This window comes from Pseudopodoces humilis, chromosome 11, assembly GCF_049639895.1.
Source record: "Pseudopodoces humilis isolate 2021_Gansu_Grassland_sample_001 chromosome 11, ASM4963989v1, whole genome shotgun sequence".
Lineage (NCBI taxonomy): Eukaryota > Metazoa > Chordata > Aves > Passeriformes > Paridae > Pseudopodoces > Pseudopodoces humilis.
In genome coordinates this window covers 20,517,108-20,797,299 of record NC_142210.1, presented here as the reverse complement: position 1 = coordinate 20,797,299, position 280,192 = coordinate 20,517,108, and the positions used below count along the sequence as shown (strand labels likewise).

The 280,192-nt window shown below is 42.4% G+C and overlaps 3 protein-coding genes and 1 long non-coding RNA gene across 4 annotated transcripts; 1 reads left to right on the top strand and 3 right to left on the bottom strand.

Annotated features, from left to right (window-relative positions):
* Positions 1-2,404: 2,404 nt before the first annotated feature.
* Positions 2,405-18,416, bottom strand: LOC148183625 (uncharacterized). The gene is made up of 3 exons (XR_015773514.1): positions 18,386-18,416; positions 2,629-2,713; positions 2,405-2,534 (listed from the first exon to the last, which is right to left on the bottom strand). It is a non-coding gene; the product is annotated as an uncharacterized LOC148183625 (long non-coding RNA).
* Positions 18,417-48,908: 30,492 nt separating this feature from the next.
* On the top strand, positions 48,909-232,598 carry FNDC3B (fibronectin type III domain containing 3B). The gene is made up of 26 exons (XM_005525084.3): positions 48,909-49,081; positions 85,887-86,025; positions 93,832-93,907; positions 141,311-141,387; positions 148,713-148,956; positions 149,902-150,186; positions 168,342-168,400; positions 174,335-174,492; positions 176,647-176,706; positions 179,447-179,585; positions 179,898-179,951; positions 187,558-187,682; positions 189,974-190,148; positions 190,798-190,884; positions 191,926-192,064; positions 192,344-192,415; positions 192,940-193,058; positions 194,098-194,203; positions 195,155-195,327; positions 197,340-197,453; positions 199,718-199,867; positions 203,473-203,753; positions 210,356-210,568; positions 220,356-220,522; positions 223,242-223,369; positions 229,051-232,598. Exons 2-26 carry the CDS (start codon positions 85,915-85,917, stop codon positions 229,360-229,362), a joined length of 3,624 nt encoding a protein of 1,207 aa, XP_005525141.1. The 5' UTR covers positions 48,909-49,081; positions 85,887-85,914; the 3' UTR covers positions 229,363-232,598.
* Positions 232,599-242,521: 9,923 nt separating this feature from the next.
* GHSR (growth hormone secretagogue receptor) lies at positions 242,522-246,793 on the bottom strand. The gene is made up of 2 exons (XM_005525193.3): positions 246,040-246,793; positions 242,522-242,900 (listed from the first exon to the last, which is right to left on the bottom strand). The coding sequence occupies exons 1-2, from the start codon at positions 246,791-246,793 to the stop codon at positions 242,596-242,598; spliced, it is 1,059 nt and encodes a 352-aa protein (XP_005525250.3). The 3' UTR covers positions 242,522-242,595.
* Positions 246,794-250,771: 3,978 nt separating this feature from the next.
* Positions 250,772-260,552, bottom strand: TNFSF10 (TNF superfamily member 10). The gene is made up of 5 exons (XM_005525083.3): positions 260,322-260,552; positions 256,623-256,775; positions 255,090-255,132; positions 254,296-254,412; positions 250,772-253,601 (listed from the first exon to the last, which is right to left on the bottom strand). The coding sequence occupies exons 1-5, from the start codon at positions 260,442-260,444 to the stop codon at positions 253,153-253,155; spliced, it is 885 nt and encodes a 294-aa protein (XP_005525140.1). The 5' UTR covers positions 260,445-260,552; the 3' UTR covers positions 250,772-253,152.
* Positions 260,553-280,192: the final 19,640 nt, after the last annotated feature.

Below are 280,192 nucleotides of genomic sequence, written 5' to 3'. Positions count from 1 at the left end.
GCAGCACATTTGGAAAAAAAAATCCAACCAAAACATTCCTGGGGGTGAAGGAGCCTTATTTACCAGAGTGTAAAACCTTCTGTTTCTGTAGGAACATCTGAAGACAAACAGAATAGTGCTTGTGGTGCCAGGTAAACAGCTCTCACATGCCATGGCTACGGTCTCTAAGGAGCTGCTGTTTATTATGAGCTATCCCTGCCTCGGCGTTAGTGACAAACCCTCCCTGTAAATCCAGCAGGGAGAGGCTCACAAGGAAGGGAAGAGCTTGTATGGAGTTGCCAGAGGGATACTTATTACCTTTGGGATTATAAACTTCTGTTTTTTCCCCTCTGGATTTCTGCCTTTTCCCCTGTGTTTTTTCACATAAGCCCTGATTCTTTGGATGGAGTCTCACCAGACCCATTTAGAATGGGCCTTTGGTAGTCAGAACAAAAGTGTTATCAAAGGAAAGATGTTAGTCATCCTACAGAGGCATTAAAAAGTCAACTACATCTGAATTATTTATTTCCTAGTTTTTGTGAACTATATTTAAACGGAGAAATGCTCGGAATTACATGGAACTAAAGCAAGAGGCTCCCTGGAGGCCCTTGATAAGATTTAAATTTGCAGTAAATATTGGCATATTGATTATTATCATGACCTGCTGATTTTTAATTTCCCTTCTCAGAGAGCCCCCAAACTTTCTCTTTCTTACCCTGATTTGGATTGTTAAAAGGGTTATAGATGTAAATTAGGAGCCCCCAGCTTGTACTGGTTGTTAATGTGATAATTGCCCAGTGCTTTTCTTTGGTCCTTTGCCTAAGCTTTTGCATTTCCAGAAGGATGTTCTAAGTGATGCAGTAAGACAAGCACAACAAGCTTTAAGGAGTAAAAGCTCAGGTAGGCACGTGGCTGGGGAATCCTCATCCTCCTCACTGAGGGTGCAACACACACCTGGTGCCTCCTCCTGGCAACTGGCTCTTGGCCCAGCATAAAAGCTGAGGAGGTTTTTGGGAATGAGGCCCCACAGCTGCAGGAGTTCAGGGGGGTTGGTTGGTCCTGTGGCAGCAGGGGCAGCCCTGAAGAAGCAGAGTCAAAGCAGGGCATGAAGGAAGGCTGCATCTTCTCCCTCCTCACCCCATCAGCTGGAGAAAGATCTCCAGGGGAATCCTACTCTTGGTGTTGCAGGGGACTTGATGTTTTTCTTGTGATTTTACAAGGGGGTTTTATACTCATGTATTCCCACCACCTAACTGGTAAGCCTTGACACAGTTCATTCTTTTCTTTTTAATCCAAAAGGACAAAGAAAAGGTTTCTTCGTGGCACTGTCATTTCTGCTGTCCTCATACCAAGGAGTTGACTGCACTACTTTATGGCTTCCCTACCCTTCCATCAACCTTGGGATGTTTATTTTTCTTCAAACATAGCTGTTTGCAGCATGCTAACAAGAACTGAAGATCTTTTAACACTGCTATTTGTTTACTGAAGACATCAAAGCCTTTTTTTCCACGAGCCCCCTTTGAGCCGGTACAATCTGCAAGCAGCCGTGCAACACCGAGGTGTGTTTTGTACCGCCAAAATAAAACCACAGTACACTGTGAAGATACAGGTATTTTCTTATCTCAGGTTCTAAATTTAGCTCTTCTTCATCCCTCATTCCTCAGCTCCCCAAACCATCTGTCCTCAGCCCAGAGCCCTGCAGTTCCAGCAGACCTTCCTGCTGCCACCCACTTGGGTGGAGGGACACGACTGCCAACGTGGACTGTGGCAGGGATAGCAGCTAATCTAAAACAAATATTTTGCAACATCTACGAGCAGAAACATTTCCCCGTTTCACTTTGATGGCCAAGATGCTAACAGGAAGCAGTGCTCCATTATTTAGTGTTAGGTCCTGTCAGCTTTCAGTTCAGACACAGCCTGTGGGTGCTGGGAAATACGCAGCGCAGGAAATGACAGATGTTGGCAGCAAAATAAATAACAAGAGCTGCTGAAAATAAAGTCCTAAGAAATGCTGGTGTATCCTTTTTATGGATTTCCTAGATACATTGAGGCTATTTTAAGGCAAATTGAACTCCCACTCCTTAGAGTGTAAACAGGATTATTCCCTCTCTGGGACATATGGCAGCCTAAACATCATCAGCTGTGCTTCACTGGTATTCCCAGTTATGTTTCAAGTTCTGCCTCACCCCAAATGTGCACACCACCATTCAGAGCCTCCCAGCAGCCTTCAGGGAGACTTAAGCACTACCAGTACATCCCAACAAGCATCTCCATGGAGGATATCCTAAAGCCTGGCCATGGAGAAGGATCTACTGGAGTGGAAGCAAGAGATCAGCTCCCTCAGGAGCTCCACAGGTCAGCTGTGGTATGGACAACAGGAAGAAAAGGGCAGCAGAGGAGGAGGATGGGACAAGGACTGACCTTTGGGGGTTTTATTGCACAGTGAAGAAACTCACCCTGAGATGCATTGGATGAAGATAGAGCAGGCAAAGATCCAAGAGGTTTTCCAGGAATGGGGAAGGGTGATGGGCAAGGTCAGTGAGGGTAAGGCAGATCTGCATGGACAAAGTCCAGGTCATGAGAGGCTCTGACTGTAGTGGTTGGGAAAGGTTTGTGTTCTCAGGGCACTTTCAGGAACGTGTAACTTACTCTTTATTCATCTGCTATGGGTGTGATCCAGCCCACCACAGGGAGACATCCTGCATGGCCTGGTGCTGGTGGCAGCTTTGGAGACCTGTTGCAAGGAGAAGAACCACAAAGGAGGGGCTGGGCAGCAGAGGATGTGCTGCTCAGCAGGTTTTAATCCTGAATTCTTGAAAAGGAGATGTAAGGGGAAAGCAGTACAAAAACTTTTCTCCATCCACTAGCTTTAAACCAGGCAAGCAGTGCTGGTACAACAGGGTGCAGCCAAAGAGGCTGCAAGTGTGTGGGACAGAACAGTTTTGGCCACTTCCCTTGACTCTGGGTGCTGTGAAACTCAGGTACAGCATGTGGCTCAGCATGGCAGGGCTCAGCCTCCCAGAGGTGTGAGAGAAGAGGAGAAACTGTTCCCCCATAGAGCCAGGAACAGGGACAAGACCCCCTTGGTGACACAACTGGGTTGCCCCTCAGCTGTGTCCTGCAGAGCACTTCCAGAATCTTGCCTGCAGAAATAAAAAAGATGGCAGACCCTTAAAATAAAAACACAGTTTTAAGCACATCCAACTTTGGGATAGAGCGTAAAATTTCTTGCCAGAAAAATTTAAAACAAACTGGAAACTGATCATCTACTCATTTAAACGATGTGCCTGGAGCTAAACCAGCAAGACCGAATAATCTCTGCACTGCTTTCATCTTCCTTCAACTTTTCCTTTGTTCCATCAGCCACATGTGTGTTAAGTGTAAATTGAAGGGCTCTTTGCTGGAAAAGCAGATTGTGTAAAGGGCTTGGCCCTCATTTTATAATTCAGCTTCAATATTACAATTATTCTTAATAGCACTCTTGTTTTGTTGTATTATTTATCCTGGCTAGAACCCTCTAGGATCCCCTGAAGGGATTTTTTTTTTTTTCTGGTGGATTTAGCCAACATCCACTCATGAATCCAGATGTTTCTGCTTTTATCCATGGGAATTTAATGATATGGACATGCCAAGATCATAACTTCAGGCTCAGCCTCAAGACAAGTATTTTTCAAATTCCCTAAATCAAAAATGGAAAGTGCCACAAAAACCCCCCTGGGTCTTACTGTGTTTTAGCATGCCAGAATGGAAAACAGCCACAGGACAACACTGCTCCATGTTCTGTGTTGGTACAGTCTCCTGTGCTGAAGCAGAAATCACAGCTCAGATTGTGCTGCTCTGTGATCTCAGACACAGACATTGCCTTTCACAGAAATTCAGCTCTTCTTCCCCTTCACCAGCCTGAAGTCAGGAGCACAGACACACATGGGTCCAAGATGCTTACATGGGAAAAATACTCCAGCCCACCAGGCAGAGCCAGTGCTGCTGTATTTAAATGAACATGTGCCTGTGTGTCACAGACACTCTCCCCAGACAAAACTGGCTCTGAAATAAGGACAGGAATGAAACATACCCTGCCTTGATGGACCTGGTGAATAACACAGTGTCTGCTGGGCCTTTGGCAGCACTCAGGAAAAATAACCAACCCCAGACTGACAGTGTGAAAAAAACAGCATAAAGCAGAAATTGAAATAACCCTAATAACCTTCCTTCTGCACTGCCTGGGTTCTCCTCCAGGCACTCCTGTTAGTGACATCCTGAATTTCTTCCCTGCTCTCCATTTGTCAGCATGAGAATTAAAGTTAGTGTGGTGATGGTCAGTGCCAGCGTGGTGGTGTGCAAGGCATCCTGTAAGGGATGGCCACGTCTTGCCAAGTGCCCCGAGGTTCCTCAGGGTCAGGACACTCAGGAGCACGGAACAGCAAAGGCAGGACATGCACAGAACAGTTTTCAGTGGCCTTTTGGCAGCCAACACTAAACACCCTCTCTGTGACCACGCAGTGCACAGCGAGGACATGGGGTCACATCAGAGTCCATGAAATGTGAATTTGAGCTATTCCTCCAAGGCCCTCCCAACTGGCTTGGAGTGCTCACCTGCAGAACCATGGTCCTGCCTTTACTGTGCACAATCCAATCCCTTTTAAAGCCCTCCCTGAGCACTGGGCAGGGGAGGAACACAGAACAGTCATTCCAGCCTGGTAGAGAGGAGCCCCTTCTGCTCCCCAAGAGGTTCCAGCACAGCTGCTGGTTACTGCCTGCTCTAACAGCATTAGTTTACTACCTGCAGAACTGCTGGATCAAAGAAAATTTAAATTATTCCTAAAAGCTCTTCTAAGGCTTCCCCCAGCATAGAAAAGCCTCTCAGCTGGCACAAAGGGTGGAACTGGCTCCATAGCAAACCCCTCCAGGGCAGGGATGTGCTGGGACAAGGAGGAAGCACGAGAGCCAGGGAAGTTGAGCACCCAGCAAAGCTTTTCACCCACCTACCCCAGAGCTGAGCCATGCCAAAATCCTGCTGAGAGCAGGGGTAGGTGGTGCCACCAGGCAGGGGGACAGGAGTTGATAGAGCGTCACATGCAGGAGGCAGGAAGGGAGCACAGAATCAACCTGGATGATGTATTTGAAAATAAAACCACTTTTCTTGTTAATATTGTGGCTCACATGTGCTGTGCAGGGCTTGTTGAGGGTGCACATTAAATGTCCCACCAGCACAGTCAGTCTCCCACTTCCTACCACATCTTCTGTTTTATAACAAAGAATTTTTGTATTCAACTATGCAATTTAAATTTTAAAGGCCACCCAGTGTCCTTAAACACTATATGACAAACTGTGTACCTGCTCCAACTTATGGTATTCTTAGTAAAATATAGATTCAATGACTTGGTCTTCCCTGTAAAAAAAAAAAAATCTCCATTTTTCTTTAATAAGTTCATGACACTCAAGCTACTAATTTTCCTTACCATCACATTGTTTTTTTGGACACAGAATAAAGGAGATTAAATATATTTTTTAAAAGAGGGTTTATCCAAGTTGGAAATGAAGAAATACAAAAATACTCTTTAAAGAGCTGGGGTTTTTTAAAGGAAAAAAAATATTCACTCAGCAGGTCATAAAAGTGATAAAATGCTTTTGTCTCCATTTCAGTGGAAGCCAGTTTTGCCTTTAACATCCTGAGCATCATGGGAGCCTCAGTGGAATTTGCTCCTGCTGTTACTTCCCTGCTCCTTGGCCCATCCTGCTACTGCTCCCTGGCTGGGATCAGCCACCTGGTTACAGTCCTGCTCCCTTTCCCCTGCACTGGCTTCCCAAAGCTCTGCAAACACCCACCACGTGCTGAGTGTGCCCCCTCACCCTGCAAACACCATGTCTGAGGTTGGCTGTGTTCTGTGCAGCTTTGGCTGCTGTGAGGACTTTGTGAAGCTGCTCCAGTTTGCACATTTAAAGATAAGACTCAGTCACGCTTGGCAAGGTGGATTGCCAGGAGAGTGGCACAGCTGGGCAAGGACAGGTCCCAAATGCACTCACACTGGGATCAGAAGTACCCCTGAAGCCCTGTGGTTCATTCCATTAGATCACTTTATGAACCTTTAATTCGGCCCTTCAGCCCCATTACACCTTTTGCATGCATAGCCTGGGCCTCTGGATTTAAAGGCTTGGCAGAACTTCTGTGGAAATTACACAGCTTGATTTTGACATCACAGAGAACAGAACATGAAGATTTGCCTTTCTGCTCTTCCTTGTGCCTGTCAACCTTGCTCTGCCAGTGACACCCAGAGCCACCAAAACCTGCACAGACATAGAGCTGAGATAAACACAGCAACACAGACATCAGCAGCAGGAGAGGTGTAAAAAGTGACCAGCATTCAGCATGGGCTATCCCTGCTGCAGGCAGAGCCTCAGGCAGGAGCACCCTGACAGCGCAGGAGGATGGGAGGTGAGGGCAGAGGAGCAACGGGTGAGGCATCAATTTCCAGCCCTGTCATTCCTTCAGCCCATCCACCTTGGAGGCCTTTCTGTTGGTTCAGATAATCACAAGTCCTGCTGTGCTGAGAGAAATCTCACTTCCTGTGCCTGCCACCCCTTGGGGTTTTCCTTCCCTTCAACCTTTGGAGCCAGTCTGGAGACCCCCAAAAATAATGGTGTTTCCATGACAACAGCCCAGCAGTGCACTCCTCCGGGACACCTGAAGAATCAAAACACTGCCAGCACTTTCTCTGGCTCCAGCATCACACCCCACGGCACAGCTCCTGTCCCTCCTCCTGTGCTGCAGTGGGCTCAGCTCTGTGGCACCCCTGTCCCAGGGATGATGCTGACAAGTGACACCGCACCAGGGCTGCGGAGGCAGGTACTGGACCACAGAACCAACAGGGGAGAAAGGCCTGAAGGGTCTGCAGCCTAAAAGACTGGACAGATGTTGTGTTTTATAATCCCCTAAGCTTATTAATCACATTGATAATTTTCATGCCCTCCTTGGTATTTTACAGGGGAAATGAAGGGGTCATTTGTTACTCAATCCCTGCTTTGCTCCCAACACACAACATCTCTGCCTTAATTGCGCAGAGCTCTGGAAATGCTGGACCCAATGGTCCTGTCCCAGCAGAGCACCCTGGCACCTGACCAAGACCCAAAGCATCCCCATCTGCCCCCTCTCCCTGAGCAGGGCAGAACCAGGCCCTGTTTACCCAAGTGTTTTCTCCCAGCACCTTTCCCAGAGACCGACTCCAGCTGAGTGCCCATTGATCCACCACTCCTGAAGCAGCTCCAAACCCTCATCCCTTCCCTGCAGCACTCTGTCTGCCCTCAGACCAAGATTTACGAGGCCAATCCATGGATGTGGCTGCAAGAGGAGTCCAGAAGCTTTTGCTGCAGCACCACAAGCATCACAAAAGGAGCAAAGAGCTCTTTGCATACCTGATCCTCGCTGAAGGGATGCAGCAGGACACTTGCCCACAGAGCAAGCTCTGCACTGGGACCCAAGGAGGCAGCGTGGGTGTGTGCCAGCCTGACAATGGGGTTTCATTTAACAAGCACAGATTTAAGTGTGGAAATCAAATATGAAAGAGTCGTGGCCAGCATTGTCTGCATTCTTGGAGGGGCACTGAATGAGCAGAAAGAAAGGAGCCGAGACACTGGCCCAGACATGCTCCAGCTGTTTGTGAGTACCTCTTCCCTCCTCCACTGAATGTAACAATTCAGCTTGTTTTCATTTCATTATTGGATGTTATTTTTGCAACCTGGGAAAGAATAGAAAAATGGAGGGGGGAAAAAATAAACCTTCAAATGCTTTTGGTTTATTTTTAAGAACTAGACTTATCAGAGATAAGTACAGATTTTTAAAAGTGCACAGGGCCTGGGGTATTATTAGTTAAGCATTTGTTTCTCAAATAAGATCCTTTATCTCAGAGGCAGCAGCACTTGTGTTGCTGTGGTTATTCATGTAAGTCTCAATCATTTAGTACTGAGCAACATGCAATTAAATAGCCATATAAACACCCCCAGGCTGAGCAACAGCTGCCTACAGGTAACCTTCAGCTTCATGCACTCACTTGACAAATGTTTCAGCTCTAGCCCTGAAAATCTTCATCTGCATGTGGGAGCAGGGCAGGCCCTTTCCTCCATCACTGTGGGCATAGCTCAAATCAGGATTTTAATGAGTTATTTTAAAGCCTGATGCTGCAGATCCCTGTAACACAAGTGCTGTTCAACTCAACTCACCACCTTCACTTCCCTGCCTTCCTCCCAAAAAGACAGGTTATCCATCTTTAATGCTCAAAATAACTCCCACACAAGATCTGATGGTAATTTGTTTTTCCACTTTTTTTCCCCCACTTCAGTTTTGCTCATGGGGGACATGCCAGCACACACTGCCCATGGCTCAGCTGGGAACACCCCACAAAACCATCAAACAGTCACCAAGAGAAGGGCCAGGGCTATGAAGTTTCCCATGGAAGGCAGTGGGAATGCCCAGTTGTGCTGGACTTCTCTGGAAGGATCTCTTCTTTGTTTTGATGCTGACACACTTCAGCACAGCAGTGGTTTTCCAAGGGAGGAGTAGGATTCAGAATGCTTCTTGCCATTTATCTTTCCCTTCAGGACATCCACTAACCCAGGAGCTCTCTCCCTCCCACCTTTTGCACACTCCTGCAGAATTCCTAGCAGGATAAGGTCAGGTATGCTTCAGAGTGAGATATTGTCTCTCCATACATTGTTTTGCAACATCCAAAGCAGGTCTGCAATTTTAAAACTGATATTTTAAGCTCCAACAAGGTATTTTGAAGTGCACATGCAGTAATTTCTCACTACACACACATCTTTCCTTTCTAATGAATGGCATTGCTCTAAGGAGCTGCACAGAGAAGCTTTAACCTAATTTTTACCTTACTCCATCTAGTTTTTCAGCATGAGGAGTGTTTTATATTTTGTTAATGAAAATTAATTATCATATTAGAAACTCATTAAGGGTAAAAGATGATGATTTCAAGCAAGGAGTTTCACCTAATCCAAAAACTGTAAGCATCTGCTCAACACCAAGGCCAGAAGCAATTTCATTTACCTTAATGTGTGTGCTTATCTCTAAGCAGATGCTTAAGTGGTTTGTTGGCAAGAGCTGGAGTGCTTGTGCCTTTCCAGGTGACCCTATTTAATAATTATCAGTATTAAAATGCTCAATAACTATAAACACAAGGAAAAAACACCCAGCATGGAATCAGCTCTACCCAGAGCTTTTCCAAACATGATTTCTGCATTAGTCAGGAGGGTCAGACTGTTCCATGCTCAAAGGCTGACCCCAAAAGCCACAGGAATCAGTGGAAGGGTGTTGACCAGTTACACCAGTTTGGGGATGGGATCCCCTGCGGGCAGAAACACCTTTCTGTTTTGGCACCATGACTAACAGGGACAACAAAGGCTCTGCACTGACATTAAGAAAATTTGTTCTATGAATTGACATCCTGTTAACCTCCAGCTCCCTCAGAGGAAGCTGTTAATTTAATGGTTGCGTCAGGAAGACACGGCAGCGGAGGAAACCTCGCAGCCTAATGTCAGTATTGACACCTGCACAGGGCAGCACTGACTGCAGGCAGCTCTGCACAGAGTCAAAATTGAAATATCCTGCCCTTGACAAGGAGAACATTTTCAAATCTAAGTGATTGTAGCCTATCCATACTCTAGAGGCAGAGCAAAGCCTCTCCAGATCCTACAGGTTCTTCCAGTTTAATTCAATGCAAAAATGGATGGATTAATCCACTCCCACCTCTTAGAGGTAAGATGCTGCACACAGAGTCTTGTCTCACCCTGATGCTAAGGGGTCTCAACAGAAAGGTTGATTTTGCTATTTGATTTCAAAGCAGTTAAATTTGAGTATAGGTGGGTATCCATTTTACTGAATATCAAACTTAGATTGTGCAGGTATGCAAAGGTAAAAGTAGAAGGTAAGGATGAGACACTTAAATACACTTCAGTGGTAAAACACCCAAAATTAAATGCTTGGCTTAAAAATAAAGGTATAAAGGCCCTGACTCCACAAAACTCTTCGGCACAGACCTATAGCAGACAGGGCTGATGCTGCTGAGCTCAGCCTGACACAAGTGCTGTAACTAATATGGTGATAATCAGGATTCATTGCAGGTTGGATGGGATCTAAAATGCAACTATGCTGTAAAACTATGGATTTCATCAGGGAATGCCAGTACATCACCTGAAGCAATGAAGTTATAGTCTCTCCATTGCCTGCTCTGACACAGGCCTGTATTTATACACCAGAAAACACTTTAATTTACAGCAGCAAAGTAGAAAGATCTGGGTTGTTGCACTGCTTTCAGGAAGAAAACCTTTATCTCTGTGTGTAAGGCTGGTGCTTGCACTCAAGTCCCAGTTCACTGCCTCACATCTTGATACTTGTACAGATCTGAGCACCACCTTCCAGGCATGAGATCACAGACTTGTGTCCCTGACTCCTGCAGCTCCAAACGTCATTCCTGATCATGGGTTCCTCCCAGCTCTGACTCATTTTCTGTGAAACAGCCCATCACCTCCATTCGTTCTGCCTCCCACACAAACATCACCATCCTTTCCCCAAATCTGTGCTCCCTGACCCTTCAAGCTGTGGCTCAGGGTCAGCATCACCCTGGAATCCTTTATCCCACTGCTTACATTTTCCATCCACCAGCTCCTAATGAGAAATGCAAAGGAAAGTTCCTTGCAGCTTCAGCCAACCTCACCTCCCAAGGTCTTTTTGCCCAGAGGGACAATAACTACAGCTCAAGCCAAGATACTCTCACATCCAGACAAGGGAAGTCTGGAAGCCCTGATAGCTAATGACCTACGTAAGCCTGTGTTACAATTTCACTCTCCATAATTCAACTGCAGTTTCTAAACTGCATGGAAATGCTGTGTGATGTTTGTGGAAACATTAACATTACTTAGGTTTTGGAAACAGCAATGCTGTTTTCAGTGGTCTTGGTTAACCACAGTCTTGAGCTATCATAGTCACTGGATAAATCTTAAATGTGTTGAGAGACATTTCTGCCAAAATAGAAAGGCAGAATTTGTGAGGCATTTCAGGAAACAAAAATCATCCCTGAATGTGGGTCCTCCTCTAGCAGCAGCCAGTGCAGGTGTCCATCTCTACACAGAGCAGATGGCAGAATTAAAGCCTAAACCTATAATCATTAGTCAGGCAAAATTACAGCAGGTGATGGTGTGCACAGCTGAGTCCAGGGCTTTATGGCAGGCAGTCAGCACACTCCTGCCCCACAACCTCTGCAGTCTCTGGGGTTCCAAGTCAGCAGTTCTGCTCCTGGGGGCAGCAAGCTTTGCAGAAACCATTTTCTCTGCAAGTGTTATAATTTCCATCTCGGTTCAGCATGCTTCCTTATTGAGCTGTCATTGCCCACAAATGGGTTTTCTGGGTAATTAATACCACCAGGGCTCTAATGAAGATGCCACATAAGACTCTGCTACAGCAGTTCCAGGTGACATGACCAGTCTGCCACCCTTTTCCTGCTCTTCAAAAACGTGATGCCCCTTAATAGGGCAAATCAGGATCTAAATAGTGCTACAGCACTGAGACACAGGTCATTTTGTTTGTTTAAAAAAATACCTTCACCACTAAATGTGCAATTCTAGACAAAAAAATCCTGTTTGTCCTGTCAGGAGGAAATCATTAGCAGCAGCCCCCCAGGTTTCCACAGGATGCTCAGGTGTCTCTGGGTGGTGTTTTCATGAGCACCTCACCAACCATGGTCACCTGTCTTGGTAGCAGGACAGTAAAAATGGAGTGCTGGCAGCTCCTGCTCTGGTCACAGCAAGAGAACTGGAAGAGGGTTCTGAAATATCCCAGCCACTGTGTAAACGTAAGTGGCAGAGCAGGAAGGGTGACAAGTGTGAAGGTCTGGATCCAATTGCCATGACACATGTCCAGTGCAGAGGACTGACCTGAGACTACTTGCTCCTCACACAGAGAGGTTTAATTCTGACAACACAGCATGTAAATAAACAAAGCCAAGTAATCCTTACACAGGAAAAGCACTAAGAAAGCTGTTGTCAGCAAACAAGATCTTTTACTGAATACTTGGAAATATTGGACATATTTTCAAGTGTGTGAAGTGCAATTGCGTTTCCTTGTGTGCAGGAGGTTATAGGAGTTCACATTCCCCACCCCTGGCTATGGCTGTGCTGGGGGATGTGTGGATGCTCCATCCCCAGCCCCCATCTGGCTCCTGAGCACACCCTGGTGCTTCCATCCAGCTTCGAGCTTTTACACTTGACTCACCTCAGAAAACATCACACCAGACATTAATCCTACTGTGCAGGTACTAATAAGGAGACAAAACACCACTGAAGCCCCTGTCAACCTTTTCCTCCTTGGGACACCTGATTTATTATTGACAAAGTGCTTCCTGCTTTGTGCTGACATCCGACTTGACTGCAAATGCCCGTCAAAACTCAGGAGCAGTTCATCTCCTCATCTCTTACCTTCAGGGCAGTGTTGGTTAAAGTCAAGCCACATGAAAGGAAACAGTGTGTGGCTGATTTTACAGCTCTTTAAAAAAAAAAAAAGCCTTTTCATAATATTGGATGGAAGTTTTTATAACTGCCTCTGATAACTAATTGGAAGCCAATCGAAGAACAAATAAGTGTGCATGCCATAAACTGTACGTGGCAGGAAGACTACAGACGAAATTCAAGAAAAAATATTTGCTGGCAAAGATCAAAGAAAAGTAAAGGCATTAGTTAATGGTAATATTTTCTTAAAAAAAGAAGCCCTGTCTTTGAAGGCTGATGAATAAGAATCTGATGAGCCAATTCTTATCAAGTTCCTTTGAAACAAGGTACATGTACACACTCAGAAGATAATTTCAAAGCACTGACATTATTACATATATATCTTTTGGATATTATTATATCTATTTCTATATATAATCTATATGCAGTTGTATCTATATAAATTACAGTAACTTCTCAAAGGCTACTGTTGTAAAGAAGTTCTCAACAGAAGGACACACAACTACTCCACAAACAATCTGATGGCCAGCCTGGCTTCACTATTCCTCTTTCCTGTAAGCTGCCAGTTAGGAGATTTAGCTCAATCCTACTGAAGTCTTCTACTTGCCTTCACTGATGATTAGCCCATTTATGGAAGCTCAGACCCATCAGAAGACCAAGATGCCAACATTAGTGATGCCTGGCTGATAGGTGTCTGCTTCCCAGGGCAAATTCCCACTCACACCAGTAACACCAAGTTGCTGGAGTGTCCATATGCAGCAGAAGTCTTTTACCTTCTAGAAAGCCCAAAGCCCCAAATGCTGAACCAGGCCTCAGGGGCAGAAGGATGTTGTCCTGGATTCAGCCACAGTAGTCATTTTCTTCTCAGTAGCTGAGACCCACACAGACTGTTGGTCTGAATCAGAAAGTGCAATTTTGGTGTCTGAGCCTTGCCCCCTGTTCTCACCCCAGCCCTTGTTTCTAAGGGTGTCTCAGTGTACCTGAGTCACTTTAACAACTCTGAGTCACCCACACAGGTTATGTTGGTCCAAGTCAACTATTCCTACCACTTTGCTTTCACCTTGCCTGTCTGACCCTGGGCAAGATGATTCAGCTCACTAAACCATCCAAACAATTCAGGCCTGTGCTTTTGGAGGGCTCCTGCCTGTGCTCAGAGCCACAGGGAAAGGTGTGTGACACGTGCACAGCCAGCACACCAGCTCCAAAACAGGCACAGCTCAGCTAGGGCTCAGAAGATAAAAATCTAGACAAATAATACAAACCTCAAGCACATTTTCCTACCTTTGGGGGATTAAAATGCCTCCCTGTGTGTCGAGTCCTCTGCTCAGAAGTGTGTTCCTCTGTGTGCATAGGAGATACCCATAAAGAAATAAGTGCTCGATTATGAGGGAACTCCTGTCTCTTCCTCCCTTACCTACCTGCTTCTCTTGAAAAAATCATACCCCTTTTCTTGCCTTTCCTAAAAATACTTCAGAAAAAAGCCCTTTCTAATTTAAAAATCAGCTTCTCAACCCTTTCATGTGAGGGTCGATAAAGCACATAAGGCAAGCCTGGCACCCTTCGCTAAACCTCAGGCAGCTGCCAGCAGTTTGGTTACCCCACCCAGAGAAAACCCCAAGTTCAGTGATGTTTTTGTTATCCTGTGCTAGGTGCATGTTTCTCTTCTCTTTACACTTCTAGGGAGGGCACAGAAAACAGAAAAACAAGCCCCAGAACCCAAAAGGGGTTTGAACTTCACATGCCCGCACACACCCCTGTTACTGAGCACTGCCAAGTGAGGCTCCTCAGATTATCACAGGGGACTCATACTAGGAAACCTATCCCAAATTTGCTTTTATTAGGAATCATCATCCTTCTTCCAAAGTGGAAGTTTGCACTTGGTGGGAATGTGCTAAGTCTCACACATATTGTTGTTATTGTGTGGCTTTCCCTTCCTCTCACAGCTGCTAAGCCTTACATACAGGTAATAAATATTGTGGAATGACTGCAGTCAGCTACAGCAGGGTATTAGAAAAGCCTCAGATAAACCTCCAGTGTCAGATATTTGTACTCACTGAAGGCCATTGAGAAAGACAGGCTTGGAAAAAATGAGCAGAAAAGATGAATATGCTGGATTTTATTACACATACCAAGAAAGCACCAAAACACTGATTTCATGAGACTACCTAAAACCAGACATGCAGGAATAGCTCTGTGCTGCAGGATTCCCACAGATAGCTAGACAAATACCTTATAAAAATACCAGAAATAAAATGCAAGTGAAATGTCTGTGTTAATACACCAAGCACACATCATTAAGTAACAGTGGTATGAGGTTAGTGGTAAAGTGATTCTCTTGTTTAAATCTAACCTGGAAGATGTCTTTCCAATTTTAAAAAGCCTGAAGGACTCTTGAGGAGACTCAGATTCCAGCAGCTCCCTAGAAATGTCACTGCTAATTCTTTGCTGTGCTTGAGGCTCTGACAATATTGTTAAAGGATCAAAGATGACATTTATCCAGGCCACTTCTGTGGTTAACTCACGGGTTTAGTGGTCAACATTCAGATTTCAAGCAATTTCTGATGAACTGAAAGTTTTGGATTTTAAGGTAATATTCACTTTAGGGCTGGGAACAACTAAAACACAAATTATAACTTCAAAGTCCATTCCCATTCTCCCTTTCCATGCCAGTGCTGTTGAGGTTAAAGCAACACTACAGACTTTAGAGAAAATTCAAAGGGAGAGTGCTTTCTTCATCTCACCCCTAGAAACTTCAAAGAGCAGAGGTGACTTTGTGCTCCACAGTGTCTAACCACCAAACCTTCCCTGGGTGATTCAGCACAATGACAGAGGGGTGACAGGGCAGCTGGCTCAGCTCTGGGGGCACCAGGAGCATCCTTTCTGCAGCTGAGCAGCAGCACAGTCACCACATCACAGGGGAAAAGCTCACCTGGGGTGCCCACAAAACCACACCAGGCTGTGCCTCACACCTCAAACCAAGGTGACTGTGCTGCAGGCTCCCACTTCAGCTCCTAGACATTCAATTCCACTTTTCCTAAGTGTGCTGAAATTTAAGAAGTTAATGGAACCAGTAGTGCTGAAAGAAATTCAGCTTCCCAGCTGAATAGTGACAGGTACATAAATTCCTGTGGTGATTAAAAAAGTGAATCTCAGAACACAGCAAGCACCAGGAGATCCCATTAATGTGCTGAGCTTCTCTTATTTATCCCAAATTTGCACAGATTAGAGCTAAAGGACTGAGGGACAGCATCCTCCAGAGTCCTGGAAATTGCACTGGTGTTCACAAGACCAGAGACTCATCTCATTCATAGTAATCAATATTATAACAGAGGAACGTTCAGGAGGCTGCAGAGACACAGCTATTCAGAATTTCACATCCTCTGTAGGGTTGTTGTATCCCACCTGGTGGGTTCACTAAAGCCCTGGCAGCCCTGCCACATGCTGCTCTCTGCAGAGCTCAGGATTCCTATTTGGCTGTTGGATCAACACTGGCTACCAGGATTTGGAAACCCCTCGTGCTGCCACGAGCCCTGCACTTCCCAGGGCACTGATTGAGGGGGATCCCTGCTCCCAGCTGGAGCAAGGAGCTCTGGCCCCCATGCTGAGGGTTCACCAGGTGGAACAGTGAAGTCCCACAGCAGCACTTGCCTGCACAGTAGTCTCTGAGCACAGCTAAAATGTGAGCTGTGCTTTGCTGGGGATTACTCTGTTGCTACTGCTTCCCCTGATAGCATCAACTCCAAAGCATGGATATGGCCATGGGGAATGCTTAAAGGATCCAGATGCAGTCCTCAGCCTTAATGAGTTTTCCTTCCCTCAAAACACTTCTACAGTGACAGCCATGACTCAGATGCCTCAGTACAAAAGAGGAAGAGGCATTTATTTGCTGAGTGCTTGCAACTTAGCCAAAAAAACCATGAGTAGAACACTTGGCCTTCAGTACACCTTTTCATGGGAATTATTTTAAAATACTGTATGGTACACGGCAGCCTCCTGCCTTCAAGAAGGCAACTTTTCTTAATAGTCAAGGAATATTGAGCAGAACAATATACATCTCACCCTGCTGAAGAGCTTCACAGAATAAAGTTTCACCAGGATAAAGTTTTCTACAAGATGTGACTCTGGACTAGTTCAGACAACCTTACATCTCTCCTTTAATACCCAAAAAGAGCTTCCACATGGACACAGGGGTGTCATAGGAAAAACAAACAGAGAAGGAGGCATTTGTATGAAAAGCACTTAAATAATCTAATCTCTGTAGCTAATTTAAGAACTCCTAGGGAAAGAGAAGGTAGAGATAAGGAATCTTAATGAGGCCAGGCCAAAAACCAACACATGAGCAGCAATCAAATGCTTGCTGACTGCTGTCTGTTCATTATACATGATGAGTTTGACAGTTTCTCAAGAGGAGAGACCATTACAAAAATAGTAAAGACATTCCACTAAAAAAAACCCACTGAGCCACTATTAAAGACTTGGTCAACAGTAAAAGCCTCATAAAGCATTGTTAGTCACTGCTAAAGTATTGCTAAGCAACCCTTTATCCTCCTCCGGACTGGATTAGTTTCATCACGGCAATAACCAACAGCCTCCATCCTCACTCACAGCTCCCAGTTTGAAGTGCCATGCAATTTTCTTTGAAACCCAAGTGAGAGTTGCCACTCCAGCTCCTGTTGAAGAGTGAGGGGACATCACTCACATCAGCAGGGGAGCCTGTCTGCAGCTCCAGGGGCTTCAGGAGCCAGGCTGCAGTACACCAGTTAATTCATTTTAAGAAATGAGCAATATTTAGTCTCTCTCACACTTTAATTCTTTGCTGATTACAGGAGCAGCTGATAGGCTTCTCAGCACTGATTTTAAAAAGGCCAGCCTTTTCCAAAGCCAGAGCAGCTGCCATCAGGATTTCCACTGAAACTCTATTTAACTTTAGCAAGAAACTGAAACCAGGAAGCTCCCAGGCACAGACCTTGCTAGATTATTGCTCCTAGGCAACAGCTCTCTGCTAGGCATTTGCCTCTGTCTTTATCTCTATTTTGTACACCACTGGCATTTGTATTATCTCAGCAGCACCTCCAAGGAGTTCCTTCCATGGATATTAGTAATAATTCACTTAACAGGGCAAAGTCAGCTGGGTATTAACTCACCTAGTCCAGCCTCTCAGCAGTTTTCAAAACAAGATGAGAATGATAAATAAGAGATGTGACCTGCCTCAACATGACCTGAAACTCAGCACAATGAGGGGTCAGCTAGACACAGAACCAATAAAATGGGACTTCAGAAAAGCCAAGGAGCCCGAGAAAAACAAACCAGATGAGTCTTGCCTAGTGCTGCCACCCCTGTAGTCCCAGGTGTTCAAAAAACAGCATCCTGCAACCATCCACTTTCCCAGACTACAGCCAGAGTGAGGGAAGAGCTCCCCATCATCTCTGTCTCCCATTCCATTCTCAGGCTGGCATACATACACTCACAGCAGCTCTCCTCAGCCTGCATGGTGCTTCCACAGAGGTACAACCACTTCTTTAACCTGATAGATGTGGTTTGTCACCAGCCAGACCCACAGCTAAGAGTCACTCATGGAGATGTGCACTTCAGTTGGGAAGATGAGGACTTCCCCATGAACTAGAATTATTTGTACATTCCAGAATTTAAAGTCCCTGCCTACAAAAGCATTGTTTGTTGACAATAAATTCTATAACATAAAGAAACCAGTCAGATGGTTAAAAATGCCACTTGTCAGTGAAAACAGGGTGACAGTCACAAAAATATCTTCAGAGACCCTACCCATGCCAGAATGACCCTCTCAGAGAAGGAGCAAAATGACATTTAACACAGAACTCATTATCTACTATTTTCAGCCTACAATTAGCTCAAAGAAATAATGTCCTTTCTCAAGACTACTTACAGCAAGAGCCACAGGCAGCACACAGTCCATAGCACAGCTCAGACACAGGAACAGGCCCTGGGCTGAGCTTAAATAGCGCCCAAGGCCAGGTGGGGCTGAGGTCCCAGGTGAGGCTGCTCAGGGCATCATGTTCACATGAGGTCCTGACAAATAAACCTGATGGTGATGCTGATTTTAAACAACATGCATAAGGCCATAGTGATTTGTTCCTGTGTGAGAGCAAAGGCAGACAACAGCCATGTATCAGGACCTCTCCCAAAATGATCCCATGATAAAGTCCCACGGCTCTGCTGTGCCACTGGGCTCTGGTGGCACCTCCTTCCCACATTACCTGGGGTTATCAGCCACTCTGTTGATGGAAATGCTCAGCTGGCAACAGACAGTAGCAATGTGCTCAAATTTAGTGATTTTTTTAGCAAATTCCCAAATTTTCCAGGTTAATGTCACCTTAAAAAAAAACCTCATCACTCCTTTGAAAACCTGAGGCTGTTTCAGTTGGTTTGATTTCTCACATACATTTCTCTCCACGGGGCAGAGCTCAGAGGAAAAAGAAATGCCTGGCTTTAGGCAGTCAGATTTTAATAAGTGCACAATAAATTTATTTTTCCTAAAATCCAGCATGTGTAGACAGCGTAGCCCACCCTTCCTTCCACATCTTCCCTGTCTGGGGCTGAGCCTTCTTCCTTATCTTCAGCCAGCAGCTCTGACATTCTCCAGATACGCTCATGAGGTCAGACAGAGACTTTTTGGCTAAGTACCCTCCTTATCCACGATGTTTGCACGTAAAGGAGGCTGGGGACATCTTCCCATATTTGAAGCAAAGGGAGAGTTTTGTCTCTGTGGGAGCCCCAAAGACACAATACAAGTGTTTGCCTTGTGCTGCTCTGCTCCTTAACAAGGCCCTGATGGCTTTCAAGGGAATAGATTGCAGGGCTGTGCCAAAACTGGCAGCTTCCTGCAGAATTTGCAGGAGACAGCTTAAAACAGGTTGAAGGTGAAGAAGACACCCAGGAAACCACGAGTTGCAGTGAAGTGGAATGCTAAAACACTGGACTGGGAAAAACTGTGTGCTAAAGAGATGGTTTTCAAACAACACTGATTGCTAATTAAACTGCTCCTACTCTTTGTCTTTTCTTTTTTACAAACTTGCTTCTCTCTGGTATAGAGACAATAAAGAACAAAGCAAAAAGCCGATGTGCCAAATTGTGATCTCAGTGAAACTGGTGGAAAAGCACATAAAACATTCCCTTAGGGGACTGGGAATTGTGGGGTTCAGAAAAGAGCCCCGGTCACACAAATGGAGTTTCATTATTTGGTATGTGAGTTCATTATAAGTGGGTTCAATTATATTTCATCAGTGAAGAGAAAATGGCCTTTTCATCCAATGTATCGAGTTGAGTTGAATGCTAAGCACATCTGACGCAGCTTTTGGAAAAAAACAAAACAAGAACAGTAGCCATGTGAAAAAACAAACAAAATGACTAAGGCATCTCGGCGCCTCAGCGAGCTCTGTTTCTCACGGAGCCATCGGATAAAGAAGTGAATGAAGTACAGTAGCTTAACATGCACCACATGAGTGTGTGCGGTGCCACATTTGCTGATTTACTAACTCGTTTTGTTGGAGGGGCACTTGAAAGGCTTTGACATTTACAGCTCTGTAGGCAAATGTGAAAGGAAAGAATAGATGCTGTATCTCCGAGCTGCCAGCTGCTGGTAAATGTCTGCTGAAAGCGCCAGCAATCCACATGAAATCAGGAGCACTCTGCGCCCCCGAGCTCCCCAGGTTTGTCTGCGAATGCTATTAGAGCAAATGCGTCAACAGTCAGTGGGGTTAAAAATGTAAATGGGGCTCTCAGAGAGATGTGAAGTCTCTCAATGGAAAGTTGTGATGCTTTTCCCAAGTTTTCTATTGGAGCACTGAGCAGGCTGGATGCACAGAACAGCCCAGTGCCTGCGGTCAGCAGCCACGGATCAGTTACTGAGCGTGCTGAGGGTATCCTGAGATGCTTCAGTCAAAGGGATTTAGGATGCGTTCCTGGGCTTTAACTGCAAGAAGGGTTTTGTTTCTATGTGAGTCATTCACTCTACAAATGTTTATTCTGCCCTGTGTCTCCTGCTTCACACGGGCCTCGCTGTTTTCAGGGAGGTAACACACTCAGAGCACCGGGAGCAGGGCAAGCGAAGCCTTGGGAAGTTCCAAACACTGCGCTCAGCCTTGTTACTTCTCACGGATGTCGCTTTGCAATTTTATTTGTCAAGCCTGAAAGCTTTCTGCCTTTCTGAATCATTCAGTGGGACCCCTTTGATAGCGTGGGTATTTTGAAGCTCTTCAGTTCAGCCTTGGCAGCCTTGGCTAGGATTCAGGGGTGCAGCATCATTTTCCCACTCTGCCATGCGATGCAGCCCCTGCTTCCCTGCCACTTGCTGACAGGCAACACTGACAGTCTGAAGTTGTCTGTACATCCAGTTATCCTCTGCCAGATCCTCCTGCCTGTTTGGCAGCATCCTGCCTATTCCATCAGGATTTTTCACCCATGTGAGGAGTGAAGACTGAGGGAAGTGAGGGAAGCAAGGGAAGGAGCAGGGTGGAGCAGGAGGGGAAATGAGATGGGGAAGAGAAAAAAGCAGAGATAACAATGGAGTAGGAAAGCAGTGGAAAGATCCAAGGGGAGAAGGCAATGATTAGGACCAGCAGGGAGTGACAGAGAGATGATGACATCTGTTTTCACACGAGGGATGGGGTGGTGCTCATTCTGGTAACATGTAGACTGTGTGTGAAATACTCTTTAAAGATAATACTCTTTTCTCGTGGGGTCTTGTTCAGCTGGAAACCTGCATGGGGAGAACTTCCCTGCCTTTCCTTCCCGTGGAGTTTTGAACACAGAGGAAGAGAGTCGAAAGCTGCTTGGATGTAACCCATAATTGGAAAGCACTACTGGCCCTGTAGTTTGGGCATAGTCTGTCTTAAATCTGCTCACATGCACAAGGAATGGAAGGCAGCCCTATCTTCTGCCAAGCTAATTTGGAGACTTAATCTGAAAGCTGTTTTAAAGATGCTTTCAGAGATCACTAATAGTATCCATTCTTCCAGTTACACTTTGTCCTCTCCATCATCTCAGAGACTCATGTGGGAGACAAACCCCTAATGAAAGTGTAGGTCAATTTGCACTTCTGTTCCTCCAGGAAAAGCTCAGCTAAAACCACTCAACTACAAAACTCATTCAGCTTCCCACAGACAAGGTGTTATTAAGATTCATTACTTTCTACATTCAGAGTCACAATCACTACAAAATCAGTGTCAGAGGGATGCCACAGGGCACATAGGCATGTGTACATTGTTATTGGATTTTTTTTCCCCTGATTTTTCCTTTTCAGCTCACAATTTGGTCCCTAGTCCCTGCCCTTCCTGTGTGCAGTGGTCCTGAAGAATAAAATTCACCTTAACTTTTGGGGGGAAGACATCAAGGGGAAATTAATTCCCTTCCTCAACACTGCTAGCACAGTCCCCCATTTCTCACCCTATTGCAGATGAAGACAGTATAATCTATAATATCCTTGGCTCTTGTAGTGCCAGGTGCAGCATGGTCAGTTGTGACAGGGAGAAGTGTTACAGATTTCATTTATATTTCTATCTAGATAGTTATTTTTTAAAAATAAGGACAAGCTCCTCAGAACTGTTTGCTAAATCACAACTCACACTTCACTTGGATGATTATTAAAACATTCACTTTATTTCTCTCCTCAGAGGTTCATATTTATCACATCTCACTCCCAAAATATTTTTAATTAAGGAACAATGCTGTCACCATGTCCTTGTGCAGATTGACATGACACAGTGTAAGGAAGGCTGCTTTTCCCTTGCAGATAACTGGCTAATGCTGAGGATGCCTTTTGAAGCACACAGTTGACCACTGCCACCCACCATGCACAGATCAGTTCTGATTCCCCCCATGCACAGATCAATCCTTAGGCTTTATGTTTCCTGGAAACCTGTGTGACATCTTTAGATTGCAGAGAAGGTCACCACTGCATTTCTTGCCTCAGATGATGAGTTTCTAGGCTTGATTCATGTTGACTTCTATTAAAAGGGAATATAAAATAGAATTGTAACTGGCCTGATAGGAAAAAAAAAATAAATTAAGTAAAACAAATCATTCTTTTCTTCTGCTCCAATGCTGGCAATAAACATCACTGTAGCTGTGAAATGCAAATGAGTCAGGGCTTTTACTCCCTGACAGCAGACATCACATCACCAGAGAGATGGCCTTGAGATCCCTGCCAGTCGCAGGCACAAGGCATCCCTATGGCAACTAAAGCAGAGTAACAGTGGGAAAAGGCTTGTTTAATATGCTTCAGCAGCTGAAAATCAGAGAAAAGTCAGCACCACAGGAGCAGCCTGCCTTCTGCAGATCACATCAAGGGCTTTGTCCCCCACAGGCAAGAAGAGCTGCTGCTACCAGGTGACAATTCAGCTGAGCTGTGGGGAGACACCTCTGGATGTCCCATGGTCTTGGACCTTGATTATTCTGCCTCAGAATCTGATTACACCACTCAGCGACCTTAATCTGGCCCAGACATACAAATTTCCTTCCCATGGAAAGGAAAATACAGAGAAAAGCCTGGAATTTGGGCACTGAGCTGACAACACACCCAGGCTGAGGAACTGTCTGGATGCTGTGAAACACTTATTCCTCCTTTCAGGCATAAAACTTCTTCCAATGTGTCCTTTCACAGTCTGCTTCCCACCCCACTGATACAGGCCTTTGCAGAATAATGGTAAAAAGCTGAAATGCTTCAGAATCTCAGAATTTATTCCTGGGCTGGAAAAGAGGATACGTGGGATTAAGAGCAGCCAAAATCTGTCCTGGATTTCATGTTGGTAGAGGTTGCTGTCAAGAGAACTGGAAGAGTGGTCCCACCATGTGTTGCCACCACTCTTCAGAGAATAAAGGTTTGATTTTTTTCCTCATGCTCCCAAGATCTTACAGGCAGTAATTGCCCTATGGATTGCTTTTTCCATACCTCCACTTGAATATTGAACAACAGATACCTATAAGGAGCCACTGTTTATTCAACATCCTCCCAAAATTTTCCTGTTGTTCATTACCAATGATTGTAGGAAACGTGAACTTAATGAAAAGTAGGAGTAAGATAGCAAAGCTGATGTGTAAGAAGGACAAATGATGGACAAAAATTAATTAAACTCCCATAGGAGAACTGATATTTGCTCTGGATACTCTAAATGGAGGCTTCAATAAGGCAGGGGCTTAAATTTGCCATTGTGTTTCAATATTAATAGTTAAATAAATTGCAATTATGTTAATATATTATTAAAATTATTAAAATATTATAAATAATTACAATACATATAACAATGTAATGAGTATAGATTTAATTAATATGTTTTTATTATAATATATAACAGTATAGTAAACATTAGCAGGGAATTAGCTGTAGAGAAAACAAGTTTAATTAGGAGAAAAAGCTCCTAAAGAAGAAAAATAAGGAAAAAAACAGAGGGGGGAAAAAAAAAAGAAGAAAAAAAATAAGAAAGAATTCCAGCCAGCTGAAGTATTTGTAGTTTAAAATAAAGCAGTGAGATGTGAAGTAATCACCAGGGCAGTCCTGGAGCTTCCCCCCTGCTCCCAGTTCAGCTCCACTCTCTGCAAGCAGCAAGAAATCCCAGAGGAATTGTGACTAGCCAATGACAAGAGTGGTGGAGAAGAAAGAAGTGAGTTAGGTAAGGAGTCCAGACACATCCCAAAAGGAAGTGGAGAACCAGTGTAAGGAATCTGCAGTGAATCACCAGCCAGAGCCACCTTGGAAAAAGAGTTTATTATCTGATAGCTGCAAGAGCTGGGGAGGGACTGGATCACCAGAGGACATCTGCACAGTGTTTTCATCAGCCTCATTGTGCCAACACTAACATCAGCCAACAGGAACTGAGCTCAGTGCATTAAATAAACTTGCCAGTATTAACCTGTTAAAACTCTGAGTGCTCAGTGGAGCCAAGTCCTGCCCCATCCCACCTGGAGCAGCATATGGCACCAGAGACCAGATTAATCCTCCTAATCCATACATTGTGGCAACTGCTAATGAGAGACAGGGTTTTCCACTGTTGCTCATTCACCCCTTGTCAGTGATGGTTTTCCGTCCTTGCTGCCTCATGGAAAGCTTTCCTGAAGTTTTTCCAGTGGCTGCTGTGACTTCATTTCCTCACAGACTGGAGATTACCAGGGGCAGCATTGGCGCAGCGACCGAGGCTGAGTGTCCCCAGAAGTGGCAGTGGCTCTCCAGCCTGTGGGCTCCAGGTCAGCTCCCCACACAGGGCACCAGCACATGAAACTCCAGGCATTTTTCCCAGCACTGAGTCCGTGGAGGCTCTCATTTCTCCTGGGAGAAACATGCCCTCTGTGGCTCTTCCAGGTTCTAAAGGTGCATCCTTTGCCATGGCCTACCAAGCCTCCTCTTGTTTCAGTGAGTGCAGTAGATGTGCTCACAGAGAACAGAGAATGGAATTAGCCTTTCATGGGATGTGGATTTTCCTTTTTATCTCTAATTGGTGGTCTGTAATAAAGATAAAAGAGGTCTTTCTTCCAATGGCAGATGACTGAGCTCTGCTGTAAAGGGAAGAAGAAAATGAAGCTTCTCTGGACTAATTATTCTCCCATGCCATGTATATCTGTTAAAATCCAGTTCAGTGAGCCACACACCATTCACAGGGGAGCTTTGGTCTGAGGACCAGGTGAACCAAATTTGTTGTCTGTGACCAGCTTTGTTGTCAGGGTCATTAAGTAGAGAAGGAAGATGACAAGGAGGAGAAGTAAATATTTAATCTGACTCCACTGTCCTTCCCAGAGAAACAGCCTTCTCCTCTGTGGCCAGGACTGGCACAGGCAATTTCCTCCCTCAGTCTTGGTTTTCTTGGCAAAAGCTGTTTATTTGTTTGTGTAATTTTTCTCCCAACAGGCCCAATCCCTGACTTTTTTCAAAAGTATTTGGCAATCTCTTTCTCATCACCCCTTTGGTCTCCTCTGTGTTCTGTGGCTGCTCGTGGGGTGATGCTTTGCTGCTGGGTGACATTTGCAGACACATTACTGCCAGGAACAGGGAGCCACAACGATTTCCTGAGGTGAAACTCCTTGCTAATCTGTGTGTCTGTGTCTGTGTTTGTGGATATGTTGTCTCTTATTTTTCTTTGCCTTTCATGTGATGTCCAAGCTGTCCCAAATTACATCACCATCACCCTGATAGAAATTCCAGTTATTCCCACCACAGGTGGCCCTGCTGCTCATGTCTCAGAGCTGAGGCTGGAGCTTCTGGAGTCTTGCCCCAGATCTAAGTACTTGATTCAAGGCCATGGTCTCTTGAAATCAAGGGTTATCTCTAAAGATAATTTTGCCAAACAGTAAAAATACAGAAGCAGCAGCAGCATCTGCAGGTGACAAATTTCAGTTTATTTAATCTCTTTAAATGAGGCTTCAAGATACAATTTTCATTTTTCTTGCAAAAATGTGTCTGTAAAGGATAACTTTTATTCCTAATTTGACCAGGGCTATGTTGAAACAAGGGTGATGCTGTGAGAGAATGAGATTGTGTAACAATGGGCAAAAGCAAAGATTTTTTTTTACATTGTGTGGTGTTCAGCAAAATGCAGAGAAAGGCAAGTGATGGATGCATCATGTGAATAGAGCTGCTGAGCTGCTGAGCAATCCTGGAGACTGCCTTCCAGAGAAGCCAACCTATAAAAAGACTTTAAATTGGATGAAAGACAGTTCCCAGCAGGAAAATAAGAGGTCCCTTTCAGAGCTTGATTCATTGGATGTATCTATATTTAAATGATAAATCAAGATTACAGTATTTTATATTTATGTATACCATATATTATGTGTGTATTTTATACAAATTCTAGTATGGGAAAAATTGGTAAAACCAATAACATTTTATTTTTTGATGTTTGCAATTTCCCAAACTGATAAAACCTAGTATCCAATGCTCTGCCACTTTGCCCCACATCTCTTCCCATTTGACCCCTTTAGTCCCCACAAAACCCTACATTAATCCCCATGAAACTCCTTTTCTCAGCCATAAACCTGAGGAGCCCCTGAGGCTCATTCCAAGACCCAGATTAAATCACACACATATCAGAAGTCACCTCCTTGACAAATTACCTAGCTGAGAGATTCATGCAATTAAGACAAGCTCTATTAATAAAGCCAGAAAAGGGTCAGTTTTGAAAAGCCAGGATGAAGATGCTCTGGGTTTATGTTGTTTGACCACAGTATGACTGCAATATTTTGAATGTCTATGAAACTGCTGAGTCTTAAAGAAAACACTGAGCTGGTGGCTGGAAGTGGTGGAGGGAAAATGGAAAAGCCACTCTTTTTTTACCACAAGTGTGTAAAATTATTGTCAGAAAACATATTGAGAGTATTGACTGAACTGGGAATATTGATCTATTGGTGGACAGAAAGAGTAAGACTGGACGTGATGTAAGGTACAACATGGTGTGTATGGAAATTATCTTCATAGCCTTATTTTTTTATGTGCAGACAGTTTGGCCCAGAATTATGAAAGTGAGTTGAGATGTTCCAGAATTAAGAAAGTAAGTTGAGATGTTCTAGATGATATTTAAGGTCCCTTCCAACCCAAGCTGTTCTATGACATTATGTTTGAGACTGCCAGGATGAGCTGATAGTAATGTAATGAGGGATGAAAACTGCCTTGGTTAAAAATATAAGCTGCATTTCACTGTATTCTTCCAGGAGCCAAGGCAGGCTGGGGGGAAAGCTGCAATGATCAAGTGCAAGCTAACAAGAAGCTGTTGAATGAGAGCTGATCCATGGCCATGATCATTTATAACTATAGTTTCACAGCTTTTATTTTCTGTAGAGGTGCAATGATTTTTCTATGGGAAGAGCACATCAGCCTGGAACCAAGAGCCCAGAGAACAGCAAACTCTGAGGTGACAGCACTGACTGTTCTGAGTACAAACTGTGTTTTTTCTTTGACTGCAGATCAAATTGCAAGTAGTGGTTCAGGTCATTTCTCTTTATGTCTGGATGATCTTCCATCTCCAGCCAGCTGTTAGCCTTGCCATTTCCATGAAGAGTTGCTAAGACAGCAATGTCTCCTGCAGCATATTTTAGGCTTGCTGTCACTGCTGCCCCTGCAGTGTGTCACTTGCAGTCCATCGCTCCCATTTTTTCCTTCCCCATTCATTTCCTAACAGAGATGAAGTGCTGGATTTGATAAGCCAAATCCATTTTATTACAGACACCAATGTCATGACTGTCATCCATTTCTGCTGAGTTTTATAGAAACCCAGGCATTTCTTTAAATGCTCAGTCCTCAGACCTTTCTGTGCACTTTGTTTACCCCAGTTAATAACACAACAAAAGCCTCAACACCCTCAACTCTCATTATGGCAATGGCACTTTTAATTAAGAGGAGAGTTCACTGCTGCATCAGTAGGAAAAAAACAAGAAAAATACTTATTTTCTTAATTGTTTATGTGTGGGGGATTTTGACATGAATTTAGGCAAATGAACTCTCCTTTTTTCTCAAGCAGAACTTGCAACACTTACCCTCTGTGATTCTTCTAAATGGAAATATCATAGGGATAATATTGAAAGCAAAGATGTTACCAAAAAAGCATGAAGCAAGTATAGATTTTTGTTAATGCTCTTAATTAGAGCCATAAAATTTCAGTGTAGAAAATTTCTACTAATTTGAATGATTCATGTAATTAAGTACAGGACTGTATGTTCCCATGGCTCAGCAACCTTAGTAAATATATCATTAATGGTCCACAGAGAGAGAATGGATAGTTGGTGCTGGTATTCTTATTTTCAGCAGCTTAATTCTCCAGTGATACAAGTGCCATTATTTTTCCATAAATGTTGCTGTTGTCCCTGCCAGACAAATGTTGTGTGATCAGAGATGCAAGGGGAAGGGATTCACATGCTTGTCCATGATTTCCATTAAGACTGGCTTTCCACAGTCTGTTAAAATCCAGGTCACATTGTGGAAGGCTGAAAACAATCCATACACCAATTGTACACCTTCAGCAGCTGCAGTGGGCTGTAGCAAGGTGTTACATATATGATGTGAAGACATCTTATTTGGTATAAACTCATATCTGCTCCCTCTGTGTGACACCCATTGCTTCCTAAAGCTGGGTTTTATTTTCCTCCTGTGTGTCATTTTACACTGTAAACCTTTACTGGACTCTTTAGTCACCTCTCTTGGGGCCAAAGAGTCACAGTTTACTTCATTATTATTATTAATTATTATAATATTTCCATCAGAAATGGATGCAGGCACGAGCACGTGTGCTTATTAGTATTGTAATTAATTGGGAGTTGAGGGATGCCTAAGAACTTGTCCCTCTGTGGCTGTGGTGATTTGGTGTCCAAAATCATGTGTACATTGGTGTGGGTTTAAACTCCTGCAAGCTCTTTTATGCAAAGCAGACTGAGAAAAGTGCAGCAGCATCATTTATTTACATCTGCCTTGGCAGCCCTGAGAGCAGCATTTGGGGAAGCACCAGCTTTTCCCCAGACAGTAGGGGCTGCACTCTTGTGGGATGTGTGTTCCCTCCCACTGTTACTATGTAAGTGAAAATTCGGAGGAGGAATAATGCAAAGTTTTTAAACATTAATAATTAATGCATAAAGTGTAGAGTCATTACTTTTGTTAATGTAGTTGTAATTTTATAATTGGTTTCTGGGCTCTATGAAGTCTTCTCTAAATGAGGAACACACTGGGTATGAAATCAAATATAAAAAATGGCAGAGACTGTATCTGACAAATCAAGCTCAAGTACAGCTGCTCCATTGTGTTTCCATATTTTTATAATTTTTTATATGTGTATATATACATATGCATATATATATATGTATGTATGTATATATAGAGAGAGAGATCAGATTTTGGCAAATGCAACACAGACCAGACTTTGAGGTTGGATACCGAATTGGATGGAAAAAATACTGTATTTGGAACTGCTGTATGCTCAGTTCTAAAGGATTAATGAAGAGAGTGCAATCTGTGCTGCCCAAACTGTTCCATGGGAACACACACACCTTGGGAAGGAGGTGATGGGCAGGATCAGCGCTGCGTGTTCCTGCTGGGGACAAGCACCACTGCTCTTTTCCTGCTGGCACAGGACTAGGAAAAGCAGTGCAGAGCTCAGTCAGCCTGTGCAGCCTGTGTGCCATAGTAAATATCCACTAATATTCCCATTCCAATGGAAAAATAAGGCCTCCTTGACTCAGGAAAGAACTTGTTGGCAGCTGTAAATTTGGTTTCATGACTGGGCTGTGTCACAGCAGCTCAACAGATCTTGCAGCCTGAGGCTGATCAAAGAACCCTTTTTCCCAGTTACCTTATAACTGTGTAAGCTGAAATAACTGCTTCCTATTCCTGCCAGGGATGACCCTAAAACGAGTGGGACCTCTTGCTCTGCTCCTCTCTTGACTGTGTCAGCAGTTGCCAAGCTCAGACTAATAGTCTGTCTTCTCTAATGAGACACTTCAGAGGAAGGAGAAGAACACAAAGCAGCTGCTAGCATGAAATAACTTGCAATAGCTGCTTCCTGGCCCTGGTGAGCATAGCTGGGTTTGAGGTATCCGGCAGAAAATCTTGTGGATCTGGAAGAACGACTGCTTCTGCTTCTGCATCATCTGACCTACCTCCATCTTTTAGCAGAAGTAAAATTCTCTGTGTTGTGCCCCACTACAGCTACTGGGGGTGCCTGGAGGTCAGAGCCACGATACAATGCTGGAGGTGAACTCTTGTTTCATGGTATTTAATAGTAGCTAATAATGAGGAAAAAAACCAATACTATAAACAAACCAGCATCCATGGCAACACAGCCATTCACTCTTGAACTTTTCAAAACAGGAATCATTAATTTAACCCTTTTCTTTGTGGTTTTCTCTTTTGGTTTTTAGGGGGGTTTTGGCTTTTTTATATTATAAAAGCTTACACAGGCGGATGTGGGTGTGTTCCGGCAATTAGTAATCAGCTGAGTCAGAGTTCTTCAAGGGAGCTTGTAAAGGATCTACCTCTTTTATATTTAAGTTCTTGTATCCAGAGTGCAATCTGAATTGCTCAGCACAGCAGCTTTGGCTTTAGGGGGCTGTATCAAACAGATCCGTGCAATTGTTTCTAAGGAAATGCTTTTCCTATTGCCTTTGACACTTAAAAACGAGGCAGTGGAGTTCATTTGCTGGAGTACCTGAGTGTGGAAATCATTCAAGTCTGATCTGGTGACACTTTTCCCGAGGGAGGGTGTTTCCTGTCTGTTGGTACAGTCCCTAGAACCAGACCTGCTCAATGCATTTGTCCTGTTTTTGAGTTATAAATGAGCACAAAGATCAATCAGTTCACGCTGGGAGTAGGAAGTGAATACGTACTGATGGGTCATAGCCTAATTCCCAAAACTGCACCCTTCTTTCCAAGTTCTTAGGTGGATCCTTGGCTGCAAACCAGACAGAAACATGAAAGGGAAGGTTTCATTGCAAACCCTCCACTTCTGTGGTATTTTATGAGGAAAATAAGGGTACAAGGCAATACTGCAGGTGTCTGAGACTAATTTGAGGAATCCACCTCATTGTTTTGGGGGTAAAAGATCTGCATCCTTGGGTAACTGAGAGTTATAGAAATACATGTATTGAATCTGGGCTCAAGTTCTGAATCCTGCTCTGCACTTCACTGACCTGAATAAGGGAAAAGACAGTGTGATCAAGTTCATCACTTGGCTCAAAGAGCTCGCACAGTTCCTTACAGCCTTTATCATCCAGGCCTCCTTATCTTGCTCCATCTGCTCCATTCCAGTGATATTTTTAGCATACATTCACTGTACAGTTTTTCCAGTCTGGCTGCTTGACCCTTTGGTTTCCTAACAATGCAGCTGCAATGGAAGTGGTGCATGAGCAAAGGCTGCCACTGAAGTGGGATTTTTTCCTGCTCCCAGAATAATTCCCAAATTTGACCAATCCTCTCACCTTGGAGCTGTTTTTAACAAGTCAAGCTGGGAGGTTTTTTTCTGTAAGGTTCTGTTAACCTAGAAATGGCTTCAGCTCTGCTTTGAAGTTAACACTTCATTAAGATTAATTGGGGAAGTTCACACCTCTGCTGGGAGTTTGTCTAGCAGACTGTGAGACAGGAGCGGGCTGATTTACACGGATGCCTGGCTTTGTAGCTGTAAAAGGGAGGGCAGTCACTGGCTCCAAGAACAGTGCAAGAACTGAAAAATGACCCTGCTTCCACAGCTGGGCTCCTTCTGCTCCTGAATTTACCATAGGGAATGGATGCTGATCACAGCTGCCTTGAACTTGCAGTAACAGTTTCAGGTGCCAACCTCGGGACACAAATGGCAGGGGATATAAGATTAAACCTTACATTACCGCTGGTGGAAAAACAAAAAGGTAAATTTTTCCATTTGTCTACTGCTGCCCGGTATGAGCTGGGGATTATTCACTGCAAGGAGGAGAAGGGAAATGGGGCTGGCTCCTGCTGACACATGGGCTGGGTCCAGTGCTCTGTGTCCATGGAGAGGTCTCCAGGAGGATGTGGGGGTAGGAGAGCTCTGTGAATCTCTCTTCCCTTTGTGTCAGGCCACACGATGGGATGAAAGAACCCTGCAACACATCGGATCCATCAGAACCAGGAAAGCTGATGTCCTTTCAGCTTCTTGGATTTGGCTGGGTTAGGTTTAGAGGTAGACTCAATGATCTTAGAATCATTTAGGCCAGGAAAGACCTTTATGAGTCTGTGGCAGTGCAGGCAGGTGAGCTGCCAGCTCTGCTGGGAAGGCAGCAGCCTCAGCAGCAAGGTGGAACGTGTTCTTTTGTTTCCTCGGCTCTGTCTTCCTTCCCCTTGTGAGGATTCTCTTGGATAACCATCACAATGTAAATCATCAATGGTTGTTCCAGGTCACATGGTCACTTCTTGATGATTTCTAGGAGACAAAGTTGAGCTGATCCTAAGTAAAATAGCCACAAACAAATGGATGCTTTGTCTATATGTTATCTCATATACAGGGAGTTCACAGAATCAGAGAATATGCTGAGCTGGAAGAGACCCACAAGGATCATCAATTTCAACTCCTGGCCATGGACATCACCATCCCCGAGAGCCACACCATCTGCCCAAGATCATTGTCCAAACTTCTTGAACAGACAGCTGTGACCAGTAATGTCTTAAAATCACCAGTGTTTCCCTCAGATCCCTCTGGTAGAACAGCACAGTGTTAATGATGTTGGGGAAAGCTGTGCGATGGAACCATTCTCCTGAAGCATGGCAATGTTACCTACAGTACAGTAAATGAGTCAGGTCTTGCAGTCTGTCAAGGTCCATATTCAGAACAGTTTGTGCCCTTAATCAGTTTTCATTCTGAAGATCAGATGAGCTGCAGTGTACAGCGCAGCTGAGGTGGTTGGAGTGAGCTCTCCCATTCAGCAGCGTTTACCTTCCGCAGTTCTGACTCTGCAGAAGATCTGCTCAGCGTTTTGAAGGGGCTGTGATGAGCTGTGATATGACAAAATAAACAATGGTGTGCAGTGTTTGCACAACGGCTCTCGTACGTACTGCTTTGTGCAAGATAATCCTGCGGCCTGAAGCCTGGAGAAACCTCCCTTGTAGCTCAGTCAGCTTCTCTGATACAGCTTTTATCTTACCCTTTACTGTGTTTATTGCTGGCAGAAAACAAGAGTAAATGTATAGATAAACTTCAGGGCCTTATCATCTTGGCTAGAAGGGTAATCCTGGCTCCATTCATGTAAACAGCTAAATTCCTTCTGATTTCATTTGTACCAGGATTTCATCTCTTTGATTACTTTTTTCTCCCTCTATTTGCAGTCCTTGAAGCAATCACAGACTGCTGTCTACCACCTGCATTCCACCAGGCACGGGGATTGCAGCTGAAGGCTCAGCACAAGGGGAAGAACCCTCCTTGAAAACTCTCAGATCTTTAGACATTTCTGGGACAGGGAATGAGATGGGAATTCATGGACCAGGGGCTGAAAACCCATCAGGTACTGGAGGGAACATCTGGGGAAAAGAGGCAAGGCTGGCTGCAAACTCCCCCTCTGATGCTACTGCTGAAATAGGCACAATTCCCTGCATTGCCAGCAGAGCACAAAGGCTAAAATCTAAAATTAGAGAGCCAGTGACAAGCATTACATCTTGAGGTTTAGGGTTTTAATATTGTTTCTATGGTACCAGTACCTGGAATCTTCAGAAAAATAAAATAAAATTTAATGATAACTGCCAGAGAGCCACTGCCCCATTTCTATATATAGAAGTCCTCTGCTGTAATATCATGACTTCAAACCCAATAAGGGTGTTTCCAGTTCCATGAAATGATTTTTACTGTCTATGGCTCATACAGGTGGAAAAACAACATGTACATTCATAATTCATTTTCTGAAGTAAATATTCTACTTTTCTGGACAAATACAGATGAAGCTTCAGATATTGGCTGTCCTAGAACTTCAGAACTGACCTGTTTGTTATAGGTCAGATATAGATCTGACATTTACAGCACAAGCCACCCTAGCATTGACCTAAGCAATCAACCATGATCCATTCCAATGGAATCTGGGCTAATGTAAGCTGGTCATAGGAGTCCAGAAGCACCGGAGACCACATAGTTTTATCTATATCTCCATCACTTGGAAATTGAAATGCAGTTTATTTTAGGAACAAGTTAGGAAAGTGCTGCTGCAGGACATTAGTTAAGATAAACAAAAAGTAATGTCCTATGTGAAATAGCATTGGAAGTGGAGGTTCAGCTGTCCACATCTGAGCTCACTAGAGACAGCTGGTTCTTGGATAATTTCAGTCATAACTGCTTGAAGGTGAACCTATGGGATTCACTAGCCCAGACTGGGCTAATCTAATGGAAAGGTCTTTCCTGACCTGGAGGAGAAGAGTTTGTGACTAAAGAAGTGTCCTGTGCTACACATTCTATCAGAAAGACAGCACTTGCCCAAGCATAATACCCCTGGTAGCATAATAGGAAAACATCTTGGGTTTAGACTGTGGTGAAAAGAGTCTCTAGGGTTACTTACAGGTGTCCCTCTCAGGGCAACAACAGATGCATTTCTCCTTAACTTACATGAAAAGTCTCTTTCTGTGCCTTCTGACCAGTGGGCAGCAACACGTTTCACTCCAAAAAATTCTTTCCATTTATGAGGCTGCAGCAGAACTCAGAAATACTGCAGACAAGTTGTTTAACTGCTCTTGAAGATCAGACAGGAGGGAAAAGTATTCCCTAACTGATATGATAGGTTGTCCCAACAGAGTCTTTATTCTAAAGTAGTTTCATATTTCCAAATGTAAAAATCTAAAACAGTGGTGAAGGAGGCTAAGGTTTCTTTTTTGGCTCAGACAGCTAACCTGGAAAGGTATATCTGTGCAGTCAGTCAGGAAAGTAGTGAAATTCCTGGTTGTAGCTCTTGGAAATCACTGCAGAAGCAAAGCCAGGTTATTTTAATAGAGGTTGTGTTATCATCAGAAACAGTCTGGAAAGAGCACGTTAAGATGTGGGTTTGATTTGTTCTAGGACCTAAGGTTCAAGTTCAAATCCAAACCAGGATTAAAAAAGACTAGAGTATTCAGCAGGAGATTTTGGCTTCAAATGACAGAAACAGTGAGGGATCTTGCTGGCTTTGGTGATAGGTCAGGTTTTTAAATTACCTTGATTTTTGCACACCTCCTCTTACAGATAATTGAAAACATATTGTGTTACATATATGCAGCATGAATTTCCATTGTAACGTCTTTATCTTGAGAAATTACTTCTTTTTTCTCCTGTAACTGAGACAAAGAAGCTCCTTTTCTCTATCCCTGTCATCTTCCAGCTCCTGTTGAACAATCTGGGCCTAATTTGAATTCCAGTGTTGAGGAATAACCTGATATTTTGCTTACCTTCCAGAATGAAAGGTTAATTCTGTACATCCAAGATTTATACTGCATGCTAGTTTAAGGGCATTTTACCACACAGCTGGTGAGGGATTTTCACAAATACAAGAGAGGACTGTATGTTATTTAACTTTTCCTTTCAACTCTCTTTTTTTTCATTAAGTTCCCAGCTGACTGCACACTCTTGAATGCAGCAATCTGTTTAATCTAGTTTTAGCCTTCCTTTTCCTGTTTTGCTGTTTACTTTTCTTCCCGTGCCAGTAGCGACTGAGGCAATACTGTGGGTCCATTATTTGTTTCAGGCATCTTGGAATATACATGTTGGCCTTGCTCTGTGTGTTGCATGCATGAGAGAAAGGGAATAAACATACATGTGGCCAATTAGTTAGTACACTTAAATTAATGAAGAGCAATCTATGAATCTCTTTTTTCTGAGAGTTTGGAAATGCTGGGAACGTTTGCCATGTAGCTCTCAAAAACTTCAAAAGCAGCTATAAGGTCACAGTCTAATACTCCCTTCTGTATACTCATGTCTTTTCTAAAAGTATTTCCCAACTTAATCTTCAGTGTGTGGAACAGGAGGGCAGAGGGGGAATGGCAGTGTTTATGACCAAAGTGCAAAGATGAGGAAGAAAATTAAATCTGCAAAAAAAGCGAATCTTTTGATCTCTGCTTCATTTTCCTCATTACCAACTTAACAGTACCAGCAGTTATGTTTTAACTAAACACTGAGTTTATGGACCCATGTCTCTGTCTACAGATAAGGGAAGGTCAAGAGGAACTAAGCTAATGCTGTCTTTGCTTTTGCACATTTTCCTTGAATTGGGACACCCAAACAAGTCAGTGGGAGTCTAAATACCACCAATGATTTGGGTGTGTTCCTTCTTGTAGAAGGTGAAATACAATCAAAGACATCTGCACTGGATAGACACAATCCTGAGAAGAAAGAGTCTCAGTAATATCACAGGTGAAGAGGCCTCTAGGGTCCATGAAACTTGAAAGCAAACACCACAGTAAACCAAACAGCAGCAAAATTAACCCAACTAGAAGAGTTTGGAAGGAAGTGTTAAAAACCCAGGCTTTATGTCCCCCTCCTTTTTTTTTCCCTCTTTGTTTCTTGAATTCTGAGAAACCCTCAGGGGTCAAAAAAGCTGCAAATGAGAGGAGGAGGGAGGTGTATGGAGGATGTCTCTGTTCTGTAGGAAATCTCCTCTGTCAAACCACCCTCTGAAGCAGTGAGAAAAACTCTCGTTTCCAGCAAAGTTTCTGCCTCTCATTCCACAAAATAAAACCAAAGGAGAGACTCAGTTTCACCCCATCTTTTTACCTTCAAAACTAGCCTTACTGACTCTTGCCCAACAAAGGAGTTCCTTGTCAGGTTGATAAATACATCCATTGTTTGAGAACTCAACAAAGTCATCACATCCTCTTCATCATTGTCACTGTCCTGGCTTCACTCCTGGTATGTCTGTTCCAAACACCAGCAGAGACAGAGATCTGAGCTTGCACAGTGTGTCTGGCAGCCCCAAGGGATGCCTTGAACGGTCCTTCCAAAACATTGACCTGTCACAATTCATCCTCCAGGTGGGACAACTGATGTCCTCAGAAAACCCATGCGCACCAGAAAGGAGTTTAGGTGTGCAGTGAAGAAGTCAAAGAAAATCCACAGGTCCCAAAGAAGAAATAAAATGTGAGCTAGTCTAACCTTTTTCTTTCTGTGCTTTCTTCCAATGTACAGAAAAATTATGTAGCCAGATTCTACCCTCCTGAAACTACTGAAGCACATAAACAAGTAACTTGGTATTGGACATTAAGGAAAACTTACATTAGGGCAGTTCCCAGAGGGAAATAGCTCCAACAGGTGTGTGCATTGGAGAAACGAAGTATGTCCCTTATTACTGGTATCATTTATAACTTTAGGTCGGAGTACACAGCTAATTCTGAAGTAGTTCCAGAAACAAAAGGCAAGAAAAGAATAATGATTCCTGAGAAGCCAGTATGCTGGCTCTGACTGATGCTGGCTGCAAACATGCCTGGGTGAGCTAAATCTGGAGTTTAAGCACAGACAGGCCATTTCAAATTGTCCTGCAGCTGAGTAACAGTTCACCCTGGGGAAGTCTCCCTCCCAAACACTTCCACTGTTCCACACAAGCTTCCTTTCAATGTTGTTGTCTGTCCTCAGTGGGTTTTCTTCATCTTCACTCTTTCTGAAGATTTTGGGATATTCAGAGAAGCTGCTGTTTTAATTTTTTCAGATGTTTTGAGTTCTGAAAGTCTTCACCTGCAGAGGATTTATCCTGATAAGGCATTAACTCCAGCTTCATTTGAAGAGAACTGTACATAAAGTGAAAGGTGCTCAGCTGCTTCTTAGACACTAACATGAGCAATTCTGAATGGAGATCTGTTCAGGTGTTCTGGACATTTGCATGTCAGCGTGCAGAAAAAGCAAGCAAATGCAAATGAATGTTCCTGAAACAGCAGTGGAAAGAAAATATTTTTTTACATATCCTAAAAAGACCTTGTTATAAGGATCATGATAGAAGAGCCCAATGGCAAGAGACAGCAGTGCTAAGGTTCCAGAGCAGGAGATGAGAGCTGGCTGGCTGACAGAGTGGAACTGGGACCTTTCCCTTCTACATCGCCATAGACTTCACTCAGATCCTTAGATCAGTGTTTTATTAAGCATTCAGAAGCATTTTAGCCCTAGAAAACTCCTTTAGGTGTCATTTGGGCTACTTTACTCTGAACGCGGGAAGCCTTCCTGAACCCCACACGCCTGGTTTGTGCACATGTGCATGTGAGTGCATGCATGTGCTTATCAGGGAAGCAAAAAGGAGGAACTGAGGCAGCAGACACATGATTCAGGGTGTGTGGGGTTGGTAATACAACCCTGGTATTGCAGCAAATCTGGATCTTCATTCTGCAGCAGCTGGGCTTCCTCCCAACAGAAAACGCTGCAGGCTACATTTATGCTTAGCAGTTAATTATCCATGGGAGCAGGTAAGGGATTAGTGACCAGGTAGAGTTTCACACCTGTCAATGGGATGAACACTGTAGCTCCTCAGAAATATTTGGCAAGAGAGGAAATAATACAGCTTTTCCTATGCTAAACCATAAGCTCCTTCCACATGAACTGAAGGGGAATTTTCTGCCATTGGTGGAATTCGGAATGTGACGTGTCTGGACGAGATGTGGTTCAAAGTCATGTTGCTGCAAGTGCCTGGCAGTAACGCTGGCTTAATAAATATCTGTCCTCCTCTTACATCCATGCCTGCCTCTGTACAGCAGCCCACACCCCTGCCTTTGGTGCTGTTGGAAACCAGCCACAAAGATACCTGGTTTGAACAGAAAAGATAAACCCAAACTTTTTAGGAATGCTGGCACACAGCCAGATCAATACCTTGACCTGACTGGCAACACTGATGCAGAGGGCAGAGCACAGAGGTACCAGCCAGCAGCAAGGGGCAGCAATAACTCAAGCCTAAATTCCTACCAAAGACTTTGCATCAGTCATCAAAGACCCTGGAGCTGGAGCCATAGTTTGGGGAGCAAAGCCCAGCCTAATCCAGTCTCTGTTCTGAACGATGCAGAGATACCACAGGTTTAACCCAGCTTTTGCCTTTGCCTTTGAATTCAGCAGCCTGAATTTAGGTTTGCATTTTGCACCCAAAGAATTCTTATTGAGCAGCTTGTTTCTGCCAAAGTAATTAATCAGGAGACGGCAAAAGATCACTTTGTTTCATCCTAGATTTCAAACCCCATTTGTCTACTCTTCCCTGGCCTGTCAAAGTTTTCCCACATGCTGTGTGTTCTGGGCATCATGTGGTCTCTTATTTTTAGCTGCAGGTGATTGCAACACAGCCCCTTCAAAGAAATCCCACTGATACTGTCTGTTAGTATTCAAAAGCAATCAGGAGTTAATAGGCTTATACAAAAGTTTACCTAAATTTTTTTCTCCTCTCACTTGCTTAGCTTTCATTCTCATAACCCGTGTCCCAAGTGAAAAGACACCTGCTCATTGGATTGACCTATCACAAAACCAAAAAAAAGCCTCGTTTTCCCCTTCTTTAACAATATCTTTTGGCTATTGAAAATGTAGCACTTGTATCAGCTACTTTAACTGTGTTTCCTCCAATCCCTGATTAATACTGCTAAGCATAAGTGTTGGTTGCATAATTTACAGATTGCAAGAGTTTACTCCTTTTAGATTCAATAAATTATGTTTAAAGTACTCAGGGGTCATTTTTTTATTACTAAGATGGAATCACGAAGTCAGTTGATGAATGGAACTGAGCAGTTTCCAGGATCAAGTTCAAGCTTGTAAAAGGAGATGAGTTACTAAAACTTAAAAATTCTCTGAAGCTCAAATCTTTCCCCAATAAGAATAGAATCATAGCACTCTTTCTCTCTTTCCATATGTAGCATCATACAAGAAATGCAAAGTAAGATATGAGCATCTCTTGAGCATTTGTTACAATTAACATTCTGGTCATCACTGGGTGTTCTTTGTGCCAGACAGAACTACACTTTTCCCAAATAACTCCATCTTGGCCCCTGATACTGCATGTGCTTACTTGATTATTCTGAATACTTCAGAGTACTTTTAGAGCTCTCTCATAATGAACTGCCAAGTCTGTTTTGAATATGTTAATCTCAGGATTAGGTTAAATATAAATATATGCCCCCCCCACTCTGAAGGATTGATGCATTTTCAGTTTAATCTCTGAGGATTTTAGTGCCATTCAGAAGAAATGTTCAATATCAGTTCAGCATTGCTGCTAAGTAGGTGCACACTTTCATGAGGAATTTATATGAATCCCATAAAAGATATGCTGGGATCCCTGTTTTATAGTTACAGAAAAACCAAAACACCAAAGGACAGAGGGAGTGGTGTGACAACAGAATACATTTATTTTTTGGACAGGATTAAAAAGTGCTGCCATATAGATCAAGTATTTACGTGCTCTAAACTCTCTGCCAGTTCCAGTTTATTTTAAAAATTCTGATGGATTAACTGAGAACAGCCAAGCTTTATGCCAGATCAGGCCCCGTGCCTCACTTCCATCCCAGTTATATGTTGAAGCCCAGAGCAGATGCGGGGTGAGCACAAAGGTGTCATGGTGACAGGAACTGCACCATGCACTCAGACAAGTTCAACAGGCATGCCTGCTCCAGAATAAATGTGCTGAGAACAAATTTGGAACTACACAGATCCAGTTGTTTGCTCATGTAGCCATGGCCTTACAACTCGGACTGAGAAGGAGAGTCAGGGAGACCACGGCTCCTTGGGCTCCTTTCCCATCCTCATCCTGGCAAGCAGAGCTGAGAGAGACCAGGGAAGTTACAAAAATCATGGACAGACTGTGAGACCCTGAGGCTATTTGTGATTTTGGGACAGTAAAACAGCGTTGGTAGTAAAAATGGAGCCAGTGAACAGCAAATGGATTGCTGAAGGCATTCCAAGAGTCTGAAACCCACGTGCTGTAGTGCTGCCTGGCTGCATCAAGGACCTGAGCGTGGCTGGGGGGTGACAGCTCTGGGCTGGGGGTCAGAGGGGAGAGGGGGACTGCTGTGCCCTGCTCCAAATGTAGACTGGCTGTGGGCATTGGGAATCAGCTCTGCAAATCTTACAGAGAGTTTAACCCAGGGAAACAGAACTGCGTGCTCTGTGGTGAGGAGCTGGTGAAGAGTGCGACCTTACTTCTTATTTTGTGACTCCATTTTTAAAGCTGAAATAGTGTGGGGGGAGAGGAATAAGAAACATCTGAAATATGTGTATGAGAATTTTGTCAATCCTTCTAAAATGTCTATTACATTTATCTTTATTGTGTATGGCATAAGATTTATATTATAACTGGCATTTTTATGGCACCTTTCCTCTGTAACAACTTTCTTTCAGAAATCACAAAGCATATTTACAAATGCCTATCAATTAAGCCTCACATAATCATTGTGTGGACAATGGAAATTATTCTATTTGGTTTCCCATCCCTTCTAGATTTGTTTAAATCACATGAATCTTCAAGATTTAAGAAAAACAGCAGCAGAAATCTATGAAGAATCCAATGTTTATTTTTTTTCATCTTTTTTCCCCTCTATTTTTAACAGGCTACGATCATTCCTCCATCCCTGTATCAGCTCTGTGGTCAGCTTTCAAGTGAGATTTCAGGCTGTGTTTGACCTCTCAGCCATGGAATGACTCGGGACTGATGCAGACACCACTTCACATCACTGTGTACCACAGCTGTGACCTGCTGGGGTTCAGGAGCTGACACAGCACACTGCCTGTATTGCCTTCCTTGTTGCAGTTGCTCCTCCCTTGACAAAAAAATAATTCCAGGTTTTGTTGATTTTTAGGGCATGTTGTTAGATCTTAACTTTTTGATAAAAAAAAAAAAGGTGTGATAGCATATGTGACAGGGCATGATGGAGAGGGTAAGCCTGGCTATTTATTGTAGATAAAAAAGTAATAGAATTGTAAAATATGCATTATTTCTTAAATCATTCTAGCCTGAGGCAGAGTTAGCTGAAGAGGTTTTTCCAAGGCCATACCAAAATATTTATATTCCAGACTCAATAATGTATCTATTTCATGATGATAAACAATCTCAGGCATCACCTTTGAAGGCTGGAAAAGTTAGCAGCTTGGTAAATAATTTTCAAAACATGACTGCTTTTCAAAGTAGCACTTGATGTATTTCCATGCAGCTTTGAGGAAGCACTTGGAAAAGTCATTGATAGTAAGGAATCTGATGTGAAACTCTTAAATCATTCAGTGCTTTTTCTTTTTCTTTTCAGATTCCACACTGGAAGTTGGTGATATTTTTTTCATGGGGCCCTTACACGTGGTGTAAAGATTCTTGGTTTATTGCAGATATGTAGAGCTTTTGAGGAATCTGTCTCATTTCCATATTGTTTTGGAGAGGAGTTGTACATGGGCATGACTGGGCAGCTCCATTCAAAAGCACTGAGCCTTCTGCTTCCACACTGTCAGCCAGGGACTTGGAGATGCTCCCTGATGGCTAGACAGGAAAAAAGGCATTGTTAAGTTTATTTTTGCTGCTTTTATGACTAAAAACACATTTAGCAAAATTCTGAAAGGAGGAGGAAACCACAAGTGCACACAGCTTGGCCAAGGCTCCCCTGGATAAGCAGCGTTGGGAGCAAGGCTGGGCTGGCTCTTCCCTCTCCTCTCCTTGGGATTTATGGTCATCTCGTGATCTAGGGGCTGGAACTGCCAGCACCAGAGGGGCTTATGACTCTTGTTGTTTTAAAGTTATTTGTGCATTTACTGTAGGCATTATGAAATTGCTGTGGGGTTTTTTTTATCTCTGAAGAGCCAGACTTCTGAGCCACGGTGTAGCTTCCTAATCACAGGCATGGAAACTCCTGAACTTTAACTAGAAGTGTTATCTGAGTTCTTTCAAGTTACTTTGGGGAAAAATCAGTAATCATGATTGTTTAAAAGGCTTATATTGAACGCTTTGCTATTGCAGAACAAACCTGCTGAGTCACAGGTAACAGTTTAATTCCAAAGTTGGCAACATTTTTCATGGATTGTCCTGTACACAAAAATCTCCATATTGCATATGTGTGTAGTTAATGGTAGATAAGGCTGTTGGATTTAAAAGATACGTTATTGTGTCTGGAATATAAATGTTTTGATATGGCCTTGCAAAAAGCTCTCCAGCTATGAAAAAAAAAAATCCTTCAAGTTGTACCTTGAATGATTTAAAACAAAGATGAATTTTGGACAAAACATCATTTGTAGCATACAGTATGGAGATTCCCAGTGTGTGGTAAAATGTTTTCATGATACCACTAGAGAAATCAAAATAAAGAGCAGAAACTACTTTGGAATTCACTAGAAGCTTTGGTGGGAGCTAGGAAAAAAGGTCCCATATCTAGTGCTTCCACTCGGCAAGAAAAATAAATGTTTACTTATTAAAGCGTTTATTTCTAAATTATCAGGTGTGGCTGCCCTTTACAGGAAAGCGGGTGCATGACTGGCAAGGGAAAAGAAAAATTAACTGGAAAAATAAATAATGTGAAGAGGAAGGAGATACAGCACAGAGGAAAACTACTGTGATAGAAAAGGGCAATGGATCAGCAGAAGTTTGCTGGTATGTGCAGAAATGACAACATCTGATTTATTCTTTTTTTACAGGGAGAAGAAGCTATTAAGCATATTTCAAGTCATGCCTGCTATTTTCTCCCCCTCTTCTTTCTTTGTAGTTGTGGGTTTTGTTGTTTTTTGGTTTTTTTTTTTCAATGACAAGAAGATAAACTGCTGGTTGTAAAGAGTGCTGCAGGGGAAACACTGGGGGTATAACCACCTAATTATGAATTTCCTGAATGTGCAACATGACCAGGAGCAACTGGACAGGATTAGTGCTGTATGTTTCATCTCCAGCTGTTTCATGAATGCCAATCTCCAAACTCTTCCAAGAAGAACATTTTTTTTTTCCATGGCCCTACTTTTGGCTTTAACAATGCGAGCAATATTGCTTTGTTTTCTTTAGAGCCTGAACTGAAACAAGAGATTTCAACAAAACAAACCCTAAGCAAACCTAACGAGCCAAAGAGCTGCATAGTGTTAAGGAGATTTAGCTGAAATATTTGTAAAATATCAAAAGGAACATCCTTCTCGTTGGCAAAACTGGAGCTAGCACTGCAGAGATGCATGATTTCGAGGCAATAAATGAGAGTATTTTCTTCTGGTGCAGTGGTCAGAAGTCATTGTTTTGAATAAGCACCACTGGTGTGTAATCTTCACGGTGAGCTTCTTGAATTGGTGAAGTGCCAACGCTTCTTTGGAAGCTCTTAGCAGACAGGAACTTATTTAAACTTATAAAACCAACGTTGACAAAAAAATGTGAAAAATGCCCTGTGTAAGGCCTCAGCTTGCAAAGAGACAAATTGTGAAGACAATGGTGCTTCTCATGGAAGAGAGGGCAGCAAGAACCTTTTCTTTCCATAATGCCTTTGTAAAGACTAAGAAACAGCTAACAGAATAATATCCCTGACTAACAATAACTTCCAGAGTGTCAGAAATCACGTCTTTACAGTAATGGCATGGGTGTTTAGAGAGCCTCTTGTAGCTGCTGGTGAAGTTCTCTGGTCTTTTGTGACTTCTAGTAGAGTTTGACTGGATATATTTATTGCTTAGTAGTATCTGTATTTATTGCTTGGTAAAATCTCTGTGAGATTCAAAGGGCAAATTAAAGACTTGTCCATTAAATGTAATAAAATGATGTCCAATAAGTAATTTGTTTTATCACACCGATATGCAATTCAAAGTTATGCAGTGCACTAACAGAAGAGGAAGAGAAAATTTATTTCATAATCATATCATCACAGAGGTTACTCATTTGATCTTATCCCAACAGTAAGATTTTTGGGGCTTAATTTCTTCACGTGTTATTGAGCACGAGAAATCCTGACCTGTGTTATCCCAAAAAGGGGAAAATCTGCTAATTAATACCATGAGTACAAACTCGATAGTTCATGAATGCAAACCTGTGAATATATGCTGAGTGAATAACTGGCATTCATTTCCTCTGAATAGAGAGGTACAGACAGAAATCCTGGTTTGTGCAAATGTTTACATGCCCTACTTATTTAGAAAGACTGTCCTGCAGAATTTTGGATTCCTTGCAGTAAAAGTGACCATTGTAAAACTACAAACACTTATCCAGATTTTCTTGCATGTGCCAGTCTCCACAAGCACTTGAAAATAAATCTTCCACTATCTTGAAAATAAAGCATTGTAAGGATTGAAGGAAATTATCATGTTTTAATCTGTACAATCTAATTTGCCTTTAGCTTTCATTTTTTGTCACATAAAAGAGTGAGAAAAGACTACCATGACCAGATTGTACTGTGTGATTTTGAGTAGTCAATTGTTTGCACAAACTTTATTGGTTTGTGAAGCACACAGACAGAAAAGCATTTTAAAACAAGAAAATAACAGATTATATGGCCTTTATTCTATGGGAGGAGTAAGTCATGTCATCACAAGGAGGGGGAGGGATGAGAGGTGAGACATCATGTTGTTCTGAATATTTTTCTGTGGAGATCTTCCACGTTTGCCTTGAGCATCCTGCTGGTCCCACCTCTCAAGTGGCAGGGTAAGGTCCAAACAAGGGATGCTTCAGGTCCATGCTCTCAACCTGAGGGGTCACCAAAGGCAATTTTGCTGAGTACTTCTGTCTTTCTTCATCCAAGCTGCTGCTGGCAAAAAAAAAAAAATAAAAAAAGAAAGAAAGAAAAAATTAAAAACATAAAAAATGTGAACCTGGAGCTCTTGCTATGAATGAATGCAAACTGTTAGGACACTGAGTTCTGAGTCCTCACCCCACAGCTGCTCAGAGGTGTGATAATGCACATGGAGAGAAAACTCCTGTGGCCACAGTCTATCCAGTGGAACCATCCACCCTCTATGCTGGTGCTATGCAGGGTTAAAACTGACTGAGGGCGGTATATCCCAGGTAAAAACCAACACAGTATTCAGCAAATAAATAAATCAAAGCATGCTCTGTATGCTGTCAAACAGCACCAATGCCAAGATCTCTCCCTGCCTGCCCTCCAGAATACAGAAGATGCAGCGTGTGGGAATAGCAGCAGTTTAACTCAAATCCCATCAGAAATGTGAGTGGAAGTATCCTGAGAGAATAAAGACTGTCTTCACAGCCTTGGCAGTGATGTCTGACCTCCAAGGCCACATCCTGATTGTGCAGAGACATGGGCCCCTCTCTGGGTTTTGCCACCGAATAGGAGGGGATGGCTGATGGAGATGATGGCAGAATACAGGATTTAGCACTGGTTTGGATCCAGCCTCAGTCAACAGTGCCAAAATTGTCACTGTGTGAAGGCTGAACAATTCCAGCTTGAAAGGAGTTGGGGATTCTGTCTGGTCCTGCTGCATCTGCATCTTCAGAGTGACTGCCATGGGGACAGGGATCCAACAGAAAGACCAAAGAAGGATAGACCTCAGCCCCTTCATCCTGCTCCTCTGCAACAGCACGTGGGAAGGGAGATGGAAGAGACGTGCTATCGCATTTCCGACGCCACTCGCTTCCTGAATAAACAGAAAGATCTCACTGTGATAAAAGATAAATATGCATGTTATTGAAAAAAAAACCCAGAGTCATCATAACAGAAAAATTACTTCATAGCTTTGGTCTGTATTTATTTGGATGATAGTTTAGGTCAGTCATTTTCTCCAGTGTGACTTGTCTGCCCCTGCTGTGTCATCACTTAACCTAATCCTTTTCCTTTTTCAGTGGCAAGAGACATTTCCTCTTGGTCTGATTAATGCTCTTCCTAGATGAGCTGGCTCAGGGAGTAAGCTGTTAAAGAAATAGTTTTATCTGTTATTTATGTAGGAACTCTCTGATGGAAAGCAATCCTTGCTTCACTCTCCCCTGCCCTGTCCCTCAGTTCCTGAGCCATGCCCATGCTCCATTGAATCAATTTATTGTTGCTGTTAACCGTCTGCTCTTCCAGTTCATCAGGGCTGTGGGGATGAACAGAAGGAGCTCCAAGGAGAAGGCAACATTTGGTCCAGGTCCAGGCTGACCTTGCTCAAGTTTTTGTGAGTCTGCCCTTCTGCAGTTTCAGGTGAGGCTGGAAATGTCCCTGTTCCTGGGGCCCCTGTTCTGACTTTCCAGATGAGGACCGGACTGTTGGCCCATCGGACAGAAAAGCTATAAATCAGCCCTCTGGTTCTGTTTCTTTCCTCTTTTTTATTTCTCTTCATTTTGCTTTTTTCAGGTTTGAGTTTATTTACTCTTCAAATTAAATTTTATCATTTTTTCATCATTTTCCAACTCATGTCAGTGACTTTTTCCCTTCTAAACCAATGCCTTCAGTGTCCCTTCTCTCTCTTTTTTTTTTTTTTTTACAAAACTGTCTATGAGACCAAGTGAAGTCTTTGCAACCCTAGTGAATAATTAATCTCATCTGGTCTGTAACTCTATCCAGGACCATCAAAAAGTTTGCGTGTTTTGGGTCAATAATAAAACAAAACATTTTTCTACTTTTAGATTTTATGCATAACAAAAGTTTTTGCAATTAACGACAAACAATACTTAGTGCTGGCTGACCAAATAGCCCTAAACATAGCCTGTTTGGGCATGATGCATTTATTCAGCTTTGATGCCAAACTGATTTTTCTTTAGTGTATGTTTCAAGCAAGAAACAGAACATCAAGGAGTCCTATGGGAAAAAATGTTTGTGTTGGTATTTTAATGGATGCTGAAGAAAATCCACCTGGGCTGCCTCAGACTCCAGAGGGTTTTCCAGTTTTTGAAAGGAAACCTTGCTCTGGTAGATAAAGTGGATCAATCATTGATAAAAGCTGATGGGAAAAGTAACACTGAGAATACAATGATGGAGAGAAGGCAGAGCACAGGACGTGTGGGCGATGAGCTCCTGCAGAGGAAGGTTGGTTTCCCCAAGGACCAAGACTAAATCAAAAGACCCTTCATAGCACAGCTGAGATCTGTGGTGGGGGTAAGGCCAAGCCCTATTTTAAGCTTTTCCTGTAACCAGATTAAAGCCCCAGTCATGATTCCCCCATGGCTTGGATGCAGTGCTGGGAGGCGAATGACCACCATGGCCCCTCCTTGGGGCTCTCTGCCAGAGCCAGGGATAAACTTCTCTTCTTTAGGGCTGTACAGTTTAATAAGTCAGAGCATTTCTTTAGCCCTGAAAAATATTGCCTAGAGCTTTTCCTCCTTGCTCCCAGCCGATGGGAATGTAGGAATGACCACACTGATGGGAGCGCAGGCCTTGCCTTTGCAGCAACCCACGGCAGATGCCAAGGGAAGGACACAGATGGGGACATGCACTGACCCCAGGCTGGAACATCTTGGGCAAAAGGCTACCTTGTCAGAAATGGCATTTTGGTGACAACTTCCCAACATCCATCACAACCACACACTCCTGCTAGGGCTGGGTGGACAGGCAGAGGCTCGGTGGGTGATGTGTGCTCCAGGGTGATATTTAGCAGCAAGTGAAGGGTCTAGAAAACATTTCTTGTGATGAACAGCTGTGGGAGGGTTTATTTAATCTGGAGAAGAGGAGGATCAGGTGAGACCTCATCCCTCTCTACAAGTCCCTGAAAGGAGATTGTAGCTAGCTGGGGGATGCTCTTTTCTCCAGCACCTGCAGCGAGAGGACTAGAGGAAATCAGCCTTAAGCTGAAATAGGGGAGATTCAGATTAGACACTAGAAACAAATGTTTTACTTTTAGGGTGGTCTGCCACTGAAACGGACGGCGGTGGAGTCACCATGCCCAGAGGTGTTCAAGAGGCGCCCGCACCTGGCGCTGGGCGATGCGGTTTAGGGGTTATAGCGGCGCTGCCGGGTGGGCGGCTGGGCTGGATCATCTCGAACCTCGATGATTCTCTAATCCTATTGTTCTACGGTTCTGAGCAGCGATGAGCGGACCGCGGCGGACACGGCGGAACGGGAACGGGGCGAGGCCGAGGCCGAGGGGCCGGGCGCCGTGCCCGTCCCTCACGGAGCCCCCCCCCCGGCGGCGCGGGGGCGGGGCGGCAGCGGGGCTGGCCGGCTTCCCACGCCCGCCTCGGCCGTCTTTTCGGCGGGAGCCGCTACTCCAGAGTGCGCGGTAGCGTGGGCCGGCCGGGGCCCCATGTGGTGCCGACATCACTGACATGGCGGAATCCCCGCCGAGCCCTCCCGGCACTCGCTCCAGCTAACCGGGACTCGCCGCCCCGCACCGCCCTCCCGCAAGTAAGGGCGCGGGCGGGCTGCGGGGAAGCGGGTGCCGGGCGGGGAGCCCCGCGGCTCCGCTGCGCTCCCAGCGCCGAGCAGCCGCGTCCCCCGCCCCGCGGCGCCTCTCCCGGTCCCGGCTCTTTTGTTCGGCGGCGGGACGCGGCCGCACTCGGTGGAAAGTTTCTCTCCCCGCCCCGCCGGCTCCCCCCGCCGCGGGGGGCGCCCGGCGGGGGGGCGGGGGCGGCCGCGCTCGGGGCTGGCGGCGGGACGGGCGCTCCAGCACCGCCCGGCCGTCCCTGGGGGCGGCCGGCCCGGCCGCTGTCATCGCCACCGCCCTCCCCGCCCGCTGCGGCTCCCGGAGGAGAAGTGCGGGAGCGGTCGGTGCTGGCGGGGGCCGCGGGCACCGCGGGTGTGTGCGGGGCGCCTGCCCCTGGCACCCCCGAGCCGCGCCCCGCTCCGCAGCCCCGCTGCCCGGCCGGGGGTGAGGGCAGGTGGAGGAACCGGGGGCTCCTCCGCCTCCAGAACGTCGGGATCCAGAGGGCATGTTGGGGAAAAAGCTGGAGAAAGGCGCGACCGTCTTCTCTCGGCCCCGTCCTCCCCGCCCGGCTCCTGGCAGAGGCGGCTTGGGGAAGGAAAGCCCTGGAAACTTTTTATTTTTGCTTGCCAGACACCTTTTTAAAATGGCATGCGACCAGCAGACGGAGTGAAAAAAGAACAACTCTTTTTAAAAGCTTAACCTCTCTTAGGTTAAGACCACAGCTGCATCCCCCCCTTTTCCCGGTTCTCAGAAACGTTCTATTTAAATAAGGTTTTGGCGGAGGTAGTGCGGCTTGGAGTTAAATGTAACGAACCATTTATCCCATCTATATTTGTAGAATTGAAGGCGCGGGACAAGCCTGACTCTCTCCATATTAGTAATTTTGTTTTTCATTTGCATTTCTTTGTGTCCTTTGAGTATATAAAAGTACTGGTCTTAAAGGGGTACTTACCCCATCACGGGGGCTGAGGAGGAACAGAGATATGGAGAGATTGGAGCTCATTGTTGGCTTTTTAAAATTTTTTTATTTTTTTATTTATTTGAACTCCGTGCTGGGTCTGTGAGAACAGGATTCACGTATCCCAGTTACCTGTGCCCTAACCACAGCTGCTGTATCCCTTAACCGCTTACCCTGCAGAACACAGGGCTCAGCCGGTACGTTCCTGAAAGGTGCCAAACCAGTCTAACTCGAGTTTAACAATGTGCTAGGTAATGGCATTTCAAACTTCCACAGATTTTTAAGTGTAGAACACTATTTCTCAACCTTTTTTTTTTTGGTTTTTTTTTTGTAGCAGAGCTTGCTTACAACAAAAAGGTTGAGAGTGCCAGGCCTGGCAGTGCCTCAGTGCCTGTACTGGTCTGGGTCTGTGCTTTGTTCTAATGGGGAGCGGCTGCTCTGGACACGGATGACACAATGTGTGCTTGGCTGGAAATCCAGATAAAGGCATCGCTTCCATAAACCTCAGGAATGGGCCAAGGGCTGTCTCCTGAGTGGAAGCATCTTGCTCCTCTTGCCGTTTTCACTGCCGGTGTGGCTCACCTACGGCCCGTGTGTCTTTCTCAGCAGTCGGAGAATTCGCTGCCGGTGCTACCAGTAAGAAAATGATTCTTGGCCCTATTCCCGGGGTCATTTCGGGTCTCGCACAGAAGCGGTCTGTTAGTGCTTTTCTCTTAATCTTCAGCACTTCTGTGGTTCCCTCTCGTTAGTTTCAAAGCAGTTGTGATTTGTGATTGTGTTGGGACCCTGCTGTGGCAGAAACGTCTGCTGCCACAGAAGTATCGTGTATTGTTCTTCCCAGTTCAGTATTTTTTAGCTACTTTATTCTTATAATGTAGCTCAGAGATGACTCTGTGTGGAAGGTGACACATTTTTCTTTTGCTTTTCTTTTTTTTTTTTTTTTAATTTTGTGCATTTGGGATTCATCTGGTTTGCGTTTGGGGTCACTGCTGTTTTTTTCATACTGTTAGCCTTTAGTTGGCCAAAGGATAAGAAATGAAGGTAGTTAGCAGCCAAAATAAGCTGATTTTCTGCTATAGCCAAGAAGCTCAGACCTGTAACTCCATACTGCATTATCTTTAGTCTCAGAAAAGTTTGTAACTTCCAGTCTGAAATGTGTTTATTCTGGCACTTTTATTTCTATGTGTAGTATTTAGGGAACTGAAAGAAGTTTTCTCCATCATACCTCTTACTTAGCAGAGAATTTGGCTTTTTTCTCCTCACTTTATAGTTTCCTTTATGTCCTCTGAGAAGGAGAAGCAGTTAAGGGCAGTCAAACTTCTGCAGTTCATAAATCTGTGCGAGAAAATATATACAGACCATGCAGCGAACTTCTGCATGTGTGTGGCTGTGTCCATGAACTTTCTAATAAGTATAACTGACTTCTCTCAAAAATGTGGGTTGTCAGAACTAACATTTACGGTGTAAATAAATATTTTTAGTGAGAGGATAAATGCCTACTAAATACATAAATACAAATACATAAATAAATGGCCCAGAGCCTGAACACACCTGAATTAAACAAATTACTCTCCACAGTGCTTTTCTCTTCAGTGTAGTCTGCCACTTCCTTCCAAAGAAAAGACATGAGAGAAGATGGAGTGGCCTCTTTGGAGCACCTGGAGTGGCAGTTTGGGATACCAAGGATGTGGCTACTGGGTTTAAAGTCTGGAAATAGTGTCCCAGTGCACTGGAACTGTTTTGAGCAACATGCCGCAAGTTATTGAAATCCCATTTGTTTGCAGTAGCCTTTAGTGTACAGCAAATAAAATAAATAGCCGAAGAAGCCAGCAGAGCCCTGTGTAAATCTCAGCTGTGCAAAATACTGGCGAGGCAAAGAGTTTCTCAAGTGTTGCCCAGAGGATTTGTGCCTCAGTGATTGTTTCTGCACTGCTGAGTGGTGGAGGATCCTTTGGAAACAGCAGTATCAAAACTCACGTTGTTTACGGCCAAGGTTTAGTGTCCCTGTGTGATCTGTCCCTGGAGATGGAAGGTATGTGGAAAGAGGAAAGTTCTTCAAACAAGGCAGTGGAAATAGGAGCCGCTGGATACACAGCGGTAAAAAGCCATCTACAGGCAGGAATGCTGGTGTGTCAGCGAGCAGATAACTCCAAACAGCTTCCAGTGGGGACGTGGTGGTTGGTGTTTTTATCAGTTTATTCTAAGCACCTCTTTGCAAAATTAAAGTTGGAAGCCTGCTCGCTGTTGGATTCCAGACAGCCAGGGAAAAAAAAAAAAGGCACAAACTAATTAAATGTGATTTATTGTGGAATTTGCAACAGTGTTGGAGAGATGACTTGCTTTTCAGAAATGCTGCTGTGGATGTTTAATTTGTGCTCTTCTCTGGATGAAAAATGACGGTGCTGTTGAGCAAGTACACAAGAAGAACGCTGTCTGCGTTAAAGTCGGTTCTTGAGCAGGAATATTCCCTGGAGGTCCCAGGTAGTGCAGCTTCGAGCAAATCTTTGTGGTGCTTTTAATTGGGAAAAGGATGGGTTTTCTGGAGCTTAGAGGTTAAAATGTAGGGCTTCTCCAGTGACACGCTTTCTGCATTTCATCTGAGGAATCCTTTGTTTACAAGTAAATTGTGGTGTTTGTTAGCAGATAACAGACAAAAAGGCAGCAGCATAAGAAACATTCTCTATTAGTTTTTCTAGTGGTGACAGTTTATAATGGTGATATACTGAAAATTGCCATGTGGATACTCTGCTTAGTAAGCTGCATCTATGTATAGTGTCAGTTTCATAATACAAAGCAACAAACAATTCCTCGGTAATTAAGTATATATTTTATATATTTATTTTTTTTTTGAGAACACAAAACTGCAGCTAATACTGATATGTGGCATTTGCTTGTTCTGGCATCTGCTCCTCATTCTAGAAGGTACTCAGTGCAATGACAAGATGGATTCAGGAGAGAAGTTTCTGCTGTTGTGTTTTGGTTTATCTTGTTATTTGTTAGATGTAGAATAACTGAAAGCAAGTACTTGAATTCTCTGGAGATGAAGGTGATAAGCCTGTCTGATTTTTCTGTGTTGAGCTAGTGTATGGCAATTCTGTGGCAGCAATGCAAATACCTTAAAACATGCTTTACATCCTGGTCTCTTAGCATTGCCTTATATATAATTATGTACATTTCTATTATTAGGTCCTTTCAAAGGACTCTAATAATAGAATGTGTGTATACATGTATTTAAGCATCTACTTCATGCTTCCAGGAATGTTTCATATGGAATGCTTTGAAAAGAGAGAAAGAAATTCCTTTCAAGAGGTTAATAAAAACTTCAATAAACAACAATTTTAGCTGACCCTTGCCACCCTCTGAGATGCTTGGGATGCTGTGGACAGATTTCCCTATGCTTTTAATCTAAACTAGCAAAATCAATCTGCTCTGCTTAGTTTGTAGGTTTTCTGGGCCTCTGTGCAGCTGTGTCGATTTTACATGGTTGCTCCCTGTTTTCCACTCACCCACTAATAAATTGCCAGTGTTTATAACCTAAATCCCAGTGTTATCTTTTACCCCAAATATTTCTGCTTAATTCTTTAGTCAAGCCCAAAACTGTGGTGAAGTAAGATGGAGTGATTATTTTGGACCTTGATAGCAGAAACAGCGTGGGAGTAGAGAGTTGTTCTGATTTGTTTCAGGATGACCTTACCATTTTCCTTTAGTGTATGGTTAGTTAACTGAAAGAATTCATTCCACTTTATAACTTGCCTTTGTTGTAGAAGTATGTCCCTGTTCAGTGACAATTCTTGTAACATAAGTGACCTTATGCTTGCAGACACTTGAACTGATCTGGGTATGTTACTCAGTGTTATGCATTGCTCTGCTCCTTATTTATTGATGTGGAATAATGCAGCAGAGAAAAAAAGATGAAGGCATTTGTGGATAATGAGGGCACTGGGTAGGTTTCCTTCTGGTCAGCCTGTATTTTTTGTGGGCTCACGTGATGTCAACTCACAGAAGGGAAAAAATTACCTTTAGTGTTTTGATACTACCAAATGTATGGCAACCAGAAGCATCACTTCATTAGAATGAATTAACAGAGCAGAAGAGACCCAGTGAGAACTGCAGAGCTTGTGGAATATTTTGGGGTCTATAATGCCCAAATAGTGTTGTGTTTTGGTTTTGTTTTTTTTTTTATATAAGTACTGGTAGAAATGGTGAGCTTGAAAAGCAAAGGTGCAGTTTTGGCTTGACTGACTCCATTAAGGGTGTTGCTTTACTGGGGGACTCAGTATTTTGTCTTTCATATGATGTTAAAGTATCAGAAATAATGGCTTAGGTTGAAGTGGAAGAAATCCTCCTTTTGTGACAAGATAAGGCAAATTGTAATACACTATGTACGTGATTCTTCTAGATATATTTGAACTGGATGCAAGTTTGGGACTTAGGTGCATACATCTTGTACATTTTCTGTTCCTGTAGCAGATGGTAATTGGTGGTTGGCTTTGAGGGGTGTGTTTGGTTGGCTTGAACAGTTATAATGTTGGTCTTGTTTCCACCAGTTCTTACTTCACTTTGCTTAGAACATGCTAATGTCCTGTTCTTTTGTGCTACTCTAAGTCTCTGAGAAAATGAATAGTCTTGTTAGGAGATATGTTTTTATTAACTGTATAAAAAATTGAAAAAGGGTTAAAAATAAGCTATAGGTTTTCCCCAAAATGTGTTAGTGTTCCTCTTTGTTCCCCTTTGGTTGCATTGTCTGAAGGATGGCAGCACGTTTTTTGAGGGTTTATTTCCACTGAGTCATCCCCTGAGCAGGGCAGAGGGATGTTCACCTGCTATCACATCTTCTGCTTTGGCAGGTTAACTAGGAAATTTGTTTTCAAAGCCTGCTCTGGGGAGGAGAGGGCAACAGGTCTTTATTTTTGAGTGCTGGAAAGTGTGAGAAGCTGTGGCAGCTCAAAGAAAAGCAAATAAAAGAAAACTACTGTTTATTACTCTGGATTTTTATGGAATTGGATTCTGCTTTAGTGAGGTTTTTGGGTTTTTTTTAATTCCGAGATCTGCTTTTCTCAATGTCCCACTTGCCCATCCTTTCTTTAATACACTTATTTGTTAGCCATCCATGATTTCTGATACTACAATAGGGTTTTTCTTTGAATTCTCTCTGCATGATTTGTGTTCTGTTGGTTGCACAGCTTTTCAAGGTGATCCTCAGCCATGCAGCCTGCTCTCGTGCAGGCTGGGGGCTTGGGGTGCAGCATTTGGTCATAGGAGAAGTGTCCCTCCTGAGCAACCCCTCTGACAATCCATGTGTCTGGGGCACTGAGCACCTGGAGACACAATACTTAATTTGGCACAATGTTTGCTCTTAGCTGGCTTTTCTTGAATGCTTCAGATGTGGGTGAGGGAGGGGCAGTAGGTCTGTGTTTGTGGAACACTGCATTCCCTTCTGTCCTCTTCCCTTTGACTTCATGCTCTTGTTCACGCACTGCTTGTGACGTGTGGCACTTTGCATGACTAAAAGTGCAGGCATGTGGACGTGAGGCTGCTGGGTGGGAGGAACGTGTCCATCCACATGTGCAGTGGGGTGTGCCCAGCACTGCAGCCCAGGTACCCAAAGTGGGTACCAATCACCCAGGAAGGCTGTGGAGTGTGGTCCTCATGTGCTTCAAAGAGTTGAAGTGGCCTGATCTGACAGGACCACAGGTGCTGCTTCTTGGATCATAGGTTGAGGTTGATGGTACAGGTCCCAGCATCCATATAAGGAGGGAAAATCCATCTTCAAAAGCTGCTTCTGAGGAACGGGTCACAAGTTTCCTGGCTTGATCAGCAAGGGTGTTCTTATAAGGAAGGAAATAAGAGATCGGTGCTATAGTGAGGTGGCCTCGTGTTTTGGCTGTCTTGTGTAGGAGGCAGCGTTGGAAGGAGTTAAACTGCACATGGTCTGTGGAGAACTTAGGCTTGGAGAGTAACCCAGAAGCAGGATGAGTTGCAGAAAGTTGGTGGTGTTATGGAAAAGAGAAAGGGATGGTAGAAAATAAATCTCAATTCAGTATAAATCATAGTTAAGTGGTGCTTCACTATGTCTGTGTTGATGTCTGAACATGTACATATGTTGCCTCCTCTTAAATGCGTGACCTTACATGGCTTGGAGGAGCAGAGAAAATGTCACAAATAATCCCCTGTAGAAATTATGGAGTGAAGAAACACTTAAGATTCTGGATCACTTCAAAATGTCTCGATAGCCAAAAGAGTGGCCCCTGCTCTCTGTGCACTCTGACCCTTCAGGCTGTCAGCTCTGAAGAGTTCAACCTCCTTTTGTACTGGTAGGAAATGTGTGTTGGATGTTTTGAGGATAAAGGGTTAATTTTATGGCATTTCAGGGTACAAGTTCATATGTTCATAAATCAGTTTGACAGTCAATTCCTCACTGTTCTCTAATTAGAAGTTTGTTGTTTAGGCTGCTGTAGATACTTTCCTAGTCTCTGGTAATGCTGATAAAACACCTAGAATAAGCAGAATGAAGCCTGGTTTTCTGATACATCTGTGTTTTGCTTGCACTCGGGCAGGTAGGTAGTTCATTCCCACAATGTCTCCTTATGTAGCTTTCTATTTGTATGTTGTCCTTTTGGTTTATTTGTTATAAAACTAAATTACATTTTAGTTTAGCAGGACCTCAAAAATAACAGAAGTCAAACAGAAACCTTAATAGGATCAACCCAAAATGACTTTGTATTTCCCATTGTGGTTAACTTAGATGTTGGTTAGGTAATAATGTCATATTCAGAAGTAAGAAATATCCTATGAATTTCACCAGAGACCCAGATAATGTCTTTTTGGGTGACTGTTGTGGAGTACTGGGCAGCACTTAGCTGTTCCATGCCAGGAAGTGAAAATGCCATAAAAAGGAAGCAGCATAAGGTTCACTGAGAATTTCAGTACTACATCACAGACACCAGTTTTGCTTTATGAAGGTCTAGGGTCTCACTCTTACTTGGTATTATTGAACATGCATGTTACATTATTCTTAGCTGACCATAACCAATGCACAAGAAAACTTATGACTAAAGAGGAATTCTGAGATTTTTCCACAAAGCAAAAGTTCTGCAGTTTGACATAAAAGTGGAGAAAAGTGACCAAAGGGATAGATTTAGCTTAGATACTAGGAAGAAATTTTTTACTATGAGGGTGGTGAGATTGGCAGAGGTTGCCCAGAGGAGCTGTGGCTGCCCCATCCCTGGAAGTGTTCAGGGTTGAACAGGGCTTGGAACAACCTGGGATAGTAGAAAGTGTCCCTGCCTGTGACAGGGGGTTGGAACTACGTGGTCTTTATGGTACCTTTCAACCCAAATCTGGGTCTATGATCTGAGCCTTAATCGTTGTTTCGTGTGTGTCAGCTGGTGGTGAAATTAACTTGTTCCATTCTGCTCGGCACATGTTTATTTTTGCAACTCCATATGCTGCTCTAACAGATCTTTATTATTGCTTGTTAAGTTCAGCGGTGCTTTTAGTGATTGCAGAAAACATAAACATCCTCTGTGACTTTGTCAGACATACAGTGCAAACTTTTTGTTGACTTGAAGGCTGTTCCTCGGGTCAGTAAGCACTGCAAGCAGCAGTCAGGACACTGTATGCCCACAACTGCGAGGATATGAGAAACAGAAAGGAATTGTCTTGTTACCTAATTTAAGTGCCTTCTCTCTGTAAGCTCTCGAGTGTGTGGTGTTTTATCTTTGCCCTTTCCCCTCTCAGTTAACAGAGCTGGACGTGCTTGTCCAGCTGTTCCAGCTGCCTTGTTCAGTGGGCAGGAAATGGTGATGTGGTGGAAATTAGGCAATTCTGCCGAGTGCAACCAAAAGGATCTCTGATCTCTTCCACAGCGGCTGCTTCTGGATAAAACGTAAGAGTCAAGTCATTCAGATACTTCTGTAACCACAATCTGTGTAACGAACAAGGTGGCTACACTTGAATTTTTCTGGGGGTCTGAATAGGTTGCTTCAGTGGATGTGTGAGAGCTGCTATGTTACTGTAAAGGCAATATTTGTGGATCTAAAACTCTGAAGTTAGACATCAACGGTTTCACTTCCTTTTGGCATTTTGTGATCATACAGTCAGACAGGATTATATTATTCTCTAAAATGTTGCTGTGAAAAGTTTTTTTCAGTTTCTCAGACCTTCTAGACTATTCCAGTCCTGCCCTTGCTAGCACATCTGAGTCCTTCCTGGTCTGTCTTAGTAAATCCTTATTTCTCTGTTCCCTTTTTCCTTTGTTACATTTTTCTAGACTACAGTGTAGTGATTTTGGTGTAACTTCAATTGTTGGGTAAATGCAAGGGGAGGAAGGTGAGTGAAATGTGAGAACTGGGATGGAGAAAATACGGATATGTGAAGAAATGGAAAATAGTATTGACTGGCTTAGTTTGCAAGTAGACTAAGTGTATTATTATTATTATTATTGGCCCCGCTGTAATTCAAGGTTCCATGACGTTCTCTCACAATGAAATAGAAGCAAATACACTCTTAGGCGACTGAGTTGACTTGGGCAGTGATAACACCACCTTTGAGCAGATTTGATCCAGCCTGGTTAGCAGCTGTGACGTGGTGGTGCTGCAGCTGCAGAGCTGTGGGCACTGCTGGGTGGGGACGAGGTGCTGCTCTCTGGCTCTGCGTGAGCGACGTGGCAGCGGCAGATCTGTCCTTTCACTTGGGGAGGGAAAAGCGAAGCCTTGGCCTGCTGCCTGGGCTAACCTCACATGGCAAGCAAAGGATTTGCATTTGAGTTAGAAAGTATATGGGGATGGCAGATTGGATCTGTCATCTTCCCTCCTCTTCTGTCCTCGGAAGAGTTACTTTCCATTAATTATGGATGTGTCATTTTTTATTTTTTTTAAATGTCTTGGCTCTGTGGAGCAAGTGAGGTGTAACTGTGGTCTGCTGGTTCCCTGAAGGGTTCTCCCAGGATGGCTGGCTGGGCAGGAGGTTTCTCTCTGCTTGGGCAGGGGTGCAGTGAGGTCCTGCCTTGTTCCTCCCCCTTCTCCTATTGCCTGGCAAGTGCAAGATAATCTGAGGGAGCTGTATGCAAAGTGTAAGGGATTCAAATGAAGCAAACTTTCTCTTAAAAATTTTGCAGATGATTTGACTGGTTCTTCAGTGAGTATTTTATGTTGGCTACATATTATATAAAGTATCACTGATTTAGTATTTTTGCATATCCCTGCTTTTCTTAGAAAATGTTTTGCAATGTTCAACTCGTGCATTTTTGAAAGGATTTGGCAGATGAGAAAGGGAAGCAACAACTCTTCTCTCATCATACGCAAAATACACAGCTGGAAGGAAGAAACAGATAAATACAATTTTTATCTATTCTAGTATATTAGACAAAGGTTTTCTTTGTTTTTCTGCCAACATCAGCTCTTCCTGACCTTTGTGATCAATATTAGCACTGGAGTTTCTTCAAGCAGATATGGAGATTTCGTTGTGCAACTGCTCAACCAGAGTGTGAACGTGGTCTGATGGTGGTTATGCAGCCATGAAGAAAGGTACCTACCCAAGGGGGGAATCTTATTTTGCTTTTAATAGAGATGGGAAGGGAGATAAACACTATTTTGCAAGTTCTTCTGGGATTTGTTTTGGAAAGTGTATGCATTCTGATCACCTATGTTAGTGAAAGATGGGTAAATTTGAAGTGGTAAAGTTACAGGTGAGGGTTACAAGCATGACTGGAAGTATGGAAAGCCTTTCTCGTAAGATGAGATGGAGAAATATTTAACAGGAAAGAGGTTCCAATGAACTTTACTATCTCTAAATCTATCAGAGAGGTAAACACTGAAGGCATACAGGACTGTTTTAAGCCAAAAGCCAGTGCTGGCAGATGAACGTGTGGATGCAAGATGTCAGTAAATAAAAACTTCTTTAGAATTTATCAAGCAGCTTAGTCCAAAACCCAGCCCAGCTATCTAAACAGGAGCCAACTTATGCATGCAGAAAGACCCAAGTACTTTTAATGTACAGGGCTTAATGCAAGACTATTAAAGAATATGTGGCTGTGATATTCCATATATGAATAAGGAGTGTACAAGTGGGAGAACAGAGAACCTGGAATATACTCTGACAAAAGTACCATGAGCATTCATTGCAAAATTTATAAATCTAATCCTTATTTTTTTAATTTACTGAACGGTATGGCTGCAATCCTGATGGAATTTCACTTTCATGTTCTGTTGCTTTTATTGGTAGAAGGTCCTGATGTAGCATAGTTCCAGGAAAGGAGATGGGCAGCTTTCAAAGAGCTTTGAACGTCAGGTCAAACAATAAAGGTACTTTCCAAAAGCGGTGGATCACTTATCAAAGTGAAGAGGTTTGTATTCAAAACTTTACCAATGATAATCTCTAGGAAAGAGTATGTTAATTCTTCAGATAATCACAGGCTTCAAAGCAAAATCAGAATGCAAGATAAATTTTTGTTTACACTTTGTCTTAGGGGGGAAAAAAATGTAACAAGGTCAGGCTTATACAAATGTGAATTTAAATATTTAAAAATCAAAGTGCCTGAATTTGTTTGCTGGTAGAAGATGGAAGCTATACTGAAATACAAGTAAAGGTTTTTTTAAAAAGTTAAATTGGTGAACAAATGTGCAGTGCCAAAGTATAAATACTTTCATTGATAAGGAAAGGAAAATTTAAATTTGGTCATCTGCAACTTCAGAAGTGGCTGTAAAACCAGCAAATTGCTAGTTCTGCTTGCACCAGGACTCTGGAAAAGGAAAAAATCAGCATGTAGAGAAGGTATTATCCAGCTAATTGCTTGGTAGCTACACTGAAATAGCTTTAATACTGACGTGTGGTGTTCCCCTTTCCCAGCAGAAATGCTTTTGTGTCGGGCAGAAATTAATGTTTCTTTGGAGAGAGGAGGATGCAGTGAGTCCTGCAGACTTTCATCTGAGCCTTTTCTTCTGCAACGGGAGTCACAGAAACTTGTTGACAAAGCTGTTTACTGTGATACAATTGAAGTTTTTGTTTGGGGTGGTGTCTTTTTTTGTCCTAAAGAGTCAGGTTTTACTTAAATATATTATCAACACTCATTTAAACTTGCGATGTGCTTTTTCTAGAGCTGCTTGGGGGGTAAAAGTAGTTTTAATTGTATTTATGCTAATGCCCAAGAACTGGGAGCTTGTTTCTATCCATCAGCGCTGGAAATTGAAACAAAAGCCAAGCAAACTTGCAGATGGTTGCAGATCCTGGATCCCAGCCACTGCCCAATGCCTCTGTCGTTTGCTGCTTACAAAACAGTGTGCTGGGCGTGTGAGTGTGGACTTTGCCTTGCCTGTGCCGGGCTGTGAGCCTGGACTTCGCCTTTGTCAGCAGCAGAAGGAGGAAGGTGAACCCCGCGGGGTCCCCAGCCTTTGGCCAGGGCTTCTTGCCAGCGACGTAAGGATTGGCTTGGGAGTTCTCCAGGGTTATAAAACACCCAGCTGTTGAACTTTTAAAAGTTGTGTGACTGGGCAGCTGGGAACTCGGATGGGCTGGAGGATGAGCTGTATTTGACGGAGGAACAATGGTTTCACAAGCGCACACACGTACTCCCCTCACCCCCCTTCTGGGGCCATGGGTGTGCACTATCTGAAATCCTGGTGCTAATTAAAAATCACAATAAGCCAGTGCACTTAAAACTGGGTTTTCTTGGTTTGGTTTTTTGTTGTTTTTTTTTTTTTTTAAATTTAAAACTGCTCTGACTGGGGAGTTAATGGAACAACTGGGAACAGCATCTCACGTTGTGGCCACTTGCTCGGTCGTGGCTGAGTTGGTGCAGAGTATGTTGGAGTTGATTTTTATCGTTCCGATGGGACTTCAGCCTACTGTGGCAGGGGAAAAGTTAACACAGGCAAAAAGAACTAACTCAGCTTCCACTGAAAGGGCTGGTGGGAGGCCCAGAGCTGACTGGAAGAACCTGGCTGGGAATGGGGCAGAGGGAGCATCCCTGGGCAGGTTGGCAGAGCCAGGAGCACAGCAGAAGTGATCAGTGGGGCTTTATTTAATGCTGGCTGGGTAGTGTGGTTTAGTTTGTCTCACCCACAAACTGCTAAGCATTTCCTGATTTGGGAAGGTCAGTATGATTAAAAACTTGCAGTGTAAAGCTGTAGTTTTTAATGTGGACAGTCAAACAGATCCTGTGAAGTGATAATTAGTGTTACTGGCCAGGGCAGGCTGTCAGTTTTAGTAGGAAATCATTAAATAAACACTGGTGAATAACCAGTATGCTAGTTCTTCTTCCCTTGGAAGAGACCAGAGCACTAACAGGGGTGATGTGTTTCATTATTACCGTTTTGCAGCTGAGAAAACAAGACACAGAGGCAAAAATACTGGAGATACTTTGGGGCTTGTTTCAGTCGAGGCTGGACTAGAAATCTTATTAGTGGTCTGCACATGTCTGGGGGTTTCCCTCCCCAACACAGCTCTTGACAAGTGCCTGTGTGCAGTTCCTACCTCTGAAAGCCTCTCCTGGAGGAGGTTTCCTTGGCAAGAGGGCAGTAACTACTTGCCTTCTGCTCAGCATATTATATTGTATCTATAGGAAGCCTTTGTGCAAGGCTGACTTGCTGTGGGTAGGAGGACAAGAACTGTTCCCTTACAAATGCCAACTAGGTCTTTGCAAACTAATAAAATTGTCAGTAGGCAGTATAGCATATACCTGATTTAGTAAGGTTATAGTTCTTTTTTAGAAAGGATAAAGTTATCCTGGCTTACCTGTAATTTATATTTCTGGTGAGCACATGAAGTCATGTTTCCATAAGAGGAGGAAATACTGCTCACTTCCCCTGGTTGATTCCATCTACTTCAGTAGCTAATCTTTGGATTTTCATTTCTAATGTTGTGCTCAACTCTGAGTTTCCTGGCTCCTGCTTCTGCTCACTGGTTCTTACTGTTCTTTAATATCCAGTCCTTGTTTGCCCTGGGACCATATAAAAATTCCAGCCCTTTGAGAGGGCTGCTGTGACTTGTGTTGGGCAGTGGGGCACGTCTGCACTCTGTGGCTGATTCACACCCGGTGTTATCAGCTCCCAGATTAATCTGTGGTCAGTTTGCTGGCCAGCTCTTAATACATTGGAGAGATTTCATTTTGATTGTGCAGTGTGACCTCTTTTATCAGTGTTGCGTGGTACCAGGTGAGACGCTGGCTAAGGAACACACATGTGCTAACACAGCTATCTCCAGCCAAAGGTGTAATCGTGGCCAAAACCGCACTTGGATTTGTTTGACAGGACCTGTTTTATATAGAACCACAGTGCTGATTATGTTCCTATCTTTGCATTTCTTATCAATGGAATCCTTCATTGACTTTTGATTGTTTTATCTGAAAGTTGTGTCTTACTAATGGGGTGTAATTGCACTGGGCAGCCTGCTTCCCTCTCGGCTGCTGGTGCTGGGTTAACGCAGTCTCTCTCTGCTCCATCCCTCTGCATCAGTGTGTCATGTTGTTGGCAGTTGGTCAGGCACTTCTTTAAAAGCTTGAATCAAAACTTAATTGAAAGATTTTGGGGCTGACTTGCCCACTAGGGTAAGTCAACAAGTGCATTTTGTGGCTCTTCCAAATACCAAAGGGAAGAACTTGTTACATTATTTTACTCTGCATTATTCGCCGTATTTTCACTTCTGTTTTCAGTGGGGTTATGCCACTATTGTAGTTCAGTCCTCCTTAGTTTGTTCTAGAATGCAGCTCATTTTCTGTTTTCTTGCAAGTCCTGATTATTTTTCTTTGTCTGACTTGTGTTGACTTTAGCCTTGGTTTCACTTACCAAATTTCTGTACTACTTTCACTACCTATTCTTAGCTTCCCTCTTGTACCCCTTTTTATGCTGCATTACATTTTTATTCTTACCATAGTATCAGGATAGGATTTTAGTTTAAGTTTCCCCCCTTTGTCCAACAAGGGAATCATAATTTTTCAAGTTGTTTTTTCTGGAAAAAAGAAACCGCTTACAATTGTAGATAATTTTTTTCAAGTCTGTTTTCCCTTTCAGTTCTCATCAGTTTTGGGAAATTAGCATTTGTTGTTCTAAACCTAAACTGTGTGTACTGACTCCAATTAATCTCTCTCTAATAGTATTTGATTGCTGTGGTGATTCAAAAGTTCTCATGGGATGATTCTGACTGGCTTTGTGAAGATGAAACTTGCAGCTGTTGTGTATTGAGTGCACAAGTCACAAGGATGATAAAACATTGAGGTCTTTTACACATCTTATGTAGGTTAAGTATGTATGGTGCAGGAAGTTTTCTTTGCTCTTGAGCTATGTTTGAATTCCGTTTGTGGTGTAAATCAAATAATTCTCTAAGTACGTTGTTGTCACTGGGGGAAGGAAATGGTTTCACAAGTATTTGCCTGCCGTACAGAACTTGGAGGAGTACTTCAAGTAATTAAACATAATGATATTAAAAAAGAAGCTGCTGAGATCCAGTTCCATGCACATATCTATAGATAAAATACTACTGATGCACATCAGAGTGAGTTTGTGCTCTGATGACACAGCCCTGAGTTGGTGCTGCTACTGAAAGGTCAGTCCTGCCTCCCACTCCCTTTATTCTTGTTTTGGCTCAGTGAGTCAAGCTCCCTGGGCTGCTCTGGAAGCCAACCTTGAATATCTGTCTCCCCTTGCTGCTGGCTGAGGGCCATCCTGGCACAGGCAGCGAGGGTCAAGTGAGGCTCCTGCTGTACCTGAGTGGGGCACAGTGTGTCCTGGGACACCTCCTGTGCCTGCTGCCCCAGTGCTCCCCAGCAGTCAGGGACGTTCTGATGGGGTGGACTGCAGAGGGCAACCATCCTTGTTAAATGGACAAAAAGTGTATTGTGCTTTGCCTCTGGTCTTTTAGCTCTTGTGCTGTTTGAAATCAAAATCAGTGGTTGTTCTCCCTGAGCACCACCTCCCATGCTGAAGGAGAAGGGTTAACAGAAGGTAAGTGCAGAAGTGCTACAGATGCAGTCTCATTGTCTCTTCAGTGCTTTGCTGTGAGTGTGGGGTAGCTTGTTCTGAGGACTCCTTAGCAGGTGATGTGCCAGTTAAAAGAACCAGCTCAACTACCTGGTTTTCATTTAAATTACATGTTCTCCTTCAGTGTTCATTTTAGCTACCTGTCCCAATAACTAATTTTCCTTCCTTTGAAGCTGTCTCTGCTTTTGTTTCTCATGTTTGAAGAGATGGGCTTGCACATTCCCTGTATGAAAGGGCATCAAGAAAGATCTTCTCTCAACAGCTTGAGACAGAGATCTGTCTGTCTTCATATTTACTCACTGCAAAGCAGGTTGTACTGGCTAGCAGGCACCCAGCCTGGCTGTAACAGTGTGTGTAGCAGGAGCACATGGACTGTGTCTGGAAAAAGGCTCTGCCGTGGGCAGGGGTCCATCTTGGCCTATCCCATGGACAGGGCATCCCTGGCAGCCCCCATGACCTGTGTCTCCTGCTTTGTTTGAATTCTGCCTTAACTCTGTGTGGTAAGGGTATCTCCTAATTACTTACTGCTAAAACTTGGTGTTTAATAGCTACTTAGAGGCAGAACTTGGATGGGAAGGAAGAGTTTATAGATAAAAGTTGGTCATTTCTAGTTAATTAAAGTCTGTCTTTTCTCAAGGATAATTAGTGCAGTATTGGCAAGAGAGAAACAAAAGTTCAGACAGAACACAGCTGAGCTGTAATCTGCTTATGTTAGAGCCTGAAATAGCAAAGGGTGTGTTTGACTTGAAGTGCTTGTCCACAGATCTTTTACTCCTGTCCTTATGGGGGAAGGGATACCAAGCTTTGAAGTGCAGGCACAACTCTAACGCTGGAATACCAAGGTATGAATGGATAACAGAGAGGTAACAGGTACCTTAGAGGCAGAGGTGTGTGTTGGATTCCCGGTGGTGGAAAGAACTACTAGATTATTAACATCTACTTTAATATGCTGGTTGGAAATCTTAGCTACTGGGACACATCCAAAAAAAAAAAAAAGGCTGAGATACGGAGCAACAATTAATGAGATCTGTTTGGTTTTTCCACCCAAGAATGTAGCCCCCAGGTCCTGTTTCCCTCTGTGTGTGTACGTGGAGGTCTGCTCTTACAGCAGTGGGCTCAGTTGAGTTCAGCTGGGGTCCACAGGGTCACCTGCACCAGGGCTGCTGTCCCCTCGCTGGTGTTCCTCACTCACATCCTGGGACACACGGCTTTGGCAGTGGGCTTTGTCTGCCCAAGGCTGGCTGAAGGATTTCAGTGAAGGCATGAGAGAGAGCTGGGATGCCAGACTGCAGATGGGAAGGTCTGTGTAATGCAGAAGGAATTCCAAGCATCTTTTTGGTTAATTCTGTTTTTTAGAGTACTGTTAATGTGGCTTGATGGGAACTTGCATGTTGAGTGAAGCTTAAGGCTTCTTGAGTATTTCTAAAAATGGTTTTCTTAAGTCTTCCTTAAAATCTCTTTAAATTGAAAATTACTGTACTTAAGACAACTCAAAAAAGCCCAGTCTTTTTACCTTCATTATTTTCATGAAACTATTGATAATATCTTGGCAAATACTCTGACATTTAATCCATTTTACTCCTAATGAGAAAGAGCCCAGAGTCCATCTGATTGAATTAAATTCATGCATTCCTACTCAAGGACTGAATTTTATTGAATTTAGTATGCTGTACTGAAAATGCCTTAATTTTTATAACAATTGCTTTGATATTATAAGGAAAGACTTATTTCCATTTTCAAGGGCTACAGCATTTCTCTGCAGAATGTGCTGGTGTTATTTCTAGGACACCTGGAAGGATTTGGGATGCTAGGTGTTGTTACTGAAGTAGTGATGGTGACATATAATTAAAAAGAAAACAACTAAAGCCAGCTTATCAGAAAAAAAGCTTCAGAAATGTTCATTGTATTTGGCACTTATTGTCTATGAAACTGAATTTGGAAAAATGTCTCAGGGGACTTTATATCCTCTGAAATGCTCCATTACCTTTTTTGTTTCACTCACCTTCCTATGGATGCTTGTTTTCTGTAGTGGTTTTTCAGGCTGGAACAAAAATGGGAATTTGACAAGCATGTAGGTGGCCTTCTCTCTGATGCATATCAGCAGAGCTTCATTGTTTTCAAGACATTTATCCCTAAAACACTTCAGTTTTTAAGCTGTTAAAATTGTCAGTGATCTGATCAGCTTCAATAGCTTGTGTTTAGATTGTACATCCACAATTGAGAATGTCAGTGTTGGAGTGTTTTTGAGTGGCAAAGAAATGCAGTAATGGAGATGAAGGTTTTTGAAAGAAATTATCCCCTGATGAATTATTACCAGTCCAGTTTCTCAAGAGACTTAATGACTTTGCAGATTGAGATGCTGCTGTGAGAATAAATGCTGAGTATACAGGAGAGTATACAATTTCTACAGATATTGGAGAAAACCTCAAAAAAACCTCCTTTTTTGGATATAATGTCTTCAAATTAATTGTTTTGCATAAAATTGTCTTAAAGGAGGCTTTGAATCTTGTGAATTCAGTTCAGGTTTGTCATTTAACCTCAATGGACTAAAAATATTCAGTGAAACTCACTGGAAAGACTTTAACCATTTTTGTGTTAAAGACTTCAACTTTTTCTCTTCAGTTTTATTCAGCAGTGGTGTTTAGTTGGATTGCTTAGAGTAAATTAGCAAGTGGTATGGTTTTTCTTTATAGGTCTGTAGTGTGTTGTGCAGCTGAACTGAAGATATATAATTAGACACTTCATTTTGCTTCCATTCCACATCTTTTAGCTAATTAGTTCTTGGGTTGCTTTATTTTGCATTACGTTGTTTTCATTTGATTAAGTACACTTCTCTAAGGGTACAGAATTAAGAACATACTAATTGCACAACAGTTTTGGCATGTGTAGGTTGCCTCAGTGTCACCTAAGGACAAAGATTTCTCTGCTTACATTGTTGGCTCTATTCTTTTTATGCCCTGTGGGCAGATGTGTCAGAGCAGACACTGTGCTCTCCAAAATCTCTTCCTTGCTCCTGCAGTCTAGTCAGAGCTTGTTGGCAATGTCTAATGCAGCTTCTCGCCCTTGGAAATTTCTTGATTTCAGCTTTTAAATGTTCAGACCCACTAGTTTGGTGAAGTTTGGTGGGTGTGGAGGGTTGGTGATGGGATAAAAAGGTGATCTCAGAGCAGAGACCCAAAGGTATTGGCAATCCAACATTCTGAGTTTTGCCTGGAGAAACCATCAAGCTTCACCTGGGAACTGCCATGAGGTGGATGGGCAGTTGTGATGCTCTCTGCTGGCTGGGAGGAAATTTGGATTGTGGGCATTGCTGGGACTATAAAATATTTGAGCACAATATTTCTAGAAGCAGGTTTCCCCCAGGCACTGAGTGTTCCAGAATAAACATGACTTTATTATAAAGAGCTTGCTCTGTGCTTGCGAGCAGATCAAGACGTCCTTTTTTTGCATTTTACTTTGAACATCAGTTATTGATGTGAGGCACCGAATAGACTCTAACTTGTGCCAGCTAAAAAGGGAAGCCAATAGAAATGAGTAACACTACAATTAAACTTTTGTTGCTGCAGTGCTGACTGAAGCCTGAGTGTGTCCAAGCATGTGGTGTTCAGACAAGATACATACTTCTCTCTGTGGAACTGCTTTTCAAAGGGAGTACTTGCTCTTACGAAAACTGTGGCTGTAGTTGAGTAAATGTCTTTAGGTGTGTTCTGCCATGAGTTGAGGTGCAGGTGGTATCTGTTGTGAAAGTCATGATTTCTCTCTTCTATCCAATGTAGCTATTTAAAACTTTAACTGCACATTTATATTTGGTCTCAGTTAATCAAACCCCTTTGAATATACTTACACCTGTCAAGGTTGGTGTCCAGTTAGTGGGCAGTGCTGCTGGTTGTTGTTGTAGTCTTTGGGTGTGAAGTTGAGCATTGCCCTAAAGACAGAGTTAGGAGAGTCAGTACCTTCACGTCCCTGAGCTGACACAAGGGCCAGTGCACAGGGACCTTCCCTTGGAATGGGTCTTCCTGTACCCATGAACTTGTCAGATGTTGCAAGTGTAATGAATTGGAATGAGAATATCCTTTGGCTAAGGCTGTATTAGAACACTCCAAGAAACGCTGTAATTTTTGGTATACTAAAAATGGCAGCTGGTTTTATTTTGAGATCTTCTACAGGAGCATTAGTCCCTTGTTGTCTCCAGTAAAACCACAGTGATTTGGTGTTCTTGTAAAGAAAATGTATTTAAATAGAGACCAGTGAAGATGTAAAGCATAAGCATTTTTTATTACTGAGGCTAGATTTGGGTGCCTATTGAAAGAATAAGTGGCACTTAAAAACCTTTAGAGAAATGTATTTTAAAAAGGTCCAAATGTCATGGTTGTGGTTTTGTTCTGTCAGTATTAGTGCTTTTATTTCTTGAAATGCTTTCTTTTTTTCCCCGTGGAACAGATGCCCTCATTCCAGAGGTGGCAGCCTTGGCTCTACCTCAACTGCTCCTTTGCATTTAGCTTTGGATGTTGCCTGTTCTCATAGGAAGAGACAGAAAGCTACTGAAGTGTCAGAGTGCCTTGAAGGGATTGAATCTTGATTTTAATGGGCGTGATTAAGATTTGCCTGCCTTTACTTAAGAAGTGTAACCTGCTGACTCCTGCGAAAAAGTTAGACGTGAATCTTCAACTTTGATATTGTTTCATGGTGCTTGAAGCTGGCCATGCAGCAAAGAGTTACACAGCAGGTGGGTGGTGGTGTGACTACCCCTGGTATGTATGTTGTGTAATTTAGATGCCCTCATTAAAAGTTTGAGATTTCTGTACAGTTGCTGTTACCCACAGAAGTCTAATTAACAGTGTGTTTGTAGGGCCCCTAGCTGGTCTCATGGGAACCCCAGTTTGGGGGTGGGATGAGCCCAGGGGCTGCTTGAGAAGCTGTCAAACTTTCTTTGACAACAACCTGTCCATTACCATAACTTCTGGCCCATTCCAGGGGTGAGCTGGCTCTGTAACAGGACAGCCGGTGGAGCTCCCCAGCATGAGCTGGATCCGTGCTGCTCGTCCCCGCTCCCCTCATGCCGGTGCTGCCGGCAGCTGCCTGCCACAACTGGGATCTGGCTCTGGAAGTGGGACAGGATGTTTGCTTTTGTGGAGTGCAGTTGTTGAGGAAATTAAACCAAGTGATCTCTGAAAGGGCAAGCCACGTACATCAGATTAGGCCATTAAGATGAGGGTTGTGGGCATACTTTAAAGCACCTTATCAGGAGACTTTGGGGAGGATGTGCTCCTGATAGCCAGCGGTGCTTAGAAAGCTGTGTTGCGTCACGTCTCTTTGGACCGTGGAGGTGGCTGGGGTCGAGTACACAGAGAAGGGAAATCTTGAAGAAATCTGAAGGAGCTGGTTTATCCAAAGCTGTGAGGCTGGAATCCTGGGGGGATATGCAGTGGGAGGCCCTTTCCTGGCCGCCCCGAGGCGTTGCACACGCTCTCGCATGCCGGCAGCTGGCCTGTGCAGTGACAGATCAGGAGGAATGCGCAGCATTTTAAGTGTCATAAAGCTGGATATCCTTTGCTCAGGATATTTCCTGTCCTCAAGAATTTGTTTTTCAACACTATTAGTGGCAGAAAATCCACAAAATAGAACTTGGGGAAGGAAACTTGTACATTGCAGAAGATGAGCTCCTTAATTTTCCCATCTTAAGTGAAGAGATAAGCTTTGGAGAACAAAAAAATACACGCCCTTTAAGTACTGGCAAACCACCAGCATGCCCAGTTGCACATCAAATATTCAGTGATTTTTAGTTATTGCTGTCAACAATGTACAGCAATTAACCACAAGTTTAGTATAAAAATGAGACTTTTGAACATTGTTGATTAAAATGGTATTTCATTCCGAAGAGGGCTTAGTCTTGGGACAGGGATAGCCAGAGCAAAGCTCTCCTGACTGACTTGCATCAGGCTCTGTTGCATGTTTTGCCTTTGCATTAATGAATTAAAGCCTAAATCATAAAGCAGGATGTAATTGGTGATTTGTGATCTTGGTTAATCCCATAGTGAAAGTAAAGCGTGCTTAGCACTGCTGCCACGGCTCCCCCATTGACAGTGGGGCCGCCGGAGCAGCAGAGAAGTGCTTGTAGCTTCCTGCTAGGAAAATACCTTTGTGAGGCTGTTTGTATATGCTTCCTTCTGTAAACTCCAGATAGAATTCACTCGATCCCATGAATGTGGCTGCATGTTCTGGAGTAGCTGTTGTGAACAAAGACCTTTGGCGATTAAATACAATGAGAATTTATTGTTTACCATCTATTTTCCTGTTTGTGTGTGTGTTTCTAGCAACAAGTATTTTCATAAAGGATTCATTTTCCTGTAAGATTCTCAAACTTAGCAACATGTATTTGGCAATTCAGTAAAATTTGTGGGAGGAAGGCAGTGTAATGAAGATGTGAGGCATTAGTGAACTACCCCGTTCCTATCTTCCCCATGTAGGTGTGTGGCATTCTTAAGGTTTATAGCTGGAATTTGTTTTTGGAAACATGAGGATTATGGTGTGTCTGAATTTAACTAATTTTCCCTGCACCCCCAGCACCCAAGAGAAGGTTTAGTGAAAGAACACTGAATTTACCATGCTGAGATTGCACTTTCTGAGGCTGGAGTAACGTGTTATAACAGAAATCCAAGTTGATGAGAACATTTTACTTGTGATGCAAAAAAGATCTGGAATCTTTGGTATGTGCCAGTGGCAGGAGCTGTGCTCCCCGGAACGCTGTAAGGCTCTGGCATGCAGGCGTGCTGGGAGTCAGGGCTCAAGGACATACTGTCAGCCCTCACAGGATTTGGTAGCAGGTTAAATCCAGGAAAAAAGAGAGGGAGAACTTGAGATTTTGCTCTTGGCCATTTTAGTAGTTCTTTGAACTTGCTTATTTCTGAACACGGCTTAAAGCATTCCAAGGGTCTTAGGATAGATGAAGGTATTTATACCCGTTATGTAGATGAACGTGTATGTATGTGTTTATATGTACATACCTCATGACTTGTGATAGCAAACCTCTGATTTGATATGGGAAGAGCAGGACCCTGATTGAAGCCCAAAGGAGATAAAATTGCCAAGGGAAGCTGCAAAAGTATTTACCAGATTGATTGTATTGAAGGAGAGTGGCCTGACACTGTTGTACTGAACAGAACCCATCTTGTTTTGGTTTTGGGGCCACTGGCATGTCTTGAGATGCTGCAGTTTGGAACCAGCAGTGAGTTTTATGCACTTGTTCTGCATGGTCATATCTTCTTGCCACTGATTAGGTTTCTTGAATTCATATTTTAAAAAATCTTTGACTTCTACATTGTGTTTGACTATGTGCTATACTGATTTTAACGTAAGTGCCTAAAATAAAGACTTTATCCTTTGTCTGGCATAGCTATTTATATTTGGGATGGGGAGCTCTCTTGCTGTAGTTCTACATTACCAGTTTGCCAGTGACTGAGTAACTTGATGACAAATGTAGATCCCTGTTACAGTATCAGTTACAGGTCTGACAGCTGGTATATAATGTTTTACTGCATTACATTTCTTTTCCTCTACTGATTCTTCCTAGAGGGAATGGTGACTTCTGAGAGTGAATTTCCAGTCTTTTAGCTGGTCTAAAAATCCCACTGGCTCATCAGCTAAGTATCTGTGATGTTGGATACCTCCATTTTTTAAAATCAGCCTTCTGTTAATCTTCAGGAATTCTTAATCCTTTTAAAACCTCAACGATGCTTCAGTATTAATGCTGTAAGCAGAATGCAGTCAGGGATTCACAACTGCTTTTTCTTTGTTTATTATTAGCCCGAGTACTGTGTCTACAGGTAGGAGGCTCAACCCACTACTGTTTGTCATAAGAAGTAAATTACTAGTAACAGAGTAATTACATAGTTTGATCAATTAAAGAAGTGTTCAAAAAGCCTTAAAGACTAATGTACCTTGACATGTTCTTAATAATAAACGTTATAATCTGCTCAATTTAGATGAATATGGATAGCTCATCTGTTAGTTCAGACCAAGTACTCTGAGATTTCTGTACCACTGATGTATATCCATGAGAAGGGGGGAAAATCAGAGCATCTCTTCAGCTTCAGATTTAAAAGTTGTGTCAAGTTGAGGTTCTGATGGAAATGATAATAAATCTTGTTCTGCACTTCATTGAACAGAGAAGATGCTGAAGGTAAAGCAGCTGGTAGTTACACTGAATTTCACAGTACTAACTTGTGAGTATTTCAAACTGTGGTGGACAATGCTGATGACTTTCTGCAGAGCTGTAGCACTGACTCAGATGTGTTGTGCTCTAACGGGCTCTGTGAGCTGTGAGGTACCTCTGGCACTCGTGGGATGGTCAGGGGCAATCTGTGATTTAGATTATTCATAACAGGGCTTGATGTAGCAGTACCTGGGAACACAGAGCAAGGTTAGAGAAAAAAAAAATCTTATGGTTAAAGTTTCATCTGGGGTGATGGAAGAAAAATAGTCCAAATTCATTAAAGATGAGGGAATTTCCTTAGTGAGCACTGGGAGGAGGATGAGGTGCTGAACAGGTGTTTTGTATTGTGGGGTTTCTCTGCAGCATGCACCACTGCTCATGTTCTCATCAGCAGGTTAACCCTCCCCTGAACACCCAGGCTGTTTTTCTGTACCAACCTGGAGTTATGATTAGGGACTAGAGAGACAAATGGGAGGAGGAATATGTTCACATGAGAGAGAGGAGGAGTGCATTTTCTTTCTACATGGGCCTATTACTTCTGGGAATCTTTATAAAAATTGTTGCACGGACATGTCATCTTCCTCCCCTGCCCCAAAAGTAATATGCCATGGTGGAGGTAGAGAGTATGAGTTTTACTTATTTTTTAAACCAGATATTAACATTTCAAATGATGACAAGAGTTCCTCACTTCAGAAACTGGGGAACAAAAGCAATCTGCATGAATCTCTGAGACCTGTGAAGCCTTTAGCTGGGAGAACGACTGGTGTTAATGGGTAGGTGTTTGTCACTGATTAACTGTGTACTGTATTGTTAAGGTAGATATCTGTATGGGCTCTGTGTTGCCAAAATGTGACTGAACTGGGTCAGAATGTAAATATTAAAGACTTGAGATTGTGCCGTACTTTCGGTGATAACACCTGGGTGTTCCAGCTTATTCACACAAACTGAGTGTGCCTCAATAGAGCTCCCCGGGAATAAAATCTTGTCGGGTCATGTGTCAGTTCTGTCATTCAGGTAAAATTGAGCACAACTAAATTTGACTAGGAAAGCTTTTTTTCTTGCTCAAGTCCTGTGCTGATGCGGTCAGAACCCTGCAGGCAAACTCCTGCATTTGCTGATATTCTGATGTTTCTGCCTCCACTGTCAAAGAAAAGCTGCTGTCAAGCCACATTGAATTTTTCAAATTTATTTATATACATATATACTGTATTTGTATATTTGACCTCAACTCAGTGTAACATTCTTTGCTTCATCAGGATTTCTATGAGTTTTTCTTGCAATAGGCAAAGTGAGATGCAATGTCCAGGAAAAGCTGAAGGCTGTCAGGGCATGTAATGGTAAAATCTTTTATATTTATTAAAAATACTGTAGGAAAAAAACCTCCAGAGAATTAGCCTTTCTTGTAGTTTCAGTCTTTTTATCACTTGGCTTTCTTCCAGTTGAGTTATGAGATGGGTTTTCTTATATTTGAAGGACTTGTATCTTTTGTTCTCACCTGTTTATTGACATTCTGTGGGTGAACTGTATATTTGTACCTTTTCCCCAAATCCCCAGAACTGCTTGCTGTTAATTTTCCCCACTCCCATATGCTAACCAAGCCCATTTCTTGAAATTGAGGTTTACATATTCTAGGAGGCGAGGCTATTTTTTTTTCTGTGCCTTTCTGAAATACTTTAATTTTTGAATTCTAGCTGGAATTATAAATAAAAAATTTATTAGAGAACATGGTAGGGTTTTTTTAAGTTTCTTTCCAGAAAGCTGAAATCCTGTGGATGGTTATTGCTGAAGATTATCACAGTCAAAAAGATTTTGTCTAACAAGACTCAAAGACGAGCTGTGCTTTGTTAATGATGAGTTTATTTCTGCTCGTCTGCTCTGAGCCTGTACAATGGATCTACCCCATGTTGTTAAGTGGCAAACAGGTTGTTTATGCCAGCCAGTGAAGCAGACAAGCTGTGTGATGTATCCATGGGACTGGGAATGCTGTTACAGAGTCAGGGATAGGGAAAGATGAACCCTGGTGTCTCCCAGAGCAGTAACAAAAGTGCATCTGTCTTAGAAACGCACAAACTCTTTTTTTTCCTCATGACAAAACCCCACTGATGCTTAGTAAGACCAACCTGTGCAGAGAACAACTTGGAATAGCTGCCCAGGGAAGTGGTGGAGTCCCCAGCCCTGCAGGTACTGAAAACATATGTAAATACAGCATGTAAGGACATGGTTTAGTGGCACAAATGGCACTGCTCGGTTAACATTTGAACCCAGTGGTCTTCATGGTCTTTTCCAGCCTGAGCAATTCTGACTCTTCCTTTCTATGGATTTCTTATCTGTATTTGGATAGACTCTGTACCCTGCACCTCTAAAGTTTGGCAAGTGGTTATGGAAATTAATTTCCCTAAGTGTAACAAGGGAAAATGAAACTTCAGGTACATGTGACATGAAGCTTGAAAGTTGGTTTGCTTTCTGCTGCTTGTCTGTTTAAGTTTTTTTGCTTGACTGGAATTTTGTCATCTAAAGGATGCGTAAAGTTCACTTGAGCTTCAAGGGTTTAATTAGCTTCATTGGAGCTGTGTGTGCTTGTATCAATAGGGAAATAAAAAAAAGCATGGCTGTGCCCTTTTTGATTAAATACAAACCTTGCATTAAAAAAAAAAAATCAGTTTGCAGGAATTTACTTTCCTTTACTTAGCTCATCCTGGTTCTTACTATTGGCTTGTATATATGTCTTGACTTTCCACAGCTTTTTTTGAAGCCCCTTAATAATACTGCTCATACCTGAAAGCTGTAGTATCAAAGTCAATAGGTGAAATATTAGGAAACTTTAATTAACAAAGACTTGTAACTTAGTAATGAGTAACTCCTGTAACTGGTAGGATTGGAGCTGCTTTTAACTTCACCCAGGGTGGGAAGAGCATCTGTCCTGCTGGCACCATGCCTTGAACCTGCCTTTCAACCAACACTTCTGGGTTTGGTGTAGTTTTAAGTGCTGTTGGTTTCATAATTCATAAGACAAGCTGTTCAGTACTTAACTGTATTTAGTATTATTAAAGACCAATACAGTTTATTGAGAATAATTTCATTCCATTGCCTGAATGATTTGGCAGAGTATAGGAATGATATTAGAAGGGTGAGGATTCAGAATTCAATTGGATACAGACCACCTGAGTGCTGGGTGACCCCACTGGATTGTCCTTGGTGTATAAACAGCACTTTGTTTTTCTGTCAGTCTCTGTTGCAAACTGTGCCCCACTTCAGAGAGGTAGCAAACCCCAAAGGTTTTCCCTTTTAAACCATTTAATTGATAACCTGAGCTTTCTAGCTGCAGCAGGTGGCACATTCAGCATAGCATAGGTAAAGACTCTTTGTCTTCCCACCTTAAAGAAAACAAACCCCCTAGTATTATGCATTTAAAGATTTGGGGTTTTTTCATTCATTGATGCTTTATTATTATTGGAGATAAAAATCAGATACCTGGAGTGGGAGAGGCTTTTTTCCTGTAAGGTCCAGATACCAAAATTACTCAGTCAAAAATGGAATAATGACTTAACTTTTTGTGTGTGATTTCTTTTTTTGCTGGTGAGTTTCAGGTCTTTATTTAATAAAGTAATTTTCTGTCTATCTCCAATTAGGAGAAGCCTTCATAGGTATCATACTGTCTTCATTTTCATGAAGCAGTTCAGAAAAGAGCTGCTTTCTGAAGTACATTCTGAAGAATGTACTTAATGTTCTGTGAAAGTGAAGGATGGTGTAATAAAGCTTCAACATTTTCTCCTGATCCTGAAAAGTTAGTGATGGGATTTGGGTGATGGGTCTTGGGTTGGTTTTCTTGTTACTAATGTGGTTTAAGCACTTGGATTTTGTGAGCACGATGATAATAATGGGCTCAACTTTCCTCCTCCATGAGAAACCTCTCCGGCAGCCATCCAGAGGTGCTCCCTTGCAGCGGCTGCCCCGTGTGAATGCCTGTTCTTGAATCCCAGGGTGGAATGGGAGATCTCTCCGGAGTGCTTTCCCACAATAACACAATGAGCCACTTTGTCAGCACAGCAGCGTCAGCCCGGAGTCAGGTTAGCGGGGAATGGCGACAGCAGCGAAGTTTGTGTTGCACAAAGGTGTGCTGAGACCTTGTTGGAAATGGGATTTGGTATGCAGGCTTTTCAAGAGCTGCAGATTGATATGATAGATAGCCCCCCCCCTTTCCTATGCTTCGTAGTTTAATTAGGGGTAAAAAAAAAGTAATCCCCACCCCATTGATTCTAGTAGATTCCCCATTGCACAGGAACTCCAGGAGAGATAACCAAGGTCTTTGTGGTATTATTGCAGAGAGATTATTATTTGAGAGAGCAGAGTTGAAGGGGAGGGTATTTATCGACAAATGCTGTGCTTATCAAACTGTAACCATGATTAATACTTTGGCTATTAAATGGAGGAAGAAAGCAAATAGATGAAGCATACCTGTGGCTTATCTGACTTTCACCTTTGTGCAAGAACGTCTCTTTGCATAGAGGTTCTGCTTGTGTCCCTGGGCACGTTCTTGGGCTTGCAGCCCTGGTCTGGGGGAATTCCGTACTTAATAAAAGTATTAGGAGTGCATAAAGATGTACTCTGGTGCAAATGTTTGCAGGATCAGGGCCCAGTTTGTAGATGGGTGTAGGTCTGGACTGAAGGGAGTTGTTCCTCCTCACACAAATTGCTTCAAGCAAATAGCAGGCTATTTTCCAATTGTGTTTAAACGTACTGAAGATCTTGCTATAGACAGTGTGAATTTTTCTTGCAAATTGCTTTTGTCAGAGGCAACGAAGAGCATAGAGAACCTGAAAAGGGTGATTCTTTAGTTAGAAAATGTGCAGTGTTGTCTCTATTGTGTAGAATGGCTGTCTGCACTTAGGGACCAGCCTGTGCTCTGGGTGGAGGGAGGGCTGTTGGCCCACTGTCATCCTCATCTCATTGCCCTGGTGATGGACCACAGCTGGAAGTGCTCTGGGCTTTCCTGCTGACCTGTGGAGATGCAGATGTCATCAAAGAATAACAGAGAATTGCAGAGTGGTTTGTGCTGGAAGGAACCTTAAAACTTCTTATTCTACCCTGGGCCATGGGCAGGGACACCTTCCATTATCCCAGGCTGCTCCAAGCCCTGTCCAGTCTGGCCTTGGACACTCCCAGGGATCCAGGGGCAGCCACAGCTTCTCTGGGCAACCTGTGCCAGGGCCTCACCACCCTCACAGGGAAGAATTTCTTCCTAATTATATGATCTAAGTCTACTCCTACTTTGTCCCCATCCTGTTTCAAGTGACTTGCGGTCTTCTAGAAAAGCACAGAGATGCTGAGTGCAGTTGAGAGTGTGTTGTACAGCTGGCAATTAAACAGCTCCCAGAACTCTCTTAACTCAAATGTCTCTAAGGGTGGACAAGCAGCAACAAATTAGTTTGAAATATTAATTGCTGCTTGTGTTTTTGGAAGTGCATAAAATAATTTCTCATGAAATGAGAAAAAAGCTTGAAGCAGTTGCTATTTTAAAGCCAAGTTGTGCCAAAAACAACACTAAAAATCACGGGAAGAAAGTAATTGGCCACTATTGTGCAAGAAGAGTTAAACTCAGCTTATGGCTGCTTAGAAGAATTACTGTGAAATAGTATGAGAATTGTGTGCTTGAAAACTTCTCTATTTTTGCAGCTACATCCCTCGTGAGTCCCTTTATCCGTCGTGATTAATATGGAGGAAGGTGAGGAAAGAAAGGTGTGAGAACAAAGAAGGAAAGGAATATAAATAGCAAAAATGACTAGCTTAATTTTCAGATTGAAGAAAAAGCACAGAAAAACCCACATGGTGAGACTGAGTTGTATACAAGGTGTCTCTGCAGCTTGCTCTTCTACCAGCAGTGCAGGCTGTAGCCATGGTGTGTTTGCATGTTTTGGAATTGATTTTTGAGCAGCAGATGAATTTGCTGCTCTAATACTATTTGCAGAAGCGAGAATGCTGTGGAACCATTGGATTAGCTTGTCTGCCTGTGGCTTTTCTGCTCAGCCACAGCTAATATAAGCCTAATAAAAATTTTGAAGGTCTGTTTCACCCCTGGTGTATATTATTCCCTTAAATCTAGTTCCACAAGGCTTGCACATGAATATGATGGCCTTCAGGCTCTGCACACCCCAGGCGTGGGTGGTGGTGGGAGGGAGGGCAAGCTCTCTTTTCCTACATGAGTTTTCACAAGATTTCCCTCTGGAAAACCAAGGTGAAAAACCCCTAGCTGGGTGAAGTTTTCCGTTGGTAAAAGGTTCCTTTGTGTGCCAGGTTGCTTTATTCCAATATTTCATCAGAGCTATTATCTGCTGATTAGTTGTACTTGCCCTGTGAAATAAGACACTCCAGCATGATGCAGACTGACTTGATATCCCCATTCCTGATGCTCATTTCTGGTACGTGTTTGAAGTTACTTGGTTATTCCATATCTTCCCAAGGTTAAGCTTGGAACCAATTTTCAATAGTTTTTCTGTTCCTGAATGACAAACATTTCCTATGAGGGATGTGCAGCTGGTTACAGCACAAATTTGTTGTTCTTTAAGATAATGGAGTTTCAAGCCTGGAAAATCTGAGGTCAAATTTTAGGTCTAAATAAATGCAAACTACTGAAAATCTTCATATCATTACCCTCTGGATTGCTGCCTTGGGAATCCAATCCAGTGTGGGGGAAAAACAGTGTTAACTTTCCTGGATCCTGCCTAGAATTGAATACTACTGATAATTCCATCTTCAGAGATGGAATGTACCATGCACATTGAAATGTGTTGTTGCTTAAAATAAACTAGAGGGGAATAAACCCACTGATTAATTACAGTGGTTAAGTTTTGAGAGGATGTTTATGCTTTTCAGCTTGTTGGAGATAGCATCCAGCTACTGTGGCCTTGTGTCTGTGAAATGGCACAGAGAGCAAGCAGCAGGCATTTCACTACCTCTTCATAAAATGCCAGTGGATTGTGAATATGTATTCCCTCTAATCTGTTTTCTTTTGTCATAACAGATTTTTAGAATTGTGTGTATTTCTTCAAAATTGTTATGAAGAAGCCCGTCTGTTTGGATGCTTCCAAATTAATCTACCGTGTTTGTAATTAAACAGAGAAAGAATGTGTTCAGGTTTCAGTGGCGCTTCAGACGGATGTGATTTAACTAAACTAATGAAAGCACATCAGACAAGACAAATTCCAGACTGTTTGTGCCTTGACCAACCATCTGTGCACATACCTCCAGGTACTGCTCATGTCTCGAGAGGCTTTTCTACATGAACAATTATTACCACTCCTCTTTGAAATGGAGTGGCAAGCCATGGCAAGAGTCTCTTGAAAGCAGCTATATTTACCACTCTGCTTTTCAGTGAAAATAGAATTGTGTTATGTATGTTTTAATTAATCCTGAATTTCAACATGTGCTGTACAAAATACAGTAGGCAAATGGGGCACTGTGTGAGTTCTCTCATCTCTTGCACATAAATTCCAGCATTAGCAGGAATGTGCAGAAGGAGCACTCCTCATTCAGAGCCTTCCCAGTGGGTAATAGACCCATATTAAATTCTTAGTGTCTAAGAACGTGTGTGTACAAATAAGACTATGTATACATATTCTCCTTGTACATACTAGCAAATTTTTTTCCTAGTTATTTTTCTCTTATTCAAAACATTATTCAAAATGACTCTAGAAAGCCACACATTTCTTCAACTGTATAATAACCAGCAGTAACATGATTTGGCATGCCAGAGTTTGATAGGCTTCTTCAATTGCACGTATAATGTCCTGAACAAAAGCAAATAATTTCAGGACTATTTCTCTTCACGGAAGAAGAATAAGATATGCTGCAGGTAATGGCTTCTGTGAATACTAAATGATTTTTTTGTTTTTAATTGCCATTCTATTTTACTGTATATCTTTTTCATAGTGAGTTTTTTCAGGGCATGTGTTTCTGAAGATTTGACCTCTGTGTGCCAATGTGTCCCTCTGACATGAACCTGTGATTCCATACATATTTTTTAACCATGGCAAGGCCCTTTTAAGTAATTCCTCATTCTTATCCTGGTTATAACAAAAGTGTTTGAGTGTTGGTGCAGGGCAGTGGATGGGGATCCCTCCTGTGTTCACTTCAGTTGTGCAGGTGATGCTGGAGATTTTGGGCTGGCTATGCTGTTCGGATGTGGTTTGGAGGATGCAGATCAGATGTCACAAATCCTTTCCTTTTTGGGTCAGAGAACTGCCAATTTCTGAACATTGTCACTGCAGAACCTGGTCTGGCTGGGGAGAGAAACAGTTGCCTTGTGACTGCTGGTCAGCAGGGCAGTTATCAACAGAGTTTGGCTTTTGGTAAGACCAGAGCTGGCTTTGCCCATGGCTGTAAAGTACTAAGGAAGCTTCTGCTGGTTTGGATTATTTCTCTGGCCGGTGTAATAGCCTCTGTGCAAGAGGAGCTCACCCAGCCCATACCATGGTAGAAGAGGGCTTCCTACAGTACATGTATTAAAGTAGTGGTAGAAAAGACCTGCTAGACTGTGTCACCCTGTGGTGTACCATCTCTGTGTCAGCTCTTTCATGGGGAAGTGGTAAGGGCTGTTTTTTACTCTGGAAAGATAAAGTCCTTCCATTTCAAGTTTATACTGCGTGTGTTTCAAGAATTTTTTATCAAGGCTAGGATTGAAGGTGGGGTAGCTTCTTACTCTTTTTGCAGTGTGTTCTATTCAGGCAGAATACCCCTAAATATACACTGCAGGAATAAAATGTGCATTTAGCACTGAATTTTAGTTGTATATTAAATAAACCTGGGTATGTGGCTCTACTTAGTATTGAAAACTCTCTGTCCTTGTTGTAGTACAACTTCTGTAATTCCAGATGATTGTGATAAAAAAGCAGAACACTTTGTTCAGGAGCTTTTAATGGTCTGCTGCAGGCAAATAAAAATCAAGTCTTTGCAAAGAGCTGTCACAGGACTCAATATTCACAACTCCTCTTGCTTCTGCCAGGTTCTGTGCATTTGTCTGCCATAGCTGGAAGAGGTTCTTTGGCTTTGTAAAAGACAGAAGGTAGGAAGAAAATCACAGAAAGAAAAATGTTCTTGGCTTCCAGCCCTATAAATATCATGGGTGAAACCTTCTAGGAAAAGTGGAATTGGGTATCTTGATGTGGTTCGCACTGCTTTTGGAATTTCAGGAAAACTGACGTAACCTGTTGGGTCATGTTCTTTGACCATACATGGACATTGCGCTTGTGATAGTTACGCTTCATTCTTCTGTGTGTTTGAATTTTCTCTATGGTGCCATGTGCAACTAATTTATGTATTACTAATTCACATATTGAATTAATTTAAGGAAATGGAGTCATCTCAGGGATCAGTAGAAGGTTGCAGTACTGAATTGGAAATCAAGTTTGCAACAGTAACTCGTAGACATCAAAAGATTTGGAACTTTGGGGACAGTGACAGCAAACTTGGATGGTTATTTCTTCCTTGCTCTTCAGCAAAGTGGAAAGCTGTGATTTCCATATTCCTGGAGGAAGCTAGACAGGCAGATGCAGCCTCTCACTCCATGTTGGCATTGTTGTAACCTGTCCCAGCCAAACCCAGGGAATGTAGACACACAGGAAATATCCTTTTAACATTTAAATATAGTCAGCTTTCTAGACAAAACCCCAAATTTGAGTTAGTACCTGAAAAAAAGGCTGTGGGTTAGTGTTTGGCAGTTCATATTTTAGCTAAGGAAGAATTCTCATATCCTGGAATGTGACCTGGCTCTCTGAGTCGAGTCTGGTGTGCTCTTCCACTGATGTTCCCAATTTGAAGGAAAAATAAACTGTTTGTGTTCAGACTTCAATTTCTTTGTATTAATCAACTTTGCATCCCCTGAGGAAGGAGGAACCCTGGGCTTTAGGACGAGTGTGAGAGCATGGCTAATAAATTTAAGTAGGATGTTTGAACAAATAAGCTAAAAAAGTCCACGAGGCTTGTTTCCAAAGGGTTTGGCTTTGCAGTGAAGTCTGCCAGTCTCCTGGTAGATGTCTTAACTCTGCCTGGGGTACATCTTTGTGAAATACTGCCAAAAATTCCAGCCAATGGCTGCACCTTGTAGCCAGTACTGCTGCTGGTATCATCTCTGGTGGGGTCATACCAGACCTGGCAAATAGAGGAAGCCCTTTTTATTTATGTTTTCTTATTTTTTTTGTTTTCTCCTTTCAAGTGAGGCAAGCGTAGACATGGCTGTAGTGACAAACCATTAATAAAGCAAAAGGAATGTAGCTGCAACACTTTAAATAATGACACGTAGCAAATAAATGTCAACATATCCGTTGTTGTGCCTGGAATGGAAATATTACTAGGAAAATATGTTGCTTTGAGCTATAGTATGGGGTTTCTTTTCCTCAAGAAAATAGTGTCAAGAAAATAGTATGATGCTTAAACTGGTAAATCTCAGCTTTTGGATTCAGACTAAATGAATGTGTCATTTGTTTGGGGATTGAGGTTTTGTTTTGTATTAGTTTAAATAGTTTTTATGAATGTTGTGTTCTCTACAGATAAACTTTAAATGTGATTATATACATTTGTAGACACACCAATTATAGATGCATAAATAACTGCACATATAGCCAGAGTAGTTGGAGGTCCAACTGGCTATTGACTAAATCAGTCTGTTTCCATTGAAAGCTATTAATTTTTGTGCTCTCTGGTGTTCATTATTGAGCTCTTTCAGCCCTTTTAATCCCAAGCGGCTAAGAAATGGTCCAAAACTCACATATGCTCTTCTTCCTTGTTAAACAAACATAACCCTCAAAAAGTGACGTCGCACTCACTGCCCCACTCCTCTCCCTCCTCCACCCCCAAATCCCAACACCTGTGAATATTGTTGTTGGACTTGGATCTTTCTTGAAATGAAAACCTGAAACTGTGAATTAATGAGAAGCAAAAGCTTTAGGATGCACCATCCTAACAACAACTGTATCTCAGGCTTCTGGAGAACCTCTGTCCTGTAATTGAGTCTTGGATGAAAGGAGGGATTTAATTTAAAGGTGGATGAAAATACATTGCCTCTGTTTATGTCTTCATGAAGTGATGATTAGAAAAGTGGTGTTTTCTCACCGATGAGAACAGTGGAAAGAGCTGTGAGAGTTGTGCTAAATTTGGTACTGAATTAAATTAAAATGCTGGTCTTGAGCTGTGTGGCTGGAGGTCACATCGCCAGGTTTGCACATCTTCTGAAAAACAAATGTACCTTCAGCCTTCTGGTTCTGCTTAGATGTGAAGGGGCCCACTTGATGACAGTGAGGAGTTAGATGTGATTCAGTCTGTGTGGGCACTGCCATCACTTCTAAATCACGTAAGTGCTCCTCCTCAGGAGCTGGAGGAGCAGCTCTTGGTCAGGCTGATGTTTCTGATCATGAGGCTGTGCAGATGATGGGATTACATTGAGCTCTGGGAGAGGTTGATGAAAATGAAGGCAGTGTATTTCAGCTAAAAGATTTGAAGTCTAGCAGGATTTGGGGCTGAGGGGATATAAGATTTGCAGCATCCATGGAATGGGATGCTTCAGCCCTGGTGAAGGTGGCTCAGTCCTTCATCCCCTTTGGAGCAGCTGAATTAAGCTCCTGGTTTATGGGTCTCTAGTTATGTCCCATGCTCTTTGCCAAAAATTCCCCTTTCTGTAGCTGGTCCGCTCTGATCATCTTATGCTAGCTGATCACCTATGGTGCCACTTAAGTCACAGCATATTTTTTTCCTAACTTGAATTTGGGATGTATATGAAATTATTCAGGATAACTTTGGGATTCCTTGGCATGAGAGGTACTAAGGAGGCTGTTCACCACTGGACATGTCAGGTTACTTTGCTTAGGAGTTGTGCAGAAGTTTAGATAAGCTATGTGATGAGATCATCCATTTTATTCACTAGAGCTGTGTTATTGCCCCATAAACCAGCATGATGATACCCTTAACACTGAATTAAGACTTATTTTTACAAGGCAGCTTCTCATGGTTTTACTGATGCTCATGTGTCGCACCAGTTAGCTGTGAAAGGGGGGAGGGTGTGCTGGAAGTGATGTGTGATTTTTCACAAATCCTTATGTGATGTCATTGTTTTCTGTTGCCCTTCCTAGGACAGGGTGTTCAGAACATTGAGGATGTGCTGTTCCTCCTGCTTCAGCAGAAGCCTTAATCCTTTTGGGTCGTGATTAAGTGGAAGTCGGGTGTCTGGTCTTTGTTTTGTAGTGGTAGTTCACACTGTTTACAGGGCCCTAGAAAGAAAATTAAGGTGTTTGGCTTTGAAGTGTGGCTGTTGAGTGAAATTGCTGTAACATCTTAACTGTGTGGATGATGTAGTTCCAAGAGCTGTGGCAGCAAGCGGAATTGTGATTTAAGTGTCTCAGAACCTGCCCATTTCATCAGTGAGGGCTGAGGTTTATAATTGTGGGAAAGAGTGGGAATCTGGCTACTTGGTTTTTGGAATTCTTGCATGGAAACTTGACTTCCCATGCTCGAATGGTTAAAACCTCTGTTCAGAGCCTTGAGCTCCCGTACGCCTCCTGCTACAAAAGCAGGGCTCCTGCTTAAGCTCCTGAATGGCAGAATGACCTGAAGTACAGCAGGGTTTTTGCAGGGTCTTTAACTGATGTTTTCTCTTGCAGGAAGTCTGTTGAGGAAAATTCTCCATGAATGTACGTCACAATGATGATGACCGACCAAATCCCGCTGGAGCTGCCGCCGTTGCTGAACGGGGAGGTGGCCATGATGCCTCACATTGTGAATGGCGATGGATCACAGCAGGTCAGAAACTGCCTGGCTTAAATAAACTATTTCTGGGTCAACAAGATACTTTCAGGATGGGGAAAATAGTTTTCCATAGCATTAGGGATTGCAGAGTATTTCCGGGGATGTAGACATCTGCCTTTACGCTGAGGAGACATTAAAACAAATATTTAAGTGTACCATGAAATTGAATCTGTTTGTTTGCATGTGTGTTCATTGAAGTAAAAATAGTGGAATTGAAACTGTGGCTATAAATGCTGTCTATTTGAGGGCTTTGCAGAAAGTTAGTCTTATGATTTACTTGTGCTGGTTCTTGTCCAGCCATTTTACTAGCATTTGTGGTGATATTAAGATTTTGAAAATGCTGAGATTAGAAAAAAAATGGAAATAACAAAAGAAATGGAGAATAGCAGTGATGTCTGCTATTCTTTGCTTATCTGAATATACCTTCCCCAGCAGGCCTGTGTACTACCCTGTGCTTCATTATAAGAAGCAGATGTGAATTTTGAGTGGGTTTTCAAACAAAGGCAAGTTTACAGTTGCTTTTATTTTTTTTTCTGGGAGATACTCTCTAATAAGCTTTAACAGAAGTTGGTAGAGTGATCATAAGACCACAGTGATGCCTTCATGACACAATACCTGGGGGTTCAAGCTTGTGAGTGGTGGGTTTCCAAATATGTCATCTGGGGTCAAGGTGTTTCTTCACAGAACATCAGCCCTTGCAATATTTATGTATCGCTCAATTTGGTTCTCTCCTCACATGAGAAATTTCAGCAAAGTATTGTAACGAAGGTAGAAGCAAGCTGTTCTTCTTGAATTGGTATAAAAGGTCATTCTGTTACTTCTTGTTCCCTGGATCATTTGTTCCTCCTTCCAAGCTGTGTTTTGAGCTAGGGCAACCGCAAGAGGAAGAATAATTTCTGCTTTCCTGGTGAGATTCTAAGTCTTTTTTAGTTATCTGAAATCTCATTATGATGTAGATTTTCATTGTTGTGATTAGCTTGGTTTTTTTTAAATCATTTTTGCAAAGTGTGCTTTGACATGAAAAAATAGAAAAGAATTATTTTGGTGACTGTATTTACCAAGCCCAATGTTTGTATGCTTAGATGAAGGAACAGTCCTGTTCACGCTGGAAGGGATAATTGTTCTTTAAGTATACACTTTCCTCCTAGCTGGAAACCACTTACCAGGTCAGACTGTCCTGTCAGTGGGTCCTTCTGTATTACAGAAAGAATAAGTGAATTGTTCTGAGCCCTCCTTTGAGATGGTGCTTTAAGCCAAATCTTTCAATTTCCCCATCTTTGATGATTCAGCAGCCTGGCTTGGCAGATGTCTCTGTTGCCTTTAAAGTAGTTTCTCAGCTAATGTTTTGCATTAAGAAGAATTGCAGGTGCACTGGAAGCCCATTGCTTCTTGCTTTTGCTGTGTTATGCAAGCACAACTCAGTAGAACAGTTCTGGGCCGGGTCCCTCTTCTGTGTGTTTGCTGAATGATGCTTTTAGATCTCATGTCCTTATCTCTTGAAGTACCTGTAGCTGAAATACTTTTCCATGGGATAGTTTTTCCATTGGACTTTTTCGGCCTCTAGTCTGGATGTGCCCTCATCTATTGCAAAGCTTAACTACCTCCGTGCTTTATAATTTTCATCCTGAGCCTTTCAGTGGTGTCTTTGTTTTTTAAAAGTACAGGTCTAAAAATGGAATGAAATTGGAATAAATGATTTGTTTGATCTTTGCAAATGTTAATTTTGTTAAGAGAAAATGTTAATTGCTCTTAACATGGAAACAAGTGTTAAGTGTTTGTTGAAAGAAGTTTATTTTAGTTACTTGTAAGGTGGGAAGAACCTTCAGGATAGATTCACATAGGAATGACTTTCTTAAGAAAGATGGTTTATATGACTCCATAAATAGGCTCTAGCCTTAGGAGGACACACATTTACAGGGTGTAATTACAGTCTCCATTAGAGGCTGATGGTGAGAAAGCATCATAGCAGAGCTGGTGGAAGACAAGGAGTGTGGAGCTTTCCAGGCTGCAGTGTGGCCAGCAGGCAGGTCAGTGCCTTGTGCTTTGGGGCTGACAGAGTGGAGCTTCTGATGGGCTGCTCTGGGCACGCTGGCTTTGCTCACCCTCATGTGTTACTGGATTTGTGAAGCCTCAGCTGTGCCAGCACCACAGAGCTGCATTAGGAGCTGTGCCTGGAAATGCTGAGCTCCAGGGAAAAGCTTTTCCTCAAAGGACCTGTTCTTATACACGTAGAATAAAGCAGGCTGGAGCTCGTGAAACACCTTGGCCTTGCCAGCAGCCAGCTGGAGAGTGATGCAAAAGGCAAATCTGCCAGTGAACAGGCCTGCAGTGTAAGGCAATTGCATGGGAACTTCCACTTGCTTTATCTTCCTGAGAGTAAGGGCTGCAGAGCTGCACAAGGCAGGGCAAGGAATGTCTCTGCTTGCTTGACAGTAATCCCTCTCCCTTAGACTATCCAAAATGGCATTTCTAGCATTTGTTTTTGTTTTTTTTTTTTTTAGTTTCCCACACTTTATTTCCACTACTGCTGACTATGTTTAATGCTTTCATGTTGCTTCCAGAGCTGTTTCTGCTTCTAATCCACTTGTAACTCCTTAGGGGATTCAGGGAGCAATAATTAACCTTTTGGTCCAAGAATTTCAATGGTTTCCTGTACGTACTCCACAGCAAGCTCTAAAAAGCTTGGAGTATAAAGTGGAGGGGCAGCAAGCTGTGCTACAGCACATCTGTACAGAATGTTGGGCTAATTAGTTGGGGAAGTTTTATTTCAGCTTGGTTCACTCATTGCACCTGCAGAGGTGCAGCAGGTTTTCTGCTTGCCTGCTCTTTGTAAAGCTGTGTTTACCAACCCTGTGGTTTCACCACTTGGCTTAAGGTTAGGCACTGCACATAGTGCTGTGTGTTTGTTCTTGTCTTTTAGGGTCACAGGCTTTAAATGAGGCAGACAAGAGTATGGCTGAATGAGGAACAAGATTTGGTACTTTCCTGTAGCATAACAAGTCTGTGCACCTTGCAAATAACTGAAAGCACTTTAGCTGGGTTTTTTACAGAGCCACAGCACCTGAACTGAGTGAATGAACTTTCTGCCAAAATTTAGTTACTTCTTCATGGTTTCTCAATTTATTAATTCGGTTTTTTTTTACTGCTTCTTTGGTGTGTGTATTTTAAGGTTTGATAAATTAGGAGGTTCAGAATCTGCAACTTGTGGGTTTTGCTCTAAAGAGCACTTATGGTAAACTAGCTGAATTGCTTCATGCCTCTATCAATACCTCTATTTTTTCTCCAGTCAAAAAATAAAAAGGTTAAGCCCAGACACTATTTTTGAAGTAATAATTTTAATAAGTCAGCTTTATTGTTTAAGATGCAGCATATTCCCTGATTTTTCTTACTGAAGAGATGCTGAAAGTGTTTATCCTGATTGCTCTGTGTGATTGAGGCATGTGTTCTTGAGAAGAGTATTGAGCACAGAATGGTGTGAGTTCCCTGGTCTTTCCTGTGGGATGCAGCTGGGAATTCATTGGGATCTGGGGCACAGTCTTTTGAAGTAGATAACAGGATGGATACATACAAGTGATTGTCTTGTTTTTCTGTGTTTTGTTGTATGTTTTCTTTTCCCAAAAGATGCAATGCATTCCGTAAGTTATGTGCTGTAGAAATTGTGAATACGATATATTTTAATGGTTTAAAGCATTTGTGAGGAACCTGTGGCTGGATCCCAAGTGTTGCCTACGATGTTGTATTCCCCAGCTGTATGAAGCACGATGTATCTCATGGAAGGGAAAATTCACCACACTGGAAAATTGTTTAATTCAAGTTTTTAATAAGCCTAAACCCTGCAAGTAGCTCTTTGACCTTAGCAAGGAAAATGTTCTCATAAGGGGGAAATAGTTTAAGTGAGCGCTGGGACTGAATTGCACCACATGGAGCAGGTGAATGTCACCCTGCTCACTGCTGTGAGGGGCCTCAGAGCAGGTGGGGGATGATGGCCTGACTTGAGTGTGGATTCTCTTCTGTGGGCTTAAACTCTTGCAGAAGTAAACCAGTAGTGTATAAAAGAGATAATAGTGTATGCCCTTGGTCCATATCAGGTGACATTTCTGCCTTTGTATGAGAGTGTTTTCCCACAGTATATATAGTTTTATACCGTAGAGTGGTTTGGATTGGAAGGGGTGTTAAAGCCCATCTCGTTCCAGCCCCTGCCGTGGCAGGGACACCTTCTACCACCCCAGGCTGCTCCAAGCCCTGTCCAGCCTTACTTTGGACACTGCCAGGGATCCAGGGGCAGCCACAGCTTCTCTGGGCCTCCACACCCACACAGGGAGGAAATTTTTCCTAATATCCAGTCCAAAACTTCCCAGAGTCAATTTATTTATTTCTGAACCACGGCTTATGCCTGCATTAGCTTTGTGGGCACTTGAGTCTCTTCCCCTGCTTCCCCTGGCCATGGGAGTTGGACAGTGGGAGCAAGGGAGGCACGAGTGACACGTGCTTGGCTTGTCATGAAAACTTAGTCTGGATGTCCTCTGTGGGATTATAAATATTTATAGTAGCTATGCAACTTAGTAACATTCATCACTCAACAAACATGACTTCCAATAAAATAGAATGACATTCTTATATGCAAAATAAATGCAAGAAGAGCATTATGGAGATAACAGGATTTCTCTGAGGATGCAGCAGGTACGTCTGGGCTTCAGCACCAAGTGGATTAAACTGCTAAATTAAAGATCCGAGTACTTTTTTAGGGGGAAGAAAAACCCTCTGGGGTTCTGCTGTTGACGCCCTGCTCCCAGCTGTCACATGCTCCAGCTTTTTGGATGGGAGGGAGGCCAAGGACTGAAAGTGGGCTGGGATGACCTCGGACATGAGACCGCACCCTGGAGATGCTGCTAGCCAGCAGTGAGGGCTCCAAGTGACCCTTCAAGCTCTTCTCCTCTGTTGCCATCTCCTAATTGTGCTTGCTTGGGATGATGAATATTGGAAGAGGCATAGCACAATTAAGTATCATCTGGGTTTGTTTTCATTAAAATAGAGATGTTATCTTTACACTTTTTTTATTACTTTCCTCAGATTTTTTAATTAAAAGCTTTAGAAATCCGGCGTTCTTGTGAGGATCCCTTGTGTGAAAGGAAAGAGGGAAGCTGAGTTCCAGGCTGCAGAATATGGTTTTGTTCTTTATGAGGACGTGGGGAAAAATAAATCATGGAATTAGTTTTATATACTCAGTGTGTGTAAACAAAAGAGGTTGCAGTGTGCTTTGCCATTATTTGTTTCAGGCAACTGGGACAAGTCAAGGGTGTTGGCTGGAAGGTGCCCCATGTCTAACACAATATGTGCTGGCATTAATGGTTTGGCCTCAGCTCTCCATCTCTTTGGTCAGTGCAGTGCAGTTGTGAGCTCTGAGGGGCTGTGTGCAGCATGGCGTGACTGCAGAGGGGACTGGCTTGTGGGGTTGATTATGTGGAACACCCCAGTACCTCGCTTTTGGGAAAGGAGGGGCTGGGTTGCAGCTTCTGGAAGGATCTTGCCTTGAGGAGCCTGTTTGCTGCTCCTGGGTCTGGGGCCACTTTGGTTTCGTTTCCTCTCTGTGTGCCCAGCCTTTGCTCCATGTTGACCCACATCAGTCACACCTTGGCTATTCCTGTTTGCTCTTGATATTGCTGCCTTCCCCCAGCAACAGCTTGTAGATGTTTTCTTTGCCTCCGGAGGTGGCTGATGTGAGCATCTGTCAACAAGGAGTTATTTTCATATCTATAACATTTTCGTAGAAGCTGCTGTAGATCAGTCCCAGGCTCTGCCCCAGGCTCGTGATGGGGGGACAAGGCTGTTTGGCTGCTGCTCTACAGGAAACAAATTTGTTTGTCTTAAAACCCTGTGTGCTTAGGCAAGGATGCTGCTGCTTCATTTTTTTGACCGTCAAAAGCAACAGCTGTGATTGGGGATATCACCTTTTTTTAATGCAGCACCCCAAGGAATTATTTCGAAGGGACATCTACAGGTGTGCTAATGTGGACACTTGTGCTGGTGATGGACTCCTGGGACAGGAATTTTTAAATGGTCTGATAGCTCTGGGGTAGGCCATGTGCCTTGTGTAGCAAGAGGAATCTGTCTGTTCTGCTTCAGGGAGAGGATGGAGCTTTACATGCATGGGGCATCAGTCTTAGGGTCACAGACTCTAAGTTTTTGAGGAGCTGGACCAAGTTCCAAAGTTGTAAAGGGGTGTGCAAGGGCTTCTGATTTATGTTAATCAAGTTTGTTAGTAAATAACCAGCTTTAGAGCTGTTGGTTAAGACATGTAATGGAAATGAGCTGATGAAATATTTCTATTGTTTTTGGCCTCTTTGTGTTCTGGTTTCTTGTTGGTTGTTTTGGATTTTTTTATTAAACTGGATGACACTGCATTACTCTGCACTTCTTTTGACCTGATGCCCATGTCCTGTGGTGGATAATTCACGCCTATTCATAGCAAAAGAGCACTTAAATGCTGTCACTTAAATGTTGATTGTTCGGAGATTAGGGAGGGAATGGCTTTGTGCCTTTTATCTTTTCTGAACCATTTATTGTGCTCTGTATGCTGGATCAGATCCACCCTGATCAGTGCTCCCTGAGAAATGATTGCTGCAGACAACATAATGGCTTTCATATGTCATTTTCTGATTTCCAGCTTGTGCTTTAAAAATGTTGGTGGAATAATGGGTTTCTGTAGGATTACTGTAATTCAAAAGGTCATCTAGGTAATAATTATCTTATGCATTTGGCTTAAGGAATTCAGAAACACAACATGAATTCAGATTTTCTCTTTCCAGATTGAATGATTAAATTCTGCATGCAGATGTCCTGGAATATAAAGACCAGACCTAAATTTAGAAAGAGCCTTCACCAAAAAAAAATATAGATTAATCTTGGTACAAATTGAAAATTTAATTTATATCTTGACTGAACTTGTGACAAAGCAGGTAGCAGAAGTGTGTTTAAAGTATTTTATTGAAAGTTTCACAAGCAGCAAGGTGGGATAAATGGTCTCTAGTTCCCAGTGAAACTGTCCATTTAAGAAAGGATTCTAAATCATAGGTTTTAAACCCATTGTTTCAGACACCTGAAAATTAGTAAAGATGATACAAGATACGGTGAACTGGGACATATTTTGGTGCTTCCTGGTCCTTGTGTGATCCCATCATCTGCAGGATTCAGCAATGGGAGACTGGGGTGATAGTTTTATTATTATTTTTTAAAAAAATATATTTGTTAATAAATAGTTTATTATTAGGTTCTGTCTACAACTGTTGAACTGTATGTCTGCCTACAGGTTTTGCTTAACTGAGATCTGTTATGGTCAAGACTGAAATAAATATTTTTTAAAACATTACAGATCAACTCCCCACAGCAAAAAAGCTTTTATTCCTGTGAACTTGAAATCCCATTATGGGTTGGTGCTGCATGTTGGAGTTTATGCACTCTCTCTTCTCATGTGCCAGTGGTCTGAAGATTTGTGTCCTTAGCTACCAGCATTTGGCCAAGTTAAATACACCCTCAAGATTTTGGTGTGGAACTCAAAGCCATAATTCTCACCTGTGTGCAATCCAGTTACATCTCCATTTCAGCTCTTAAAATGCAGATAGTAGTTGGGTTTCAGATCTCTGCCCACTCTTGGAGTCTGGGACCCACAGGTGTAAAATGCCAGTCTGTTCCCTCCCTGCCTCCCCCCCTCTGCCAGGAAAGGGATAGCACAGATACTGTTTTCAGAGAAATTTTAATTTTTGGAGATTGCAGCGAAATAAATGTTTATTTTTCTTTCTGCAGGTCTTTCTGGTTCAAGTTAATCCAGGTGAAACCTTTACAATAAGGGCTGAGGATGGAACCCTCCAGTGCATCCAAGGTAAGAGGATACACAAACACATGGATGAGCACTGCTTTGCTTTATGGAATACCTGTTCTGTCATGTCTCCAAAAACGTGATGTGCAGCTCTGAAAATGCACTGAAGCACTGGGGAGGAGAACTTGCAGACGTGGCAGCTCTCTGTATTCTAGGAGTTCAGTATCTCAGAATGAGTCATGCATTTCTTGGAAGTCCAGGAGGATTTCTCTCTTTTATTTATCAGTCCCATCTTGCAGCCTCTTTGCATCTTTTCTGAGACACCCCCTCCATTTAAACAGTGGAAGGTGGGTGGCTCTTGCTTGAAGTTGTATCCCCATGGAAATGGTGAATTAATAGTTGTTTGAGATAGACGTTACAGAAGCTTCCCTGAACACCATCCAGGGTTATTTGGTCTTGATGAGCAATAATAACAGCAATTTAAAGCTGCTTGTTGAGATTTATAGCCAATATGCTGTGTGGTAAGAAATTGGTCCATGTGGCAATTAACAGAGGAATAAAGCTGGCTATTCCTTTTATTTGAGAAGAATGCTTTATTCTGGCTTAGTACATGAAAGATTTCCATTACAAATATAATTATGACCCCATTTATTTATGATTTTATTCATGCTCAAAGTGGTGTTCAGACAGTGTATTTAAATGAATGCAACTTGAAACCTCATGGTTCTGTATTCCCAGTAATTTAACGTGTTTGTGCCAATGGGACTTGTTTGGTACTCATCAGCAGTCTTTCATAAAATTGATTTAGAATTTCTAGCATGAGATTGTCTCCTTTTATTTGCTATAGCTGCAGTATTGACTGCCAAGGCTCATGTTTATTTGTATACACCCTTTCAGTTTGGCCTGAAAGTTCTTGATATTCTTTTCAAGCTAAAGCTTCTGATCCTACTTTATTGTAAAATATTTTTATTGCTGAACTCTGCTTCAAACACAGGAAAGCACCTGTGTTGCTGTTTTTTGGTTTTTTTTCTTCTTTTGGTAAAGCTGCTTTTAGCATGCAGTTGTGGGATGTAAAAGTGATCTATTGCAGTAGATCTGTTGTAATCAGCCTGCAAATAAACTAAGATTTGGATTTGTGGCAGTTCTGGTTTTGTGCTCTGAGGTTATTATAAAAGACAGGCTTATTTTGTGTGCAGTGTTTTTGGAAATTACACACCCCCTTGCTCCACAAAACTTAGTGTCTTTTTTCCCTCCTGTGATAGAGTTTTTGGTATATTTAAAGGTGAATGTATTCCCTATACATAGGGCAGCACTCAGACAATAACAATGCATTTTCCAGTGCTCCCACATTGCACTATGATTAGCAGGATAAGGAATAATTTTAGCTCTATGTTAAGGCAGCATGAAAGTCTCTTTTTGGGCAGTGCCTCTTGGCTGGTAGCTCCCTGTGGAATAGATGATACTTGCTTTTTCCGTACTGCCACGTACTCGGGGTTATGACATAAGATGTGCTGCTGAATATTCAGAGTGTGAAGGACTGCTTTATTACAAATTGGGTGATTCTCCTGAGTTCAGGGAGTGAATGGTGTTAATAAAAACTTGAGATGTCATGCTTGGCAACACTAAATTCTTCAGGATATACGAAAGCTCTTCCCTTTGGCATGTGACTGTTCTGCAGGGACAGCTAACTTTGCTTATGTAGAATAATTTAAATTTTTTTTTTACTTTTCTGCTTATGACTTTTCATAAACAGCATGAAATCTTCAGGTTGTGCTCCTGGAGCCAGTTCTGGAAATCCTGTGAGCCCCACTTTGTGTCCAGAACCCTGTTTGGCTCCACAGCTGTGGTGTGGCTGGTGATGATGTGCTTTAGAGGACTGAGGCAAAAACAACTGAGAAGATGACTTAGTGAATCTTCATTTGTCTTATCAAGGTTGGAAGAAAGACACTTTCTTGAGTAAAACCTCTGTGGAATATCCTCTGTTTTAAACACCCTGAAGTGTAATTAGCCACTAATTGAGTAATCACTGTTTTAAGCCAGAAAGAACAGATGCACATTTGAATGTTTCTGATGTTTTGTAGTGGTGAGAAATCTCAAATACAAAATTTTTTCCCAGTTCCTGGGGGTTACAGCAGTAAGATAATCAGTGAAAACTTTAAAAAATAATAACCCCTAAATAATAAAAAAAACAGGAATAAATATGTATTTGTAACTGAGGATGCAAGATGTTGCAGCAAGTGCCCTCTTCATTCGTGGGGTTTTTTTTGCATATAGTTGAAGGTGATTTGTTTAAGACAATGATTTATAATCCCTGTAGATCATAGTGTGGGCCTGGATTAGGCAGCTCTTGGAAACAATATGGTGGCTGGGAGAAGTTCAGCTGGTCAGTAGGCATGGAGAGGGTCTATGGTTTCCCTGAGAAGACAGATTTGAAGAGAAAACAAATAAAAAAACCCCACAACAATCCTGGTTTTCCAGAGAAATCCAGCCCTTGAGTGCACAGTCCACATGGTGAATTGTTCAGGGAAGCATCTGAACAGTTCCAGGTGCTCTCAGCAGGAGCTGTCTGACTTCCTCAGGATTTGCCTTCTCCATCCCATGCAATAGCAGAGATGCTGTGCTATGTGACTTTGTAGCCTTTATAACAACAGCCAAATAAAGGAATAAAGAAAAGGGACGTTGGGGATTAATTGAGATGAATTTTTTAATAGTTGCTAGAAGCTGAATCAGGTAGGAGCCCGTGACCTGAGGCTGCCTGTGTGGATGGGAGGCACGTGGTGCTGCCCAACTGGGCTGTTCAACACCCCAGGGCTTGCTGAATGTTGGGGCTGGCCACCTGGCCTGTGGTATGAAGTGGAAACATAAAGCACATCCTTTATTCATGTGTGATTACATGGCTAGTCTTTGTTCCTTTTAACCCATGTGGGTGTTAATGACAAATTATTGGTGTGCTGCCTTTGGGATTTCCTGCTCGCCCAGTGCTGCCAAAGACCCAGAATGAGCCTGGGGCTCTGACTGCAAACCTGCCCCTCTGGGTGGTTCAGGGGAGGCTGGTTTAGGATCTTCATTCAGGGTCTTTGGAAGATGGAACATGTGTATGTGCTCTGTCATCAATATTTTAAAAGCTGCTCTTTTATATAAAAGTTTGACAGATATTTAAATACTTCATAAATGTGTCAATACTTGAAATGTTTCATTTCCTTTTCATATATTCCCATTTTATTTGTCAAAAACTCAGGACTTGACTGTTGCTAGCTCTGCAAGAAAAGGACAAGGGCAGGGCATATCCTCAGCCATTTCTCTACTCACCTATTAACTGTGGACCTTTGTATTTCCTTTGTATGAAAGATTGCTTCTAGCTAGTACTCTGTGGTAACCACAATAAATGAAATATGGAACAGGGTGAGAGCCTCAATCTGGTAACTACAGAATGGAATTGAAACAGACTCCTGATTTAAAAAAAAAATAAAAATTAAAATGTATTCCTCCTGAATTAAAAAAAAAAAAATAAATATTCTGCTTTCTAAATTTCAGAATAAATGGATCTCATTTGAAGCTGACATATTCAGGAAACTCACATTTTCCTAGTGGCTGATTAAAGATGAGGTTTTTTTAGCCAGTATCTTAAGATCTTTGGTAAGAACTTTTGTTGCTGCCCAAGAGTTTTGTCATTCACACTTCAAAAATTCACTGTTTGTGCATAGTTTGGGGCAGTGAAGCTGTACTTGAGAATCTGTTCAGAGCTTTTCCCTCCTGGAAGGCAATAATGCCAAGCTGTCACACCTGCTGTGGTAGGAATAACATGGACAGAATGATTATTCTGATGCCACTTGCTTGTCACCCACATGTTGAAAATATGTATGTACAGAATATGCAGGCTGCATAAAGCTTCTGTCCATTGATGACCGTTGATATCCACTGATTGCCCAATTTTTGCTAAACGTCCTTTTTATTGCCATCCATGGAAATGGTCCTCAAACTGGATTTCATTTTCTGCCACAAACCAAACGGAATTTTCTGTATGCATGTAAACCTCCAAAAAGCCTGTAACAAGGTAGAACAGGTAGGAGAAAAGCAGCTGATGCAATAAAAATTGGAATTCCTTATAAACTCTGCCTAACCCGTGGAAATACTGCTGCTGGCAATATTCTCTTGAAACTCACCTCCAGTCTTTGTCTTGTATGACAGCACAAGGTTTGGAATAGTGAAGAACAAAATTTGTGTGAAAAGAAAAATATGCTGAAGGATAGAAATTATGCTTTAATTCTGGCCTTGAACAGAGGGAATTCACCCTTGCATAGGGTGAACAAGGCTCTGCATTAAACTGGCTTTTATGATTTATTCAAGGACAAGGTACAGATGAGCAATGGCATGGAGGGGTTGCAGTTATGTTGGAGCATAAATATGTGTTGCAGACAAGGACCTAGATTGCTTCTGGGTGGTTACATTTTGAAATGAAAACAGGATAAAAACATAGTTTACTAACACAGATACTTGTTTCAAGTGATGTTTTCAAGTGTTTTGCCATTGAGGCTGAACTTAGTCTTTGCTTGTTCTTATCTTGTAAAATAAAGAATGCAAGAATTAAATTTCAGTGCTGCCTTTTCTGTGGCTCTTAAAGCGAGTAACTCAAGAAAAAGACCAGAAGTCTGCAAAAAAATCTAGCAGTGGTTTCTGAAATGAATGATTTCCTGGAATTATTATTCCCTTAATTTGGTGGGTGGGTGGGGTTTGGTGTGGTAGTGCAAAGGAATGGATAGTATTAAAGGCTTAACAGCTGTATATTTGTATAGGAAGAGTGTGTGTGCCAGTGAATTAAGGTTGTTAGTACAGTCCAAGCAAACCAAAGTGTGTATTTTTTTTTTCCCTCTGTGGTATGAGGTTGGAAATGAGGAAGTGAGTCAGTTTCTTGCAGGGAAGGAAAGAGTTGAAAATAAACAGGACACAGTGTGAGCAAATGAGTGGTACCTGGGGAGTGTTACTGGGTGGGGACAAAGGCACCAGGATGAGAGTGGTGATGGGCACATGTGAGAGAACAGATGGATCATGGAATCCCAGAATGGTTTGGGTTGGGAGGGGCCTTAAAGATGATCTCATTCCAACACCCCTGCCAGGGGCAGGGATGCCTTCCACTATCCCAGGTTCCTCCAAGCCCTGCCCAATCTGGCCTTGGACACTTGTAGGGATGGAGCAGCCACAGCTTCTCTGAACAACCTGTTCTAGTGCATTAACACTTTCACAGTAAAGTATTTCTTCCTCTTGCCTAATGTAAACTTGCCTTCTTTTTGATTAAAGCCTTGTTCTGTTGCTCTATAACCTTGTCCCAAGTCCTTTTCCAGCTCTTCTTGAGCCCCTTGAAGCTTTGGAAGGGGGTTCTGAGGTTTCCTCAGGGCCTTCTCCAGGCTGAAGAACTCCACTCAGCCTGTCTCTTTAGCAGCCTTACAGTCATCTTCCTGACCCCCTCTGGAGTCTATCCAACAGTTCCACCTTCTTTTCATGTTGGGGACCCCAGAGTTGGATGCAGTACTCTAGGTGAGGTCTCAGGAGAGCAGAATAGAGGGGGAGAATCACCTCCCTTGACCTGCTGATCCCACTTCTGGATGTTGCATCAGATGTTGGGGAGGAAAGAAGCCTAAGGAGACAGAACAGAAAGATCCAGGCTCAGGTAGCTGTGTTTCCAGAGCTGAGTTCACCTGGTGCATCAGGAGCTGGGAGCACCTGCTCCATTCTCTTTGCAGAGGCAGATACTGAGTTGTTCGTCAGTGAACCTGTTCTGTCATCTCCCTCTGAGATGATAGAACAACAGCACCTGAAATCATGTGGCTTTGGGGAGGCTTGCTGAAGGCTGGAGATACGCTTTAATAAAGAGCAACTGTTGAAATCTGCAGGTGAAGAGTTCTTTGGACCCTCCAGGGATGGCACTGCCTGTGTGCTGGTGAGATCCACTGGAGTTGGAGTGCCTTTGGTTCAGTACCTGCTTCTGTCCAGAGCATCACCTGAACTATCAGACTCTGGTCCTTGGTTACATTTAAAGAAATAAGTTTGTGACCGTATTGAAAGCATGCTGCAAAGCACTGCATTGATCAGAACATTAAACTTGTCAAAGCAGGGAGAAGCATTGTCCTTTCTCACCTGTCTCTGCTGGTAGTTGGGATCTGCATGTGGTCAGGGATGCTCCTGGGGAAAGGCTCTGTTGGCACATCTGCCAGGGTGCACAGCAGCAGCACAGGATGGACGTGCTTGGCTGTGTCAGGGAAGGGAGGGGTGAAATGCAGGGTGAGCTCTGATTCTGTTTCTCCCTTGTTTCTGCAGAGTGTTTCAGCTCTTTCCACCTACGTGCTGGTGGGCAGGCTGGTTACACAGCATGGAAAACTCTCTGTAGGAAATGCAGTTCCAGTTCAGACTGTTTTGGTCATTAGGGCTTGCAGCAGAACAGTCTGTGTGGTGGTGTTTTACAGCATAGCTCTTGGTATTAAATAGCTTTTGTTTATGCTCTGTTTATTAAGTTTTGGCTCAGTTTCTTTCTGTTTACCAGCAAGGGCCCTTTTCACCCTATTAAGTTTTAAAGCATAACTCTTACTCCTCATTTAGGTTGCCTTACTTTGACTTCTGGAACTTGTGTCTAGATTTAGTGTTTGGTGGAAAAGCCAGGCCTTCAATACCCATTGGTCTCCTGTAGCACAAATAAATTTTTGGTTTATTAAAGTTCTTTCTATTAATGGACAAATGAGGAAATACCTGCATAAGCATCCTCCAGAGCAAAGCTGTGGTTGAGAATAACTGGGAAAAATCCCATGTCAGTATCTAACCAGCTTTTGTTGTACTGACCAAAATGTTTTATATATATATATATATATGTCAGTATCATCCTTTAGAGGCACTGTCAGCATCTTCTGGGTTTGGTCACTTCAGTGTTTCAGCAAACTCAGCTCTGTAGCACAGGCCTGGGATCAGCTGTGCTTTCCTGTTGGAATGTTATCTGTGGTGCACTCCATAGCTATGAACCACCTGTTGTTAATCATATAATCATAACAGACACTGTTATTTTATTTTCATATTGCCGCCTAGCTAGAAAATACCAGGATTTGCAGAGGACCCTTTCATCCTCTGTGTTGTTTTTGATGTTTTTGGTGCCTCTCTGTATGTCAGAGATAGTCTCTCTGCCCTTTCAGTGATTGGTCACCTTAGAAAACTGTGGTCCTAGTGATGTATCTTTCCTGTGCAAGGAACAACTTTCAGGCTTTCATATCTTTGTGAACCTTATGTTGAAATCTAAGAATGAGCAAAGAGCTGCTAACCTGGAGTAGGTTTTTCCCATGTTATTGTCAGTGAGATCATACCACCATTCCCTGTTCATCTCATGGTTTTATTTTTTTAGCACACCACAATCAAGTATAGGAAGCCATGTAAGAAGCCAAGAGTAAACAATGGGATGCTTTGTTTACTGTGTGAATAATCTTAGCTTCTCCATTTTAAATCCGATAATGCTAAGAATAATTGTGGAAATTTATTTTGCATGTGTGTGATTAAATCTTGAACCAGATGCACCTGCACTTGTAGCTTTGCTGGGTGGAATATCTGGTCCTTTACAGTTGGTAGCTGTTATTTGTTATGGCTCCCCTGACACAAGACAAAAGGAAAAAGAATCTTGGCATGTAATTAAATTTTATTTGGCTTAATCTTTCCAAATCCTAAATTGTGACTGTTTTGTAGTATACACTGAGAGAAAGGGAGAGTGCTACAGCTAAGGCTGGAAATATTTTGGAAATTCTATGAAATACAGAAATCAAGGACTTCTTGAGACCCTTGCTGGGGATGTCCAGAGCCTCTCCTGACCCTGCAGCCTGGTCCCTGGGGAAGGTGCTGCCCTGGCCAGGCTGGGATGGGACCTGGCAGCCAGTGCTGTGTCCTGCTGACGTGGCCTCAGGGCACAGGAGCTCCTGTGGAGGAGAAGGGCAGGGGCTGAGCCATCAGCAGGCTGAGAAATAAATTGACTGGAACCATTCTGGTTTGTACATATGCAAAACCAAATTGTCCTGCTTCCCAGCAGAGCAGCACCCAAATGAGCAGAGAAGCAGTTCTTGAAGCTTGTCCTTTGCGAAAATGGAGATTTTTTTTGTATGTTTTTTTGGAATGCCTAAGAATCTGCTGCTGGGAAATGCGTTGATCTCTAGAATTAGGACAGCAGACTTTAAAGACAAATGTTAGAACATACGGTCTGGGCTATAATTTCAGACTTTTATTTTGGGTTTGTAAATATGCAGGACTTGTATTTTGGGGTTTGTGTCTGTCCTTATTTTACTTGTGTGAGTATATGTGTGTGTATATATATGCATATATATATGTCTGACAGAATCAGGAATTGTGGTACATCCAGGGGCCCTGGGGAAGCTGTCTTGTACCAGCAGACTATCAATTTTTAACTTTCCCGATATCTCTGGATCTCTTCCCAAAACACAGGGAAGCTCTGTGAGTGTGTGGGTATCTGCAGGAATGCTGGAATTGTGTCAGCCCTGCTCAAATGCTGCTAATCCTCCTTGTGTGGACCCAGTGCATTCCAGTCAATGGTGGCAGGATTTTCAAGTCCAAGATTCACATTCTTTACTCAGGCTACAGACATTGCAAACCCATTAGTCAGTGCTTTTAGACTTTTTGCAGTGTATTAGTGCAGCTACAGTTCTGAAGTAGTAAGGCAGTTGTAGTCAACTTTCTTAATCTGAAATAATTATATTTGTTGGCCAGAAGAATCATAAAATTATTCCATTATCCTTATTAAATTCCTTTACTCCCCATCACAGCCAAATATTTAGTTTCCCATGCTTTTTATTCTTTAATGTCTTTGATTCTGGTTCATGTTTGTTGTTCATGTAGGAGATGTGGATTAGGGATGGGGATGAAGCATATTGTAACTTTGAATTTTTGCAGGGCTTTTATTATTATGCCTCTCATTTTTAATTTTGAAACAAATCTCGACTTGGATAAGTGATAATAATGAATTGGCTTTAAATGGTAAAGAATGTAAACTGGATTGTTGGTTTTGCTAAATTTTAAATTGTACTTATTCCCACCATAAAAAAAAAATGACGTGGTGGTTGTTGAAAGCTGTATTGAATCAGCTGTTGATTCTGCTGTTATCAGGTTTCTGGGACTGGGTAGCTCTCACTGTGACAGTCTAACCCCTTCTATATTTAGATACAATCTGTGTGATCATGTCTTTAAGAGTCTTGTTTTTTCTTTCTGCACCAGTGTTTTCTTATGGTCATGGCCATAGGCTGGATTCTGTGACATCAACAACTCATTTTGTGTGTTGTGAATATTTTCATTAATAGAGGTTTAAAGAATAAATGATATTAACAGAAATAAACTGCTGAGTCAGCTTTGTAAAGAAAACATCACTGGATTCAAAACACAAAAGAAAGGAAAAAGCCCACTCAACCACATGAACCAGTGGGAAATTACATAACTGTGGGCAACCTCAAAGTGTATAGGCTGCCATCCAGCTGTATCAGTATTTGTTGTTTAACAGTAAATCTAGAATCTGACTTAATATTCTGAATCATTTAGGACAAATATCCTAGAAACAAATAAACCTACACGGTGATTTACTCATTTAAACACCACAAGACTTAATTTTGATTTTTCCCCTTTTTTTTATGGGTCAGGGAGCTTCAAATACTACTTAAAAATCAAGCTACTCCTGGAGATGAGTGGGAATTTTGTTGGGGCTTTTTTTTTCAATGTTTAACAAAAGACTAAGTTCTGTCATAATTTGTGCAATTTAGTTTTTATTAATGCACCCCATGTGTTATAATGTAAAGCTGCAGGGTTCTGCATATGCTTTGTTTATAAGCTGGGTTTGATTACTGTTTATGGCTTTTTGCCTTCTTGATTATATTATTAACTACAGTTTTAATGGTGTGCTTTAGGATTTATTTTTTTCTTGCTCTGGTGTTTTTTAAGTTTATTCCTCTTATTTCTGCTGGGAATGAGATAGGGGAACATTTGAGTGTAGATGGGTTGTCACAATCAGTACCTTCTTCTCTGGGTAGCTGTTAATTCTCTGTCAGTATACCCCATATAGGAAATCTTAAAAAATATTTGGCAGCACAGAGCCACGTTAACTCAGTGTGTATGGGAAGGATTGCAAGTTACTCACCAGCAAGGTTTATTTTTGCTTCTCCTGGCAAGTGAAAGGCTCGTGACCCTGCAGGTATGGAAGAAAGAACCTGTGCAGAAAGCCTTGTGTAAGGCTTTGCCAGCAAAGCATGTTCTAATTGTTATGGGAAGGCTTTGGTATTGCCAGCACTGGCTAAACAAGAGCTTGCAATTTTATTTTATTTTTTTCTCAAAATACTTGATTTCTTTTTTTTTTTTTTGTTTTTTTTCTTTTCTTTCTTTTTGACCATACAGCTTTCAAGCAGAGTTACACAAGTGACCATTTGGTCTATAATTGTCTATATACTATTTATCCAAGCTTCATCTTTTAAGTGGTGTACACATTAAGCGAGGCTGCGCTGTGTTGTTTATAAAAATCCAGCCTAAAATTCCTAGAAACTCGTGGAGTTTTGGTTACCCTGCCTGCTGCTGCCGAGGGTGAGGCTCTTCAAATGCCATCTCGGCGAGGTCGCTCCAGATGACCTCGGCGTAACGTGATAAAAGACTATTTTTGTCTCAGCAGACGATATTATCTCACCATAACGTTTTTGAACATTTCTGGCTGGATTGTTCTGAATGTTGGAGCTGTGCCTGGAGAGGGGACTGAAACACAATGCCTGCCATTCTCAATTGTGTGAGCACTTGGGTTTGGTGGGACTTCGGTGAGCAGGGTGGGAGTGGGGCATTAATTAGGCCCCTCCAGTCCAATTCCCAGCACCTGTAGCCTTGAGACTTACACTAGCTCAAATGTTTGATTTCTAAACCAAGTGTTTGTGTACGAGTGTGTATCTGTGTATATACGTTCATCTACTTTTACATGAGGTATCTATGTACAGCTGTAAAATTATACATATGTATTCAGAAATATATATATATATTTGTATTTATATATGGTTATTTTATCACCTTAAGATGGTTACTCAGCTCTCCAAAGCCATTACAGCCATGGCTCTCCTCTGAGTGGAAGTCTTCCTAATCCTTGGTGCAAGCATGGAAATGGCAAACAAGTGCCATTGGGTGATCTACCCACAGGATTTTCACTGAGGCTTCATTAAGGTTACTTAAGTTAGAAGTAATTTGCCTCCCTTGGGGGAAAGTTCTGATATTTGGAATGTTTATCAGTCATCTGCAAAATGAAATGAACATAATTGGTGGCTAATTGTTTGCAAGAACTGTGAAATACAATTACGAAGAGTTAAGCTGAAACCAATTGTGTTTATGAAATCTAGCATAAAAAACACTATATTAATCCTGCCTCAATACCAGGAAACGCAATTAGTGTAATTAAGACTATCATATTGTAATTTTCTTGGCGACTCGATGCCTTGGCAGCGGCTTTGCCCTGCCAGGGCTGGAGCGGAGCGCGTTCCCGTCGGCGGCTCCTTCTGCCAGGGGAGCTCTAAAATGACTTTGTTTACCCTGTCGTGGGGTGCTGCTGCCGGCTGGAAAAAGCTCCAAAAAGTGTCTTTGGGTGGCTCAGCTGCGGCCACGGTGTCGTTTTGCAGGCTGTCGTCTGTGCTGCCTGCAGCTGCATCCCTGCCTGTGAGCGAGGGTTTGGGATCCTCACCGGGGTTCCTCCAGCTGGGATTTCACCCAAGGCGCTCCTTGGGCTGGGTTTTCTGCCAGTCCTGCCCTGCCAGCACAGGCCAAGCTGTGCCTCCATCCTGTGCCACCCTGGCGGTGCTGAGCCCTGTGTAGGAGGGGACAGTGCAGCAGTGAGAGGCTGCAATTAGGGCAGAGTAAACACAGATGAGAATTGCAATTAGGCTCTCATCAGCATTGTGTGCTGTATCACGAGAAGCACACAAATCAATAGCTTCGTCTGTTTGAATTGGAATAAACTTAGGTATGTTTAGCTTGGTGTTAGGAGCAGCAATCGTAGGTGTCTCCGTGCTGGTAACAATGTGGACCATGACTCTGAAATCAGCTTGAATATACATCGCTGATGGATTTGTAGAATGTGCCCAGGTCAGGAAAAAATGAGTATGGTAACATAGTTGTTATTGTTGCAGTTTGTCTGTCACTGCTGTGAATGCACGTAATTAAGGGATAATCAGCATAATGCCTACTTTGAGCTCTTCTTAATGGTTTAATTGCTTCTCTGAGTTAAATAAACACTTTATGCTTATTTTACAAATTTCTCCTCAGGGAGCTTGTCACATGGAAGTGTACGTGCATGTATTTATTTTTTAAACATAAAGAATAATCGGTTATTTAATTAAGCTTCTCCTGAAGTTCTCTTTTGGGATATTCTGTGTTCTCATGAGCTGCTCTGTTAAGTAATGTATTAGAATAGGCTGGGTAAAAAAGGTAATGAGTTCATCAGTAGGAAAATGAATGTTCATGTTAATGTTATTATTCCAGAGTCACCTGTGTGCCCATCCTTTGTGGACACAAGTGCCTGTGTACATTTTTCTGTACTTTGTGACACGCTTATAACAGTTTCAAGGGGCTGTGATAGCTGCTGAGGACTGTCCCCAGGTAAAGTGAGGCTCTGGGTACCAACTGATGTGAAGCCTCAGCATATGCAGATGTGAGGTCTCCCTAGAAATTTCTCTTCTCTAGGCTAAACAATAACCTAATTGTTTTGATCATTTTTTTCCTATTAATTTTCATTCTGTTCATTTGTTTTTTTAAAGACACTGCATGACACATGTATCACATCCATGTCCATGGAACTTCTGGAGTCCACTGAAAATTTTACCCAGCTCTTCCTTCTGCTGTATTGAAGTCTTCATGTCTTTTTAAAGATCACCTGCCCCAGAATACTTAGAAGGGATATTCAGTATCTTTTTTTATTACCTGCATTTCTAGATCCTGTCTTCTCAGTCAGGGTACAGCTCACTTTGAGTATTACTGGAATTTGCTCCTTACAAAAGGCCAGAGCAGTGGGCAGCCTGGCTAGCAGGCTCCTCGGTGAGCTGGTGACCCTGTTCAACAGTGACATTATTTTGCACAGGAACTGAATGTTTTCCCCGGTAAGTTTCTCAGCCAAGGAGTCTTGGTTTTCAAAATACTTACTGGTACAGTGCAATTAGTACCTATTGGCCTTCTTCCTTTCCTTCATACAGGGGAATTTCATACATTTCCATGAAATGGCTTAAACTGCTGAATTAATTAATACACTAAGTTAAGATTGTGTTTAAACAATGCTGCTGTAACTGTCTCCTCGCTTCCCTGGCAGTGCAGGGCTGGGCTGTGGTCCCTGCTCCATGATGGTGGTGTAAATACCACACTACACAGCCAGCCTCACCCTATTTTGAAGCCCGCTGTGTTGACAAACACCAGGGTAATCTCTCTAACGAGGCTGTGGATGTTTCTGTGTGGGTAGTGGTGCTGTGCAGATCAGGGGTGTTTTTGTTTATGACCACAAGGGTGTAAGGACAAACTTCATACTCTGCTGGGTCTTGGAGCAGTGAGTGGCTTTGCATGAGCATGTGAGCAATGACAACTTTCAGTTGAGTTTTTCTTCTCCTCTTCAGTCCAACAGCTTCTCTTCAAGGGTGGCTTAACTCTACAGAAAGGTGGGGGAGTGTTCAAAGGCTTTTCAATTTATTTATTGATGCCTTGTCTGTATTTGAACTACAGGCTTTCATATGTTCAAATAACAGGAGGTTATGTTTTCCTCAGGGTGAGTCTGAGACTGAAATTGTGTTGTTGGCAAGTACAGCAAATTGAGTGAGTTTCAGTTTTAAGGCCAACTCAGATCCTCAGCATCAAATTTGGGTGCTCTGCTTTTGAAGTACATTATATACACAAAAGAAATAGAGGTCTGCAAGCTGATAAATGGCATTTATCAACTGCTGCTCATTCACAGTTATTTTTATTCTGTATGTAGCCAGAAAAGCTTATGCACAAGATGGGTTAACTGAATTAGGTAGCTATTAGAGCCAGCTGCTATGTCAGAAATAGAACTGTAGTTATTTTCTAAGCCCAGACTGTATAGCTGCCATATTACTTCAATACTACTATCTCTCCTCTGCTTGCAACTCTTTAAACCCCTTGTTTCATAATTTTAGCAGCTATGTGGCAAGGACCATTTTGAATATCCAATTTGGAGCATTATTTGTCTTGCTTTTTTTTTTTACTGTTAAGATGTGCCAGGCAGGCTTAGTGGTTAGTCTTATCTGCCTGGGCTTAGTGAATTGCTAAAAACAGTTTGTGCAAATGTCTGGGCAATTTTAAATTGAACTTTTTATAATTAAAAATGTAATGAGAGTCATTAAAGCAGCAGTGATTCTGTTCTAAGTACAAATGCAGTTAGAGGCTGAAAAATTGCCTTTCAAAGCAGATAGCCCTTAAAAGCTGGCAGCATGCAGCACTGCTGATAAGGAAGGTGGGGCTCTCTCTAAGCCCTGCATGCTTCCACATGAGTTTTGCTGGTGTTTTCAAGTTTGGAGCAGAAGATGTGCTCTCCACAGATTTCCCAGCCCCTCAGTAAAGAGGGGCTGTTGTACATGTGTGTGGAGCTGACATTCTGACTCCCTTGGAGACACCCCATGAGATAGATGTGCCTGGGTAACACAGCCAGAAGAGTTGTGTGCTCAGTGGGGTGACAGCTCTGGCCTGCCTTTGAGGGGACCAGACACCCTCCAAATTCCTCAACAGCCACTGGAGCAAATTTGCCCCTTCAGTAGTTTGAGCACATAAGTGAACTGCATGCTCTGATTCATTGTCTTTTTCAAGAGTATTTTTGAGTAAAAGAGGGAAACTACAGGCTGCAAGTCTGAGAGAGTGTTGGCCAAAGTAACATACTCCAAACATGAGGGGCTGTAGGGAATCATGCTCAACATTTTGGTTATATTTTTATGGACACAGATAAAGTGAAAATAGTATTTTATTCTCAAGTGTCATTTTATTTGGTTTGCTGGCATCCACCAGTGCCGCTTCATTGTACACAAGAAACTCTTTTCTGCCCCTTTCTGATTTCTTTCTCTTCTGTATTTTACCTGTGAATTACTACATTTTCCCGTATGTCTGACCTACGTTCAAACCTTTATTTTGTGTCTCAGAAGCTGGAGGACGGTTCTTCAGCCTTGCTGTGGATGTGTTGCTTCTTGTAGAGCTTTCATTTCAGTAGAGTGGCTGTTCTGTCTTGTATTGCTCTAAAGTGCTTCCCTTCCTTGTGATTTTTATATTAGTAGAAGACAGTTTTTACTGGTAAAAACAGTGGTTGTTTTTGACTTTGGAAAAATTGTGGTTTGATACAGATGACCTGACCTGATGGAGAGCTGCTGCTGAAAGACATGACCTCATGATGTCCTCTCCACCCTTTGCATCATTTCCCACTGTTTCCTTTGCCTGGTGCTGGCATTTGCCTGACCCATTAGCCTGGTCAGGAAGGAAGAACTGATCCTCTGCCATTTAGTCTCAGCTCCCACAGTTCAGGAGCAAAAAAGAAGAGGAGGAGGTCATGCAGAGGAAGAAATGAGAGTGATACTTCCATTTTAGTGGCATTAGCTCACAAACCTATTTATCCAGTTACTAATTATGCACCCTGGTAGGAAAATGAACTAATGTGAATTAGGAACATGAGCTGTGTGTTACAGGGGTTAGAATACAAGAAAGCCACTTGTTAAATTATTTTGTTCAATTTACAGATGGTTTTAAGTGCCTGCTTTGCACTGCTTGTTGGGTGTGTGTGCCAGAGGCTTTGGGTGGCTGTGAGGCATCATCACATGGGCACCCCAGAAGAGAGTCTGGGAGCCTCTTGGCTGTGAGACCCTTTTTATTGTTTCTTCTGCATATGCTTTTGCTGTGGGGCTTTTGAAACCCAGCCCATAATGAAACTATCAATTATACTTGTGTCACCTCAGGCTTCTCTCTGCTGTGAACTAGAACTGATCATCTGCTGAACTGCCCAGAAAGAAATGGAAAATGCAGATGCCTGAGGGGCACTTGAGCTGAGATGGCGCTGGGCAGTCAGATGTCACTTCAGTCCTGTGGAGACCTACTGGCAGGATTGTACTTTTTCTTTGAGTTATTTGGGAGCCATTTAATTTATTTTTGAGGAAAATTGCAAACACTTGTTGGGGATCAGTAAATTGTGAGGGATGCACAAAGGGGTTATCCTTGGAGTCCCTGCTCCTCCCTGGCCCTCAGCTCAGGAGCTCATTCACTAAAGGATGCTGTGTGGAGGGGAAGTTTCTCCCTGACATCAGAGCAATATAAATTCTTCAGTTCAGAAACAGTGCCCTTTCTTTCTGTTGTTTGTCTCATTCTTCTGTCCAATGTCAGGGGATTCACAGCATATTTTGGACTTCAGAGAGCTTGGCACATCTTATTTCAAATTCAGATGAGGAATGCCAGTTTGCCCTGCTCTAGATCTTTCTGCCTTGCTTGCTTACATGGTCTGCATGTTTTGTACTCTGCTGTATCAGTGCATCCATTCCACAGGAAACACTTGTGGTTTCTGTACCTGCAGCATTTTCCACACTGGTCAGCTTTGCCTCCTTGGCAGCTGTGAGTGAGAGTGCACATCTTGGGCTAAAGCCTTGGGGTGGATGCTGTGTTAGGCATCCTGCACTCCCAGCATGCCCCTGCAGCTTCACAGGCTGACCACAGCTGAAGGTCTGGTCACCAAAAAAATGCCTTTTTCTTGGTCTGTGCATGAGGCAGAGAAGTAGCAGAGAAGAATTAAGTTGGTGCTTAAGTATAAACACATGTACTATCTGTGCAGGTAGTGGGTTTTACCCAAGAGCTTTATAAAAGTAGAAACTTGGGAATTTCCAGTTTGGGAAACCAAGTAGGAATTTCATCCACTGGTTGTTTCTATTTTTCCTTGAATGAGAGTATGTCAAAAATACACATCCAAATAGGTTTGCATATTGGGAATTAATTTTTCTTTCCACTTGGCTGTTTCCCCTTTTCTTTTTGAGGCTTTTGCTACAACCTGAAAACTGGAAGTCTTGTTGGCCTCTAAGTGTCTTCTTGAAATGGGGGTGGGGTTTTTTGTGTCTTTTTTTCTTAGTGTCAAATATCACCATCAGCTTCATTTCACCATTGTACATGCTTTCCTATCCTGTTAACCATTGTGCTGTATCTGCTGGAAGAGGAGGGTTTTGTTACCTGTAGACAAAGAGAGGCTCCTTCGAGGTGTCTGCCAGCAGCAGGACCCAGCTCCCACCTGGCCTTGCACACAAAGGGCCACTGTCCTCAGGGTTTGTCTGTAGCTGCACAAAGCCTGAAAGCTGAGCTCTGGGGGGAAAACTGACACAAATTCCACCTTCATATTGCAGGCTGGTGGTTTCAAAGGCGCTGCACCTGTAGCCTGGTTTAAGACATTATTGTAGTAGTTACTATTTTAAGAGACTTAAGGCTTAGTATTTTGTGTTTGAAATGACTTTGTAAGAGGGAATGTATTTGGTCTAACATCAGCCTCAGATGTGACAAGAGGGTAGTAAGCAAAAACTGTAACCTCGAGCACTGGGATGTTCCTTTGACTTTCAATTCATCTGTGAGCAGTGATAATCATTTGCTTACTTCCATTCAGGGATTTATCAAGGGGAGGAGGATGATCATATTTTGCTTTACTTAAGCCTTAAGTTGAAGCCTGAGGCGGTGATAACTTCTCCTGTGCATTTATGCTGAAACCTTGGTCTGAGCACTACCCTTGTTCTCAGCCAAGGCTGAAGAGACACTTGGCACATCTCTGTGTTACTAGTGGGCAGTTGCCCTAGTTCCAAAATACATTGTGATTTCCAGTGAAAAATACATACATGGCAGGGAGAAATGACTTATTTTGACATTCCTTGAAGCACAAACAGCTGCACTCAACCTTTTTTTTTTTTATTTTAAAAGTGGCATCTCCCTGGATAATCAGAATTACAGCTGAGCATGAACAGCAGGGCATAGTTCTGTGCAGAGTCACTTAGCGAAGTGTTGCAACACAGATTATCCGATGTGAAACAGCTGTATTCATTACTAATAGAGCAATTTGACAAAACACCAACATGGCTTTTTCCCACAATAACAGATGTGTGGAGCAGGCTGCCACCCCCTCCCCAGATTGCCAGCATCTGTGCGTCATGTCATGCTCCGAGGTGCGGCGTGGCCGTAGCGCCTGCCAGAGTGGATGCATTTATTTTATCCGTATGATGAAATAGTTATGTTGTGACTAATCAGGATCCATCGGCTGGAAAATTTTAACGGCTTGGAAGAAAATCTTTCTGCCTTGTTATTACTTATTACTTAATAATAATGTTTTGTGGATACAAATGTATTGTAGTTTCCCAACGCATGCCAAGCACATCTGAACTTCTTCCTTTTTTTTCTTACTGTCAGCTGCTAAACAGGCAGTAAAGGATTTGTGGTCCTCTGTACACCTCTCAGGTTCTCCCTGAGAACAGTGGAGCTGTTGCTTAGCTTGCAGATGGGAAAATACATATTACAGCCAAATAACTTGAGGTTGTGGACAGTGAGAGTCTATCTCCCTTCTCTGCCTACATAAGTCAATTTGTTTATTCCATGTTTAAGTTCTCAGTAGAAGCACCTGTGATTATAATAACTTGTTTACAATTAAACTACTATATCATAGGGGCCTCTTAAACATACCAAATAGAATCAGAAAGCTTTTATTGCCTTTGGGAAGTTGTTGGCCTCTGGAATAAGAGGAGGGGAGGATGGAGAGCAGCGGGAACTGTGTGGGGAGCTGGGGAAGACACGTGGCTTCAGACAGTTCAGAAATAGGGCTTTGATGTATTTCTGTTATTTGTTAAAAATATCAAACAGTCCTCCATGTTGAAATGCAAAGTATTGAATAGCAGAATGTGATCACAGTTTTTTTAGAAGACAGGATACTTTTCTCTGCGCATCAAAACACAGAGATGACAATTCCACTTCCCATGTCCCTGCAGTGATTTTTTGTTTTCATCTAACATGCTGAGAGTTGCTCATTTTCTCAGGTTTTTGGGTTTTGAAGAGATTTCTCAGATATTTGGTTTCCGTGTCTTAGAAGCAAATAATTTCAAACCTGTGTTTTTGTATTAGTCTACCAATTGTCAGTATTTCACTGGAAAGAGATGAAGAGCACAGAAGGTGAGAAATCCCATGGAAGCTGAAAATGAAATAACTGTTTTACTTCAGGTACACTTGTTAGTCTGATGAGTATGATCAGAGACTTTGTGTTTCATGTAACTCCAGGCAGTCACTGGAGGTGGATCCAGCACCTCGGTTCCCTCTGAAACGGGAAGAGCATCCCAAGGGGTGTGTTGGACAAATGGACAAAGGTATTCATGGACACCTCAGCATCTGGAAATTTGGTGGGATGGATCTGGATTAAGGCCTTTTCAAAGAGTTGGTTTGTGTGAAGCTGGTGGAGATGCTCAGTCCTTGCTCTTTTGGAGAACAGCCAGGTGGAGGTGCAGACGCTGCTCTAGATACAGGCACTTTATTTTCTACAGAGGTAAAGATGTGCTTGTCATACTCCATCAAATAAACACAATACAGTGAAGGTGTAAAGCAAGTTTCTTTCACTTGCTGATAAATTTGGGGGCCTTTGGTAGCATGTGGTTTTTTAAAAAAAGTCCTTAGTTACTTGTAAAAAAATCTTGAGAGTGCAAAGAGCTTTCCAACGTGGACTTTTTTGGGCAGCCCAGCTCTTGCTGAACACATGTATTTTGCATGCAAAGGCAGCAGTTTTAGGCAATCACAGCTCAAGTGGGATGGTGGGATGCTGGGGAATGGCAGGAGTAAGTGCTCCTGTGGCTCTGGGAGATGAGCAGGACAATACCCAGGCAGAGCCTTCGGCAGATCAAACACCGTGCCTGCTTTCATCGCAGCAGCCCAGATCACTATCCTTATCCAGACATGCTCTTGGCACAGGAATGCAGAAACCTTTGTCACAAGGGAGGTTGAAAGAAACTGTCTTTCAGCGTGGTCATTTTTCCCTCACCTTGAGCTTTTTCAGCAGATGTTAATAAAGCTCTAATAAAGCAAATATTTGTTAATAAAAAAAAAAAATCCCTAATTTGATACTTGGAAGCAAAATTATGTTGAAATATTTTTCTGGTTATTCCTGCTTGCAGGTTTTATAATGTAAATTATTTTTTAGTGTTCAGGTTGCCAGGATAGCTCGCCGCATTCCTTTAGTAATGTGGCAAAAATGTGTCCTTCAAACTTGTTAACCAACCCTAGGCTTCATAAACACCACTGGGGAGACAAAAGTATGTTGTTTTGAAAGAAGGACAATATCAAACAACCCATTCATTTTAAAGTTAGAGAAAGTAGGGATTGCCTGCAGGTGGTCTTTCATGCTTTGGTTTGGAGACCTGTTTTCAAAAAAGGAATTATGAGTCAGCTGGAGCAGCCATCGTGGGAAATCCATATTGCAGGAGATGTCCTGAGTCCACTGAGGTGCTGGGATTAAAACATGTCTGTTAGAGCTCCCTCCTTCACAGCATTGTCAACATTTTGAATGCATACAAAGATGTCATAGGAGAGTGTGTGCAGCTGGAAAGCAACATCTGAGATGCTCTAGTGTTTTCTTCTGATGTCCAGCTGATGCAAATAAATGCATAACTATTTGTTGTCTTACTGTTGACTTACTATCCGTGGGAGTCCTCGGGAGCTGAAGGCTTTATTTTTTTTCAAAAGTGTAGCTGTTTCTTGCATGTGCTTTTGAAACTTTGTTTAGGGTTTAGTAGTTGTCTACTGCCTGTGTTTGCTTTCAGCCTTCTAATAAGATTATTTAAATTTGAGATCCTAACTCTTTTAGGACAATGTTTTTAGAACAAACCCTAAAAAGTTTAACATATACAGACATGAACCAGAAAATCAATATTTTCCTTTATTATTCTGCCAAATGTTATGTGCATTTCCTTTTAAAGTATAAGAATTCAAACAGTAACAGTTGCTTGACTTGGGGCGTAAGCTGGTAATGAGATTGTTAATGACAGGACATTAAAAGTAAGGAAGTTAGACTGCACCAATTAACTCCTTTTATTACTTGTCTGGTGTTTTCTTGTGTTAAGGACATGGGGTTCCTTAAATAAACCTCTGAAACAGCTTTCTTCTTTCAAAGTGATTTCTACAACTCCTTCACATCATGTTGAGTCTATAAGCTGCTAATGGATCATGATCTGTATCTCTGGTTCAAAACACAAAGTAGAAGATTGAAATGCATGCTTATAGATTCATGCAAGTATTAAAAATCAAGGGTTGTGGTTTGTATTGAAGGAAAAATGCATCTGCTAAGTCCAACATCAGAATACCAGACATTCACTTAAGATTTCTGGGTTTATTTACACCTTTGATTTTCCTTTTCCTTCAGCAGCTTGTTATAACCTTAAAAAAAGGAAAATTTTTATAATTGTGTGCCAACAAATACTTTGTTAGAGACAGACCTAAATCATTAGACCAAGGGAGTAGAAAATGAACTTTTTGGCTGAGCACTTCAGTTTGTCTTGTTGGTTCAAGATTTCTTGTGTTTTGTGAGGGAAAGCTGAAAAGAGAATGTATCAACATTTGTAATGTTTTATATGCCGTGTGGGGGTGGATGAGCATGCCACAAGGTGGGTTACATACTATATATAGTATAAAAATACATAAAATATTTCAACTGTACTGAGCCAGTCTATGTAACAGCCTTGCTCAAGAGATGGTGGGTGAGAGCTCCGTTTATCTTTAATAATGCAGTAAATGGATGTTGTCTTGATCATTAAATGGTTTTGGGATGGAAGGGATCTTAAAGTTCATCTCATTCCAGCCCCTGCCATGGGCAGGGACACCTTCCACTATCCCAGGTTGCTCCAAGCCCTGTTCAACTTGGCCTTGGACAGTTCCAGGGATCCAGGGGCAGCCACAGCTGCTCTGGGCTGTTGCAGTGCCTCACCACCCACTAAAGGTACTGTGTGATGTCTAAGCCAAGAGAAAGGTATCTTTCCATCACACAATGTTATGTATTTACCTTAACAGATTATATATTGTGATGATGGTGATTTCAGTGTCATAGACCCTAATCACTGCATCTAAAAAACATCACTTGTTTGCTCAGATTCTCATCAGATGGTTTTGATACCTGTGGGGATTCACCCTCCTGGTGATGGGGGAAGAGCAAGTTTTTGTATCCTTTATTTGTGGAAGTAAAAACTTACAAACATTAGTTGTGTATGAAACAATTCTGTCTTCAGCAATCGGTTCAGTTGAATGAGAAGTTGATTTGTGTGCAAGCTCTTTGATAAGCAGTAATAATATTCATCCTTCTATAACAAAAATTTAGAAATAGTACAAAAAGTGTTAAGGCTTCTTCTCCACTTCCTTTGTGTGTTAATGCTGTTGATTTTCAGTCTTCAAATCTGCTTCCAACCTCAGGTTGAGTTTTGAGACAGCGCTGTGTAGAATTCTGTTCTCACTTCCCAATTTCTTTGGGTGAGCAGCAAAAATGAAGGATATCGGTTCATGTGTGTGGGGAGATGGTTTATAAAATTCTTAGAAATGTTTTGTATCTGCTTAGGGTGACTCCAAAAATAGCACATCCTGTGTGCCAGTGGACCCAGTTATCTGTCTGTGCCCTTGCGGTGTAGGAGATGCTGCAGACTGCTTGAAATTGGTCTTGTAGCTCCTATTTTGTGAGCTTTATGAAACCAAACATAAAGCTGTGCCTTAACTGCACCTGTTTCACTGGGTGTGCTATCTGGGATGACATATTGCAGAGGTATCCTAGCAGGCGGGTTCACATTACCTGAAATCTGAGCTGATTATTAGATACTGCAACACAAGCCAAGTTAAAGTATAATTTTAGCTGCTGCTGTAACAGTGAGTGACCCAGAAAGGCCTTCTAAAATCTCAACCTCTTGATGCTTTTCCATGTCTTTGTAATCCTGCATGTAGCATTGTCTGTTTAGCTTTTATTTCACTCATCACAGTTTTGATTTTGGGACTGTGCTTTTAATTTTTTTCAGTCTGCACACAGTATGGAATATATAGATTGCCATGAAAATAATGTTAATTAAAACAGAAGGGAGCTCGAATACCTATTGAACTCAGGTTTCTGAGACTTAAGGTTTTTCTCTTCCATTAAACACCTCTCCATGTAAGTAATGATGTGCAAAATATGATGTATTGTGCCTTAGAACAGCTTAAGTGTGTGGATTATTTTGTTAAACCACACTTGCAGACAGTTCACACCGAATCCAAACCTGGACCAGTCTGTTTCCATTGCTCTCCAGTGAGACATCACACCCACAGGCTGCTTCAGTGGGAATGCAGAGCACACTGGGCTCTACTGGTTGTGATATGGGAATTGATTGGTTTCTGGTTCTACACAAGGTTATGCCCACTTGTGCCCAGAGCAGCCCCTCCCTTGATTTCTGTATTTTACCTTTCTCTGTATCCCACAGACCTTTTGAATATAAGTTAGAGACAGAAATTGTTCTGCCTGGTGTGATATTTGGGTGCTCATCTCAAGGTGAGGGCTTGTGTGCAACATGGGTGAGAGGTGATGGAGCTCTTGGTCCCTCCTGGTGCAGGGGGGACCTCAAATGTTTCACTTCCCGAGGGTGCACTCAAATAACTTGAGAAGAAGGTGCTGGTACCACCTTCCTTCTGCCTGGGAGCAGCTCTGTAGTGACTGAGCCACCTTTATTCAGGAACACAGGTGAAATTGGTGCAGCTGGTGGCTGATCAGAGAGAATGCTCTGCCTTAGCAAGAAAGTCAAAGGCACAAAAATTGTTCCTGGTTTCTCTGTCCAGTTGGGTCACTGGTCACAGTGGAATACACGATGCACAGAGTCTTTTCCCCCAGTTAATAGCAATTGTGGGAATTAGTGCACAGTCAAGCTTTTTATTAATAGAGCAGACCTTTCCACTTCGTGTGCTGTTATTTTGCTGTGAAATGGATTATGTCGATTTCAAAACCTTTCCAGACCATCCTTATTTCACAATGTGTTATCTACACAGACTCATATCATTATTCTTGCAGTTATTTTTGCCCTGATGCTGAAATGATAGTGCTCAAGCATCCAAGGAATTCTAAACATGGAGTGGGGACAGTTCCTTGGAAAAGCACATTTGCTATGATAGTCTGTTAAAGCAAAAATTCCTTAGATATTTACATAATTGGCATAATAATTTGCATAAAATCTCTTATGAATTCTGAAATCAGCTTTTAAAATAAATGCAGAAATACCCTTTTATTTACCAAAAAGATGAGGTGTTTGGTAACCAATCTGCAATTATAAAAGGGCACTGAAGTGAGGCTGCTGAATATTTAATTTGCTTAATGTACAACTGCCACTGTTAATAGCCTTGATACAACTAAAAGCTTTGCTCATTCAAAAGGCAACAATTAATAAACAAGATTAATTTTAAAATTAATTATTTATTTACCAGAGGTGAAGTCTTTTGTTCTTTTAAAAAAATAGGTAGACAATTATCTCCTTGATGGGTATATGCAGAAGTAAGTGGGCGTCCTCAAAACGTGTTTGCATACTTATTTCCATTTTTATGAAGTAAAAATGATTTAATATAAATAGAATTTAGGGAGAATAATTTAGCTTTCAATTATTTTCCTATATGAAAACACAATTATGTATTCTTTGCTTCTCCTTGTAGGAAGAGTACTACGAAGGAGTAGAGGGCTGAAAATTCAGCTGTTGTTTTGGGTTTTTTTTGTTTTTTTGTTTTTTTTTGTGGTGGGGTTTTTTTTTTGAGGTTGTTCTTAATGTTTGAAAAAAGCATCATCAGTTTTAACTACTTTTTGTGGGCAGCTCCTTGGGTGATTTTATTGCTCGTTTGCATTTCTCCCCCTCCAAAGATGCCTGTCCCAGGGGCCTGATGAAGGATGGAGACATCCCACAGAGATGCCATAAAGCAGTACCTGGGGGTCTTTTTGGCCCTGGTGTTTTGCCCTTTGCAGGCATCTTTGTCACAGAGATGACTCTGACATCCAGCAGCTTCTGGGATTTGCCTGTCCTCCCATGTCATGCTCTTACCAGGTTGCTTTGGAAATCTTCCTGCTGCTGCATGAGCATGATTTTTGCAAATCACTCATTCTGTCCCCTGTCCCAGGAAAAACAGGAAACATAACAGAAGAGTTTTATAACTAAAAATTGAATGTTTTTTACACAAGTTAAGTATTACTGCCAAGCAAAGTAACTGTCCTTTATGGGGCTCTCCCAGCTGGAAGAGGGATGCACATGGATATCACAGGTTTGTGCTCACCCAGGATAGACAGCTGTTGGTAACTTGATACCCTTTTATGATTAAAAGATACAGCATTACCTTTTGAAACAGCGCTCTGATGGAATATCTGCTTAACAAAACCAAAAATCATCATCTTACGCCTTGTCAGAGACACAAACCAGCAGAATCTTGAACTTGGGGAAAATGCTGATCAAAGACTCATTTCCAAATTTGTTTGCACTGCGCTTGTCTCGTGACACTTGAGAAGGGGGTTGGTTTCTTGGAGTGACGGGAAGTCTGAATGCCTGGTTTATTTAGTAACTACTGACCCAGGAAACATTCCCAGTAGTCAGATGAAGCAGATGCCTGTTCTGGTGCACCTGTGTGTGCAAGGGGAACCTTGTATTACCACTGGGCTGGGAACATTTTCTTTGGAGTAAACGATGCCTCAGTGCAGTCAGAACACTTCCCAAGTCTGGAGGAGGTTTTTTGTTACCTCTTCTCCTAAAGTTAAGAGTCCTCACAGAATTATGATGGAAGTAAATTTTCAGAAGTTTAAGTTGAGGGTTATTTATGCACTATTCCACTAGGATGAGCTTGCACTGCTTGTGTTGGAAACATTTCCAAGCATTAAGAAAAATGGATATAGAAAAAATGCATCTTTATATACAGGAGTAATTGAACAAATGTTACTGGCATCAGTCTCAAGGTGGTTGGTTTTTCACATATTTAATGCCAAACTCTTAAACCCTCTGGGTCTTCTTAGTCTGATCTCTACCCCATCATGGGAAATCTCATTTATATTGTAGTACATAACATTTATGTACATCATTCATGCTGTAGTACAGACTTTTTTGGTTGATGCAGTTGGTGAGGACCTTAATAACCAGTGAAATATTTCTGGGGAACAAGAAATATTTGTGTGACAGTGATGGAGAAAATCCCCTTTCTTTAGTGGTCGCAGAAGAGACTCTTAGCAAAGCCCACTCCTCCTCAGCCCTGCAGGATGGTTTCTCCAGCTGTTTCCTGAGCTGTGAGTGCTCCAGTGATGCTCAGGCAGAAGAGGATGGACACGGTTCTTGGATGGAGGTTTTCAGCCTGTGCCACGTGGGTCCCACTCCTGGTGGTGTTCTCCTGCCACCTGCAAACTGTTCCTGGCTATGAGATACTATTTGTTAAGAGCTTTTTTATCATTTAGACCCTACTTGTTACTCAAATTGGTACATGGCAAAACATGGCCTGTAAGATTAGTTTTGATAATTATATAATACAAATTCCTTCACCATCTGTAGATTTGTGCCTGATTTCCTACAGCGTGGTCAGTCCCCAGATGGTAGAGCATGGTTCCCTAAAGCCCTGAAATTATCTGATTATAATGATTTTAATGCTGATCATGGGTAGCAGTGGTACAAAGTATCCAGCTATACTTTTGAGAGCTTAAAAATATCTTACTTAATAGGCTTTCTTACTGGCGGTCTTAAAATCAAATAAAGTAAAAACAGTTTCACTGTTCAAAAATTAATCCAGGCTGGGTAATTTTTATCCAGTGGACTTCATTAAATAACTGTGTGCTGTTTGATCATATCAACAGTGACCTGCCAGGTTTAGGAGCTCTTGATAATGCTAAGAATTATTTAGAAACAATGCTTTCAAGAGAAAAGTTGCTTTGGCCACACTGTTTATGGTACATCAGAGGAAAACTGAGAAGGTGGAAGGATTAAAATTACAAAAATGAAATGTCTCAAAGATTCTTAGACTTTCCTTGGTACTCTGGCGAATTCCTGTCCTTTTGTGTAAATAATTCACACAGTATTAGTAAGTGTTGAAACAAATTGTGGCAGAAGAAATTTCCAGGTGTTTTCTACCTGATATTCCTCACATTCTTTTCATACCTGGTGGGTTCATAAGAAACTGGCTGCCATGGAGTAATTAACAGACCATAACTCACTTAACAGACATGAGCAGAAACATTGTATTGTGTAAACTTTCCTCATTATTATGGCACATTTCATGCTGTTTGCATGTCTTTGTTTTTTAATTCTTGTATTTTTAAGAAGCCTTTGTAGGCAGCACTCTCCAGGCTTATGTGCAGCATTAAAGCATTTTGCTGCAGAATTAAATCAGAATTATTTAGCTTAGGTGGATCTCCAAAAGCCATCCACAGAGCAGGTTGCCCAAGGACTTCTCCAGCTGAGTTTTGAACATCCCCAAGGACTGGGGATTCCACAGCCTCTTTGGGCAACCTACCATTTGATTACACTCATGGTGAGTGAATTAAAAAACGCCAAAAAATAACCAATTCCTCATTATATGTGATTGGAATTTCATGTGTTTGAGTGTCCGTTGCCTCTCATCATAGTGCTGTGCACTTTGGAAAAGAGTCTGGCTCCATCTACTCCATATCCTCAGTAGTAATGGGTTTTCCTTTAGTTACAAAAACTATTTTCTCCAGCTGGACAAAAGCAGAATTGCTAGTTAAACCCTGGCCTGTATTTCCTTGAAGACCTTTCTGAAGTTACACATCACAAATTCCCAGCTTGATGTTTTGAAGGTGGGGGTTGGAATGTGGGTGGTTTTCCATTCCAGTTACAGCTGATCTGCCTCTGTCCATAAATATTCAACAATTCCACTCAAGAATATTTTCAAAATGCTTTCCACTTAGCAGCATCGTGCATTTTGTGTTCTCAAAACTTCTAATTTGGCAAGTCAGATTGAGATACCTACTCAGAATTGTGGCAAGGCTGCAGATTAAATGAAGGTGTAATGACCTGGCAGAAGCTCCTGCTGTGTTCTGCTGGGGCATCTGCCCAGTGCCAGTTGGATTTGGTAACTGATGGGTTCTCTGTGCTGTTCTGTCCCATGCAGACTGGGATTCTGTGTTGTTAAAAAACTGCAAGGTGAATTGGAGGTAAGTTCCCAAAACTTCACTGAAGATCACGTGCTTTTCAAGAGTGTGCTGTTCTTTTAACCAAACTATATTCATTTTTTGTTTACACCTCAAAGATGGGGTGGAGTTCAGCTCTGTGTGCCACCTGACAACACTGGAATGATAAAATTAATCCAAAAAAACTTGGATGAATGCTTCAGAGCCTCTGTGCAATGCGAGCACTTCTCCATTTAGTGCAGTATCTCTACCACTCTGTATTTTTAAGCTACACACAGTACATGTAATTCCATACTTGTGAGATACTGTGTGTGCCTTGGGGGGTCGGTCAGGTTTCTAAAGTCTGAGAATTACATGTGTTCAGGATCTTGCTGGATCAAACTAATTGTATGTATTTATGTAAGTGATTGACAGGCTCGCTTAGCGTGCTAAAAATAATGAGGCTCCCTCAATTTATTCAGCAGGAAACTTGATATTCCTTTTCAAAAGAAGGGCAATGCTGTTATTTAAAAAGAAATGTGATGGCATGTTATTACTTGTGGATGTGTTGTTATAAGTCTGAGTCGTGGGGCTTGCAGCAGCTCTCAGCAGATCACGTACCTTCTCGTGCCTGAATAAAGGATAGATGTGCTGCCTTGGAATTCCCCCAAACAGATTTCATCTCATAATTTCAAACAATTTGTGGTGTCTTCTTTGAATATTGTTTTCCATTGTTCATTGTTAAACTGTTCCTGCCTTCAAACCCAGAGCCTGTTTCATCTCAGTGGCAGATTGTCACCTCTGTGTGCCTGGGCTGCGCATCATTTGGTGTTTGTGGTAAAGGAGATGGTTTCCTTCCCTACCTTTCTCTTCTTTTGGGGGGAATATTGTGTATTTTGTGTTTCTGAGCATTTTTGAATATGTTTTGTTTTTGAGAAGGGGAAGAAGATAATTGATTTTAGTGTGTCTGGTTTTTAGCCAGGCATAGGGTTTCTAGTCCTCAAAGATGAGGAACAGGCAGAGTTGAATCCTATACTGAAATAAAGCTTCAAGTCTAATAACTTAGTTATCTCCATGACCAAAAAACGATCACTTGGTGCTCAGACCTGTCTTCTTTCATATGCAACTTAGTTCTTAGCTCAAGTGCAGTAGTATCTAAATGCAAAGGATGGATAATTTAGGTGTTGCATATGTGTCTAAATGCCTGGATTTGCCCTGGAGTAAGTTCTCAGTGTTCAGGTGCGTTAATTGAGGCTCAGTGCCTGGCCTAATTCAACATTTGAAGAAGAGGGGAGTAAAATGGGCTGGAAAAATATAACAGGAAGAGAGGAACTTGGTTACTTTGCCTGTGAGGCAGGCTGTTCATATAGAATAATCTGGATTTTTTCCCCCCACCTTTTCCCGATTTCTGTGTAGTAGCCTGATGATAAAGGGCTTTTCCCAGAGTTATTTTCTGTTTGAGTTTAATGTCAGTGTGGAGATTAAAGATGTTTGTTTTCCATTGGCTTAGTAAGTCTAAATCCAGCCTTTGAAGTCAGGTCATTTGAGATTCTTTAGATGAAAAATCAACTCTTTATTTGGTAATCTACCCAACACCCTCAGATTTCAAGCTTAAGTAAAATGCTGCCTTTGCTACAAATGATGTCAGTATTGCCTGAGGTTTGTTTAAGCAGAAAGCTGAAGTCAGCTTGAACAAAACTTGGCAAAAGTGTGATGTTTTATTCATGTGGATGATTTGAATAATGTCCCAGAGTTTCCATGGTATAATTTTGTTGCACTTAATGTTTAAAGAGACCCCCATCCCCTTCATTTAGGGGAAAGCCCTTTGGTTGGGATTCATGTTTAGGCTTCTGGTGAGTGGTATATTATTGCTGTGTAAATACAGACTTTTTCCATACGTACAACTCTCCTAACATTTATGGAGCTCTGCTGAGGGCTGCAGGGCAGTACCTGAGAGACGTGGTGCTTTCAGCAGGCAGCCTTGGAAGCTGGGAGGCAAATGAAAAAAACATCCCAATGAGTTCCAGGGTTCCCACTTTTACCCTTTTCCTCCTGCTCCTCCTTTGTAAAATGCCTTTTGAAGCTTCAGAGAAGGAATTTACCCCTCTTCACTGAATGTTTCAAGGAGCTTGTGGAAAGGTAATTCTCAGACTGGGGTGTATCAGAGTATGAAGCTGTTTCTGCTTTCACTCTGTGCTTCTCCCCTCCTAAAATCCCAACAACAGACAAATCAAAAAACTCACCTGCAGCCCAAATTCTGACTGAAATGGGGTCAAACATCAGATTCAGAAGAGGACGTGGGATTGTGCTTATGCAAAGACTCTGCCCCTTTGTAGCATTAGTGAGTTCAAGCAGGGCTATTCTCATGGATTTTTGCAGTTTTGAGCGTTTTTTCTCAGAATCTGCCACTCCATGAATCTGTTTGAAGCAGGATGTTTGATTAAGGATATAGTTGTGGGTCTCTCGGTTAGGGCTGAGTTAATGAATTCCACAAGTTCAAAATAGCAATAGCTGAGATGGAGCACACGTTGGGCAGAGAAAAGCTAATTACTTCCATTGATTGCTGGGAGGCCTGGTGCCGTGTGTCAGAGTCTCTCTGTGTTGCAGAGCCCTCTCAGCTTCCTGCGGCGGGAGCTGATGCTATAACCACAGACGGGGATGAAGCCCTGGCTCGTTCCTGCGGGGATGCGGTGACGGGAGGGAGTGCAGACATGAACCCTCAATTCCCCTGCCCTCACCCCTGCCAGAATGGGAGACAGGAGGCTGGCAAGGGTGTGTGAGCATCTCTGTGCTCACCTGAGAGGCAGATGTGCTCAGGAGAGGCAGAACCTCTCCTTGCATTTCTAGGGAAGGCTCCCACTGCTGGCTGCTGATACGGGATAGAAGCTGCAGTTTGCTCTTCCTTGGCCCAAGGGTATATTTTAGTTTTAATGCCCACTGCTAACTTGCAGCCTGTTTGTGATTGTGATTAGTTGTTTTAGAAACACTCAAAAAGCCATAGCATTAGGAGCCAGATAAGTATCCAAAGGCAGATTTGTAATATTGTCCAGAAGTTTAAGCTATTAAAGATACTGCAGAATTACACTTTAGTGTATTTCCTCCCCGTTTTGCTGCTTCAGAATATTTTTTTGGATCCCAACCTAAGGCTGAGTGGAGAGAGACAGCTTTTTTCTTGTGAAGCCCGTTGAATTGTGCACGGGGCACAAAGGGGTGTTTGTTCTGGAGCCCGGAGCTGATGGGCTGCGGGAGCCCCGACAAGGGCCCGCAGTGCTCCTCGCGCCGCGTCCCAGGAATGCTGGTGTTTGCCGAGGGGATGGCTGGGCTCACTGTCCAAACAGATCTCTGCTTGCCAACTGGGAACATATTGCAGTCTCTGTGAGGCACTCCATCACGGCTTGAATAGCTCCTCTTGTGCTCAGGCGCTCTGAATGCGAGAGAGAGAGAGAAAAATATTCCTTTCAGCCTTCTGCAATGTCAAAAAAACCTTTAGTGACCGTATGAGAGCATTGCCTTAATGCAGGGGTTCAGAAAGGGAAGGAAGTTAAGAAGAAGGGATGGGATTTTTACCATTTGTCGCTATATTTTTAGATTTAAACTTTTCTTCACATTAAAATGTTGCTGTATCTGCTACTTCTTGGAAAAAAAATTATAAATGCACATTTTTAACATACCATTCTGTTTATTTTGAAAAAATGTTTGCTGCCACTAGCAAGTTCATCCCAGCTCTTTTCTAGGAGACTATTATACAGCTTGTAAAATAATTCTTTTCATCTTCTAAGCCTTCAGCTGTAGTTTGTAAACATACTTGTGTTTTGGAAAATTACCATAGTAAGGCCTGATTCCACAGCAGCATATGCATTAATTGATCCATTACCTGTGCAAGCTTATCTGGAGACAAAAGATTTTATACAAGCTTAATTCTGTGCTTGTGATATTTGGTTGTAGATAACTTGATATGATTTTGGTGAATTGATCTGAAAATTATAATACGTAGTGAAGTCACTTGAGGCTCTTTGCAGCATAGGCAAAATTTCAGCCTTGCTTTCTTCCCTCCCCCAAGCAGCATTCTCCCATTCCTGAACTATATTTGTATCTAACTTAAATAAACATGGATTATAATTCCTTTAAGTGCAGTGCTCATCTATTTTTGTTTTCAGAATGCTTCAGAAGCAATTTTGCAATTCCAAAGTGCAGGAGCATTCTACGTGGAAGGAAAAGCTGCTGTGAAGCCTGGAAATAAAAAATGCACTTCAAAATCAAGTGAAAAATCCTGAGTTTTGCTCAGGACTTGACAGTGTGTACATATTATCTAAGAAATAATGAGAATGTGTTTGTTCTGGGACTTCTGTGTGCAGGAGAGGGAGGAAGGACTTCACTGCTGTCAGTGTTTCTATAGTGACAGCTCAGTCGCCAGGAAGTATTGACATAAACTATAGTCAATCATTTATAGCAAGAAAACGTAAAGAAAAAATTAACCACCTAAGAGTGCTTGTAAGCTCTTCACAGTATATTATAAATTGTATGTGGAAGTTATTCACTGTCTGGGGTTTGTGCAGTTTGCTGTACTATGAGATGCTGATAAAATATCCGGATGTGGTGCACATTTTTATGAAATACCTGTAAATGGCTCTGGCTAATGGATTCAGTATGGTGTATTGCGTTGTAAAATATCTGTGAGTGCATGATGGTCAGAAATTTATCTTAAAGCAGGCAAAGTTAAATTGCAACAGCAATTTTTACCAGATGTTCCCTTATCTTTTATCATATATGGCTTGATAGTCAGAAGCCAAATCCTAAAGCAGAACAACCTATAAGGAAGCGTTTAGTTATGGCCTCATCCCACCGGAATCTCATTTGGACCTGGCCTTTGCAGGAAGAATGGGCTAAGCTTGAAACCTGAGTGTACCACGGTAGGAATTATCCCCAGAGATGTTGCAGCACCAGCAAACACAGGATCAAACTGGTGGGCTCCAGCTGTGGCTGCTGCCTTGCCTGGCTGTGATACCAGCTGTAAAAACTGTGGTACCACATACTGTGCCAAGCTGTGACTTTCTCCGTTTGACGTACAAAAGCGTAATGAATTTTTACCAGAAGACTTGAATCTGGGGCAGGGCAGCCCAGACTAACCCCCAGTTGGCCACAGGTTTGTTCTCTAGTAGGTGCAGGAAGATCCTGAAAGCATCTTCAGCTTGTCAGGTCTTTTTGGATTCCTGGTGGATAGTGGGAGATTTCACAGCAGCTACTGAATGTCACTTGAAAAGCTTGCCCAGCTCTCATCAGAGTGGTACTGGACTTTTCCATTAAATATAGTTTAATTTTGGAAAATTTGTGTTTTCTTTAAGGAAAGCTCAGTTGGAGAACGACCTCAGATTTCTTGAAAGTTGCTGTGCACTGATTTGGCATTGTGATGATATCCTTGGGTCTGGATGAATGTTGGAAAAGTGAACATTTTGCTGTGAATCCAGTCACTGTAAACCTTTTTCTAAGTGGATCATTGTAGGGCATTTTGCATTCTCTGGGATTTCACTTAGGAATGGGATAGATGAAATTTATCTATGACCACAAATTTATGGGTTAAAATTTCACTATTCTTATTGTTTTCAGAATTATTACATGTATGGCAGCATAAATATTTACTATAAATTTGACTGTAACTTCCAGAATTAGTTCATCTATGACAAGTATGTGTATAACTGTGCACAAACATATAGAAATTAGAGAAAGAAAAGAGGGGAATATCTAAAACAGGTGGTATGGAACAATATTTCTATTGCACTGACACAGCAGATTTTTTCGAAAAGATATTTTCCCTAATGCAAACGATATTGATTTAATGTAACTCAGATGCAGGGCAATATGTGAAGTGACAAACCACATTTTTGAGAGAATTTTTTGTTGTTTTCTTTCACCATGGCTCTGGGTTGTTATATGACCTGTTAAATCTTAGGTATTGAGGGAGAGTGATTTAGTAGTTAGAGAGCAGAGCATCACTACAACTTAGTTATTTCCCTAATTCTTTCTCTTGCTGTCTGATAGTTTCTCTTCTTTGCTTTGCTCTCTGATAAAGGGAGTATTAGAGCTTACAAGGTGATGTGTGATGGAGTTTAGAGGTGCTTTAATGCTGTTTTGCGCAAGGGGTAATTTTTGATTCCTCAGCTTTCTCTTGGTAAATAAATGTGACTGTGATTCTGTTGTGCCAGGCTGTTCTGCCAGCTCGTGTCTGGGGTTCAGCAGAAAATATTTAATGTCTTATGTTAAATTCTCTGGTGGACAGCATAGTTGCCTACAAACCAAAGGCTCATTTGCCTTCCAAAGCTAGGCTAACCTGGACATAAAATGCAGCATCAGGAGTGTGAGAGAGTGTGCACAGAAAGAAAAAGAGATGAGAAGCTCACGGTCAAAACTTGAACTCTGCTTTGGAAAAAATCATTGTATTAGGTCTTTGGGGATGCTGAAAATAAAGACAAGAAGCTTGTTGGAGAAATACATATCCGTGGCATGAAGAAGTTCTTTCTGAATGCATCATCTTTCTTGGCCAGCATGCCGTTTCTAGGTCTGAAATAAAAGCACAGCAGACTTAGAAATTAGATAGAAGTTGAGTAAAACTGCTCTTCAAAAAACTGAGTTTAACACAATGAAATGAACCTATTAAGCACTCCCAACAAATAAAGCAGACAGTGCATAAGGTGTGTTTCCCCAAAATGCTTTTTTTCTTCTGATATATTCCAACTGAGTTGCTGAACATCATTGAAATCCTAACATCAGAAAGGCTTGTAGTAAACGAGGCAGTCTTTAACCAGAAAGATTGATGAGTGTTAATTTCTGGACTTCCAAAGAAAATAACAATGATATTGTTTGGTTTTTTTTTATTTTCCAGTGATACTGATTTTTCTAGGCTATGTTCTTCTTAGCCAAACCTTATGGTGCGTGCAGATTTCAGTGACTTCTTGATGGGCAGCTGCATGAGCAAATACAGGGGAAAACAGTTGAGTCACGAGCCTGAGCCCCATGAGAATAGATCAGAAGCCAGCATGATGCAGTGTTACAGAAACAGGGCTTTCTTCGAGCCATGGAGACTCTGAGTCACCAGGACAAATTGTTTTTGTTATTTTATTTTTTTTAATTGTGTGCTGGGAGGGCTAATGCACAAACTCCTGTGACCCAGTGAGTTGTTTTGCTTGCTGTTAGATGCTGTTGGATGTGCAGCAATTCTTACTCCAGGTATTCCTGTCCCTTCATCATCACTGCTGTTGATGGCAGTGCTGCCTGGTCGCAGCAGTGGTTTAGAAACAAGTAAATGCTGTGCACTGCTTGAATGGAAGTGAGGAGAAAGAAAAGGAAGAACACACCTGTGGAATCTTCCCTCTTTTGAGAGTGAAGCACTTTGGTTGTTGGTGCATTGCTCAAGTTGCACAGTTATACCTGTATGAAGTTTTGGGGAGTTAGAAACACTGTTCAAATTTGAGAGGTTTTGATCAGAGTTTATTGTTTCTACCTACATCAAAGGTAGATAGTTGTTTAGGTGCAGAAATGCTAGGAAGAAGGATTTTCTTTTATTGCTTAAAAATAAATTAAATGAAACAGGGTGGGTGAGATTTGTGTTTTAATCGGTCAGTTTATCCCAGCCCTGGAAATGTTCAAGACCAGGCTGGATGGGACTTGGAGCAATCTGGTCTAATAGAAGCTGTCCCTGCCCGTGGCAGGGGTGTGGAACTGGATGAGCTTTAAAGGTCCCTTCCATCCCAAACCATTCCATGATTCTAAGATTAAATTAAGGCTGCTGTTCTCCCCATTTCTGTCAGGGCACACACAGTCCTTGCACTTGTTTGCACGGGAAAACCACAACGACCAAAGATAACTTTTAGAATTTTACCTTTTGAAAATTGTAGGATTTTCTTTTTTAAATAACACACTACCCATGTTTTCTTAGCTGCCCTTTTCCCTCCCTTCCCATTGGACTCTTCACTTCCTTTACTAACTCAGATGTTAGATCCCAACAACAGAGCTGAAGTAGAAATTCAAATAATTCAGAGGACAGTTTTTCAACCTAAGGTTGTTAAGAGGAAATCAAGAGCATTCCTTGAATAGTTGTGAAGTGGCTAAATCCCTTCTCCCCAGCCCCACTCCTTTCTGCAAATTCCAGGCCCTGCGGGTGGAGTTGTCATGGCGGGCTCCTGTGCTGTGTGGGTAATTCCTCTGTGAACCTCTCCAGCCTGGGAAGGGCCCCAGAAATGGGATTATTCCAACACAACTGCGCCCATGGAGCCTCCTGAGTGGAGGCAGCCCCTGGCAAGGCACGGCTTTTCTTTCTCCACTGGAACAGAGATGCCGAAGACCTGCGAGCGCTGAAAGAAAAATGTTTCACTCACATGCTTGGAAACTTTTTAATAAGCTCTGAAGAGTGATGGCCAGTTGAAATGCTCACTCCCTGGAGGACAGGGGGCTTTTAGTCTCTATCAAGCTGCAGGATGAATGTTTTGGGTAGTAAATAAGTTTCGCAGTTGCTATAGTCAACGAGAAACTCCTTTTATTGCACCTGAAAATTCAGAGTATTTCAAATGTGCTATGGAGAAGCTGGCCTAGAAATGTTCCAGTTAGAAGTGTTATTTGAATAATTAGAATAATTTAGTTAATTGCATGATATTTGGTTCTCATTGACAGTTAATTTATTTAGAAAGGGCAGAGTCTCACTCTCCTACTACATCATGCTGTGTGCTAGGATTTTTTTATCTGGGGACATGGGAAAATAAGAATTTATGGCTCATTTTTTGAAGGATGCAATGCTGTCAGTAGCCCAGAGGCATGTTTTAAACACTACTCAACTAACGTGCTCCGTGCAAAGGCTCGGCTTAGAAATATGAGAGATGAAGTGAAAACAAGGGGAGGATGACAGGGCCCTTCAAGCATAACCTGGTGACTCACAGCCTTCCTCCTCACCTTGAATGTTTATAAATGACAGCAGGATGTGGAAAAGTGAGTTAGTGCCTTTCTGGGATAGCCACTGGGTAGCTGAGGAAGAGTCTGCTGGAGTTGAAGCTGTGAGGAGGAACCAGAGTCAGCACAACCAGCTTCCTGTGCCTTGCTGGGGTTCAGGTGGCTCTCAGGTGGGATTGAAGCACCTTCCTTTAGGCCTAGGGTGACTACAGGATGTTCAGAGAGCAGCAGCCAAGAGAATCTGAGTTCTGTGAACACGAGCTGTGAGAAAAGCTTGGAAAATGGGTTTTGTTTGGGCTATGGAAGGGCAGGCTTGAAGGTGATGGCGCAGTGAGGGATTTCAGGAATGGCTGTTGGAATGGAAATAACAGAAGGCTCCTCTGTTAGGAATGGAGAGTGATGAAGCAAAAGTGGTAAAGGAAAGAAGTGCAAGTTCATTTTAGTGCAAAGGCAGATAGGCAATGGAAGACACAGGTGGTGGTTTCATGAAGCTTCAGTCACTGGAGGTGCTGAAGCAGCAGCATCAGTCAGGAGAGACTCGGGTACAGCTGGTGCTCTGGCAGCTCCCTGTTTCAGGGAAATACTTGACTGCTGCACTCTCTGGTCCAGGAGAACAATGCTCTGGTTGAGACTTCTCCACTGAAGATGCAGCTTTTAATTTTTTAATACTTACTGGAAATTAAATTGTGAAACCCCTGTGAAGGAAGGAAGGAGATGGATCTGCCTCTGGTGAGCAAACCTCAGCTGGGAAAGCCCTGGGCTCACCAACAGCGTCTCCAAGCCCTGTGTTCAATGTCATACTTTACATTTTAGCTTGCACTTTTTTCTACGTTAGTTCTGGTATAAGTGCAGTACTGTAATAAAAATCCCAACAGAGGGACAGAGAATATTAATATGTAGTGAAATTTTGTTTCAATACTTACTGAATATATTTGCACAAATGAAAAAAACATAGATCTTATGTATACATGAAATGTGATTTTACTCCAGGGAGATGGCAGTTCACCACAGCCTCACAGAATAGCCCAACACCACCAGGGTTGATGATTCTCATTCCCTCCCCACCCTCACAGGATAGAATGCTTGTTTGTGACAGGTGGATGTTAATTGCTGTGTTTTTGATGAGCACATTCAAACAGAGACTTTCAGATGATTCACTGAAGTTCAGGATCCAAACATGTCACAAATAAAACTCGTCAGCCCTGTGATGGTGATGGGTGGCACTGTGGCAGTGCTGGGAGGGGAGGGAGGGTTGGAGGTTTGGTTCAGTTCAGTTTTCACTGGCTGGCTGATGTTTCTCCCTGTGGGTGGACAGGTGAAGAATAGCCATCACCTAATAGCTGCCTTGTTTGGGGCAGGTGGAAGAGAACGTTCTGTGTAACTTCATTGTTGGCCAGGTTTGGGTCTGTTGCTGATTGTACAGTTCTTTTGGTGTTGCCATGGGAATGAAATAATTATATTGTGAATAATTGGAGCATTTTCTTCTACTGTTGCAGGAAAGTGGTGTTGTATAATTATTGCTGCCTTTGATGGAGATTGTGCTCAGAGCTGAGTGTTCAGTATTTGTATAAACCTGTTGCAGAGAACAGAACTTTCTGCAAGTGAGTGCCCTTATTTATAAATGTGGCTGAAAGCTGACACACGCACACACACTCCCCAAAAAACATTTTTATCACTAGAATGTGTTGAAGAGCTGTCTCAAAATTGAAAAGGGAAAAATAACATTTTTAGTGATGTTCTCATGGTTTGTTTGTCATTCAGGTGAATAGTGTCATACTGTGTGCAAATGGAAATGCTGTTAATAGCTGGTGCAGAAGTAAAATAATTCTCATCTCAGGTAATCTGTTTCCTTTGCAACTGAATTCTGGTTGAAAGTTAATCCACTGGTTATATAGGTCTGGTGGGAAGCTGATCTAGAGGGTCCTAATCCTCCTTTAGCTGTTCATAGCTTTAGCAGTGTAAAAACTTAATAAATGAGATTTTTTTTAATGCTAAAGTGAAGCCTCATGCTGACAGAGATCTCCCATCATTTGTGTGGCTTGGCAGTAGATGCTTGATGGGTTTTCCCCATTTCTGAATTCAGCTTTGTGGTCTTCTTTTCTCTCTTGCAGCCTCATGCAGGGGCCAGGCTCAGTTTTCTGTGCAAAGTCTCTTCTCTCTCACATTTCTTGGTAGTGCTGTTCTCTCCGTTCATCCATAGACATTCTGGCATATTTCTGTCATAAAACAAAAGGTTGTACTAAGGGAAAAGAAGATAGCTATGAGGAAGACTTACTTTTTTCACTGAAACAGAGTACTTTTTCTGCAATACCCTACAATTTTTTTTTGCGATCTGAAGTGATAGTCAGGCTTAAGTATTGCTTTATGACCTAAATCCTATTCTGGGTTTGTGTCCAGTTACGTTCCCACAAACTTCCTGTGTGACCCTGCATCAGGCATTTCATTACTCTGTCCCACAGTTTCACTGGTGAAGCGAGGGGAATAACAACTGTGCTCCAGCCAGATGTTCTGGGGATGGATTCGTGAGTCCTCGTGGGGTAACGTGGTGCTGGGTCACAGAAACGCTTTTGTGCTCCTGCCTCAGATGTCAGGATGTCATCTTGGGCTAATATTCCTCACTAAATGAATGTCTCTCCAGTTTCAGGTTATTGTGTTGTGGCTTGTGTGCTAATGGATTAATTTCAGATGTTTTCAAGTAGTTGGTTGTTCTCTTTGTTTCCAAAGTAGTCCTAATTTATTTAACAGTATTTGCCATTCAAGTCAACTGATTTTAGACAGATGTTTGTCTCTTGTGTTTCAGTCTAGACATTTATGATTTACAATCTGTAGCCCATCTGGTGAATTGCCATGGGAATATACTTATTTTCAATGCTTGAAGTATTGCAACATACTCTTTGCAAGTGTTTTTGCAGTAGCGACTGGTGAGCCAACCATCAGAAAGGGTTTATTTTAGCAAAAGACTCTGACTTGTTTGTTCAGATTAGAACAAGAAAATACTCCATTTCTGTTCAAAACAACAACAAAAAGTGTTCCACTCCAAAATGTTGCCTGTAAATTGAAACTCTAGAGTGAAAGATATATGGGTCCAGTTAAAAATGAAACAAAACTCACCTGGGAATGTTGAAGGAACAGCAAGAGATCTGAAGAATCCCCCTTGTCCAGCTCCATTCTCTGTGGATGAACAAGTTTACTTGTCCAACCTCTTTGAAAGACTTAAGTGAGCTTTAGATTGTCCAAGGTTCTCATAATGTGTAAATTTAAGTGTCATCACTGCAGAGTGTGGTCACTGATACTTTGTCACTGGGGTGGGGTAGCCATATGCGCTGGGACCAGGTCCTTGTCCCCAGGTGCTTTTCCCTTTCCTTCCAGCCCCACGGCAGGAGGACAAGCTTTAGATGCACCAGGAGAGGATGTGCCAGGCTGTTAAAAGGCTGTTGATCTTGTCTGGACCTTTCTCTGCTTGTTAAATTAGTGAAGTGTGGTGAACCCAAAACCAAGGTGTAGGATGGCAGGTGAGGAGCGGGACAGCTCTGTGCTCTCAGGATCCAAATTTTTGGAGTCTCTCCAAATTCAAACCACTTCATGTTTGAAACAACAAATGTTTGATGCTTGAAAAGTTATTAATTCATAGTTCTGTGGTGGACTGGAGTGAGGATTTAACTTGACTTCCTCTCAGAATTCGGCTGAGATAGTGCTGCTGTGTGACTGCTGTAGTACTGTGGTAGTTTTGGACAGGGCATGTTCGGGGCAACCAATAGCTTTTAGTTAATTTCCTGTTTTTACAGGTTACTGCATTATTTCTAGAATATGCCCCAAACCAGAATACAACATCTGGGAGACACACATTGCAAACCAGCACGCTGCTGAGTAGGAATCTTGTGGTTCTGACATGAAAGCGTGGGGTGCTGTTGTTTAACTCCAGGTTGGGCGTGCTGGAGCCTCCCACTGCGTGCAGCAGGTCAAGCAGCAAACGCCGTAACACAAACGGCTTTCAAGAGGCTCCAGTGTAAACAGCAAAGGTGCTGTCGTGTAAATAAGCCAGAAAATGCTTCAGGAACTGTCAGCTGGATGCGTTTGGCACGGATTTCTGAGCAGTTTGATTGGATGTTTGGTTGAGTGAGTTCGTCTGCACATGTTGAAAGCATCAGTCAAACCCAGACTGGAGCGTGGCTGGTCCTGTCGGGTCTGTGGCTGCAGAGTCCAAGGGCTGAACGTGTCATTCGAGCGTTTGGGGTTTGCACTTTGGTCTTAATAATGATCATGTACTGAAACTCCAAGGCACCAGTGTGTTTTTTTATAACTTGCATCTTATTTTTTTTTGGCTTTGTTTGTTTGGCATCTTATTTTAAATTATATTTACGGCAAATGGACAATCAACTCACAATTGTGAGAGTGAGTAAAGAGCTGTTTTATTTGTTATCTGGGGATTTAGAAAAAACATGGAGCGGTCATAGAAGTCACAAGGAGTTCAAGAAGTGTGTGTTACCTACATCAAAAGTGCTTCAATCTCCACTGTCAAACCCTGTGTTTGCACATACAGAGGTGACTGTGCTCACTGGTTAAACCATACACCTGCAGGATTTCTCAAGCTGATTTTTTTCTTCTCTTTTTTCTATTTTTTTTTTCTTTTAGCTGTTCGATTTCCATTTAAATAGTCATTTGTTGCAGGATCCAAGATAATTTGAAATCCATGGAGCCATTTCTGTTAAACTTGAGGGTTTTGGTAATGTTTTTGCGCTCTTCAAAGGTGAAGGAATCACTTCATACTACTTAGCTGTGATGTGAATAGAAAAGAAGCAGTTGAGGTGCCAGAATGTGAATGGGCATGTGGCAGCTGTAGGGATAAGCAGGATAAAACTCTGCCTGCTGCCTGTCTCAGGCATGAGATGGTGCCATGGGGATGACCAAGTGCTGGTCACTTTTTTTATCAAAGCACAGGTAACTATTATAGCACCTTTCACAACCCTGCCATCGGCAGGTTGAATGCAGCATGAGTGGGACTTTTTTCTGCCATTTCAGATTTCTCCAAAGGTATTTTTTTTATAGCTGTCAACCCTTCAAGCACTTCATATTGTTAAAGCTACTCCTTTTCTCTCTAATGTGGAGCTGCTTTAATCTACAAATTCACGCTGCTCTAAGGACAAAGTATTTAGATCTTGATCAGCAGCAGATTTAAGACCTAGGATCTTGAATAAACACCTGGGAGTTGACTCTGCCTTGTACTGTACGTGAGCAGAGGTAAATTAGGGGCTGAATTAGCTCTTGTCTAGGAAAGAGTACGGTTCAGAATTGTGGTGATACTGGTATGTGAGAGCTCTTTACATCCTGGTTTGTATCATTTACAAAATGCTCTGATGCGCTCATGTTTTCTTGGTGCTAACAAAGAGTTCTAGGCTGTGGCCAAAAGGCTGGGAAAAATGCTCACCACAGCTCTGCTGTGGAGGGAAGAAGATGAATGGAAGGATCTTCTGGAAGGGTGTTTTTTTTTCTTTTCCTTGTCATCACCTTGTTTAGTTCTTAAGCTGCTTTGAGAATAACCAAGTGGAGGGAGAAGACACGTGTGCCTGACAGGGAGCCTGTTTGTGCTTGTTTCATTGAGGAAATTGTTCCGGAACAGCTGCTCATCCATGTGAAAATGCAAACCCTTGGGTCCCAGCCAAGGTCAGCAAGCCCTGGGTCATTTGTTTTAGCAAAGCAGACCAATTTGCCCTTTAATTATCTCTCCTTTTCATTCCGTCACACCTCTTGCTCCATAGATTTACTTCCTGAGAAGCGTTACATGTGAAAGATGTGATACCAGTTTTGTTGTGGATCAGGGAGAGGCAGAATATTTTTCCATGGGTTAATTTTAACTGTTAAACTTTATAAAATTTAATGCATTTACCTGAATTTAATTTTTCACTTAGCTAGTTCAGTAAGTTCTTGTTATTAAAATGTACAGGATTCTTAACTTTGAAACTCAAATTGCAAAATCACTAGATTTCATGTTGTTTCTCTGCTAGTGAGAATATGGTGGTGTGAAATGGTAAATTGGTACGTGTTTGCTGGAAACAGGCTGAGAAATTCCTGAACTTCAGGAAATTTCCAGTAACTGCTCTCAGAATGGGAACTTAATGAAACCTGGTAGTTTGGTAGTTGCAAAACAGTCACTAGAAACTCTGTAAAACATGCCCATGTGCTGGAGCTGGATGTGAAAAATATTCTATAGGGGACATAATAAAGAAAAGCAGCGCTCTCTAAGCATTCATGAAAATGGTGTGGTAAAATGACTTCTTTGCCCTTGGAAGGAAGGAAATAGGAAAGAAGTTGCTGTAGCTCAAGGAACTGAAATGCCAGATTCTGACTTCTATAATTTACGGCAAGAAAATTGATTAAAGTGATCTTTAATGCATTCATTAAAGGTCACTAGGGAACAGGAAAAAAAGTGCATACTTATTCCAAAACTGGTTTTGTACAAGAATTTTGAAAGTGTCATGGGTTTCAACCCAGGCTATAATTAGCCTTGAAAATCTTGGGACAGAAGTTTCTCAAGTACATTGTGACATTATTCCAGAAGGAATAAAAATGACCAGAAGAACTGTCAATCTCTGCTTGACAGGAGCATCCTCTGGCTGGGCAAGTGGGAGACAAGAGGTGGAAGGGAGCCCTGTTTTGATCTTCAGTAAAATCACCCAATAAAACATGGCACAAGAAGGAATAGAATGATTGTTGTCATTTTTGTTAGACTGAGCATGCAGGTGTTTTTTTAAAAAGGCAATAGATTTACAAAACCTTGTTGTTTATCTGAAATGGTTAAAATATTCAGCTTTAATGTCATCAGAAGGGTGACAGGGTGGGCCAAGGGAGCAGGTGTTTCGGAAGAGGAGGAAAGGCTGAGACTGGGGTGTTAAGGTGTTAATTAGTTCTGCCACTATGTGAGACTGAGTTGCTTCTTTTACTTATTCAAAGTTTTATTCTGTTAAATATTAATGTGTTAGAAATAGGAAAACTGTGCTCTGCCAGCAGGGGACAAGTGGGGTCTGTCTCCTGCCTGGGGAGGTGGACATTGGTGCCTCCAGCCTGGTGGTTCCAGCTTTTCTTTCAGCAGAGGGGGAATAATTTCCTTGCACCTGCATTTTGGACAGGGCAGCCCTCCAGGAGCCAGAGATGTGCTGTGTTCCCGGGAAAGGAGCTTGGGGTGGAATTTGGCCACTGGCTTTGTCAGCCGAGGTGGCCAAGCGCTGCTGGCTCAGTTTCATTAGGAACTCAGCAGCCAATCTGCATTTTCTTAACAGGTTTGAAAAGTGCTCCAGCGAGCTCACTTCAGTGTGCAGCATCTCTGATAGAATGGACAGACGTTTTCTCATTTAGGGTAAACTTTGTATTGAGCCACAAGCTTCTTTAAACTTGCAAAGTTGTGATTCCTGAGAGTATACAGTACTTAGGTCCATCTTGGGAATACAAGCAGCTGAGGAACATCTTCCTCTAATGTTCTGTTTTTTTAGAAATAATAAAAAATACTGAAAAAATCCCCCAAACAAACAACCCCAAAACTAACCAACCAAAACTCAAGCTAAACAAAAGGTACAGTTTTGTTTCAGTGTTAACCATATTGGTTGGACAAGAAGAATCTTTAATAATTGCTGGGACTCATTGAGCTGTGGAGGCGGGGGTCTTTATTTTATTACCACTTGAAGTTGTTTTGATACTGTTGATGAGAGGAATGCAATAATGTGTGCTAAAGTCATTTGGCTAACCCTGAAATCAAAGCAGTGGAAACAAAATCTAGCTGCAAATCACCAGGCTGTCAGTCTTTTAAAACCTGTTATCCAAATGACTTTAACAGTTTGTGGGTCATATGCAAGGTTAAGACTCATCTTGCACGGTGCACGTTTTGATGATAAAACACAATATTACTTTTTTTCTTTTTTATTGGAGTGGAAGTGTTATAGTCAACAGTATCAGTGTGGGAGTTTGATTTCTTCCTGCAAGTAGATCACTACTCCATATGAGCAGTTGGCACAAGGTTTGGAAGGGCAGATATGGAGCATGCTGAGAAAAATGCTGCTTGTTTGTTGTATATGTCTGCTCTCTGTGTAGAAACTCCAAAACTGTTCCATTTTTGAGTTTATTTCCAAACCAGAGTAGCTATTTTTTAGAACAACTGGCCAATACAATTATAAGAAGTTTTGTTGAAGGGCTGAAAGAGTTTATGCATAATGCTTCATTCTGCTGAGCAACATTTATGTGCAATATTTAAATTATTGTCTATTTAAATGGTGAACTCGGGATTTTTTAGTTTATATCAAGTTTTTCTTGCAGTTGTTTGAGTTGGAGAAATCATTTACAATGAGTGTGCCACATAACTGTTAACTATTCATTTTACAGATTTTCAAGCATGTTCTGTCCTGAAAAACTGAACAGCTCTTGGTAATCCAGTGTGGATTAAATCCTGAGAAAAGCATCATTGCACGTTCACAATATCAGCCTTTACCTTTTATGTACTGCCCAGCTTACTGTGGAGCAAAACTTGGCAGTGTGTACAGACAAAGTGGATTCAGAGAGAAATAAAAAACTCAAAAGAAGTTTGTGGAGATTTTTTTTGATTGGAAAGGCACAGTTATTCAAACAGTATTTCTGTTCTGAAGCAATTGTCACTTCATATTTTTGATGGATTTAAATAAAGCCATTTACATGGCAGCTCCTTCCCAGTAATCACTTACTGTTCAGCCTGAAGTTTTTCCATTGACACTAAAATTGTTGGCTGTCTGGGGAGACAAATATTGTTATGAGGGCCATAGGGTAAGAGAGAAATCCATATGAACTGAATAATAAGTATTAGCTTTTTTTTTTCCCTTACTGGGCTTGTACTGTAGGTAAAATTCCCCTTATAGTTAAGTGTAGGAAAGTATGAAGTCCAGCAAATCCAGATCCAAAATATTTAAATCTAAGCTTCAGAGTTCCCATTTGCCTTATACATTTGATGATGGTTTGCCGTATTTCAAATCTAGATGTGAGTAGTAAAAGCTGTAGGGGCTGGTTAGACTGTAAATAACTGGATAGAGAAAACAAACCGAGATAAGAGGAGGTAAAAATAACTCAGTTGGATTCCTGTGTGTAACTTGGATTTTGGGAGGTGGGAAGTTCTGCTGATTATACCAGAAGCAGCAGGAGTATAAAAATGCAGATGGCTAGGGAATGACTGCTAATTTAATGTGGACTGGTTTTGCTGATATCAGATAGCAGACTGTGACTCAGTTTGTTGTTGGAGATTTCATTAGATTAGTTTAAGTTTTAGGAGCAGTCACTCCCACAGGCCATTGCATCCCATCTGTGCCTGAAGTGCTTCATATGTTTTAGTGTTCAGCTTCCTTCCCTAGAATGTGATATGGTTTTGAGATGCGGGATGGCTTCTCCATCAGAGAAGGTGATGGTATTATCTTTTGTGTTGTCAGTCAAAGCTGAAATTCAGTTTGCAGTGACAAGGAGCAGATTCCTGCTGAGCACCTCTCAAGAGTTTGACCATGGGGGCAGATGGGCTAATTAACAGTTCAGTGTTAGATTTTAATATGTAATAAGGAAGGAATTAAATTAATTTTTCTTTTCCAAGTAGCAAACTCTGATTGCAAACATCTGTCTGATGTTTGGGGGGTTTGTTTTACTGGCTGCTCCATGTGATGTTCCCAAAGTTAATGGGTGAATCAATGAGCAGTTGAGAGAGCTATTTCCATTTTATCTAGACACTTTCTTTTAGCTATGTGGCTCCATTTCCAGAAGCACAGTGGTTATGGCACTTGCTTTGTTGTACTTGTACTCAGTGCCTCAAAATGGAACTTGCATGTTCAGAGCTGGATTTCAGAGTGGAAACCATAAGCTTCTTGCTTGTATAACCACATTCCAAGGTTAGTCTGAATAGCTGAGATAATGAATTTGGTCTTTGTGCATTCTTAAATAGATAGATAGTTTTTCACATATGTGACTTTTTTTTTTTGCTACAATTGGACGCTTTCCTTGGAAGCTGCCTAATTCCAGGCTGCACAGTTTCTGCTTTGTTCCCTGCTCCTATGCCTTCGACAAGAATAACTTAACCAGAGTTCAGTATAGGAATTGTGGGCTGCTAAAGGACATATTGTGTTACTGCTTAATGCTGTATAAGTTGATCAGTGGGTAATATAAAGTCTGTGTTCTAGCTGTTTTACGATGAAAATATTATTTCAGCAGAATATATGGTAAAGTCATTGAACAACGGTCTTATTCTCAGAATGATGGCACAAGGCATTTTCCATATACCAGAAATTAGTGGAGCTGCTCATTTTGTTATTGCAGGCTTCAAAAATAAAGCTATTTTTAACCTTTTCTAAGCAATTATGCTATTTTTTTAAAAAACTGATATCTTATTACTCTCTTTTTATTAGGACCAGCAGAGGTTCCCATGATGTCACCCAATGGATCCATTCCCCCTATTCATGTGCCTCCCGGTTATATCTCACAGGTATGCTTCTTGAAGAATTAAAATTTCTGTTATTAAAATAATAAAAAATTTAAAATGTAGAAGCAAAAGCATTGATCCAGATAGAGAAATATACTTGGTTGAAGTTTAATTTAGGGGTTTTAATGAAAATGGTGATGCACATTTTCATGCTTGTGCTCTGTACTGATAGTATGGCCACATTTGCACAGGTGAGCAGGGATGTGCACCTTCACATCCTGGTATTTGTAATAGATTTGGGGTTTGAGCACCAGCAAAAGCTCTGCACACAGACTGAGCTTATAAATGCAACTTGTGTTGTTTGTGATCAGGGGAGAAGTCCTTGATGTTGGGTAATGCCTCAAGACCTCGTGTGATAGTCAGAAGGGGTAGGGGACCATGGAAGTGAGAGAAGGAGCCACTGTAGCTGTAAAATATGCTATTGATCCTCAGTATCTTTCTACAGCATACCAAAAACTGAGGGTTTTGGTGTATTTTCAAGAATAAATGTGATTTAACTTTTTATGGAAAAAATGGAAAAGGTTTCACAAAGCTGTTAGGTTTTGGAGCTCTTGAACAGCTACTGCTCTTCTGTGTAAATAACCCCAGATTACCAGTGTGTTCCTTCCATCTTCTGCAAAGCTTAGACTCTTTCTGAGGTAAGGAACAAACCAAACCAAACCAAAAGATTGATATAAGGCATAACAGCTGTGAACAATACAATAAATCAAATAATTTTACCATTTTCATTGAGACCTGGACCAAAAGCTTCCTTAAAAGTACACAAAGTATTTCAGATATCCTTATGAATAGCATAAGAACTTTTGATAGATACAGCTTGGCATCTTGTTAAGCAGAAAATAGATGATGTCCTGGAGTCTCTTCTCCTCCCCAGGAAACATGTGAGCTTGTGTAATTCTGAAAAATTGTGGATGGCGTCATACTTAAATCCCACAAAATACTGCAATCACTCTGTGGTATTTTGACTTCTGAACAGAGTGAAAACATGCTTCAAGTAAGAAGGAATTTGTTAGCCAGCCTAGGAGAGAGGGTAGGATGTCAGGGTGGTCCTTCTGCTCCTCAGTCCTCCCAAGGGGACTGGTTGGAGTTTTGAGACAGCTTTTGCTGCTTAATGCTCCTCATGGGCTCACCTAATTTAATAAACTGGCCCATATCATGGAAAGGTTTATCTAAAGATTTATTCTTTCTCTGAAATAACTTTAACACCTTTTTAATATTAAAATGTTTATACCTCTCTACCTCTGTGCTGAGATAAATGGTTGGGTATAATTGGAATGCTTTCCAAACCAGAGGGATGAAAGTCTTCCAGCTGTATCTCTGAGCCCAGTTCTTCTGTGAAGCTTTTTGTGGGGCACCATAATAATTCCACTAAAGAAGCCTTTAAGTAGTTTCTTAACCAGAAAAAATCCAACCAAAAACCCTCTTCTGAAGCAGTTTTTCCAAGGAGCTGGAAATATGTTGTAAAGTTTTAGGGGGAAACTCTGTGTTCGGCACTTTTCTGCAGCGGAATGTGTGTTCTGTTCTGTGGTGAGTGAGCCTCTTGTCTTTCAGACTGCTTCATATTAAATAGTAGTTGAAAGTCTGTAGTAATGAAATTAGCTCTTTGTTGTAATAAATGTCTCTGCCTTATTTGCTCTTGCTTTTGTCTATTGCTTCATAGTTAAACCCAGTCTTTTATGATAAACAATTAGAACACAACTTAAATTTAACATGCCAAGGGAAAGGCCATAAAGCAAATTAATGCTCTCTGAGATATGAATCAAAATAGACTTGATTTTTGGTTTGATTTCTCCCCAAAGTGTAAATCTAGGAGTCAGGCAGAAAGCAATACCCCTGCAGAGAAGCAACAGTGCCTATTAAAAAAGGGCATGAAATCTTATTTCCATCTTGTTATGCCAAGCCTGTGTTATCCCTGAATATAACATGAGTTATTGAATGGTTGCAACGCGGGATTAACGTGGTGCATCATCACCTCTTCGGAACAATTGGCAGGAGGACGTGAGCCCTGCAAGGTCAGCCCCACTGGAAGCAGCACAAACACAGACTCAGTTTCTACACTTCAAGGACCATGTTAATAATTGTGACTAGAAGCTGGGTTTGTTGATGTTAAGGAGATACTCCCAATGATGAGGCTTAGCCAGGGCAGGAAATGATCCAGGAAAATAGCAGAAAACAAATACACACCACCGTTTCAAATCTTTGATGCTATGGTTTTGCTCTCTAAAGTCCAGCTCTTTGAAGAGCCAGTGTTTTGCATTATCTTTTCAGCAGACAAACCTCTGTGCACCTCTGGCAGATAAGAGCTATCAGATCAGGGTTCATGTCCCTGCAATTCTTTGTGGGCTAAGGGTTGGTTAAATATAGACAAGAGAAGTTCCTTGCTGTGCTCTTGGTGGACAATATCTCTGCTGTAAAAGTTGGTTGTGGAAGGTGACATGGCAGAGAAATCTGCATTAAATGTGTATGATGTCAGCTTCTTTATCTGCAACTTTTAAGTGAGATTAAGGATTTGAAGGCTAAGGTATTAAATTTGGGGACATCCTCATGACTTGTGCTTCCTGCTTTTCAGTGTATGTCTAGTAGGAGAGGAGGAAGGCTTGAAGTGTTCTGATCAGGAGAACTAGAAAAATGAAAATATCAAAAAGCAGGATCATTAACTTGTTTGTTTAGTGCTACTGGCTTAGGACTGCTCTCTCTGAAATAAATCTGGAGCAATTCCACTTGAATTTGAGAAGTTACTTGCCTTTAGTTGGACATAAAAATTTGGCATGAAACTCCACTTTTGATTTTATTTACAGGTTTGTTAATATGGGCTCTCTGCCACAGATATTTTAAGACTAAAGGACAAATTTACTGGTTGGACCATGAGGTGCACATGTGTTGAAAAACCTTCTTTGGCCATTGGTCTTCTATGGTCTGAAATGTTCAATTTGTGCCGTGGTCCTGCAGTTCAATATTCCTGCACCAAGCATATGGCATTTGACAGAACTAAAGCACAACTTCTGGAAAGAGCAATGTCTTTAAATGACATTTAAAATGGTAGAAAATTTATCCCATCTTTGAAAATCAGGATTTTGGTCCTGGGTACGTTCTCTCCCCTAAGAGAGGTGTTCTCCAAAAGCATTTTTGGCTAGCATCAGGTTTTGCTGAAAATCTCCTTTTTGTGTGGCTTTATGCTCACAGAACTGAGATGGGTGTTCTGTAGACTGCAGTCAATCGAGGCATCCTTTAACAAGGGTGATCCTCATTAAAGCTTTGAACACAAGCAAGGTTGTGCAGATCTCATATGGAGCAAGCCATGAAGTGGTGATCCTTTTGAGTTTATAGGCACTGGTCCTGAAGAACTGTATCATTGCAGATTTAAAGTACCCCAACATGCTAGCCAGCATTCTAGATATTTATCTGTCTATTTTCCACACTGAAGGCATAGATTTAATTTTGTGTTTGATTTAATACTGATGGATTCTAAAGATAGTGATGCAAACTTGCTGTGACTGGCGTGAATTTGGATTGGCATCTTTAAGAAATTAAATGAATAAATAAAATGTTGACATCCAAGTGCCTCGTGGATGAGCTCATTCTCTACTGGTTTTGGGTACAGATGAATGAAGTTTCAAATTAGTTTATGAAATTCACAAAGTACTGGTTGTGGTCCACCCACTGGCTGAGCTCCAAATGTCTTTGCTGAATCTAGCAGATTAAGTTTAAGTGAAATAAGGGTTGTTTGGGGTTTTTTTTTTTGAAAGTAAATGGAAATTACTTGCATATTGCTATATAAACTCATAGAGTAAAGACATGTTACAGAATGAAGGTGGTTATTTTTTTAACTGGGACTCAAAAAATCCAGGTACAACTTACCTGTGCACAATTGCTGTGCTTTTTTCCTTAGAGTATAATACTAAATTTCAGTGGAGAAAAATAAGACAACATGGGGCAGTGTGATGTACTTTTCCACAAATTATCTCTAGTTACTACAGTAATATCTGCACTGGAAAACAAATAACATTTGAAATGGCATTCCCAAAATGTGGCAACCAGTGGGGGAGGCAGTTTTATTGTGTATGAGTAATGTTAACCCAGACTGCCCTGAAAGATCATCACCTACCTCACACGGCAATTAAGCTCCCTAAAATATGGGAAAAAACCCACACAGAACTATGCTATAATAGTATTGTTATTGAGGTGGCATGCCACTTACACCAGCAAGCACAAAAAATACCAGCAAAAGACAATTTACCTACTAACTGAAAGAAATCCCACAAAATAATGAAAGTTTATCTCTAGGTGCCAAATGACAAGAGATATTTGTTTTCTTGCAATATAAAGTGCTAAAATTAGTAATAGTAATTACTTTTAATATTCCAGTTGCATCTAGAGACCTCAACAAGGATTAGGATTTTGTTGATTCTTGGCAATGAAGTGGAGACAGTTTAACAGTGTTTCCAGATGAACTTAGGATCTTTGTGACAAATGGTTTTAAGCAGATGCAAAGAATTGCAGATTTCTTCTTAAAATAGCAAACTTGAACCTCTCTGCTAAGTTATGTTTTTTATTCATGAATGGATCAATTCTGATTTTATCTATCTTTGATGAACTAAGTGTTGTCTCCCAGAGTGGCACTACTACAATCTACTCACTGCAGGTTTTACAGATCAAGGGATATCTGCAGTCTTTATAGCTACCTAATGCATAAAACACATTAATCAGATTACCAACTTTGATTTGTTAAGGACAGAATAGTGTATTTAAAGATTGAATGTGCCGCTTCAGAAATGTACATATATACCAATAATTCCTAGTTTAGAGAGAAAATGCCCTGTAGGATTGGGAAATAAAGTGGGTTTTGCAAGGTCCCCTGTGTTTTTGTGTTCATTTGTAATGTATGCAAACAGAATAACAATAATGCTGTCTGCATTCATGGCCTGGGAGGAAACAAATAAAAGATATTAGTGTCTTGGCTTTTCAACTAAAGTAATTTGGAAGGCTGGCTCATTCTTTGAGTTGGACTAGTTGGTGGTTTTAGATTCCTCCCAACTGAAATTTGCTGTTCTATCCCCTCATATTTGGCTTCTGTCAGTCCTGTTGATATTTTATAGCTTTATCTAGCAGGGTAATTTCATCAGAAAGGTCTTTGACAGGACTCTGAGCTTTCCTCCCTGCTTTATAGATGATAGTTCAGGAAGCTGAATCCTAATAATTTTAAATGTGGTTTACATTATGTGCTGCTCAGTGTACAAGCTTTCTGTCTAAATCTGTTCCTTAATATATTCATCTTTCACCAGAGCACAAAAGGCACATGTAGCTGGTCTAGATGCAGAAATAAGAGCTTGGAGGTGGCTTTGAGGCTTGGACTAGTTAAAGCCACGATGAAAACCTCTCACATCAGGATGTAGGAACTTGCTCTCTCAATTAAGTTACAACATAATCTGAGTCTGGGAGTTAAATTCAGCATTTTTGTGCACAGTCCTAGATAAATAGTTCTGTTTTCCAAATGTGTGCTTATCAGAAAAGGATTTCCCTCTTTTCCAGGTTTCAGAGTGCAGGTTTGAGACCTGGCAGCAGGGTAAGAGATGCTGTGGAGCAGAATTGGGAAGCCTGAAAATACAGCAGTTGAAAGGATGTGATAGTCTAAATCTCTGAGGTTCAGCTGTCTTTTGAGGACTCTGTAAAGTCTTTGAAATTTAAAGCTGGCAGCTGACAAATTGCTAGTGGAAGTCGTAAATTTTGAGGGTAGAATCAGGTACGTTAAGCCAAACAATTACTGTAATGGTTACTCAGCAAGCAACGCATTTTTAATGTGAAATGTTACAAGTGAATGAATAAACTTTCTATAGAAAATTGTCTTCTGTAGAGGCCAGCCAAGCCACAGAAATTGTGTGTCCGTGGTCACAACCCGTAGCTAACAGGTGTAAATGTGCATAACCTGAGGGCACACATGGCCTGGGGCAGGAATTGGGTCAGCAGCTGCTCCTGGGTGAGTTTTCTCCTGTTGTGATACCTTGCCTGAGGCAGGAGCTGTTTGCTGGAGCAGTTCTGCTCAGGGCTGTGGGCACTGCCCCTGGGCAGGGCTGGTCCTGTGTGGCACAAACAGCCACTGTGCCATTCCTCTGCTCCAGGATACACTTTTTTTTGGGTTTTTTTTTTTGTGGTTTAAGGTAAAGACACTGGGATGTGATGAGAGCCACTGGAGTGTGGGCAATCCACAGCAGAGTCTCTTCTGCTGGTTCTGCTGTGGGGTGGATAGCTCCAGCTGATGGTGTGGTGATCAGCTGAGAGTGGCAGCATCTTGCAGCAGGTGCCTTTGGTGCAGGGTCACTTATCTCATACAACGTTCTTGTCACCGATGCTGCTCCATCTGTGTGTCATCAGTCAGTTCAGAGAAAATGGGGTTTTTAACAACCTGTTTGTTGCATGAAATTAAAGTAGGCTTCCTTCATGCTTTTCTGTCTCATCCATGCCAGCATACAGAGTCAAAGGGATAGTAATTGTTCTTACATTGGTTGTATTTTTTAGTTTAAGAAATGGCAGAAAGTTTTTGAATGAGCTTCAAGAAAAGCTTGGTTCCTAAGTCTGGATTGAAATTTGGCTGGTTGACTGTTCTCCAGAAATACAACTCTGGAAAAATTATAGCCTGAAAACCATTTTTCAGCCTAAGCACATTTCCACCTTCCTACATCTGTTTTTACATGCTTTGACTATGGCGTTAGGGGCCAAGTTATGCATATCCCAGAGCTGATTTGTGTGGATGTATAGACCAGCTCTGTAACAGAAACAAACCCTCTGCCCTATGATTTGTCCTGAGCTACAAACCTACCTGCTACAAACAGAGCAGCTCCTTTGCAAATGTAGGCCAGCACAGCAGGTTCCTGCAGAGTACATGTCTGTGTTCATCCTCTGCATAAGAGCAGTGCCAGCTGCTTTCCAAAGTGGTACTAACTCTGTTCTCAGGGCGCTGTCAAAGTCCGTGGTAGAAATTTTATGGGCAGGATATAAGGTCAGTCCCGATGAGTACGTTTATTTTGGTGCTTTGTGTTTCTTTTTCAATTGTTTTCCTCCCTAAATGCAGGTTATTTATTCTGTCCCTTAACCCACATAGTTATCACTAGCAGCAGTACAGCTCCCAGTGATTAGTGTGGATATCTGAGTCTCCAGGAAAAGCCACATCACCACCGTGGTTATTTCTGCTGATATTAATTTTAGAATTGGGTTTATTCATGAAGCTAAACCTGAGGCCCAGCTGTTTCCCAGTGGGAGGACAAGCTGTAAACAATGCTGTTTTAGAGGTGTGCCTGTTTCTGATGGTGCCTGACGTGCTCCTTTCCCTGCAGGTGATAGAAGACAGCACGGGCGTGCGGAGGGTGGTGGTGACGCCGCAGTCTCCGGAGTGTTTCCCTCCCAGCTATCCTTCGGCCATCTCGCCAACCCATCACCTCCCCCCCTACCTGGCACACCATCCCCATTTCATCCACAATTCCCACACAGCGTTTTACCCTCCTGTCACTGGACCTGGGGACATGCCACCACAGTTCTTCCCACAGCATCATCTTCCCCCAACAATATATGGAGAGCAAGGTGAGCTGGGAGGAAGGGGCTGGAAATGGCCTTTCACACCTGTGTTCAGCAAGGTTTAAGGGCTGGGGGAACCAAGAGTAGGAATGGAGAACTTAGAGAGTGCCTTTCTTACATGGAGGGAGCCTCCTTTAATAACCTGACATGTGGGGGCTGTAGCTACCCAGAGTATCCATTTTTATTTTGCCAGCAAAGAAAAGACTGTTTTGGGCATGATATTTTCAAGGTTCACACTCAAAATGAAGCACAAGGAGGAGGACTGAATTATAGAAAAAATCAGGAAATACTGTAATTCCTTCAAGCTGACCTGCCTTAGGTTAAGAAAGAGTCATCCTTGGAGAGAGAAGTGGGGATTGTATTTAATGAAGTGTATCTGAAGAGTGTACATGATATTTATGATAATGGTTAAACTTCTTTTTAGGTAGTTTTAATTTCCAAAGGTTCTACTTTGTGTTGCACTTCTCTCCTTAGGCAGCACAGCTGACACGATTGTAAAGTCTATTTATACTGGGAAATTAAATTGCATGTAATCTAGGGTTGGCAGCTTGAAACCAGCACATCTCAGCTTGTTCTGTCCAGTCAGCCCCTGAGGAAGAAAATGCTAAATTGCTCTCAGCTTCTGAAGGCTTTTTCCACAAGATCAGTTCTGTCTGGATTTTTGCTTGAAATCTGTGTCCCTGAAACATAAGTACTGAAAAGGAGGGGAAAAACATCATCCTAATAGCAGTATTTTACACACTTGTATAAAGTAAAATTCTGTCATCAAAGGAGCATAGTTAATACAAAATAATTGCAAAAAAGGGTTTCCTTTTAAAAATCTCCAGGAACAGCTGGAGTAATTTCATTTGGAGATGGCCAGGAATTTGGTTTTCTGGGGAAAAATACCCCAAACAAACCTCAATGATTTTTGTTATTCCAAGTTAACGCGGGCGAACCGTTCCATTTCAGAAATCATACCACTATATGGGATGTCCAGCTACATCACCAGGGAAGATCAGTACAGCAAACCACAGCACAAAAAACTCAAAGACAGGCAGATTGACCGCCAGAACCGCCTGAACAGCCCTCCTTCCTCCATCTACAAGAGCCATATAGGCAGCTGCACCACGGTGTACAATGGTTATGCCAAGAGCCACAATGGGGCCAGCAGCGGCGGCGGGGGAGCCCCGGCCCTGAAGAAACCGGAGCGCAGAGCAAGGAGCAGCCCAAAGTCAAATGAACAAGACCCACATGGTAAAACAAGGGTTTTATTTATTTTTAATTCCTTTTTATTGCACCTTTCCGGCTTGTGACCTCCTCTGTATGGATCCAGTGGCCGTGCCAAGAAACACTCCCACCCACGCGTTAATACGGTGTGAACTTAAATATGAATGCTGGGCTTGCTGGGCTGTATTTGTTTTGTAAGGTGAACCCTGTGCCTCCCCATCTTTCGTGACTTCTCCAGCATCATTCTCTTTCTATCTGTTGGAAGCAGAAATGCGTTTTATGGGCGAGGTCTTGGTTTTATTTTGCTTTTTGGAGAGGTATCTTGGCACGTCACAAAAGTCTTCATGGACAATTAAGCTATAACTAAAGTCTGACTGCTAGGAACCACTATTTTGCATATCCTAGCTTAACCTGGTAAAGTTATTAGAAAGTTTAGAGGTCATGACTGAAAAACCAAGGGTTTTTTTAATGTGAAAATTCAATGAAAGTAAGATTAGTTGAAAACAAAACTGAGAAGAAATTTCTTAGTGTTAGGCAGTGGAAATAGTGGTCAAGTAAGTCTGGCTGCTTTTGAAATAATTTTCTTGAGCATTTTCAGAGACTTGTCATTTAAAAATTTCAAACTTTAGATGAACGATCCAGTGCTTTACTGTAATCAAGTCTCCTTTATCACAAGCCATTCTGCACACAGCCAGTTCTACCTAAATTGAGTTTAGTAACTTGTTCTAATCCCTTATACCTACCTGCCTTTCTCCTCTCTGTCTCTTTGCTGACTGCTACAGCAGCAGCTGCCTGAACAAACTTTGATGTAGTAACCAAAGCAGCATGTCCAAGATATTCATAATGTAGCACACACTGAAATATCTTGAGTAAATTTATGTGTAAAACATAGGTTTTCCATTATTTATCTATAGAGTGTGTATTTATATGGCTCTCTACTTTTACATGTGAGACATAACTGAAAGAAACAGTTATGAAAATTAGCTGTGTCAATAGCCAAAGAGGGGGGAAAAGTGCTGCTGGCATAGTAAGGAATGAGGATTTGCAGATGTGCTTCAGGGTCTTTAGAATTAGCAAGGAGCTGTATTTGGGAATGCTGTAATCCAAGAAAATGAATCACTGCATTAGACTTCATAGTTATTTCTTGCCAATCAGCTTATGCAAACTTTAGTATTCTTATTTATGTTTAAGTGTTTATTTGAGGTGGAATACGTGAGGTGTTTGAGGCACGTGTGTGAAAGATCTGCATTAGAGTATTGCCTTACAATATCAGTTCAGTGGGTATTGAGTCAGTTGAGCAGATCACTTCTGAAATAATCTAGAAATCATTTTAAAGCATCTTGTCTTAGGGTTTCCTGCAACCCTTGTGTTTGTCTAATTTGTTGCCTTGGCCGGGTCGGCTGTGCTGCATCTTAAGAGCACGAACGCTTTTAAAATGCCAAGAAAATCAGTGGAGTCAAGGCTCCAGCACATGCAGTCTTGTCATCCAGAGTGCCTTCAGACTGGGAACAGCAAGGGATGGAGCCCTCCCCCAGCTGTGGAAAAGTCCCTAATAGAAGGCTGTGCAAATAAGTATCCCTTGTCCCACCCTCCTGCCTTTTAAAATTAGGTTCTGTATCTGCACCCAGAAGTGGCAGCCCTGGAGTCGCATCAGCTGCTCTGCAGCACGTCCATGGCCAAAACAGGAACAGGAGAATATTTTTCATAGTAAAAATAAAAAAATATATACTGTGGGCTCAAATGTGAGGTTTTTGACATCAGTGTATTGTTAATAGTCATACATGTAAACTTCCATGTAAACTTCTGCAGAAAGGTCACAGAGGTTTCTTAAAGGCTCTCATCAAGCAACTCCATAAAATAAGTTCCCACTTGATATTTACAAGCTTCTAATCATATCTGTCATTTTATACTTACCTTCTTTGTTTCTTCTTTAAAAATTTGGGGATTTATTGATGAGTACCTGACTAACCTGGCCATAGAGGTAATTAGGGTGAGAGTTAACAGCAGTCTGGACACAGTTGCTAATTTGATTTATGCTGATGACAGGTTTTGGAATAGCCAGAAAAAATGCATATGTCAGAAGCAAGAAGTAGCAAAGGGGTTTAAAATTACAGATTTTGTGGATGTGTGTTCAAGCCTGCTGATAGTTAAAAACTTTATGGTGCTGTGTGACTGCTTCCAAAATTGCAGAATAGCCTGGAAAACCTATTTTTAGATACATAAATATATAAGAATGTGTATATATATGTATAAAACTTGTGGAGAAGTCTTTATTTAGAAAACCACTTAACCAAAAAAACTCTTTAGGAGGGAAGTAGGAATGTATGAATTTGCAGTAAAACTTGGAGTAAGGTGAAGGAGAGCTGGAGCTGAGGGCTTTGTGAATTTTTAAACTGGATACGTGGTATGCTCGATAGCCTATCATTTCCTATCTGGCTGCGGGGTGTGTGTGCTCCTGCAGTGGAACTGGCTTCTTTTGGGTGTTTGGATGATGGAGCAATCCCAGGATCCAGCTGCTGGCAGGGGAGGGGGCTTTAGGAGCCCCGGACACAGCTGGAGCAGGCACTCGCACAGCCTCAGCTCTGCTTGCTGCAGAGAACAGCCTGTGTCGGTACACAGCGCTGCAGCCTGGCAGCGATTGCTGTCCTTGGGGATTGGGCTGCCTGGAGCAAAGTTTGGGAGCTGGAAGCGTGGGTGGGAGCTCACCAGGGACACCTCTCCCAGCAGTGCCAGCTGCTCCTGAGCTGATGCTCAGAGAGGCAATTGGAGTGTCTGCTTTAATTAGCACGGAAAGATGATCCACACAGGGACATTTGTGACCGGGGGGGATGGGGGTTTCTCTTCTTGGATCTGCTGCCCCTGTGCTTGAGCTGATGCATGTCCTGCTCCTTGTTTCTTGGCAGTGATTTCTCTGAGGGGTGTGTTGCTCCTTCCTAGCACACCCACTGTGCTGTGGCTGAGGTTATTGTAGTGCTGCAGGAGCAGTAAGGGGGCTGGGACACCTTCCTGGTCAATACAGACTGAGAGGGATGAGTCTGGAGACCTCAGAGCCCCTGAAGAGGTTACAAGAGAGAGGAGAAGGGCTTTTAACAAGGGCATGGAGTGACAGAACAGAAGGAACGGCTTTAAACCGAGTGAAGGCAGGATTAGATGGGATATTGGGAAGGAATTCTTCCGTGTGATGGTGGGGAGGCCCTGGCACAGGATGCCTAGAGGAGCTGTGGCTGCCCCATCCCTGGGAGTGTCCAAGGCCAGGTTGGATGGGGCTGGGAGCAGCCTGGGAAAGTGGAGGTGTCTCTGCACAGGGGGCAGGGGGGGAACGAGAGGATCTTTAAGGTCCAACCCAGTCCATTCTGTGATCATGTGAATAATAATGAAGAGAATGTCCAATGCAAGGTACAATGCAAGGACAACTTGACCCTTTTCCCTAAAAATTTCAGTACGTGTGATATTTAACTTAAAAATGTACTTTTCCATCCAAATCTATTCTCATTTCATGTATTATGCCTGTGAAATTTGAGTAAGTGCTCAAGGAAAATTCTGCCATGTGTCAATAACTTCCAGCTTCATTCCAATATTAAAAGAAGGAAACGTTCCCCAAGAATCTGCTTCACCACTGGTAGAAGAAATGGGTTATAGATAGTCAATTCTGAATGTGATCAGTACTGAAATTAAGTAAATTACTCTGGAGTACTTCTGTTCAGTCACCTCTCCAGTTGTGGATCCAGCCTGTGCACCTCTGCTCTGTACAGCATCATGGTACATTAAAAATAAGTTGGTTCTTCTATAATGCACCCTTATCCCAGGGTGGTTCTATAACAGCAGAATCCTCTTTTTACTAGGAAATTCATGGTTTCAGAGTGGGGATATAAGTGCAGTTCTGACCTTTTCCATGGACTACATCATGCTGTGTTGGGCGGTGCACTTGTAAATAAAGATTTCTAGTTATGTTGGAAATAGGCTGTTTTAAGGCAAAAGCAAAAGGAAACTGCTTATAATTGACTGAAAATGTAGTAATTCTTCTGAGTGTTTCTGGTAGGATGATGGATGGTGTCTTGTACAGGTGGAAGGCTTGGAGTTATGATACTGGGATTCTGATTTAGAATCCGTATTGGAGCTTTTCCACAGAGCTGTTTTGAAAACTGAATGGCAGAGGAGGGAGCAGGGTTGGGTTTCTTGTGAGTTGGGTTGTTTTTTGTTGGGTTTTTTTTGTAAAAGAGCCTTGCCATGTAAAAAGAGCTGTAAGCGGAAATCCTGTCCCATTCATGCTGTCCTTTATGAATTTCAGTCTGAGTCACTTCCTTCTCATGCACTCAGTGGCTCCCTTCTTGGTCATGCAGTGATCTGGTAGTTCAAGAAGTGTGTGTGGCTGCAAGTACTGTGGGAACATAAGTGGTTTGGAGCATTCTGACAATGCTTTTGCCTATTTTCTTATAAAACAACTTTCTTTTCCTCTCTTCAAATGTGATAAAATCTTTCTACTTTTTTTATTTCTTTTTTTTTTAATCCTTATTGAAATTTGAAGAGCTTAAGACAGCCAAAACTAAACCACTTCAAATGGGTAAAAGTGAGGAGCAGGCAATGGGTTGTTGCGTGCGTCCTGTGCTGGAGCTGGGAGCCAGAACAAACAGACCCAGCCTGGGCAGGGAGGTGTGTGCCTTTGTAAAAGTGTTCCTAAAGAAGTTTCTGTCCTCATTTGAGAAGATCTGTGTGCTTGTTTCTTTGAGGGGCATGCATTGGGAATGCACAGAAAATGGGCTTGGCAAGAGAACTTCCTGATGATGGTGGTTTTAATTCGAAAACACTTTAAAATAAGTATTTAACTTGGCAAAGCAGAAGTTCTGAGGTGAAGAAGTATGCTCAGGTATTCCTGAGTGGGGTGGGATGTGCTCTGCAAGCTGCTAGTAAGTGATGCAGACTGGATGATGTGTGAAAAACCAGAGCTGAGGTGTTCTTGGTACAGCCCCATCCTGTTCTCTCTGAGTCTTCCACGTAACATTTAAATATACTTAGGAAAAACGTGGGGGTTTTTTCTATTTTTGTTTAACTGTATCAAGTTGTTGTTTTAATCCAGAGCCTGTGAATTAAAGGGAAATTGTAGCTGTGATTCAGTGCAGACAGGAACCAGGCGAAGTTCCTCTTCTTACTCATTCTAGATCCTGTCAATTCTTTTCTATTTTGGTTCTGAATCCATTTTGGTTATTGAGTCATACATTTATCTGTTCCTGTATATCCTATAGATTTAAAAGCTTAAGAGTAGTTTCATCACTTTTGGTCCCTGTAAGCAAAGAGGCTGAGAAACACAGACAATACATGTAAATTTTATGTTCTTTTAGCCGGGAGCTGATGGTTTGGTACATGCTAATAGACATTCGTTATACTAATGTGGAAATGTTCTGCAGAAAAAATTGGTCATAAATGTTTTTTCTGCTGCCATACAAAATACCCCTATGTTCAATGCAGCTTCTCTGGTATCCCTAAATGTATTTGCTTCTATAAAATAAGGAGTTTCAATAAGATTGTCTCCTGAAAACAACCTGTCAAAACTGATATAGTGATTTTATTAATAACACTGGGAAAAAAAACATGGAAGAGTAAAATACATCTGTCAGGTTATGTGAATTTTAGTATTATACTAAATAATGCAACAAGAAACGTAACATTTACTGGAACCAGAGGTGTTGAATCTTGAGAACACAGATCAGCATCATACATGAAATCTAAATGGTGTTACTGTTCCTACTGCATTTTTTAATAGTTTTAGCCATTAATACTACTTGTCTGAATTCTTCAGACTTATATCTCATTAAAAATAGGTTTTATGTGCTCTGTGCTGTTTTCCTGTAAGTTTTAATACATGAGAGGAAATAGGATGCATTAATTAGGGCATAGTCTGAACTTGAGAAACCTGTGTTCATTTGCAACACCCAGAATTTCCAGTGTGATATGCTCGTGCCTTGACCTTATCTCCCACATAATGACTGAGCTTCTGCTTTTGTTTGTTTCTGTTTGGAAACATGCCTGCTCCTTCAACAGTCTCTATATTTGGTATTTTCTCTAAAATAATAGCCTGAAAATTGCTCATTTGGGCAGTAAACAAAGTGGTTTTGAGTGTCAGATACACCTTTGTCTACCAGCTTGAACTCCATTAGCTGGGCCGCACAGATTCTCACCAAATTATATTTTTGCCTAATAGTCACATAAAGTAACCACTTAAGTGAGCTTTATATAGACTGATGGCTGTATTAGAAACATATTGCAGGGTTCAGGTAGAGTACATTACCAAGTTCCTGTTAGTCTGTGTGCCTACAAGAATTTATCTAGATCAGGCTTAATTTGTTACTTTTCTTCAGCAAAAAGAATGGCTGAAATGTTTATCCAGCATCACTGAAATACACTCCATTGAGGGAAAGAAACAAATCTGTTTCCTCTGCTGCCTTGAAGCTTACCTTACCTCATGGGGGCTTTGATGGAGGAAGGTAAAGGCTGAATATCACAAATGGTGCTGGAAAGCAAGACCATGCCTAGTGCACTCCCTGCCTCTGCCATAGCTTTGCCCAGTTCCAAACCCAGCAGTGTTTTGCTTTCAGCTGCCTGTGGGTACTTTCTTCTCAGACATCTTGACCAACTCTTTCCCAGAAGTTGCCTGTGTGCAGATAATTTCCAGGAATTTGCAAGCCTGCGAAATCTTGTCAGCATGTGACCTGTGACAAACAGGGAGGTATTCTCTTGCTGTGTCCATGCTGCAGGAACAAACCCAAAGTTTATAGGAAGCCTTGAATGCCATGGCAGTCCCACCTTCTTTCACGCTACACTGCTTTGTTAGCATGGAGTTGTACAAGCTGGGAAGGGCTGATGCAGGGAGAGAGGAGATACACTCTATTTTTATACACTTACATTGAAAGACTAAAGAACCAGCTTCATAACTTGAGCACCAGAAGTTGTAGATAAGAGATTCTCTTCATCAGCTAAGTGGGAGCATTTAATAATTTAATTGCACAATATTCTCCTATCTTCAGTGTCAGCTGTTTTTAAAGGTTACTGGAAATGTCTCAAACTTGGTTTTGTTCAAATCTTTTGTACCTGAAAATGCAGAGAGAACAGGGCAGTGTGGATACAAATGATGCAGTGTGGTTATGAGGTGCTTTGAGAATTGGTGTTCTGGGCATCCATGGCTCTGAGCCATCCGTGGGACACAAGGGGTCACCACAGTTCTGGTTACATTTTTCAGTCTCATCACAGCATCCATGACAAACTAAATCTCAGTAGAAGCTCCCTAATCTTCCTAAGTGTGCTAACTACAGGAAACACAGCTCAAAGTCCACCAAGGAACATGCAGGGCATATCTGGTAAAGAGTGGGGGAGTCTGGCTCCAGGGCTTGTGTTTGACCTTAATAGGACTTAGAAACCCATTTGGCAGCTGGTGTTTTACCTCAAAGCTGTTTTTCCCAGTCCTGATCAGTTTCTGCAGGCTCTCATATTTTTATTCTCATCTGCTTTATTCCTGCCTTGCCTCATTTTGCCAGCAGGATCTCCTTGGCAGGGCGAGCTGGATAAGCTGTCTGCTCCATCATTTATCAGGAAGTCAGTGCTAAATGACGTAAGGCACAACCTCTTCCCCCAGAGGATCTTCATATTATCTCAAGAATTTGCAGCTTCTGCTGCAATGGACAGTCAAATCCAGAAGACTGAAATCTGAACCTTTTTCCTAGGAGTTCACATAATTTATGGATACACACCCAACAGAAAAAAAAAATAAATCATACAAAGTGCATTTTCATCCTGCTTAAATGCTCACTGATTAAATGCCTGTGATGGGGAGAAGAGTTACACCAAGATCTCAGTGCTTCAGAGCAAGATAAGCAGTGTATCCTCACCAGTTAGGAGGAGATAACATGGACCACCGACAAAGGAAGGGAACCGTGTTTCCCTTATTTGGCAATATGTGGGACATTGAGCCAAAAGAGAGAGGGAATTTATAGGGAAGAGGTAGAACATTTCCTCCCTCCAGACTGTAAAAAATAAAACGGGTTTAAGTCTAATGATTTAATGAACAACATTTATTTGTATAGCCAGATGTTTTGAACAATGTCCATCTGTATTTCCAGCTGGATTTGCAAAGGTGGTGAAATGAAATTTCATGTCCCCCTGAAGTTAATGGGATTTGTTTACTCAACTCCCTTAGGCTGTGCTTCAAACCCCATAGGTTATTCTTCCTTTTCTGAGGAAGGGTGGAATTTGATTTCTAAAGTTTTTGTGACCTTCAGTGTATTTGCTTTTAAGGGGAGAAAGAATCATAATGCAGGGTGATTCTTTGAGTGTTGCAGTTAACAGAAAGGATAAACACTGTTTTAAAATGAAGCAGCCATTTCAATTTTCTCCAAGGTTTGTTATAAAAGATTTTGTCCTGAAGCTTGAGTTTGGTTTTTGTGTTGGTTTTTTTTTTCTTGTTTTTTATTTTTCCCCCTCTAAGGAGCAGTGCTTAGAAGCAGCTGCTTTGATTTACTGTGATTCATGTGACTTGTGCCTGAATTTCATCTTGGCAATGAAATCCAGAATGAGCTGAAATTCCTGTAGCTTTGTTGAATCCTTCCCAGCAAGCAGAAATCAGGTGGATATTTCTGTGAAATATTTTAAATATTTGGAAGGTTTCTTAGTGGTGAAACTGGTTGTGCCAATATCCAAGATCACATTTTGCCCTCATTCCATACAGGACTGCTAATTGCCCATGCACTTCTTTCTGCTCACAAGTAGGAAGTTGGTACAGACATTATGGATGAGGTTTTTTAAACATTCTTGAGCTCATTCTTCCCATCTCAGGCATGAGAGGGCACAGATAAGATTACATCAGCCTTTTTGACTTCTGCATTTTAGAAATTTAGCCCCCAGTCTTTATTAAATGTTCCGTTTAATATCCTTCTACCTCATATAGTCGTAGTTCATCCTTCAGACACGACTGCAAAACAATTTAGGCTGGGATTGCTTGAGTCAGTTGATTGTCATCTGTCATGAAGGAGATAATTTATTTCTGTTCTGCTGTCAATCTGTAGGTGTTTGGGTTGATTTAAAGAAGAGAGGGAAAGCTCTTTGCCTTTCCCCCATCTCTGAGCTGTGGTGCCGGGGCTGAGTTGAAAGAGAAAAATGTTTGTTTTCTGTGATTGTTGTGATCTTCTCTACTGCTCATTGCAATTACATTGTATCATATGTTTAATCTGGAAAAATAGGTCAGTAATTTACATTGGTAACAGAAGAGTTTAGGTTAGTGTTCATTCAAAGAATGTTGTAACTGCAGCCCCTCACTGGCTTGCCATTGAAAAATCCCAGTGCAGGCTTCAGGAAAAATCTTTGCCTTTCTAGCACCATGATTTGGAATGGTTGTATTAAAATAAAAAAACAAACCCAAATGTTTTTTTCCTCTGAAATCAAACATCTTTTAAAGACATGTAAACAGTGTAAGTAGTGCATAGAAATACAATTTCTGCGTTAATGTAAACGCTTAGACAAAAATCAAAAACAGTAAAAAGATGACGCATTTTCTACTTTTATCTGTTTTAGGGCAACTTTTCCTTGCTTACTTTCTCATGGAGGATGAATAGCTTGCTGTGCTCTGACTCTGTTCTTGAGACTGAAATAGTGGTTATTGCTAAAACCCAGCATCCCAAAGCACTTTGCATTGCCCAGCATGAAATCTAAAGAAGGCATTTCTTCTTTGTTTCAAGCAAGGCTGAGGAGTTGTGACTGAGGGCAAAATTTGGCCTGCAGTTACCCTCTTACAATTTTTTTAGTTCTTGATGGGTTCTGCTGCACCTCTGCATTGGGGAAGTGCTCTGCTGCCTTCCTATTGTTGTAGCAAACTCAGTGGCTTTATGAGGTTCACTGCCAAGGAAGTTGTTAATTTTGGCTGAAGTGCTCTGTTTAATCCCCAGCAAGTTTGGAACTCCTGTGGAGTCTGTTTTGGCTGTGCTGTGTGATTGTTTTTCTGTGCAAATATGCAGTTCTGCAGGTTATTTTGCTAGTTTTGTGTTTGATCAGGAAAATGCTCTTATTGTGTAATAGGCAGATTAGCAAAGGGTTTTATGGCCAGAATTGCCTATGGTCCTATTTTTGAACATCAAGAAGAAATAAGTTTTATTTTGTGTTCAATACTGGTGCCGTTGTCCCCCTACACTGGGGATGGTAGTTCAGAGAAAAATATTTCCTTATTGGCATGGGGCATCAGATACAGGATTTTAAAGGCCAGACTGGTACACTGGAGACTTGTCACACTGTGTTCATTAGGAATTGTGCTTTCCACCTCAGTTCTTGGAGAATGCAGGACTCACCTCTGTCCCAGCAGGGACACTCAGGAGTGACAGAGACAAAGTCACGCCTGTGATGGGATGCAGTGGAGCTGTCAGTGACCCACTTGGGAAGAGAAGACTAATCCTTGGTGCTGCCAAACCTGTGCTTTTGTCAGTGCAGGGAGGAGCTGTGAGCCTCCTTTCACTGTGTGTTCATGATGCTCAGGCTCCTGCTTTGCCTGGCTGTGACAGTCAGGTGCCAGGACTGAGGGGAACCTTTTCTTATGGAGAGGAAATCTCTCTGTAAATGCCTGATGGTGTAATTTCGTGGCTGCTGCCAGACATCCTTTTGAGCCAGTGTCACATTTTAAGAAGCATGGGTATCTCAGCCATGCTGCTGACCATCCCCTGCTCCTGCTTTGAGCTGGGGAAGCCTGTGGAGTTTTTATGGCCGTGTCATCTGTGGTACTGGTGACAGCAAGGTGCAGCTCTGCAGAACTTGAATCCCCTCCTGAATAACCCCGGGGTTCCTCAGCCTGGAGAACAACCCCTGAGTGTGGCAAAGGCTGGATAGGCAGTCATGGGGAATGAGGAGAAATGAGAGGGACAAAGCATGAAGCAGCACAGAAATAAATGGAAGGAACTAAGTGTAAGGAAATTCCATGCATCCCAACTATTGTACAAAACTCCGAGGAGTGTGAAGGTCATTGTTCCTAGGAAATGGTTAGTGTTTGTTGGTAAAGTTTGTGGTGAGAACAAAGCATTACCCTTCTACCTGGAAAGGGGGAGTCAGGAGCTCCAGGAAAGTTTTAGGAGGGACTTTCAGTCTCTTTGTCAAATACTTGACCAAAAGATGGAGGGGTGGACACTGCTTGGTTTATCTGCAAAGCCTTTACTGTCTTCCCAAGCCCACATGCGTGAGCTGCTGTAACAGAATAGCAAAGGGAAGCTGCCGAAAATAAAAAGAAAAATATTTTGACACAGAAAATAAGCTAAAGCAGGTCGAAATGATGAAAAGAGAGCGCTCCAAGAGGAGGTCCTGTGTGTAAGTGGTTTGTTGTTCCAGCAGATTCAGCTTGGGCTTCCTCTGTTTCTGTGGGTTATGTCATTGTTTGATTTGGTGTTCCTTCAAACCCAGCCAGCTGCAGCCATCCACAGTGCACTGCCTCTGTTATCTGCTTTGGGAGATGTACAAAGCGCTTGCTCAAGATGTCAAATGTATGTGATGGAGATGGGGGGTTGCTGTATTTTACTAAGAAAGCCCTTTTCTGCCTTCTAATGGACCAACTGCCTGTTCACAGTAGGAATTCACTCAGATCTCCAGCCAGTAAAGTAGGAGTTGTTTTTGCTGTCTTCCAGCAGTAGCAGCAAAGAAGCAGAGAAAAACAAACCCTACACATCGCTTACCCTCCATTTGTCCCTTGCATCCAGGCTTTTATTTCCCTTGCTGGTTGCTACTGATCTTATTTTCTTTCACCCCAATGAAAAACATAGATCAGACAATAAGGGGGGGCAGGGAGGATTGGATACCCTTACATTTATTTTTAAAACACTTTTTAGCCCAGGTGACTTCAATATGTACATCTGGGTGCTTTCATGTCTGACCTGATCCATGTGACAGCCTTTGGTTAAAGAAGGATGAGCTGTGAATTTGCACTCCAGGTATTTTGGAGTATTCTGTCCCATGGACAATAGGATACTGAAGCAGTCAAGGTGAAACTAGCAGGTCAGTAGATGTGAACCGTGGCCAGGACATCTCTGAAGCGTGGGATTAAATTCATGCCTAAATCACAGGGGTGTTGAGGCAAAGCACTTCAGTTATCCTTTGCTTTATTGTCCCAGTGAATCAGGATGACTAGAGAGCTGATTTTTCTGATTTTAGATCTGAATATATGCCTTTCTAGATTTTATACAGGGGTTTTGTTCTACTTGCATTCAGTTATTCAGGGAGTGACTTGGGGTTGTTTTTTTTTTTGGTTGGTTTTTTTGTTTGTTTTTTGGTTTTTTTCTGCTATCTATATATGGTTAGGTCTTTAAGGATAAATAATGAAGGATAAGCTCCTAGACATTAATTGAAGTATGTTAGCAGGAGAAATCAGATAGCAACAGTTGGAAGGCACTTAGAAATGAAAATATTGCAATACGCTCATGCACAGCATTTTTTAAAGAATTAGAACATGTTTTAACTATTGTGTCTAAAGTTGGATAGCATCAGTCTCTCTACCTTTGTCAGAGGAGCCATAGTTGTGTTTTATCATTGGTGTTTTTTATTAGCTTTCATGTAATGAACAGAAATCGGAAATATTTAACATTTAGAAATCTTGTCCAGGCTTAATTAATAATTTTCCTTGGTATATTACAGGTTCACCTGATGTGATTGACTGTTTTGAATATAATTTTTTTTCCATGAGTTTTTTATTCTGAAGGGCTCCCTGTTCTGCCCAGCAGGGAAGTGGTGCTGGGAAGAGTTTTGAAAGCCCTGTGTGTTCGGTGTGGCACTGGATTTGCCCTTCCCAGTGTCACATCTGTCAGCCAGCAGTAGCCTGGCAGTTTATCCATGACCCTGCCCTGTCCTGGGCTGCCTCCCTGACAGACTGGAGAGCTGCATCAAACTGGATTAGACAGGAATTTGTCCTAGGTCTAATTTTATTCAATATTTTCATTAAGGGCTTGAAGGATGGAATAAGGATTGAGGCTTATTAAATTATAGTCCATATCAGGATCTGATAGGGTTGAGAGTGCTTGATGGGTCAGGGAAGGAGGACAAGACAGGAGGAGAGCTCTGTAATGACCTTCAAAGAAAAGGTTTGATCAAGGCAAGATCCATGTACTGCACTGCAGCTAGTTGTTCTCAAACTGCTGTTTTTTTTAATTAGGTGGTAGTTCAGGGAGGAATAGGAGGTTACAAACCCCAAGAGTCAAGTTATTCTGTAGACAAAGAGAAGAGGAAACTTCTAAGCAAGTTCTGTAAGTGGGTCCTTAGTTTTGGTGCTGCCAGGACCTCAGCTGGAACATGGTGGGCAGGGCTGTGCCGCATCTCCAGAAGGATGGAGACCAATTCCAAAATCATGGCAGAGTAAAGACAGATATGGAGAAATGACCTTGTTTTGTTCAAGGAAGAAATCCCTGCAATTACATGAAAGGTGGCAGCAAAGAAAGGGGTGAGGAAGGAATAAGTTTCAGATGCAGCAATGAGAGTTCAGATGATCTGCCCTGTCATGAGGAGTTAGATGCTGCGGTAGTTCGCCTAGCTGAGAACTTTGAAGATTATCATGATCATGGGGCAGGAGGTCATTTATTTAATTGTCATTTATTTTGGAAAATTGGGTAGGGAGACATCTCAGAGAAATTATTTGGGTATAGATGATCATGTTTCAGTGTAGGAGGATGGACTTGGTGACTGTGTCACATCCCCTCTGCTCCTGTGACTCAGCTGCTGCGTGACATCTGCAGCTTTAGGTTTGTTCTTGTACAAGGAGCTCATTAACTTATATTTCTGTAACTCCCTGAAAGTCTGTATGTGTTCTTCTTGGTATCTTAAGCTTGACATCGGCAGGCAGCTCACAAAGGAGCTGGGCTGTGTTTTGAAGAGTTCATTTTCTCGGGGGCTGTAGGTTGTGCTGTACGTGACTGATGAAAGATCTTTCCCAGCATTAAAGCTGGTCACAGCCCCGATAAATCTGGAACAAATTCTGAGAAAGCATGTCATGTTATGACTGGCATATCTGTGAGCATGGGGCTCTGCTTGAGAATTAGAGTTTGCAAAGTGCTAGTGCTGATGTCATTCCCTTGGAATGGAAAGGCTGTTGAAACAGTAAATACTTTCTGTGGCCAGAAGCTAAGTCTTGAGCTGGACCTTTTCCTCTCTTCGAAGGAAAGAATGCAGAACAAACCTAAAATGTGTATTTGCAATGGGAAAATCTTAATTAGTTTAGAGCTTTTAGCTATTTCAAACCATTTACATACACAGCTGCTGTTCATGCAAACATGTAAACTGTTGATGGAAACTTCAAACTTACCTTGAACTGACATTTTTTCCCCTGTTTTTTAAAGCTGTGCTTGGTGTTTAAAAGTATGGTTGGAAAGGTCTGAAAATTATATTTGTGCTGTACGTGCAGAAAGGAACATAGACACAGGCTAACAGAAGCACAGAATAAAAGGCTTTAGTTCAGCAACACTTGACACTGAAACCCTGTTAGCACCAAACAGCTGCTGAGAAAGTGTTTAATTTTTAGGGGCATTTACTCCTGGTTCTGTCTACAGAGTTTTGTTTATGATTCAAAACTCTGGAAGAAGAGAGGACTTGATGTGGTCCAGGTCTTTCATCTGGCTTTTCTGCAATAAAAGATGACTCTGAAGCTGAAGAACCCACAGCCTGGGAATTAGAACCTAATGCTGTAGTTTGGGAGTGCTGTAATATCTCTCAGACAGTGAGATTAGCAGGGTAAGTCAGATTTTTGTGCTGTCCCTCAGAGGACCCCATTGAGCTTTCACAAGGAATTCATCCCCACCCCCAGCTTCCTCCTAGGAGGAAGAGCTTTGCCATGACAGATGTGGAGAGCAGATGTTGAGAGGAAAAGTTAAAATGGGACAACGACCTGAAGTGTTAGTTGGGCTCTTGATGTGACTGAGCTTCTGTTCCCGATGGCAACAGGGGAAAGCAGCTCCTGGTGCCTGCCTCTGCACCTCTGCAAGCCCCAGAGTCTGGGGAGTTGACATAGAGATTTTCTGTCTTCCTGGCAGATACTCAGTGCTCAGTCAGCTCAGGGAGATGAAGGGACAAGGATTGAAATGTATAACTGTATGTTATTCAGGGACAATTAGTCCCAGGTAGGTGAACCATGCCACCCACCACCTCTCCTGAGCAGTTCTAGGAAGTTTTTTTGAACTGCCTGTTATACATCAAGACCTGCCCATTTCTTGCTGCTGTTCTTGCCCACTCTCCCACCACTGCATCTGTGATGTCCAGCAGATGCTCATACTCCTTGTCCCTAAATGCTCCAGTGAACTAATCTGAGGTGCAGTCCTTGGTAGCTGCTGAGTAACAACAGAGAGCCAGGAGGAAAGGCCTTCCAGCAGCTCTGTGTTATCAGAGAGAGCATATCAGATGGTTTCTTTCCTTCTCTATTGTCTTCTATTTCAGAAGGCTTTCTACTCTTTGTTGGCTTGGAAGGAAGATGTAGAGCTTGATACTCAGAGAGATTGGCAGGTCAGAGCAACTTCCCTGCTGGGAGAGGGATTTGGGATAGGTTTCGTTCTCCTTAGCTTAGTCTAGCTCAGGAGACTGTGAATAATCATATTTATTACCGAAAGGAAGTCAGCCATCCATAGAAGCCCAAGACTTTTTTTTTATGGCTCTTGAAATGGGAAACTAAGTATTTGAAATACTGTAATTCTTGATAACCACTCCTGAGGTCCCCTTTGAACCTGCAGTGTTCTCTGATGCTGATACAGACATTGCTTGTGGGTGTTTATTGCTTTCTGCCTTTAATATTTGCTTTATTTTCACAGGGCATTATTTGTTACATGTATCCCATTCCCTCTCTCCCTCTCCCCAAAGTCTTTGAAGAAGAATTGTCGTCCACCTCCAGCTAATCCATATAAACACTTGGTGACAAAAATGTCCATATTGACCACACAAATGTCCATATTGACCACATGAATGTCCACATGTCTGTAATAACCCAGGGCTTTTGTATCTGGTACCCAGAGCCTTCTCTTTGTGAACAAGATACATAGTTGGGATACTAATGTAAAAAATTCCCTGAGTAGGACACTTCATTGAGAAGTCTGGTTGAAGTAATTAAATTATTATTTATTTGCTGGGCATACCCACCTCCCTTAAGCCTTGGAGTCAGTTCCTGTGCCTGGAGCAGTTTGAGCCCTCAGCCCTGACCTGCAGAGGGTGGGAGGACTCAGTAACTGTACAAAGCAATCACCTTTCATGGGAGAGGGAAATAAGATTTCTTTGGGCTTCAGGGTTTGTTTTTTTTTTTTTCTCCTGCTCAGTGTGACAGAGCATCTTTGCTAGAAAGCAGAGAGAGGAAAGAAAATTCAGTCCACATGTTTGGGATTTAAGGTTGAGAGTGATTCACGCTCAGCTTCTGGGGGTTATAATTAGGGGTGACATAATAACCATAAACTTTTGATAAAATAGTAGCAGCTTTTTTGTTACACTCAGAGCTTCAGAAGCTGCTTCTGATTAGCATCCCTTCGAGATAAGCCTGCAGGATCTCCACAGTGTGCAGATCTGGCTCCAGGCTTTTGTGGCACAGTTCAACTTCTCTACTGGAGCTGAAAGGAGCCCTGCATTCTGAAACACCTGAAATTCTGACATGTTCACTTGGATCAGCATCTCAGCCTTTTCCTTAGCCATTTTAGTCCATCTGTGAAATTTTGAAATCAGTATTATCAAATTCTGGCTCAATCCTGCTGGTTAATGCTCTTTATAATACACTCTGAGGGTTATCTGCTATGGAAAAAAACCAACCTTGTTATCCTCAACTTCTCCTGAAATATTACTACTCCTTTCTTTTCCAAGTGGCTGAGACTAAAAGGAATCCAGGAATGTGTGCAGCAGGAGATCTGTCATTCCCAGTCCACACCAAGGTGCATTCTTGTAGGGAGAGATGGGCATTTACACTGGAATTCTGCCATCAGCATTCAGCCAGTTCTATTTTTTGGCAGTCAAGCACATGGAATTTTTAAAAAGAAGATCTACTTTTTTTAAAGCAGGTCACAGACAAAAATAAAGACACATTCTTGGGCTCCGAGAAGTAGGTCAGGTTTTTGGGGGAATCATTAGTGAAAGCTGTTGATCTGATCCCACCTGTTTATTAATGTTTTTTGCTTCCTATGCCAAGCACATCTGGCTCATTTTGCTTTAGGTGAGATATGTTCTTCTGCTTTGGTGAGCAAACTTTCTGCATTAACATTTTAAAAAAGAAAAATCCAAAAAACAGGAAAATATGTTCCTAGTTTTCCATTAGAGAATACTGTAGTGGAAAGTGAGGCCTCTCTGTGCTGTCGTCCAAAAGGAATAAAGCTGCTTTGTGTCACCTCATTACTCTAAGCTGGTGTTTTACCTCAAGATTGTTTTGAGGGGGGAGGATAAGGGAAAGGCTGATTCCACTGCTCAGAGGATGGCCTCTGCAGCACCTTCTGCACAATTATCCCTCTGATTTAGGGGGAGCATTTCACAGCCTGTGGGTACCTCTGTGTAGCCCCTGCAAGAGCTGCTGTACCAGGCACAAGGCTCAGGCAGGGAGGATGGATTGCTGCTGGACAGACTTTGGAATTTGCCTGGCATCACTTTATTGCCTCCACAGTTGGAAGGTGGCTGTAAAAGAGCTTTGGGCATTACCCAGTGTAAGGACAGGTGGGTGCTGGGGCTCAGGGCAGGTACCTGTGTGCCTCCCCTGGGTTTTCCCTGCATGGGACACGGACATTTGTCCTCTCCAGAGCCCTGGTGGGCAGCCCAGTCTGAGTCTGGAGTGAGGGTGGGCTTGGTTAACAAACCAGGGTTAGGTTCAGCAGGAACTGAGAAACTCCCGGGCTTCTTTCACAGCTGAGTTCTGGAAACAGGGTGGTTTTACTCTCTGAATGCAGATCACAATTAATGGCACTGCTTGTGGAGGACACCTCTACAAACAGCCTCACAATTCTGAGTATCTGCAATTACTGGAAGTTTCATTCCCTCCTTTTTCTCTTTTAATTTTTTTGTAATACTAATCCATGTAACTGCATGCCTTAAATTCACAAGGCAGCTGATGCTCATATGCAGGTAATGTCTGTCTCCCTCCCCTTTTTAGAAATGCCAAAAGAATTATTGATGTAACTGAATTTTTTGTTTAATTTTGGTAATTTATTTCTCTTCCTCTTTCCACATTCTCTATTTTACAGAATTTGATTCAGAAACAAAAAGGGTTCAAGACATTCTTTCTGGAATGGAGAAACCACAGGTATGTGAACCCAAATTGCCACACAGATGTACAATAGCAAATATGAAAAGTAGATTGTGTCACAAAATACTGGTGATTTCACAGGGGAGCACCTCGGATTTTTTTCCCCTTAGTAGATTGTTACCACTAACTCATTTTACTGGGATTAAATCTGAAGGATCTTTTGTGCTCATGGGTGTTTGAGGGCCCTACCCACTCCAGGAATTGCACTGGTTGTCTGTTTCCAGAGGACAGTTCCCAGTATTCATACTGTAATGGGGAACTCAATGCACTGGGGTGACTTGCACAGTTCTTACCCCCCACCTCCCCTGGGTTTAATTTTGTCATGAGCAATTTATGTCTTTAATCATTATTAAATTAAGCTAATTCTATTATTCAATGGCAAATTACTGTAGTCTGTGTTTGTCTGAGCCATAAAAGCCTGTAAATTATGATGGAATTGAATCACCCTGTAAATAACCCTAATGCTGAGTGTGACTGCAGTCAGGTGAGGCTATTAAGAAATCTGGTTGTAAGCTCTTTTCTAGTTTGGTGTGTCAAATGAAAGCCAGAAGAGCACTGTAGGTCTGAATGAATGGTCCAAGCCAGCGCTGGAAGAAGGAGTCATGGGGCAGGGAGAAATAGAAATCCCAAAGCACTCTCCTTTGCTCTCCAGAGCTCAGGCCTTTCTCTGTCCAGCTGGAGAGACAGGGCACAAATAAGCAATTAAATAAAAAATAATGGTGGGAGGCTCATGGGAAGATTTGGTTCAGCTGATAGAGGCTGGTGCAGAGACATTCTGCAGCGGGAGCCTTGGCTGCAGAAGAGGCAGAGCTCAGGGAAAATCAGGTGTGAGCACAGGCTGAGTTTTATTTTTTGGACTCTCTTCTGATGGGTGCTTTTGTTCTGAATAAATACAAAAGGTGTTTGGTGTTAAATTGCTCCATCAGTAGGTGCTGGTGTCCTGGCATGGGCAGGAGCTGGTTAAGTGCACTTAGCACAGAATTAAGCTCATTTGTTGTACAGAGGGAGTCAATATTTTCATACCAGGGACCACCTGAATGTTACTCATTTGGTCAATAGCCACAGCCAGGTGCTTTTGCAAAGATCCAGAGAGCTGGCAAGAAAAATGTGTTGTTTCATACTTTTATCTTTAGAGATAGGAAGAGAAGCTATTAGAGCAATTTGCAGGATTCTGAGAACTGTACAATTAGATTTATGGTAACCAGAACCTTTAAAGCAGAAAGAAGCAAAAACCAAAAAAAAAAAGACAAAAATAGTCTTCCTTTAATCATACCAAAAATAAGATTAAAAAAAAAATCTAAACCATGGCAAATGCTGGTTCAATAATAATGACATTTACTGAGGTGATGTTGGAGATTATCTATTATTCTCTCTCTGTAACTTTGACATTTGTGAGTAATTATACTCACAGGACTCTCACAAATCATGAATTTCTGTGAATGATTCTGTCTGTGTGTAGTCAGTATTACATCTGATAGAAATACATCATATTATGCATAAATAGTCATCTTGGTCATGTTTCTTGGCAAATCTTGTGCATTTACAAGTGAAAAATAAAACAATGTACAGGAAAACAGCAGTGAAGAAAGAAATTCTGCAAAGCAAGAGAGCAGAGTGGTGAGTCAGTGGCAAGGGGGTGATGCTGTGTCTGCAGCACAAGGATTTGATTTCTCCAAGTAGCTCCCTCCATCCATGGGGTGATGAAGCCATCCAAAGGGATTAGCCTTGTGAGCAACTCCTGCAGGAGAGCTATCACTGGGAGGGGTCTGGATCATACAGGTACCTCTCTGAGTACAAAATACACACACTTTTAAATTTATTACTTCATGAAAGGTCTGTTTTCAATAATAGATATTGTTACCTGTTTGAGAGATGTGCAGCCAAGCTGTAAGTTTAATCAGAGCTTTGCCCCTTTAACAGCCAGAATTTTAAAAGGCACCTTTTGCTTTTAATCCCCCATGGTTTTGTGTCAACTAAAATATGTTTTTAATTCACATTATTGTGGACAAAGTAAGCGTTCTCTGAAACAAATACCTCAGTGAGGGGAGGGAAACTTGACTCTGGGTTTCTGAAATGGCTGCATCCGACAGCCAAGGGGCTCGGGGGGGACATCACTGCCCATGGGGGATCACCAGGGCTCTGTCAAACCACAGCTCAAACATCAGCCTGGCTTTCCAAAAGGCAGCCTGCTCCCGCTGACTTGCTCTGCTGCGAAACTCATATTTAATCACTGGGGTTTTTGCCTAAAATTGCAGGATTACAGCCATAATTTAAAAGCAGAATCTCAACCCAGTAATAACTGTGAATTCATTTGACCCCCAAGCCTTTCAAAGCGTGCCCTCGAGGGAGTAAATGAATGTTGCTTGCAGTGTAGTTCTCACACATACAATGAGCCCCCGAACCACACGATGCCTGTGAACGCTAACCCGGAATTTGAAAGATAATGAAAGTTGTACAGAAACATTTTTCATTACCTGAAAGACGGGGAGGACCGATACTCATCAGTCTTGTAACCTTATTGAAGTGGTGCAGGAGTTGGATTCTTTCCCAGGGGCTTTTATGGAATAATTATTTACACCACCGAGTTTTGATAGAGCAGAAAGGAGGCATTTACTGTGTAAACTGAGAAGTTTTCAGAAACTAATTAACTGTGCTTTTCACCAGACGTACAGAACTCCTTGTGGGAGAATCTTTTGTTAGGTCTCAGCTCAAAAGGCCAAGCCAGCCCTCTTCAAATCAAGCACAGTGATTTTGGGGACAGATGAGACAGGCTGGGGGAGCTCAGAGGCAGCACAAAGGTTTACCTGCCCAGCCTGGGAGGAGATGCTCTGGCTGCTTATATTTTGTCAGATGGAACTAGTGCACCTTTAATGAAAAATAAGCTGGTTTTTACTGATGGTGAAGTATTTCTCTCTGCCAGTTCAGAAGGGCCATTAAGCCCACCATTGTGGTGGTAGCTGGGCTGTTCCTCACAGCGTGGAGAGGGCTGGTCCAGGTCTGTACTTTTGGAAAGGTGTTTGTGTAATTTAGAAAAGTTGGAGGTAAAGATACTGAACTGTTTTACAAATCCCTGCTTGTTATTCTCAACATATCATAACCCCATTTATTTAACTTAGCTTTTTTCACAGCAAAGGTAGTGCTTCATGCTCCAGGTAGGAGTTCCTTGGTAAATGAAGTGGTGGCTTTGGCCATGAAAGGAGATATTGGCAGGTGACTGTGATATGGTATCAGCCTCTTGGTCAGGGAGCAGCAGGTAGGTTTATCTCCAGCCACACAAATAAATCCATTCCCAGCTGACGTGCACAGCCCAGGGAGGGAATAGATTTGCCTTTTCTGACTTATCTCGCAGACAGTGACCCCTCACTTGCTTTCCTACATTTGCTGTGTGTGCTCAGCGCAGCTAAGACTGGTATTTAACAATTTCTGGTGTTTATTTTTAAACCTCCAGCAGCAGTTGCTGTGTACCTACGAGCTCCAAGGCAGCCAGCAGCCACTCCGGGTGCTCCTTCCCTCTGAAATTAATGGTGTAGCTGGAGCAGCTTAGCAACTGGGTTTGGACTTTTATCCTCTGTGTGCTGGCTTCAGAATAATAGTCTGACAGTTTCTAGCAGCTAGCCCACAAGATACTCTCTTTTTTTAAGAAACCCAAGACCTAACTTTTTACAGATTGCTGAAGTTCATGGAGGGCCAGAGTTTTGCCGTATGTGGAATATATACGTGTGTCCTTGGGAGTAGTCATAGAGAAAAACATTTCAATAGAACATTGGCAGGATATCATGCCTCCAACTCCAAGTCTGTCTGAATTTATGAAAAACAATTATGCAAGCATATTTCCATAATAAAAGAAACTGCATGTTGATGGGCTGAGCTGGCATAGTAGTAATGTCTGTTAAAAAAAACCCTAAAATGTATTTGGATCTTGTTAATCAGTTTTTTTATCAAAATATTATTTTAAATGCAGATTTTTAGCTCTTAAGTATCTTTACTGCAGTTTCATTTACATACATGTGTGCATATACATACACGTGTATATCTCAAAAAAATTAACTTACTTGTCACACTTGAATCATTCAAGATTCTTATAAGGTATTTTAGCCAGTATCAGGGTTAACTGCTCCAAGATTTTAAAATAAACACTGATTTCATCAAAAATACGATAAGAAAATGCCATGAAAGCAAGAAATGCCATGAAAATTCAGAAAATAGTTTGCACGTCCATGTTTTTTTACAAAGAAAGCTTGATGCTACTTAAACCTTCTTTCCTTAAAACCTATTTTTCACATTAGGTTGAACAAAGATTTTCTTCTTTTGGCAAGACTTAAATGTGCTGCTATAAATTAAAATCTCTAACTTTTGAGATCATGGTGTTTATGATGAGACATTTCATGGTGTCACCTACTTGTCAGGCTGTTAAAAACGGATTTATGACTTGCTCAGAAAGAATCTGGTTGATATATGGGTATCAGACACAACAATTGCAGTGCTCATCAGCTGGAAGCAACATGTTTCCACACGAGAAGGTAAATATTCTCTAATACCTAAAGTTATCCAGAAGCTGGATTTGTAAACAGGCAGTCCCTGAAAGCTGACTGCTAGTACTTCATTCCCAAGTAATTTGTGGGTAAGGGGTTTCACTTGTCTCAACAAAAGTTAGGAAATGTGTAACTGAGCACCTGCAGCATTCATGTCACACCTTCTGAAATAACAACATCTTGCTCTTTATGTTGCAAAAATCTGTCAAAATTATAGATGTAGTGAATATATAAAGAATATTTTTTTGTTAGCCTCCATATGGAGGAATCAAACACTGAGGGTTTAAATTCTGTATTTTTCCTATGCAACAAATTTCACTGCAATTAAGAAGGAAAAACACCTTGTATTTTCATGATGGAAAGTGGAGAGTTGGTGGCAGAGTATTTGAGGCTCTGGAGGCTTTGAGGTTTCTCTGGGATATTTCAGCAGGCTTGTGTGAAAATATGCTGCCTTTCCCAGATAACCAGTGCAGCTCTTGCTTTTTATTTCTTTTTCTTTTGACACAGTGGCAGGGGGGGATTTTTTATTCTTCTTTCTTGGCCTGATAAGAGAAGGCTGCTCTGTGGGAAGCTGCTGTTGGCTGTGTGCAGCTGATGTGCCAGTGGCTCTCCTGGTGAGCAAGGTGATGCTAGTTCTGTAAGCTGCGTGAACCTGGCTCTCCAGAAGAATACAGTGGCACTGGTGGGGTGATAAAATTGGTTTGGTGCAGGAGTTTCAGGTACTTTTTCCATGTTTTATTAGAAAAGATTCCTCACCCCTCTGCCACAGTTATTGCACTCAGTGGTGACTGCAGATCACATGCAGTCCTTCTATCAGGGCACAAAGTGATTGATTTGCAGTGTAATTGTTAATTGACAGGTTGGACTTCTATTATGATTTTCCCTTGTGCTTTTGCACCAGCATGAATTTTTGGGATGAATTGGGTTTTTCTACTTATTTGCTGTTGAGTTATTGTGGTTTCAAGTGGCAAGAAGGAGCAGGATGACTGAAAAAGCCATCAGAGTTTCTTTGAAAAAGCTCCCCAACAAAAACTTTAGAAAAATAATGGCAAATAAAATGATCTATAGGTTAAAGCCTTGGTTCCACTTAGTTTCCAGTTCCCTTCTGGGAATGGCCACAGCAGCAGGTACCTCCAGAGACATCCTTTGCTGGATGCTCAGACAGTGACCAGCCAGTTCACTGCAGGGGAACCTCTCTGTATTTCTCATCTGTTAGAGATCACTTTTTGCCATGAATCTGTGTTTTTGTTTGTGTTGTCAATCATTTCTGACCCTTTACTTTCTAGCTCTGAAATTTCTATTTTGTAAGAAATTGATTGTGAAGACGCAGGCAAAAAGCGAATGCTTACAGAACAGTGTTTTTTCCTCGGATTTCAGGTAACTGATGTTTCTTTTATAGGTTACAAATATCCAAGCAAGAACGGTTTTGCTTTCCTGGTCACCTCCCACTGGCCTTCTCAATGCAGATAGACACAACAACGGTTTGCCTTACACCTGTACCTACGAGGTTGCCTTATCAGATAAAGGGAGGGATGGAAAATACAAGACCATTTACAGGTAAAAACCATCATTTTTACAATTTTTTTTTTTTTAAATTAGGAGTAAATTCTCTGAGCTTTTCAGGGTGTATCCTGGCATGGCCATCAGTCACAGAAGAAAGGCACATTTGAGCATCCTGTTTCCTCTCCAGAGGAGCTTGCAGGGAGCTGGTGGAGTGCATGTCCTGAGGTTCCTAATTGCCACCCCATCCCACGTCCCTGGCACGTGGCAGATCCTGTGAAAAGGATCCAGTGAAAAGGTTACTTTTTCTTCTATGCTGAATGTCAAAACCTTTTGTGTACACAGTGCAGGCAGGAGAGCTGTCTTCCTAATGGGGTAGTTTTGTATGGACTCACAGAGTTTAGAACAGTAAAATCTTGTTATTTCAGCTAACAGGAAAAACATGAGGGCTTTGCTGCTTTGTAGTGTCTTAGATGAGCAGAGGAGGGAGTACAGCAGTCAGTAGGTTACAGAGGCTCCCCAGAAAAATCCGAATACTTGGCTCTCAGCAGGCTTCAGTAAAAGTTCTGAGGGATTTCTCTGTGTCTCCTTGCAGTGATCCTCTGAGCTCATTCTGTGATCAAGTACATATGGTGTTATGCCTTTCTTTTTCCCTGCTAATGACGTCTAGGAAAGAGAATTTGGAGATGTGACCTTGGCTATTGTGAAATAGCTAATCCTTCCCAAATCTCATTAAATAAAGTCCAGGTGATAGAGCATTTAAGGAATTACCTCTTGAGACCAAGCCATCTCCTTTTTTAAGATGTCCTGTGAATTGGGGTATTCTTCTTGGTATGCTGAAGGCAGGTCTTGGATAATACAAAAAGGGTGTATTAACCAGGGAAAAGCTGCCTGATTTTACTCTTTCTGGCATTTACAGCAGCTGTTTGTGAGCCAATGTGAGCATCTCCATAGTCAAGTGTGTTCTGCTGAGCATTTAAAGTGGGAAGGACACTTTCTAGTACTTCTTGTGCTTGATGGTTGCACATTTTCCCCTGGTTGTGAAATGTGCATCTGTTTTAAAGCTGCTGGTGGTGATGTGTCTCCTGCTGCTGGCCAGAGCGCAGCCTTTAGCTTGATGTGGTATGTTCCATCAGGAGCAGCAGTAATTGTTATTACTATAGGCAGAAGAGAGTCTGCAATATGTTGAATACATTGTCTTTGGAAGGAGGTGCACTCATTTCAGAGGGGAAAAACTGGATTTGCAGAGCACTGTATTATATGAAATAAAAAATAGAAGGCTTTCTGGTGGATTTCTGGCAACCCAGCAGGCATGTGCTTTCTGGTGGATTTTGTTTCTATTGATTTTGAGACATCTCCCTGTATTTGTCCAGCTAGCTATGAAATATTTCTTTATGCTAAATTGAGAGCTTTCTTGTTTCCCATATTTTAATAAAATCATGAATAAGCCAAGCTCTTACATGAGATGGCTATTACTTATTAAGCACTGACCCGTACCTTAATCTTCACAGATTTGGCAACACATGACTGAGCCCAGTGTTCATTTACCAGCAAACAAGCCAGAAGGAAAAAGAATAGCCCTAACTATGTTGGCTGCTTTTGAAATTAATAGATTGTATGCTGTTTTTTTCTTAAAATGTCTAAAACACTTTGCTTTAAGTTGTCTTGGTATTGAAAGAGTGCTGGGTCCAGCTGTTTGGGCGTTAATTAAATGTCTTCTTGCTGTGGTCCTCATAGGGAGCGTGGTTCTGGAGGAGAAAGCAATAAGTGAAACAGTTGTGCAAGAAACTCTTCTTCTCCCTCTGAAGTTCAATGGGTCACTTTGTATAAAGTATTTTGAATAGGGAATATACAAGAACTACAACAATAATGTTTGGGTTTTGCTCTTTTCAGCTCCGTGAGGGTTGAAAACCACAATGAGCTTTATACAAATATCAGCAAAATATAAGATAGCATTGAAATAAACCCATATATTTAGTGAATAAATTGGTGTGAGTAGTTCTTTTCTTCTGTGCTTATGGAGTTTCATGAAGTTTTCAAGAAACATGAAGTGTATTGACAAATTGTTGGTATGTGCCTTGCTCCTGTTTCTCTTTGGAGGGATTATTTCTCTTCTTTTAAATTATATCACTAGAAAGTCACTAGCTGTGCAAAGTGTGATACTGCTTTTCATAATTTATTAATTGGTTGGTTTGGATTTCTTTCCTACAGTGGAGAAGAATTAGAATATCACCTGAAGGACCTTAGGCCAGCAACAGATTATCATGTCAGGTGAGTTAGCGTCATTTGAATGTCACTTAAATATAAACTCTTCAATTATATGGGAATAAATGTGAAAGATTTTAAAGTAAATATACAGTATACTTCAAGAACTTAATGGTCACCTCTGTAGGTGTTTTGCAGTGGTTAATAAATATTTTAGATTTTATCTTGGGCTATGAGAGTGCTTTTTGAACAATGTCTTCTGTTGTGTTGTTGTCATTGTGTTGTAAGAGGCCAAAAGAAGTTTATGTATCTGTATTTCTGTATGGATAACAGGCCTGGAAGTGCTTATGTATGAAAGTAGGATATCTGAGGTAATTTAAAAATTTGACTCAAGCAACTGGTGTTTTTTCAGCTTTTGTAGCATGAACACTGAAAGCACTCCATGCTTTTTTCATATGAAAAAAGTAGGCCACGCTTTGGGAAGTAAATCTGCTGAATACAGATCCATTTGACCATAGTCACTTCAGCATTTATTCCAATAAAAAAATGGATTCTCAACACTGAGCTGTGCTGATATTTTCATAACATATTTCTCTTTGATTCTGAAAGTGTTTTACACATTTATTAACTATTAACACATTCTAGTTTTGTTCTCTGGTGGTTTTAACACTGTGTTACCTGCTCATGTTGCTTTTTTAAAAGACTTTATTTATGAACCAAGGCTTTGAATTTGCATCCTGTTCACTTGCCCTCATTATCCTTTTAAAAAAACATCCTTTCACTCCTGTCTGTTTTTCCAGACAAGGGTTAGGTTCGGCACACTGTTTCACATCAAGGTTGCACCTGTTTGTAAAACTTGAAAGAGCAAATACCTTGCTTCTGAGCTCTAAAAAACAAAAAATCCAACACCAAAATGTGTCCATCTAGCTCTGATACTGTAGATTGTCTTTATTTTTAAGGATTGATTCTAGTGGAGCCCTAAAATGAACTTTTCAAGTAGAAGCTCAAGACCAGAAGGAACTTTTCATAAATGAGGAAAAGATTCAGCTCCCAAGTGGGGCAGAGTCTTGCCCTTAGCAGCAAAGGGATTGTAACAAGGAGAATGTTGTTAAACACTGCTGAGCTTCCTTCTGAGCATTGAACATCTTTTTTGAAGCCAGCTTCAAACACCAGAGAGGTCAGCATGCACAGCTGGGCTGAGGTCTCAGTCATTTTTAGGGGTGTTGTGGGTAACTGCCCCAGGTCTTGGCTGACTTCTTCCTCCCTGTCTCCAGTTCCCTCCACCTTCTTGCTGGTTTGCCAAAATACAGGTTGTTTGTGAAAAGTTAACAATAACTTCTGTTTGAAAAGGTGTGATTAAATACAAAAGTCAGACTTGCAAAGCAGCAGCATTGTTTGTAGTGGAGTGAGCTGACACTGCAACACTGGCTGTTTGCTTTCCACCATAGTTTTGGGTTTGTTTTTTTCCTTCACTGAACCTGCATTATGTATTAATGGCTGTGAAGAAATAAATCTGTTGAGTAAAGAAATTTATGGGGCTAGCAGTTACTGGGCAGATCGCCTTGGGTCTCCTTGACCTTGGCAGCATCTCTCAGGGCTTTGTCTCTACTGGACAAGGTGCTTGTGCTCATTTCTGCCCTGCTGGGCCCTGGGACAGCCTGGAACAACCTGGTTTGCTCTGAAGCACCACCTGCTTCCCTCCAGGTGTATTGTTTCTGTGCTCAGTGTTTCAGTGGCTTGCAGAAGATGCCCCTTGAGCTCGTTTTCACACAGTTTTATTTCCCTTGTGGTGTGTGTTGGACGCCGGGCCATGCTTGTTTCCAGCACACACATGTGCCACTTGCCAGATGCAGACTCAATTAATTAACTGCATTTCTTGTTGCTCCTGCCTGCTAACAGGTGATGTGTAAAGCAGCACCAGAGCAGTTCTTGTCTGCCTCCCCCAGAAGGTTTGATTCTACGTAGGTGGCCATTGTACATAAATTACTCTTATCTACTGAAAACAAATTTAGAAATTGCCCTTTCTTTAGCTCTGCATTCAGGCACACAATAGCTACAGCCAACTCAGAGGTCATTGTCTGGTCATGGCCTGAACTTTTTTTTGAGTAGAAGACATCCAATTTGCACTTTTCTTTTACTGCATGGAAAATGTGAAGGGAAAAAATAACGTCATTACTTTTTCAGAGAAAAGCACCTCGTGAGGAAGTGCTCAACTATATCCTATTTGCTTTCCCATATTACTTGGTATTGTGTGTTCTGTGCTGACATATAGAGGATTTGCCTGAGATCAAATCTGCTTTGAAGATTTTTATTTAATCACAGCAATGTTGCTGACCTGTGTTAGTTCTAGTCCATGGAGGGCCACTAAATGTTGATGCCCAAGTTCTGTAGGAGAAGATTGTAGCCATGGAAGGAGAGCAACAGACACCTGCACTCAACATGGTACATGTGGAACAAGTGTAAACCAGGCATTAAAGCTGATACCTTTTTTTTGTTGTATTTCAAGGAGGATTTTACCACAGTGTGTGGAAGCCTGGCAATAGGCAAGGAAATACTGGTGGAAAGAAATTATAATGATGATAACTCAGGGGTCTGTGGGAATATTAGCACAAGACACTGTTCCTCCTCTGCTGTAATTCCTTTTTTTATTTTGTGTTCTTGTATAGGTGAAGGATAGCCATTGATCTGTGATAAGTCTGTCAGGAGTGGATGGTACTCTGGGTGCTTTGGTGGTTAAATACTGTGGGTGAGGTGGTGCCACTGTAACTGTCAGCACATTTATAACCCATTTGAATACTGTTTCTAGGGTATATGCAATGTACAACTCGGTAAAGGGATCCTGCTCAGAGCCAGTAAGCTTCACCACTCACAGCTCAGCACCAGAGTGTCCCTTCCCACCCAAATCCTCGCACAGGACCAAAAGCTCCTTAACCTTACAGTGGAAGGTAGGTAACACTTGGTTTGGGTAAAAATACTGACAGTGAGCATAAATGTTGGAAATAATTGAAAGCTGAGACAGTCATTTTTCAGCAATGGACTTGAACTTGCTGTACTCTGACAAATCCCTTCCTGTGCACCAACTTGACTTTTAAAATGTATGTGTTTCATTATGTCCAGCTTCTTCCCAGCATTCGTTAAGGGGTTGCCAAGCCACGTGCAGAACTTTGGTTTCACTTGAAAATGTAGTCATTTGCCTGGGGGAGGTGAAGCTGTTTTCTCTTATTCCCCAAAACACCTTTTGTTTATTTTGTTCATAGGCACCCATTGATAATGGTTCAAAAATCACCAGCTACCTTCTGGAATGGGATGAGGTAAGTAGTAACTAGTTGAAATAAATACACAGATAAATGGCACTCAGACTTTACAAGGATTTGCTGAGTAAAGAAAAGTCATTAGATGCAGAAGAAAGTAGAAAAAGGAAAATGAAATCCTGATGGCATTAGGTAGAGAGTTGGAAAGGTGAAAAAGGCAGCTGGGGGAAAACTTTCCGTTCAGTGTGTTTTGTATAGAGACAATGTTCTGTTTCTGTACCCTTGAAATCTTTTATCACTCATTTGGTGTACTTCATTTCTTAATTAGCATTCCTTACTATTTAATTACTTGTGATGTATCTTACAGTTCTGTTCATGATAGAACATGATAGCTTCTATTGTCATGTAGACCTGTCTACAGAGAATGTACTCGGGGTCGAAATACATGTCCTTTGTGTAGTGGTAATTAGCACCCTTCCAGACACAAAAGGAAATATTTTTTCTCCTAAATATCTTCCATGGTTAGTGAGCACTGGGCTGTTGGGAGAGTGCCCTGACAGATGATGTGCAGGATTTGTTGGAGGTGTGTTCATGTGGGTCCTCCCTCTGTCCCCTAATTTCCCCCTTTCCCTTGTGCAAGCCATATTTCTGCAGAAAGCATAAGTCAGTGAGTATTATCTCTGAAAGAAAAGAATAAATACTGGGTGACAGAAAGGGCTTGGACAACATGTAAATAAAAGTCATGAGTCGGGAAATGAAGGGTGTGAAAGAGTGTTCGGTTGTAAAGTCTGAGAAACTTCTCTTGAGGATTGTTGTAGTCTAAAAATATTCTAAAGGGAGTATTCTGTTAGGAATAGTTTTCCACCATGGCATTAGTAACACATTCCCTGCTTGTTCTGCTACATGTTGGGTGTTTGGAACCACTCACTGTGCAAACATTTATTGTTTGCACTGTCACAGCTAGTGGGGTCTGCATGATGAGAAACCCTCAGAACCTGAACTGAAGTTGAACAATAACTTCAGAATGATTTGCTGTTCCTCTGCACCTAATGGAAAGCCAAAGGTTGTCACTGAAGAAGGGAAAAAGGGGAGTGTGAAAGGAGATAAAGAGAGATTTCTCCAAAAGGATGGGCCAGGATGATACTATTAGATTGTTAGGTGCATTGTCATGGCACCTTGATTGTGCACTTGTGATTTCTTCCAAAGCTTCCAGTAACTTGGAGCTGAAGGAACAGAGCAGCACAAAGCAGTGGATGATTCCAGCCTGCAAAGGAAAGGGAGGCAACAGAAGGTTCTGTCAGAAGAAGGACCATCAGCAGATAATTAATAGAGTGCAAATACTGTAATGTTAATTTTGACTACATAGAGCTTAATCGTAATTTTGGATATATATATATATAGGGCAATTCTAAAAACCTCCTGACTTTCAGATCTTTGGTAAGAGTTTTGTCTTTAGAAAGAATGGTTATGACACCCATTTTTCACAGAGCAAAAGTAGTTTGGTTTAGGGTAGTTCAGCTACCAATGGGAAAAATGAAGGCATCCAGATTCCCTTTGTCTACCTGTTTTAATTACCTTGTTTTCTCAGTAACAGCCCTGAAATCTGAGATTATAATGGGTAGCTAGCCAGCACAGATGAAAGAATAATGGCCCTGCACAAATTAATTTGGTACATCTCCAGTGGTTTGACAGGACTCCTGGCTGAAATGCAGCTGTGGTTCTGAGACAGTTAATGCCACAGGTGTAGCTTCTCTAAAATTTTTTTTTGCCTGATAAGAGACAGAAATGCAACTTTAAGCCACTGAAATTAAATCCCGCTATTAAAGCTTGTGAAAGGAGAAGTCTGAAGATGCAGGCTGGCTCTGACTGGGTTTGCAGGAGCCTCATCACATGCAGTGGTGAGCTGGCAGGCTGCTGCACTCACTTTTCCATGTGCCGTGGCAGATCGTGCCTCTGGGAAGTGCATTTAGCTCCTGGAATTATGGCACCCAGGTACAAAAGAGAATTCACTTGCAGCTCCCCGTAGCCTGGCGCTTGGTTGTGTAAACTCCACGTAAGCAAAAGCACTGCCTTCCCCACAAGGCCACACTGTGTCCTGGTGAAATCAAGGAATACATACATCAAGGCACGGGAGAAGGCTTGCCAGGCAACACTGAACACACTGCCAGATCTCAGCTAGAGCAGCATTCATTAGCTGTGAGGCACAGGATAAAATATAAACACAGGGAAATCAGCGATCAGAAGGAAATTAAATTGTGGCTGCAAAGCAGAGAGGGCTTTGCAAGAGCAGAGAGCAAGAAATCTGTCAGATGATAAAGGTGGAAAAACACCCTGAAGTGGCAGCCTGCCTAGGAAGTTGAGTCCCTTCCTAGGAAAGAATGGTGTGGAAAGCCCTTGCCACGCTCATGGCCCACAGGTCGTGGAAGGTTCTTGTGCAAAGGCTGCAGCTCAGGCTCTGGAAACAAAGCTGGCATCAGGCATGGGAGGTGTGGAGAGTGATGGAGGCGTCTAGACCAACACTTCCAGCTGTGTCCCAGTCATCAGTGTGTTCCCTCAGCTCAAGCAGAGTTATTACCTTCCAAGAGAGGGGCTCCTGCAGCCCCTTTGTGCTCCCGGCTGGGGAATCACTGATGTCTGTCTGTGGGACAGCTCAGATCTCAGAGTGTGTCAGATGCTCAGCAGAATCTCACCTGGTTCTCCTGTGTTTATGGGGCAGAGGTGCAGTCTGTAGTATCCAGAGTGCCACCAGGAGTGTAGGTGGCATCACTTGAATGTGCAGAAACAAACTGGCTGTAAAGCAGCAGCAGCTCTGTGCTTACAGCCCCAGAATTAGAGGAGGTGGGAAATTCTAGAAGGTTATACTGCTTACTATGTTACTGTGCCAGCCCTACCCAGCTGCTGCTTCAGTTTAGTTCTGAGGTTTGGGATTTTTCCTGACCTGCAGACTCTTAAAAATTATTAGTACATAAAGCTATTCCAGTTATCCTATGTTTTTCTATCCCAGTTTGAATTACATGGTTTGTAATGTAACTGGTGCTACATGTTTAGTTAGAAAACACAAATGCTTTCACTCTACTGATCCAAGTCTTTGAATTAGAGTTGTAATACCTTGCTATTAAACTGTTATCTCTTAAAATAGATATAACTATGAAGGACACTTAATTCTTTAATAGGAGAGTAGAAGATCAGCAAATTGTCACTCAGATACACTGGGTGTACCCTAGGAAAATTTCCACTGACTCTAAAGAATTAAGGATCAGCCCCTGTCTCAAATATTCTGGAATTCATTTGGATTGGAACCACAGGTTCCTTTGTGGGCTTGCACCACAGGTGCATTAGTTGTCTGGCAAAAAAATCAGTTAGAATTAGTAATTAAGGAAAACTTCACCTTCTGGCTCTTTTGCTATGAACTTTGAACTTACAAACTTCAACTAATCAATTGATGACGCGGTGCCAGGATTGATTTTTTCAGGGTAAGCAAAAAGCTAATCGGGGAAAAAACAGCATTAAAAATATACCAACAGAAAACATGACTGAAAAGGAGGTGATGCTTTCCCTGATGCCAGCATTCATGAAAATCAGTAAACTGTAACTGCATTGAAAAATGCTGCTGGCACTGCTGTAAGAACCAGGCCTTTGTTACTAATTAGATGTGAAATGCTCGTTGTGCGATTAAGTGGTGGTAAATAAATGTTTCTCTTGTGTATATGGATAGTGAGAGGATCCTATTCATTCTGGATGGGAAAGGGCAGGAATGTTCCTAAGCCAGAGACAAGGACATCCCTCTCACGAAGTGTGTGTCCCTGTTCTGTGTAGAACTCAAAGCAGCTTTAATTCTTATCCAGTAAGCAGCTCATTTTAATTTACTTGAGAGAGAGAGACTGATACAATACCACACTGTTTAATGATTTGATGATGGGTAGTTAATTATTAAGTTTACATCGAGATAAACGGGGATAATTTTGTTCGGCCACTAAGTTTTAAATTCCTTGAGGTAGCAGAGATTTGCTTGTTTATACCAGCTGATAATCTGAGCCAGGCATCTCAGTGGTGATCCACCAGAGCTGGGTACAGGGAGCTCTGGTTGTTCACTTACCTGCCCTCTGAGTTTGTTCTGTGGTTGTGCCGCTCTTGTGAGACATGCAAGAGGAGAGCTTTGGATAAAATTGGGGTTTGTGTATAATTTAGGGATGTTTTGTAAGTCCTTTGCTGCCTTCTAAGTGTTTGTGTATAGAGAAAATTCAGTTCCTTGCGTAACTGGCACAGTAAATGCTTTGCAGAGATCTGAGGGTGTGTTACACTAATTGTTGACAGTTTGCTCCACAGCTCTGTGTCAGATTGAATTTCAGTCTGTTCCTTTTTATTGCCAACACGACCCAAACACAGCAGCCGATGCTGGTGTGGCCACAGCAGATGTCAGTCCTGCATCCTGCTCACAGATGTGGCACCGAGCTTTGCTTCAGTCCTGTGCAGGGAGGTCTTGTGCAGGACTTTGCTCTGTTCCTGCACTGCTGTACCTGCAGTGGCCCCTTCCTCCTTTTGTGTTTATTTACTGGATCTGCTGCAGGGAACTCAGTCAACAAAACCAATTTCCAACCTCAGATCCCTTCTTCAATAAATACACTCTCCAAAGACAATCAAACACCCTGTGTTAAGTGAGTGTGCAGCTTGAAATACTGCTGAAATAGCAGGCAGAGGTCTTAATTGTGTTTAAACACTGTGTTGGAGCATTGTGCAATTTAGAATGGCTGTGTGGAGCTGAATTGTCCTTGTTTCCTCAGACAGTGATGGTCCGTCACAGGGTGGGCTGTCCTGGAGAAGAAGGGGGAACCCAGGCTGGAGAAGGCAGGAGAAGACATCCCCAGGGCTGGGGAAGTCCAACAGCGCTCTCCCTCTGAAATCTGGGGATTACAAATACTTGCAGAAATGATACAGTGTATTTTAAGCAATTTATGAAACATTATTTGAAGGATTAAAAACTTGGATGCCGAGTGTACAAAGAATAGGAGAAGGATTCTGGGAAAGCTGTAAGACTCTTGGGTGGCAGCCAGTACCAGCCTGCCAGTTGTTCCTGTCTATAATTATGCCAGCATTAGTGCTTTCATAAATCTTGGGAGAGCAGGAGCGGAGAGGCTATTTCCAGGCTATTAATGCCAGGATAATTAGAAATATCGGCCAGCCTCTCCAATTAGTGCCAATAGAATCCAAAATACCAGCCAGTCTGAGTAATCTGAATACCAGTTGGTCTCTGAGTGAGTCTGGGGAATGTACAATAGCAGTTCTAGAAGAGGAATATATACACTATCAGGGTTTGTACTGTTATAAAGTTAAGGATACCTTAAATGTTTGGCAATCTTGGCAAAGTTTTTACCAGCCAGGCTGATAAATGGAGTTTGCTTGGCCCATTGCTCTCAGTTCAGGAATTGTGCTATAGGTGAGATTTTCCATGATTTCCCTATTTTGCCAGCATTGTTTTATTAACCACATGCTTAGTAATTGGTCACTTTGTCCTCTTGGAAAAACAGCAGAGGAAAATTATTTTTTAAAAAAGCGTTCTTAAACAGAAATCCAAAAAAAATTAAATATTTTCAGTTATTTATAAGCTGTGAAGTCATTAAAGAGTTGAGGAAAAATTAGTTTAAGGCAACTCAACCTGTAAAAAAGAGTTTGCATAGGGGGAAAAAACTATTTTTAGTAGTGCTGCACTGATGAATGGTATTTTACTAAAACATAAGATTTCTAATTAGGTTTTGTATAGTCTGCATTTTAAATTTATTACTGCTGAGCTGAGAAGTATGCTCACCTGTTACTTTTGTCCTAAAGAAATTCTATTATAGAACTCTAGCTAGGAATTCTATGGTAGCACTCTATGGCTAGGGATTTTAGATCTGTAAAGGTTTTCTCATTCACAAAACATTTCTGCTTTGGGTTTCGTGATTCTTTCCCAATTCCACTCCTTAATTTATTTGAGCTGTGCAGAAATGCTACAGCTGGAGCAGGTGGGTGAAGTTGAAGGAGATAGTGTGTAAAGGAGTTCTAGAACAAGTGGAGGCTCCCACTGTGTAAATAAAAGTTCTGGCTGTTAGCCAGCATGCTAAATGTCCCCTCAGTGCCTCCACATTGTTGTGCTGTGCTGGAGATGTGTGTGGCTGCTTCTAGCCTGATAAACACCTTCTGGAGATTCACTACAAACGTTTCAGGGAGTTTTTCCTTCTGTGTCACAGGCTGAGGGAGAAGTAGAAATTGGCAGGGGCAGGAGAATGGGCCAATGAAAAATGCATGTCCCACTCAGGTGTTTTTGAGATCTTTAGTGGTGATGTTCTGAGCGTGGAGGAGGAGCAGTGTGTGGGAGGGTAGAGTGAGCCCAAGGAGGCACAGCAGGTGAGGCTGTTGGCCCTATAAACAGTAAAATGAAAATTAAAAATTGTACAGACACGTGGCAAAACTAGTAAACGGCTCAGCAGAGCTTTTCAGTCAGAAGAAGTTGCAAGAGGTGGGCATAACCCCGTCTTCTGCACATGCTGGAGCCCGTGGATGTGCTTTGTCAGGCTTCCATTCTGATGTGCTTTTGGGTACTTGATAATGTAATTGTCCAATCATTTTGTATTTGAGTACTGAAATTAAAACTCCTTTCAAGTCCTTCAGTTCTGGTAGATATTATTTATGAGGAGCTGAGCAGTCCATGTCCTTTCTCCTGAAAGATTTCAATCTGATGTTTTCCATGTGTGGCATAGAATGAGTCCACCAGACATTCCCTGTTACTTTAGGGTCTCTGTCCTGCAGCAGCTCAGCTTTATTTCTGCCCCAGGGTGTACCAAGCTGGAGTGGATTGATAAGGGTTTGCTTTTGTTTTGTTTTAAATATGGTGGGGTGGGGGAGAGAACTTCTGAGCTTCCTTGTGCTCAGCAGTGCTGAGGTACAAAGCAGTACCTGAGGAAGTATTTGGGAGCAGCAGAAGCATCTCAATACCCCCTGGGCTGCTGCCTCGTGTTGTCTTTGCCAGGATGGATCATTGCTCCAGGTCAGGGTGATGGGAAGCTCCCATAAACCATCCCTCTGGCAAGCAACTTCCTCAGCAAAGCTGCAAACCCTGTTCACTCATCCCATGCCGTGTGCTCCGGGCAGTGGGGTGGCTGCAGAACCTGGCACGTTGAATGTTCCTCTGGGAGTAAATTTTGCCCCCGAGAGCACAGGAAAGGTCACACCCAGCTTGTCCCACTGGCTCTGGCCGTGCTGGACCGTGGGGAGAGAGAGCCCTCTTGTGGGATAGGGAATTCCTGAAACAATCCCAGCCAGGGATGCCCGTGTGGAGGAGGACAGTGCTTGCAGAGAAATGCTGGCTGCACCTTGTCTGTGCTCGGGGAGATTCGGAGATTCGGTTCATTCATCATTTTCCCACTTTTTTGTTGTGAGTGGGATAAATTGCTCTTCAAGCTGGGGCTGTAGACACATCTCACAACTACAAGAAGGTGAGAAGAGGAGGGGTCTGACAGCAGGCAGACTGTGCTGATCTGTGTGATTTTCAGAGCACAGCAGCGCTGTAAGTGCCTGCACAGCTTCCTTTATGAAAACGTCTAATTCTGATATCATTTAGCAGCTCCTTTTAAAATGAGCCTGGCATGGTTTTGTTTCATGGTGATCTGATTACAGATTTCTCTCTTTCTAGGGAAAGAGGAACAGTGGTTTCAGAGAATGTTACTTTGGGAGCCAGAAGCATTGCAAGCTGACCAAGCTGTGCCCGGCTTTGGGTTACACCTTCCGGCTGGCAGCCCAGAATGACATCGGTACTAGGTGAGTGCCTCAGGGTGCACACTTTATTGAGAAAAAGTGGTGCTTGAAAAGTTTACCTATCAGTGCCAGCATAAAGAGGAATTTCTGGGGGATTTTTGTTTCTTTTCTCTTCATGGTTTCGGGTTAGATATTTGACATTTGCTGTGTTATTAGTGCTTCAAGGAAAGTCGCGCTTTCCTTGGTGATATCCTTCACCTCCCAGGGAATTGCTGTGTACCTTCAGCATGATGAGATCAGCCTAAGCAGATAGGCTTCTTTTGAGGTGTTAAATGGTGTTTTGTGGTCTATTCCTAATACAGAAAGAATACATCTGTTATGTAAAATTCCCACTAGGGACCTCTGTGAACCAAGAAAAACAAGCAATGGGAAGTTGAGTTACAGATTTTGAAAGGAATCTTGATATATTTATTTTTCTGGTTTAAAGCAAAGCCCTTCTGTCTCTTTTCAGCAGTACAGTCCCTTCCTTATTCAAGACTGGCAGGGCTGGCTGATGGGGTGGGAAAGAAGGGAGAGACAGGCAGGGCTGAGAGAGGACAGGCACTTCCAAGGCACTGAAAGATAGGGTTTAGCTTCTGCTTTTCCTTGCACACAAACTGACGCACATGAAGATAGGTGAGAAATCAGACTTAGTTCAATCCTCTGGGAGCTGCTAGGGAGCACTGGGATGAAATATTCTGCAGCTGAGGGGCAGAGTGTGCCCAGAGAGACATTGTGCTGCAGGGACAGTGCGTGCTCCCATGCTCAGGCAAGCAGAGCAGGCCAGGAAAGGTTTAGCTGTGAAGAAGCCAAACATCCAGTGCCCTTGTGTACTCCTTTATTGTCCTTCTTAGCTAAACAGGATCTAATCATTATTACAAGGACACAAAAGAAACACCAGTGGTATATAACAATGTGTTTTGTGGAGGGAGACTCCTGCATTGTTCTCTCTTCTAAAGCACAAACCTCACAGTAATTTATAGCTTTAGAAAGCTTCTTTATTCATGTTTCTGTGTTTTCCCTGACATGGACTGAGATCACTCATGTGTTCCCTTTTCCCAGCTTCTTGCAAGATTAATTCTCTCCCCATTGAAATAATACTCAGTGTGGAGAGAAAGGGGGACTGAGCTGGAGCTGCTGAGTGTAACTGGAAGGGAATTGGGTTTGTGCAGAACTCTCAATTCTGGCATCTCATTTCTTTGTCAGATTCCAGATTTTTAAAATATCTTCATCCCCCACTCCCCCTCTTTTCTTTTTTTTTTTTTTTTTTTTTTTGGGGGGGGGGGGGTTTGCTTGTTTGTTTGTCTGTTTTGGGGGGGTTTTGTTGTGGTTTTTTTTTTGTGTTCTTTCTCCCTTTTTTCTTTCCCCTCAGGCTATTAAGGAAGGAGTGAGCTAAAAACTATTTATGGTCAGCTGCTCTGTGCTAATCTGTGAGATAAGCACCAGCAACACGTGCCTTACTTTTATAGACAGCACTCAAAATAAAAGCATGATAATGTCCTCTTACACTTCATGTCATGAGATGGTTTTGGTTTGTTGTAATGCTTGTGGACTTAGCATGTATGCTGATTTTTGTCTTGTTTGGGTTACAGTTTTAGGTGGTTTATTTAAATATAAGTGTATTTCACCAAATAGTTTATTTTTGAGAAAGAAGATTTGGAGTAAGGAGATTTAGCTTTTTCTGTGTGTTAAGTTCAGGATGTGACTTTTTTAAAACCACGACAAAGGCATAAAATATGTGTTGTACTTTGGAAACAGATTTAAAAGGAATTGCAAGAATGTCACCTTCCATTGAGAGCTTGATCAGAGTTTATAGAACTTGTATTCTGCATGTCAGGTTCACCATCCAAAAGTTGAACACTTGAGGCTTTATTCCCTATATTTTAGCTCCCCTTTGTTAAGTGAGGTTTTCCTCCACAGGTAATATCACGTTAATAATTTTAGGCATTCCTATATTTCCAGTGTTATTGTGGTGAGATCTGTAAAAATGACTGAGAGACGCATTTATCCTGCATTTTTTCTATTCTTAGTTCTGGCATTTCCTAACTGGGTGTTCATCTTTTCTACCTGAGAAATTTGAACTTTGTCCAAATCTTTTTGAAAATGTGAAATATTTCTCTAAGTAGACTGAGGTTTAGGTTTCTTTAGCTTTGTGTTTTTGTGGTTTTTTTTTTTTTTTTGTTTGGGGGTTTTGTTTGTTTATGTTTTGTTTTTGTTCTTTTTGTTTGCTTTGTTTCTTTGTTTGGAAGGGGGGGGATTGGAGGTTTGTTTGTTGGTTTTTAATATTCCTCTCTCTCTGCTCTGTCTCTGAGCAGTGGGTACAGCCAGGAGGTGGTTTGCTACACTGCAGGCAATATTCCTCAGACCCCTTGTGCACCACGGCTCATTCGAGCTGGTGTGACGTGGATCTCATTGCAGTGGAATAAAGTAGAAGGATGCACGCCAGAAGAAGTGATTTCCTACACCCTGGAAATTCAGGAAGAAGATAATGTAAGCACTGTGTTGCTTAAGCTGAGTTTTGATTTATTAATTGGAGGTGACTGAGAAGCAGCATGGGCTGCTGCTTTGGAGGGCCTTCCAGGAGTACTGGGTACTTGGCAGGGTGGAGCTGTGTGATTTGCTCTGCTGCACAGCAGAATTAGGAATCCTTAGCTCTGCTGTCATCTGTGATTACTTACAAAGCCACACAGGAATCTCTGAGATACAGGGCAGCTTGTCCTTAGCTAGGTCAATCTGCCATGTCCTCCTGGCTGCTCCTTGGTGGGCTTGTCTTCTGTCATCTCTCACTTCCAGTTGTGTAGCAGGTTAAACTGCCAGGATTGGTTCTGTGCTTATTTTGCAGCAAAATTACATTATCCAGGGCAGCTGCAACTTGTTTCCTCTAAAGAAAAAGTATCATGGCCTTGCAGTTTAAAACTAGTATTATAGTAGTATAATAATAATAGTAGTAGTAGTATTATAGTAGTATAACAATAATCTTATTATATTTTATACAATAAAATATATAAGGTTTTTTCTTGTTTTTTTTTCTTTTTTTAAAAAGCACTCACCTCTAAAGCCCCGTTGCTCTAATGTGTTGTAGGTACAGACTAACAGCTTCCTCAGTTATGAGAACTTGTTTGGTTTTGTATTTTTTTAGGATAGTGTGTTTCACCCAAAGTACACTGGAGAGGAGCAAGCCTGTACTGTGAAGAATCTCAGAAGAAGCACACAGTATAAATTCAGGGTAAAGTCTTTTTCCTCTTGTCATTGTGTAGTGCTTTCTGTTTTGGGTTTTTTCCAAGATGTGCCACCCAGACCGTGGTGTCCCTCTGGAGATGGCCAGAGGCTGTGTGTGAGGCCAACACCTGGCTTCTCTAGGTCTTGGTATATTCAGGAGCAACAAAAAGAAAAAATCATGGAGTCACGGTTTGGGTTGGAAAATCATCTGATTCCAGCCCTCCTGCTGTGGACAGGGAAACCTTCCACTAGACCAGGGCGCTCCAAGCCCCATCCAACCAGGCCTTGAACACCTCTGTCCATGGGGCATTCACAGCCTCTCTGAGCAGCCTGTGCTGGGGCCTCACCACCCTCACAGGGAATGCTCTTTTCCTGCTCTCTGGGACTGAAGACCTTGTGAAGTTTCCTGAACTACCCAAAGAATTGGGAAGTTTTTGTGTTGTCGCTCTGAGATGATGCCTTTTAGTGTTGTAAAGGCTGCTGTGGCTGGTGAGAGAAGAGAACCCTTAGTGCTGCTTTGCAGCCCTGCTTTCAGGTGAAACATGTATTTTACAAATCTGCATTGATACCAGAGCAAATCCGTAGCCTGGTGTCACTGGCTACAGGCACAACTTTGATCTGACTTTTGATTGTGTGATTACTGATACTCTGAATTACTTTGTTGTAAATAGCAGTTAGAAATACCTCCAAAACAAAACCAGCAAAGTTATTGTTACAGTTTTCTTATTTTTATCTTACGAGAAAAATACTGCAAATTGACACAGTTATTTAAAAAAGATGACTTTTTCTTTAAAGAGAAAACCAGCACTGCTTTTATCGTAAACATGTCATGATCTGTTGCTGATGGAAGGAGAGGAAGAAATCTCTGTGGTTTATAAAGAGACATCATGACAATCTAATATCTGTTATTAGAATCCTGCACACATTGGGGTGTGACATACTTTCCAGTTTGGTGACATTTGTGCAATTACTGAAAGAAGTCCCATGCAGAACTGCCAGAAAAGCACTTGCAGTGAACAAGGGCAAACTGGTTGTGGTTTTGTTTCAGCTGTTTGCTTCCAACGTGGAAGGGAAGAGTTCTCCCAGCGAAGTGTTGGTCTGCACAACCAGCCCAGACAGGCCAGGACCTCCAACCAGACCTGTGATCAAGGGGCCAATAACATCTCATGGCTTTAGTGTGAAGTGGGGTAAGCCAGCTCAGGTTGCTTCATTCCAGCTGCTTCCTTTGTTAATGGGGAAAACCTCCACACAGCTTCTCTTTCAGTGCTTTTTCCACACATTTTGTTTGGATCATCATTATCCAGCAGCCTTAATCTGATTCATGCTGAAAATATTGTTACCCACTCCTGCTGCAAATAACCTGGTGTAGTTAATGTGGAGGAGTTTGTGGAGAAGGAGCTGGATCAGAAACAGGTTTGATAATTGTTTTGTTATCTTTTACTTCTATTTTTGTCTTATTTTTTCAGACCCTCCACAGGATAATGGTGGTTCAGAAATCCTAAAGTATCTGCTGGAGATTTCTCAAGGAAGCCCAGAAGGTAAACTTGAGTCAAGTTGTCTCAATTTCAAAACACTGTGGCTACTCTATGGAATCCTGACTCTTTAGGTTATTATTGTTATTATCATTAATACACTTATGATGTTATTGAAACAGTGTTTTGTACTTTGCAGGATTCCTGGGTGAGCTGGGGTTGGATTTTGGGAAGGTTTTGTAGTGGGTTTTTTAGGTATCCTCTTTATATGAATAATGACAGAATTTTAGGTCATATGGCTAAATCTAGAATTATTTTTATTTGTGTGCATATATTTGCACATTTATACATTATCTACAAAACTCATATTTATTTAGATCTGTAAGTGTATGTATTTGCATGTCTGTCTATTTGTTATGTCTTCAAGTGGGAAATAACATTCATAGTAATTGTTATTATTCATGTAATAGTAATTATTTTCCTGAAATACATAATTTGTGGAAGACCACATTAAAGATTTTTCTTTCTCCTAGACACTGCTAAATGTGTTGCTTTCCACATCTTTAAACTTGGATATATCTTATTTTTAGCAAATCAGTGGGAAGTGGCCTACAGTGGCTCTGCTACAGAATACACCTGTACTCACTTGAAACCAGGCACTTTGTATAAACTCCGGGCATGCTGTATCAGCACTGGTGGACACAGTCAGGTGGGTATTATCTAACAATAAGGGCTATTGGGTTTATATTTTTCAGAGATTTATCTGCTAATTTTGGTAAAACATTTCTGCTTTCAAAAGAAGGGAAATGTTTTCCCTGTAGCACAGTAAAACTACACTGATTGCAGTTAATCTCATTCTGCAAGTTGCTGAATTTTAGATTTCTATGTGTACATAATTTTCTTTTCTGCAAGCTGCAATTTAGTGAGATTTGGTTTCTGCAAAGCCAATCTGTAGTTGTTTATATTTACATTAGAAAAGACCATGTTTATCTGATGTGGCCACTTGCTTGAAAAAGGCCACAGACTCTTATGTGCTTGACCCTGTACTGACTGGAGATGCAGAAAGAGGTAGTTTGTTGTAACAATTATCTTTCATATGGCTGGATCCTTTAAGCTTTTGGGTTCCTTTTTTCAGACCCTGATTCCTGTAATTCTCCTCTTTGATTTAAATTGTATTTGTACTAATGTACTTGATAGCATCTCCTCTCTTTTACTGTTTATACAAATTTCCATGAAGCAATGGGTGTAAAGAAATTTCTTGTGCTGCTTTGTAGCCACAGCTTACTTTAAAAGGGGTGGTTGTGGCAGAAGGGTAACTGAGCTGTGATCCTGGCCCAGAGGGGTAACTGAGCTGTGATCCTGGCCCAGAGGGGTAACTGAGCTGTGATCCTGGCCCAGAGGGGTAACTGAGCTGTGATCTGTTCAGAGGGATAACTGAGCTGTGATCCTGGCCCAGAGGGATAACTGAGCTGTGATCCTGGCCCAGAGGGGTAACTGAGCTGTGATCTGTTCAGAGGGATAACTGAGCTGTGATCCTGGCCCAGAGGGATAACTGAGCTGTGATCCTGGCCCAGAGGGGTAACTGGGCTGTGATCCTGACCCAGAAGGGTAACTGAGCTGTGATCTGTTCAGAGGGATAACTGAGCTGTGATCCTGGCCCAGAGGGGTAACTGGGCTGTGATCCTGACCCAGAAGGGTAACTGAGCTGTGATCTGTTCAGAGGGATAACTGAGCTGTGTTCTCCCCAGTGCTCCGAGAGCTTACCTGTCCGTACACTGAGCGTCGCGCCGGGGCCCTGCCGCCCGCCCAGGCTCCTGGGCAAGCCGAGGCACAGGGAAGTGCAGCTGCAGTGGGGTAAGCCAGTGCAGCATCCTGCTGCTCTAAAGCTTTGGTTCTGCTGCAGACCTTGAGCATTTGTTTCTACTGCTTGTGTCCTGTTCACTGGGAAATGCACAGCAAAGCCCAGTGAAGTGTGAGCAAGTCCGAAGTGCAGCTTCTCATCAGATGTGGTGGCTCAGTGTTGGATTTCTGAGCTCAGCTGTCCTTACACTCTGCTCCCATTTTATTTTTTTTTTTTTAGCCCTGTCCCTCTCAGGGCTGTTAAGTATCACCTTCACTAGAATATCTATCCTTTTATTTCAAAAACAGTGTGACTCAAAATCTTTTTTTTTTTTAATTCATTTGCAGTGTTGGCTTGGCAGAAGCATTTTTGGTGCTTCTAATATATAACTTCTTTCAAAATTTGAGTTAGAACATATTGAGGAGTTTGGATGGCATTTAAATCTTGATCCACACGTAATCTGTTGGACCCCTGTTATTTTGCAAAGATGTTGGACTACAGTCATGGCACCAACTTGTCAAAAAATGCACATTTTTCAGAATACAAGGCACATGCCAGTTTCCAACAGAGTGTTTTCTTTACAGTGATAATCTTGCAGCATCCAAGTATTTTTGTGGCATCATTTGTTAAGCCAAATTCTGTATAAGAAAAACTGTCAAATATATTTCAACACTGGTGTAAAAATTCATCCAAGTGCTTCCTGGAAGCATTTTGGTGACTGCTGTTTTTCTGATCCCCAGACAGTTTGAGTCTGTGGAACTGGCTTGTAACATAACATGCAGGTATTATCAAATACATTGTTTTCATGGGCAAGAACAAAGGTGCCCACAACAAAAGAGAGATATTTGTGTGTGTATGTATACACAGAAGCAGAAATATACATTTCTGTGGTATATGAAGTAAAAAATGGCTCTTCTGGCATACGCCCTACTGTTATTAATCACAAATTATGTGATTTCTTTCAGATGTCCCTCAGTCAGAAAGTGGCTGCCCTGTGTCTGAGTACAGTGTGGAGATGACAGCCCCTGAAGAAGTGGTTTCTGAGGTGTACCACGGGCCTGAGCTGGAGTGCACCGTGAGCAGCCTCCTCCCCGGGGCCTCGTACAGGTTCCGAGTGCGCGCGCTCAACGACGGCGGGGTACGTGCTCTGCCCTGGCCCTGCTGGGGCTGAGCTTCGGGCTGGGGTGCTGCCAGTGCTGCTCAGCACGAGGGGCAGATGGGCAGAAGAAAAACCATGTGATAAATAAGAGCTGCAGTTTTAGACCTGGGTCTCTTTTTAAAAAAATTTTGGGTACTGATGGGATTTGACTGGCCAGAATCAGCTGCTCCCGAATGTTCAACATCCCTGCTAAAAGTCATGGCTGCTTGCAGGGAGGATTCTCTGGATCCTCATTCTGTCACATTTCCTTCTTTTTGATTTAAGTCTAAAGTGTGTAAAAACAAGAACTGCAGTTTCAGTTTTTGAGGGAAACTCACATTCCTGGTGATTTTTTTGTTTTAATTTCAAAAAAATGTGTGCTCTATAGATTCAATGAGATTTTTTTATTAAATGTTTTCCTTGGAAGAACTACCTTCCCAAACACATTAGAAATCCTGTCTGATGTCCATGGATATCTGCAGAAAGACTTTTTTCTTTTTCATTGAGGTTTGGGTTGGTTATGCTTGCCTTTGTGTCATTCCAGTGGTGTTACATAAAGTCCCAGCTAAACTACATGCATGGATGTGTTTCTCCCCAGGAAATCTTGATGACAAACATAACACAAAGGTTTAAAGTTACTCACTTACAGGGAGAAGTTCTGTTAAAACTTAACTTGGGTATTGGAAAAATCTGCAAGACTGTTAAACTGTTTTGTCTTAAAAATACCCACTGTTTTGTTTTTGTGAAAAATTAAATGCACATGGAAAGATTAGATTTGCTTGCTGGACTGAAAGCCACTGCCTACCTGGTAGCTTTAATATATGATGCCTTCCCTTTTTTAATTTTTTTTTTTAATTTAATTTATTATTTTTTGACAGAACAGTATTTCTGGTTCCACTCTTTGTTAAATGAGGGCGCTGGTTCTGGTTTGGCTGGGTTTTTTCAACCAGGTGCAAAACAGGGGAGGATGTCCTGTACCAAATTCTCCCTTGAAAACAGCAGAAGTCAGTAAATGACATTTTTTGGCATGTGCTTTCTTCGTAAGACAAAACAATCGGTGTTGATCTTTCTTCGATGGCAGATACTGACACATCTGCTGAGAAGTTTTCTGGGGTTCATCATTTCTGTGCCTTTTTGTAGTGGCTCATTTTTGTCACATTCACTAAAATTGCATTATAAAATAAGTAAATATCAGTGTTTTTCCTCTAATTGCTTCCAAGTGAAGCTCCTTTGTTCTGGAGAACGATTTCTAATTAACTTGAGGATGTACTGAACAAACTTCACTCTTCCACTCAGGAGGCCTCAGAAAGGCTGTTTCAGTGCTGTCTCCTCGCTCTGCTGGCTGAAGCCAGGTTCCCAGACTGCTGAAAATTGCTTTTTTGTTTTTTTGGTTTTTTTTCCTTTTTCTTGCTAATCTGCATTTAAATGATTCCCCTACCACGGGCTCAGGAGTTGTCTGAGCTGAGCTGCCCTGGAGCAGAGTGTCCCTGCAGGTTGTACCAGCCTGGGGCTCCAGCACATCCTGTCCTTTTACAAGTAACTTGGGGCAGGCACTTCATCTAAAAGAAGCTGGAAATGGACTTTGCTCTTGTTGTACTCCTCTTTGTATTCATGAGAAACTGGTTATGATATGTGAACACGTTGTGCTAAGGTAAGGCAGAGGGACACAAACTGTTCCTCAGTTACTGTGTGCTCATTCTCACTTTTGGGCAATTTGGAGGTGGTTTCTGCTTTCATGAGCACTTGCTGCTAGACAGGAGGATGCACAAAGGATGATCATGCTCTCTGCTTGTTCCTGAGCTCACCTCACACTTCAACTCTGAGTCATTTGTGTGGCCTCATCCTGAGCTCTGGTGTTTGGTGCCAGGTGTTGGAAGCCCAGTCTGTCTTTGAAAAGATTTAGTGCGCTGAAAAATTTCATGTGGTGTTGTTGGAAACAATCTCAAGGGCTTGGAGATGTATGTACACCTGTATATAATTATTATTAACAATAATACCTTGTTCCCCTCCAGTACGGGCCGTATTCGGAGGCGACAGAGGTCACCACGGCAGCAGGACCACCAGGCCAGTGCAGAGCACCTTCCCTGTCCTTCCTGTCCGACACACGAGTCCTGCTCAGCTGGGAGGTAAGTCAGGTGCCCTGCTTGAGTCCACCTTGCTCACCCTAACAAGTGAGCTCACCACAGAACCCAAAAGCAAGCTTGAGAGCTGTTTACTGCTCTGGAGCTATCTCTTTATGCAAGGAGACCCTATGTAGAAGCTCTTCTATTGTAGAAAATTATCTTCTCTACTTTGCTCTGAAGCAAGTGCTTTGTGCTTACACAAAGTTAGTCACGGGTCTTCCAGACCAGGATTCAGACACAAGGCCTCCTGCACTGGCATCAGATGATAGAAGTGCTCTCTGCAAGCTTTTAGCACATCAGCATGTTCTCAGTTGGAATTATGAAGACAAATATTTGATTTTGGCTGAAACTGGAGTCTCTGACATGAAATTAACTCTCCATAAATGCTTACAATGTAGGGCTTTTTCCCTTTCGAAACTTGACTCTTCCTCAAATATTTACTTTTATTTTAGCTTGTGTGCATTCCTCCTCTGTTCTCCAGCATCTTGGGCACTGGGCTCAAGATAAGTGTTAGCTGAAGTGCTGTGGGGATGATTGGTGCCATTAAAGATGTTATGTAATTAAGGCAGAAAAGAAAGGATGTTACCATAAATAATACTGTGATGTGGTTCAGTGGGGCTGTAGTTTTCAGTGAAAATCTAGCAGCCATTCCAGACCTTCTGTTAGGCTTCTCTCCAAAACAATGCCCCTGTTGATAAGGAAGTCACTGACATTCACAAGATGCACAAATAAAGTGTGCTAACATATTTAGATACAAATGTAATCTGCATTTAATTTTATAACCAACAGGTGTATTTGGTGAAGTTTGGGGCTATTAATATTTTTTGCAACTAGAAATTGCATTGAACTTTCAAATGTTACCTTTTAATGGTCAGGGATTTACTCTCCCCAGCCATAAAGCAGTGGTTCTGGTAGGCTCTCTATTTATTTGAAGGATATATTTATTTATTCTAGCTAAAAATGAAGCTGTGGTTTGCAGTGGTTATGTTTTCTTAAAGAGTGTCATTTTTTGGTTAATATGAATAAGAAGGAAAAACAGTGGAGCACTGTGGAGTGTGGCTAGAGAGCACACTGTGGTGCTTAATGATGGGGCTTTTTTACACATTGTTCTGAAATCTGGCTTAGGAGCTCTGAATGTTCCTGCTCAAACAGCTGGAAGCTCTGGGGCAGGGCCAGAGAAGCCCCTGTGCAGGGTGGTCGCTGTGGTGTGCAGCAAGGCTCTGGATCCCTGGAAATTGCATCTGGATGCACTGGAAATTGCATCTTGCATGTCAAAATCCCAAAGTCCTTCTGGCCACACTTGTGCAGGCAGAGCAGTGCTTCCCTGAGCTGCTTCAGACCACACAGTGCAGCTCTAGGTAGTTCTGTTAAAAGCACCAAATATTTTGGTTTGGGAACTGTGCTGTTTTGCCTGTATTGGCTCATCTTCAGCACATTCAGGCACTGAATGTTTGTTCTCCTAAATAAAGGAATTGCTAGGGATGTGTGGAAGGGGACAGGTTTATATTAGATATTAGGAATAAATTCTCTACTGTGAAGGTGATGAGGCACTAAAACAGTTTGCCCAGGGAAGCTGCGGCTGCCCCATCCCTGGAAGTGCTCAAGGCCAGGTTGGATGGGGCTTGGAGCAGTCTGGTCTGATGAAGGTGTCCTGCCCATGGCAGAGGGTGGCATGAGGTGATCTTGAAGGTCCCTTTCAACCCAAGCCATCTGATGATTCTGTGATCCCATGGGAATCTCAGTGTGGGTGTGAATGTGTCAGGATCCACACTCCCAGGTCCCCTTCTGGGACTGATGGGTGACTTCCACGGAGGGCTCCTCCCTTGCTGAGGTGGTTCTTTTCTCAGCACATGAGTGATTGCTTCAGGCTCCAGGGCCAGTGCTTCCAGAGCTGTGTTTTGATCTCTCAACTAGGCTGCACTAGATTGATGCTTTTTTTTTATGTTCTCCATGGTTGCACTTCTGCCAAGCCAGTGGAGAGACAATTTATTCCTGAGTGTCCTGATGGAAAGCAAAGTAGCTGCTTACACTCACTCATTTCTCTGAATTTCAATCAGGTAATTTTTGTGCAGAATTGTCCTGTTTCAGTAACCTCTTAGGGAACATTAACTCAGTACGTTTCCATTTGCAGCAGTAATGGTGTATTAATTTAAAAATAAGGGTGGTTGTTGGGGTTTTTTTCCATGTACTTTATTCCCTCCCCAGTGAAACACAGCGATCCGAAGTGCTCATTTCTGAACTGAACCACATAAATATTTGTGTTGCAGAGTCCTGAATGTTCTGGTACTGACATCTCTGAATACAGATTAGAGTGGGGAGAAGAGGAGGAATCTCTACAGCTTGCATATAGTGGCACAGAAACCTGCTTTGAAATCAGTGACTTGTCGGCGGCAGCCCATTACTGCTGCAGGCTGCAGGTACAGCGGGGCTGCATGCATTGCCCTCATTGCACTCTGAGATACAGAGTTTCCTTCCACTGCTGTTCTTATTTTTATCATCCCCTCTGAAGTTATGTGCTCTCTAAGGCAGGAGGAATGAAGTTTTCTGGTTTTTTTAAGCAATACAGATGGATGTGCTACTTAAAAATTGCTCTTGTGTTTTGTTGCTTTTGGTGACTAATGCTTGTAACAGCCACCTTGCCCTCTGACCCCTTATCAAAGTGATAATGGTTTAGAAAATTTAAAAAAATAATAATTTTCTTCATGGTAAGGAGAGGTAAATAATAACTACCACCCAACTGGATATTGAAGATTTCCCTGGCTTAAGTAATGAATTCCAGCATCTGGTTATGAAGTTAGGCAAAGCAGCTGAATAAATTCCTGTGTGTAGATGGTACCTGCCAGAAAGGGAGTTCCCATCTTGCCATTTTGTCTCTCAGGTTCATGAGATTTGATCTCATAAAGAGTCTCTAAATGATTTATTTTTCTTTGATCTCTTTATCTCCTATTATTTTCAGTAAAAAGTAGCAGTTAAAATACATTTTGTATATCTATATGAAAGTAAAAAAACAGGACTTCTCATTCTTTATGTTTACTGATAAATAAATGGAAGGTAAAGCAACTGGGAGTGAAGTAAAAGTACCTAAGATACTCTTCCACAAGATATATTTGCATGTGAAGACAGAACACCACCACTAATCCAACCCAAATTACCCACCCAGCTGGTAACATATGGACCACCCAGGGTAATTTCTTTTATCAAGGACAGCATGCTTCTGTCGAGTGTTTCCTTCTTAAAGTTTTTTTTTAAATGGGATATTGAATTTTTTTCATACTTTTGGGAAGAAGGTTTGGAGGAGCTGGCCAGCAGCCCAAGAGCTCAGGCCCCACAGCTCCAAGTGCACTCAAAAGCATTTTGTGTCTTGGCCAGAGCTGGTGTGTACCTTGCTCTGGCACTGTGGGGGAAGGAGAAATGAGGGAATGTGTGAGTGGCTGGGAGGTGTGAGCCAGAAAGTGCCTCTTGTTTCTGCAAGAGGGAGAGCATTCAGCATCTGCTGGGCAGGGAGGAGGCTGTGAGACCACTGCTGTGGGGAACCCAAGGAAAATTTTAAATTTAAAAATGGAAACAGCCAGCTGTATGGCATCTTTGATTTCCAGTGGGTTCTTGTTTCAAACTACCTGCCACAAAAATGTTGCACAAATCTACTCAGTTTTTAATGCAGCCAGTATAATTTAATCCATAGGCAGAAGTTACAGGAAAGGCACGGCAGGAAGAAGATATTTTATTGAAGTCATCAGTGACTCAGGTATTACTTTCTAGAGAGCCTCATCCTCTGGATCTGATCCTCTGTGTTATGTGGAGAAGAATTTCTTACAAGATACATTGTAATCTTCAAACAATTACACAAAAATCTCCCCACAAAGTAGATATAACAGACAAAGAAGGGAAGCTAAGTAGTGTCAGAAATTTCAGTTTATTTTCTCTGTTACCAGCTTTAACAGAAAAATTTCCTTTTTAAAAATAAAAAATTCCCCCTAACCACATTTATTCAGCCTTCTAATAAACACAGAGTACTGCTATCTCAATCTACAGTAACTCAATAAAAAAGAGAATTGAGGAATCAGACATATCTAAGGGCAGACAATTGTCTTTACCATTGCTCAACTTTTTTTCCCGTAATGAATATTCCTGAAAACAATAGTGGCTTCTGCAAAGGGAAATATTGTGTTATTTGGGGGCAGCAAGGGAAAGCAGCTAGGCAGCAAAGCCCCATCAGTTATGATGATGAGATTGTCCAATAAAGCAGTTAAAAAACACCACTGACAATAAATTGCTTGGAGCAAGATACAAATGACCAAACACTGGTTTAGAGGCAAGACAAATCATATCATTGGCAGAGCACAAAACAGGGCTCACTTCTAACAGCTCCAGGAGCGCTGCACTAAATAGAAGATTTCCCTGGAGCAGGATTTGTTTTGAAGGGCTTTTTAAAGGCTGACAAATGTAACTTTATTATCTCTTTCTTCAATTGAACAAAACGTCTCCTGGAAAAAACAGAACATGGTGTTTGTATTATGCAGAGCAGAAATAAGTTATTCACTGCAGTTAAGCATGGATTAGAAATCAAACAGTTGTTTGATGTGTCCTGTCATTGCCATCAGAATCCTGCTGGCAACATTGTAAACCTTAATTTTTCAATTAATTCTAACCTGATGGGAGACTCTGGGCTAACTTTTCCAAATGTAGGGGAAATGTGGAGGGTGCTGGGCAGCATCAAAGCTGTTTCTGGAGGACTGTGCCTTCTGAACTCCTGTAGCTTCTCCTGCACCCTGTTCTGTAAGCTCTCCCCATACCTGGTGTGCTGGGCTGTGCCAGGAGCCCAGCAAGAAGATGCAGGGAGGGTGATATTGCCCATTACATGGCACTCCTGACAACCTGGAATGCTGCATCTGGCATTTCTCCAGGCTCCAGGTGTAAATAGGGGTGTTCAGATGAGATATAAAGAAAAAAACTATTACTGTGCAGGCAGTTAAGGGTCAAACAGTGGTCCAGAGGGGCTGTGCAATCTACATAACTGTAATTTTTCAAGATCCAACTGGAAAAAAAGCCTGAGCAACCTAATCTGCATTGTCTGACCTGTCTGGAGTAGCAAGTTGGAGAAGATGAGTTCCACAGTCCCTTCCAGCCTGTGTGGTTCTGTGATTGAGTTTATAACAATCCTGAGGAGGTTACATCAGTCATTCCCTAGGCAGTTCCAGTGCAATGGGTACAGCTTTTGCCACTGGCTGAGCATCAGCTGATAAAACCCCAGGCCTGTACAACTGTGCAAAGTTGGGCTTGCAAAGACAACGGCCTCTAATTAATGAGCAGAATGGGGCCAGGTTTTGAAACTTGGTTTCCACTGGGATGCAGGATCTACCACTTAAGATGAAAAGCTTGATAAATTGTTGCTCTCCTTTTTTGTGGCAGATACTGAGCTGTGTGGTTTGGTTGTGCTCTGGTAGTGAATTATGACTTTTCCAACTTTAATGATTCTGTGATTCTGGGGAAATGTTGAGTCATAGGCTTAATGCCGTGCTGAGGTCCTATATTCTTATATCAGAAGCTTTTTAGCATGAAATCAATTATCCATTTTCCAAATTAGGAACCAGGGTGGTTTTTAACAAGCCAAATATCCCTTATCTTTAGGAATATTTTGCTTGCATAAAGTAAAATGCTCCTGTGGTATACTGGAAACTTTGTACTGGGTGGCTCAGTAATTTTGGGTAGCCAGTTTGCTGATGTCACCAGCCACTGGCAGCATGACTATGACATTTTCCTTTGCTAACCAAAGTTTGCCAGTGATAAAAAGGTTATTAAATCTCTCTTAGGGAAAAGAGAAGTATTCTCCAGTTTTTGAGACATTCCTGAGTGACAAGATACTAATTCCCTAGGATAGCAGAGGTCCGAGTCATGCTTTAGAGAGGAAGGCAGCAGTGCATAACCTCTGAAGAATTCATGCAGCTCTTCCAGGCTCATCATTATGAACTAGATACACATATGAGGGAGAACACTGGTAAATATTTTTTGTTTTCACACCCAGGCCATTAACCAGGCTGGAGCTGGACCCTACAGCGAGCTGGTGACCTGCAGAATCCCCGCGTCCGTGCCTGATGCCGTCTCCACCCTGTCCGTGCTGGAGGACGAGCATGTGGGTTCCTGCCAGCCCTCACCCTCTGTGTGCCTTGTACTGAGCTGGGAAGAGCCCAGCAATAACGGGGCTGAGATCACATCCTACAACATCGACCTGGGGGATGTCAGCATCCCCGTGGGGAACGTGACGAGTCACATCATCGAGGGTTTGCTGCCCGAGACCTCGTACCGGTGAGTGCGGCGCTGGGCACGGAGCTCACACAGCTCAGCTTCACTCAGGAAATGCTTGTGGCATGGAGAGTGGCTGAAAATGCAAACCAACAACCCAAACAGCCAGCCTAGCAGCACAGGAATCTGCAGTCATTCCTTGATGGAATAGACTGTGGTAGTCGTGTTCAAATATTGTCTTCTCCCACCTTTTTTCCTCTTTTCTCCTCTCCTTGCATTATCTCTGACCTCTCCTCCTTTTTGAGTTGCTCTGCTAAGGTAAGGTTACACTGGTAATAATAAATTTAAAAATAAACAATTTTTTAAAATAAGAAATAATTAAAATTACAGTGTTACATCTCATGTTTTTTCAGCTACTTAGAAGTAGCCAAATGTTCCAAGGGATTGAATGAAGTTATTGATCCCTGAGCAGGGTTAGCAGTTTTCACACAGTAAACTTTTATTTGTATAGCTACAGCTATTTTTTGTCTCTGGTATATGGAGATTAATGAAAAGATGCTCTGAATTTAAAACCAATTTATATTGCTTCAGAGTCTAAATTGCTAAGTGGCATTGCCAAAATGTTATTAGTTTAATGTTTGGGCTTATATGTTTTCTCCCTAATTGCTAATTAAGAAAGAAAAATGGTTCCATGCAGGCAATGAACAGCAATACAACAGAATATGTGACAAAAGAAATTCTATTTTAAGTACTGTTCTAATAAAGACTGAAATTTGATCACAGAGTTCTAAAATTAGATATGTCACAGACTTGCTGTAACATTTTTCATTTCTTTTTTTTTTTACTTTGTATTCAAGGTCACAATCCTACAGGTCTTGTAAATGATAAGTTCATATTCAAGTTTTATCCTGTACCCAAGAGAAGAAACTTGTTGTAGCAAGGATACAAATACATACACTAGAAGTTATTTAAAGTGAGGAGCACACATTGCTTGCTCGCAGATCATTCCTACAAAATTGAAGAGTTTGTGTGTGGATTGGTCACCCAGCTGTGGAAATGCATGAGCTTTGGGCAGTCTTGTATTCCCTGGTTTCTCTTCAAATGTTCAACCAAGACCCAAAAAAGCTGAAAAGGGAACTTTTTTCAGCTCACTTATGACAGAGGGTGCCATTTAAATTCTTCACTGAAGTCTTACTTCAGTCTCTTTTTCAGCTGGTTCTTGATTGTCTGCAGCTTCCTTAAGAGAAATGTCTTCTTCAAGGCTTAGAAATGGAGATTGGAATGATTTTTTTTTTGCATTCTTATTTCATTATTTTGTAAAAAGCACCATATTAAATCACATAGTTTTAGTCAAGGGTTCATCCTGTCTCTGGTCCAAATGAAACAGCCAAAGCCACAAACATTAACTGTTCTAAATATTGTTGTAAGGTTAAATTCCTACCAGAATTACCCCACATGAAGAGCACAGACCAGTGGATGGCTGATCAGAAGTAATAATGTAGGAAAGCTCTTCTGTTGAATAAAATCAAAGAAAAAAACCCCAAATCTTAATTTCATTCCTGTAAGGGAAGACAAATGAAAATAGTTGGATTGCAAATGCACCTCATCAGTAGTTTGAAGTATTGTTTTACTAATCAAAAATAGATTTATCATAGTGTTTTGATCATTAACTTTTTCATTGATATTTCTTCTTCAAGCATGTCTTGGGGCATGCTTGACACCTGTCTCTGATCAGGGAATGTCTGCCTGACAGGATTATCAGGCTGTGTGCTAAATGTTCGTGCCCTCCCTGATTTTCTGCCCTCCCTGACTGAATCAGAAGAGTGTTTCAGAACATCACTGATCCCATTCTCTACATTTCTCCACTGAGGAGTCTTCATTTCGTGTCAGTTTTGTTTAACACAACTTACTCTTCTCCCTGTCAACTGTTTATTCCCTGCTGTGTTTAAAAACAGTGAAGGTATTTTTCCTAGACTAAACAAGCCAAGTACTGCTGGGTTTGAGGCTCTGAACTCCCTTGCCAAAGTTTCAGCAGAATTTGAAGTAAATCAGCAAAGGGTTTATATTTCAGTTGAGTTGGAATTCCACTGTCAATGGTTTTGGTTTTAGGAAACCGAAATTGAAAGCAAATCTTGGTTATTATGAATCCAGTAAATCCAAAATTGGAAATTTAAATTGTTTTGGATAGGGGGTGGTTGTGAAAGCCTGTCCATGTGGGGTCCACCCTGTTGGAGCTGTTAGCTTGGGTGTGGCATTGCTTTGCTTCCAGCTTCTCTGTGGGAATGGCTGCATCCAACAGGAGCAGCCCAAGAACACACAGAGAAAAGCTCCAGGCTCTGCAGAGGTGGGCTCCAAGCTGAGAACTTGGATGCTTTGTGTCTCAACAGCAAATCCAGCCAGCATGCCATGAGAAGGATTTACATCCCAAAATGCATTTAAGGCAGGAGGAACTGGAAGAAGCCTCTGTCACTCTGTGAGTGGCCATTGTTGGGCTGATCCAAGAGGATTCCAGCTCAGACACAGCCCAGCTCTGCTGCTGAAGGGAGCAGATGCCTCCCCAAAGCACTGTGTAAACCCTCTGGCTGGCAAGCAGCTGCAGAAATATGTCTGAGTTCTGCAGTCTCTCTGCTTTATTGACATAGCCATGAAGCTCTGGAAACTCAGATTATAGGGTAATATACTTGGCCTGGTTTTCTGTGAACTGATGTAACTAGGAGTGAGTTAATAAATATTCCACAATAAATAAGTATTCAACAGTCACAGAAACACCAATTTTCTATTACATTCTGTTCCCAAGCTTCACTTAACACATTCCATAGATAATTGTGTTCTGCTGTTGAGATACTTCACTGCAAAACAACTTCCAATTTTTACAAATGCTACTTCTCCTCTGAAGTTACACAGTATACAGAAATATATAGTAACATTATTAAGTGTTAATAGCAACACTTAATTTGGTTTAGGAAAAAAAATTCTATAAATAGTTTGGATTTTTAAACCGTATCAAGTAAAAGATCATCCAAGATGGAGAGAAAAATTCATGTGGATGCTCAAATTAGCGAAGTTTAAGCAGGCTATAAAACAAAACATATTTCAGAGTGTAAAGCTCAGTCTTCTTTCCAGGAGTCTTGAGTGGGGATTTGTGGGGCAGTGTGTGATTGCTGTTCACCATGTGCAGGCTGCTGCTGATGGTGGAGGATGCTGCTTCCCCTCCCCTTTGGAAGTCTGTGGCATTTTAACTCCCACAGGTTTCCACAGGCACATGTATTGCAACTGGTGGCATTCCTCTTATGGGAATGAGGGAATCAAAGTCTTCCCATGTCAGACTCTAAAATTAATTAAAAAGTTGATTTTCCAGTTTGATGGAATACTATACAAAGGATTTTATGACCAATCTGAAAATAGCATCCTGTTTAGTATGTTTATTTTCCTGGGTCAAGAATCTTTTAAGAGAGGATGGTCTGTTAAAGATCATGTTGTGGTTTCTAAATTTTCCTAGTCTGATTTATGGTTTTTCTTTCAAAATGTTTAAAAGTTGTAGTGGGAAAAAGTGAGAATACAAATATTATTGGTCCAGGGTCTGCAGAATTAGGTACTATTCTTAAATACAGTCTTTACATTTTCAAAAACTCATTGTCAAATTGTGATTGTCAGATTGTTAAACCATCTTGCTTTCCAAGAGGATGTTTGGGGTACTTTCACTTAGAAACCATTAGTGGAAAAGTTTATAAAGGAATTCAGGAAGTGCTTTTACTGCAAATATTTCTGCTTGTCTATATACTGTACTTTTACATGAAGATAAAGGGTTGTTTTTTTTTTCCCAGTACCAGTTCTGTAAATAGTAATTGGTTTCCACTTAATTGTGGATGTTTTCTTGCCCACCCTGGCTGTGCCACCCAGCTGGAAAAGCTGTCACAGGCTGGAGCAGGGGACACCAAAAAGCACCTGAGATGGTGCAGTACAAGGTGCTCTCCCACCACCATCTGCTCTCCCCCCTTCTCCCCATGGTCCTTTCTCCCTTTCCTGTTTCACTTCTTCCTTCTCCCCTTCCCTTTGGATTTCCCAAGGCCTGATGCCCATTGAGCAGGCACCACTGAGGTTCAGAGGGAGGTGACACCTGGGTTTGGGTTGCACTGCCATGTGCACAGGAAACACAAAATTAGTTGTTTGTGTGTGTCTGATGAAGCTCAGGCCCTGGGAATGATAGTGGCAACTTACAGAGCTTTATGGTGGTGCAATCAGCAGAAAAGAGTGGCCACATCAGCCAGGTTAGAGTCAAATAAATCAATTCCTGCTTTCCCAGTGCCATCATTCTTTGTAAAGATGCCTGTCTCTATTTTAACACTTAAGAGTTCCCATCAGTCTTACTGTGCTCCAGAGTCAGAAGGGAGGTGGGTGTGTGCATATTTGTGTGTGTCAGAAGGGGGGAGCAAGAACTCTGTGCAGCAGAGGAAAGCAGGAAAGAAAATGAATGAAGAGACACATTTTTGCCTTGTGCAAATACCTGGCAAAAGCAAGACAAGTGCAGGTTTCTGTGCATGCATATATCTAAAAAAGTGTGATACTGGGGAGAGATCGATTTCACTGCTGGTTTTCAGGTGTGGTAGCTGCCAGTTGGAAACCAGCTGAAGTTACAGTGCTCGAGGAGATTGTTGTTACTGGGACTTTAATACCAAACAAAACAAAAGGATATACACTATAGAGCATGCTGCTGAAATCAATCTACAAAAGCAGCAGTAGCATTTTGTAGTATAGCTGTTACTGTTTATGTGGACAAGCTGATTGATGGCTTGCTAGAATCCAGTGAAAATACAGGCAGGCTTTGTTTTTTTTATCGGAAATACCATTAAATATTGATGTAATGACTCTTCAATCTAAAGCAGACCGGTAACGTAATATGAAGTAAGATCGATGTTATATTAATTACACTTCTTCAGATACTGGAAAAGCTCTTTCTATCTGAAATGCTTGGTGAAAGCAGCAGTTGAAGAGGAGGCACCCACTAGATCTTTGTGCCATCCACCCTTAGGGAGGAAGAGGAGGAATGTAGTGTTATAAGGTGGCCAGGTTGCATTTCCTGAAGCCAGAAGGAAGGTTAAAGGGAAAATGCAGTTCCACACCAAGCAATATGTTGTCCCTGTTCTTGGCTGGGTCAGTAAACAAAGTTTTAAGCACACATTCACATATGACTGCACACACTGCATTCTCAGTGTGCAGTGGCTTTAGCTGACTAATCAATAGATCATACCTCATTATTTTGCAGTATGTTTATTAACAATGTAGCCTTTTATGTTCTTGAAATGCAGAAAATCTGGTTTTGGGGTTTTCTTCTAATTCTGTATTCTCTGGAGAGTTTTTTCCCTATCCCTTTACCATATTCTTTTCCTAACTGTAGAGCTGAAAACTTGCTCTTCAAAGCAAAGTAATTTTTCATACATTGTTTGTGTGAACTTGCATCACTTTATGTTCTTCAGTCAAAATAAGTAGCTTTGCCAAGCAAAGACAGTTCTGGTAAGGAGTCTTTACCCATGAGAAAATACAAGGCTGCTGTGCACAGGATTTCCAAAGTGAAGGGCATCTCTCCAGCTAACTAAACTAGCCTGAGCTATCTTAAACTTAATGAGTTTTCTCCATCCAGATTTTTTGTATTTAGTCTTTGATATAACAAACTTTTGAAACCTTTCAGGCACATCTGTACCAATGTTTCTGTTTACACAGTCCTCAAAACTGTTTGGAAATGCAAATTTCCCACTTGTCTTCTGGTGTTGTTGATGTTACCATAGTCAGAGACTGCTACTCCTCGCTCATGTCAGTGTTAGACTAAGGTGCAGACAGGTAAGAGAAAATTAACAAAGCAGAAAGCAGGAGTCGTTATCTTAAGAGAGAAATAGTATTTACAAGACTGGCTCAGTTTTAAGAACATTTCCAAATTCAAGATATGCTGTGACCAGGCAGGCAGTCTGCTTTTCTTCTTGATGTCCTCAAATGGCTTGAGGGCTTTTGTGCATCTTGTGAGAGTGCCTTGGGTCTGGCATTTATTTGACCTAATGGACAGTTCACTGGCAGTTAACATTTCTGCAGTTTGTGGCAGAGTGTAGGAGTTTGTGGATTTAACCTTCTCCGTTAGTTCCTCTCAGCAGAGTTTCCTGTGTTTAAATAGTGCTTAAATAGCTTTGTGAGACTCTGAGAGAGCAGGGCTCTAGGTCTTCAGGGGTGTTTGCCAACATGGGGATGGGTTTCATGGCAGTGCTTTCCCTGAATGATTTCACCTAAATTAGTCCATGATCTTTGTTAGACAACCACAACACACTTCTGCTTTTTATTTACTCATGGTTGGGCACTTCATATTTTCCGGGCTGTGCTTGTCCTGTGCTGCAGCCCCTTGTGCCTATGGCTGAAGGGGCTGTCACCAGGTCCTGAGACCTTCCCCTCTGCCTTGATGCATTTCTAACACCTTCACTGCACCTCTTACAGCCTAAGCAGGATGATCCTTGTTGTGTTAACCTTCCAGTTTGCCACAAAAAGTCCTGGGAGCTGGGGTGTGGGGCACTGTGGCAGGGATGGAGCAGTCAGTCCCAGAAGGCTCTCCTGTCCCTTGGGATGTGTTTATATCAAGAACCTTGTGAAAGCACTTCATTTAACATTCTTCTTGCTGTTCATTTTAGGATCAGGATTCAGGCTGTCAATGAAATTGGAGCTGGACCTTTTAGCCACTTTATTAAAGCAAAAACCAGGCCATTACCACCCTTACCTCCGCGGCTGGAGTGTGCTGCAGCAGGGCCTCAGAGCCTGAAGCTGAAGTGGGGAGACAGCAGCTCCAAGCTTCACTCTGCTGATGACATGGTCTATATCTTGCAGATAGAGGACAGAAACAAAAGGTAAGAGAGATGAATCTTTTCCTTGTAGTAATGAAAAAGAATTCTGGTTCATCATAATGCAGTTGTGAGTGCAAGAAAAATTCTGTTTTCCTGATTGCTTCGTGCCTACCAGTATGTACAAAATACTGTTTTAATAGACATTCTGTGCCTGTAGTCTGAGCAAGTAATGCAGCAAAGCTGTAAGTGATACAGAATCATGGAATCATTAAGGTTGGAAAAAAATCTCTAAATCTTTGAGTCCAACCATTAACCTAACGCTGCCAGGTCTAGCAGAAATCAATCCTGTACTGGTGAAATTACAGCAAAACCCTCTCGTCTCTGCCAGCAAATTTAAAATCAAGTTTCATGGCCACAATGCTTTACCTTTTGGAATATATGAAACGAAGATACTGCACCCAGCTTGCTGTGTGTATTAATAAAGGCAAGGGTTACAAATCAGAGGTCTAGGTAAGGTAAAACTGAGCAGAATAATGTTTTTTGGGCAATGTGATGATCTTGATTTTATAGCTAAAATGTTTTAGAGCATTTGAAAATATGAGCTTGGCATCAGCTTGGTTGCTCCACAATAATTTTGAAATAAGGTGTGCAAGAAAAAAAGATAAAATCTGTGTTTAAATTAAACAGTCAGTGCTAAGCAAAAACTGTTTTCCCATGTGTACTTTTTATGGGAAGATTTGCTAATGTAGATCAAAAGTTGTGATGAGATATAGAAGGAAAGAAAGACAAATGCAATTGATGCCTAACAGTCTGAGGTCTTCAATGAATAAATATCATAGATGGTTCGTAATTTACTAAGAAACACTCTCAACTACTTCAATTAGCTAAAATAAGTGACTTATCGAGTAGATAATCCTTAGAGACTTTCAGCACAAATCATAATTGGATGTAAATTAGCACAATTCCTTTAATTTAAATAGAGCTTTGCTGAGTTTATGCCAGCTGAAGATCTGGCCCAAAAACTGTAATTTTAAGTAATAAACCCACCATGAATAATGCCTTAATGCCTCCCAGTATCTCAGCTGTACTGATGCAGAGAGGGTACACGCTCCCCTATATTAATCCTGAGAGGTGTCCAATGAATATAAATACCCATTTGAAAGTCTGACTGGTAAAAACAGTTCCCTGAGTGCAGTGATGCTTGGCAGGAGCCCATCACCTGCAGCACCCTGGGATTCAGTCAGCTCCAAAGACACATCCAGCAGGCTGCTTTGCTTTGCTTTCATGTAGCACTGCAGGTAGGATGGTGAAGAACTGTAAATTGTTTTTAACCTGTCTTTATACTGGGGAAAACAGTAAGTTTCCTTGTAAGAATAAAATGTTACCTCACAGCAGGCAAGGAAGGGTTTTTCTCCTTTGCTGTGACACAAAGCTTTAGCATAATCCTTTGCTTTTGCACAAGCTTTTCCCACTGCAAATGGTCTCTTACGAGCTTTTAATTGGGAGCCATTTGAACTTGATACTCTCTGCTGGATCTTCTTAGCTGTGAATTTGACTCAGTCCACATGAGCTCCCAGAGATGCAGAGAGTGCTCCTCTACATTGTGCTGTCTCCTCCTGCTTGAACTGAGCCATTCCATGAAGTGACTCCCTTTGGTGGTTTGGAGCAATTAGCCCAGATAATGCCTGAAATGAACCAGAGCTGGGGCTGAGGAATCCATCCCAGCGTGGGCACGGCAGAGGAGTGGGATGGGTGCAGTGTTGTGTTTGAGAGCAGCTGGAGCTGGCAGGTCCTGGCCATAATATCTGTTTATTGGTTCCCTGTCTGGCAGTTTTGCTTTCCATTGTGTGCATTGATGACAGTGAGAGATGCCCCTGCAAGGAGCAGCTCTGTCCATCCAGGAGAGCTGTCATCCCTGATGAGCAGGGGCTGGTAGAGGCAGCTGCTGGTTGCAGAGGCAGGAGTCTTCTCTGAGATCATTCCCATTAAATAAACCCTGTTGGGACTGAGGGGCTGCTCACCCCTGTGTGTGCTTGTGGAAAACACTGGAATACAGCTCTTTGAGCATCACTGGCCTCTGCAATTGCACAGTAAACTGTGCACATGTGAGGGAGCAAATAAACAGAATATTTTAGCTGGAAGGGACCTGCAGCCCTGCCTGGCCAGCTCAGTGCTAGCCAAGTTAAAGGGTGTTGTTAAGGACATTGTCCAAATGCCTCTGAATCACTGACAGGTCTAGGACTGACCACCCCTCTGGGAAACCAGTCTCTGGTGAAAAAATGACACAGAATAAATGATCCAGAAAGATGTTTTGGAGTATTTTATGGTTTGAAAGAGTTGTAGAAACGTGCCATGCTATCCCCTCTGTTGGGAGAAGAGATAATACTTAATTTAGGGAAAAAGGTTGTGGTTTAGAAACATGGATAACTGAAAAGTGATCTGTGTCTCATCCCTGGTCTTTCAGAGAACATTGTTACTGTATTCCCTGAGACATCTGAAATTACTGATAACAGCTTTATATTGAAATCCCTCAATTCACTATTACAGTGGTCCCTTCTTTGGTTTAAAATAGAAGTTACCTTTAAAATGCTGTTGAAGCATTTTCAACAAGCAGAAATATAATCGAGTTCTTTTAAGAAAAGGAAATAATCAGCAAGGCCCATCCTGACCCAGTAGCTTTAATGGCCTTTTGGTAAAGACTCGGCCCTGGTTTTATGTAATGATAGTCAGACAGTGCTCTCCAGTGTGTCCTGGTCATTAAGGATTGTTTTCAACTTTTCCTTTCTGTAATGAGGTTTAACAGGCCAGTTGTTGGAGACCAAATGTTTCATTGATTGCAAGACCTGTGAAGCAAAATACTTGGAAATCTTCTGGCACTGATTAGTGTAAGGGCTTGAAGAGGTGTGCACATCAGAGATGTACCTGCGTTAGCTTCCATTAGCTCTTCGGGGTGTGACATTTAGGAAGATGAAATTAGCATCACTTGTCCTTTCAATTATGGGTAGCACTGAGTGGAAATGAGGAAAAATCTGTTTCTGGAAAGCTCAGTACATAGAAACGTTAGTTGAGAGTAAGTGACCTTTATGTAAGGAGGACTGTGAAATTCCTTTCTTTTTAAAATGAACAGTCAGTTGTGACTTCATTTTCTAATTGAGGTAATGTCAAGAAATTTATGTTAATCAAATTGCACTGCTTTCCAGAATACTATGGATTTTTCCTTCTCTAGAACAAACGAACCTAATTAATGTTTTTTATTTTTTTCCTGCTGTACTGGTAATTAATCTTGAGTTGTTCCCACAACTAATTATACCTCTTGGTGTCTTAAAATGTTCACAATATCCAGTCTGAAAGGGAGAATTAGCAAACAAATTAGTAGTGGGTCATTCATCAGTTGCTTGTGTTTATTTTGGATGACTGTATATTGCAGTAGAGGTAAATTGTGTGATTTTTGTGTGTGTGCAGAATCACAATCAATATATACAAGTGTAATTACATTTTAAGGGAGAGTTATTGGTAAGGTTGAGTAAGACACATCCTAAACGTATTCTTCAAAAATATAATGTTAGGATCATTGACAATTGTCCCACACTTCTGTTGTCTTCAGTTGGTGGGTTGAACACATGAGCCTCAACATGGGTGTTTGCTCTGCTTTAACTTGAAGGTAGAATAGAAACACAGAGGGACGAGTTGCTGAATGTGCTGCCCTTGCCTGATGACTTTTGCATAATCATTCCCTGGTTACTGCAAGTTTCAAGCAGTCTAATTAAAAAAATTGTTTACACTCGTGATTTGATCAAGACAATTTACACCCATTTTAACAGCAATTACTGTTATGTATCAGTCCTACTGGCTTGTGAAATTGTATTAAAATACAAAATCAGATCAGTTAACGTATCCTTGCAAAAACCTGCAGGAAAAAATTATTTTCATATTGGGTAAAACAGTGATGAAAGGAAATTAAGCATGAGCACCAAGACAGATGGCATGCTACAGTTTCCACTGCAAGCCTGGCTAGATAGAAAGTCAGTATTCAGGAAAGTTTTCAAGCTAACCCATGTTCATATTTCTGCACTGTGTAGGTGGGTATTGCTATTAATAATAGTAATATTAATATTAGCAGCATTCTGATTGGATACTGGGGGCTTTGCAAATGAAAAAGGAGAGGGAGAACTCTTCCCAAGTGTAAGAGAGTTAACTTGTTAGTGCATTTCATCTTTTTCCTGGAAGCAGGAGTAAACCTGCTCGTAATAGGTATGAGTTAACTGTATTTATGTCACTATTTGAGATAAAGTGAAGCCGGAGAAAACCCCATTAAATGTGTGAGATGAGGTGTTTCAGCTGTTAGGAAGCTGGACAGAGAGACAGAGAGTAAGATCCTACTCCATAAATATATTCAAAAAATCCCTGCTTTGGTAAGAAATTAAATTTTCTTCTTTATTTTCATCTGTGCACATCTGCAGGTACTTCAGACTTCATGGGTAACTGAATATTCCAGACAGCAGATCATAAATAAGAGCAGCATCTAGACCCGAAATTGTCACTGTAATAAAAACTATTTTCTGCGCATCTGTAACAACTTTATAAGAAAACTAACACCTTGATTAGAGTAATGGCTCTAATATTTAATCTCTAAAATATAATGGAGGCTCAGCTTAGTGCAGCACGATCACGCTGGCCAGTTTTGCAAATGCACTTTTTTAGGTTCCAGCTTCACTTTGCTGACATTGGTGAAGCAGAGGCTGAGCTTGGCTCCCTTCTCCAGCTCTGCCCAGGTTCCTGGGGCTGTCACAGCAGCAGCTTGGACACAATGTGCTCAGTGAGCATCATTTGAAGGCCCATAAACACTCTTAGTTTCTGCCACACTGGGAAAGTGGCTCTAATACTGCACAGGGAAGATAAATACATGTAGGGCTGTGAGAATATTGGTTTGCTGCTCTGAACTGTGCTTGTTCTCTTTTGGTTTTAGCTTTAAATTCACTCTTATTTATCTGCTGTTGATTATTGACAAGATGTTGTAGCTGCCTCATCATCTACTTCCTCCTGACTGTATAATTTCAAGAGGCCACTGGGTGTTCTTCTTGATTTCTCCCACATCTTCCATTCAAATGCTGTTAACTCCCGTTTAAACTGTGCTCAGTGTTGTCCTCCCTGCCTGATCCTTGTCCCCCAGATGTGGCTATGCACAGGAATCTGCAGTCAGGCACTTTGCTGTTCTGTCTTCCATTCCTCCTGAATGTGTCCAGATGTTCCTTCCCAAAAAAGCAATTTTATGTGCTATGGAGGAGCTTCTGTAGGCTGAAATACTTCAACTCACAATAATTCCAGACATCTGACAAGTGACTGTCTGTTGTAAATATGGGTTACAAACTCAGATTCAGCAGCAGATGAAAGGTAATCTAGTAGAAACAGGCTAAAAATCAGTTTTTGGCAGCAAGTGCCCTTTGTCTAGCCGGCAGATGTGCTAGATAATTCAGGGAAGAAAACCAAACTCTTCCCATCTGACTGTTATCACTTCTCTTCCTGCCTTTTTCTGTTCTTCACTTAGTTTTGCTTTTCTAAGTATAAGGAAGGAAATGTTTCCTGCACTGGGCCCTGTTGTTGCTGTTGTTATTCATGCAAACAAAAATACTGGCGGTGATGAGCATACATTATAATACAGATAATATATATAATATGTATTATAGATAAAACTTTCCAAAAGGAATCTTCCAGAAAGCAGATCTTCAGGTCAAAGGGGCCACTGCATCCCACCTGTTTGGTCCACACCTCATTTTAGGACCAGAAGCCAGAGTTGGGAGAGGTTGTGGGAGCACAGAACTCTTTTGGAGAACTCTTGTTATGTGTTTACATTCCCTCAGTACCTGCCTGCAGAAGGAGATCCCAAATAATGGCTTGGAAAAGTGCCCCAAAGCTGACAAGATTGGGTCACTGGTACGCTGGTACTGGTTCTAGGAACAGTGATGGATGTGGGGATTAGAGATGCTGCAGATGTGAAACTTTTCTCTCTGAAGAGAATGTTTTCAAATACAGCAGAAATTAAAAAAATTGTGCATTGACTTTGCCTCCTGCATCTCTGAATTAGGTTTTGGCTTGAAGCTTTGCTTTCCTTGTTGCCACCCACAGTGCAGGGAGCTGCAGGTGGAGAGAGGAAATCACATAGATCAGTGAATGTTTGATAATGTTCTGCAACCAAATCAGAGAACAGCCTAAGAAAGTAGGTGGGGGCAGTAAATGTGTAGATAACGTGATGTAGCATTAATAATATTGAAAGAGCTGTTGGTTTGTGAAATTCTTGTACTTCAGTTTCTAATTGGGCAGTTGCCTTTGTGTGCTTATGTTAACCTCTAACACCCCAGGTCTCAGATCACCAGGACAGACTGGTGCTGTTTTAATGATTGTTCTCCAGCCAAAATCCTGACATCTGACCATGTATTTTGAGAGGCAGCAACAGAATCATTCAGGTGGCTCTTTCAGCCTTTGTGCCTCCCCCCAAAATTGCCATCTTTCTTAGTGCTGTACAGTAGAATTTCTTTCAAATGAAATTCTTGTAAGAACCAGCAGGTTACCAAAATACAAACAAAACCCAAGTGATTGAAAGGGAACCTGCTGCTCAAAATGTGCTGGGAATTAATGAGCAGAGGTAGAGCAAGTACATTCATATTCTTCTGCTTGACTGGAAGTGACTGAAGTGGAGGAAACAAAATAGCTGCAACATGCAAAATACTTTCAAGATGATCTTCGCTGGAAATAAAAGGGTATTGATGAAAAACTAACAGCAGTGGTGTCTCCCTCACAATTGCTGTAGGACATGATGTTCTCTCACCTCTGCTGGGTGCAGGTAAATGAATAATCTGTGACTGATGTGAGAATGTCTGGGAAGGGAGAATTGGGATCTCTCTGGGAGCTGAGGGAGAATCAGCCTCTGGAGAGTGTCTCCATCCCTGGAGAAAGTTGCTTTCTTTTTGGTATCTGCTATTAATTTAGTGGAGAGGAGAGGCAACACTGCAGTGTGAATAAATCAGGTTTAATTGTGGATGGCAAACTTGAAAAAAATAGAGCTGTATTGAGAATGCCAGTAGCCACAGAGTCTGAATGTTTCCAAAAGAGGGGTGCCAGTTGAGGTATGTAGCTTACTGTCTTTTGAATTCAACTGGGCAACCTCTGAGATTCGAAATTGTCTTGTTTTGAAGAAGGTGAGAGGCAGACAGAGAACAGGGAAGGTTTCCATGCACAGGTTAAGTCAGCTTTTCAGTGCATAAGAGCTTGTTCTTGCAAACAAGCTCAGAGCTGACTTGTTCTTGAGGCAGTGTGTGGAATGAGGCCTGGATGAAGCATGGTGAACAATAACAGGCTTGCCAAGAAGGCAAAGCTACACAGCTCATGTTCAAATCTGCTTTTTAGATTAGATTTAGATCTTAAAAACGAAATTGCAATAATATGAATGTGTGACCTTAGTTAAGATAATTTTTAATATGCTATCTCACAGTAGCAATGTGCAGTTACACTGATTGACTCAAATTTAAGTTCATTGTGGTCCTCCAGCAGCAAGCCCAGGAGAGTTAAAAAATTTTGCTCCATACCTATAGCCACCTACATTGATTAACTACAGTGTTTTTAAAAACAACAGAAATAATCCTGGAGGATGATGAAATGCCTACTTTACACATGAGGAAAATACTACCTTACCAAAAAACTGCAAGTATTTTGAAGTTAGTCTTTGCTTTTCATTATGTGCCTTACATCATCTGCATCTTCAAACACAATTACAAAGTATTAGTGTCACAATAAAGCCCAGCAGCAATTGAATTTGATTGGCTTGGCCATCAGCCTTTCTTCTTTCAAAATTGGAAGCCCTCTTTCTTCAAAGATGGTCAAATCTCAGAAGTTTTAAGCGTGCTTCCATTACAGTCATGTGGTGTAAGCTTCTCTGTAGCAGTTCTTGCTTTCCTTAGATGTTTTTTGAGACAGAGAAGTAGAAACGAGTGGAAATGGGAACTGGATGGGAGTATTGGTATTAACAGAACTGAAAGTATTAATCCAGTTCCCAAATAACAGAAGAAGCTCAAATATTTTTCTAGATCACTTTTTCAGTGTTAGGAAGTGTTAGTGACCGTAGGCATATCCAAAGGGTGAAAAAGTCATTTGAGTCATCAGTACTGGCCATATGAATGACTGGAAATGTACCTAAAGCCCAGCCTGGAGTGTGGGTGTGCTTGTCTGTTAGTTGGGAAGATACATTTATCCTCCTTGCTCACCTAACTCCACAAACGATTGTGAAGAAGTCTTTAGTCTAAAATAGGCATTGCATCTTTTTTGCTCTCCGTTGCCCTTGGATCAGGGTCAGAGACAAATCTCTGCACTCATGTGAGTACTGCAGTGGTTGATTGAGCTGCAAGAAGTGCAGAGGGAGAGGATCTTGTCTCTTGAGTCTTAATGCAGCCTTGAGTATGTTCTTTGCTCATCACTTGTTGAATCTCAAGAAATTTTATTCCATGAGCATGGGTTTGTGTCAGTCTTTTGAAATGTGCTGTGGCTGCTTTATGTGCCTCAGAAATGTGGGATAGCAGAGAATTCTTAAACTGGGTAAGCATAAGGTTAAGAAAATAGTTCTTTGGAAACTGGCTCTAAACTCTCCTCTTAAAAACTTGTGAGCACAGATCTTTAGTTTCCTGTCAAGGTGTGGGTCTCACTAAAACTCAGTGCGGGGGTAGTAAGTCACTTTAGTCCTCAGAGTACGTTTCCAGCAATTTGAATTACCTGAATATTTCCTTTTATTACAGATTATTCTTGGTCTCTGTTTGTACTTACGTGGATTGCAATCATAATGTAATACAAATTGATTTCTGTCTCTGAGAGCTAGTGACAGTTTCTTTGATATGTTCAAGTTGGTTGTACCTTGTATCTCATGCAAAGCCAAAGGATAAAGCTAGCACCTAGATAGGGAGGTCAAAGAAAAATATCTCTTGGCTTCCTGGTGATTTAAAACCTTCTGAAATTGTTAAGATACTTCAATAAGGGTACTAAATAATCAAAAAATAGCCTGTGATCCTACACAACAAATTTTCTGTTCTCCAAGGCCAGGACTATCATGTGCAACACATTGTTCCCTGGTGGAGGCTGAGTAGATAGATGCACAGTCTGGGTGCTTCCTCTTTATTTGCTTTCATCCCCACTGTTCTCAGCTCTTGGGGGTCATGGGCTTACCTAGAAATTGCTGGCTGGCATACAACTGTTAGTGAAAAGCATTTATCTGAGCAGAGCAATAGAAAATAGAAGTCAGATTCTCTTTAGCAACTGTATACTTTCTTTTTAAGTGCAATTGATTTTGTTCAGTATTGCATTGTTGGACTGGTTTGTGTGTGCTCTTGTTTAGTCTTTCAGTGGGAATGTTTTGGAGGATGACACAGATGACTGCAAGACAATCTTTGTGTCTTAATGTGCAAGTCTAAATCCATTGAAGAGTCAATTTTTTATCAATTAGAGTCATATTCATTGTGTTTTCATGATGTCATGATCATACATGTGAACCAGCAGCACACATGGTGTATTGTAGCAGGACACAGGCTGCATCCATTTGGATTCCATGGTAGGAGGGATACTGATAACTCATGTAAACATTTTGCAAGGTAATAGTAGCTTCAAAAGGGACAGTGAACTTCTGCTTTCCCTGACCTCCTCATCATCATCTGTGTGTTATTTATGTGACATTTTTATACATGTGTTTAACAGCCCTGCAGGGCACATTGGTGCCAGTTTTCACAAGATGGATACTTCGAGCTGCTAAGTGCAATAGGCAGAAATGTCAGTGCCAGTCCAGTGTAACTACATACTCCCATTTTTATTGTTTCAGGTTTATCCCAATTTATAGGGGACCAAGTCACACGTACAAGATACAGAGGCTGACGGAATCCACCTGCTACTCGTTCAGAATACAGGCAGTCAATGATGCTGGGGAGGGACCTTTCTCAGAAATCTGTACCTTCTGCACAACTAAGTCAGTCCCACCTGCAATCAAAGGTATGTTAGTAGGGTTTTTTACGTGTAAGTAACGTGTAAATATTTATGTAATTGGTAAGTATGAGGGGAGGCTGTAAGGGTTAACCATGGGTTAACCATGTGAAGAGCCAGTTTGTGCTGACTGCAGGTTTCTCTTGGGTTGTGAAGTTACTTAATGGTGGGAAGCTAAATTACTACCCAAAAAATCACACAAGCAACATAAAGGTTATGTCAGCCTCCTTTGCAAAAACTTAAAATGCTGCTATTAATCATGTTTACCCAGGGCATTGCCCTGGATTACCATAGCATTTATACAAGGTATCTAACAGCTGTAGTTTGTGTGTGTACCTACCAACTTAAGCTTTAGTAAAGTTCAGTGTTTTCTGTTATGCATGTGATCAGTTCAGAAGTGTAGACCTTCAGGGTTTATTTTTCCTTTAATGTCTAAAATTAATTATGATATTTCACATATAGAGCACTAGACTTAGAACTCAGCATGTGTTCCACTAGGAGAACTAAAGGCCTAATTAAATGAAGTTTTATAATGAAATGTCTTTTACTGTGTGTAAATTTTGTCCTAAGTAATTATGCTCCTGAGGAGGAGGAGGAAGGAAGGAAGAAGCAAAAGTAAAAACCACAGTGAAAGATGTTTCATTATAAAACTTCACGTAATTAGGCCTTTTGTTCTAGGCCTAATTAGTCCTTCTTTGGCCTGTTACAAAGGCAGTGGGTTTGCTCTACGGGCTGTCAGATCAGCTGAGCTGAAATCAAATGCACCTTTTCTCCTGGGTGCTTAAGTCTTCCCTGTGAAGCCCTGTGATTTTCTGAGAGAAAGGACAACTGCCAGTTTGTTAGAGGTTTTGTTTGCTTCTCTGTATTTAAAATCTGGCTTTGGTGATATTGACACCAAGTAACCAGATATTTAGAGAGGGGAGAACACCGATGGGGGTGCCTTTCCCTGCTAGGTCAGCTGCTCTGACCCACCCCCAGGGAGAACAACACTCTCCAGCAAAAATTACCTGTGTGGTTGAGGGTAAGGATACTTAGCCAGGGGTGAGTTGTCCTGGTTCACACCTTTACACAGGTGTGAGATGTGCTGCCCAGGCATGACCCATGCACTGTAGTCACACTTGTGTTTTGTTGGCTAAAAATCCATTTTATTCAGTTCACCTCACCTAGGTTTTTGTTTTGAACTCCCAGTCTGCTTGCTGAATCCCTGTTAAATGTGACTCATCCCCTGGGCTGAGCATGAGGCTGAGTATCAATGGTGCAAATACCAGGTTGTGCGTGGGCTGGGACCTCGGGTACCTGACACAGCACCGGCTGTGACAGAGAAAAAGGGCATGACAGAACTGTGAACACTGCTGAGGGGAAGTGAGGCTGTGGGGAGGAGTGGTCTGATGCAAAATGATAGTGTTGATGCCCTTCTGTGCTCAGAGAAATACAAAGGAATTTATTTGATAAATTTAGTTTGGCTTTTATCTATCAGAAGAAAGTGTTTGTTCTCCTATAAGGTCTCCTAATTACTCTCTTAGTGATGCCAACCCTAGAATAGCTTTGTGGTTAATGGCAGTGTTTTGTAAGTGTCAGACAAAAATCTACATGTATTGAAGTGAGGGATGGAAGAAGGAAAAATAATTGAGATTGTTGTTGTCAGCTAAGATGAAGGCGTCTATTATCAGTCTCTCAACACTAGCAGATGTGCAGAGAGCAGTAAATGGATATTGATTACATTTGGGCCTTCATGATTCATATGTTCCTCTTGGGAAGCAACAAATCAGTCTAAAATTTGTGTAATGTATGCAGCAGCATTTGTTTCTTTGGTAGACCCTCCTGTTGTCTATTTTTGTAGGGCTGGGGCTCTAGATTGCCTTTAACAAGCTCATGTCCTTGCACGTGCACATGTTAACCACCTGATAAAAATGTTCAGCACTCTTGTTTCTCAGTTTTATTCTTTTTTTGGCATTGTGCTTGCTGGCTCTGCATGGTAAAGAGGTTGGTGGACCCTCAATGCTGTTGCAGTTTTTTTCATGCCTTCCAGTGGCAGATGCTTTATTTGTACATAAAAATGTGCTGCCCCTGTCTGTGCTCTGCTAGGCTCACCTGTGAGCTTGCCATGGGTCAAGGCAAGGCATCCTTTAGCTTTGAGCTGCTGAGAGAGCCTCTGCCAAGGACAGCAGCCTTGTAACCCACTAATGGAATTTCTCTGGAGTTCTAGTGAGCACTAGTCTGAGTCTGGCTAGAAATAGCAGGTCTGATCAAGTGGGTGTCAGGTTCAGAGTTAAAGTCCAAGTCTTGAAAAGTATGCTTGTCTTCTTGCCTCCCAGGCTGGACTTTATCTCTGATACAGAAGATTCTTTAGCTTCTCACATTCCTTCTGTTTTTCCTGAATGAAATGTTTGATGTTATTCTTCTCTTTCAATGGCATGTAGCATGGGAGGGATGTGCAGACATCTCCACTGGAACAGGTGTTTGCTCAGAACCTCACAGAATTGCTGCTTTTATGAATGCATGTATAATTTGTGCATTGGCTTCTGCTTTGAAAGGATCAGTGCACAGCACTGCAATTAAGTTTCAAAAGTTTTCTCTAAATCCACTCCTTTGTAGCAGCTCACAGAGCGGACAGGTAAGAGGAGCTCTATCCTTTTTAAAATGTTCTGGTATATATTACAGTGCTCATAAAATAAGATTTCAGTGCAGTCTTTATATTAAACATTAATAACATTTCCTTTTACTGTAGCCCCTCGAGTGACACAGCTGGGAGGAAATTCCTGTGAAGTTACCTGGGAAATGGTCCCACCCATGAAGGGAGATCCTGTTGGTTATGTTCTGCAGGTACTGGTTGGAAGAGAATCTGAATACAAGCAGGTAAGGAAATGGTCTGGATTTAATATTGTTAAGTTGATAGCATAATGGAAATGCTTTTGAAAATCCACTGTGCTGCTTCTTTCTACTGTATTGAATTACACCCTATGGTGATGTGTCAGGTGCACTTTAGTAAAGGCTGAGTCAAAATTAAGGGCTGTAATGGGCTGTTTTCTCCCCTAAGGGAGTATATAGAACATCATTATTTTATTGGAGTGATTTGTGTTCTTTCTGTGGTTAATCACTATTTTTAACTATACTAACCTTTAAAAAGTTACAATTCTGTTCACCCATGCTTGCTTCTGAGCTAGCTGCTCTTAACCATTATCTGGAGATGAGATAAAGTCAGAAGATGAATCTTTGTAAGCCAATTCCAGGACTGTCCATCAAGGTTTTCAGTCGAGTACACATTAAGTGGTTTGTTCATCTGCCTCATTCCTTTCTGAGGTTTTGATGCACGTGTAACTGCTGTGTATCCATTCTGTCACTGTGGAAACAAAGGCAGTGAAGTACAGCTGATCCTTCTTTCCATGTCTGTCTGGATTAGACATCACAAGTGGACACTTCTCCAGAGCGCCTGAAACAGAACAGCTCATTCACAGTTAGATCTTTTATTTCATCTGTGACACCTCTGGCTGTGCAATTTGCAGTGCACTTCATCTGTGTGCTCTCCTTCCTGTGCTTTCTTTCGCTGTCAGGTGGATTCCAGATAAATCCAAATTAGGGAAATGAGATATGCCATGCTAATTAAACTCTTACGCTGTGCTAATTAAACTCTAAAAAATATGTATAAAGTAGTGCTTTCTTTGCAACTGTGTCTTTGTTCCTCTCCAGGCTGTTTTTGAGTGCTGCTGTGAACTAATGAATTATCAAAAATAACATGAAAAATGCAAGACAATTCATGCAGGGACGATAAAGATTCAGAGACCTAACTGTTGTTTTTGCCAGGAAACATTTTTGGTGTTGGTGTAGTTAATGAAACCCCTGTGTACTGTGTTGGCCTCATAATGTCAGTGGCAAGTGGATAAGTGGAGCCATTTTGCTGTTGCTTGATGTACAGAGCAGCTTTGGTGTGTTACTTCCAGGTACAGCTCAGTAAACGGAGCCCCAGTGTTTAAAATGTTCTGGTGTCCTTGGGGAGAACTGGGCACAGCTTCATGTTCCCGGGACATAAGTGATGGCTTAATCTGCACAGTCCAGAACTCGTGGTGCGAAGAAAACAGCAGTGAAGGAAGTAAAAAATAGTTTCAGGGTCTTCTTATGTTGAAGGTCTTAATTTCTCATGAGGGCAGAGCCTGACAAGGGGTTTTGGTGTGAGTTGTCACAGTAACTCCCTGGAAGAAGGTCCTGGCTGGGATGCTCCAAGTGACCCTGGGACTTCTGTAGTTGTGCTGGCTGATAACCGGCCATGGGAGAGAGACTTCCACTGTTTCACCTTCACAGAAACCACCTTTGCCCATCAAGATGTTTTTTCTCCATCAGGAATGTGGGTGGTATCTCGGCCCTGGGGCACATCCCTGCTCTGAGCTCCTGTAATGTGCACAAACGATAAAATACAGAAACACCTTTCAGTGATTTTCTGGCTAATACATTTCACCTCTGCTTTCACATGCCTGTGATCACCTGCTGCCTTTTAACTGAAAAGTACTGTCCACCAGTATGATCATTAATGTTAGCAATATGTTAATTACCTTTGAAGTGTGAGTCCTAAATTTATTTTTAAATATGTTTTTTCCCCTGCAACGACATGTATATTTTGCATATGTATCTGAAGAGGTAAATTTTGCAAATTGTTTTGAAGGGTGGCACAAATGAAATACACTCCAGATTTTCAGGCTATTCATGGAATGCCACTGCTACTGGGTAAAGCTGTCCTCTAGATTGTCACACCTGGGCTGTCTCTCTCCCCTGCACCCCAGTGTTTGCAGCCCTCCACAGCTCAAAAGCTGCTGATTTTCCGCCATTTCATTTAGCAGAGGTGATACCAAAGTACTCAAAAGCCCTTTTTTCAGACTGGGACTACAGCCATCCCTGCCCTCCTCTGGGAGAATATTTTGTAAATATTTCTCTGCTGAAAATTGTCTGAAGAACTGGATTTGCTGGGGCTAAACAGATAACATTTTAGCTCCCTGGAAAGTGTATTTTAAAACATGCTAACTAGTCCTTTCCTTGTTTCTCACACAGTGTATTCCTTTCTGTGTATTTATATGCTTTATCTTTAGAAATAATTTGTTAAAAGCAGTGGCATGGGACAGTTCTTTTTAGGAAATCAAATCTTCCTTGTTTATGAATCAGGATGTAAGACACAGGAGATTCCAAAAATAAGTGTCTGGATTTGTTTTTCTGTTCCTTGCACTTCTATCTGACACAGCTTACTCAGTCAGAATTTAGCTCCAGATCGTATTGAATTGTCTCTGTGTTTGCATAGCTGTAATGTGAATTTAGGGGAGTGGGCTGGGCTGTGCAGCACCTGCAGGAGCTGCAGTTTATAGGGACATTATTTATTATAATATTTATTATTTATTATGTTACATTAGGGATAACAGCTGGAATGCCCCTAAGGTTTGGTTTCCTAGTTGAGCACCTTTGGGGTCACCCAGGAACCAAGTCCTCCTAAGAGCTGACCATGGGAAGTGAGAATTGAACTTTTCAAAGCTTCTTTATCCTTAAATTGTTTCCCTCTGAAGCAAAATATTTCTACCTTGGAAATTTCCAAGAATTTGGAGGCAGCAGTATTTCATCAGCTTCTGCCACATCTCTTATGGGAAAAAAAAAAAACTGTCTCCAAACGCTTTTTCTGAAAAAAGAAAAAGTATGGGTAGGATACACTGGGTGTGTGAAAGTTCCCCAGTTCTCAGGTCTGCACTGAGAAGTGGGTGCCTGGGAGAGCCCAGTTGGCCCTTACCAAGCTCTCACTTTAATTATTGTTTTTTATTTGGATTAGATTGTGTAGACACACAATATCTGAAACACTTTAGTGAACTGATAATTTCTGTAAAACTCTAGTTAGCCAAAAATTGGGTTTCCTTCTCTATTTTCAGTAAGTCAAAGGCACTTGTGCTGGTTATGACAGAATTGCACAGTACATATTGGCATTTAGGGCCACTTGCATTAAGTATCTCCTTGGCTTCCTGGTGCCAATTCTGTGTCATGAAATGGAGCAAATAATTTCCTGTGGTTGGGGTTTTTCAGTGCAAACAACCTCATGGCAGGTTCTCTTAAGGGACTGTTGTTTCTCTGTTCAGGAGGAAAGGGTCAAAGACAGGTTATATATGTGCCATCCCTAGTATGTCTTAAATTGTAATTTTTTTTTAATTAAATGTCACTGTTATTTGGATTTTATTGGATTTCTTATTTTGGTTCAGAAGTGATCATATTGATTGCAAAGGTTTATTTGTGGCAAAGGCATGTAGAGCTTTTCTGGCTATATGTTTTGAAATGAAATTGTTAATTACAGCAGCACCAGAAAGCAAATCTTGCTGACAGCTGCTTTGAGTTGCCCTGACTCAGAATCTAAAGAAATGGGAGTTGGGTGGAGGAATCCTGACTCAGTCCTGTGGGACAGTGCAGCTGCCCACAACAAGTGGGTTTTAGAAATGGAATTGCCATTGGAGAGCAGAGTGGCAGAGGTGTTCTTGGGATGAGGGGTGCTTTGCAAACAGATGTTTCAACCCTCACATCACTTTTGTGGGCTGCTACAGCACTTCCAGTTTTGTTTTCCCTGCAATTACTGTAACCCAGTGACTCACTCCTCATTGGCATGGGGAAGAAAAACAAAGACAAGAGGAAAGGCAGCAGTGCATGGCTGTGGCCAGTCACAGGGGTTTATGGGATGAATTTGTTGTATTCCTGTGACTTTACCTAGAGGGAACTTCCTGCCAATGCTGAGCAATACTTGAGCAAGGCAACATTTATTGAAACGTTGTTTTTTGATCTCTGCCTCGTGTCCAAGAAACATGAGCCAGAGGACTTGTGCTTAGTCTGGAAACCCAGACTCACCATCATTCAAACTGCATTTGGAAAAGCTGTGAAAGCTGAAAAGGAAAGGAGAAAACAAGTGAAAGAAGCACCTTAATCTTTTTGTCACAGACCACCTCAAAAAATCAGCAACTGGCTGTTTAACCAAGGGATGAGTCTCAGGGGCAGGCAGGGCAGGAAAGCTGGGAAGCTGAGCTCTTTAAGTGGTCTTTAGCTGAGCAGGTTTCTTCTCTTTCCTTCTCATTTCTTTATTCCAGGGTAACACACAGGAAATCCTCCATGGGCTTGGGACTAGTTTCCTACTTGCTCCCCTTTTCTAAGATGAGTTCTTGCCCCTGGGAGGGCAGAGATGCTCAGCCTTCTGCTCCCACAGTGAAGAGAAGGGAAAAATGGTAAATGAGCAGAGGAAGAAGCATTTGAAGTTTTCAGGATGTATTTTTCCCAGCAGACACAGGCCCTCTGTAACGCTTCTTCCATTTCATAAAATAAGAGTTTCAACAACCATCCATTATATAAATAATTTGTTTTCAGAGTTTGTGAATGTTTCCAGTGTTGGGTTTTTTTTCCATTTACGTCACAAAATTGTCTCAGATACTCAGTTTTTGCTCTCCTTTCTGATACCATAATTTGTGCTCTGTGGCATGTGGTACCTACATTTGATTAACATAAATTTGTGATGGGTTTGGATTAGTAAACAACCAAATATAATGCAATCAGGAGGAAATCTTTCATACCTTAATATTTTATTATTTCCACAATTCTGAAAGTGCAATTTCTGGCAAGATTGCTGTTTCTTGAGAGAAATGTGAGGGGAAAATACATTAAAACGACATTCGTAAGCAATTTTACAACTACACATTGAATGACTTCCAATGACCTCGTTTGTAGCTTTGCTTTCTTTTGGGGCCAGACAGGGTGATTATGTCTCAGACATGTTTTAGGCATACAGTCACAATTTGAGTGCAGAAATATGTTTGCAGCATTTATCACGCCCACAGAAGATTAGTGTGTGTTATCATTGCTGCATTGAGTGATGTGTTGTCTGTCCCTGTGTGCACTGTGTTGAGACTTGTTGAGAAGTCCTCCACGTGCCTCTGTTCTTCCAAAACCTGCGTTGACCCAGTGAGTTCCTTCACTTGAGGAGTGTTTCCTTAGAGACTTGATGTCTGGAGAGGCTGCCTGGAGCAGAGGCTGGACAGAGTTAGAGAATAAAACGGATTTATTAAAAGGCCCTCAGTAGATGCACCTTGGGCAGTGCAAAAGCCCCGTGGAGGCTACACCCAAGATGGACAACAGCCACAGGTTTTCCAGACAGACAAGAGTTTGGTCTGTTTGCATATCAGGGGTTGATTGTCCAATTACAGCTTCAGGTAATGAAGTCACATTCCCCCAGTTTGCTCCCCCCAGTTCATTTTTGTTTAGGCTTTTGGGGGCCTGAGGCTGCAATGATGACCTTGGTTCCCAGGCCTGGAAGGATTGTTTTATCTGACCAAACAGTGGAGAGAGCTTACTAACACTGTGTGTGGGGTTCAGAGTCAAACACTAACGCAGTGCAGGGTCTGAAAGATGTAGATTCTAAAACCTTTAAGGCGCCAGACTGAACTTCCATGGCGCGATCCTCGCGAACCCTCGCGCCGTCGCGCTGTTTGCCGCCGCGAAAGCAGGAGGGGGTTGTGTCTGACCGGGCTCCCTGGTTTGTTTTTAAGGTGTACAAAGGAGAAGAAACCACATTCCACATCTCAGGCCTTCAGGTGAACACAGACTATCGGTTCCGCGTCTGCGCCTGCCGCCGCTGCCTGGACACCTGTCAGGAGCTCAGCGGCCCCTTCAGCCCCTCGGTGGCCTTCGCGCTGCAGCGCAGTGCCCTGCTGCTGGCGGGCGAGCCGGGCGGCGCCGACCACGCCAAGGCCAAGGCCATGGTGCCCACGGACGAACAGTTTGCGGCCCTCATCGTGCTCGGCTTCGCCAGCCTCTCCATCATCTTCGCCTGTATATTACAGTACTTCTTCATGAAGTAGACGATTCAACCCCAGTTCAAAATACAGATTTAACTAATGCTACGCATTATAATCCACACATTTATTCAGATATTCCTCCTCCTCCTCCTTTTTTTCCCGCCCCCCCACTTTTTTTTTTTTTTTTTAAATCATTCTACCGTGCGTTTTATATACTGCTCTTGTTTTTACAGTTCTAGCTTGAAGAAAGATAAATCAGTGTTTTGATGCACCTTTTTGAAATTCAGAACTAGGAAGTGGTCAAACTGGAGAAACAAGCAAACCAGATACCAAAAGCAAGATTTTTTTGTTTTTCCTTCACGACTTCAAAATTGTCACCAATTTGCCTTTTCGATGTTGTTTTGGGTTTTTTCACTGAAGTTCATGCAGTCTCTTATTTTATCTTACTATTTAGGAAATTTTAATCATGAGTCACTTTTTTTGTCTCTTCTTTTTCCTTCTAAACATTAGTCACAAGTGTGTATAGAGGTAAGACTAGAATACAGTGTTAGTCAAGTACCCGTTTTTCCTTGAACAGTATTAGCAATGTTGCTTACGAATTATTCACTACATTTGCCCCAGTTTTTCAAGATAAAACCTAAGTTGTTATTTTAACTGTTTAGTGCATTTAAATTGGAACAGCATCCTGCAGTTGAAAAACCTTTTTAGTTGCCTGTTATTTTTATAGTTACAAACACTATAAACTGCCTGTATAAGAAATCAAATAACCAAACTGCATATAAATTATGAAGCATTATAGATTTTTTTTTTTACCATTTTGGTTCCTAGCAGTAATTTTAAGTAAGAGGGCATTGTGCAATAGTTAGTTATTCCCATGTTCAGCTGTTTAAAAGCTGCTTTAACTTGTCTGTTTGTCACTGTATATAACTATTCCTAATCTAATACTAGGTATTATTCTATTACATTCAGCCTGATTTCTATGATTCAAGCTGGTGACAGCTTACTGCCTCTACTGAATTAGGTGAGATTTACACTCAATGGAAGCAAACTTTACTGTCAGTTGATCTTTTTTTTATTATTAATATTATTGTTATTTTTTAGAGGGGTTTCTATTTCCTGGAACTTTCTTGGAGGTAACAGAAATCACATCTGATCGTTTTAAATACCTTAGGAGGGTGTCTATGTTGTTCTTACCATGGGGCTGATTGAAATAACTTGGTACCTGGCAAAGCTGAGATGAGAGTCCTGCAGAGGAATGGTCCCTGCTCTGGTGGCAGTGTCCCCCCCCTGCCTGCCCCTTCCCAGACACATTTTAATCCATCAAGACACTAGATTTTTAACTCTTGAGTCATGGGGTTATTTATAATTAAGTCAACATTGTTTGAGTACCTCAGGGACATAAATGAGCTGGAGGTGCAAATAGATTCCAAAAGGGTGCAACAGACACAGTGTATTTCCCTGCCTCTTGTTTTTGTATATTTTTGCTACTTGATTTTGCTTTTGTCCTAGCTTTTTTGTGCTCTGTCTCCATCGTCTAAGATTCAGTGTCCTGTACTAGCATAATATTCCCTTAACCAAAGTAATGGGGAAAAAAACAACATTATTTTTGTTTTTAGGTTTATTTATACTATATACTGCATACAGTACTTTAAATACCAATTACAGTGCAATCTTTTTATTTATTGTAAAAAAATAAAAAATAAAAAGTGTACTTATGTACTAATCTAATCCCCCTCTCCACCCACCCCATAGCATGTTACATTTTGTCTGTTTTATACTGTTGTTCTTTAGGTCAACTTTTTACCTGGCAGCATTCCTAGTATTATTAATCTTCTTGCATTTTCTTGTGTTTTTGAAGATGAGAGCATCTAGTACATTAAATGCCAAAAAAACCCATTACCAGTGATTCAAACGTTTACATGTATCCAAAAACAAAATCATCTCTGGAAAGAAAGTGCTAAGATCAATGAATTATTCTGTGTGCCTCTCTAGATGTAGCAAATATTAGAAATGTTCTGTATTTTGTTATTGACTATAATTAGTTTGATTTAGCCTTGCAAACTAATGGCATTGAGCTAAATATATATATTTTTTTGTTTTTTGCCAAAGTCATGGCTTGTCAAATTTATTTACATCTTATTTAAATTTATTTGTGATATGAAACTCTGTGACCTTGCATCTGTATTTTGTGAGCAAAGAGTATACAGCTGTTTTCATTGGAGGGGAGAAGAGTGTATTTTTTAAAACGATGAAAAGACCGCTAGTTTGGAAAAAACCCAGAAATTTGAATAGATTCCCTTTTTTTATTTTTGGTATATTGTTTGAGCAGTGCTGCTATGAAATCCGAGCTTGACACCTTTTTTTTTTAAGAAAAAAAAAAACAAAACTGCTTTAATAAAGAAAGGAAAAAACCCGATGTGCTCTAGATTAGCAATTTTGGAAGTTTGAAATACGAGTGCTACTAAAAGCAGTGAGCAGAAGTGGAGGGGAGAGCAATCAGGCACACTCAGAGCATCTCTGTCACTGCTGATCTGTTGGGTCCCTTGTAACCACACAAGCCAGAGCCCCAGTCCTGAGCTTTTGGGAGATGGTGCTGGGACAGGCCCAGTGGGTTTGAGGTTTTCAGTCTGTGTCTCCTGCCAGTGTGGTCCGGTTGTCACTCGTGTGCCAGTGGCAGAGATCACTGATGTCTCACCCTTCTGCTCTGAGGGACATTGTCCCTGACCCACCACTGCTGCTGCCTTGGCCCTTCCCAAACCTCCTTGTGCCCCTGCTCCAGCAGTGGCAGGTGATGGATCCAACCCCAGGGCGCTCTGCTCTCACAGAAACCACCACCACCACCAACAAAGGTAGATTGAAACTCTAAGTATTGAATACCCTTAAGGAAGGAGAGAGAGACATTTTTATATAGTTCTGCCTTTTTCTTTATGAACTTGAAGTGTTTTATAATCCTGTTTGTTGGCTCCAGTAGCTCAGTATTCAGTGTCACGATTGAGAAGTGCCCTAATTGAATGTGTATGAACCTTATTCTTGCACAGTTCTTTAAATTGAAAAAGAAAAATAAAATGTTTTTACCTCACTATGGGAACATACATTCCAAGCTTTTCAACTTTAAAAAAAAATAATCAGAAGTTTTCTTGTATTGTAAATTTTAGACTATTTCATATGCATTATATTAAAACTGCCATATCAATTTTAATGTATAGATTTTGCAAATACTACACTATGTATGTAAGACTTAACTGTATCTGTAGTGTATATGTAATATATTTATGCCCAATAAATGTTTTAATTCTTTCTGTTTTAATTCTTTATTCTAATTGAACGCAGCCCTTTGGGTCCATGTGGCCCCTTCTGGCAGGTCAGTGCTGTTGTGCATCCTGGAGCCCTGAATTTACCTCAAGATGTTTCTGGTTTTTAATTGGAGTGAATTTTGTGATTTTGTGAAGAGTAAATTTATTGTAAATAAATTATTGTGAAGAGAAAAGTTATAGAACACCTGAAAGTCAGGTGTTCAAATAGTTTCTTTTAAATAGCTTGAAAAATCAAGGATTTATATTTATAGATACACACCTAGGTTTGTTCTCTTTTAGTAATTAAACACTTGAAACACTAGAGCTTTTAACTTACTAATTATGTGCAGTGAATTCAATTCCTTATCATGATGAATTAATCTAGTATGTATACATGTTTCTTGTCAAACACATTCACGTTAATTTTTTAATGCTTTTCTTCAAGTCACTGCATAAATACAACAATTCATTTGTTTGCTTTTTTAATTACTGAAGTTTACAAGATGAGTGGGGTTTTCCTAGGGGAATACAGTAACTTTTCACTTGGTTGCTCAGCTTTTTTATTAAAGCGGTGCTTGCCAAGACAATCTCTTTAACAAAATCTTTTGAATATGTCTGTAAAACAGTAATCAGCACTTTGGCATCTGAGATCTTTTCTTTTCAGTGGTCCCTAGTTTATTGCCAGGGGTGTCTGCAGAGATGCTGGAGGGCAGTGAGAGCCCATGGGAGTGAAGCAGGATTTAAACATTTGCTGTTGGAGTTCTGAATGTTACCTTGTGCTGTTATCACCCACAGGTTTTTGCAGAGGTGCTGGGTGCCTTCCCCACACCCAGACTGTGCAGAGCTGGGTAAGTAGCACTAAATTTACCGTGGATTGTGTTTTGTGAGGAGGCACAGAGCAAGTTGTAAAGAGCTGTGTTTACCAGCAGCTCTTTGCCTGCTGGCAAGTACCAGCTTTGAAAAGTTCTGGAAGAGAGCAGAGGCTGGTATTTTGGGTATTTTTGTGGCCTCAGCAGCAGCGTTTGGGGTGGTGCAGGGTGGGCTGTGGCCCTGGCACGTGTCCCAGTGTGAGCAGTGCCAGGTGTGCCCAGCAGCGCGTGGTCCCCGGGCTGGCGCTGCCGTTTCTATGGCAGCAGCGATTCTCTCCTCTCAGTAATCACAGAGCTGCTCAAAAAACAGCACCTGGAATTTGTTTTGCTCCTCACTTCAGTTGCTCCTGCCAGCTCAGAGCACGTTTGATGTGGTGCAGGAGAGCTGAGCCCCACTGGAGAGGGGGGCTCTCTCTGAGGAACCAGGGAGTCAAAGCCAAGTGTGGCACGAGCTGAGCCACACGCTCCCGGGATGAGCTGGGAAGCAAACAGGATCTGGAGTGACACCAGTCCGTGTTGTTCATCTCCTGTGGAGCTTTTCCACAGGCTCACCTCTGTCTGAATTTTAGGAGATGCTCAAATTCAGTGTTGAGCTGAAGGGGGGTGGGTCATAGCGCCGGTGCTGTGCCAGAGGACCAAGGCTCTCCTGCCTGTCCCTCCCATCTTGAAGCATAGCTGAGGTATTTTAAATCCCCCTGAAAATTAAATACTTGGGCTGGAAGCAGATGATCATTAAAACCCTTCCCAACCCAAACCTTTCTATGATTGCATTCTATGAGTTTATGGCCTGTGGACATGGAGTGATTCTTCTTCAGCATTAATGACATGTACATCAACAGGATGGTTTTTGCAACCAAAGGTGTCAGGGACAAGAAGGAATTTGTGTGGTAATATGAAGTATAAATTATATTTCTTCTGCAAATCTTTTTCTGGAATTATTGCAGAGTTCATGATGTATTGTCATTTATTGAAGTGGTGGACAGTTATATTCTCTGTCCTTAACCTGGCCTGGAGTAAAGATGCAAATGTTACCTTTATTTTTCTCAGAGAGAGAACTACGAGTAACTAGAGATGAATATGGACGTTTTGCTCTGCCTGAGCAGAAAAGCCAGCTAAGATCCCCTGAAAGGGCTGTATTATTGGTACTACATTCTGAACAATTACATCTATTTTTGCTCTTGACAATTGCTCTTACAATGCCCAGATTATTGGCTCAGTGAAATAAAAAGAAGTTTCACAAGATGCTTTCAAACACAGCGGATTAGCCTGGGATCTGCTGTTACCTAAGTGAATGTGCTGTTATTAGTTTGAGTAGTTACATTTACTGCAGTAATTGGTGGCATAGATGGTCTTGCATGCAATCAAAGCTATTTTTAGGTCTCCTGGCATAGTTAATAAATAGCTGGTTGGGTCAGTGTGCTCAGTGGATGCCATTTCTTAGTAATTTTATTAGCTCATCTCCCTCACTTTCTGTCTTATGAAAGCTATTACTCTCTACAAATAAAATGGAGCAAACAGTAGGGATGCAGGAGTCTTGTGAGGATTGACTTGTGAATAGAGTTGAGAAACTCAGCCTAATCTAGTGCAAATATTGTCTCTTTAAATTTGTAGCTCAAATGCTCTTTCTTTCCATAAAAGGCTTGTGAGCTGGTGGTGGTGTCCTGGCTCAGAGGCTGTGCAGCACTGCTGGTGTTGGTGTGCCCTGGCTGCAGGATGCACTTGCTCCCTGCCCAGCCGTGGCTGCAGCTCATCAGGCTTTGCTGGGAAAATCAGGACTTTGCGCTCAGCAGGGCCGAATATCCCTTGGGATGCTGCTGTGTGGAGTTTGTGTTGTTGGATGTGGCTCTGGATCATGGCTCCTGTTCTGCCTTTTCTCCAATGTGGGGATTCAGGGCTCCTTGTGCTCTTCATGGCTCTGTCCTGTGTCTTGTTTGCAGTGTCAGGTGATTGACTTCAGTGCTCTGAAACCAAAAGCATCCCAGCTGTACAGAGCTCTGGCTGTTCTCTGGATGAGCCCTGTCTGGGCAGTGGTGCTGCAAGCCCCTTCCCCTGGCTCACAGGAGGGGACATGTGACACAGACCTGGGCACAGCCTGTGGCAGTGGCACTGCTCTGGCTGCATGGCAGAGTCCAGATTCCTCTGCTGTGTGGGAAATCAGGCACGAGCCCACAGCAAAGACTGAAAGGAAGCAGGTAAATACAAACCTCTTACGGGTTTTGACACCTCAGCGGGTCTGAGGTGACTTCCCTGTGAGGGTGGTGTGGCCCTGGCACAGACTGCCCAGGGAAGTTGTGGGTGCCCCATGCCTGGAAGTGCTCATGGCCAGGTTGGGTTGGTTTCTGAGCATCCTGGGATAGTGGAAGGTGTCCCTGCCCATGTCAGGGTTTTGGGACTAGATGGTCTTTAAAGCCTCTTCCAGCCCAAACCATTCCATGATTCTACACACCAGCACTAGACCAGAGATCCTCAGGCATCCAAGGGATGAGCCCCACACCAGCACTGCTCTCCTGCAGCCAGGGTACCCAGAAACCCTTCCCTCCTCACAAACTAATAATTTCAATGGATTCAAAACTCCAATCAAAACTAACTCAGACAATTGCACTTTTCACAGCCCCACGCTGGTGCCCCCAGCATAGCACAGCAAATTTTAGAAAAATCAATCTCATTGTCAGTGCTTGATAAAAATGCCAAGGTACTATTGACGGGGCAGGACATGTGCCTGTGTGTGACCGTGAATCTTGGCTTCATTTTGGGAGAATTTGTAGTATTCATTGTTGCCATCTGCTCTCAGACTGCCGTGTTAAAGCTGTTTAAACCCCTGCTCCTCAGAGCTCATCGTGCCGTGTCTCACTGCAGAGCTCTGGTGTCAGATTCCCTGCCGCCCCACCTTAATGAGCCGTAATTTGCCACCGGGTCATTAGTGGAAGGAGGCTGTGCAGGGAAGAACAGTGTGGATAGAGGCTTGGAAATAGCCATGCCTTTTCTTTCTCACGGACAGTGCTGCAATCATGTGAAAATCAATCAGAACATGAGAAAAAAGCAAAGGATCTTTTGATCCAGTAGCATCGAAAATGGGGGCAAGTGCTGGGGAACATCTCCTGAGCCCTTAGAGCAGCCTCTGAAGGGGGAGAGTGGAGTACTTTACTGCTGAGAGCAACTTTGTCTTATGGACTCACACGTCACGAAACCATTATTTTGCTCCAAGTGAAAGAGAGCAGATGTGGAAAGCTATAAAATGCCTTTATGTGGAGAAACAAAAAGTGGTTTATCTCCAAGTACAACAGGAAGGAGCATATAGCTTTCAGAAGGGTGTATTTGTACACAGAAATAGGAGCTGAGATTGCCAGCTGGGCATTGGGTGGTTTGGATGCTGATTTAGGAGTCAACCCCTCTCCTCCTCCTGGGCTTGCTCCCATCCCTTCGGGAGGTTTGCTGGGACGCTGCCTAACACCTGTGGGGCTCTGCTCACGTTGTGCTTCCTTCTCCACTCCTGGGCAGCAGTGTGAAGGCTTGGCAGGGTGTCGGGGATGGTGACACTGCACATCAGTGTGCACCATGGCTTTGGAGGTGTTTGCCCTCCAAAATTGTGCTGCAGAGCCACCTCCTCTCACTGTGCAGAACCGGGTCAGTGTCTTTGCAGGTCTCAGAGAAATGAGCACTCAGCTCTGAAGCACAGGTGCTTTTTGTTCTGATCCAGATAACTGGGTTAATGAGAGGCTCTGAATTTTGGTCTTGGGGAAAAGCCATGGCATGCACCCATCCACAACTGAGACTGGAAAGGGCCACAGCACACAAGTGCTGGACTTGGAAGAGAATAGAGGCCCTTCTGATGGAAAAAGCACTGAGGAAGCCTGTTTAAAGCCCCACAAAGTGTGTTAGTTACACAGGATAATGCTAATTTTGTGTTCTGGAATGACAACTGGACTAAGGCTTGACAGTGAGTGACTGCAGAAACCTGTTAGTCTGCATTAATACAAGACAGATTACATTTCCTTTTCTCCATTATACTTGCATAATCACAATTTAGAGATAAGAGGCAAATTGTGATCTAGCATTTGCTTTTGTGTTTTTTTTTCCTAAACAGCAGCAGGCAGGGTTGTGGTGTCGTGATCCGCCAGAGCTGGCACAGCTGGACCCCATCATCTAACAACTACTTTGGGCAAAAGTTTGGCCAGGGACATGGAACGTGAAGCCAAACCCCTGTGGGTTTTACCTGTCTCTCACCAGAACTCGTGTTTCAGAGGGAAAAGCCAGTGGCAAGCACATCTGTGTGAGGAAATTGTTTTGCTCCCGTGAAGTTTCTGCGGAGCTGGGAAGGGTTCTGGGTGGTCCATCAGGTGGGGATGGGGGAGGAGATGGCTGAAGGGGGGTGTGTGAATGCCCTCAGTGGATGATGGACTTGCCCAAGCAAGCAGAGGTTTCCCATCAGCACCAGAGGAGCCTCCAGCTCTGCAGGTGCTGCTGGCATCACGCTGGGCAGTGCAGCATCTCCAGCTGCCTGCCTGCAAATGGTGTCAAACAGTGCAAACTGCTGGGGCCCAGCACATCCAGCTCCTGCCCTGCACCTGCTGCCTCATCCTGAGCATTTCCCTGAAGCTCCTGCATGTGTGCAAGGATTCCTGTGTGGGTACAAACCCTGCTGCAGGTGTAGGGACAGCAGGGATGCAGAGCCAGGGCTGTGATAACACAGCACACCGTGTCTCTGCAGTGGCAGACAGAGCTTGCTTGTTTCCCAAATAAAGTTCTTCATGGGCTGCTGTGCTGAGCACTCTGGCAGCACAGCTCAGGAACAGAAAACTGCCAGCCCCAGCCCCAGCCCCAGGAATGACATCCAGAGGGTGCAAGCGGATCCACACCCCATCACTCTGAGACAGTAGGGTTTGAGCAAGGGGTTAAAATGCCAAGGGCTTTGATTTAATTTTTGTAAAATAGGGCTGGTGATTTTTATTGGGAGTTGTGAGGGTAAAATGTAGTTGTGGTGCTTTCAGCTTGGGGTGAGGAGGGCAGTACCAGATGTGGGGAAGTAACAGCAAGGGCATCCCATCATCTGATAGATGAGTTAGATTTTTTTGTTCCAATTTTGAATTTACTTCTCAAGATGTAATTTACCTCTTCAAGGCCATGGGATTTTTGCAAAAGACACAAACTCTATGGAAGCCCATCCAGAACCATCCACTGGGCTCAGAGCAGCAGCACCCTAAAACCAGCAGATCCATGACAGAGATGGGGTTCTCCTAGGTGTTTAGGTATCTAAAAACTGCTGATTTTAATAGGGCTTATGCAAATTTCATTTGGTACAAACTTAAATAACTCCTGAATATCTATCAATTCCAGTTGTGACAAGGAAGTGCTGGTTTTCCAGTATACTTTATTTTTGGCAAGAAATACAATAGGACATGATTTTCTGCCTGTGCATGCCTCCATCAAAGGTACTTTTGTAAAATGAATCAAGCTTTCTGGTGAAGTCCTTTTGACCTATTTCATCACCAATTTAACCCATTGCCAAGAAAGAAAATGCAGCCAAATTGTTCTTGTTTATTTGTGGAGCTGTGATACAAAATGTAGAGGTAGAAAAGCTTTTAAAACTGGGACTGTTTGATGAATGAACTTTCAATTATTTTCTCTATGGGCTGTTCACATTCAAGTCAGGAAGAACACAGCAAAATTTTGACTCTTAAATTTATTTTTTTTTCAGTCAGAACTGGTAAGGTTTGTTCCCACAGGGAAGAGTCTCCAGAAATGGAAAGGTTCAACAGCCTGAAAAAACTCTTTCCTGCAGAGCTGCCCTGTCTGCCACCCCAGTGAACAGCCCAGTGCCTGCACTGCAAGGACTCCTGTCTTCCCCCATGAAAAATGGATCTCAAAAACCATGTCCAGACCCAAAACAGGATGGGAGGCACAGCTGTGCCCTTTCATGTAGGGAAGGCTTTGGGGAGAAGCTGCCAGGAACATGAGGTGCTGCAGAAATGCCCTGGGGAGCAGAGCAGAAAGGACTGTGCAGGGAAATGTTTGGCAGGACAGTCCAGGCTGAGGATGAGGAGTGGCTCTGCTGGGTGGGGCAGGCTGTGACACTGTGCCAGCATCACTGTGCCAGCACAGGCTGTTTGCCACTGCCCTCTGCACCTGCAGCATCTACTCTGCCCCTGTTCATCCTGCCAGAGACAAGGCAGGAGGAGCCTTGCCCCTGAGACAGATTGATGATCCTACCTTGGCCTGACTTCACCGTTCTTGCGCTCTTCAAATCTTGCTCACACTTTTTTTCCCCCCAGTGAATTCATTTCTTACAACTTGGGCAGGATCAGGTTGGATGGGGCCCTGAGCAATCTGATCTGGTGGGTGGCATCCTGTCCAAGGCAGGGGGCTGGGACTAGAGGGTCTTTAAGGTCCCTTCTGTGTTCTGTGATTCTCTGAATAACGCTCAAGACAAGCAATGCTGGATTCATCCATCAGTGCAGGTGGGGACACGTGTATCTTTTGGAGGCTTCAGACAAAAGTTGATTTTATGGTGCAAAAGTGAGAGTTATCCAGGTTTTGAGGTGTTTTTTTCCCCTGCTTTCCATATAAAAGCAGTTCATTATGTACCAGTTAGAAGCAGCAGTTTCTATTCACCATCTGCACTCAGCACATGCTGCCATGACCCCACTGGCTTTAGAGAATCCACATTGAAAAGTTTTGGTATTGAGGGCAGCAATGCTAATGGCTGGATTAGGGACAGCTACTGTGTGTTTCTTTATTATTAAATTATCAAATTATTATTTCTTTAATAATAATTTGTGTATTTTGCTAGGTTTGTCCAAGGAGAAACAAGTCCAGCTCCTCAGTCAGAAGGAAGAAGTCCTGTCCTCCCTCCCAAGGAGCAGCCAGTCCCTTTCTTTCTGACTTTTATAACCCCAGATCAAATGTTTTAAATTCCATTCTGTACCCAAAGTTGTGGAAATTTTACAGTGTTGGTAGAGCTAAGATTTACATTTTTTTCCTGATGAAATGTTTAGGCTAAATGAAATTATTAGTATGTTTGTAGTTTGCACTAATGCATCTACACAGGGCTTTAATGTTGAAGTTACTCTGGTTAAACAAAATAGCCAAATCAAGTTAGCTATACTGATTTGGGGAACAAAATTAAAATATAAATATGGAAAAAAAAAGAAAAAAATTGAAAAAAGAAAGAAATTCAAATCCAGCTGTGTGAATCACACTGGATCCTCTCCCACCACAGAGCCACAGGGTTATAAAGGGTCTCATCACTTTATTTCTTTTTCTGTTCACATTTAACAGCACAGACACAGCTGAGATTTGAAACACCGATGTGAGGCCGGGTGTGTGTGGTTGGTTCATTTATACAGACAGGTTGTGACTGAGCTCACTTTCATGGTTCCCAAATGTCTTGTTTCCCTGAGTTGCATGAATTCTGCCACCAGACCTGCTTGTCAGTCAGTGAGTGAGAGAACAGCGTGGACAGAGAGGGGTCTGTGGGTAGAGGCGAAGCAGGAGGCGATCCTGCAGTGCCTCAATGTGGGTGTTTGCACAGAAATCCTGCACTCCTGGGCTGGGGACAGCTTCAGGTGCCACCAAGGAGCAGCAACCAGCCCCTGATCCCAGCAAAGGTGATAGAAAAGACACTGAATATACAGAAGAGGCCAGATTCTCTTGTGAGTTCAACCTGAGCAGCTGAACGTGGCCCATCGGTGTGAGCAGGGGAGTGAAGGCAGGAGAGCTCTGCTAACACACAATTCACTAGGGAGAATTAAAATTCATCAGGCAGAAAGGGCTGTGCACCAACTGGGGATGAGCACTAGAACCAGGTGAACAGAAAGCTGCTGTCACACATGCATGCTCCAAAGCTCTGTCAGCTCTGTGGGGCACAAACCCCAGGTGTGGGTGAGACAATAGAAGTCATATTCATTAGCACAGAGGGTGGAATGTTTTCTGGTTTGCCTTGATGTGGGACACTTGAGGTATAAAAATCTAATTTGAAGGGTTTATGAATCAAGTATGAGAATGTGTCTGCCTGTGTCCCTTTAATGCAGATTTTTCTATTACTTTCTCAGGTCACAGTGGTTAAAAAATGCAAAATGTTCTCAATTCAACACTGCAGTGAACGAGCACAAGTGCACACCAGGCTTTACAGGGGGATATGGCACTGGGAGCAGACTTTAAGCAGAAACATGGGGGGGTTACAGGCAGGATACCTGTCCTCAGCAAGCTTTGGGGTGCAGTTAGGGACAGGTAGCCACAGACTCGTTACAAATATTGAAACAATTAAAAGCTTCCAAGTTGAAACACATCAAGTCATTGACAGTCATACTGAACAGAACAAGTACAGATAATTTAGGTAGTAAAAAAAAAAAAAAAAAAAAAGAGAGACTTTGGTGGGTGATTGCATTCCACATTTTTACAGCATCACTGCAGGCCTGAAGTCAGCACTGTCCTTGTCCCACTGACATATATTTAAAAAAAAATATTTCAATACAGTCACATTCTAAGCCACTTCTGTGAAGGCAATTTTTTTGTTTCCTTTCTACTTGGATGTGAGATGAAGACTATTTCTTTTTAGCATGTTTAAAAATTATCCATTTTATATATCCTTTTTTTTTTTTTAAGAAATAATTTTCCTCTTTCAGAGAAAAACATGAGCTTACTTAAAAATTGGTATTATGAAAAGTGTATCAAATTTCCTGTTAACTACTCCAAAAAGGCAATTCAGTATTCTCTCTCTAGGGTCTGGTTAGATGCTAGCAAAATTCTTAGCAAAACTAAAGCTAACTCTGGAAAAATTCAGCTCGGATTGGCGCTGCTGAAGTCGTACAAACTCTGGATTGACGTGGGCCACGTTTGCCTGGTCAGGATGGCACAGCCTAGGTCTGGGCTAAAGTCAGCATTAAAAAAAATCAAACGGGCAAAAGCAGCACAAAAATAACACCTGGAGCGTTGCCAAATTCTGTGACCGCGCGTCTCTCCTCTCAGAGCCCCCAAACTTTGGGTTTTTCCCCTCAGATCTTTGCCCGCCTGCCCCGCACCTCTCGGCCCGGCCGGGCCATGGCCGAAGCACGGCGTCCAGCGCTGGGGTTCCCGCTCCGCGCCACCTTCCCCTCCCTTTTCGGCTTTCTGGGAGCCTCGGCGGGCGCTGCCCGCTGTCATGTGGTGACACTGGGCTCTGTCCAGCCCCGGGAGCTCCCCTGCTTGCTGCTGGAGAGGCTCTTCTTGGGCAGGGCCCTGAGTCCCAGCAGGCGGCAGGCGGCCGCGCGGTACTTCCGGGACATGATGTTGTAGAGGATGGGGTTGATGGCTGCGCTAAGGTAGAAGAGGACAAAGGACACCAGGTTGCAGTACTGGCTGATCACTGCTATCTCCACGGATCCGGCTTCGAAGGATTTGGAAAATAAGTACCGTCCTACGTGAAAAGGCAACCAGCAGAGTATGAACGCAAATACCACCACAACTAAAACAAAAACAGCAGAAGAAAGCGTGTTAAGTGTGAGTACCGGCGTACAGGTGATTAGCATTCTGTTCTGCGGCTCTGTCCCTTTAGCAAATTAATCACAAAGCATGAAAATGCCTCCCCTCAGCTTTCAGTTGTGTCTCAGTACATTCTCTGAGAGTATAAATTGGTGATACCTAATACACTTGGATCGTATCTAAACAGGCTGCCTGAATATTGCCCAGCTAATCTGATGTAGCAAACTTCTGAAAACTTATGTTTGCATCAACAGAGCCTTAAAGAATCCGAATGGTGACAAAAAAAGTATAACCATCTATCATCTGCAGTGTTTAGCAAAAGCAAATTCTATGTGCTAGACTCAACACTGTGGTTTATAATGAAGAACGTAATCACTGAGAAGCAAAATTATTTAAGATAAAAAGCAAAATTGTTAGAGGCCCCAAATAAAACACAGAATGGGGACTTGTGGAGCACGTATGCCAAGGTAAGAAGAGTGGTGCACCCCTTCAGTTTGTCCATCAAGAGGAGTAAAACTAAATGTGTAGTATATAACTGCATAATTATAGTTATATAGCATTATATAGTTACATCTGTAATATTGTATTACCACAGTGGTTGCATTTACATGTAAATATGTCTATAGGATAATGGGAATGTGTGGATCTCTGAGCACTGGTCCATTGGAATTTTCATCTGAGAGAAAAGGAAACTGTTGCTGTTAATTTCCTGTGTCTTTGACCTTTACTATTTTTTGTATTGCTCTGAGTGTATCTATTAATATACTACAGAGAGAAAAACCAGAAAACTTGAGCAAGGGTTTCTGACATTCTTAAGCAATTTTTACAGTTAACCTGTTCATGGAATCACAGAATTGTTTGAGTTGGAAAGGAACTTTAAGAAAATCTTTTTCCAAGTCCCCTGCTATGAGCAGGAACACCTTACACGAGACCAGGTTGTTCAAAGTCCAGTCCAACCTGGCCCTGGTGGGCAGGTTGTGTTAGCAACCTGCTTGTGCTAGCCATCCTCATGTCCTCATATGTCACAGAAGATAATAAAATCCAAATTGCTGAGAGGAATGGCTAGAGTTATCTTTCCCCAAAAATTCCTCACCAGCATTCCCAAGTTTAAAAGGATGCTTATGCAGGCCTTGTGGTGGAGGGGAAAGCACAAGAGCTTGAAGTTCAGAATAGGTTTTCCAGCTCTGCATCTTCTTGAGACAACCACTTCCAGTTTTCCCACAGTATCTTCACTACAAAATTCAGATGAATCCCTAGCTCACGTGGGGATTTGAATCCATGTAATGAATATTACCATGATGGTTATTATGAATGAACAGAGTTTAAAGCACAGTCTATTATGACTAGAATTTTAAGTAGATGGAGGCATGCACTGTCCCTGGTCAGGCTTTTGACAGTTTGGTCTTCATGCATGCAGAATCCCGTGGATTTCAATAGGAGTGGGGTGTGATAGTTCCTTTGCAAGTCAGGCTATACATTTAGTGGCCAATTTCAGACCCAGAAGCATAACCTGTCTTTACAGTTAAAAGAACTGCTGATGTTAATCCCATTTACTTGATGTTCCATGACTTGATAAAACCTCAAAAGCACCTTCTAAATTTTAAGCAGAACATTAACACTAGTGAGAGTTGACTGCATTGAGCATCTGCTGCCACTGAGCCCTCACTAACTTCTTTCCATCTTTCTATCAGGCATCAGACTGTTATCATTTAGGGAATATTGGCTCTCTGTCAGAGGAGAATCTTGCCACTGCCTGGCTGTTCTCAGACCTTGTAAAAGGGAAAAAAAAAAGTGACTGAAATATTGTAATGCTTGTGGCAACACTTCAGAGCAGAAATAAGCATTTTTTATTTCATAATTCTTTATGTTTAAGTATATGGAAATATAAACACAGTAGCAATATATGTAATTTACTTATAGTCAGTGGAAGTTCATAATCCTGAACCTCTAGAAGTGTAAACAATTAATTACTTCCAAGGTCACACTTACCAGACTGAAGTAATTCTACTGATCATAAAACGTAGCTGAAAGGGCATAAAGAATGCTGCAGGTTTTATTATTCTTCCTGCTGTTGCATAGTAATAAATTAGGACATGAACAAAAAGATCAGATGGGCTCCTATTTGATAATTAAGGTACTTAGGTCTCACTGCCACCTCTTGTCTGCCTCATTAGCCCACCACTTCAGCCCTGCTGAAATGGGTTTGTGAAAGCTCCTTCCTGCAGAGCATCTTGTCCCCCCCAAAATCCACGGGGTGACTTGCACTGCAGAGGACTTTTGGCTTGGACAAAAGTACGCAGCAGCAGCAGCAGCAGCAGGATTCTGCAGTTTTCAGACACTAAACTGCAAGACAACTTTTTGGGTTTGTGCATCAAACTGCCACTACATGCACTGACTTAGTACGTTGAAACTTGTGTTTCCATGTGCCAGCCACAAGTGTTGTTTAAAGAATGTCAGTATACAAAGTTAGGGATGACAGTGTCTGTTGTACTGATCCTGTTTTCTTACAGTCTGTGAGATTTTACAGCATCACAGACCTCAAAGGAGACACAGCACTTCTGGTTCAGCATATCCTGGGGTTTTGCTAATGGAAAATGCAGTTTAATTTTCATAAGCTTATACAGCCGTGGTAGGAAATAACCCAGATTTGCTAAAACCTTGATACTGTTTTCCTATGAATCTCGAGTGCACATCATGCCCTGCCTGCCTGGCTGTAGTCTGCAGCTCAACTTCATGGCTTGAGAAGGGTTTAGTTTTGTTTAAAAATCAAATAAACTGTTCTGTGTAAATAACATTGGTATCCACAACCAAAGAGCAAAAACGCTCAAAAATCTCCAGGGCACAAGCTAATTTTAACTGTAGTATTTGTCCTTGTCAGGGATTCTTATTAATGTTTGTTTAACTGTTTGGGAGTCCCCAGCTCAAACCAGTTAGAAATAAATCTAAGGGAGGGGGAGAATTATTCTACAGATAGCCTGAGGTTTAGCCTTTTGTATGAAACATTTTCTTTCCTCTGGATGGAACTATATTAAACTATCAGAGAGCTCCCCATCTTTTTTTCTCTCTCACACACACACAAGCACACACATCCTTTTGGAAAAACAGAGCAAGAGGACTCGTACCTAACATTTTCACAGTTTGCTTGTTGTTCTTATCCCTGGTGGTAGTGTTTGGACCGATGTTCTTTCTCTTCCTCCTCCAGAGCTTCCTCCCAATGAGGCTGTACAGCACGGTCAGGCAAAACACGGGCAGGAAGAAGAAGATGCTGGAGGTCCAGACCATGATGGTGAGCAGCCCCGAGCGGATGGCGTACTCTGTGGCTCGGCACTCGTTGGTGCTCAGGGGGTTCGTGCCGTTCTCGTGCTCGACTCCCACCAGGATGAAGATGGGGCCGGCGCTGATGAAGGAGATGGCCCAGAGGAAGAGGATGACCAGCTTGACCTTCCACTTGGTGATGATGACTTTAGCTCGCAGCGGGAAGCAGATGGCGACGTACCGCTCCACACTGAGCGCCGTGATGTTGAGGATGGTGGAGTAGGTGCAGCTCTCACTGATGAACTGGAAGAGCTTGCAGAGGAGGTCCCCGAAGTTCCAGGGCCGGTACTGCCAGAGGCGGAAGAGGTCCAGGGGCATGCAGAGGAAGATGAGCAGGTCGGAGAAGGCCATGCTGGACAGGTAGAAGTTGGTGGTGGTCCTCATGTCCCGGAACCGCGACACCACCAGCATGGTCATGAGGTTGCCGATGATCCCGATGACGAAGAGCAGGACGCAGGCTACGGTGATGCCGGTGAGCACGGGCACGGGGAACAGGTGCAGCGGGGGCTCGGCGCCCGTCCGGTTCTCCGCGCCGCGGCCGCCCGCGCTCCCCTCCCGCATCCTGGCGCCGCGGGCTGCGCATCCCCGCCCGGCGCGGCCCCGCGCGGTCCCCGCTGCGCGCCCGGGCAGGTGCGGGGCCGGGCGGGCAGGGACGGGCAGGGACGGGCGGCCCCGCTCCGCCTCTCCGCGCTCCCCCCGGCCCGGGCGGGCGGGCGCTGCCGCGTCACAGGAGACGTGGGCACGGAGCGGCCCCGCCGCGACCCCCGCGGGCCGCCCCCCGAGCCGCAAAACTTTCTTCCCGAGCCCCCGGCAGCACGACCCAGCCCCTGCCGGGTCCGGCCCCGCCCCCTGCCCCTCCGCCCGCCCGCCTGGGCAGGTGCGGTGTCGGCTGTCCGTGTTCCCAGCCCCGGGGCCGTCCCCGGCCCCTGTGCCGCCTGTCCGTGCTGTCCCCAGGTGCTGTCAGCGCTCTGTCCCCGCACACATCGCCCCGCGGCGCTCAGCACACGCGGCCGGTCCCGCAGCCGTGGGTGCGATCGCTGCCTCCTCTCTCCGTATCTTTGCTCTGCCCTTGGATCTTGGCAGGAGCCCGGCCAGGCTCCAGTTCGGTGAAGCTGCGGCAGTCACCCGCTTCTACATGATTTACCTGCAATTAAATTTCGATTCAGCGTGTTAGTGCTGTCCTCTGCTCTGCCCTTTGCAGGCACAGACAGAACAGCTGCAGACTCCTATTGTACGGAAGGATAATGTACCCAAGAAATAAGAGGTGAGCAGAACAAGGTGAGATCAGAGACAGTAAAGTAACTTCCCACACATCTGTATAGGGTGTCTCTCTCCACCTTTCCAGCTTGTCCCCACAAATTGTGAGGGCATGTGTGCTGCAGCACAACCTTTTTTCACTCCTATCTAGAGGGGCTGGATCTCTTGTGTCCTATCTCTCAGGGGGCAACCAGTGCTCTGAATGCACGTTGGCCTCTACCTTAACCACAGAATCGTGGAATGGTTTGGGTAGGAAGGGATTTTAAAGCTCATCCCATTCCTACCCCCTGCCGTGGGACACCTTCCACTAGCCCAGGCTGCTCCAAGCTCCATCAGCTGAGCAGGGAAGCAGGTTTATGCTGCTCCCCTGGGTGCACTCCAGCACTGGCACTCCCATTTCACGGCTGCAGGGCTTCACTGGAGGGTAGCTAGAACAGAAGCATGATGTGACACAATGCAATTACTCTGCCTGTGCCTCTGAATGTGCCTGTTTTCTGTAATTTGTGCCTTCTGTAATCATGCAAGCATTAGCCTTAGTGCCTTGCCTATATCCTAATTTGGATGATATATTTTTCGTAGTTTCACTGGAATCAGTATTCTCATTCCTGCTCGTGAACTGTGAGACAGTTTTGCAGCAAGTTACTCAACAGTTGCTAAATTTTATGAGGGATGGCTGCACATTATTGCAGTTGAAAACGAGGAAGAGTCTAATGTACTTCTCACTTTGTCTGCCCAGCTGCCTGTATAGTTGTGTTATATGTTTCTGAATAAAAATCATGGGCTTTATGCCACTAAGATAGTTATTTCATATTAGCATTGTGTCCCCAGTCTGATTTACATGACATTGCTTTATATTATGGAGGAGATGGCAACTGCTTCTGTGGTCAGGCTGCCAAATACTTTGCATTATTATAAGGAATTATCTCACTCCTTTTTTAGATTTCTTTTCCCTAAGACATTCTCAGACCAGTGGTGTTAGCTGACCAGAGCTTTTTACCAGGGAAAATGGCCCAAAGCTCTAAACGTGACTTTCTACACAGAGAGGATCCTTCATTAAATTCTTTCAGTTTTTGCTGAACTGTGTTGTCAACACAGTTGACACACAAAATACAACAAAGTATTTCTCTTTCCCCAGGGAGAGAAGAGTGTTGTTTTGGGGTTTTTTTCCCCAGGAGAATAATTTATTCTTTTCTAGAATAATAAATGAATTGTGGTGTGTATACCAAAATCAAGTACCCAACAGTGAGTGAGCACCAGATCTGTACACTCCAGAGTTTGCAATACAATGATTTAACCCTGAATTCCTTTGATGTGTTGTGAGCCAATTGGATCAGAACTGGCAGTTGTACTTCAAATCCAGCAATATTGATCTCCTTCTTAAAAGGGTATCATGAGTCAAGGGCTCCTCTGGCTGCTACATGGGGCTGGGTCAGGGCCAGAAAAAATGTTTGAGAGAAAAAAAAAATAAATCAGTTTTAGTTTTCAATTTCTTTGGCAATTGCAGGCCAAATTTGGATGGAATATAAAGATTTCTCATCCCACAAACACTGCACAATAAGGATTCCTGCTTTGGCTTTGCATATGCTAAAGGATGGTGGTGCAGATAGTGGTGATAGAAGAGGTAAGAACTGTGAGAGAAGATGGCTTTAGGCTCCCAGAAGTTATCTGCTAGCCCTCAGCTACAAGAACATTTGTTTCATGTTGCCAGCAAGACAAGAGTGAAGTTGTTGTTCTTACTGCAATGAGAGGAGGGCTGAAGTTAAGTACTTTTTATCCTATTCATCCACTAGCTGGATGTATGAGCAAACCAGGTATTAAAAAGATAATTTAACAAACACAGTATGCTGGACATTTACTTTCCATGGAACTCTTAAATTATTCTCTTCATTTGTTTCAAAACTGTGTTGAGCACTGGAGATGAGGTAGAAGAGTTTCTATTTGTGGAGTTTTGAGATCTCTCTCCTGTGTTCCATTCTTTCAATTTTCTTCTCATCCAGTAAAGTTCTAACTCTTGTTTATATCAGTGTTTGTTGTCATGGAAATATCTGAAGGCTTTGAATCTACAATCATTATGTGTTTATTGTGGAGAGAAGAAACTGGAAATCAGACTTCAAGGTAGAGATTAATTTTAAAATTACGCACCTCCAAAACTCAGAGAAAAGCAAATTCAGGGTTTTTTATTATATCAGGTGACAGAAGGTGTTTTGACTGCTGTTATAAATGTGGTTTAGAGCAGAAGGTAGCACTTGGTGCATGCTTTCAAAGGTTATGGTTTAGCAACTCTCATCACTGAGGAGTGCTGATGGAATAGCAGTAATCCAGTTTAATAAAGTAAAACACAGAATGAGCTCAAATTGCTTTAGTTGTTTATATGGCAGCAATATCTGCAAGCAGACTTCAAAATGCTGCTAGTTTATTAATCAGCAAAGCTGTGCTCTGCAGTCACTAATTCTGAGGTTTAGTCTCAGCTTTTGGCTGTGTTTCACTCACTGGGTCACTGTGTCACAGCTGGGCATGGTGTCCCTGTTCCTCAGACTCACTCCCCAGCTTGAGGGAACACGATCCAACGCTGCAGCAGTTCCACCCCTGCCATGGGCAGGGACACCTTCCACCAGCCCAGCTGCCCTCCAGCCTGGCCTTGGACACTGCCAGGGATCCAGGGGCAGCCACAGCTTCTCTGGGCACCCTGTGCCAAGGCCTCACACCCTCACAGGGAAGGATTTCTTCCCAATATCCCATCTAACCTTGCCCTCTGGCAGTGTGAGTCCATTCCCCTTTGCCCTGTCATTCTGTGCCCTTGTGAAAAGTCCCTTTCCAGCTCTCTTGGAACCTCTTTAGGTCCTGGAAGATGCTCTAAGGTCTCCCAGAGCCTTCTCTTCTCCAGGCTGAACAAACATTTTCTACTGCAGTTTGGTAATGGGTAAAGATCAGATGTTTTGCTACTAAGAATTCCCAGTGCTTAAATAATTGCTAAAGCCCAGAAACATGCGAAGTACCTCAAGGGAAATGCTCAGAATTTTGTCCTCTGTTCACAAGATCATTTTCAGGGATTTCTTCAGCCTACTGCTTCCAGATGCTGTTCACCAGCTGGGATCTGGAAACCAGTTACACGGAATTACACAATATGGCATTGCTCAATGTTTTACATTTTGTCCTTTGCATTGCAACCATTTCTGGCATTTAGTGGATTTCATCTGATACCAATAAATGTCAGGGAAATTATTTAAGACAGGATTGTTATGGAAGCTATGGGATGACACCAATAATCACTGTGAGACTAAGTAACTATTTAGTAAAAATGTTTTATATAAAACGCATGTAGAAAAATTTACAATATTCACACGTTAATGCAACCTATAAAAATTTGCTACATATGTCATTCAGCACAAAGTGAGATGAAAAGAATGAGTTAGGACACAGCACAAACAGAACTTGCTATATTTTTCCATTTTTCTTCAAAGGTGTCCTGTCTGATATCCCTTGATAATCTTCCCCCAAGATAAGATCTGGCAAACACGTCTTCAGATCACTCAGAAAATTATTTGGTATGATTCCTGTTGCAATATGCTCTGCATGCAGAGACCAAATCTGATAGCAGGGGTGAGTCCTGTGCTGAAATCACCAAGCCCAGTCCATCTGCAAGGAGAGCCTACAAAAGTCATTTCTCCAAGGTAAAAGACATACAGGTATGTAGGGAATGACTTTGTTCTTCAGCCTTTCTGGCAGGGAGAAAATTTCTGAATTAAATACTGAAATCAGAAAGAAAACTGTAGAAATGTTTTCTGTTATCTGTCAAAACAGATGATTTGAGAAGGAGGCAAACCCAAGTGTTCCAGTAAATGGTGAAGAATTATCTCACATTTGATTGCCACTGAAAACAGCGTGTGTGACACTGTTAAACAGCAGGCAGAAGTTAAAACTCATTATTTTCAGCTTACACTGGTGTGTTTCTTTGCCCTAACCTGCCAAAAGGAGGGTATTCCTGAAAATCTGAAATTCTGCTCTTGCTGCTCCAACACAGGTATTTAAGTGAGCCAATGCACCTGCTTGTCTGCATGGCAGCTGAAGACAGGGGCTGGTGTGTGTTAATCCCCTGTTGTTGGCTGGGCAGGAAGATGAGCTGTGCCTGTTTACTGGTGAGGCCCATGTGCAGGGGCTGCTGTGATTTAATTACCACATGCAGGTGAATGGGAGGGTTCCCACGGCAACCCCAGTGTGTTCAAAAAATAGCCAGACTTTTATCCTGCCATCACTCTGTTGATGTAAAGTGACATTTGCAGAACTGTCTTCATTTCCCTCCAGTAATTTTATTTTTCACCTTTCCCACTGTCTCCTCTGAATCTGGGCAAAATGCATTCATGGTGCAATTTGCTATTCCTCCACTGACAATGCTACAGATGTGCTGATTTACACTGCTTGACTTTTGCTGTGCATTGAGCCCATACAGTCTAAACGTTAAAATCCTTTTAATACAAAATAGTCATTTTCATTGAGTTAAAAAATATACTGTTAATTTTTTTTAAAAAAATGTATTGTACAAAAAGAATTGTGAAATTTTTCCACCCATTCCTAAAAATAAAATCAAATAATTACAGCATTACCTAAATAAGCAGCATTTTTGTAAGAACACATAACTGTGTTTGTTTTCCTTAAATTGTTAGTCATTGGGGTGTGTTATTCTACATTACATCCTACCAGAGACCAGGACAAATAAACATGGAGGAATCTTGTCATGCCTAACTTGCTGCAAATTTCTCACAGAACTCATTATTTACAATAACCCACTTTTTTTTTTCTGGATCCAGTTCTTGCTGTCAACAAGTGTAACAGTAACTGTATTACTGAACTTATTGGGAGCCCTGTGAGATGTCTGCAGCACAGTAATTAAGTAAATAGGCACTGCTACAAAATGTTGATCAAAACACAGATTGATTTCAAAAGCTCTTCAGTGCCATTCCAGCAGCTGCTCTTATGTACAATATCCAGCACAAGACAAATGTTTTTACTCAAGACACAGTCCTGGAGAATGCTTAAGCACATACTTAATTTCAAGCATATGGATACCCTGATGTAGTCGGACTGTTTGTGTGCTTAAAATTAATTAGGTGCTTAAGTGCTTTGTTAGACGAGATGAAGGCGTGCAGCTTCTGCAAAACTCCTGTTCAAAAAACTTCTGGAGAAATTCTACAGGCACTTGGGCACAGTATGTACAAAGGCTCCTTACAGGAGCTGACATATTCAAGACAGGGTCCCAATGGAGACCACAAATAAAATTTGATATCCAGTCTCAGCCATGAGTAACCAGACCTGGAGAATCTGCCATCTCTTGTGCCACAGCTGAGCCAGCCTGGAGCATCTCTGCTGCTGGAGAGCGCTTACCTGCCCGGGGTTCTGGCCAAAGGTATCACCTGGGGGCTGTGAATCCCTCACACACTGCCAGCCTGGCTGCCTGTGCCTGCACAGAGCATTGCCACCCACAGCCAGCTGCTGCTGCTCTTCCTGCCTGCTGGGACAGAACTCGGCATGTGGTGAGTGAGCTGAGAAAGGGCAGGCTGCTCTTGTTGGTATCAATACAGCTTTTGCTTGTTACCCCCTATTTTATAGGAATTTAAGCTGTCCCTGACTAGAAAAGCTGGGCTGTTTGGGATCATGATTTTCATGTTTTAACCGATCATAAAGGCTCCAAAAAAACTTGCTTCTTTGTCCATGTCAACTATGTCACTGTTGCTGACCGAGACAAAAATCCTGTCCTCTCTCTTCAGCTGAAACACACCACCTTGATAGATGGAATAAAGTCCATATTCTGCCTTTTTAGACCAGCAGCTTGTCCTTGCACTTTTCATGAGCAAAATGGGCTCAGGGTAATTAGTCAGTTTGTAAACATACTGGACAAGCTGTTTGGGGTTTCTGATTTGTCCCAACAAATCTGAGTCCTCGTTCTCGTTTTCACGGAAGCGAAAGTAAATTTGTGAGTAGATGTAATAAAAGCCTGTCTGGGGTATCACTAACTCGCCATTTCTCAGCTCCACGTTGTAAAGGAAGGAGTGGCCTTTCCTTGATGATTCCCAGTTGTTTATTTTGTGTCCAATTCCTCTTCTGGGCAAGGGATTTACTTGAAGGGAAAAAAAAAGAGAAATGTTAAGTAAAAAACGGGTAGTGAAGCCATGTGTCTGTTAGCTGAGGAGCTTGGTTTTTAATAACAAAGTAAGGAAACCTGCTCTTCCCAGCAGTTCATTAGGTCCACTCTCACAACAATTTGATGGTCCATAAGTAAGCTTTATGTGGGAATTAACATGAACTGCCTTTATTTTTTAATATCTGTGCTCCCAAAAAACGGGAAAAAATTGTTTTTACTTAGTAACAAAGTTAAAATATCCATTAGTGTCTGATACCCTCTGAAGCTGCAGAAAGCCAAGCAAGCCCCTTATTAGCATGGTCTGAATGTCAAGTCTCTCCTGTCTGTCTCACATTTCTAATAGGTCTGTCACCATAGCAGCTGGGACTTGCTCAACTGACAGAAGGAAATGAAAGAAAAGAAGAAAACTTAACACTAGGAAGGACATTTAAATTTCTTTTACCCCCTAATAAAGGTTCCAAAAGAAGAGTTTGGGAGGTATCCAGAAGAAATGGGCTTTCTGTTTGGTGAGAAATAGCAGAAAAAACCCAGTGTCTGAGACAAGACGATTTGTTTCCTACTACTCACTCAATACAAGCATTAAAAGGTGTTTGTAACCACGAGGCTAGCAATGGGAGAGTAATTGAATGAGTTCTGTGGTGTTTAACTGTTGTTAAAGGTTTCTCCTTACTGCGTGAGGACAGGGCACTCCTCCTGCTGCTGCTGCCCGTCAGGTGCGCCGCGATCCTGCGGCTGGGACTGCGCGGCTGCTGCCCCTCCGAGTGGGGCAGTGTCAGAGTCCTTTCAACTGAAAGGAAAAGGAAACCCCACATCAGAAGCAATGACTTTAGAAAGCACATCTGTTCCATCTGACTTGATTTTAAGGAATAGGTATGTTACTTTTTAATTGACTGAATGGCTAATTATTGGCTAATAAGGCTCAAATTCTGCTTTTACTCCTGCTCAGGAAATGTCTTTTTGTGCCTCTTTGCTCTCCTTTTTCTTCTCCCTCTGCATTCAAGTTATCAACAGAGAAAATAACCCATAATACTCAATTTTATGGTTAAATATTCCTAACCTCCCTGTGAATTTCCACTTGGAGGTTGTAATGCATCTTTAGTGTGAGCTTCAGCAGAGCTGTTCCTTAACTGATCTCTGCAGCTCTGTGCTGCATGTTCCAGGAGCTGGGGTACTGGGAGGGCTTTTTCAACATCCCCCAAAACACATGGGACTGAAATCTAGAGCTGCATCCTCTGCATCCACCTTGGTTACCTTGTTCTAACCACTTCACAGTAATTCTGGCTCCTGAAAATTTGCCTTCTAGTAATAAGTAATCATTTTGTGTAATAAGTAATCATTTTGTGATGACTTGATGCCAGTACAAGATCTTAGCCAGTTTTCTGCACTTTTAAAACATCAAGTCATTACACATCAAATGCCACTAGCAGCTCCTTTTTACCACAGATAATAAAATTTTTACAATACCGTTGATTGCAGATATGTTTTCCTCGTAGCTTCTTGACATCATCTGCCAACAAACACAGTGAAAATGAATTAGCTTGTCATCTGGGGCTGACAGGTGCAGGAAAAAGACACACCTTTTCTTTACTCATGAATAAAGAGGATTCAGGATTTGATCAACAAGCAAAGAGAAAAAAAAAAGCACCTATTAGTTTGTTGTAATGAAGAATTTCTATGTTTACATCTTTTAGGTAATGAAAGACATGGAAAACATTTTCAAGAGCTCAAGCAAAAATCTACTGAAAAATCTGAACCTCATGCTTCTCTCAAATAAGAGAAGTGTCCAATCACTAGCTTCCATTTGCAGAGTACTTGGCAGTGTGAACTACAGGGTCTTAGATCTGAGAAACTAAAATAAATTTATTTGTATAAACACCTAATTAATTAATTTGTATAAATACCTATCCTTCTAAGCTCTTAATCCAGCATATTTCACTTTGTGCATTCCCCTTCTTCATAACTGTTTGCTGACTGCTGAAACAAACCAGTTTGGTATGGACAGTGGTGCAGCAGCAGCAAGTGTGGTAATGATTTACCTGGGTGGCTAATAAGGCCTGTATTGCCAATTATTGATGGGTTTTGTCCTGCCACATTTCTATTTATCCATCTATCCTAATAGCAATAATAGTATTATCATAATTGTAACTGATTTCTGGCACCCAGGCTACCTTTTTCTAAGCAATCAGGGAGCTAGTAGGTATATCAGATGTGTAAACATCCACCAACTAGAACAATGCTTTCTCTGTGCAGAAGTTCAGGGACTTCACTGGCAGAGCTTCTCCAAAGGAGCACAGATCTCAATACGGATAGAGAATCTGTTTTGGACTGCAATATCTGTTTTTGCCAGGAAATTTCAGCCAGAAGAGAATTTCTATGGATGAGCTTGTTTATGTGATAGAGATGGGATTTTGAAAGCCATTGCAGAAGATTTTAGCCTCTGTGATTTTTCAGCCAGACTGACTTTGTTCTCTGCAGCCAAAATTATTTGGATTTTGTGTTATTGTGCGTAAGTCACGCAGAAGGGGCTCTTTGGGAAGGTGCTGTGCCTGATGCTGTGTGCTCACTTGCTCTTTCCTCCATCACTGCATCACACAGCTCATGACTGGACCACTCCTTAGGCACCTTTATACCTCTCCCTTTGTTACATGTGATCTCATTTTCTCTCCCCAGTCTCCCTGTATCTCCAGAGGCAGTGACAGCTCTGATAGCACCATGATCTGTATCACCAGGTAGAAACCCTTTACCCTGAGGTATTTCAGACAAGCTGACCCATTACTGGAATTTGCTTAGTAAAAGCTGATAGTCTTTGCTTTATTATCTCCTGAATGCAGGGAATCCAGTTTTATGGGTTGTTTTTTCTTTTGCTTCAGTGCAAGCACTCTGCAGCTGGAGCTGTGGCCTGACAATTGTTTTGCAATAAAACAATCTGAGCCTCCTTTATTCTGCTATTAGGATTCCTTCAGCTGTAACATCACAAAGCACACTGTTCCCAAATACCTTTTTAATTAACTTTCCCAGGTGCCACTTCACTTGCCAGCAGGGATCAGCTTCTCTGTCTTCGCTTTCGATGAGATCCAAGTTTTGGATGGAATTTCCGATCTCCTCCCCGGTGAGACAAGCGATGCCGCTCTTGGAGTACGAGTCCTGGAGCTGCAGCAGAGGGAAAAGCCAGGATTTTTCATCCATGTGTTTGCAGCTGTGGTCTGTCACTGTATTAACTGAGTGCTAAGAAACACACTGTGTTTTCTGTAAAGCATTTGCTAGCATGGTGCAAGTAGGGCTATATGAACAACAAGAGGATTTAATTCATCCTGGTCTGACATATTTAAATATGAGGGCATACCTCACATGCAAAAATATGCTTGCATTATCTCTATGGACATAAATTTGGTATCCACTATTCAGCTTAATAGGTTTTGTGAAAATTCAGTACCCAAATCCCTGATGTTGGAAATTCTTTAGATTCTCTAGTTTTGCATTAGAAACATTTATTTTGCACAAGATTGTTTTTTAAACGAATTATTGAGGATTAAATCAAATATTAGAACTCAAAAGTATTTTCTACGCTGTCTTTTCTGAACAATTGCATTTATAATCAAGACCTTTGCTGTTATATATATCTGTACCATATCCTCCCCATATCCAGTCTGGGATCTCTCCTAACAGCATTTGTCCTAATAGTCCAGACAACTGAAATGACATTTGAGTCCAAATAAAATTATAATGCTAGATTGTTTTGACATGAAAATATCAAATATCTATCTGTATCCTCTAGTCGTGGAGAAAACGTTTTTCTGCTAAGATTGAAGAGATTGGCAAAACTCCTTTTGGCTCAAAGGGAATCTGACTGGGAGAGTTTTCCTAGTGGAAAGCTCTCTCCGAGCTCCCTGTGGATGTGACTCCAGCTGGCGCTGTTGCTTACTGTGGAGCACAGAACCTGAGAGCAGCCCTTGTTTGCTTTGAACTGGGCTCCTGCTGCATCAGCTACAGACTGGTGGGGCTCAGGGAGCCAGCAAAGCACTACGGGAACTTGGAGGTAACAGCAAGAAACATGCAAAGCATTCAGATGGAATCCTGGTAGTAGGATTTAAATTTCAGTTTTTTGTTGTGTTAAAGAAGCTTGGTTTGGTTTGCTAAACAGATCCATTTTTTTCTACAAGTACCAGTTTTTAGCTGTCCTTGAGACTGGGGTATTAAAAGCAACAAATGGATTTCCTCCTTCCCACTCCATGATTTTCCTGGCTTTTAGAGAACAAAGGCATTTAGAAAGAGATTTCACCTCCTTCAAGTCCCATCTTCCATTTGCAGCAGCAGATTCCACTGAGCTTCAGCAAATACTTGAATTATATATTCTGTAGGCAGCAGAAGGAAAAGGGGCCCCCACTGCGAGTGTTTGTGAGGGTTTCTTTGCCAAGTTTGTGAGGTGTCTTTGCCAAGGAGTACAGTGGTATTTTTAAATCAGGTTTCAAGAACTCCAAGTGATTAATATTATGTGCTCATTGAGGTAAAACTGCAGGCTCTGACTGATTTAACTACACAGTGAGCTTCTATAAAAAAGTAGTTGGACGAGTTTAAGAAAAGAAGCCAAACACAGGCAAGTTGTGAGGTTATTGTTTATTGTCTTGCAGACCTGCCACAGCTCAGTTCCCACCTTTGCCCTCCCATCTGGAAGCAAACAGTCCTGAGCCTCTGCCTCCACCTTACCTGCTCACTTCTCCCCAAAACTGCTTTACTCTCCTGGCACTGGAACCTTACTTTGTATGTAGTCTGAAATCCTCAGGGAATGCAACCTTGCTGCAGCACATTATGGAACTGAGGAATTGGAATTCCTCTTGTAAGATTTACTCAAATGAGGTTTATCTGCAGCATTGAACCCTTTGAGGACACAGCTCGTGCAGGAATCTCATCCTGTAGAGCCTCTCTGCTATGTTAGGAGTGGTTACTGGACTGTTTTTGAAACAGAAGGAAGCCCGAGGTTGTTTTCCTTGCAGCCCTGTATCCTGCAGCATTAAGAACTTTATTGTCTCAGTACTTCCTCTTAAAGCAAAACAGTTACACAAATGTCATTCTCCTAGTCAGGTTACTACAGCTGCAGCATGCTTTCTGTAAAGACAGAAATCCCTGCAGTCTGTGCAGCCCCAGTAATTTGGTGAAGGTGCAGAAATGCAGGTATTGTGAACAAAAAAAGGGAAGAAAAATGTACAGACAAAAATCATAGTTTATCTATGGAGATTTATTCCAGATGCACCATGTGGATGTAGGGTAGCAGGCTGTGTCTAGATGAGGTTTTTCCTGTTTATTGTGCACCAAATGGCACATGCAGGAATATGTGGTTAAGGTACCCCCTCCAGAGCCAGCAACCTTTGTTGGCAGCCCAGCACAATTCAGTTTGGATAGATTTATCCCTTCACAACAAATGCAGGCTTGTTATTCTTCAGAAACTGTGAGCTGTTATTTTGGGCAAGTCCCTGTGATGTCATTGTGTCCCAGGTGTACATATTTGAATAGAAAGAAGGAAAAGATAAGTGTGGTTATAATTACTTTGATTGGCACATTTGTTAGCAAGGGACTCTGAACTGGGTGCTGAGGAAATGAAGATACTTTTATATATTTTTCTTCATTTTCTTCATTAGCAATCACGTAATCTGATTTCATAAAGTCAGCACATTTCTGTGACTCCCCCACTGGACAGCCACAGCTATAGATTCAGCAGGAAAATCTGTTTTATACGTTTTGAAAGTATGAGCATTGGCTCCTGTTGCAGAACACTGCACACCCTTTGCCTCACGGAGAACTCTGACATCTCAGAAGACACCACCTATTAAATCTATTGTGGAATAAACACATATCTAGTATAATATGCTTCTCTACATTATTATTAATGATGTAATTAACTATGCATTACCGAGTGCATATATATAATAGTAATATTCACTTATGCAATACTTTCTGAAGCTGCAGATGTACAGAACACTTACCCACAGGTAGGTTTACATGTGTGCCAGGAATAAAAACTTACAGCAGGACAGTCAACTAGGGGTAAGACACACATGGAAACCCTGAGTAAAGGGTCCTTGAAAAGCAGGGCCACACACACGGGACTACAAATTAAATTCAACTTTCTTGGAGTGTAAATATTCTTTTGCAAGAAGAGGGAAGAGTTAAGCAGCAGCTGGCAGGCCTCAAGGGTGGCTGCACGGAGACCAAAGCATCTAGACTATACAATGAGTATTTTACAAGGTATTCTGGGGGATTCAGCGGTGTTCAGCGTCTGGTGCAGTTCCTTTAGGATTAGTCACAGTCTTAAAACCACTATTGTATTGTCCTAGAGAAAACACTCGAGCTCTCCCCAGTGCCCCTCGGCGGTGCCTGGCCCGTCCAGATGACAGCGCCTGTTCCACCCAGCCCTCCCGCACCGCAAAAGTGATGAGACGGCGAATTTGCGCTCTAATGGGAAACACATTTCCTGCAGAGGCGCAGAGATTTGTTTTCCCGAGCCTGTCAGTCCGCAGCTGCCCCGGCTCTGAGCTCTTTCCCGGCGGTGCTGCAGACAAAGGGCAGCGGAGCTCTTTGTCCGCGGGGCCCGGCCTGGCCCGGCCCGGGGAGCTGCTCGCACCCCCCGCCCACAGCGCCGGCCCGTCCCGGGGACACAGCGGGAGCGCGGGGTCCCCCCCGCCGCCAGGCCCCGCCACAGACCTGTCGGAGCTCGCTGGTGAAGTAGAGGAAGGTGACGGCCACGCACACGGACTGCAGGAGCACGGCGGCCACCAGCACGGCCCCGCAGGTCTGCGCGGGGCTGGGGCCGCCCGCCGGCAGCATGGTGGGGCTGGCTGGGGCCGCAGGGCCGGGCTGGAGCTCCGGGGACCCCGGGGCTCACGGCCGCTGTCCCGCCGCGAACTCAGCCCCCGGCCAGTGCACCCCCGGCTCAGCCCGGCCTGCCGGGGCATGGAGCGGGCGGGGCGCCGGGAGCCGGGCCCGCCCTCTTTTCTCTATTCCAGCCTTCCCTCCTCTCTGTTCCAACCTTCCCTCTCTGTTCCAGCCCTCCTCTCCCGGCTTTACTGCCCTGCTTTCCCGGGTTTTTCTCCCGGCTGCCGCCGCTTTCTCCTCCTCCCCGAAGTGCGGGATCATTGCTACGATGTGCGGTCACTGCTCAGCGCTGCTGGAGCATCTCCCAGCAAACCCCCTGAGAGTTTGCCCCCAGAGAACGGTGGAGGCTGGTTTTTAAAGACATTAAGGCTCTGGTTATGTGCGCAGAGAGGCGCGGAGTTTCCTGAGTTCAAGTTTTGTGATTGAATCTTAGAATCACAGATTGGTTTGGGTTGGAAGGGATCTTAAAGCTCGGCTCGTCCAACCCCCTGCCATGGGCAGGGACACCTTCCACTATCCCAGATCCAACCTGGCCTTGGGCACCTCCAGAGATGGAGTGTCCACAGCTTCTCCGAGAAACCTGTGCCAGTTTTTCACCACCTAAGTGTAAAAATGTTTCCACTGTAAATAACTTCTTTCTTATACCTAATCTGAATCGGCTCTGTTTAAAACCATTACACCTTGTTCTTTTGAAACAAGTCCTGCTAAAAATCCTGTTCCCCTATTTTTTATAAACCCCCTTCAAGTACTGAAAGGCTGCATTGAGGCCTCTCTGGAGTTTCTTTAGCTGAACAAACCAAATTTACTCTGCTTTTCTTCACAGGAGAGGTGCTGCAGCCCTCCAAGCATCATCTGGATTCACCCCAGCAGGTCTATGTCATTCCTGAGCTGTCCTATCCTCTGCAGCTTCTCCTGCATTGCTGGTACATCACAAAAAAGTGGTTGTAAGCCAATAACCATTGCCAGGAGCTCCTTCCCAGTGCTACCAGTGCTTCTGCACCCTGGTCATGACACGATTATTGCCACACCACATGGGCATCAGGTACCTTCTGAGCTTTCTTTATATGATGGCACTCTGGTTGGTTGGTTGGTTTTCAAACCTCTAAGCTCCTTCTTGCAAGCTTTTCTTCAAACTGTTCTGCCCAGACAGAAGTTTTCCAAAGGCATGTCTATGCTTTAGGGTGTGTATATTAACTTTCCCTGGGGTTCTGACACCTTCCCCTCACACAGACAGGGTTATAAGCAGATCCGTAATTATCTGCTGACTCTTTTAAATCAGCAGAGGTAGCAGCTCTGCTGTCTGCAACCACAGAAAACTGGGATTTCAAATCCAAGTGCAGACATTTGAGTCAGGTCACTTCCCTGTTGTTGGCTGCTGGATGAGATGAAATTTTGGCTCCTGCTCAACATCTGCAACCTGAATGCCAGCATGCAGGTGGGAGTTCTCAGTATAATTACAGGGGAAAATTAAAATCAAGTTCTCTTAATCTCCCCTGCCTATTGAGGTCATCTTTAGAAGGCGTAACTGCATTGTATTCAAGCATTTAGAGGAAAATTAATTGGTTTTTTACTTCCTTCATAATATAGCAAAAGAATCCCTCTGTGGCTGCAGAGAGTTTGTTGGGCTCCTTGAGACATTCAATCTCTGTGCCAAAAGAGTTCAGATCTGTGTAATTCCAACACAAATGTCAGATGGAGAAGATTAGCATCTTCTCAAAAGTGAGCTCATGGTCCCCTCCTATGACTTCTCAGAAAAGTCAATATGACACTTTGGACTCCTTCTGCTTTGTTTATCACGGTTCATAAATTCCTAAGAACAAAATTTCATCTGAGAGAGTCATGTGAAGAGTCAGTTAAAAAGTGGCAAGCTAACTTGGATGAAGACTTCTGCCTGCTGAAGGGAGTTTTTGTGGAGCAGTTGTTCAGGGAGGTTCTATCCTATTGGAGGGAGTTTCCTTTCAAAAAGAATAGAAACAAAAGTGAAAGAGCCAGGGCACTACAGAGCACTCTTGGTTCACAGTCAGAGTTGGTTTGGATTCTGTGTTTTTCCAGCCCCTTCATGGCTTTCTTCTCAGCTTACAACTTTTAACAGAATTATTTTGTAGGTTAACATTAACATACAAATTGAAGAAAGATTTTTTTTTCAAGACCTATATACTCATTTTCTTGCCCTCTACCAGGCATGGTCTGTGTCCCCCTGATCTATTATTTTAAATCCTCCATGGGTATTTCTGATTTAATACTTGTTTAATTAATGTCAGTCTTGCAAGGCAAAATTAATGAATTATGATTTGAAAAGAGCAATGGGAAAAGCAAACTCAAATCCATCTCTTCAAAAAATTGAGTTCACTATCTTTCTGAAGATTTAAGATCTGAAAATTTCATTACACAATGATGAACAGTTCATGAGTTTCCACACTGATATAGGATATTCCAAAAGTGAAGCTCCATTTCCAGCATTGAATGCACTTGAAACTCTTTGCTACTTTCAGTGCTCACTTTTCCAGAATTCATTTTTGTCTCTAATAAGTGTAAATGTATACTGAAAGTAATAATTTTGTTTTAAAGGTTCCAAGAGTTGAAAATGGGTGTTTTGATGAAATTTTGCCACAGTAAGGCTGGGGCATTGACACCAGTGGGAAGGAATGGTGTTTGCATGCTTTTAAACAGAACCAAGTCACTTGTGTTTGTGTAGTGCTAGACTAGGACATCTCTCCAGCAAAACCTCTGATACTTCCTGGCTGCTTCATCCCATTAAAGCCTACTCACTGAGCAATTTAATTAGAGATAAACTTAATCTGTCCTGTGGACTTAGGTTGTGTCACTTGGCATGTCAAGGAAACACATGGCAGGGGACCTGCCACACTTGTCCTGCAGCAGTGTGACCAGCAGGAATGTGAAATGGCTCTGAAAATGTGTAAAAATGAAGGAAGAGTGACTTGAAAAAGTCCTTCAGCTCCCATTCCTCAGTGATTGCAGTGATGGGGGTGATGAAGATGTTTTCAGAGAGGGTGTTTTCCAAGGCAGACAAAGCAGAGTTGACTTTCTGGTACACAGAAGTTCTTGACTTTGATTTCTCTGCTGAGCAGCAAAGGGGGTCGTGTTTTCCATCACAGCATGTAATTAGTCATGAACAGCCTCACCCTGCCAAGCCCCCCACTTAAGCAGGCACAAGAAGCCTGCAGCCAGCACAGGGTCAGCCTTGCAGTGTGGTCCTTAGCCCTGCACATGTGCTGGACAGATCACATCTGGCTCCTGTGGTTTGTTCATTCCTTCATGGTCCCTGTGCCAGATTCCAACCTCATGCTTTTCTGTTAGTTGTAAACCAGCTCAAATCCATGAATTCATTGTGATTTGTACTGTCATGGGATCAGGACCTGTTTATCAGTGCAATACCCTTTTGGCCTATGGTGTTACACAAACAACTGCAGTGGTTTGGCTGGCCCAAAACACACCTATGAATTAAATTTGTCAGACTTGGCGTCTCTCTTTTAATGCCCAGGCAGTGGATTTGATAAAAAAAGCAGGCAATATCTGTGCATAGACATGCCACAGTCATGTCCAAAAGTGCTGGGGAAACAATACTCCAGATCTAACTTTGGATCTCTCCATTGTGGTTAAGAAAATATTTAACTAAAAATAAATAGCTTTTGCCTGTTAATACACTGTATCTATTTTAAGCTTGTTCTTAACTTTTGTCAGTTATATAGGGGCACTTCCAAATGTATATTGTCTTTTATGACTGCTCATTATGAAATCTCTCTTTGAAAGATTTAGTGTTATAAAATCACTGAATGGTTTGGGTTGGAAGGGGCCATAAAGCTCATCCAGTTTCACCCTCCTTGTCATGGGCAGGGACACCTCCCACTATCCCAGGTTGCTCCTAGCCCTGTCCAACCTGGCCTTTAACACTTCAAGGCATGGGGCAGTCACAGCTTCTCTGGGCCACCTGTGCCAGGGCCTCACCACCCTCAGTGGGAAGAATTTTTTCCCAATATCCCATCTATAATCTGTCCTCTCTCAGTTTGAAGCCATTTCCCCTTGTCCTATCACAGGTACTTCTTTAGCTTTCAAGCACCAAGGATTGTCACGAGGCACGTCCCAGGAAAGCACCACGAGTTACTCACTGGATGAATACTGTTGGTTTCACTAAGGTGTCCTGACTCAAGATTCCTTCTCACAGTGGGGGATTTTTAAACACAAATAATTTCCATGTCATTGCTTTAAATATGATTTGTAGTGCCACAACAGAGAGCTTCTGTTTGACAGGAAGGTCTCACCTTTCAACAATTCTGTTTGTCTTAGAATGGAAGATTTTGGTTAAAAAAAAAATTCTGAATACATCTGGAATACATTTTGGAATAATTGAAACTACTTCATCATGGCAATAATGTATGTATTCATTGTAAGGAATACATGGCTCTGCTTTCCTGTATTCCCCAGAGATCCCTGAAGCTTCAGCAGCTCCTTTCAACTGCAGATTCCCAAGCTGGACCTGGCCATGTGGCTATTCCCTTATTACACAACCAGTCTTGTGTGAAGCACTAGATGATGCTCCCTGGCTAGGGGAGCAAAGGGAATGTTTATAGATGCTCTTAAGTCTTTTTCTGTGTTATGCTAACCGAGTGATAATGGTGAAATAGGTTCATTGCAGTCTCAGCTCTGGAGGGAGCTGGGAGGAGATCCATAACACATCCATCTGCCTCCACAACATTTCAGAAAGAGGAAGAATTGTCCCTGGCACACAGCAAAGCATTGCTATGCAATCAGCTTAAGCCTTGAAGCATGAAATTTGATTTTCTTTACCATAGGTGAGTGCTTTTAAACTCCACTGAAAATGGAAGACAGAGATTTCTCTTTAGGGTGCCAGTTGTGTATGCAGAGAAATTACTTTGTTTTGAGGCTTCTTCTCAGCAAAGAATCTGTCACAGGCATCACTGTGAATTCAGGGGGGCTGGCTCAGGGTCCAGCCAGGTGAGTCAGGGTTAGCCAGCCTGTCCAGAGGCTTGTGAGCAGGAAACACGAGTCCTGCAAGTGGAAGCCCTGCAAGACAGGAGGAGTTTGAATTACTGGTGGAGATTGCTGGGTTATCAGTTGGAGCAAAGCTGAAAGGAAACCCTGGCCGTGGTGAATATGCCAATCCCATCACGGTGCTGATAAACAATACACGTGCTTTATGTTATAAAGGTACTGTATAAATTATCAGTTGCAGACATTGTATTAGAATTCTGTGTATCAGCATCTTTGGTGACCAGTTGGTCACCTAACTGCAAAGGCATTTGCCTTCTGTCCTGAAAATGGGTCATTATAGGGCAGGGAGCAGAAATTCCCCATAGCTACTGCCAAAGAGAGCATTGGAACAGCTCCAGGGCCAGTTTGCCACAAGAACAGAGACTGAATTGATCTGGGGCTGAAAACAGATGGCAAATTTTGCCAGATGCAAGATGTTTTCTTGGCCTTGTATGGCACTGAAACTCAGTGAACAGAAAGCTGGAGGAAGAATAGAAACTGAAGCAGTCTCCTGGGTCAGTATGCATTTCAGTTTCATCATTCCTACTCCAAAGTTGTGTAATATTTAACTGAAAAAAGAGATTTATAACTATAACAATATTTAACTAAAAAGCAAATTACAGTGTACTTCATTGAGCTGCAGTATATTTACTCTTGGACTAAGACTTTTTGCTTTTCCTCACTAATTTTCAACTTAAGCTAACATTGATTGGCAAAACAAGAACTTGAGTGTCTGGGAATAAAACTCATATAACAAACACTTCCCAGGGCTCTTTGAAGCAGGATTTCCTTATTTAAAGTAGAGAACATAGCATTTTTTTTACAAAACCCCACTGGTTTAAGAGCTAATGATTGCTACACAGTGATCAATTTGCTTATTCTGGGTAACCCACAGCACTTGTCTTTTTCCATTAATTTTTAGCTAGCCCTGAGATGTAACTTAATACAGGAGTGCTCCACCAAACAAACCCAGGAGACTTGTTCATATCTTAGCAGGCAAAACACTCCCAACTTGTATTTCCAACTTTGTTCAGTCATTTCTCTTATTTGTCTGAACACCACAACAATATTAGCAGATTAACTACAGCTGTGGTCACAGAGTTTTTAAGTAATCCATTAACCAGAAAGGTGATTCAGGCAATGCAAATAAAGGCCATCTGAAAACAAAATGTAAGATGTCAACACTTGGAAGGAATGAGATTTCACAGAGGTGATCTGAACCTTATCAAAGTATCATCCTTCATTGTTCCAGGTGTCTCCTCAGACCGGAGTGCACAGGATTCAGCAATCCCTTTCATTTTGGATGAGGATTCCAGGTGGACTTTAAGGGTTGTTGGGTCTTTCTGCAGCTGGAAGCACAAGCCCCTCAAATTCTGCACTCTCCTTGGTTCCTGAACTGGGAAAAGGAGACACGACCAGGTGCTTCCAGTGGGGGAGAGGTGGCACAAAGGGTGAGCTCAAGGGTCCTGCAGTGGGTCTGAGGGTTTGCAAATCCCCTCTGTCCCCATGTCTGCAGAGGAGCCAGGCAAGCCTTGAGCCCCCCAGAGCCCTTGTCCCACTTTGCAGAGCATGGCCTGCTCTTCCTGTGCTCTGCTGGAGCAGGACAGTGGTCAGTGGGACCCCTGTGCAAAGACAGGTCACAGAGGAAGGGTGAAACCCCCACTTTTTAAAAAAAGTTTATGTTGATTCTGGGTTTTCTGGGAGATTTTTCACAGCAGCAACACCAAACCTCTACAAGGACACAGGTAAAATCACAACAAACTGCATAAGGGCAGAGAAGAATGGAAGGAAACACTTAAAACATTTTTTCTGCCAAAGAAAATATCCATATGATGACATCATCATGATATATGTGACCTTTTTTAAGTTTATACAGATTTGTAGAGGTAATAAGGAAGAGAAAAAAAAACCCATCAGATTTTGTGGTGAAGGAGGAAAGACTGGAAATAGAGCAAAAGAGTGTGCTGGGTATTCAAACATAAACCCAGATATTAAAGGAATCCAGACTTGCCTGTAAAATATTTTGCAAGAGTAAAATAATTTCAAAACTTTTTAATGATGAGTGTTGGCAATTTGTCTTGGCAGAATCAGTGCATGAGATTGCCATGGAGAAGGCTGGGGAAGATGTTTGGGCCCTTATTAAAACTACATGGACATAAATACATATGCAGGAGTTCAGCTTGAGGTCTATGTTTTGTGCCAGTATTGCCTGACTGGGTAAGATTTTGCACTTCTTTAGCTTCCTGGATAATTTTGGGGTTTGGGTATATACTGGCTAAAGTGGTCAAGGATTTGTGGGGTTTGGGATAAGAAAATGTTGGAACTGTTGCAACAGAATGTTTACATTAAAATAATAAATGCAAAAGTAATTTCTGTATAACAAGGAATAATTATCACCAAAGGGCGCTTGAAAAATAATTGATGACTGCAATCAGCCACTAAAATAGCTCTTCAGCACAGTTAGATTGTAAAAATACCTTACTTCCATGACTAATTTAATTAGAACAATTACCAAGGGACTTGCCTTGGCTTAAAATAATATGTCCCTTTTTATGACTTTTGGAGACAGGTGAACTTGATCTTCTTGTCTTCTCTAATGCTCACATCCAGTAACATATTTGGGACATTTAGGTCTTTAATCACCTAAAGAAAACATATCATCTCTCACCCTGGCAGCAGAGAGCTGTTCCCAGCACAGAGATTGTTCTAGTGTGCAACTCAAGGGCTTAATTTAAAAAATGGACCTGAATGATACAGATGCACTTTTGTGAAAGGAAAACATCAGGAGATTATGACATGGCTTCAGAAAAATAACTTCCCCTCCTCTGTTGGTGTCGTTGGTGTCAGTGGGAGGAGCAGGATGTGATAATTGGACAGGATCTGATACCCATCTATCCAGGCAAAGCACAACTGGGGAGAGATGATTAGGAGATGCAGTGAGGTGTTAGATGTGCTCAGTCCTTCTCAAAGGAAAAGAGCTCCACTTCTGCCTTCTTCCCATCTGGTTCCTGACTCCGTGGTCTTGCTGCTTACCTTGGATCAGCTCTGCTGCTCATCAGAGCCAGTACAGCTCATTATTCCCACTAAACACCAGAAAGTTCTCTACTGGGCTGGCAAAGAGGACTGGCTCAGAGAAGAGCCCACAAGCCCAGGGCAGTGCAAGGAGAGGTGGGAGCCAGTGCCAGGGTGAGGATGACCCTTCCCTGGCCATGAGGAGGGCTCAGCTGCCCATCCAGCATCAGCCTTAGCCATTCCAGAGTGTTTTTGCCAGTGCAGAGGTTGGATCTGGCTCATCTTCAGGCACTGGCTTTTTTTAAGTTGATAGCCATTAATTTAATCTTTTCCTTTAAACTTTCTCATTACCCCTGCCATCAGTTTTCACTGAGTGCTTTCAGGCTGATGAAACACTTCTGTCAAAGAGATTAGTGGGGAAAATCCTACCTGTTATGCAACACTCATTTTGGGGAAAAAACACTCTTTATGAGAAACACAATGCTTATTTCCTCCAGTGAGATTAACATTGGTTTTGTTTTCCTTTTCTTTGTTACTAGCAGTTTAATGTTTACCTTCAAGGCTCTCTGAAGGGAGTTGCCCACAGAGCTGCAGTTGAACTTGCTTTCTGTTTCAGCCACCCCTTGAAGTCCTTTCCAGGCACAAGGACAGGTCTCACCTGGCCCCAGGTGAAACCTCAGTCAGACACAGCTCAAGAGAAATCACCAGCATCTTTCCTGAATTGGTGGTTTGACCATCCCAATGGCAATATCCATTTACAGCTCCCACTTCTTTTCACTGTGTTTGAAAGACAAATTCAGTTCCCCAGACAGGTGTGTGGTGTGGTCACATGGAGGGTTTTGCTGGCCTCCTTAGGAGTCGAGGAGCTGCAGGGCAGGGTGAGAAATCCCATCCAAGGCTGTGGCTTGAGCTGCCCTTTAGTGAACAGCCTGGAAAAATGAGTCAGTCCCCCCCACACCTCCTTCCACCTCAGCTTCCCACCCAGGTGTAAAAATGTGCTGGTGCTGCTCCCTGCCAGCACCCAGCTGTGTAAAGACATCTGCCTTATGAAGGGAAACACAGATCCTTCTCCCATGTAACACCTTTACAGAGGTTCACAGACCTGGGGAAGCACCTCTGGCTTGGCTGTGAATGTCATGAGGTGGATGTGCATTTTTAACATGAGACCTTTGAATTCACTGTCATCAACTGAACCAGGAGAATGGAGAGTGCAGTTGCAATGTTTATTTGAGCAGTGAGGCTACTATAGAGCTCATGGGGTTTGCCAGTGCTTGTGTTTGGCTGATTGCTGATAGCTATGCAGATTTTATGTGAATTCAAGATAGCAGAAGACAATGAGATGCTGTTGAAAATCCAGACAGAAAGGTTATTAGGATTGCCCAAGAGTTGTTTGGAGTGAATACCCAAAGAGTGCTCAGCTCTGTACATAACTTTGTTTTCAATGTGCTTTCTTAAGAAACATTTACCACCACTGCCCCTCTGCCACATGGAAGGGGTGCTGTTTAGTTTCTATCACTCAAAACTGATAAAGTGTCCACAAGCAAGGGATGCTTCTTTAGAACGCCCTTTTTTGCAGCTGGTTATGAAACAGCAATTTCATTGTCCTTGCAAGATTTTAATAGGGAGGAAGTTAGAAATATAAATACCCCATCCATAGCCTATTTATTCTGCTCATTTCCTATTTCCTTGCTCAGAAATTGTCTCAGGGTCACTTGAGGCTGTAACTGGAGATGCACAGCAGCTCTCACCGGGCTGCCGTGCCTCCTGCGGGCTCAGATTTGCCACATTCAGAGTGAATCAAATTGTTCCAGAAAATTACATGCAGTCCCGAAAACGGTTGTGTACAGGTATGGGGAATCTGATCTGTTCTGAATATTTATAGTAGTAGTAGTAATTTGTTTGTTTTCTTTTGCTTGTCTTGCACAGCTACAGAGGTGTTTGTTCTCCAGGGCCCACAATAGCTGGATGGGGATAGCAGAGATTGCTGTGATAATCTGTTTGCAAATAATGATTAGCAGGACAAAGCACTAAAGCTTTGAAGATTCCCACAAAGAATTCAGCATGTCTGAATTAACCAGAGGAAGGACTGGGGTCTGGGTCTGGGGGAGGGCTACGGCAGCGGGAGATGGAAGCTGGCGGGAGGAGATTTTTGGTATGAAGAAAAGCAGATGTGAACACAGGGTTTGTCCATACTCCCTTTCCAAGCACCGCTTCTTCCCTGCTGAGGAGGCACATTTTTGTTTTGAAAGAGCTGAATCAAGCTCCAGTATTACAGAATTGAAGCTCCTGAGGTGGGTTTTGATGCTGCATCTGCCTAAGCTCACAGAGGAATCCCCTTCCCTCCACCAAACCAGTGCCAGCTTTCCTGCCCCACTGTGTAGGAACAGGCTCCCATCCAAATCCAGCACTGATGCCAGCCCAGAGTCAAGCCTGAGTATGGATCAGCAATGCTCCATCTCTGCTAAATATGTCCCTGAAGCTGGTCTCTGATTCCCTGCATCAAAAACGACATTGCAGGAAGAACAGGAGCAACACCAGAATTGCAGGAATCAGGTTGATTCTGTTGCCTTTGGGAATTTTAACACTGGGTCACAAGGAAAAAGAGCTGGGAGAAGCTGGGTGCAACCACTCAGCAGGTTGCTTTAGATTTTAAGTTACTTTGTGTTAAAAGTAAGTCAGTTTTCTTCAACACTGAATCTTTCTGAAGGTTAGAGGCAGGGATTCACAGAGCTATCGTTGACTTACTCAGAAAAGAAACTGTTACACATCAAAAGAGGTTTAATCACCTCTTCCCTTCCAAGTCTCTCCTTCAATCAGAGAGAGGCAGTATTGCCAGCCAGCCGACTTCTAGGGTCTCCAGGGTATGGTTCTTAAAATGCAACACAGGAAATTCCCCAATTTTAAAAAATGTTCCAGAGGCAAGATTTGTAGGAAAAACCCAGTAACTTCTGCTTCATTTGCACTTTGCAAATCAAAAGAGAGGCCTGAAGGGTAGGCTGCATTCCTTGCTTGTAATCCTGGCTTGCTGTGGGTCTGACTCAGGCTGTGTCTGATCCTTGAGGTCACATAGTGGTTTTAACTCCAGAGTTGCACGTGAGCAAAGCACTCCAGTGATGCTCTATGTTTAGGCATGACCTGCAAGCATGCAGCAAGTGGGGGATGTGTCTGCAGTGTGACCCTTCAGCTGCTGGTGCTCACCTGCATCCCACTAGATATAAATCTGTGAGTTATTGGTTCTCCTCAGACAACCTCTCTCCTTAGAGCCAGTCCTGTTTTAACAGTCTCCACAGTCCCAGAGCTGTTGTCACTACTCATGATGGAGTGCACGAGAGAGGAAAAAATTCCCTCTGAGCTCATGATTTCGTGGCTGAAGGCTGAATGTCTTCACCCTCCTCAGAGTGACAAGCTGACAGATCCCCACAGGTCTGAAGAGAAAACATCTTGTGTTCCTGGCCTTTGATTTTGGGTTTTTCTGAGCTCTGAACTTCTTCCTGGAATTTTTAGGGCTGGGAACTTACCTTTGGTTTCTTTGGAATCTGTCCTTGATTATTCACCTGTTTCTGAGGAGGTGTCAAACTGATCAAGATGCAAACCCAGGGGAGATCTGCCAGATCAGAGCTCCTGAGAGCTACACTGGGCTCTTTGTCAGATTTCTCCTCTGACTTTAGCTGGATTATTCAGCTTTTCTTCCACCCTGTGTCCCTGTCTTCAAGGAGAACATCAGGTGAAAGAAATACCAGAACCCAATGCTCCCCAGGCAGGTTGTGAAGAATTCATGCCTGAAGAGCACTTTGTGGGAATCGACTTTTAAGACTGAATTATTGATGCATTGACAAACCTCTGCTTTCTTTTCACAGGGAAGGAATGTCATGAGAAACAGGCTGCTTAAAAACCCTACTAATCAGATAATCCTTGAACCTGGTGCTACTCCAGACCTGAAGTCCCCATATCTATATGGATAGATGTAGAGGTCTATTCTATGAATGAATGCACTCTCCTACCTAAACCTGCACACAGACATTTGAATATATGTATATATTACATATCTAATTCCTCCCGGTGTATGGTAATCCTGGTTTGGTGCACTAAGCAAAACTTTGACTTATTGTGCTTTAAATATTCTGCATGACATTCATCCCCAGGTGGAGTTCAGCTGTAGTTGAGACAAATATGTGTTTTGCCTGTGGGACACCTGCTATTACACTTTCTTAACGTGGAGAATGTTAATTTTTTTAAGGAAATACTGTCCACTGTTTGGTAAGCATGTAGCTCTCCAAAATTCTTGTCAGGCTACTTTGTTGTTTCTGACAGCCTGGAGCAGAGGTTTGATGTATGTTTAATGTATATTCACACTGACCTGGAGAATTTGCAGTTCTTGTAAAACATCTTGTTTTACAAGATTCTAATCTTATTCTAGTTTCTTGTTCTAATTGCCTCTTTCTTTTCCTCAGCTTTGTTGGTAGCAGGTAATGTCCAACCTGGCTTCCAAAGTTTCTTATCTAATTTCTGCATTTTGGTGTTGTCTCAGCTGTTACAGCAGAGTGCAAAAGTCTTGTAAGGGTAAGAGAAAGTGAGCAGGGTGCAAGAGTCAGGTGATCCTAGACAAGATTTTTATTTTCTGAGCAGAAATGTTCAGTTGCAGGAAGCTGTAGCTGAAGTAAATATAAAGGCTTTAGGTTGTGTTCAGATTAAGACATTTGTTCACCCAGCAGTATCAGTGATGACAGATACATCTGTGTCACTGAAGAAGGGTTTGTGCTTTATCCTGACACTGGCAGAACCAGCAAAAAGGTCAGCCAGTGGTCACATCATGGAGCTGAATGCTTTCACAGATTGAACATTTGTGCCCCAAGGAGCACAGGGGTTTTTAAGGTATGTGGTATTTACTTTTGAAATCCAGTTTTCAAAAGGGAAAAAAAAAAATATAAATAAAAAAATTATATCTATGTATATTTCTGAAGCATTTCTTCTTAGTCATGGCAGTTTAACATTGCTGTGGCTCAGTTCTATGCTGTGTGTGCTGAGTGGAGGGAACACAGCTTGGGCTGTGCTGCTGGCAGCTGAGATAATCTAGTCATGACTTGCTGTAACTTTCTTGTTATGAAATCACTGATACTGGATAAATACAGGACATCTGCCTTCAATCCCTTCTAACACCTCCTTTTTGACTGTAAATAAGTGCTCAGTGTAGCACTGACCCAAACTGAAAATTGTAAATGTGCAGTGAACAAACCACAGGGCTCTGCACTGAGACATGAGGGACAGGAGTGATCCCTGCAGGAATCCCAGAGGCACAAATTGTGCTGGGGACTCACCCAGCTAACGGGATTATCGAGGAAAAATGTCCTGCCCTTCAGGAATACAGCGAGGGGTCTACTGGAACAAGCACTGCAATGTTAAGGTGCAGCCTTACCCTGCAGCAAAGCCAAGGAAATGACCTGTGGGTGCTGCAAAGGGACTGTTGTGTCACTCAGCTGCTGCTCCCAGCAAGCAGCATTCACCTGTCCCTGCCCTGGGCCAGCCCATGGAGCAAAGCAAGACGTGGAAACAGCTCCACGTAAACAGAGAACAATTTCTTTTGGCATTGCATCTTTTGGCAGTTTGCTCCCTGACTGGAGTTTCCCCAAAAGTTTTATTTTCACAGCTGATGGTTTTCGGTTTGAAATACGTGTCAGTGTCTTTGGGACCTTGCATTGGATGTGGGCCTGCCCTCGTTCCAATTCACAGCAAAAGTCACATGAGCTGCAGCAGGAACAGGCTCATTTTATGGCTCACAGCCTGGAAATGCTCTTCTCAACACAGCGTGGTTTTCCAAAACTGGATGTGATCAACAATATCACTGCAGTGTTTTGTTAGGTTAGATGGCCAAATAATCTGTGAAGAAGCCAAATACAGACATGCTTTCCTTTACAGTTAGTAAAAAATGCTTTAAAAAAACAAGTGAGTTGCTAAGGGTTCCTTGAGTTTTAAGTTTAATGCATATTTCCAATTTAGAAGTTATTTATTCTGACTGGATTTGTAGATCAAAGAGGAGAAAACCTACCTTGACTTAAAAGTCAAGGAAAAGTACTTGTGTTTTTACTTATTTCACCTTTCAGCTCTGATGGACTTAAAAACAAAGCTCTGGTAATGTGTTTGTGTATTTGTCCAAGTCCATAAAGATAATCTTAGCCCTCAAGGGCTTACAGTCAAAATCATTTGTTTGCAGCTCCTTGGGTACATTAAACCAAGCTGAGCAGCACCGATGGAAGTGTTGTGATAGTTCACCTCCACTGTACTTGCAGGGCTGATGTCTTATAAAAACCCAGCTCTGCATGGATAATTAAATCTGTTGCTGCTGTCAGGCTGGTAGGAATGTCTTTCTGTTGTAAAAGCCTTTCACCAATTGCACCTGTAATCACAGAAGAATCTCTCAGTGAAGCACCCGAGGCATGCAGGGAATGCAGAACTGCACCCAGCAAGATGCTCTGTCTGATCCCATTCCTCCCCAGTCACTCTGCTGAGGATGCTTTCTCACACTCTTGTGAAATGGTAATGCGAGAGGGGAATTCCGTGGCTCTCCCCTCCTGACACTTTCAATGCATTTCCCAGGCCTGTTTTTCCGTCCTGCAGTGTAAAATTGATTTTGGTGAAATCTTGAGTGAATTAAACTGCAATACAGTGATCTCCTTGCTCAACTCATATTTGCTGCCTGCCTTATTTATGTGAAGAAGAAGCACTTGGGCATGCCAATTATTCTGTCATTTATTTGCCTTGTGCATCGTGCCTTTGGCTACTAGAATTAAACTGGAAAATACAATTAAAAGCATTAGCTTTAGCAGACATACAAAAAAATATCATTACATGCTTGACAATGTTCTCCTTCATATTGTTAATCCCCGCAGATCTACCTGTGCTATTAGATTTCATATACAGATTTTGTTTTTCTCAGAAGACTACATTAATTGGAATGAGCATTCCTCTTTGTATAAGGAAAAAAAAAGGAATATGTCACCATGCTGGAAAGCCTCACCTGACTTTTCTTGGTGAGTATGGTCTAAACTTGATCTTGAATTGAGCAAATATTATTCAAGCTTCAAAATGTTTGCAGATAGCTGGACAGTGTTGTTTGGTAACGTGTTTGGCTTGCTGCACTGTGGAAAATATTTGTGTGTAAACTCAAATTGTTATACAAACACAATTTTTTACGTAAACAAAGTTGGTCTGTGATGAAAAGCAGATAGAGGCAGCTCAGATGGGATCTGGGCATCTGGATCCTTCCTCCCTACACACCTCAGCAGGGAGCATGGGCTTGAGAGCCAGGTTGGTGATATCTTGCAAGGAGCAAACCTAAGTACTGAGAGTGCAAATTGCCCTCACTCTTCATCCCCAAATCAAAATACATGGTCAAAGAAAAGCAAAATTCTTACCAGAAAGTAGCTACAGCAAGTTGGAAAGACTGCTGCTGAGCACAGCACTGAAATTTCTGTGGTTGTTTCCCTGTGAAAATATTTCAGGGGGGAAAATGTTCCTGATAAGGAAATATGCAATGGTATTAACCGTGCAAGTTATTTGCTTTATCAGTGAAATTGAGAATCCATGAATGCCTTATACTTGCACCTCTCAAATAACTTTTGGCCTTGTTTATGGTGAGAATACATTATTAGTCACATAAACAATTCACAAAACTCTTTAAATATATACCTCTTAACCTCTAGTAGAAACACACCATTGCAAGCAGAGTTTATTGCAAAGACCTCACAGAAATCCCTGTCACCCTCAGTTTGAACCTCCTGTGGCTGCCACCAAGAAAGCATTTCCAAAGAAAACAAATGCCTAAAGAAACAGGGGCAGGAGAAATAAAGGGTGAGTAAGAGAGACAAATCTGGACAAGTCCAACTGAGTGGTGACAGAACACAGACAGGCTGGCACCTCTGCAGAGTTAAAACAGACCAGGCTGGAGAAATGTGACATTTTCGTTACCCAGGGCCTGCATTTACAGCCTTGCATGCTGTGCTGCATGCAAACATGCTAAATACCTGAGACATTAAATCCCAGCTATAAAAAATCCCTGAAATTACAGGCATTGAGTGGAAGAAGAGGTTTTTTTAAGAATGATAGTGCCAGGAACAAGATACCTCTGGCTGTGTGCTGTTTGCAGTGTTTTATCATTTCTTGTTAGTCCTGATAAAGGCTGTAAAAGAGTGTATAAACCAGGAAACCTTGCCCAGCTGGACTTGTTTCATTTAATGATTACTGCTCAAGGTAGACCAGAGAGAAAACAGAAATGAAACTCTCTAAACCCAGGGCAAATAAAACTTCAGATTCATGGGATACTTCAAAGCACGTTAAAGTAGTATTTTCCTCAGTTGTTAGGGGTTTGGTTTTGGCTGGTGAGGTCTGGATACCTCCAACAAGGTTTTGCTGAAGGGCAGAACTGCCCTGATTTGCACAATTCCCAGCATTTCCCAACATTTCTCAAGATTTCTGTTCGGTGCTGCTACCTCCTGGCTCCAGAAGGGCAGGGCTGAGTCAGTAAACAGGCAGGGCTTTTTGGCCAGCTTCCTTCCTTATTAGCTAGGAGCAGCAGATTGTTTAGTATTCGAAGCACTCTACTGAAACCACATTGGCTCATTTATTTTCAAACATTTCAGGGAAAGGGAAACAAGCTGAGTGGAGGGGTGGAGCTGATAAGCAGCAGTGTTTTTCTTTCCTTGGCCAAGTATTTTATTGATACTCTGGAAAGCACCAGCTCTAAAACTTTTGACTTTATCTATGTGTGTTGCAGTTTGTCTGTGCAGAAAAGTAAGGTAAATTCCCACTTACACCCTGTTTGTTTGTGCCAGTCACTGCTCTCCTTGCTCTGGTGTCAGAGGTTCCTTCACCAGCACATTAGATGAAGCAGCTACAAATAACGTGGGCAAAAAGTTTTCTAATCTGAGTTAGGTGTATCCTTATTCAAACCTCACAGACACATCTTGGGAGATGCTCACAGACCCCTCTGACTGGGGCAGCAGCTCCTGCTGTTGGGCTCTTGGGGTTCCCTCTCTGTCAGCTGTGGCCCCAGAGCTCCTCAGGACAATGTCAGTCTCTCTGTTAGATTCAGCAGACTGTTGTTAAGGTCCTAAAATGACAATATGTAAATCGATTTCTTCCTTAGTAAGCAGCTAAGTCTCCTCAGCTGTGAGGAGTGTAATATTTTCAGAGGACTCTCTGTGCTCCCCAGCCTGCAGCAGCTTGGTGTTGTAGGAACATTGTCAGAGGAGAAAAGAGCAAACCAGCTCAGTTAGAGCAGGTGCCAGCCCTGGTGCCAGCCCACTGGCTGCTGCTGTGTTTGTGTCCTAAAATCCTTGCCTGAATAAACACTGCTGACACTGTGGTGAACTGGTGTGTTCTGCAATGCCTTGCACAGGAGATAGAAATCTGGATTGTGTGCAAGCCCTGTGGCTGAGCGCTGGGCTAGTGAACCCCAGCCTCAGGCTGCTGCCTTGGGGAGCCCCAGGCTGCCAAACTCTCTCTTTGGACTAATCCCACAATCTCTTCCTGCAATCCTAATCAAGGAAACGCCTCCATTGTTTTTCCTCACCAGTCTCTGAAGAACTGGCCCGTGCCCAGGTGTTAGGGAAGCAGTGACAGAAGGGGTGGAATTCCCCTGCCCCACCTGGAGCAAACAGGGAGAGCTCCTGCCCCCCAGCCTAGTGGAGGCACCAAAGTTTAACCCAGCTGATCTTCAACCCTTGTTGGCTTCGTTGTTTTTTAAACTCTCCTCTCCCCAGGCTCGATGCCCTTTTTCCCACCCAATACAGATCCCCTGGTTCCTGAGACAGCCCTTCAGGAAAGGATGAAGTATTAATGGGAAATTCACCTTCTGCTTTAAGTTGTTATTCATCTGATAAATAAATGACTTCAGATTTCATTGTGGGTCTTGGCACAGATTAGCTTTTAGTGATTCCTCTGCCCTGATCGATTGGGGAGTGGAAAGATAGTTGGTTTTGCTCCCAGCTCCAGCTTTGGGAACGGAGTCTGGGACAAGGTGAGGTGCTTGGATGTTTGCAAGAACAGTGTGGTGACTGCTGTCAGCTGGGACAAAGAGGTGCTGAGCTAACCCTGCTGCCCTTAACCGACTGCAGCTTAGCAAACAAGCCTGTTGAGGAAGTTTTAGGAGGAAGAGCACCCAGCTGTCTTGGCTCTGCTGCATTAACATGCAAACAGCAAACTGCTTTTTACAGCTCAGGAGATACTGGTCTGGATAGAGAGAGGTGACACGATAAAAATAAACGCTACTCATGCTAAAGTTGCATTTCAAAGTGACACTAAAGAGTAAGTTGCAATTGGGATTTGCATTTTGGAATGAAGGCCCAAAGAGATTGCATGAGTGAGGCTGATGAAGTAAACGTATGGATGTGCCTCAGGGTGACAGCTCAGCAGACTTGTTTAGATCTTGCTTAAACTCAGACACTCCTTTGGAAACTCAGGTGGGAAGATCACCAGCTCAAGAGGCCAAGATGATGACAATTATGAAAATAAAAGGCCTCAGCCCAAATGAATTTAGCCTGACTCAAAGGACCATTATAAATCTAAAGTCAGACTATTATCCTTAAAGAAATGGTTCTAGGTTTGTACTATGGCAATTTATATGTATTTGTGTGTGTATGTATACATACGCACAAGTATAATTTATAGTAAGCAGTTTCTGATAGTGTGCTTAAAAATATACGTTGGCTCAGGCTGAAGCTGGTTTTTCACCAGCTTCACCATGTCCCTCATGGTCAGGCATCCAATTCCATAGGCCTTTCTCACATTTGTAGCCCTGTCTTTGATTTTTCATAATTCTGCTGTGAATTGTCCAACACCCAAATTCAATCTGTGTCCAGAGACTCTTTGCATTCCAAATGTCCTGTCTGTAGGCCACCGCTCTGGGGCTGAACATGAAATACAAATGTACAATATCTGATCTCTGATTAAGCACCTGGTATTTCAGCAGATCACACAGGACCTGAACTGCACAGTTGGTTCTTTGTGCTCAAATCCAGGCTTAGGCTGTGCCTCCAGGGCATTGCTGTGACTGTGAAATGACAAGTGGCATCTTCCCTCTCCTGACTGTCCACACAAACCACCAAAAACAGGACTTGCAATGGTATGGTATTTGGAAAGGCTGGGAGGCTCTGCTGCACTTGTGCAGGGGAATCACTGATGAAAAATAGGAATGCAAAAGGAAATTGGGAGTTTTGGAGGGGTTTCTATGCAGGTTTGGTTTTTTTTGTTTGTTTTCAGGGATTTTTGGAGCCCCAGCGCTGGGTGCAGGCTCTGACCTCTCATGCTGAGCCTCCAGCTGTACGGGGAGATGAGGAGACATGTCTGACTCCTCAGCATAGGATTTTTTGGGGAGGAAAAAAACCCTTATGAATAGATACAGTCACACTAAATGCACACTACTGCTGCTTTGCTGAGCTGTTCTGGCTTTGCAGTGCTCCATAACCCACAGCACATTTGTGGCAGGGGATGCAATGGCTGCTGATGCAGCATGGAGCACATGCACGTGGCTGGGTGTGAGAAACAGCCGAGGTAACTCATCTGATAGCTAAAATAACTCAAACCCCAGCTGCTGCTGCTGTGCCACTCAACCCTGGCTCCCACAGCCCCCAGAGCAGAGCAGGAGGGCTGCTTTGCCAGCAGGGTTCTTGGAAAGGTCATCTCCT

Excerpts from the sequence above, each read along its gene's own strand:
- FNDC3B (XM_005525084.3), top strand. The coding sequence starts at position 85,915 with ATGTACGTCACAATGATGATGACCGACCAAATCCCGCTGGAGCTGCCG. Across the intron at positions 168,401-174,334 it reads CTGGAATGGAGAAACCACAG|GTTACAAATATCCAAGCAAG; the intron begins GTATGTGAACCC and ends TTTCTTTTATAG. Across the intron at positions 192,065-192,343 it reads TGGCTTTAGTGTGAAGTGGG|ACCCTCCACAGGATAATGGT; the intron begins GTAAGCCAGCTC and ends TTATTTTTTCAG.
- GHSR (XM_005525193.3), bottom strand. The coding sequence starts at position 246,793 with ATGCGGGAGGGGAGCGCGGGCGGCCGCGGCGCGGAGAACCGGACGGGC. Across the intron at positions 242,901-246,039 it reads GCAAACTGTGAAAATGTTAG|TTGTGGTGGTATTTGCGTTC; the intron begins GTACGAGTCCTC and ends TTTTTGTTTTAG.
- TNFSF10 (XM_005525083.3), bottom strand. The coding sequence starts at position 260,444 with ATGCTGCCGGCGGGCGGCCCCAGCCCCGCGCAGACCTGCGGGGCCGTG. Across the intron at positions 254,413-255,089 it reads AAACATATCTGCAATCAACG|TTGAAAGGACTCTGACACTG; the intron begins GTATTGTAAAAA and ends TTTTCCTTTCAG. Across the intron at positions 253,602-254,295 it reads GAGTGCCCTGTCCTCACGCA|TAAATCCCTTGCCCAGAAGA; the intron begins GTAAGGAGAAAC and ends TTTCCCTTCAAG.